Here is a 288,358-nt window from a genome sequence, read left to right as displayed (position 1 = left end):
TTGTATAGGTATTTTTGTGGGTGTGGGTGTGGGAGTGGTTGTATGGATGCGTAAGTGGTTCTGTGGATGATGTCATCAGTGGTGTAATTTGGGATGTCATCAGTGATGTCATCCATGATGTCACTGACGATATCATGAGTGATGTAATATGTGAGGATAGAAGCAGTGAATTGTGTGTTAGCTCAGTAACTATAACTGCTGAATTTCAATGGTTTTGTACGAGTGTGTGAGTGGCTGTATGGGTATGTGAGTAGGTGTGTGAGTGGTTGTGTGTCTGCATGAGTGGTAATAGGGGTATATGAGAAGGTATCTGAGTGGCTCTATGGTTTTGTGAGTAGTTTTATGGGTGTAAGCATTTGTAACGTATGTCAGTGGGTGGGTGTGAGTGATTATGTGGGTGTGTGAGTATGTGAGAGGTTATATAGGTGTATAACTGGTGTGTGAGTGGTTGTATGGGTCTTTGAGTGGCTTTGTGGCTGTTTTAGTGGTTGTGTGGGTGTATTAGTGGGTGTATGAGTGGTTGTATAGGTATTTTTGTGGGTGTGGGTGTGGGAGTGGTTGTATGGATGCGTAAGTGGTTCTGTGGATGATGTCATCAGTGGTGTAATTTGGGATGTCATCAGTGATGTCATCCATGATGTCACTGACGATATCATGAGTGATGTAATATGTGAGGTTAGAAGCAGTGAATTGTGTATTAGCTCAGTAACTATAACTTCTGAATTTCAATGGTTTTGTACGAGTGAAATCTGAGCCTAACTATAATGTCCCAGTAACCTTTGGTTTTTACAGTGAATATATATATATATATATTCACTGAAAAAACCATAGGTTATAGACCATATATAGTTAGGAATTAGCATTTACAAAACCTTGAAAATTCACTGAAAAAACCATAGGTTATAGACCATATATAGTTAGGAATTAGCATTAAAAAACCTTTTTTTACTCACACAAAACCATTGAAATTCCATATATAGTTAGTAGTACTAACTATATATCGCGCACCCGCAATCCACTGCTGATCATGTCACATATTGCACCATTCATGACATGGTCAGTGACATCACTGATGACATCACTGATGACATCTCAAATGACATCACTGATGACATCACTGATGACATCTCAAATGACATCACTGATGACAACATCCAGTGACTGTGTATTTCTGTAAAGTTAAAATATGTCTTACATATTGAAGAATGAGTAGATGTAGAAGTGTCTGGATGAAGGATTTAGTAGGTGCATGACTGACTGTATGAGTGAGTGGTTAAATGTGTCTCACTGAGTGCATGGGTTAGTGACTGAACTGTGTTAATTTGTGCATCATTATGTTTGTTGTTCTGTAAACTGCTGCATGTGTTGATCAGTAGCTATATGAGTAAGTATATGGGTTATTGATTGGTTGCTCAAGTATTTGTATGGGAGACTGAGTGTGTGTGTGGGTGGCTGGGAGGTGTATGACTCTGTGCATTGGTGAGTGAATGGATATCTCAGTGCTACATGTCAAAGTAAGTACATATGTAAAACACAGTACATGTGAGAGTTGGCATATATAAATAACTGTGCATAAGAGCCAGTGAATGTGTGAGTGGCTGTATGGATGATTGTGAACTTGTATCAGGGATTGTAAAAGAGAGTAAATATGTGTTACTATATGTTTGAATAAGTAAGGTGTGTATAACTGTATAGTTGAGGAAATGGAGGTGTGATTGATTCTTTGCATGACTGACTAGGTGTGTAAGTAACTCCATGGATGAGTGACAGTCTGTGAGTGTCTGTTTACACTGAGTGTATCTAAGGTTATATTAGAGTCTGAAGAGGTTCATCGTATTATCACATGAATGATGTCATCAGTGATGTGATCAGTAATGTCAAATGAGATGTCATCAGTGATGTCATCAGTGATGTCATTTGAGATGTCATCGGTGATGTCATCAGTGATGTCATTTGAGATGTCATCAGTGATGTCATCAGTGATGTCATTTGAGATGTCATCAGTGATGTCATCAGTGATGTCACTGACCATGTCATGAATGATGTAATATGTGACATGATCAGCAGTGGATTGCGGGTGCGCGATATATAGTTAGTACTACTAACTATATATGGAATTTCAAGGGTTTTGTGTGAGTAAAAAAAGGTTTTTTAAATGCTAATTCCTAACTATATATGGTCTATAACCTATGGTTTTTTCAGTGAATTTTCAAGGTTTTGTAAATGCTAATTCCTAACTATATATGGTCTATAACCTATGGTTTTTTCAGTGAATTTCAATGGTTTTTTATTAGCAAATATCATAAGCTGTCGAATGTCAAGTACGTGGTAAGAAAAAACATTTTCGTGTTTATGCACACTGATCTGCTTTGAATGCTGCCCCCCCCCTCATTTCTATTAGGAGTACTCTCTCTTTGCAGATAGTGAAGGGTAGTTAACGCAGGCCTTTGCCCCCGTTGTAATCCGTCGTGCCTGCTTCTCTCTCCATTTGATTGATTGTTATCCAAGCATTTACTGTTTTAGAATTGGTTCTCTTTGGTTCATTCTCTATTTACAAACAAGCACAGAGTCGCAATACTCTGTTTAGTCTTTGCAGATAGCGAAAAATCGTGTAAAAAAACAAAAGGAATCGAGCAAAATCAGTAGGCCACTAATGGGATCTCTTTTTGACCTCGCTAAAATAGAAACATTAGGAACAACCCCTCATGACAAATACGAAACTAGTGAGATGAACTGAACTCCACACCATGATGGCTGCAAGACAGCTCGGCTCCGCCACCCACCCCGCCCAAAATAACGATAAACTCTATGCAAATATATACAACACACCAGCAAAGTAACAGGGTAAAACATTTTATTAAACAACTATTTACATAACTATTTTAAACTTTTTGTTGCCCGATCCGGCTAGCTCAATCGATCGAGCATGAAACTCATGCACTCTGATGATTCAAAGTTTTGAAGAGTGCTTGTAACACTGTCTGAAGCCTATTTGCACTTGCTTCATCTTCACTATTCTAAAAGTAAGTGGGGGCTGTTTGAGTACGTTACTGCATTTGTAAACAATGTGATGCGGTGCCACCCTGAACCGCTTAACGGAGGCCCCCGAGGGACGTGTGATGGCGCGGACTCGGAGGGGGCGCTTGGCTCCGGCCCCCTCCCCAAGTCGTGTTCTCCTGGTGTGGCCTGAGATCGCCCCCGACATAGGTGGCCGGCTCCCGGGATCAAGCGGAACTTTTTGCCTTTTGGTAACTCTTCCATTCTTGACCTTGTCCCACAATCCGTTTCACCTAAAGACACGCTGTAGTGCGGCGCCCCTTTACCATTTCAGTTGCCATTCCGCCCGCTTTTGCTACACTGTGCCTCTTCCGCTATTCAGCTGTTTACCGCCCGCTCTTTCGACTACAACGTCTCGCTCACCATGTAGTTGAGTTGCTCCCGCTCTTGCGGTGCAGCGATAGGCAGCTGCCACAGGACTCTCAAAATGGCGGCCGGCTCTTCAGATTTGGGCGTGGTCCACTAAAATGGCCCTGCGACACCTTGGAACTCGGACGCTTGTCTGCTAGAGCTTGGGCTCCATTCTCGAAAGCGTCCCCTCAGCCTTGAAGATTCTACAAAAGTCTTGGGGGCCCCCGACTCCCGCAGGCTTCTGGTGGGGAGCGGCTAGCATGATTGCTCGTGGAATGGCCACGACGGAGCTACGAAATGGTGGTGCTCTCATGCTAACGCCAGCTTCAGTCTGAAACATCCAGAAACTCTGTAGACTACCAATTCGATCAGTTCCGGTAGCGCCCCAACGTGACCCGGTAGAGAAGAACTTGCCCTCCCCTCTTTGACTGATGGTTCTTGTTGCCTGTCCCTTCTGTTGTCATTTAACAGAACTATTTAGCCTGCTGAAAGGGGTTGTGTTCCGACCGCTGGTTGGTGGAGACATTTTGACTATATTCTGGACCTGCGTTGTCGCGTAATGCGTCATATGACGCGCCGCGTTAGCGCATCCGGAAGTGATCCGGGGCGCGGCGCGCAGCGCGTAACGTAAGCATAACAGATCATGTAACTTGGTAATAAAACTTTTCATTGGTTCATTTTACTTTTCTTATTCTAATGATGAAAGGCTTGGTCATATGACCTAAAAATTACGCTTTTTATTACTTTCGAACATTATTTTTTCTTAAACATATGTTTTAATGTTCCAGGCTAATGTACTTTCCCGGAAAATTTACAACTATCCTGCAAGTAAAATATATTCCTTTTTCGAGAAAAAGGGCGTTTCTTCGTCCCATGACGGAGCCGTTGAGCAAAAGAGGGTCGGCCTGCTGTCTTAGTCGCCGATACGCCAGAATATCAGATTCTTATCGATCACTTTATGTTGCAGGAGTAGAAAACACAACAACCCTTGACCATTTATCTTTACTGTGTTCCTGCGTATTATACCTTTTACCCTTCATGTAATTCGAATGCTTTATTTCACTTGCCTTTTACTGATTCTAAAACAGTGACTATTATTAAAAACTTTACCAATGTAAATACTACTACCATGTTTTCTTTTAAAAACCTTTATTGTGAAAATGTCAGTATACAAATACGGGCCTATAACCACGTGGGCCGGCCACGGAGCAAACTGTAATCGTATATGATGAGTAGACATTTACACTGTAGAGGAACGTAACGGGCGGGCCATTAGGTTGCAAGAACTGAGGTGTCTAACAGTTGCGGAATCGGTGGACGTACATTTTATAATTAAAATACGACAGGGCCAGTTACAATAAAATTATCTAGATATACATTTGCGGGCAAGTACCATGGGTGACGTTAATTTGAACTTTCAATAGTACAGTAATCAATAACACATCAGAACTTAATATCAATAGGGATGTCGAAATATTCAATCAATTCTCGTCCCCGCCCGCCATGTGCTTCAAAACTGCATACGTATCTCGTGATTTCAATGTTCTGCAACCAGTACACAACAAGGAGTTACGACTCCCATTTATTCTGGCGCCATTTTGGGCGAGGACGGGCAGGTCCAGGATATAGTCAAAATGTCTCTACCAACCATCGACTATGATGATGTTCATATGCTGTATTTATTAGAGTAACACTCATCTGTCCACATGAAATTAATTTGCCACAATCTAAACATGTCATTTTAATCTTTCCAAAGTTCTTCTAAATATTTGGGACCGTTTCCCTTGCCTCTGATGCTGTCAGTGCCAGTTCTTTGATGAATGTACTGGCAGGTCGGGGGTTCTCCTCCAAATCTCTCTTTTATGCAGCACTATAATTAATCGGTGCCACCTCTCCATATGACGATGCATGGTATAGTTACCATAACTATATTTTTTTTCGGTTCCTCTGGAGAGTACATCGTGGCAGATGAAGCGTGTAACGTACCGGGAATTTACCTTTTTTGCATGTAGAGGAAAGGAAAAAAAATTCGAGCGTCCGAGTTCTAAGGTGTCCCAGGGCCATTTTAGTGGACCAGGCCCAAATCCAAAGGACAGGCCGCCATTTTGAGAGTCCTGTTGCAGCCGCCTGTCGCTGTAGCATCAAGAGCGGCCGAAACTCAGCTGAATGGCAACTGAAACGGTAAAGGGGCGCCCCACTACAGCAGACGAGCCTCCACCTGGGAAGGCCCGTTCACGCCGCCTCCCCCCCCCCCTTCGGGCACCCCACGCCGTTATTCGGAGCAGGATTGTAGGATAGCCACACCAATGCGGCAACTTGCTAGACACCACCTCGGTGCCAACCGAATCTCAGCACCTTGTGGTGTCTTCTATTCAGAAAATATTGTTGTGCTGCCTTCGACCTATTCGCCGCAAGTGCGCACGCAACTCAGCTGCATAGCTTGCTAGACACCACCTCGGTGCCATCCGGATCTTGGCGCGTTGCGCTGCCTTTGGCCCCATTCGCACATCGGTCCGCTACTGACGCCACCTCACAGGCCAACGGGGCGCCCCACGCCCACTTTCAGCATTGTAGGATGGCCACACCAGTGCAGCAACTTGCTAGACACCACCTCGGTGCCATCCGGATCTTGGCGCGTTGTGCTGCCTTCAGCCTATTCGCACATCAGTCCGCTACTGACGCGAACTCACAGGCCAACGAGGCGCCCCACGCCAACTTTCAGCATTATAGGATGGCCACACCAGTGCGGCAACTTGCTAGACACCAGCTCGGTGCCATCCGGATCTTGGCGCGTAGTGAAGCTGCAGCAGCTGCAAATAAGCTTCAGACAGTGTTACAACCGCTGCTCAGAACTCTCAACTATGACACCACCTCGGTGCCATCCGGATCTTGGCGCGTTGCGCTGCCTTTGGCCCCATTCGCACATCGGTCCGCTACTGACGCCACCTCACAGGCCAACGGGGCGCCCCACGCCCACTTTCAGCATTGTACGATGGCCACACCAGTGCGGCAACTTGCTAGACACCACCTCGGTGCCATCCGGATCTTGGCGCGTTGTGCTGCCTTCGGCCTATTCGCACATCGGTCCGCTACTGACGCTGCCTCACGTGCCAACGGATTTTCTACGCTTTTTATACCCTATGCCGCATAACAGGTCATGTGACTTGTTTATAAAACTTTTCATTGGTTCATTTTACTTTTGGTTTCCTAATGATGGAAGGCTTGATCATATGACCTAAAAATAACACTTTTCATTGGATGAAAACTTTTTTTTGTCCCAAACGATGAAAGCCCCACCTTGTTTCTGGATGTTTCAGACTGAAGCTGGCGTCAGCATGAAAGCACCACCATCTCGTGGCTCCGTCGTGGTCATTCCGCGAGCAATCATGGCAGCCGCTCCCCACCGGAAGCCTGCAGGAGTCGGGGGCCCCCAAGACTTTTGTACAATCCTCAAGGCTGAGGGAACGCTTTCGAGAATGGGGTCCAAGACCTAGCAGACTAGCGTCCGATTTCCAAGGTGTCCCAGGGCCATTTCAGTGGACCAGGCCCAAAAAGGAAAGAGCCTGCCGCCATTTTGAGAGTCCTGTGGCAGCCGCCTATCGCTGCACCGCAAGAGTGGGCGCAACTCAGCTGAATGGCAGATTTTGACACAGTGGACCAAAAGCGGACGGAATGGCAACTGAAACGGTAAAGGGGCACCCCACTACAGCAGACGAGCCTCCACCTGGGGAGGCCCGTTCACGCCGCCTCACCCCCCCCCCCGGGGCGCCCCACGCCGTTATTCGGAGGGCGGCAACTTACTGGACATCACCTTGGTGCCATCGTTCTGCTGCCTTGGAACTATTCGCACAACAGACCGCTACTGATGACCCACCCCCCGCGACGCCCCACGCCGGATACCGAAATCAGTGCGGCACCCAGGCAACATCACCTGGGTGCCGTCCAGAAATCTGGACGTTGTGCTGCGTTGGGACTATTCGCACAACCGACCGCTACTTCCTTCTTTTTCCCTAAAAATGTTTAAATGTTTTTACTGTTTTTGTTTTGTTGTATATATTTATAAGTTATTAAAGTTTTATAATCCTACTACTTTGTTGGAGTGCTATATATTTTTAATGTGACACATAATTGTAAAAACTTTGATGTACAAAGAGGCATCCCTGGAATCTTCCGCTTCAGGCTCGGTCCCCTCCCCAATCACAATACAGAATGGTTTTCAGATAGTAGGAACGCGTGTGGTGTGACGGATCTCATCGGGTGTGGGCCTTGATCTACTATAACTCCTTTGAAGAGGGGTGATTCTTTACAGCTGGGGCCATAAACTACATCTGCAGGGCTAGCTGATAGCCTGGGACCGGCCTGGACAATCGGACACAGAGGAAGAGGAGTGTCAGAGGGTGCGGTAGTGAATAGGGCGAAAGGGAGGTGTCGGACAGGCACAGGGTGTGATTCTCAGGGAAGAGCAGCGCAGATGGGGGGAGGTTTATTGCCCATGCGTAAGACAGAGAGCGGGGGTGACCAGTGCCTGGGGGAGATGCTTGCGAGGGTGGGGAGCCATGCTAAGGATCGACAGCGTGCAGAGAGTGGGTCTGGTCAAGGCATCTAAAATGGCTGCCGTGCACGACAAAAGTGTGGCATTTGAAAAAAGGCAAGATGGCGCAGACAATGTTTATCAACACTTCCTGATTTCCTTCGAATCGAACGTTAACAGACGTTATCTCTACCACACTACCGGTCCCCCTGGGCTTAAACGCCGAGATGGTAGGGACTGCATCCCGTGGAGATAGGCCGAGACGTCACTCAGCAGAAAAAAAAGAAAAAAAAAAGTCTATAAACATACAATAAGTTAAAAGTCAATCATTCTTGTTTCCTTGTAGTACGCTCCCCAGGCCCGTGGGGCCCTTTTAAAACCTCCACATCAAACCTAGGGGGTCAGGGAGGATCTACTGTGCCCCCTTATGGTCATTTGCCCCTTCGCTTTGGCCTCCTCTTGTCTCTCGATCCTACCGAGAGACAAGATGGCGGCCGCTACGGACTGTTTGGAATGTTTACAGACGCCGGAGAACCAATCAGCTTCGCTTCACAAAGCTCCGTAACGCGAAAAGTACGCGAAGCGGAGCGCTGCCCGGTCCGCTGTCACAGATATATATCTTTTTTTGAACGTTAATTTCTCAAAATCCACTGGAGCACATATATTGAGACATAGCAAAGGCACATCGGGCTACCAGTACCTACAATTTTGCCACGTTTCGTGCAAATCCATTCAGCCGTTCGATTATTTTTTTTTATTTTTTTTTTTGCCCCGCGGGCCCTTTTAAAACCTCCACATCAAACCTAGGGGGTCAGGGAGGATCTACTATGCTCCCTTATGGTCATTTGCCCCTTCACTTTGGCCTCCTCTTGTCTCTCGATCCTACCGAGAGACAAGATGGCGGCCGCTACGGACTGTTTGGAATGTTTACAGACGCCGGAGAACCAATCAGCTTCGCTTCACAAAGCTCCGTAACGCGAAAAGTACGCGAACCGGAGCGCTGCCCGGTCCGCTGTTACAGTTATATATCTTTTTTTGAACGTTAATTTCTCAAAATCCACTGGAGCACATATATTGAGACCTAGCAAAGGCACATTGGGCTACCAGTCCCTACAATTTTGCAAAGTTTCGTGCAAATCCATTCAGCCGTTCAGGCTAAAAGTGAGGCCAACCGCCCTATGGAAATTAACATTGGAAAAACGCGTTTTGGGACCCCCCTTTTTTCTCGGCCCCCCCTTGACGAACCCCCCACCAAATTTCCAGGGGCTGCTCAGAAACAAAATGTTCCATTTTCCTGAAAATTTCTGCCAATTCCGTCCACAAACGCCAAAGTTATTAGACATAGAATTTTCAAAAATCCCATAGAGAAAAAATCCTAACTATATATACCTACTGGCGACCGCCAGTAGGTAATATATATATATATATATCTATATATATATATATATATATATATATATATATATATATATAGATATATATATATATATATCACCTACTGGCGACGTAGTTATAGTTAGGATCGTTTTCCATAGGAAATCCGCAATATTCTATTGGGAATAACTTTGGTGCCGAATGAGGGATCTGCCTGTAATTTTCCTTAACTTTGCCTTGCTGCGCTCCGCTCCTTCCCTGAAAGTTTCGGGGGGATCCGTCAAGCGGGGGCCAAGATAAAAGAGGGGGTCCCAAAACGTGTTTTCCCCATGTTAATTTCCATAGGGCGGTTGGACTCACTTTTAGCCCGAACGGCTGAATGGATTTCCACCAAACTTGGCAAAATTGTAGAGACTGGTACCCCGATGTGCCTTTGCTATGTCTCAAGATATATGCTCCAGTGGTTTTTACGAAAATTAACTTTGAAAAAATATATATTGGGCTACATTGGGCTATATATATGTTAGAGGCCAAATGTAGCCCAATGTAGCCCAATGTAGCCCAATGTAGCCCAAAGATGGCCACCAGAGACAAAAAAAATAAATGTAGCCCAAATATCAGCCAGATGTAGCCCAACTATAGCCCAATGACAGAATGTCCCAGAGTGTTCTAAAGAACAACTAGAGCGCTAACAGTCTTACTTATGACAAAAGTATGGCACACCTGAAGTCATCTTGATTGGAATAAAGTGGTAACACTTAATACATTTAATTTGAAAAGGAACAAAATGAGGGGTTTCATTTTGCCATAGAAATTATATGAAAAAACCATAGGTTTCACACCAGTTATAGTTAGGAATTAGCATTTAAAAAACCTACTAAATTCACTGAAAAAACCATAGGTTTCACACCAGTTATAGTTAGGTGGAAATTTTACTTGCATAAAACCATTGAAATTCCCACGTTATAGTTAGTTGGACTCACTATAACTTGCGCGTGCAATGCACTGCTGATGACGTCACATATTACATCACTCATGACATGGTCAATGACATCAGTCATGACATCACTGATGACATCTCAAATGACATCACTGATGACATCATCCAGTGAATGTGTATCTTTCTGAAAAATAAATATTTTTTATATATGTATATCTAAAGGTTGATGGAAGAATAAATGGGTAAATAAATGTCTAAATGCAATTTTTTTGTATAAAATTGATTGGTTAACTGACTTATTAAATGTATCTTAGTGAATACATATATTAGCGAGTAATGTTTAAATATTTAAATATCTGTATCTGTGTCTCACTTTGTGTATAAGTGGCTGCATGGGTTGGTGAGTAGCTACATGAGTGTGTATATGGGTTATTAGTTGTTTTTGTGAGTATCAGTATCAGTGTCTGTATGGTTCGGTGGGGGATATTACTTAGAGCACAGATGCATGAATGAGTGACTCACTATTTGTATGTATTTTGAAGACAGCATGTGTGCTAGACTGTATGGGTGGATAATTGTGTGTACGGGTGGGTTAGTGAGTATGTGTTTTTATGATTGATTGTTTAAGAGAGTAAATATGTTTCAGTTTCTGTAGAAGTATGTGTAGTGGTGTGTATATAGCAGTATAATCAAGTAAATGCTTTTTTGATAGTTTATTTGCATGTGTGAATTTGTGTGTGAGTAACTATATGGATGAGTATTAGTGTGTAACAGGATGTATAGGTGTATGAGTACATATGATGAGTAAGTACATGCGTGAGTGACTATATAGAACTGTTGGTGAATGAGTGGATGTGTATGTAGATGTTGGAATTACCTAATAAGTTGTTGTAATTGGTATTGGTTTCTCCTTTTTTAAGAAAATGTTAGTTTCTATTTTTGAATGTGTGTGTCAAAGGTTATTTTATGCTGATAGGAGGTCTGCCACTTTGTCACAAGGATGTTGTCATCAGTGATGTCATTTGAGATGTCATCAGTGATGTCATGAGTGATGTCACTGACCATGTCATGAGTGATGTAATATGTGACGTCATCAGCAGTGCATTGCACGCGCAAGTTATAGTGAGTCCAACTAACTATAACGTGGGAATTTCAATGGTTTTATGCGAGTAAAATTTCCACCTAACTATAACTGGTGTGAAACCTATGGTTTTTTCAGTGAATATATATATATAACAAAGAGCAAATGCAGGCACTTCCGGTGAGTAATTCATATTTTATTTTAAGGTCATAATACAGTGATCATTCTTGTCCTGACGCGTTTTGGCAGTAAACTGCCTTTGTCGAATTCATTTACTGTTAGATTATTTTTCTAATTTAAAGGTACACTTACATTAGACAATGTAGAAAGCCTCATACTTATTCACATTACCGTTACATATTAACATAATTTTTTTTATTGTATTCATACATTTTACCTATTTTTATAATTTATCTTTCTTTTTTTAAATGGTGAAGGTGTTGTTCCACTTTTCCTTCCTCTTTTCATATATTTTCTATGTATGCACAAAAACCAAAACCCTTTTGGCGTTCATTTATAAATCTAACACATCCTGGACCGGGGACTTCCAAAGAAAGACTAGCTCTAGGGCCAGTGCCCAATATCTTGTGGGTTACATGCAATAAATAAGTAATGGGTCACATTCTATACACTCTAATCCTTCATGTGATACACAGCTCAATTATGCACCTACATAGAAAACAAGTAAAGGGGTGACACTACAGGGACATCTTAAAATACATCCATACTAAATAGTCAACTATAATTCTCCACTAAACTATTTCCATAAAATATGTGTCATGTAGATTATTCTTGGATCAATTACTGACTCCAATGTATAAAAGATGTCTCCCTACCCTCATAAATACTATAAATAACTATATATACGTGCAAAGTTTGGTATACATATTAAAGTACAAATGTCACTAGGGGAGAACCCCATAATTCATAAGGTGTCACAATGTGGAAACCATTTAACACAGATTGCACTGTTGTATCCCGGCCTCTATGACATTGTGCAAAGCCTGCATTACATCAATAAAGTGCCTCAGTGCATGAGTAACCCAAATTCATAGCCTACCCACTCCCCTGGGTAACTAAAATATATCTCTTGAATAGGAGCAAAGGCTTGATCATCCGGCAAAAGAGTTACTCTTTAATCTAGCATTCTTAAATTACGTCACCAGTAATTTATATTGATCTCCTATTCCAGTAGCTTCATCACAGTGCAAAGGTGCATAAAATTACAAATACGAACCACTCCAGTATTTAAAGTGCAAAAAAGCAAAAATCCACTTCCTATTGTTCAATCTATTAGAACCAAGGACTTTTGATCATCGAACATCCTGAGATATTGTACACAGTTCTATGTGTGGGGCGAGGTACTAAATCAATATTCAGTCAGCCTAAATGTACCTCTAGCTCCTCATCCCTATTCAGGCCATATGGGAATTTCATATTGAGATCTAAAATGTATCTTGATTCCAGGCGTCTGAGGTTCAGTACTCTATTGCCTCCCCGTACATTGGGTGGAACACTATCAATATATATATATATATATATATGAATATTGCTCTCCCCTGACCCTGCATTAAGTTATATTTGACTGATTGTGCATGTGTGCACTTAATGCAACAGGTTTGACATTTGTAGGAATAGTGGTGCCTCTACTCCTACGCCTTTTGACTTCAAGAAGTTCGTTAAAGAGCCATGATTGGGTGCAAGGCGGAGTAGCTGAGGTTGTGTTTGCATATGCGAGTCAAGTAAGGAACAATGCCACTTGCCTGCTCGATGAGGAGGCGAGGTTTTCAAGGGAACATGTGAACACACTATTGGTTTCCAAGGCTTCAGACTGACTGGCGTCTGTTACAGTGTCCATACAACTGAAATACGGCATTGTGGGACTTGCAGTCCTGTGAAGTTTTTGTTGTGTAAATAAGGGACTGCAGGGGTGTTTTTTTAGCCACAATTACTGTGTTGATTTATTTTATTGATTAGAGAACCTCTGCATGACCCATTAGTTCAGCGCATGCCGCAACATATTCTCACATTAGCCACCGGTAGTGCTTTGAGTGGCCTCAAAAACTGATCAACGGGATAGTCAATCATATTTACTTCAATTATTGTGTTGCGCTATAATCGCGCAATTCATCAGAATGTTTTTTAGGAATGTTTTAATTATATTGCATGCGCCTAAAAATCATTATTTAAGAGACTTTGAAAGCATTTGAACCACGAGTGAAGATCTCAGGCAATTAGGGTGGGTTCATAGACGCATTATGCGGGTTATAGGTGCATGTCATTGCATCAGGCACAATGTATTTAGACCACCATGATTACATGTTGATGTTATTTTTTTTTATATTTTTTGACCATCCTTTGTGCACATTACACATATAATTTTCATTTATTGGTATTTATATATGAGGTCTTGTGCTTTCTGTGAGTATGTCTTTTTAAATGTCCAAAATGAAAGCAGTATGTTTTCTGTTTCTATACATTCATGTAGACTATAAATGGTTTTAACATATGGTGCTTACCAGACTGACGAAGGCTGCTGTGACAGCCGAAAACGCATTCTCTCTGTGCTTCTGGGTAGGAGGAGGCTCAATGAAATAAATGCCTTTTAACCCAGCACACTTTTTGTGTGTGCCCTTTTCTGTGAGGAGTAGGATTGGATTGTATATATATACATATATATGAGGAGATGATCTGAAAGCAAAATTTCAGACATTAGAAAGTCTGTATGAAAGAGAAATCCGCAAATGGTGGGAGGACACATCTCTTCAACAATACATTGATGAACAAAGAATACCAAGAGGGCTGAGGATCTTCTCGGTCCCAGCCTATGAAAATCCAGATCCCAGGCTGCTTGAAGAATGGGCTGAACACACAGCCCACTCCTTGCAAGGCATGTTGCAAATTTTAGCTAAATTTGCATGGAGTGACCGTGCCCGAACCTTGGAGGAAATTGGTGTCCTCGAGAGTGAACTGGCTGCACACACTGATAAAAATAAGGTGGATGAATTAACTGAAGCCATGAAAAAACACATCACAAAATCAGAACAAAAGATACGACAACGCAAACAGGATAAGTTTGAAAGGGATGCCCAAAACTATGAGCTAGGACCAGTCCTAACTTATGCAAAAAAATTTGATGCACCACGTACACAGCTAAGAGATAACAGAAGCAAGAAAGCAGTTGAACAAGCAGAGACATCCGAATCAGATATAACTGACTCTGAGCAGTCTTCTGATCGCAGGTTGGGGCAATAATTGGGCCGTGAACAGCCGGCTCCTTTTCACGAGGAGTTTCTCCTAATCAGGCAGACATTAGGGAGGGGTGGCAGAGGCAAGCCACCGGAACCGGCCAGAAGAAACATTCGATGAGGCGGACAAGAAGAGTGGGCTGGAACAAGCACCAGCAACGCATCGCCACGAGTTACCAGGAGCAAACGGGGAACCAGGTGCCTATAACCAACGCAAAATAAACACCACTGGGTCTGGTCTCCCAACAGCACAGCTTAGCCACAAGCTACTAATCAACAAAAAGAGGTGCCGGTACTGCTATTCAATTGGACATAACATTTATCTCAAAACATCTGAATTAAACTCCTGTGATCCTTTGTGGACCCGGAAATTCGCCATTTTCATTGTGGACACGGCGTTTCTACAACTAAGAAGAGCATCAGGAGCTCTGTGCCTCGATCCTGACAGACGGGAGCACGTGACTTTGTTATACACCAGCCTGAGCCTGCGAGGCAGAGCCAGGCAGTCCATGGGTAGCTGGCCAACTAGATCACAAATATAAAATGGATTGTACGTCGGGGGCAATCTATTGACTACCACCGCAAGCGCTCTGAAAAGCAGAGATTTTGGTCCTGATGAGAACTCCTTAACAACGCGAGTTCGAAGCGCGTAGACTACCAAGGCCATAAGAAAATAATAAGACATAGATAATTGATATACAATAGGTTTCTTTGAAAAAACCATACATTGATGGCTTCTCTGTGAATAGTATAATTCCAGGGTATATTTATAATTATATGTTGTCTGTGGTTGTATGAGAGATGTGTGACTGAATGATTGAATGAGGTTTTGAAATATAGATAATGTCATGTAAATTGTTGTTATGATTAATGTAATTGTTGTGTACATAAGGTCTTAAAAATGCAAATTTGGTGAATGAAGAAACCAAATATAAGAACTAAAAATCATTGATTCAAATAAAGTGATTAAAATCAAAACATAGACATGAGTGCGAAACATATTGTTTAATTCAGATGTTTTGAGATAAATGTTATGTCCAATTGAATAGCAGTACTGGCACCTCTTTTTGTTGATTTATAACCAACGCAGACAATTTCACAATCGTGAATTCTTACTCAACCCGAGAAATCAGTTCTACAATTGGGCTTATCATTTTGCCCATCCAAAAGAATCGAGTACACCCAAACGAGAATTGATCATTTCAAATTTGCTAGGAAGGTCAAATTACAAAAAATGTTCTAACTTCAAGACCCCAGGTATCAGATTGGCCAGTCGGAAATTCAGAGTACAGGAATAAAGCTTCTAACCAGCCATGATTTGAGCGCAGTGGCAGTACTGGAGGATTTACAAACTGAGAGTATGACGCACACACAGGTTGCTAACATGAACTCTATTACAGCTCAAAGTAATGATAGTGCACTTATATCACAAGAGAGCCCAAGGAGTCCATTTAAACCTATATCAAAGTTTGTTCCCCAGATGCCGCATGACGCCATTGATCTGTTCACTAAGCAGTTCAGGAAAGATCTGATGAGACTGAGATCCACAGTAGAGTCCCAACACGAGAACAACATAACAAAACAGCAGAGGATGGCCATTAAAGAGCTACAGGATGATCGAACAATTGTATGTAAGCCCTCGGACAAGGGGGGAAGCATTGTTTGGCTCACAGCTAAATACTACTGTAAAGAAGCTCTGCAACAACTTAACGCGGATTACCATGAAGGAGTACTCAAACAGTATAGAAATCTATGGACAACTTATCACTAAATGGAAGAACAAAGGTATGTTGGATGATAATGAGTATACATTTCTCAACTATAACCATCTAGTCATTCGACATTTTATCACCTCCCAAAACTGCATAAGGACAATGTGGCGCCCCATTGTGTCCTCAAAAGGAGCAATAACTGAGAACATGTCCACATTTATTGATTTCTTTCTGTTTAATTTTGTTATTAAACTGACCTTGTATATTCAGGACACGAAAGACTTTTTTAAAAGAATTGAAAGCATAACCTGGGAATCAGATTTTGTGATGATCACTTTAGATATTTCCAGTTTATACACCAGTATCCATCATGAGAGAAGTTTGGAAGCCATTGAATACTTCCTAATAGGGCGCTCAATCAAATACATGGAACACAACTGCATGATCCTAGAATTTGTAAGATATTGCTTAACTCACAACATTTTCCTTTTCCAGGAACAGCTGTTCAGACAAACACAGGGCACGGCCATGGGCACCTGCTTCGCCTCCAGTTACGTGAATCTTTTCGTTGGTGGGTGGAAGAAGCAGGTGGCTGGGCAGATGCCAATCAGGAGTGGACTAACAAAGTAGTCATCTGGAACTGGTATATTGATGATTTATTCATCATACAACGGAACAGAAAAATCTGCCAGGGACTATGTCAAGATTCTGAACAGTAACAATCTGAATTTGAAGTTCAGTGGAGAGATCAGTAAGATCTCAGTGAACTTTCTGGATCTGCAAGTTTTTGTTTCAGAGGGGAAACTATGTACAGTCCTACACAGAAAACCTACGGCGGGTAATTCCGTCTTACATTCTAGCAGCTGCCACTTGGATAAACTAAAAAAAAGCATACCATTTGGCAAGATGCTTAGAATAAAAGGGAACTGTACTAGAGAGTGTGACCTCCAGGCGGCAGCTAATGAGAGCGCAGCTAGATTCCACATACGAGGTTACTCCACAGAAGTTGTGTTAGATGCCAGACATAAGGAGGATACCAAAGACAGAACAGACTTGATATGGGGGATTTCTAGAACTACCCAGAGGAGAGAGCAAGCTAAGTTGACTCAAAACACAGAGTGCAAACTGATCACTGATTACTTGAGTAATCATAATGAACTAAGACAAATTCTGTGAAAAAATTGGCATCTCCTCAAATCCGATCCAGTTATCGGAGATGAGTTGGTAAAAACACCATAACTATCTTTTAGAAAGTCAAGGTCCCTAAAAGATTATTTGGTCCAGAGCCATTTCTCCTCACGAAAAGGTGATGCTCGTTTGGGACCAATAAAAGGCTTCCATCCTTGCAAAAAGTGCAAGGCATGTAAAAACAGCAACAAGGTCTTATCATTTGAGGTACCAGGGGTGAAGAAACCAAAAACAATTGAAAAATTCATGAATTGCGACACTAGCCACATGGTCTACTGCTTGGTATGTCTGTGTGGACTTAGGTACATTGGTAGTACTATACATCCTAATAAGATCAAGATACTTGAACACATGCGAGCGATTTCCGATAAGGATGAATCATATCCGGTCGCTCGCCACTTTGAGAGACACCACAGTAGCAATAGGGACCTGTTGCGCTTCTACTGTCAGGATCACGTGCCAGGCAACTCTCGTGGAGGAGAACGATTACTCAGACTCCGCAGATTGGAATCCCGCTATATCATCGACATACAGACCAAAATTCCTCAGGGAATTAATAGCGGTGAGGAACTAGCTGTGCACCTATGCTATTGTGTAAATAAAAGTACATTATTGTATATACTGTATATTCTATAGAACAACTGTCACACCTCGTAGGAGTTCAATTTGAATTTGAATTTCCGCGATGTTCATAACAGACTGGAATCGATTATCATTTGAACTTCTTTGTTAATAAGTTGCTCCTTGCTTATCAGTTCATTTTCTTTCTATAAGGAAGCTGTGTCTCAATTTATAATGTTAAGTTTTGAATATCAATCATGAGGAAATCCTTTATGATTTGTACAGTTCATATAAATGTATATATTTAATTCATTGGTACAAAGCTTAGACTGATGAGGTCAATATTGAATGTTTAGGCAATATGCCCGTCCAGGGCTGTATCATGTTATATCTTTAACTCAATTACCATTTACAACCCAATGAAGAAATATTGCACAACATGGGCCCATACAGGGCATTATTATTTCTTATAAATTCTTAGAAATTTTTGTGTTAATATGTATATATGTACATAGATGCACTTCTCCGGAATTACATTTAAGTTGCACTTACTTGCATGATTATCATTAGGATTTGCATGTTCCAAGATGGCGGAATGCATTTAAAGTCCATCTGGTTAGTCCTTTGTTTGTTGTGGTTGTACCTCAACTTGGGAGCTGGAAGAATATATATATATATATATATATATATATATATATATATATATATATATATATATATACATACATACATACATACATACATACATACATATATATATATATATATATATTATTATATATATATATATATATATATATATATATATATATATATATATGTATATATATATATATATTACCTACTGGCGGTCGCCAGTAGGTATATATAGTTAGGATTTTTTCCCTATGGGATTTTTGAAAATTCTATGTCTAATAACTTTGGCGTTTGTGGACGGAATTGGCTGAAATTTTCTGGAAAATGGAACATTTTGTTTCTGAGCAGCCCCTGGAAATTTGGGGGGGGTTTGTCAAGGGGGGGCCGAGAAAAAAGGGGGGTCCCAAAACGTGTTTTTAACATTGAGTTTTCCATAGGGCGGTCTGTCGCACTTTTAGCCCGAACGGCTGAATGGATTTGCACGAAACTTGGCAAAATTGTAGAGACTGGTAGCCCGATGTGCCTTTTGTAGGTCTCAATATATGTGCTCCAGTGGATTTTGAGAAATTAACGTTTAAAAAAAGATATATATCTGTAACAGCGGACTGGGCAGCTCCCGGTTCGCGGACCGGGGCGCGTACCAAAACTTCGCGTAGCGAAGCTGATTGGTTATCCGGCGTCTGTAAACATTCCAAACAGTCCGGAGCGGCCGCCATCTTGTCTCTCGGTAGGATTGAGAGACAAAAGGAGGCCAAAACAAAGGTGGAAATAACCATAAGGGGGCATAGTAGATCCTCCCTGACCCCTTAGGTTTAATGTGGAGGCTTTAAAAGGGCCCCGCGGGGCAAAAAAAAATAAAAAAATGTTTTTGTTTTTTTGCGTGGGTAGCGCCCGGTCCGCGAACCGGGAAGCGTTCTGGGCAGCGTACTGCAATGAAAAATGAATGATAGACTTTTCAAATGCTGTATGTTAATTGATTGTTGGTTTTGTTGATTATTTTTTTTTTATTTTTATTTTTTAAGCATTTTTTATTGTGTTTCATAATTTATTAAACTTTCTAACATTTCATTGTCAGAAATTTCATCATTATCATGGAATATACATTGTAGTCTCTGAGGTTGTAAAATGTCCTCATTTGCAAGGAGGTTATCTACTGCTTGTACACATTGCAGTAGTTCTTGGTCCCAAGTTTCATCCATAAATTCAATCTCATTTGGATCAATGATTTCTGTGTTGGACTCTGGAAGGACAATTTCAAATGAAATTTTTTGTTCGCTTTCCATTTTCCCTGAAATTTGCATAAAAAAAATATATATTAGTAGAGGTAGGGCACTGTTGGGATTAATTTTAGATAGGCAGTTTTTAACAGTGAATTTATCTTTGGGCAGTGTATAGTATCAGAGTGGAAGTAGGAATATAAAAAATTGTATCTAAATGTATAAGTACTACAGAGGGATAGTATATAACTAACAGAAAAAGTTTGCCATATTAACTTAAAGTGCACAATATACTTCAGTTTTAAAAATAACAACTTACCTTTAAAAAGAAGTTGAAGTTATTAATGAAAATCCTATTGAAATGTACACCAGGAAGTAGTAGTCAAAATGGCTGTGTTTCCTTCTCTTCCTTTATATATATTCGGGTACATAACCAATCAAATGTCAGGTAAAAAAAGTAGAAAATGAAAGTAACATTTTAATTGGTTGTCAATTCCAACACTTCAGATGTGTTTTGTGAAGTAATTTACCTCACGGTATTTAGAGAGGTCTACAGGCTAAATGGCTAAATGGAATTCCAATCAAATTTGTGAAAATGGTAGGGATTGGTATGTAGTATGAGCTAATCTATATTTGGTGAAATTGTCTCAAGTGGCTTTTGTGTGAACTACTTTCCCACCTTTTTTGATGGTGCGCTTCCCAGGGAGCGACCCGGTACGCGAACCGTTGAGCGCCCCGGTTTGCGGACCTTAAGCGTTCCGGGAGTCCACCATTTTGTGTTTCGGTCGAATTAAGATACAAGATGGAGGGCAAATAATGTTCAGAATGGGTAGAAGGGGGCACGGTAGAGTTATCTTGACCCCCTAGGTTTTCTGAGGGTGGCTGAGGAGGCTTATATGTGCGAAAAAAAACATTTTTAAAAAAAAATTCGCGAGGTTAGCTCCCGGTTCGCGTACCGGGTAGCGGCCCCGGTAGCGTATTTTGTTGAAAATTAGTGAAAAATGTTAGAGTTAAATAATAATTGTGAGTGATCAGATGTAGGGTAGCTCTGAGAAGAGCTTTTGGGTTTATGGTACATTTAGGTACTTATAAGTAGGTACCAATGCACATTCTTAAATTCAGAGTGAAAATTCTGTTGCCCTCATCTGAGAAGTGAACTCCATCTCCTCTGTAGATATCTTGCATGTAGTAACGCAAGTTATTGTTGTACAGGGAGCCCATTCCATGGTCTCTCATGTAAGCTGAAACAGATTTGTTTACATGCTTCCTCGACTTCTCAATTTGTGGACAAAATTGGTTTGACCACCTCCATTTCTGTCTTTGGCATATATTTGAATATACCAAGGCAGTCTGAGGAAAAAGTGCCATTAATTGCTCAAAGGTGTCCTTTAAAAGCATTTCCAGACCTACACCAGTCAAAGTGCCCAAGTCATTACCTCCACAGTGCACAATTAACAGGTCAGGTTTGGGCAAATGCATAAAGGTTTTCACCAATGGTATCAATTGGTGACATTTTAATCCTCTGTGGCCAAACCACTTAATTTCCACATCTTGTAAATTGAGGTTAGGTAAATTCCTGCTTTCAACGTACCTTTGAGCCCAGTGAATATAACTATGACCAACAATCCAGACAGAAAACATGGTGAGAGAAGGTTCTCCTGCAGTCAGATGAAGTGTGGCAATGAAATGGCAGTTGAAAAAATGAGAGTTTGAAATGAAAAAAACTGTGGAGTTTCTGTGTTCATGAAGCAGTAACAGTGATTGGTGGATTTTGATTGCTGAAAACAAAAAGTTAGGGTGCACGGATGTGTTCTTTGAAAGATGTATTTTGAGTGGTCAATAAAAAGTCATTAAATGAAAGAATGCACTGGATATGCAGGTGCACTGAGAGTTCAGAGTTCAATTGCAACATTGTTGTGTGAACTTGCAAACAGCAGAGTTCTTCCAGGAGGTGGTTGCCATGCAGATAAAGCAGAAAGGGCAGAGGGGGGATGGGTTTTCATTTGAAAAAAGTGAGGGAAGACTTTTGATTGGGTGACATGAGAGATATGTGTGAAGAATTACAGCATTTCTGTGCTTTTCATAGCTGCAGACTCTGGAGTGCATACCTTTTGCTCTGCTGCAGACAAATTGGTGTGTTTCTGAGACTGTTTTCAAACTCAAAGTATTTTCTAAGGTGAGAAAATATTTCTTTACTTTAGATAGAGAATAATGTGCTTTAAGGAGAAAATTATGATTTATGTGGCGCAAATTGCTTGTAAATATGCTCTCACATGTGTATGGAAAATTTTGATTTTGAATGTTTGTGTTACATAGCCATGTTAAAAGTGACCCAACCATGCTGGAAAGGCAATCAAAAAATGCTTTCATGTGTTTTATTGACATTTTAAGTCATTTTCCCATGTGCAGTGTTTAGAAATTATGATTTGAAAATCGTTTTTGGGGAAAAGGAATTGTTTTTAAAATCATGACAAGGAGATAATGGTGTATACTTCTTTATAAGGCAATTGACTGTCCCTGATGTTATTTTTCTCATTTTAGTGTAAGACCTTTCTCTGTGGCGCAAATTGCTTGTAAATATGCTCCCACATGTGCATGGAAAATTTAGAGTTTGAATGTTTGTGTTACATAGCCATGTTAAAAGTGACCCAACCATGCTCGAAAGGCAATCAAAAAACGCTTTCATGTGTTTTAATGACATTTTAAGTCATTTTCCCATGTGCAGTGTTTAGAAATTATGATTTGAAAAACGTTTTTGGGGAAAAGGAATTGTTTTTAAAATCATGACAAGGACATAATGGTGTATGCTTCTTTATAAGGCAATTGACTGTCCCTGATGTTATTTTTCTCATTTTAGTGTAAGACCTTTCTCTGTGGCGCAAATTGCTTGTAAATATGCTCCCACATGTGCATGGAAAATTTAGATTTTGAATGTTTGTGTTACATAGCCATGTTAAAAGTGACCCTACCATGCAGGAAAGCCAATCAAAAAACGCTTTTATGTGTCTTAAGGACAATTTAAGTAATTTTCCCATGTGTAGTGTTTTGAAGTTATGATTTGAAAATCGTTGTTGAGGTAAAGGAATGTTGTTAAAATTTATGTGCGCCATATGCCCCCAAATTTCTTTTTCAGGGGTGCAGCAGGGTGTTCTTGAGATACCCCTGCACGCTTGAAAAAAATCCTATTTTGTGATGAGCTAATTGCTAATCACAAATTGCAACCTTCATTCCTATGAGCCTCCTAGCCCATGGAAATGAATGGTTAATTTGCAATTAGCAATTTGCTCATTGCAAATTAGGAATAGTAAAGAATTGCTATTTATTCCTTAAAATTTGCTATTTAGGAAATGCAAAATAGTTTGATGGTACATATGGTGGTTCATCTGTAACAAGATAAGAAGCTTAGGGATACATTTATGATGACTAGCGCAATAAAGTGCACATTACTTACTTCATTGGTAGGCCTTTACATGTATTATCTCCTCTGTATTCTTCATCAAGCGTAACTTTAATCTGCAATCCTGAGTAGGCCTCACCTTAAACAAACCTCTGGATAGGACACACTTTATTGTCATCCTGGATTAATCATTTAAAATGGTAGGGACAGATTTATGATAGGTGTATGCCTCTTTTGTGCCACTGTGCGTCACTTTTATGATGCAGCGGTGGTGCAAAAGATTTGCTATGAGGCGACAACATTACAAATTGATGCATTTAGGCAGATATGTCATGGTGTAAAAAAAACGTACCACATAAAACCCAAGCAGCAGTGATGCAAAAGATGCACCATGCCGCAAGACAGGCCTCACTTGGGGCCATATGTATGAAGGTAATTAGCATTTGCAAAGATCAAAATTCTACGAATTTCGGCCTTTGTGAATGTTAATTAGACAAATGGTATGTATCAAACAAGTTTGATGCAAAATAAGGAGTAGCAAAATTTGCTATTCCTTATTTTGCAATTGCACTGAAGGATTTGCAAATTTTGTGACTACATGAATGCAATGTATCAAACAAAAACTATGTAAAAAATGACATTAAGGATTTGGAAACTATTGTGGTAAATTGGTGGTAATTTGTGAATTCTTTTCAAAAAGCTTTTTTTCAAAAAAACAAAAGGTGCCATATGACGCCAACACATGCCCTTAGGGCATGTATGTGTGCCATATGCCCCCAAATTTATTTTTCAGGGGTGCAGCAGGGTGTTCTTGAGACACCCCTGCACCCTTGGAAAAATTCCTAATTTGTGATGAGCAAATTGGTAATCGCAAATTAAACCTTCATTCCTATGAGCCTCCTAGCCCATGGAAATGAATGGCTAACTTGCAATTAGCAATTTGCTCATCGCAAATTAGGAATGGTAAAGAATCGCTATTTATTCCTTAAAATTCGCTATTTAGGAAATGTAAAATATTTTGATGATACATATGGCAGTTCATCTCTAACAAGATAAGAAGCTTAGGGATACATTTATGATGACTGGCGCATCACCAGGGATGTGACAGTCATCCTGCGCCGCTGTTCCGCCACCCATGGTGTGCTGCATTTACAATGCGGCGCAGCATGGGGCAAAAATGGCACAGATGCGTGACGCATATGTGCCGTAAAGGTGGCGCATTGCTGGAGTTGTATTGCAAGTGCGATGCAGCTCCAGCAAGGCTCAGGGGTGCCGCATCTCCACAATGCTGCGTCAAGACCTATGCCAGCTTCAAGCAGGCGCAGGGTTTTGACGCAGCTTTCTCCTATCTGATTGTAAATGCGGCACACCATGGGTGGCAGAGCAGTGGTGCACGTTAACTGGTGCATGCCTGGGGATGTGCCATTTAATATAAATCTGCCCCTTTACATTTAAGTATGTGCAGGGGACACAGAGTCGGTGAGGCTTATCCAAGGTTAAGAAGAGATGAGTCCTGTTCAGTGAATAATTAGACATAGGCTTCACCTGCTCAGCATTGCTGGACATGGCTAAATAATAGCTGCTAAATGTTAATCTTGTTAAACAATTTTACTATTATAATCTCTGAGATTTGTCTCTTACTCTGCAACATCTCATTGTTGTTATCTTTCTTTAAAGATAAAGACAACCTCAACATGAGCGACAATCTGCAATCAGTTGATTTTGACCTCATCATTGAACTTGTAATTGAAACATCAGTGGATGTTGATCCTTTGGATGATTTAAATCCTGAGGATGAAGAAGAGCGTGATGAGGATGCAGATTTGTCCGAACTATATGATATAGGATGGGAAGCTGACCTGCTTGAGCCTTTGGAAATATAAACATTTATTTTTAAATTTTATAATTAATAAAAAGTAAAAAGGTAAACCGTTTAATTTAAAAATAAAGACACCTTCAAAAACAGGTTATGTGTAGTGTCTTCAATAAAATATTAAAATATGTTCATAAAATTAGATCAGATTCACATATAAAATAGCATAGATTCTTTTCTGGTATTTTTGTATTGTAAGATTGCCAATGACTAAAAAATCTTCAAATTAAAATGTCAAGTAGTGTGTTAAGTTTTTGATCACTGTTACTGATTTACTGTTTGGTAATAATGTTTATTAACATTTTTTATTATATTTTTCCTCAGATTCAACTGCAGATCATTTCAAGATTTTACCATGCCTACAATACAAAGACAGATAAAGGCTGCAAAACGTCAAAGACAGCAGGTGAAAACAAAAACCCAGCAGTCCTCTAACAAAAAGATTTCTCAAGCCACGAAGAAAGCACCGGGTAAGAGCTCTAAATATTTCATAAGAAATATTTGTAATAAAAAAAATATTACTACAGAAAATGTTTCAGTCCATAACACGAGAAGGAAATCAAATGGAAAGAAAAGGACAATGAAAAATGTTACTGCTAGAGCAAGAGATAAATCTGTGCATGATAGTAGAAGGAAACAACAGTTTAGGGAGATTCGTAAACGAATGTTCCGCAACAGGATAATTGGCAATTTGTTAAAAAATATTAAGAAAGGTCAACAGAAACTAGTTTTTTATAAGAGAAAAAAAAATTTGAGAAAGTTATTGATCAGGCATTTGAAATTAAACGTAAGTTATTTATTTTGATAATCAATAGAATTAGGAAGCTAAACAAGGCAATTTTTGATTTCAAAAGAAATAGTAGATGGAAGAGAATAGTTAATCGTAGTAATTTTTGTGAAGTTTTTTCTGGAGAATGGATGCATAGTTCAAGCTCTGAGGCATTTTTTAATGAGGAGAGTTATTTCCAGGATAATGATTTGGTGCATGCAGTTGACACCAGTGGTCGTGCTTATGAAGTGAAAGATGGTTGTCCAGTTGAAAAAGAAAAACTTGTGACAACAGAGGCAGAAGAGGTGTTAGGTAATGAGGTTTTAGGAAGACGTGCTAAGGGTCCTGTGTACACCTGGAAGTGTAGTAGTATTTGCAGTGTGCGACAGGATTCCATCAATTTGCTTTGTGATTTTGTACGGTCATTCAACAAAAAAAGTTTGAAGCAGAAAATGATGTTGTTGCAAGAATTAGATCCTTGCAGAGTAAGAGAAGTGACAGGTTTGCATGGTCATTCACTGGCTTGTCTTTCCAGGAGAGTATGCCAGAGTGTTTTTCATCATTTCAGGATGCTAGCAGTGCATCATAACAAAGTGAGGAAATTAGTTAGAATGTTGTATTATGCTAAGAGTCCAGCAATTATGCTGAAACAATTATGCGCTGCTCTTTTGCATGGTTCTGAAATAGATGTGAAGAATATGTGTGAAGAAATTGAGTTTTGTTACTTTGGAAGTAAAGAGGAGAATGTTGAAATTGAGCAAGAAGTAGAGGGTCATGTGGAAGATAGTGTACAGGTTTCCAGTACAGATAATTTCCAGAGGGAAATTGCGACGTTTGAGGTGAAATCAAGTGAGAGGCCTAATTTCACTTGTGTGTGTTGTCGACGCACTTATTATAAGAATCAGACTAAGTTAGTGGATTTATATGCAAAAAGTGAAAGGGAAAATAATAGTGAATGGAAGGATTTTGCAACATACTTGATGGTAGAAAATTGTTTTGATTTGGGATTGGATCAACGTGTGTGTACTTATTGTTGTAACAAATTAAAACAAAACCAGATGCCTGCTAGAGCAGTTCATAATAATCTGGAATTGGTTGAGATTCCTTCTGAATTGAAGGACTTAAATACTTATGAATCTATTTTGATTCAAAGTATCCATCCCTTTCAGGCTATTGTAAGAATGGAGCCAAAGACAGGGAAATTGCCTCCATCAGATTTACAGAGAGGATTAAAGGGAAGAGTTGTTTATTTGCCTCTAGATTTCAAGAAAAACATTAACACAATTGGAGTAGAAAAAGTGGAAGAGGAACCTCTGGTTATCTTAGTTAATGGGGTTCCGACAAAGAATAAGAAAATATGGCAAGATTTAGTAGATGTTAGGAAAGTTAAAAAGGCAACATTGTATTTGAAAAAAAATAATAAATACTATAAGAATGTATATGTTGCAGAAGAGGAAGTAAGTGAGGAAGAGGATAGCGATTTGTGTGCTGGTCAAATTGAGAAAGTAGAACCCTCTACTAGTGAAGAAATATATGAACATTATAGTGTTCATCCTTTGCATTCCAAGGAAGTCATGGGGAATGCTATTGAGTTGTTTCAAATGAAACAAGCCAAAGGGAGTCCCATTAGTGTTTGGGAGGAAAGTTTGGAAGCTCGGTGTTTCCCACAGCTTTTTCCAACAGGTCAGGGAGGAAGATATGATGAGCGACCTCATCAAATTCCTGCTTCTGAATACCGGACTTTGCGATTGTATGCAGGAGATGCTAGGTTTCGACAATGCATTCCTTATTTGTTTCATCTCCTGTTTGAAAGCGATCTGTCTGGACTGTCATATGCAGTGAACCACATCTTGAAAAGTGGTATACACATGCAAAACATCTCGGCAAGTGACTTTATGGATAAAGTCAATGTCCAAGATAGTATTTTGGATTCTCACCTGATTAATCTCATGGCGTGTCAGCGTGGTACTAATGAGTACTGGTACCGTCGTCATGGTGATTTAAAATGTATGCTGAGGAACTTAGGTACTCCCACATGGTTCCTCACTCTGAGCTGTGCCGAGTATGGCTGGGAAGACTTACTTGAATTTCTACGAGAGGCAAATGCTAACGTAGATAACATCGAATTCAAGACACCCGGAGAACTGTGCTCTTTGGATCCAGTCAATGTATGTAGGTACTTCAATCATAGATTTGAAGCTATGATGTCTTTCATCATGAATAAGAAGAATCCACCTCTTGGAGAGGTGTTGGATTTCTTCTGGAGAAAGGAGTACCAAGCAAGAGGTGCTCCTCATATACATATGTTGCTGTGGATCAAGGATGCACCTAAATTTGGAACGGATCCAGAAGACTCAGTGATGAGTTTCATCCAACAGTATTCTACGTGTGCTGTTCCAAACGCAAAGGAGAAGAAAAGCCTAAGAGAAAAAGTTCTGCGTTTCCAAAGCCATCGATGTGGAAAGTACTGCCGTCGTAAATTCCGAAACAAAGACAAGTTCTACACCAAATGTCGTTTCGGCTTTCCACGACCGGTGATTTCTAAAGGAAGAGTAAACAGTTTGATGTCTTCGCTGCGACATAATGTGATGAAGAAATCACCTAAAAACACATACAATTTGAAGAGGAACGAAGAGTCCAAGTACATCAACGACTACAACCCGGTGATTTTGTCCATGTGGAATGCTAACATGGATATACAGTTTGTGGCTGATAACTGTATGGCTGTGGCTCGGTATGTGACGTCTTACATCACCAAAAAAGAGAAGACAGAATTGAAGGATATGTGGGAGGACATTTCCCATGAAAAGAGCCTCAGCAAGAAGTTGTACAGTTTCAGTCTGAAGATGTTGTCGCATCGAGAAATCGGAGCGTACGAATGTTCTGACCGGTTATCTTCAGCAAGTCTCTATGCCAAGTCCAGGAGTATCGTTTGGGCGAGTCTTGGTCTTGCTGCAACGCGTAATCGAGTTCTCAAACCTGTGCGGGAAATTGAGTATTTGGCGGAAAAGGAGCCAAACAGTACCGACATTTTGAAGACAAACATGTTGGATACATATTATCCAAATCGAAGCAGTCACCTCGAGAATGTTTGTCTGTATGAGGTTCTGCAAAATTACATATTCAAGAGGAACATCAAAGAAGATACTGAGAAAGGAGTGTATGCTGTAATAGGAAGTGAGGGATGTCTGGTCAAGCAAAGAAAATGCCACTTGATAAACCATCGAAAATTGAGTGGCGAATCTCCTGAAAACAAGGAGTTTTTCTATTTAGCACTTTTGCAACTTTTCAAGCCTTGGCGTGCAGAAGAGGAACTGCTTGGAGATTTCCTCTGTTACGAAGACTCTTTCAATGCCGCCAAGGAGACCATAGAATGTCCTGCTTTTCCCAAATATGTAGAAATGTTGAATGCGGAAATTGAGCAGGAAGCAACAATTGCAGCCGAGATTGCCAGAGACAGTTCTCAGGATAGTCAGAGTTCTGCTTCATTGAGTCAGGATCCACTAGGAGGACCTCTTATCGAAAATGAAGCTGCCACTGCTATGAATGAAGTGGAAAGAGCCATGGCACATGCTCAAGAGGATGCGGTTAACTTAGAAGAGTTGGAAAGGCAACTCAACGTTGAGCAGAGGAAAATATATGACGAAGTTACCATGCAAATTGATCATGGATTAAGTCATGATAAGAAAGAGTGCTCATGTACGTCGTTGAAGCCTGTCCGACTGTACGTGAGTGGAGAAGCGGGAACTGGAAAAAGTTTCCTTATTAAAGCAATTTCATGCTATTTGCAGGAAAAGACAGAGTCATCGCTGTCTTGTGTTGTCACTGCTCCAACTGGACTGGCAGCACATAATATTAAAGGGATTACTTTACATCGTTTACTGATGCTACCAGTGGAGCATGACAACAAATTAGAATATCACAAGCTATCTGGAGATGCTTGTTTTGAAGTTTCAAGAATCTTGAGGAAAATGAAACTTCTTATCATAGACGAAGTAAGCATGGTTTCCAATGTCATGCTTGCCTTTGTGCATTTGAGGATGCAAGAAGTTCTCAAAACAGAGTATGATGTGTTATTTGGTGGCAAACACATCATTGTTTTCGGAGATCTTTTGCAGCTGACACCAGTGAAAGGGCAACCTGTGTTCAAAATGCTCACGCATGAAGATACCAGGAAGTGCCTAGGCAGCATTGGCAACGTCAATATATGGTTAAACTTCAATTATGCTGAACTGCATGAAAATATGCGTCAGGCGAAGGATGAAGTTTACAAGACTATTCTACAAGATGTTAGAATTGGAAAAGTGACCGAGCATGGGAAAGAAGCTTTACATGCACGATTACTGTCAAATTTATATCCAGAACAAGATGTTGTGCCTGAGAATATTTTTCAGAAAATTACTGAAAAGAAATCTGGAATATGTTTGATGCCAACTCTTGCAGAATGTGCCAAATTTAACAACAAAATGTTGCATTTAGAAAAGCAAGAGATTGTGAAACTGGAAGCTATTGATAGAGTAGAGCATATGGGATCAACAATTATTTTGTCTGAGAATCTGAAAACAAAATTGGATTCATTAGAGAAGAGTATATCTAAAACTGCAGGTTTTGAAAAGACTCTGAATGTGTGCTTGAACTGCCGTATAATTTTAAGAAGGAATTTACATGTTGAAAGAGGTCTGGTAAATGGATAAATGGGTAATGTTGTTGATTTTGTGAAATACAGAAATAGAGATGGAATTGAATTTTTAAAAATTAAATTTGATGGCATTGAGGAAGTACAGCTAATTGCTCGTTGTTCTGCTAGATTTTTGCTTGTAAAAGACTTATATGTTCGCCGTAAGCAGTTTCCTGTTTGCTTGGCATATGCGGTGACAATCCATAAATCGCAAGGTTTAAGTGTAGACAGTGCATTGGTGAATATTGGCAGTTCTGTGTTCAAGGAGGGTATGGCATATGTGGCATTGTCACGAGTTAGAACTTTATCGGGATTGTACTTGATTGAGTGTGATGTCACAAACATTTGTGCAGATCTAGATTGTGTTAAGGAATACAATAGGTTAAGAAGAGAGTATGCGCCACATTTGCCTCAGTTTCCTTTGTTTGAGAAACGTCTGGTAGGCCGGAAACGAAGAAATGAGAACAATACTGGGGAGGTTATAGCAAAAAGACAAAAAGTGAATGAACCTAAAATTACAAGCAGAAACAAAAAGGATTCTGTTGAAGATGTTGTTGGTTTTCAGTTTGAAAACAGTTCTGGTGTCAACTGCTATGCTAATGTAGTAATTAATGTTTTGTTTTCTCTAAAAAATGTAAAAGAAGAGATTGTGGTCAATTCTGATCAAAGATTTTGCGGTTTGTTAAATTCTGTGTTAGAGAAATGTACCACTGATAGAAGAAACATAGAAAGTGTGTCTGAAATTCGAAATCTGTTAGACAGATGTTCAGGCCAAACACAATTCTCTCAAAATATTCAGCAAGATTGTCAGGAGTTTTTAATGTATATGCTTGATGTATTACATGCTGAAGGTGTAGATGTAGATCAGCTGTTTGGGCTTTCTTATCAATGGCAGCATGACTGCGAGAACTGTATGATATCAAGTACTACTAGTGTAGACTCAGAAAGATTTATATATTTAACTTTGCCAGACAGTAAATCAGTCTCCTTTAATAAGCTAGTAAAAGCTGCTAATCACAACATGGAGTGTAGCCAATGTAAATCTGAAATGATGTCCACATTATTTATACGAACATATGGCCAGTATGTCATTTTAATGTTCCAACGATGTAGGCCTGATGGAACAAAATTGACAACTTTAATAAAAAAAATTGTAGCTTCGCAGTTGTCAATATCAGGAAGGACTTTTGTAACTACAGCAATTATATATCATGACGGCCCTTCAATATCATCAGGACATTACACAGCTTATTTAAAGTCTAGAAATGGCTGGTCATTCTGCAATGATTCTGTTTTAATTTTCAAAAAAAAGTTGCCGTATGACCTTAAAAACTCTTACCTGGTGTTTTTAAAACCAAAATTTTAGGGAAATAATCTCGGGATGTGCTCTGTGGAATTTCAAGAAGTTCTAATGGCTCCTACACAATTTGGCCTTGAGGATAAGTGTAGTTCAGAGACACAACTTCTAATCATAGGACTGGACATCATGGAGATATATGTGCACTTTGAATGAGTTCAGAAAAACTGTTTCTTTTTATAAGCTAATTGAAGCAGCCAATCAAAACATGGAGTAGAGGGAATGTAAGTCTGCAATGCTGTCTACTGTTTTACATTGCTTTGTGATTAAAAGTGATGTAGAGAATTAAATAATTGTTGTAGTCATAGAGGTAGTGTAAGTCTGCTTCATATTAAGCAGTATCAGTGTCATAGGAAATGTAGAACATGACTGAGCAAGAAGGGGAAGATATTACTATTCCAGGATTGTGAAAATGATCTTCAACATTTTAATTCTGAAAGTTGCGGGAATGCCAAATGATGGGATTGGCTAACAAGAAATCCAAGAGTTATACATGGCTCTGACAAGATTTGGCCTTGTGGAATCTTGTGGTAGAGAGCAAGAAGTCATTTATTGTATGTAACATGTTTTTAAAAACGATGGAGATTTTCTTTCAGAAAGTGGCGGGCTGAAAGTAATAACAGCACAAAAGAGTGTAAGCTATTCATAGGACATCCTTGGACGTCATGGAAAGTAAGTTAACTTTAAGGAGTTCTGATTTTTGATTTCTGATGTTGTATGGGTTTTTTAAACACAATCATTTTGATTGTGTTTTTTTTTCCCCGCTGTTACATGATGAATACCTTCAAGTCACTGTTTTTAGTGAATTTTGATACATTCTGAGAACAGCAAAAATAAACCATTTAACATGTATAATTAATTCTGTACTGTTTGCATTTATGATGTATATGTAGAACTGTGTAGGAGGCATGGAGAAGGTGAGGCTTCTGTAAGTGTCAAAGTTGTTGCATGCAGTGCTGCACTTCTGCGTATTCTTTCATATGCTAGACTACATCTGCACAATGAGATACCTAAGCAAAGGAAACACAAGTGATGTGATTGTGAAATGAGCAAAATAAATTGCATGTATTTCAATTACATCACCTGTGTTTCCTATCATTACGAATCACATTGTGCAGATCAAGTTTAGGTCTGTCCAGGGAAACATAGGAGGTTTGGACTTTGTTGAAGATTGCAGTGGACATGACTCACTTCATTGGTAGACCTTCACATGTATTATGTCCTCTATTCTCTTCAACAACTCGAAATTTCATCTGCAACCCTGAGTAGGCCTCACCTGAAACAAAACTCTGGATAGTAGACATCTTATTGGCATCCTGAAGCAATTATTTTAAATTTTAGTGTCTTGCGACACTTTTCTGAGACAACAGCAATGCAAAAGATGCACCATGTTTTAAGATAGGCCTCACTTCATCTGCATCAAGATACTGTTAGTTTAAAATGTATATCTTTAGGACTGTGTAGCTTCTGTAAGTGTCAAAGTTATTGAAAAACTGTTTGTCCTTCAATCTTTGCCCTTGTCTTTTGTAATTTTTTAATACATGTTTTTATATTTTTCAAATGTTTGTTCTCTCTTTCACAGATTGAAAGTATAAAAATAAAAAATGAGGAATTTAATGACAATTATAAGGTAAATATTTTGTACTCTTTTCGTTACATTTCTATCACATTGAACTACTATTAGTTCCACTGCTTCATTTCTTTAATCCTCAGTTTCCTGCCTTTGCTACTTCCCTCATTCCTTTCTCTATTACCTACTTACTCAACTCCTTCCACTCTTTTTCTCAGTCCCTCTCTTCTCATAGTTCCTCACTCTTGTTCACTCACTCCGTCTCTATTACTCTTAGTGTCTTTGACTGATCACTGTATCACTATTTGTTCATAATGCTTTCTCTGTGTAGTTGAAGCACACTAAGGGGCATATTATGAATGCAGCCAATAAAATTATTGCTCTTTTTATTGGCAGAAAACTGGTGCAAAAGCGGCTTTAGCGGCAGTTTTCTGCCGCAAAAGCAGCTTTAGCGACACATTTCTGCCGATAAAAGCTGCAAAACTTTTATTGCCTATGTTGATAATATGCCCCTATGTTATTTACATTAGGGCTATATTGTCCAGTATAACAATCAAAATTGCTCTCCAAAGACACCAGGCAAAGCAGACGCTCCCTCAAACAGATCACCAAGCGCAATTTACCCTACTTACAATCTAGCCTGTTCTCTGTCGAGACTTTAGCAATCTTTAGAGCACAAGATAAGATCTTTTCACATGGAAGAGCCAGACGTATTGCAATTCTACTTAAGAAACAAGCATTGGCATAGACAATAGGTCTCGCCTTTGGGACCTTATACGTGTTTAGCCATGCAACAGTTGATGTTGCTGCACCAAGGATATTATGCTGCATAACTAAATACTTAGAAGGTCCCAAAGTCGATACCTATTGGCTATGCCAATGCTTGTTTTTCTTTCACTTCGTTATCTATTTTGTTTTTCACAATTATACCCTCTTCTGTCTGTTCTTTGGTAAATAGATCTATTAAACAGTATCTCTTCTTTACTCCCTATAGCTGTCTTTCTTGAAACATCACTCTCTGTTTACTTTCCTTATACTTACACTTTTTTAAAAAAAAAAAAAATTTTTTTGGTTAGCTCCCGGTCCGCGTACCGGGAAGCTAACCCGGGAGCGAACCAAAAGAAAGAGAGCTTGCCAGAGTGCTAAACATTGTAGCAATTTTTTTGGAAAGGGAAGGTAGTTCTGAAAAGAACTTTTTTTTTTTATATTTTTGTTGTTTTATATTTTTTTTGTATTTTTTGAACATTTTTTGTTTTTTTTGTATTTTTTGAACGATTTTATATTTTTTTTGGTTTTTTGGGGGGGGGGGAAACAACAACAAACAGGCGTTGAAAAGGGCTCAACAGGAGCAAAAAAAATTACTGGGGGCGGTTAGGGCAATCATGGTGTTCATACGCCAGGTTCAGTGCATTGATGCTCATGTTGCCACAAGCTAATAATGCACGACAGCGCATACATAAATGTATCATATTCCCAAAATTTGGTTGGATATTTGGCACAGTTTCCCGTGCCTCCTCTGGTGATAAAGAAACCGATGTTGTTGGTCTCGCCACAGGAGTTGGTCGAGGATTGTCCATCATATCCCTTAATTCCGCCCGGCTGTAATTTAGGGGATGTTTCCTTATCATGTGCCTATGCATGGTATGATTACCATAGCTGTATTTTTTGTCCGTCCCTCTGGACAATTGTTCCTTGCATATGAGGCATGTTGCGTACCTGGCATTGACCTTTTTTTGGCCACGAGGGATGGAAAAAAACTGCCAGATGAAACTGGGTTTCTTTCTTGAAACCCGGGGCAACTCTTCCAGGAATTGTGGTTGTTCTCCCTCCTCATCCATCTCTTCATCTTCCTCCTCAGTGTTGGTAACCACCTGGGGAGGTGGTCCTCTCTTCCCATGAGGAGGTGGAGGTGGTGGTGGGGGTGCACCAGCTGAAGCAATCAGTGAAGCCATTTTCATACAATCAAAATAGGTCTTCCAAGAAGCAAAATAGGTCTTCCTCTCACAATAATGAAAGTCAGAGTGAGGAAAGAAGGAGTGGTTTTCATCATTTGGAAAAAACAATACTTCTCAACCAATGAAAAGTGTTATTTTTAGGTCACCTGACCTAGCCTTCCATAATTATGAAACTAAAAGTGAAATGAACCGATGAAAAGCTTTATTAACAAGTCACATGACCTCTAACGCTCATGTTACGCGCTGCGGAACGCTCCCCGGTTAGCTTCCGGTTCGCTGCGCTTCGCGCCTCGGTCCGCGCCCCGGGACACTTCCGGGTGCGCTAACGCGATACGTCACAAGACGCATTTCGCGGCAACGCGATACGTCGCGCTTTCGCGCCGCGGATCGCTTCCGGGGACTTGCGTTTCGCGCCTCGGTCCGCGCCCCGGGGCACTTCCGGGTGCGCTAACGCAGTACGTCATAAGACGCATTACACGGCAACGCGATACCGTCACTATGTTGATTTGTTACCGGTTCGCGGACCGGATCGCGGAATCGAATTGAGCTAACGGGAAGCTTCCCGGTTAGCGGACCGGGAGCGAAACAAAAAAAATATTTAAAAAAATTTATTAATAAACATATAAAATATATTTTTGGATTTAAAGAATAATACATTTTACAGCTGTAGATATTAGCTTTTAAAAAACCAATGAAATTCACTGAAAAAACCATAGGTTATAGACCATATATAGTTAGGAATTAGCATTTACAAAACCTTGAAAATTCACTGAAAAAACCATAGGTTATACACCATATATAGTTAGGAATTAGCATTTAAAAAACCTTATTTTACTCACACAAAACCATTGAAATTCCATATATAGTTAGTTGTACTAACTATATATCGCGCACCCGCAATCCACTGCTGATGATGTCACATATTACATCATTCATGACATGGTCAGTGACATCACTGATGACATCACTGATGACATCTCAAATGACATCACTGATGACATCACTGATGACATCTCAAATGACATCACTGATGACATCACTGATGACATCTCATTTGACATTACTGATGACATCACTGATGACATCATTCATGTGATAATACGATGAAGCTCTTCAGACTCTAATATAACCTTAGATACAGTAAGTGTAAACAGACACTCACAGACTGTCACTCATCCATAGAGTTACACACACACCTAGTCAGTCATGCAAAGAATCAATCACACATCCATTTTCTCAACTATACAGTTATACACACCTTACTTATTCAAACATATACTAACACATATTTACTCTCTTATACAATCCCTGATACAAGTTCACAATGATCCATACAGCCACTCACACATTCACTGGCTCTTATGCACAGTTATTTATATATGTCAACTCTCACATGTACTGTGTTTTACATATGTACTTACTTTTACATGTAGCACTGAGATATCCATTCACTCAGCAATACACTCATGCACACAGTCAACCGCCCATACAGCTGTTTCCACATGCACTTTTGAACCCATACATCTAGTGAATCAACTGCTCACACATCTATGCACAGAGTCATACACCTCCCAGCCACCCATACACACTCTCAGTCTCCCATACAAATACGTAGGCAACCAATCAATAACGCATATAGTTAATCATATAGCTAATGATCAACACATGCAGCAGTTTATAGAACAACAGACATAATGATGCACAAATTGAGACAGTTTAGTCACTAACCCATGCACTCAGTGAGACACATTTAACCACTCACTCATACAGTCAGTCATGCACCTACTAAATCCTTCATCCAGACATTTATACATCCACTCATTCTTAAATATGTAAGACATATTTTAACTTTACAGAATTATACAGTCACTGGATGACGTCATCAGTGATGTCATCAGTGATGTCATTTGAGATGTCATCAGTGATGTCATCAGTGATGTCATTTGAGATGTCATCAGTGATGTCATCAGTGATGTCACTGACCATGTCATGAATGATGTAATATGTGACATCATCAGCAGTGGATTGCGGGTGCGCGAAATATAGTTAGTACAACTAACTATATATGGAATTTCAATGGTTTTGTGTGAGTAAAATAAGGTTTTTTAAATGCTAATTCCTAACTATATATGGTGTATAACCTATGGTTTTTTCAGTGAATTTTCAAGGTTTTGTAAATGCTAATTCCTAACTATATATGGTCTATAACCTATGGTTTTTTCAGTGAATATATATATATATATATATATATATATATATATCCAACACAACTCCAAACTTCACTTTCAAGTAAGGAACACTGACACCTTGCTGGAGGTTCAAAACGATGCTTTAATTTCATGTAGAAAGCTTGCACAGGTTCAAAAAAGCCCAACGCGTTTCTCCTCCATAAGAGGCTTGATCACGGGTAAAGTCTCTGCTTCCACCTTGCCTCGTGATTTAACACTGCGGTTTGGTTTCCTCCCAGAGTGCAATTGCAAACAGGTGTGTCCTTTATTTTTTTCTCCATGAAAAGCGGCAGCATGTTGAAACTTTATTGTTTTCTTTCACACAAGTGCTGCCAAATGTCTTTAAATGGGGACTGTAAGTAACTGCAAAGTTCGTTTAAACCCTGTCTTAAACAATAATTGCCTTCTACCAGCACGATCCACGGCGAGATTTCCCTGATGTTTCTATCAATGATTAATGATTTGATATACAGGCTGAATTTTGGAGTCATCTTAGCCCTGCAATTCAGATACTAATAGGTTGTCTGCTTTTAATTCATGGGGGTAATGATTGGGATGACGAATTTGCCGATACACGGCTTAAATTGTGGTGTGACATATGTACTAGCAATGTTTGATTATCTGATGTATTTGCACATTATAAGATGGCGCTCATGAGGCGCTTGTTTAGTCCCTTGTTTATGCCCATGATTTAAGGGTAAACATAGATAAGGACTCAGCTTTGGTCGCATTGATGTAAATACTGACGAAGGGAGTGTTATCTCCAGAAACGCATCTAGCAAAATAAACCTACCCCTGCTTAAGCAACTGTCGTGCTTGGGAGTGCTTTTCTGTCCTAAACAACCCGGCTGGGTATCTGTTGGGATATTTGGAGCTTTTCTATTTTACCCCGGACACCAACGCGGTTGAAAGCACCCGCTAACAAGAGTGACTCGTTTTCCTTGGTGTGGAGGGAGCATGCATATATATATATATATATATATATATATATATATATATATATATATATATATATATATATATATACATATTACCTACTGGCGGTCGCCAGTAGGTATATATAGTTAGGATTTTTTCTCTATGGGATTTTTGAAAATTCTATGTCTAATAACTTTGCCGTTTGTGGACGGAATTGGCTGAAATTTTCAGGAAAATGGCACATTTTGTTTCTGAGCAGCCTTTGAAAATTTGGGGGGGGTTCGTCAAGGGGGGGCCGAGAAAAAAGGGGGGTCCCAAAACGCGTTTTTCCCATGTTAATTTCCATAGGGCGGTTGGCCTCACTTTTAGCCCGAACGGCTGAATGGATTTGCACGAAACTTGGCAAAATTGTAGGGACTGGTAGCCCGATGTGCCTTTTGTAGGTCTCAATATATGTGCTCCAGTGGATTTTGAGAAATTAACGTTTAAAAAAAGATATATATCTGTAAGCGCGGACCGGGCAGCGGCCTAGGACGCGTACTTTTCGCGCAACGGAGCTTTGTGAAGCGAAGCTGATTGGTTCTCCGGCGTCTGTCAACATTCCAAACAGTCCGTAGTGGCCGCAAACAGTCCGTAGTGGCCGCCATCTTGTCTCTCGGTAGGATCGAGAGACAAGAGGAGGCCAAAGCGAAGGGGCAAATGACCATAAGGGGGAATAGTAGATCCTCGCTGACCCCCTAGGTTTGATGTGGAGGTTTTAAAAGGGCCCCGCGGGGCAAAAAAAAAAAATTATAATAATAATCTTACGGCTGAATGGATTTGCACGAAACTTGGCAAAATTGTAGGGACTGGTAGCCCGATGTGCCTTTGCTAGGTCTCAATATATGTGCTTCAGTGGATTTTGAGAAATTAACGTTCAAAAAAAGATATATATCTGTAACAGCGCACCGCTTCGCGTACTTTTCGCGTTACGGAGCTTTGCGAAGCGAAGCTGATTGGCTCTCCGGTGTCTGTAAACATTCCAAACAGTCCGTAGCGGCCGCCATCTTGTCTCTCGGTAGGATCGAGAGACAAGAGGAGGCCAAAGCGAAGGGGCAAATGACCATAAGGGGGCATAGTAGATCCTCGCTGATCCCCTAGGTTTGATGTGGAGGTTTTAAAAGGGCCCCGCGGGGCAAAAAAAATAAATAATAATAATAATCGAACGGCTGAATGGATTTGCACGAAACTTGGTAAAATATTAGGGACTGGTAGCCCAATGTGCCTTTGCTAGGTCTCAATATATGTGCTTCAGTGCATTTTGAGAAATTGACGTTCAAAAACAAGATATATATCTGTAACAGCGCTCCGCTTCGCGGAGATAAAATTATATCTGTATTACCTAGCTGTTGCTAACACCAGTTAGCGACGGCTAGTAGGAGATAGCGACCATCTTGGGCCCCACTTTGCATGTGAGTGATATTTATCACTAATGACATGCAAAGTGGGCATGCCAAGATGTTAGCGACTGGAAACAGTCGCTAACATCGCTATCTCCTATTATCAACTTTTGGAAATATTCGAGATAAGCGCGAATATCTCCAAAAAGTAACAGCTGCCCTGAGCAGTTCTTAGCCATGTTATCCTATGGGAGGTGGATAACATGGCTAAGAGGATTAGCTCGGTAATGCATGAATATCGCTGAGTTTTCAGCGATATTAATGCATTGCGGTCGGTTTTTATCGTATTTGCGATAAACTTTGATAATAGCAAGGTTTATCTGCGATAATTTCTGACGGTAAAAAAATCTTTGCAATGCATCGTTAGGGATAAATATCGCTTAACTTTGGTAATATGCCCCAACGTCTGTTAACGTTCGATTCGAAGGAAATCAGGAAGTGTTGAAAAACATTGTCTGCGCCATCTTGTCTTTTTTCAAATGCCACACTTTTGTCGTGCACGGCAGCCATTTTAGATGCCTTGACCAGACCCACTCTGTGCACGCTGTCGATCCTTAGCATGGCTCCCCACCCTCGCAAGCATCTCCCCCAGGCAGTGGTCACCCCCGCTCTCTGTCTTATGCATGGGTAATAAACCTCCCCCCATCTGCGCTGCTCTTTCCTGAGAATCACACCCTGTGCCCGCCCGACACCTCCCTTTCGCCCTATTCACTACTGCACCCTCTGACACTCCTTTTCCTCTGTGTCCGATTGTCCAGGCTGGTCCTAGGGTATCAGCTAGCCCTGCAGATGTAGTTTATGGCCACAGCTGTAAAGATTCACCCCTCTTCAAAGGAGTTATAGTAGATCAAGGCCCACACTCGATGAGATCCGTCACAGCAGAAGCGTTGCTATTATCTGAAAACCATCCTGTATTGTGATTGGGGAGGGGACCGAGCGTGAAGCGGAAGATTCCAGGGATGACTCTTTGTACATCAAAGTTTTTACAATTATGTGTCACATTAAAAATATATAGCACTCCGACAAAGTAGTAAGATTATAAAACTTTAATAATTTATAAATATATACAAGAAAACAAAAATAGTAATAACATATAAACATTTTTAGGGAAAAACAACGAAGTAGCGGTCGGCTGTGCGAATAGTCCCAACGCAGCACAACGTCCAGATTTCCGGCGTGGGGCGGGTCATCAGTAGCAAACTGTTGTGCGAATAGTTCCAAGGCAGCAGAACGCGCTGAAATCTAGATGACACGAAAGTGATGTCTAGTAAGTTGCCACCCAGCAAATAACGGCGTGGGGCGTCGCGGGGGGTGGGTCTTCAGTAGCAAACTGTTGTGCGAATAGTTCCAAGGCAGCAGAACGATGGCACCAAGGTGATGTCCAGTAAGTTGCCGCACTGGTTTTGGTATCCTACAATGCTGCTCCGAATAACGGCGTGGGGCGCCCCGGGGGAGGCGGCGTGAACGGGCCTCTCCAGGTGGAGTGTCATCTGTTGTAGTGGGGCGCCCCTTTACCGTTTCAGTTGCCATTCCGTCCGTTTTTGGTCCACTGTGTCAAAAGCTGCAATTCAGCTGAGTTGCGCCCACTCTTGCGGTGCAGCGATAGGCGGCTGTCACAGGACTCTCAAAATGGCGGCAGGCTCTTTCCTTTTTGGGCCTGGTCCACTGAAATGGCCCTGGGACACCTTGGAAATCGGACGCTTGTCTGCTAGGTCTTGGACCCCATTCTCGAAAGCGTCCCCTCCGCCTTGAGAATTCATCAAAAGTTTTGGGGGCCCCGACTCCTGCAGGCTTCTGGTGGGGAGCGGCTGCCATGATTGCTCGCGGAATGACTACGACGGAGCTACGAGATGGTGGTGCTCTCATGCTGACGCCAGCTTCAGTCTGAAACATCCAGAAACAAGGTGGGGCTTTCATCGTTTGGAAAAAAAAAAAGTTTTCATCCAATGAAAAGTGTTGTTTTTAGGTCATATGATCAAGCCTTCCATCATTAGGAAACCAAAAGTAAAATGAACCAATGAAAAGTTTTATAAACAAGTCACATGACCTGTTATGCGGCATAGGGTATAAAATGCGGAGAAAATACGTTGGCACGTGAGGCGGCGTCAGTAGCGGACCGATGTGCGAATAGGCCGAAGGCAACACAGCGCGCCAAGATCCGGATGGCACCGAGGTGGTGTCCAGCAAGTTGCAGCACTGGTGTGGCCATCCTACAATGTTGAAAGTCGGCGTGGGGCGCCCCGTTGGCCTGTGAGTTTGCGTCAGTAGCGGACCGATGTGCGAATAGGCCGAAGGCAGCACAACGCGCCAAGATCCGGATGGCACCGAGGTGGTGTCTAGTAAGTTGCCGCACTGGTGTGGCCATCCTACAATGCTGAAAGTCGGCGTGGGGCGCCCTGTTGGCCTGTGAGATGGTGTCAGTAGCGGACTGATGTGCGAATGGGGCCAAAGGCAGCGCAACAATATTTTCTGACTGACACCACAAGGCGCTGAGATGCCAAGATCCGGATGGCACCGAGGTGATGTCTAAGTTGCGGACTGATGTGCGAATGGGGCCAAAGGTAGCGTAACAATATTTTCTGTATGGAAGATACCACTAGGCGTTGAGATGCCAAGATTCGGATGGCACCGAGGTGATGTCTAGCAAGTTGCTGCACTGGTGTGGTCATCCTACAATGCTGAAACTCGGCGTGGGTCGCCCCATTAGCCTGTGAGATGGCGTCAGTAGCGGACCGATGTGCGAATAGGCCGAAGGCAGCACAACGCGCCAAGATCCGGATGTCACAGTGGTGGTTTCATAGTTGAGAGGCACTTCATCTGCAGTGGGGCGCCGAGATCCGGATGGCACCGAGGTGATGTCTAGCAAGTTGCTGTACTGGTGTGGTCATCCTACAATGCTGAAAGTCGGCGTGGGGCGCCCCATTAGCCTGTGAGATGGCGTCAGTAGCGGACTGATGTGCGAATGGGGCCAAAGGCAGCACAACGCGCCAAGATCCGGATGGCACCGAGGTGGTGTCCAGCAACTTGCCGCACTGGTGTGGCCATCCTACAATGCTGCGCCGAAAGTCGGCTTGGGGCGCCCCGTTGGCCTGTGAGTTCGCGTCAGTCAGTGGGGGCTGTTTGAGGATCTGACTGCATTGGAAAGCAATGTGATGCTGTGCGTCGCCCCCAAGATGGAGGTTCCTCGGCTGCAATGGGGCGCCCCTTGGTGTTTCACTCGCTATGCAGCTGAGTTGCGTGCGCACTTGTGGCGAATAGGCCGAAGGCAGCACAACGCGCCGAGATCTGGATGGCACCGAGATGGTGTCCAGCAATTTGCCGCACTGGTGTGGCCATCCTACAATGCTGCGCCGAAAGTCGGCGTGGGGTGCCCCGTTGGCCTGTGAGGTGGCGTCAGTAGCGGACCGATGTGTGAATAGGCCGGAACCAGCACAAGGCGCCAAGATCCGGATGGCACCGAGGTGGTGTCATAGTTGAGAGTTCTGAGCAGCGCTTGTAACACTGTCTGAAGCTTATTTGCACCTGCTGCAGCTTCACTATTGCCCTGGTGTGGCCTAAGATCGCCCATGACATAGGCGGCCACCTCCCGGGGTCCGGCGGAACTTTTTTCCTTTTCCTTTGTGCATCTTGTCCCACAATCCGTTTGACCTGAAGACACGACCAGGTCCCTGAATGTGTGCAGGGGGACGCTATTGATTGAATCAAAATGGCGGCTTCACACAAAGCTGACTCAAGCGTTGCTGCTGATGCTATACAGAGAAAAACTGGTTTTCAGTTTGTACATTCTTCAGGATTTTTCCATCCAAGGCTGGTTGAGAGTTTGTATAACAATGGCTTCAGATTTTCAACATACTACTCTTCAACATTCTTCCTAAATGTAACAATGTGAGACTCACTAGGAGAACGGTGTAGTGAGGGCCACAAACGGCTGTTTGTCTTTCCTTTCAAAATGCTGCCAACAATATTTTCGGAATGGAAGACAACACAAGGCGCTGAGATTCGGTTGGCACCGAGGTGGTGTCCAGCAAGTTGCCGCACTGGTGTGGCCATCCTACAATGCTGCGCCGAAAGTCGGCGTGGGGTGCCCGAAGGGGGGGGGGAGGCGGCGCAAACGAGCCTCTCCCGCTTCTCCATGTGGAGGCAGTTCATCTGCAGTGGGGCGCCGAGATCCGGATGGCACCGAGGTGGTGTCTAGCAAGTTGCCGCACTGGTGTGGCCATCCTACAATGCTGCGCCGAAAGACGGCGTGGGGTGCCCGAAGGAAGTGTCCTTATCCAGGGCATTATCGCTGTATCATGTCCTCCACTAAAATGGCCCTGGGACACATTAGAACTCGGACGCTCGATTTTTTTTTCCTTTCCTGTACATGCAAAAAAAGGTAAATGCCCGGTACGTTACACGCTTCATCTGCCACGATGAACTCTCCAGAGGAACCGAAAAAAAATATAGTTGTGGTAACTATACCATGCATCGTCATATGGAGAGGTGGCACCAATTAATTATAGTGCTGCATAAAAGAGAGATTTGGAGGAGAACCCCTGACCTGCTAGTACATTCATCAAAGAAGTGGCACTGAGAGCTTCAGAGGCAAGGGAAACGGTCCCAAATTTTTAGAAGAACTTTGGAAAGATTAAAATGACATGTTTAGATTGTGGCAAATTAATTTCATGTGGACAGATGAGTGTTACTCTAATAAATACAGCATATGAACATCATCATAGTCGATGGTTGGTAGAGACATTTTGACTATATCCTGGACCTGCCCGTCCTCGCCCAAAATGGCGCCGGAATAAATGGGACTCGTAACTCCTTGTTGTGTACTGGTTGCAGAACCTTGAAATCACGAGATACGTATGCAGTTTTGAAGCACATGGCGGGCGGGGACGAGAATTGATTGAATATTTCGACATCCCTATTGATATTAAGTTCTGATGTGTTATTGATTACTGTACTGTTGAAAGTTCGAATTAACGTCACCCATGGTACTTGCCCGCAAATGTATATCTAGATAATTTTATTGTAACTGGCCCTGTCGTATTTTAATTATAAAATGTACGTCCACCGATTCCGTAACTGTTAGACACCTTAGTTCTTGCAACCTAATGGCCCGCCCGTTACGTTCCTCTACAGTGTAAATGTCTACTCATCACATACGATTACAGTTTGCTCCGTGGCCGGCCCACGTGGTTATAGGCTCGTATTTGTATAATGAAATTTTCACAATAAAGGTTTTTAAAAGAAAACATGGTAGTAGTATATACATTGGTAAAGTTTGTAATAATAGTCACTGTTTTAGAATCATTAAAAGGCAAGTGAAATAAAGCAGACCAATTACATGAAGGGTAAAAGGTATAATACGAAGGAACGCAGTAAAGATAAATGGTCAAGGGCTGTTGTGTTTTCTATTCCTGCAACATAAAGTGATCGATAAGAATCTCATATTCAGGCGTATCGGCGACTAAGACAGCAGGTCGACCCTCTTTTGCTCAACGGCTCCATCATGGGACGAAGAAACGCTCTTTTTCTCGAAAAAAGAATATATTTTACTTGCAGGACAGTTGTAAAATTTCCGGGAAAGTACATTAGTCTGGAACATTATAACATATATTTAAGAAAAAATAATGTTCGGAAGTAATGAAAAGCGTAATTTTTAGGTCATATGACCAAGCCTTTCATCATTACAATAAGAAAAGTAAAATGAACCAATGAAAAGTTTTATTAACAAGTCACATGACTTGTTATGCTTACGTTACGCGCTGCGCGCCCCGGATGACTTCCGGATGCGCTAACGCGGCGCGTCATATGACGCATTACGCGACAACGCAGGTCCAGAATATAGTCAAAATGTCTCCACCAACCAGCGGTCGGAACACAACCCCTTTCAGCAGGCTAAATAGTTCTGTTAAATGACAACAGAAGGGACAGGCAACAAGAACCATCAGTCAAAGAGGGGAGGGCTAGTTCTTCTCTACCGGGTTACATTGGGGCGCTACCGGAACTGATCGAATTGGTAGTCTACAGTGTTTCTGGATGTTTCAGACTGAAGCTGGGGTTAGCATGAGAGCAGCATCATTTCGTAGCTCCGTCGTGGCCATTCCGCAACCAATCATGGCAGCCGCTCTTTATCGTTATTTTGGGCGGGGTGGGTGGCGGAGCCGAGCTGTTTTGCAGCCATCATTGTGTGGAGTTCAGTTCATCTCACTAGTTTTGTATTTGTCATGAGGGGTTGTTCCTAATGTTTCTATTTTAGCGAGGTCAAAAAGAGATCCCATTAGTGGCCTACTGATTTTGCTCGATTCCTTTTCTTTTTTTTACACGATTTTTCGTTATCTGCAAAGACTAAACAGAGTATTGCGACTCTGTGTTTGTTTGTAAATAGAGAATGAACCAAAGAGAACTAATTCTAAAACAGTAAATACTTGGATAACAATCAATCAAATGGAGAGAGAAGCAGGCACGACGGATTACAACGGGGGCAAAGGCCTGCGTTAACTACCTTTCACTATCTGCAAAGAGAGAGTACTCCTAATAGAAATGAGGGGGGGGGGCACCATTCAAAGCAGATCAGTGTGCATAAACACGAAAATGTTTTCACTTACCACGTACTTGACATTCGACAGCTTATGATATTTGCTATTAAAAAACCATTGAAATTCACTGAAAAAACCATAGGTTATAGACCATATATAGTTAGGAATTAGCATTTACAAAACCTTGAAAATTCACTGAAAAAACCATAGGTTATAGACCATATATAGTTAGGAATTAGCATTTAAAAAACCTTATTTTACTCACACAAAACCATTGAAATTCCATATATAGTTAGTTGCACTAACTATATATTGCGCACCCGCAATCCACTGCTGATCATGTCACATATTACATCATTCATGACATGGTCAGTGACATCACTGATGACATCACTGATGACATCTCAAATGACATCACTGATGACATCACTGATGACATCTCATTTGACATCAATGACCACATCACTGATGATATTATTCATGTGACAATACAATGCATCTCTTCACATTTTAATATAACCTCTGTTTCACCCAGTGTTAAAAACAGAGTATAATTTTTGAAACCATTGACACACCAATACTAGTTACTACATACGTACTCACTGATTCCTACGTCTACACACACATTCACTCATTCACCCATACAATCATTCATACATACAATCACTCATGTTTACAACACAATCATATGCACTCATACACCTATACAGACACTCACACTCTGCCACTCATCCATGGAGTTACTCACACACCTAGTCAGTCCTGTAAAGAATCAATCACACTTCCATTTTCTACTCTATACAGTTAAACATAGAGCACCTTACGTTTTCAACCATATACTAACACATACTTACTCTCTTATACAATCATTGATACAAGTACACATTGATCTGTACAGAGTCACACACCTCCCATCCAGCCACACACACACTCAGTCTCCCATGCAAATACTTGGGCAATCAATCAATAACCCATATAGTTACTCATATAGCTACTGATCAACACATGCAGCAGTTTACAGAACAACAGACATAATGATGCACAAATTAAGACAGTTTAGTCACTAACCCATGCACTCAGTGAGACACATTTAATCACTCACTCATACATTCAGTCATGCACCTACTAAATCCTTCGTCCAGACACTTATACATCCACTCATTCTTCAATATGTAAGACATATTTTAACTTTACAGAAACATAGTCACTGGATGTTGTCATCAGTGATGTCATCAGTGATGTCATTTGAGATGTCATCAGTGATGTCATCAGTGATGTCACTGACCATGTCATGAATGATGTAATATGTGACATGATCAGCAGTGGATTGCGGGTGCGCAATATATAGTTAGTGCAACTAACTATATATGGAATTTCAATGGTTTTGTGTGAGTAAAATAAGGTTTTTTAAATGCTAATTCCTAACTATATATGGTCTATAACCTATGGTTTTTTCAGTGAATTTTCAAGGTTTTGTAAATGCTAATTCCTAACTATATATGGTCTATAACCTATGGTTTTTTCAGTGAATATATATATATATATATATATTCCTTCACAGCGGAGTGGTCATACCAAACAAATAGGCGCACTCATCGATTATCTTCGGCCCAAATTTATTTTTCAAAGTTCCCCCCCTCATGCTGACAGATGCGTTTCAGCGTATATGTATTCACTGAAAAAACCATAGGTTTCACACATGTTATAGTTAGCTGGACATTTCACTCATACAAAACCATTGAAATTCCCCCATTATAGTTAGTTTAGCTAACTATAACTCGCGTTCCCGCAATCCACTGCTGATGACGTCACATATTACATCACTCATGACATGGTCAGTGACATCACTCATGACATCACTGATGACATCTCAAATGACACCACTGATGACATCACTGATGACATCATCCTTGTGAAATGAATGCAGCACGCATTGAAAGAGGAAAAAAAACAAGGAGAAATGAAAAAATTCTCCTCGTTGCGCCTTGCTACGCCACCTCTAGGGTGGCGTAGCATTCAGACACATCTCCAAATTTACGATTTCTCGTAAATCTGGAGATGTGTCTTGTTCCATGGGTGTTGCATTGGAACAGCCACAGCAACACCCATGAAACGCCCCTTCACCGCAAAGTGCTGCGTGTGAAGGGGCCATATTTACAAGGAGAGGAAAAGTCACGCAGGGTGGCTTTTCCTCTCCTTGTAAATATGGAGGTGTCCCCTGCACCACCAGTATGTCACAAAAAGTGACGTACTGGTGGCGCAGGGGGCTTGTAAATCTGCCCTGCAATATTGAGAACTCACCGCTATGCAGTGGGAGTGTATGTGATATACTACTTTGGAAGAAAAACAGCGCACAGACTCCTCCTTACAGTGGAAGTTGAAAAAATTAATTATCCTGAGTATACAGATAAATAAAGCGAAAATATACGTGTTCAGTTGTATGTACTATGCTATTACTAACTCTATATGCTATCTTTCAGATCACTAAAATGGAGGGTGCACTATGAACCAGCACGTGCTTGGACACTCAACGGAGGCAAAAGGTGAACTACGAGTATTTTCTCCAGTATTAACTGCTCCATCTATAACTTTCTCTCTCCCACGTTTTAATGTTGTTTTTTCTCTCTTTCTCTTTCTCATTCTCTCTCACATCATTTCTCTTTCTCTTTTAAAGTTATGGACGCTGCTGTCCACTCTGCTGTCTACAACCTTAGCTGAGTACAAGTTGTGAACTCTGTTGGCCACAGTGAAGCCTGCTTCGACACGTAGTGCACCCTCTTTGAATCACGCCAATGGCACTAGGTGAGCAAAGAAGCTTGTTTCCGAAACAACATCAAGTTATCTGTGAAAGGAGAGAGTGGGTAGTGTGCAGCACCTTCACTGCAAAGAAATATACAATTACCTCCAAGCACTGAGAATAGATAGGTTACAACAGCCTGAGGAACAGATCTACAAGCTTCTTGTGCCACTTTTATATCACTTTTAATATAGGAAAAGTGGCGCAAGGAGCTTGTAAATCTGCCTCTAACTTCCCCACAAAAACACTCACCTTCGGACTCTGTGAGTCAATGGGGTGCAACACTGTAGATACGCAATATTGAGAACTCACCGCTATGCAGGGGGAGTGCATGGGATATACTACTTTGGAAGAAAAACAGCGCACAGACACCTTCTTACAGTGGAACTTGTTGTAATATAGTATCCTGAGTGTACAAAAAAAAAAAGCAAAAATATACGTGTGCAGTTGTATGGACTATGCTATTACTAACTCTTTACACTAAACTGGAGGGTGCACTATGAAGCAGCACATCCGTGGACACACAATGGAGGCAAAAGTTGAGCTATGAGTATTTTATCCAGTATTAACTGCTCCATCTATAACTTTCTCTCTCCCACGTTTTAATGTTGTTTTTTCTCTTTCTCTTTCTCACTCTCTCTCACATCGTTTCTCTTTCTCTTTTAAAATAACAGACGCTGCTGTCCACTCTGCCGTGTAGAACCAAAGCTGAATTCAAGTGATGAATTCTGCTGGTCACAGTGTTTATGCAAGGTAAGCAGAGCGGCCTAGATATACAATGCCTCCAATTAAATGCTTTAGAAATAAGAGCTTATTTACAACCCCCTTGCACCACTTTTGCATCACTTTCAACATGGGAAAAGTAACACAAAACTGTTGCAAGAGTCTTGTAAATATGCCCTAAAGAATATTGTCCTGCATAATGACTTAATCTCTCACCTAATTCTGTATTATCACTGAATCATTTTAAAGACCTGTTGATCTGTAAAGTAAACCTGATGCAGTAGGCACTTCCATACAGACACCGCTTGAACGCGGGCCTATAACACAGGTGAAATGTATCAGGCACACTGCACACGTAAAAAGAAGGAAATATTGTCAAGTGTTACCTTGACTTGTAATGTTTGACCTCATTTAGTCACATCGATCTGATTTTAAACACTAATTTTCTTTTTTGCTTTGCAAATGACCAACCGTACGTCTATTGGAGTCCACATTACATTTTGTTTATTATAGAAATGATATTTATAATTTGAAGTATAATTCTGAGGCTAACTCTTTACCAGATCTTTACCAGAGTCTATAGCTACGACTAACTCTTCCAATTATAAAAGTTTTAAAACTCCACAACAGTAACTTTTTTCAATTACCAACATAGTGTGGTGAACTTCTAACCTCTGTGCTCACGTAAGTGTTCCATAAACTGTTACTATGGTAACAGGCAGAAAGCTGTTTGGGGGTAGAGTTGAAAGGTACTAGCTGTACAAACACCCTTATACCCTGGATCCTCTACAAGACAGAACGGAAAGCAAAGTAAAACAAAACACTGTGTACCAGATATACAACCCCCTTGCGCCACTTTCGCGCCCAAGCCCCCCCCTACAAAATTAAAAGTGTGTGGGCCTCAATGACGCCCCTCAAACCCTGGGAACAACCACCCACCGGAGATTTCTGTATTGTGTGACGGGGGCTGCGTGGTCCTCCGCCTGGTGCCCTCGAGAGCCCTGGAGCCCGCCACGCCCAGAGCCGCATCCTCCAGTGTCCCGGGGTGCCTACCCCCGGGACACTGCTGTTTGCTATGAGAAGGCGGAAGTCTTCCTGCTCCAGCCCTCCCATAGCAAACTTGGGGCCATATTATCAAGAAAGGGCGATACATTATCTCCGATTTTATTGCCAGGAAACTGCCGCTAAAGCGGCGATAATGCTCTTGATAATATGCCCATGTGAATTCCCATAGAAGCCCAGGTTCTGGTGTTAACGTGGGCTACTATGGAAATTCACAAGGGCATATTATCAACCCATTATTGCCGCTTTAGCGGCAATTTCCTGTCAATAAAAGCGGCGATAATGTATCGGCCTTTCTTGAAAATATGGCCCTTAGTTTGCATTTTGATAGACAGAACAGTGAAATCTGTTCTTACTTTCAAAATCCAAACAAGATTGCATTTCCACATGCAAGTTAGCATCTCCTCGTGTGTAAAAGCAATGCCGGCTCCCAAAGAACACGGAAAGCCGACCAGACCGTGGGGGAATAGTGGCTCCCCTCACGGTCCACAACATTTTTTTATAAGACCCGGGGGATACGATCCCCAGGAATATTAGAAAGTTCTGATAGGGGCTATTTGTTAACGGAAAAAGTAAGTTGCACACCCAGCTCAGTGCGGCCCCCTGTTGTGCATGCCCTCGATGCACGACTTATAATCTGTAGGGTGTGCGACTTCAGCACTTTTGGTGCACAACTTCTACGTGTTTGGGAGCCGCCATTACTTTTCCACAGCAGGAACTACTAACGTGCAGCTCCCCATCTGCAAAAGCAATCTGATTTAAATTTTGAAAGAGAAAACATATTTCCTTGCTATGGGACGGCGGGATGGGCACCCCGGGACACTGCAAAATCTGGCCCTCCCGCAATATATAAAACCCCGGGCAGTGGCTTTGGAGAGCGTACCATTTTACCATTAAAAAAAATAGCCCCAATTACTAATTTTTATTATCCCCGAAGACCACATCCCCAGGGGCTTACATAAAACGTTGGGGACTGTAGGGGGAGCCCCAATGCCCCCACGGTCCCACCCAGCACCCCGCATTGTTCGGGAGCCGGCATTGCTTTTCCTCAGGGAGAGCAGGTAATCTGCTTTCCTATTTGGAAGAGTGAGCAGTTTAACCTGGTCTCTCTTCCTAATAGGAAAGCAGCTTGCAATGACAGGGTGGGAGCCGTGGGCTTTAACATTACGTATGCGGGGGGCTCACGGCCCCCCGCAGCCCCAGGGACCGCCACCCCGGGGGCTTCTTTTATTTTATAATAATGGTGGGCCCAGAAGGGCCCCCCAGCCCCGGGGACCGCCCCCACTGGGCTTTAACATTATGTGTGTGGGGGGCTCACGACCCCCGCAGTCCCGGAGACCGCCACCCCCAACGGCTTCTTTATTTTAAAAAACAAATAAAAAAACCTGTGTGGAGGAGCTCAAGTCCCCCCACACCTCGGGGACCGCCACCTCCCCGGGGCACTACATTTTTTAATTGGGGAGTACGTGATGGACTCCCCAGCCCCGGGGACCACCACCCCCTGGGGCTTTTCCTGGAGCCTTGTGGTGGCCCTGGGGACCACCACCCCCGTGGGCCAGCTCCTGCAGTGTCACGGGGTGCCTACCCCCGGGACACTGTAGTTTGCTATGGTAGGGCAGGAGCCTCGTGGCTCTCGCCCTACCATAGCAAACTGCTTTGGTTTTTGGAATCGAGAGCAGGAAACCTGCTCTCTCTTCCAAAAACCAAAGACTATTGCTTTTCTGCATGTTAGCTGCTCCCCATGTAGAAAAGCAATGCCGGCTCCCGCAGGACGTGGGAAGCCGGCAGGGACCGTGGAGGGATTGGGGACCCTCCACAGTCCCCAACAAAGAGAGCAAGCCCCGGTGGGTTGGGGTCCCCAGGGCTAGAAGTGGCCCAGGAGGGGGGCCACGCGGCCCCCTCCCCCCCCAAAATTTTTTTTAAAAGGAGGCAGGCCGGCCCCGGGAGATGGGGTCCCCGGGGCCAGAAGTGGCCCGAAGGGGAGCCATGCAGCCCTCCTACCCAACAAAACTTTTTAAAAAATGAGGCAGAGCCCCGGGGGATGGGGCCGCAGGGCCTAAAAGAAGCCTCAGGAGGGGGGCCACGCAGCCCCCTCCCCATTTAAAAAAAAAAAATAGTGGGCAGTCCCCAGGGTAAAAAATATAGAAAAAGAAGGGGGGGCTACACAGCGACCCCTTCCTAAAAAAAAAAAGGAAAACACTGGCATCGCGCCAAAGGCAACGCCCCCTTCATTCAGCACTCTGCAAACGCACCCCCTGGCGCGTTTGCAGAGGGGGAACGAATTCTGGGAGGACTGGGAGTCCCTGGGGGCCAACTAGCCCACCAGGAATCTCCAGTATGCGCCAGGGGGCTGCGTTGCCGAGTGGTGTTCTGAGGCCACGCCCCTTTTTACACCTCTCTGCAACACAGCTCTGTGGCACTTACTAGAGGTAGCTGGTGGGCTAGTTGCACCCCAGGTACCCTCAGGTTTCAAGGGGAGTTAATCCCCCAACTTAAAATGCGCCATGGGGTGCGTTTGCACAGTGGTGAAGGTAGGGGGCTTGGCCTAAGTTCACCTGTGTGCAAACATGCCCTGTGGCGCGGTTTAAGTTGGGGAATTAATTCCTTGTCAATCCTGAGGGTCCCTAGGGGCCAACTAGCCCACCAGGTACCTTCAGTAAGCGCCACGGAGCTGCGTCGCAGAGTGTTGTAAAAAGGGGCACCTTGAACACCTCTCTGCAACGCAGCTCCCTGGCGCATACTGGAGGTATCTGGTGGGCTAGTTGACCCCCAGGGACACACAGGATTCAGGAGGAATTAATTCTCTAACTTAAAACGCGCCACAGGGCGTGTTTGCAGACATGTCACCTCAGGCCACGCCCCCTTCCTTCATCAGTGCGCAAACGTGCCCCGTGGTGCGTTTTAAGTTTGGGAATTAGTTCTGTTTCAATACTGAGGGTCTCGGAGGGCCAAAAAGCCCAACAGGTATCTCCAGTATGCTCCAGAGAGCTGCGTTGCAGACAGGTGTTTTGAGGCCACGCCCCTTTTTACACCTCTCTGCAACGCAGCTCTTTGGTGCTTACTGGAGGTACCTAGTGGGCTAGTTTGACCCTAGGGATCCTTAGGATTCAAGGGGACTTAATCTCTCAACTTAGAACGGTGACAGGGTGCGTTTACACAGTGGTGAAGGGAGGGGACGGGGCCTGACGTGATGTGTGCAAACACGCCCTGCAGCACATTTTAAGTTGGGGAAAAAATTCAACTTCAAACCTGAGGGACCATAGGGGCCAAGTAGTCCACCAAGTGCTTCCAGGAAGCGCCACTCCGCTGCGTTGTAGAGAGCTGGTGCATGCCGTGCTCCTTTTTACATCTCTCTGCTACACAGCTCTGTGGCGCTTACGGGATGTACTATGAATTCCGATTTACTCACCTGTTATCAAGAGAGACCTCAGTGCTGCATCTTTGAGCCAAGTACTGATCCTCAAAAGTAATTCTAACCATACTTACTAGTAACTTGAATTTCCTTCCATAGGATAACATTGACTGGTTTCACTTGGAAATTCTTCTAAGTGTGGAGTTTTTGAACTTTAAAATATTCACCTAAAATCATCCGAACAACGAATTCCGATTTACTCGCTTGTTATCAGGAGAGAACCCAGTGCTGCATCTTTTAGCCCGTACAGAAGGGGGTGGTGATGGACGGAGCATCTGAACCAATCAAACACTCACACCCAGTCAAAAGATCTGGGTTTGATCCATCACCGTTCTTTAGCCCACTCTGCCACCCCAGTTCAGACATGGCCCTATGCAAATCAGTCTGACCCTGTGCCTCATGGATACAGTCCAGCCCGAACTGTCAAGCCATGCCTTCCCTGGACCGGAAACAACCTTCCGAGGACCAGTTTCTGGCATTACAGCCGTCTTCAGCCTGGCTTGCTTGAATCCAGTGGCAAAGTGAGCAAGGGACTCACGTCTGAGCATACCCTGCCACACTTATGGCGGCCAAAGCGGTACAAAAGGGGGTGGTGATGGACGGAGCATCTGAACCAATCAAACACTCACACCCAGTCAAAAGATCTGGGTTTGATCCATCACCGTTCTTTAGCCCACTCTGCCACCCCAGTTCAGACATGGCTGTATGCAAATCAGTCTGACCCTGTGCCTCATGGGAACAGTCCAGCCCGAACTGCCAAGCCATGCCATCCCTGGACCGGAAACAAGCTTCCGAGGACCGGTTTCTGGCATTACAGCCGTCTTCAGCCCGGCTTGCTTGAATCCAGTGGCAAAGTGAGCAAGGGACTCACGTCTGAGCATACCCTGCCACACTTATGGCGGCCAAAGCGGTGCAAAAGGGGGTGGTGATGGACGGAGCATCTGAACCAATCAAACACTCACACCCAGTCAAAAGATCTGGGTTTGATCCATCACCGTTCTTTAGCCCACTCTGCCACCCCAGTTCAGACATGGCTATATGCAAATCAGTCTGACCCTGTGCCTCATGGGAACAGTCCAGCCCGAACTGCCAAGCCATGCCTTCCCTGGACCGGAAACAAGCTTCCGAGGACCGGTTTCTGGCATTACAGCCGTCTTCAGCCCGGCTTGCTTGAATCCAGTGGCAAACTGAGCAAGGGACGCACGTCTGAGCATACCCTGCCACACTTATGGCGGCCAAAGCGGTACAAAAGGGGGTGGTGATGGACGGAGCATCTGAACCAATCAAACCCTCACACCCAGTCAAAAGATCTGGGTTTGATCCATCACCGTTCTTTAGCCCACTCTGCCACCCCAGTTCAGACATGGCTATATGCAAATCAGTCTGACCCTGTGCCTCATGGGAACAGTCCAGCCCAAACTGCCAAGCCATGCCTTCCCTGGACCGGAAACAAGCTTCCGAGGACCGGTGTCTGGCATTACAGCCTTCTTCAACCCGGCTTGCTTGAATCTAGTGGCAAAGTGAGCAAGGGACTCACGTCTGAGCATACCCTGCCACACTTATGGCGGCCAAAGCGGTACAAAAAGGGGTGGTGATGGATGGAGCATCTGAAGCAATCAAACACTCACACCCAGTCAAAAGATCTGGGTTTGATCCATCACCGTTCTTTAGCCCACTCTGCCACCCCAGTTCAGACATGGCCATATGCAAATCAGTCTGACCCTGTGCCTCATGGGAACAGTCCAGCCCGAACTGCCAAGCCATGCCTTCCCTGGACCGGAAACAAGCTTCCGAGGACCGGTTTCTGGCAATACTGCCGTCTTCAGCCCGGCTTGCTTGAATCCAGTGGCAAAGTGAGCTCCGTCTATCACCACCCCCTTTTGTACTGCTTTGGCCACCATAAGTGTGGCAGGGTATGCTCAGACGTGAGTCCCTTGCTCACTTTGCCTCTGGATTCAAGCAAGCCGGGCTGAAGGTGGCTGGAATCCTCCTAATGGGCCCCTAAGTGTCTATTTTCACAAACTAAAAATCGCCTGTATGACTCAAATGCATTCTTTTTTAACTGTTTACAGGAGATGCACCAGTGCTGGGTCCAGGATCTACCACTGAGTAAGAAAAAGTGACGATAGCACTACTTACCCGCTAAAGGATTTTCCTGCTTTAGGATAACATTGGTAATTCTATGTTAAAAAATTTCTAAGTGTCAACTTTTAAAATTCAATAATAATCCTTAAAAATCACTACTGTAATTAAAACACTTTTACTCAACCGTTTACAGGAGATGTCCAAGGAATGAATCTAGGATCCAGTCCTGTGGTCAGAAGAGTAATCCATAAAGTAACTAATTGCATTTAACTAGAAATTCACATTGAGGTCAATGTTGCATTGTGTTTGAAATTGTGTTGCCCATTGCAACTACTGTAACTACTAAAAGTCTATTGTGTATTTGCAAAGTATTTAAACTAAAGTAATTCATTCTGAGAAAGTATATTTTGTATTTTAATGTTTAATGTAATTATAATGTAATTTAAAAAATAAAATATCAAAAAATAAATAGTTTAAAAAATTTAGTAAATCAGTATAAAAAAAATAACAATTAATACCTTTAAAAATTGTCATTTACAAAACCTTCGAAATTCACTGAAAAAACCATAGGTTTCAGGCCTGATATAGTTAGGAATTAGCATTTAAAAAATGTTAGAAATTCACTGAAAAAAACGTACGTTTTAGGGGTGTTATAGTTAGCTGGACATTTCACTTGTACAAAACCATTGAAATTCCTCCGATATAGTTAGTTGCACTAACTATATCTAGCGCGCCCGCAATCCACTGCTGATGATGTCACATATTACATCATTCATGACATGGTCAGTGACATCACTGATGACATCTCAAATGACATCACTGATGACATCACTGATGACATCATCCACGTGACAATCAGATACACCTCATCATACACTAGTATAACCTTTCATCACTCACTGTAAAATACAGAGTACCATATTTTAAACCATTGACACACCAATACAAGTTTCTAAAAACCCACTTAGTGATTCCTAGATCTATACACACATCTAATCACTTACCTACAGATTCACTCATACATGCAGTCAATGATCAATAGAACACTATCAAATATACTTATACACCTATATCGACATTACACACCAGCACACATCCTATTCACTTATGAAGTCATCCTATTCACTTATGCAAGCAATGGATCCTACTTACATTTACTTAGCTATACACTTATACAAACACCACTTTATTCATATAGATAGTAACTTATACTTAGTGTGTTATAAAATTACTATTGCACGTATACAGTTATCCATACAGTCACGCATACAATCTCTGAGTTTTATGTATACTTATTTATAAACAACAACTGACATATACACTGCCTTTTATTTTTCTACTTTGTTGGACATGTACCATTGAGAGAGATATTTGCTTATCGCCACACCCATAAAGATATTCACTCACCCAAACAACTGTTATAACATGTAGTTTTAACTTCATATACCTACTGAATCAACTATTCACACATCTTTGGGCAGTCACACACCCCCTCACTGAACCATACACACATTCACTCTCCCATACAAATACTCAGTTAACTAATCAATAACTAATATAGACTTTCAAATAGCTAGTAACCAACTGGAGAAGCAGTTTACACAACAACTGACAAAGTGATACAGATGTTCACACAGTTTAGTCACTATCCAATATATTTAGTGAGACACTTTAAATTAGTCAAGTAAACAGTCAATCACACTGCTACTAAATCCTCCATCCAGATATTTATATTTATATATCCACTCATTCTTCAATGCAAATTGCTATATATATAATACATATTTAAGTACCGAAGCAAACCACATTTACTGGATGATGTCATCAGTGATGTCATTTGAGATGTCATCAGTGATGTCACTGACCATGTCATGAATGATGTAATATGTAACATCATCAGCAGTGGATTGCGGGCGCTCAAGATATAGTTAGACAACTAACTATATCGGAGGAATTTCAATGGTTTTGTACGAGTGAAATGTCCAGCTAACTATAACACCCCTAAAACCTACGTTTTTTTCAGTTAATTACTAAGGTTTTTTAAATGCTAATTCCTAACTATATCAGGCCTGAAACCTATGTTTTTTTCAGTGAATATATATATATTTAAATCACAAATGCCACAAACAATGCCGAACTTCTTATAGCGGGTGCCTCTGTACGTGGAGTGGTCACACGTCAGGATATTACTCATCAAAATCCAACAGGACAGCAGATCACTCACTGCTGACTTCCATTAGCAGACACATTTCGGCATAGATTGCCTTTCTCAATGCTATTAATTTGTGTAGCATTACCTGCTGGATTTTAAATAGTTCACAATCCTCCCATTCACTACTCCATCCTCAATAGAAAGGATGGACTATTCTTTCTCTTTTCCATAGACCACAAGCTACCATCACAGCTTGTGTCTTAAAGTGAAGGTGCATTTGATGAAACTTTTTTTCTCCTCAATGGACATGCCCAGCACAACACCTCAAGTTTGTATCAGGTTAGCTGTGGAAATAAACACGGAGTCTTTTAAAATCCAGTAAACGCAACACCACTTGCTGCCGCGCTGTTATCATGCCATACTCACATATCCAAAGACCTACCCGAAGGTGAACCATTTAAAATCAAGCACGCTATGTAAAATCCATTAATAACATTGAGGACGGCAATCTATGGCGAAACGCATCTGCTAATGGAAGTCACCCGTGAGTGCTCCGTTTTCCTGTTGGATTTTTTGTGAATAGTGTACTGACGTGGGACCACTCCACGTATGGAGGCACCCGCTTTAAGGAGTTCGGCAGTGTTTGTGGCATTTGGGTTTTGGGTTGTAGTTATACCTGCCAGTACCTCCGCAAGCTACAGAGATATGGCATACCCACCTCTGGGACACTACTAAATAGAAAGGCTCAAACTACTAAAACTGTTGAATTTGCCCACTTGGCCTTTTATGTTTTGAATACTTGTAGTTTCCCTCTATTTTTACTAAGAATTGTACAAGTGACTTTGATGGCCCTAAGGATGTTATAGCCGATGGCTTGTGCCAAAATGTTTATATTTTCACATCTTTTTCACTAATGATTTGTTGAGGCATGTTCAAGTCTTATGCGCACTCTTTTTTTCATTTGGATCAATTTATGACATGATTGTTGCATATGACGTAGCATCTTTTTGCACGCTGGCCGAATAAGACTCTGAAATCATAGTATCAAAATTATCATCATGTAGTTACCTTGTGGTCCATCCTTGACCCAACCCTTTTCACGCAGGACATGGACTCCTCAATGATCCTCCAATGACTGCCAAATTCAAATTACTTTGGGAAGCACCAAGATTCTGACCTCATTATCCTTTTATCTGATAAAATCTAAAGGACCACGAGATCTGAAATCCCCTTGCCATGAGACTCAAGTTTAGTTTAATTTTGTTGCAGCATTCACCTCTGAGTAAACCACCTTTCCTCCAATCTTCAACAGCATCATAGCTAGGCCTCAAGTTGTGGTTAGCATTCAACAAACACCATTTGAACTTGTTATTCCCTGTAACTGAAATTCCTGACATTCATATATCTTGCAAACATGACAAGATTTTTTCTCGAACTAGGTCACCTATTTAGGTATCCATCTGTCAGCATCTTTAAATACCTTCTATTTGCTAGTGGCTGAGTCAGAATGCTTATAATTAGATAGCTCATCTCTGGCTTCCTGGATGACTGTAACACAGTTAAACTGTGGTCCAGGTCAAACCTTTTCTCTTCTGTCACTTTCCCAGGATTAGTCAAGTCAGGTACATACATAGATACTTCAAAGAGAATCTTGTATGGAGTGTGACCACCTAATACTCTTCTAGGCAAATTAATTAATTTTGTCTGGGCACCATACAGATTATGTAGCCAATTATGTCCATTACTTAACATTCCGGTGATCAAGGCTTATTTCATTATACCATTTGCATGCTCTACCAACCCATTGCTTTCTGCACAAAAGGAATGTGAGTAATTCAGACATACTCCCAAAGTAGACATAGCAAACCTGAATGCTTCTGCAGCAAACGCAAGACTGCTGTCTGAATGAAACATATAAACAGTGCCACAGCTATGAAGCCTGCAATTTTTCATGCCCAGTTGAGTATCTGCATTTATTTGTGGCCAAACCCATAGGAATCAGGAGCATGAATCAGTTGCAACAATTATATATTTCTATTAGCCAATATGATAGGCCCAATATGATCAAGATAAACTATACCAAATGGGCATTTGGCGATAGCGAGGGGGCTCTACACCGCTTTTGAAATGTTAGAATGTTTCATTTGTTGCACTTCTTACACAACCGCACTATGGACCTTAAACATCCTTCAAAAGTGGTCGCAATTGGCGCACTGACTTTTACTGAATGCATTGATTTTGTGTGAACTAACATATGTTCAAATATGTTGGTTAACAAAATTCCAATTCATAGGGGATGGAAATTTAGCCTTCCTCATTAATTTTCATGAGGTAGACTGTAAATTGCAACCCACTATGAATATTTGCCATTGCAGTGATGGTGGCCTGGCCATTGCAGTGATGGTGGCCTGCTGGTATCAGCAGACCACTATGTCTATGATTACTTTCAAATAAAGCATTTTTTTAAATGCAGCTTGTTTTACTTAAAGGTAAGTGGGATTTGTTAAACAAAAAGTCTCAAAAACCTTTTTAACCAGTAAGCTGTGACCCCAGGGCTCCTAAAAAATTTGTTTTTTACAATGATTGAGAAAGAGACTGGGTTGTGACCGCCTTTGTGGTGTTAGTAACCTATCAAAAGATTTGTAACCACCATTGATAAATACCATTAGAAATTGCCAATTGGAAGAGATGGCTAATTTCGTTATCAGCTGCTTACCTGAATGAAATGCAAATGCGCCTGTCAGTTAATCTACAAATGTAAAGGATGCTTGGGAGTGGTTCTGGCTTTAATTGATGAAATCACTCCAAGCTTTGTGATGACAAAGATTTGTTTTGTTTGAGTGGTAGTGCAAAGAGTTTACAACTGGGCTGGGAAGTGCTTGCTTATAATTTTACCTGCATTTACACAACCCTTAGTATCCCTAAAGAGGTATTGAAGGGACAGTTATGTAAAAGAAAATCTACATTTTGGAAGCACCATTTTATTGTAAAACTATTTGCACTTTTTTGCAGCATTCTATCTCTCACTGTGTGTAATGCAAGTATAAAATAATGACTTACATGTTCACAGTGCTTTCTGTCACAGGCTGTGACCTCGTAGCACTAAAAATACACATCACTATTCTCCACCGCATCAATCAAGATTTAATTATGTGCCTCTCTGGTTACACACAGACCTCTGAAATGCATTAACTAAGAGAGGTATCATAATGTACTGCAATGCATTTCTACAGTACGTAAAGGTCTATAGCTAGTTGAATCAATAACTAGCAAAATACTAAAATACTCAGCAAAAAAGCAACCACTTATTATAATCAATCAAGTCATCAATAATGCACAATTATTTCTATAAAAATATATATTATTTTATTATTGTTATCATTTATTTTGCAAATCACATATTTTCTCTTCTTTTATATAAGAATTCATATTAAAAATATATATAGCGTCATACACAAATCCATATACAAAAAATAGAATTCAGATAAAATGATTCGTCCTATTCAGAGCATAATTCCAACATTGATAGTGAATATACGATAGATGTAGAGTTGATGGAGGCAATGCGGTAGATGTGAGCTACGCGCGTTTCGGCATTGCTGCCTTCATCAGGAGACTGTCTATTGCACTGAATATATTAACTTGCTCAGCAGGCAAAAAGCGTGGTATCAGCTTGCTCAGCAGATAGACCGAGAGCAAGTGTATAAGCGATGGATATAAAACGACTATGGCAGCGCTTTAGAGACACAACGGACCCTCGCTATTGGACGGGAGCTCTTTTGAGACCATAACCCATTAGAACAAAGGTCTTCCTGTTGCCTACAATTAGCTGGGATTCTTTCGATATTATAATCCGGCGTCCATTGGAATTTACATTTACTCATATTGATATGGATGAACTGTTCTCCGTTTGACTCTCTGCTAATATCCACATTAATAGCGGTGCTTCGGATAAGTCAATTATCTTTCTCTTTTTAACTTTTACATCCATCGCTTATACACTTACAATGTATAGCTTGTTCATTAGATATATAGGGGTCCCCTTTTTTCAAAAGACTACAATGCATTTCCCCCAGAGTAACAACTTTTTAAATTCATTATCAATTTACGCAGCCCATTATTCTATATGTAGATACCTGATGGTGAAAGACCCAAAAAACGTACAGAGTATTTTGGGGCTTATTTATGAGAAGGTTGCATCGCCAGAGCATCACTTTTTATTGATGCTCCAGAGGCGCAAGAGTCTCACCCATACCTATAAGGTGGTGCAGAGTCATACTGCATGGCTTTGCAAGACCTCATAGATATGGAGTGAGACATAGCAGAACAGGTCACTGCGTTGCCTTACTCCGCATCATGGAGGTGTTCCATAGGCTTTGCGTGGGGTTCCCACGCAACACCCATGGATTTTGATGATGCCCCATATTTACAAAATCACGTAAACCTGGGGCAGCTCCAATAAAGCCATAACAAGGAGAAATGTTTTAATTTCTCCTCGTTTTTTCTTCTTTCCATTTGTGTTGCATTCTGCAGCTCACAAAGAAAGAAGAAAACGCCTCAAAGCATTATTTTTGAGACGGACACAAAAACAATCCTGCCTATGTTGGTGCAAGACAGCAATTTGGGCGCCAATGCAAGGGAAAAGGATAGGAATGCACTGTATTTCATAAATACGGTGCATTCCTGGCCTTTCACGTTGACATAGGGCAGAGTGACAAGAGGGGTGTTACCCCAAAACCGGTCCTAGGATGCTTGTTTCCTGTCCAGGGAAGACCTGGCTTGGCAGTTCGGGCTGGAATGTTCCCATGAGGTACAGGGTCAAGACTGATTTGCATATGGCTGGGTCTGAACTGGGGTGGCGAAGTGAGCTAAAGAACGATGATGGATTCAACCCAGATCTGTGACTGGGGGTGAGTGTCTGAAACATTTCAGCGCTTCGTCCATCATCTCCTTGTGGATAAAACGATTAGCATGGAGGAGCAATTGTTTGGAGCCCAAGTATACGATGCAACTATGGCTCAGAAAAGGCAAATGTGGGCTAGACTAGTAGACAGAGTGAATGATGTAGCAAGCAACCTGTGCACACAGGAGGCAATTAGGAAGAAGTTTACCAGCCTGCGGTGTGGAGTGCATTCCCCGGTCTTCAAGCATCACCTGGAGGACCAGAGGACTGGTAGTAGTTTTCCCAGCCCCCCGTTACAACTATATCCGTGGGAGGAGAAGGTCTTGCACATCCCGCATCCTGAAGGCTTGACAGGAAGCCCTGGTGGAGTGGAGACTGGTAAGTTATACTTTTGAATGTGTCACTAAAGCTAAATTTTGTTTTTGTTTTTAATTTAGCTGTTGCTAATGTGTTTTGCACCCTTTTTAAACATATACATCTATAAATAAATGTTTTTGTGTTTGGGAAATTTGTAGCATTATTGTTGTTTCTCTTGTTCTATGAATTTTTAATAATGTTTTGTCTCTGTGTGTTTTTCCTCAGTTGTTTTTGTCTTGTTTGTTTGTTTGAATGTAGTTTGTTGTATTTAAGATCACGTTTCAATATCCATTAAACTTCACATGATGTTATGGTATATGTGTTTTTTCAACTCAATCATGTTTCAGATACCTGTTTTATATTGTAAACGTCTGTTGATTTTACTAGGTATGTTTAACTTACAATTTTGCAAGTGATGTTAATTTTAAATTGAAATAGCTACAGCTCCCACAATGCCTTTTTTGTTTTTTTAAAACAATATTGCAAGATATTCTGTTCATTCTCTCCTTTCTGTCCTATTTTCACACATGTTAAAGTGTTATGTATTTATCAATCTCTAGTTTATGCAATGTTTTGAAAAAATATTTGTTTAATTTTGTATGTTGTCATTTTATGTTATTTGTTTTGCGAATCAAAGTTTGTTGACTTAAAGCTGTTATTTAATGTTATTTTGTATGCTGAATATACGTTTTTCTTATAAAGGTTGTTTGCAATGTTTATATGATAACTAATGCTATTTATCCTTCATATAGCTTGATTACGAATCTAGCGGGCCACGGAACACCAGACTCGCGGGGCACAGTGGTACAATTCGGGCGGTAGCACCGCCATTGCCCCGCCACAGCCACCAGTGAACCGCCATTCCCTGGTGGTGGTGTAGCAGTGTAGAGGCAGTAATATGTCCCGCCAGGCATATTACAAGGTTCCTCTCCGCACGGTTTTCATGGCGGTTCCTCCTTCATGAAAACCATGGCGATGAGGAAACAAAGGGGGGCATACTGGGCCACCTGGTGCCTCACTCAATGTGGATTCACACATGGGGGCATAGTATGTGCCCCCTGTGTGCATACATGCTAGCTCCTGCACGGCATTGACTTAAAAGTAAATGCTGTGCAGGAACTGTTATTGGTGTTTCCAGTGCGGTCCCCATTTTTAGAGGCTCCACCATGGGAACGCCATAAAAAAGCCCGCCAGACAGGAGGAAACTCCTGTTCTGGCGGTTGGTCCCACCATGGCTTTGGTGGTGCAGAGGCAGGGCAGACCCAAGGCCACCCTGCCAAATTTGTAATGAAGCCAAAAGGGCCTGATTTGGATGTCTGTCTGAAGCTTTCCGACCAACATCTAAGGTTTAAACTCCAACCGGCCTATTACAAAGATGGCGGTCGGAGTTTAAACTGGTGGTTAATTCAACTGGGTTCCGACAGGCTTAAGGAGCCTGTCGGTCAGTTGGAAGGGCCTCATTATTCCTAACAAACAGCATTTTGCCTGGTATGACTATGATGGCACTTACAACAGCAGTTCCATGAGGGCCTTTCCGACATGGACCTGCTGTCAGAAAGTGCCTTTGGGGGCCCCTAGCAGGGCCCTCTTCCCCGATGGCCCTCTGGTCATGGCCCTGGGGGGCACCCTGCACTGTGTGGCAGGCACTATGAGGTGCCTGCCACACGGTGCAGGGATTTACACAAACTCCCATTTCTCTATGGGAGCTTATGCTGCGGGCGGTTTCCGCCCGCCGCACAGGCTCCTATTGCAGTGTACTGTATTGTATTGTATTGTAATTGCATTTATATAGCGCTTACTACCCCTGATGAGGCATCAAAGCGCTTTCCCAGCGAGTAGCATCCTACTCCGGAATCCATGAACAAATAGTCGTGAATTAATATAGTGAAAATAGAAAAGTAATTTGAGTGGTGGATATGTTAGTCAGTAATTTGGATTGAGATGGATAGTGGAGGGATAGAAGAGGGGAAAAGGTTTGCATTTATATACTGCATGCTACCCTTGATGGGGTGTTGAAGTGCTTTTTCGGTGAGTAGCATGCTACTTTGGAGCCCAGAAAGGATTAGTGGTGAATTAGTATTGTGAAATATGAAAGTAGTTTCAGTGGTGGATATGTTAGTTATGTTATTTGGATTGAAATGGATAGTGGAGGTATAGAAGGGAAGGTTTTAGATTTTTTTTGTAGCTCATAGCAGTAGGAGAAGGCTTGGGATTAACCGCGGGCGCAAAATCCGTTCCGTTCACGAAATTTGCGGATTTGACAATTTCGCGGTCCGCGAATCCCCCGAATTTGCCCAAGAATCCGCAAATTCACAAGCTAGCGGATTTTTTTGCTTCGCTGGAAAAATACAATATCGCGGGCGCGTCGTGACTTACCGTGATTCTGTGTTCACCGAGTTGTTTTTCTTCTGGTTTGCGTGTGCTGCCCCATTTTGGATCTTGCTGCGTGATCTTGCAAGAGTTTTTCGACCGCAATTACGTCATCACGGCCCGCCATCTTGCACAGCGAGAGTTTGACAACGCGAGTACGTCATAAGGGCCCGCGATCACGCATCGCGGGAGTAAACAATTGCAAACACGTAGATGCGGCGCGCAGTTGACTTCCGGCGGGAGATTTGAACAGCTCGCTTTCCCGAACTTGCAAAAATTGCAATTCTGCACAAGAAATCCACCGCAGGCAGCATAAACCTCCTGAAAATGATGATTTTGATCAGAATAACTCCTCAGATTGACATTTGGCTGCACTTTTTTGTGCAAGGAGTCAATTTTTTTGGGGGGGTGGGAGGAAGGAAGTGCCCCAGAGTCTCCAACTTCCTGTTCCTGTCCAGCAGGCTCCTCCCAGTGTGTTGTCCATGTCCTGGTCACTTGGATCTGGAGCTGGAAGGATTTCTTTTAGTGGCTGCGGCTGGATATTTGTATTTGAGGACTTTTTGGACTTTGGAGTTTGGATCACTTTTGGATTTGAGATTTTACAAGTAAGTTGGTGTTGTTTGTTTGGGGCATTACAGTTGCTGCAACTACAATTTTAAAACTTTTTCACAACTTAAAAAAATATATATTGTGGGTAGCCACAGTATCCAGTAGGCCCAGGGTTAGTCATGGGTGCATGATACAACTGTTTCTGTGAGTTTTTTTGTAACTTAAATCTCATTTATGTCATGGAATTTTAGCTCACTGTTATATGTGGATTTTTTATTTTTTATTTTGGGGTGCCTGTAAAGCCTCACTAGCCAGTAGTCCCAGGGGTAGTGAGTGGTGCATGTACCATGTCTTTCTGTGGGGTGTCTTGAATTTAAACATCATTGAGGGCATGGATGGCATTGGATTGGGGTGATTTTTGTGTATTTTTCGACTTTTTGGGGTGTTGTTGGGGCCTGGCCATGTGGGTGGGGGCCATTTTGAGGCCTGGTACAGGCAGGGCCTGGCCATGTGGTGGGGGTCAAGGGGCCATTTTGAAGCCAGGCAGTGTGCTCAGGCCTGCACCCAGTTAGCCTTGCTTTCATCCATTATGCCAAGGGGTACTCAGTGGTCCATGGACCAAGTCTTTCTGTGGGGTGTCTTGAATTTAAAAATCACTGAGGGCATGGATGGCATTGGATTGTGGTGATTTGTGTGTGTTTTTCGACTTTGTGGGTGCTGTTGGGGCCTGACCATGTGGGTGGGGGCATTTTGAGGCCTGGTCCAGGCAGGGCCTGGCCATGTGGTGGGGTCAAGGGGCCATTTTGAAGCCAGGCCGTGTGCTCAGGCCTGCACCCAGTTTGCCTTGCTTTTATCCATTATGCCATGGGGTAGTGAGTGGTGCATGTACCAAGTCTTTCTGTGGGGTGTCTTGAATTTAAACATCATTGAGGGCATGGATAGCATTGGATGGTGGTGATTTTTGTGTGTTTTTCGACTTTTTGGGTGCTGTTAGGGCATGGCCTGTGGGTGGGGACTATTTTGAGGCCTGGTCCAGGCAGGGCCTGGCCATGTGGTGGGGGTCAAGGGGCCATTTTGAAGCCAGGCAGTGTGCTTTGTGCCATAGGCCTGCACCCAGTCTGCCCTGCTTTCATCCATTATGCCCAGGGGTAGTGAGTGGTGCATGGACCTAGTCTTTCTGTGGGGTGTCTTGAATTTAACCATCATTGAGGCATGGATGGCATTGGATTGTGGTGATTTTTGTGTGTTTTTTGACTTTTTGGGGTGTTGTTGGGGCCTGGCCATGTGGGTGGGGGCCATTTTGAGGCCTGGTCCAGGCAGGGCCTGGCCATGTGGCGGGGGTCAAGGGGCCATTTTGAAGCCAAGCAGTGTGCTCAGGCCTGCACCCAGTTTGCCTTGCTTTCATCCATTATGCCCAGGGGCAGTGAGTGGTGCATGTACCAAGTCTTTCTGTGGGGTGTCTTGAATTTAAACATCATTGAGGGCATGGATGGCATTGGATTGTGATGATTTTTATGTGTTTTTCGACTTTCTGGGTGCTGTTGGTGCATGGCCATGTGGGTGGGGGCCATTTTGAGGCCTGGTCCAGGCAGGGCCTGGCCATGTGGTGGGGGTCAAGGGGCCATTTTGAAGCCAGGGAGTGTGCTTTGTGCCATAGGCCTGCACCCAGTCTGCCCTGCTTTCATCCATTATGCCTAGGGGTAGTGAGTGGTGCATGTACCAAGTCTTTCTGTGGGGTGTCTTGAATTTAAACATCATTGAGGGCATTGGATTGTGTTTATTTTTGTGTGTTTTTCGACTTTTTGGGGTGGTGTTGGGGCCTGGCCATGTGGGTGGGGCCATTTTGAGGCCTGGTCCAGGCAGGGCCTGGCCATGTGGGTGTGGGTCAAGGGGCCATTTTGAAGCCAGGCACTGTGCTCATGCCTGCACCCAGTTTGCCTAGCTTTCAGCCATTATGCCCAGTGGTAGTGCGTGGTGCATTGACCAAGTCTTTCTGTGGGGTGTCTTGAATTTAAACATCATTGAGGGCATGGATGGCATTGGATTGTGGTGATTTTTGTGTGTTTTTTTACTTTTCGGGGTGGTGTTGGGGCCTGGCCATGTGGGTGGGGGCCATTTTGAGGCCTGGTCCAGGCAGGACCTGGCCATGTGGGTTTGGGTCAAGGGGCCATTTTGAAGCCAGGCAGTGTGCTTTGTGCCATAGGCCTGCACCCAGTCTGCCCTGCTTTCATCCATTATGCCCAGGGGTAGTGAGTGGTGCATGGACCAAGTCTTTCTGTGGGGTGTCTTGAATTTAACCATCATTGAGGGCATGGATGGCATTGGATTGTGGTGATTTTTGTGTGTTTTTCGACTTTTTGGGGTGTTGTTGGGGCCTGGCCATGTGGGTGGGGGCCATTTTGAGGCCTGGTCTAGGCAGGGCCTGGCCATGTGGCGGGGGTCAAGGGGCCATTTTGAAGCCAAGCAGTGTGCTCAGGCCTGCACCCAGTTTGCCTTGCTTTCATCCATTATGCCCAGGGGCAGTGAGTGGTGCATGTACCAAGTCTTTCTGTGGGGTGTCTTGAATTTAAACATCATTGAGGGCATGGATGGCATTGGATTGTGATGATTTTTATGTGTTTTTCGACTTTCTGGGTGCTGTTGGTGCATGGCCATGTGGGTGGGGGCCATTTTGAGGCCTGGTCCAGGCAGGGCCTGGCCATGTGGTGGGGGTCAAGGGGCCATTTTGAAGCCAGGGAGTGTGCTTTGTGCCATAGGCCTGCACCCAGTATGCCCTGCTTTCATCCATTATGCCTAGCGGTAGTGAGTGGTGCATGGGCCAAGTCTTTCTGTGGGGTGTCTTGAATTTAAACATCATTGAGGGCATGGATGGCATTAGATTGTGTTTAATTTTGTGTGTTTTTCGACTTTTTGGGGTGGTGTTGGGGCCTGGCCATGTGGGTGGGGGCCATTTTGAGGCCTGGTCCAGGCAGGGCCTGGCCATGTGGGTGTGGGTCAAGGGGCCATTTTGAAGCCAGGCACTGTGCTCATGCCTGCACCCAGTTTGCCTTGCTTTCAGCCATTATGCCCAGTGGTAGTGCGTGGTGCATTGACCAAGTCTTTCTGTGGGGTGTCTTGAATTTAAACATCATTGAGGGCATGGATGGCATTGGATTGTGGTGATTTTTGTGTGTTTTTTTACTTTTCGGGGTGGTGTTGGGGCCTGGCCATGTGGATGGGGGCCATTTTGAGGCCTGGTCCAGGCAGGACCTGGCCATGTGGGTTTGGGTCAAGGGGCCATTTTGAAGCCAGGCAGTGTGCTTTGTGCCATAGGCCTGCACTCAGTCTGCCATGCTTTCATCCATTATGCCCAGGGGTAGTGAGCGGTGCATGGACCAAGTCTTTCTGTGGGGTGTCTTGAATATAAACATAATTGAGGGCATGGATGGCATTGGATTGTGGTGATATTTGTGTGTTTTTGACTTTTTGGGGTGTTTAACTGATTTTCCTCTGGCTTCCTTTGCCTTTAGGTGCACAAGAGAACCACCAGTGCCAGGAAGAAGTCCTGCAGCGGTGTGTGCAGCACAACGTCACGTGACGTCACGTGTGGCCACAGACAACTCTGCAACTCGTGCAACTGCGGCCTGCTGTTCTGACATCTGAAGAAGATGGGCCCAAAGAAAGGTGGCCGTAGCGCCTCTCCGAAAAAAGTTGCCAGTGCCACTGCCAGTAAGAAGGAGCAGAAGAAGCAAGTGGCACCACCTACCAAGGAGACTGGTGTGCCCACAGACATCTTTTTTGGGAGAATAAAAAACTACGCCTGCAGCAGCAGCAGTGTCCGCCGGGGACCAAGCTGGGAGCAGCACCTCCGCTTCATTGGGCTCAGTGCCACCACGCCGAGTTAGGTCCAAGCCCATGAGTGTTACAGAGGCAGCCACTTTAATTGTTCAATCACCATCGACCAGTGATGTTGGCTCATCGCAGGAAAGTAGCATCCAATCAACGCCGGGTGTAACTCAGCTGACGAGTGTGCAACAACCACAGCCGCAACGACAACAACAGGTGCAACTAGTACAAGCGCAAGTACATGGGCAAGGAGAGGTGCAAGTACATGCGCAAGGAGAGGCGCAAGTACATGCGCAAGGAGAGGCGCAAGTAGAGGCACAAGTAGAGGTGCAAGTAGAGGCGCAAGTAGAGGCGCAAGTAGAGGCACAAGTATAGGTGCAAGGAGAGGCGCAAGGAGAGGCGCATGGAGAGACTCATGGAGAGGCGCAACCTGGAGGTGCATGGAGCGGCACAACTGAACACAATGCTGGTTCCTCCAGAAGTAGGGGCACATCAGGAAATCAAGATTGAAGCGGAGGTATCATCCGAGGAAGCCACTCCTCCTGATGGTGATCCATTGTCTTCTAGATCCCCAGCAAGAAAAAGGTCAAGGAGGGCCACTACAAGTTCTTCTTCAAGCCCCTTTCCTTCTGATGATCTTGATGTTGATTGGAACCCACCAATGAAGTCTGAGAGAGAGGCACGTCATGAGCCGACAAAGGTAGCTAAGCCTAAAAGGAAGGTTCCCGCAAGGCTTTCAATTATGGGTGATGATGACGACGAACAAGAAGTGGTGTATTCTGCTGCTGATGAACAGTCTGACGACGACCCAGTCATCACAGTCATCACTCCAGCCCCAGCGGGCATGCAGCAAGACATTTTGACCCTATCCCGAAATGCTGCTGAGTGGGATGTGGGCGGCGTGGCACTTGTACCACCGCCAACGCAGTTAACTACTACACCAACACGACCTACAGCTTTCATATTTTCTCGTCAGAAGGGCCGGCAGGGACCTCCATCCAGCTCGACCTCCGTTACCTCAAGTAGTGGTGCACAACAGAGTCAAACTCGGCCACGCCCATCCTCCACTTCATCTGGCATTGAAAGTAGCACCTCCACCACCACCACCAGAAATCTCAACTCCCCAGTTTGGGACTTCTCTAGTGTTAGCAAAAAGGCGGAAAACATGGTTGTTTGTTCGATTTGTAAAATAGTAGTTAGTCGGGTTAAGCTTGGTACCAACTATGGTCCCAGAGGCCAGAGAGGTCATCTCCAAAAACACCACACTATCCAGTGGGAGGCACACCTAAGGAAGATCTGGGAAGCCAAAAGTAGAACTGATCCAAATGTATCCATTCACATTGCATCTGATGATGACGAGGGGCTGATCGTGCAGGGGGGAAGTCAAGAACTGACCAACAGTTTTTTCAGGTACACTCAGTACCCCTGGCAGCAGCACTGCAGTGGTAGCACCCACACCCTCTACCCCTGCAACATGTATGAGGCACACTATGCGTCTGGGAGAGACACCAATGCGAAAAAGTACATCAATGAGCCTAACTGTTTTGAAGAAGTCTGCATCATCATCATCATCATCATCACGTAAAACGGTCCAGACCACCATTAGAAGCATGTTATGGTCGGAGGCGCCAATTGAACGCAACCACCCAACGGCACGTCTGTATAATGAAAGCTGGCTAAAATGCAACGCTGTGCCTTCTCCCTTTTTCTTTCGTGGAAGGGGTGGGTTTTCTAGAATTTTTGGCAAGTCTGCCCTAAATGGAAGGTTCCTAACCGGTCCTATTTTGCCAGAGTTGCTGTTCCAGCACTACATCAAGATGTGCTGGGGTGATTGGCGCAGCTATTCAGAAGAGTGCTGTTCACACTATCCACCTGACAACAGACATGTGGACCAGTTGCCAAGCCCTTGATTAAATGTGGATCACTGCACACTGGGTCTCTTTTGCAGGGGTTAAAGACAAGTTAAAATCAGGTGTTGACACGGACACAGTTTTTCAAGCTACTCAGAAACATGCAACATTAGCCATGTTTGCCTTGGAGAAATCTCATACTGCACCTAACCTTTTGGAGGAGTTTGAGAGGAAGGTCTATGAATGGCTGCATCCATGAAATCACATGATTGGTTATGTTTCCAGGGATAATGGCAGTAATATAGTTAAGGCCATGCAGCAAGGTGGCTATTTCAGAGTGCCGTGTTTGGCGCACAGTATTAACATTGTTGTGCAAGATTTCTTGAAAAAAGAAATCACAGTCAGCAAGTTATTGACCACCTGCTGAAGAATCTGCACACACTTCAGCCATTCTTTTAAGGCCCGGAAGAAGCTGAGGAGCATGCAACATGAACATAGACTGCCAGTCAAAGGACTCATCAGGAGTTGGCAACACGTTGGAACTCAACCTTCTACATGCTTGAGCGTCTGTCTGAGCAGTGGGGGTAATCAATGAGTATGTCTTTGCACTGGGTTCTACTATGAAAGACATGAGGCTAGAGTTGGAGGAATGGAAGCTAGTTGCAAGCCTGACAGACATGCTTTGTCCTTTTGAGGTCTTCACGTGTGAAGTTAGCAGGGAGGACTGTTCTTTGGGCAAAGCTATCCCATTGTTGCACATGCTAGAGCACCAACTGAAGGCGGTGTCTTAAACGTTCTGAGATGATGCTGAAAAGCAAGACGCATATGAGTTGGCGGAGAGGTTATTAAGCCGCCTAGTTGACAATGAAAGGCTTAAAAAAATACATACAGAACAACATTACATTTGTGCCACTATTCTGGATCCACGGTAAAAAAAAGGCTGTGGCCAGCAAAGCATTCATTCCTTTTAATGAAGATGTTTCAAAGTACAAACATTGGCTAGCTCTGTCAGCCACTCGGTTCGAAAAAGAGCGGCAGAAAATTGAAGGAGCCGGCAGAAGTACTACTGAATCAGCAGGCCATCCGGCGTCAAGTTCCACTTCTGAATCTGTGGCCAAAGGCAGTCACTTTCCCCCACAGCCGTTAACGACACCAGCAACTGTATCATCATCCTCACCTGCACCAGGCCCAGCCATAATATTGTTGGAAGCGGATTGGCCAACTCATCAAGGGTTTGCTCGTTCCAGTGATGTAAAGGCCACAGATGGTACGCAAAGTGGAGCAACCCTGGAGAACCTTGAGTCGATGGTGCAGGCCTATCTGGATGACCCAACAGAGGTCTTTGTTAATCAGAACCCATTGCATGTATTGGTATGGGAAAAGGCCTCTAGGGCGACTGATCACCAACCTGGCTCTAAATTATTTGTCTTGCCCACTCGCAAGCGTGTCTTCTGAACGTGTTTTCAGTGCAGCTTGTGCCATTGTAACTTCAAAAAAGACCCGCCTCTCGCCCAAAAATGTGGAGAGGTTAACACTGATCAAGATGAATCAGCACTTCATACCACCAGATTACAAAATACGTGAATGCACGCAGGAAGATGAGGACACCGACTTAGGTGAAGGAAGTTCTTCTCTGTTAGCTGACCTACTCCCGTCTCAATTCATAGAGTTTGAGGACGAGCTCTACTTCCCTGACACCGTGTGGAAAATGACTAAAATCGGTATACATAAGCGGCGTTCATTTATGTTCACCATAGCCACTGTTGAGCGTAAAGTGAGAATCATGAAACATTGGCCACACCATCTTGTCCCTTTTAGGCCCCATCGCGAAAGTAGGTGGCAGCCATTTTTGTGTCACGACCCCTCTGCCCACTGCCAATAGCCTGCGCGCCTCTCCCCCTCACACCCCAGCCTCGCAAGCATTCCCCCGCGCCCCGACAGCCCCCGGTTTCTCCTGCTTGGACCATAAGCGCACCTCTAGCGTGACCCTGTCTCCGAGCCACATCCCGTGCTGAACCCCCTCGCTCTTTCATCTCATTCAAGAACAGGCCCCCTTTTGATAACCTCTTCCTCCCTGCCCGATTGTCCAGGCCATCACCTAGCCCGACAGATGCAGTTTATTGCCCCCTACAGTAGGACCTCGCCTCACATCAAAGGAGCGGTGGTTAATCAATACCCTCACACCTCCAGATCTGACCAATCGCCCCTTTCCCGTTCCCAGCAGAATGTCCAGCTGCGCGACAACCACCACATGCTGAGGTTGGGGTGGGAACTCTACTGTAAATATGTGTGGGAACGGGGGTGAAGCGGGGATTCCGAGGATGTCTTTCCGTACATCAAAGTATTGACAAGAATGTGTTTCATGTAATAAAGCAATAAACCTGTGTATAAGAGGCCAGGCCTCAAGGATGCGTTTAGAGCACCTCGAGAAGATACCCTGTTGTCTGATTTGACGTGTTCTGCTCCGTCGGAATAAACTCCTGTTTCTTGCCTTCTGTCTCCAGCGCCTGCCTCTTTGTTTGGTAATCTCGAATGGTATGAGAGGCGGCTAACGCTGGGCAATTACTGAAGGGTTCTTGGTCGAATTCGGCCCTACCTTTCGACAATTGGCGTCCCAAACGTGGGGCCCATCAGCGACACGTGGATCCAGTGAGAGAGGTCCCAACGACAGAGTGAATGACTGCAACGATCGGGAAGTGCACCTGCCCGATAGACCCTCGTCTGGCAGCCGATCATCCGAACTTCACCGGTTCCGAGCAGACCTCTCTCGAGTGATCTACGGTCCTGACTGGGAACCATCAGGAGTGCCACAGCAATTACAGAGAATAGAGGACGATCAGGCGCAGGAAGCGGAAGACGAGAAACTGTCCATGCGGTCCGGGTAAGGTCGTGTAAACACGACGAATTGCGAATTGATTGTTTGATTGTTTGATTGTTTGAAAATACTAGTATTACTCATTTGATTGTTTCTGAGAGATTCTCTATTTGCAAACAAGCACGGAGTCGCCATACTCTGTTTAGTCTTTGCAGATAGTGAAGGGTAGGTAACGCAGGCCTTTGCCCCCGTTGTAACCCGTCGTGCCTACTTCCCTCTCCATTTGATTGATTGTTATCCAAACATTTACTGTTTTGGAATTGGTTCTCTTTGGATCATTCTCTATTTACAAAAAAGCACAGAGTCGCAATACTCTGTTTAGTCCTTGTGAATAGTGAAGGATAGATAACGCAGGCTTTTGCCCCCGTTGTAATCCGTCGTGCCTATTTTTATCCCTCATTTGATTGATTGTTTGTCCGAACATTGATCGTTCGGAATTGGTTCTCTTTGGGTTATTCTCTATTCACAAATAAGCACAGGGTCGCAATACTCTGTTTAGTCTTTGCGGATAGTGAAGGATAGGTAGTGCAGACTTTTGTCCCCTTTGTAACCCGTCATGCCTATCTTTGCCCCGTTTGTTGGTAGTTGGTTCAGCCCGGACCGTTTATTAGAGGCAGATCATCCGGCTCCACCGGAGGACGCCCCTAATGAAAAGGACATAAATATATATAAAAAAAAATGCGGGTTACCCGCTGTATCGTGCTAGCAAACAAAAACATAAAAATCGTTAGGAAAAACAAAAGGAATCGAGCAAAATCAGTAGACCACTGATGGGATCTCTTTTCTGACCTCGCTAAAATAGAAACATTAGGAACAACCCCTCATGAGAAATATGAAACTAGTGAGAAGAATCGAGCTCGACGCCATGATGGCTGCAAGACAGCTCGGCTCCACCGCCCACCCCGCCCAAATAACGACAAACCCTATGCAAATATTATAAATATTTACAACACTACAGCAAAGTAACATGTTAAGACTTTTTTATTAAACAACTATTTAAAACTTTTTATTAAACAACTATTTACATGGCAGCCGGCTGCAACAACAAACCCAACGCATTCGCCGTCTGCTTAACGCTGTTCCTGTCCCGCCTTCAATGTTGGGCTACTTTGAGCTACTTTTTAGTAGGCTTTGGGCTATAAAAAGTCTACAAAAGCCATCAGCCGGCGAGGTAGCGTCGGTAGCGACCCGTTGAGCGAATAGGCCGGAGGCTACCCAATGCACCAAGGCCTTGCTGGCAGCCATCGGCCGAAGAGGTCGTTGGGTGGATGGCCCGGAAGCACCACGGCCACGACTGGCCTTCCCATTCGTCCGCCCTGAGGTGGCATCCAGACGGCGTGGGGTGCACTGGGAGGGAGAGGCGGCGCGAACGAGCCTCCCCCACCTCCCCAGGTGGAGGTGCCTCAGCTGCACCCCAGCGCTTCACTCGGCCAGCTGAGTTGCGCCCGCTCTTGCGGCACAGTGCCTCGCTCGGCCAGCTGAGTTGCGCCCGCTCTTGCGGCACAGTGCCTCGCTCGGCCAGCTGAGTTGCGCCCGCTCTTGCGGCACAGTGCCTCGCTCGGCCAGCTGAGTCTCACCCGCTCTTGCGGCACAACGTCTCATCCACCATCCGGATGAATTGCGCCCGCTCTTGCGGTACAGCGACAGGCGGCTGCCACGGAGCTCACCAAATGGCGGCCGACACCCCGGATTTGGGCCTGGTCCATTGGAGTGGCTCTGGGCTGCCTTGGAACTCGGATGCTTGCCTGCTCGGGCATGAGCCCCACTCTTGAAGACGTCCTCTCAGTTTTAAAATTCTACGAAAGTCACTGGCCCTCGACTCCCGCAGGCTTGCGGTGGGGGCCACCGCCACTGTTGCTCGACTATCCCCCATGGATATGCCACTGCCCCGGGCGACCGCCACCTTATCCACATCTGGTATCGAAGGAAAGACTGATTCAACGTATCTGTGGAGGGATACACCTGCTGTCCCGCTCTCCGGAGTGGCCACAACGTTGTCACAAGATGGTGGTGCTCTCATGCTGACACTGGCCTTTGTCCGAATTACTAAGAGACACTGTAGACTGCCAACTCGATCAGCTCCGGTGGGACCTCAGCGTGACCCGGTAGGGAAGATTTTGCCTTCCTCGCCTTTAAGCCGCAGTCCACGCCGCTTGTCCTCTCTGTTGGCACTGACGAACTTTTTGAACTACCGAAAGGGATTCTGGTCCGACCGCTAGTTGTCGGAGGCATTTGGACTATACTCTGAACCCACCCGGCCATGCCCCAAAATGGCGCCAGTATAGGCGAGACTTGCAACTCCTTATGACGTTTTAGTTACGTAGCCTTGATATTATGGGATATGTATATGGTCCTTGAGCACGTGGCGGGCGGGGAAGGGTACTGACTGGGCATGCGTACAACCCTACTGATATTGGTTCTTATTCACTATTGATTATTGTATTTTCGAAGTAATGCTACTCATGATGCTCGCCCATGGCATGCGTATAAACGATTTTATTGTGACTGATCTTGTTTTACTTTCAATTATAAAATCAACCATCATTGATCCTGCAACCATTTGTCTCGGTTAAGTTTTTCCAATTACAATGGCTCGCTCATTACGTACTCCTATACTACAAGTGAAATCTCTCCTTACCTCATACATTTCCCGTCTGCCCCGTGGCCGGCCTGTATGGTTGGAGGCCCGTATTTTTATGCTGACATCTTTTTCAATCAAGGTTTTAAAAGAAAAAAAAAAAATATGTAGAACTAGCCTCATATCAGTCACTTAGATTGGTAGGTTCTCGGATAAAGGCTACTATTTTCAAAATAAATAAAGGACAAGTAAAATGAAGCAATGTTGGTTATGAAAAATTAGAAAGGCATGGTACATACGAACAATGCGAAAAGAATAGTCAAGATCTGTCGTATTTTTGCATTTCTGCAGCATAAGCAATAGGTAAAAGATTCGGATATTTAGATATATCTATGAATAGGACAATAGACCAGCTCCTCTGGGCTGCAATGCCGAGATGCAAGGTACTGCTTCCCAAAGAAGATAAGTTAGGCACGTGGTAGGTAAAAACATTTTTGTGTTTTTGCGCGCTGATGTGCTTTGTACGCTGTCACCCCCCCCTTCTCTTTCTCTGCAGGTTAATATCGGAATTTCAGCTGGAGTATGGAGAAGACCCAGAATGCACCGTGTTACACGCAGAAAGAAGATGAATTGTATGGTATGAATGCGCGCGTGGGCCCCGATTTGTGTTGTATGAATGCTCATGTGTGGCGCACGTCTGGGTTGACGGACGAATGCTTTTTTTTGTGTGACTGAGGTATGGATCGAGCGGTTGATGAAATAAAAAAAAAAAACAAGCCCGAACATGATGCCTGCATGTGAAGGACAGAAAAGAATATAGCACTTACTCTACCTAGGAACGACTCTCTCCCTCTCTGGAGCTAGTGAATGGGAGAGTGCCCTACGCCAGAAACTTGAAGGGTTATTGTAGTACCTCGGACCCCAACCGATATCCCAAATGAACGCCCTAAATGACGCGCACCAGTGAGTCAACTTAATGTGCAGACTAGATGAGAAAAGTTAAGGATACCCCGGGTTGGGGTTTATCCGAAATACCCCCCTCAGCCCAGAAATTAGGGATATTGTCATGTTTTAGATTCACCCCCTCTTCTTCCATCCTCATAGAAAAGTCAGAATTACACCATCGCACATCCGACAGACACCCCTCCTTTACCTCAACTTGGATCGTCACTTGTTAGATGTTGGAAGACCCCACCGTGAGTATAAGCACGACCGGACCAGTGTCCGACCAATTAAAAGGAGTAAGTATTTATTGAAGCGAGGTTACCAACAGAAATTGTCTGCTATTAGGAAGGAAGGAGAACGAAGAGCTCGACCCCCAAATGAATTAAATGGAGTGCTGAAAATATGCAACACTCATGAAAAGGCTCTTTCGCCAAAAATAGCCCTCTGTTTTATCTTACGTTTTCGTACTTGATGTATGTACTGTCGCACCCTATCTGGTATTTGTGTATACGTAAACTATGAATTTATGTTTTCCCTCAGCTTGTGTTTTATACGTGAAACTGACCCGTACTGATCTATATGTGTGTGCACTGAATAGCCTATTATTGTACACGTCTCTCTCTCTCTCTCTCTCTCTCTCCCTTTTTGTTGTACGTGTACTAATAGCCTATTTGGTACGCACGACGCTCTCTCCCTCTGGGGGCTCCCTCGCTCCCTTTTGAATAAATGACGACACTGTACCTCGCCGGTATGGGAATAATTGGCTTTTAGACACGACAGTGTTTGAACAAATTGACAGAAACAAAACGATCGTATTTTGCCATATTACTGCCTCTCCTTTCTGTAAAACGATGAAACTTAATTGGCTGAGAAAGAAAGGACAGGTGAGACGACTGATGTCCCCTAATCCGACCCTTAAAAAGGGAACTATATGTCAGTGGCTTTTGTCTTAAGTACTTTGGTAACACCACCCTCATCGTTCGGATTACCACCGCCCATTGTACAAAAATAGAATGTCCGATACGTCCCCGTTCCTCCAGAATGGTCCCAGTTCTGTACCAGCCGTCCCAGAAAATCTTAAAGACTGTAGCTATAGTCCCATGATAACAACATTTCACATTTTTTATAAATTAACAGACCTTGAAGAAACATATAGCTCAACAGGATTTGTTTTAGACACACGCGAGTCTCTACTGAAGGAGCCGGTTTGAATTCGATAAACTATGTAATTTTTAGATATCAGACTTCTTGCCACGTTCGCAAATATAACAAGAGTAAGACGCCAGACAGACATGTTGTTTGAAAATAAAAATAAAAATGCCTGCAAACCTACACCACAGCAATGATTTATGCCCGATAAACGCTTCTCCAACTACTTGGGGTTGGGAGAGAAATTAAAGTGTGTAAACGTCTTCCCCTGCCAATTCTCTAAAAATTGTTTTTATACTCATTTAAGGATAACGTGCAGTCGTCGGAGGAGAGGGGCCGGATGTGACGCACAGCCTGGCTGCAGATCGGGGAATATCTATGACCTCGACCAAGGTGGAGCCACGGAGCAAAGAGTTGCGGGGCGAGGCACCATTCTCAACGTGGAAAGTGAAGGAAAGAAGGGCTGTCCAGAAGCCCCGGCATGTTGATGAGCTCTTGCCGAAAGTCCCAGCCCATTGTACCCGATTGATGGGCCCACTTGCTTGAAATTTCTGCCCTCCTTGGTCCGTTACAGATCTGATCCCACTCCACCCTCTCTTCCCTCGGCCTCCCAAAGCACGCCCTCATAACCCCCCCCCTTTTTTTTCATATGGAATTTTTTTAACTTGACTCTGAGGACAAACACAGGACTGTGGTCCAAGAGCAAAGAATGGCCACACCCTGCAACGCGAGATCTGAAGTAGAGCCGGACTCGTAGCTCCACCGCCGGTACTCAACAGCGCCAACGAAAGAGGAAGAACGATGAGAGCCTACCAGTGATGGCTCGCTGTAAAAAGACACTGGACAGACGAACCCTTTTTGAACATTGCCACCCCTTGACTGTCCCTTGTCAAGTTGAATTTCTCTCCCAACCGCTTCGTATTGATTACCACCCAATTGAGTTTTCATAACCTTACATCGGTCACTTTTCAATTGTACAAGGATAACTAAGAAGGCGTTAACTCTATACCTTGAAGATTGTAGAACACCAGTTATGCACATGAACATGCTGTTTAGTTTTGATCCTCATGGAGTCCAGACCTCAAGTGATAATAGCCCTTATTCTGCCAGAACATTTTCTGTATGACATCATGCTTGTATTCGAACAAATTTCCTACATCGTCTAAATAATGTCCCCGTCTCCAAGGTCTAATGTATGACACAGCTAATGTAATTTTATATGCACTGCCTCCTCGCCTATCGCATTGACTACATGTGGTTATGTACGATTCTGTCAGCATTTATAGTAGGATTATTTCCATCTGCCCGTAATGCATACGAACTACCAAAGACCTCAATAGACAGCCCAGCCACATACTTCCCTTATTAGTATAACTAAATGTCAGCTTGTACGTCCTTACCTCAGACATGAACAGAAATGAACTAACTCATGATAAAAACTGGGGACTGTGGAAAATGACTAAAATCGGTATACATAAGCGGCGTTCATTTATGTTCACCATAGCCACTGTTGAGCGTAAAGTGAGAATCATGAAACATTGGCCACACCATCTTGTCCCTTTTAGGCCCCATCGCGAAAGTAGGTGGCAGCCATTTTTGTGTCACGACCCCTCTGCCCACTGCCAATAGCCTGCGCGCCTCTCCCCCTCACACTCCAGCCTCGCAAGCATTCCCCCGCGCCCCGACAGCCCCCGGTTTCTCCTGCTTGGACCATAAGCGCACCTCTAGCGTGACCCTGTCTCCGAGCCACATCCCGTGCTGAACCCCCTCGCTCTTTCATCTCATTCAAGAACAGGCCCCCTTTTGATAACCTCTTCCTCCCTGCCCGATTGTCCAGGCCATCACCTAGCCCGACAGATGCAGTTTATTGCCCCCTACAGTAGGACCTCGCCTCACATCAAAGGAGCGGTGGTTAATCAATACCCTCACACCTCCAGATCCGACCAATCGCCCCTTTCCCGTTCCCAGCAGAATGTCCAGCTGCGCGACAACCACCACATGCTGAGGTTGGGGTGGGAACTCTACTGTAAATATGTGTGGGAACGGGGGTGAAGCGGGGATTCCGAGGATGTCTTTCCGTACATCAAAGTATTGACAAGAATGTGTTTCATGTAATAAAACAATAAACCTGTGTATAAGAGGCCAGGCCTCAAGGATGCGTTTAGAGCACCTCGAGAAGATACCCTGTTGTCTGATTTGACGTGTTCTGCTCCGTCGGAATAAACTCCTGTTTCTTGCCTTCTGTCTCCAGCGCCTGCCTCTTTGTTTGGTAATCTCGAATGGTATGAGAGGCGGCTAACGCCGGGCAAATACTGAAGGGTTCTTGGTCGAATTCGGCCCTACCTTTCGACAACCGAGGCCTGAAAATGATTCCTTTTTTTTTTTCCTTATTCACTTTTATTCCTGTGTGTCTTTCTTTGTTTTGCAACTTTTACCACAACAAAACTCTAATCACTTAATCACAACAAGTCCATCAGCAGCACTGTCTTCATCTTATTTCCTTATTGATTTGAAGGTGCCGCAGTCTGCATTCCTGAGGTACACAAGTTGACAACTCAATCATGCTCCTCTATCCTCCTTCTCCAGACTCCCCCTATCCATTTCCCTCAAGGCAGATGGCTGGATTACCCAGAATAAAGAAACTTTGTCTTCATAGACGAGTCCCCTCAAGTGGGACTGGAATTACTGACTACATGCTTGCTGATTGCTGACAGGTACTTCTGAAATTGACAGGAGAGGCTGCCCTGTGGGCCTTCACTTTCAGAAGAAGATGCGGACAAAAAGTGGAACAGGTAATGGATAATGAGAAGAAGATGGCATGCAGTGGACAGCAATGGCTGTCTGGCTCTGATGAAAGCAATTGCTGTTTGTTTGTTGTGCATGATATGAAGTATATGCCTTCTGTTATTATTTAATCTTTTACACACTAAGGGGTCGATTAGGATCGCGGACGGACTTGAGTCCGTCCGCGACCCCTGAGGAGGAGGGAACGTCCGCATGGGCTGCGGCGTTCCCTCCGATCAAATTAGGATGTGACCGCCAGTGTGGCGGTCACATCCTCCATCTCTAACATTGCGGCGGGTGCAGCTTCAAGCTGCATCCGCCGCAATGTAAAAAATCCATGCACAGCATTTGCGTGCACAAAGCGGCAGGCACCGCGCGGTGCCTGCTGCATTGTGCACGCAAATGCAGGGGGGTACCATAGGTACCCCCCATGTGCACCCCCCACCCCACCTTCACCCAGGGGGCCCGCAACGGGCCCCCGAAGTGAAGGTCCGTATGCTTTTCCACGGCGGTAAAGTCGCCGCGGAAAAGCATATATTTTCAGACATCCTAATATGCCTGGCGGTGTCTGATAGACACCGCCAGACATGTTAGTGCTTTTCCGCCGCGGTCGCCTTCCGACCGCGGCGGAAAAGCGGCGGACAGATTATCAGACCCACCAGCCATCCTAATTTGGCGGTGGGTCTTTGGAGTCTCCGCCGCGGTTTTTCCGCATCCTCCAGGCCGGCGGACACTTCCGCCGGCCCGGAGGATGCGGAAAAACCGCCATCCTAATCGACCCCTTAATGTAACTCAAGTCTACTCTGCGGTTTTTTTACCTTGTTTAATTCAAATTGTGCTTCAACTGCAGGGGCCACTACGTTGCATTTTCCAATACGCAAAATGTCCTTGGACTTACTGTTTGCCAATATACCATGATGATTGATTAAATAATATATCTTTTTTCTTTACAGTCACTCACTGGGATGGATGGATCATCAGCGTCGGTTTACGGAAGAACTATGGCCAATTCGTGAGTGGCAAACAGGTAAACCAGTCTCCAACAACTACTACAGCAGAACTACATGTCTGTCTAGTCATGGTATGGAGTGGTCGAGGCAGTGTAATGTTGTTATGCCAGGCAGAGTCCAGACAGCAGTTCATGTAAAATTGGGGCTATGTGGCTTGCTGCATACAATTAGATTTGCTTTGTCTGTCTGTGACAAAGAGCCTAGGTATGCTACATCAGGTTGCTTCACTTAGAGGTACCTGCCTTGACCATGTGCATTGCCCTGCCGCAAGCATGGGCCAAAAATCCGTTCCGTCCGCGAAATTTGAGGATTTTCCGCGGCATATTCGCAATCTGCAAATCTCGCGAAATTGCTGAAAATTCGCAAATTCTTGAGCGTAACGGATTTTTGGCCCATGCTTGCGGCAGGGCCATGCAGACGGTCAAGGTAGGCACCACTGAGTGAAGCAACATGATGAAGCATACCTAGCCTCTTTGACAGACAGACAAAGCATATCTAGGGGTTAGGGCTGTTTTGGGGATTCAGTGTGGTTTACTAGGGTTTTGGGGTTTAATTTGGTAGGGTTCCCGGAGTCTAGGGCTCAGGGCCCGATGCAGGCTTGTTCATAATGATGTTGGCAAGGTTTTAGGGGGGTTTGAAATTTTTTGGTCCAGAATTGGCAGAATTTTGGCCTTTTTTGGTGTTTTGTGGGCGCGTGTGTTTGGGTGAAAAGTCGTACACCTTCCAGTGGATAGTGAGAGTTGGGAATGTCTAGTTTTGATTGCAAGTGGGTTGAAGAAAATCCATGGTGGAAAAGGGGGGTTTGGGCCTAATTTCAGAGTGCGTTTTGGCACGATTTTAACTTAGGCCTCTTTGGGGATAGCAGTATTACGTGTTTTTGGGGGGCTGTTTGGGGGTGTTGTAGATTTTTGGGAGTGGGTTGAGGGGTCTGGGAGCACTGCTGAGAAGGCCTAATTTTGATTGCAAGTGGTTCGAAGAAAATCCATGGTGGAAAAGGGGGGTGTGGGCCTAGTTGCAGAGAGCGTTTTGGTACGATTTTAACTTAGGCCTCTTTGGGGATAGCAGTATTGCATGTTTTTGGGGGGCTATTTGGGGGTGTTTTAGATTTGTGGGAGTGGGTTGAGGGATCTGGGAGCACTGCTGAGAAGGCCTAATTTTGATTGCAAGTGGTCTGAAGAAAATCCATGGTGGAAAAGGGGTGTTTTGGGACTACTTTCAGAGTGCGTTTTGGCACGATTTTAACTTAGGCCTCTTTGGGGATAGCAGTATTGCATATTATTGGGGGGCTGTTTGGCGGTGTTCTAGATTTTTGGGGGTGGGTTGAGGGGTCTGGGAGCCCTGCTGGGAAGGTCTAATTTTGATTGCAAGTGGTTTGAAGAAAATCCATGGTGGAAAAGGGGTGTTTTTTTTAGCAGTATTGCATGTTTTTGGGGGGTTGTTTGGGGTGTTCTAGTTTTTGGGAGTGGGTTGAGGGGTCTGGGAGCACTGCTGGGAAGGTCTAATTTTGATTGCAAGTGGTTTGAAGAAAATCCATGGTGGAAAAGGGGTGTTTTGGGCCTACTTTCAGAGTGCGTTTTGGCACGATTTTAACTTAGGCCTCTTTGGGGATAGCAGTATTACACGTTTTTGGGGGGCTGTTGTAGATTTTTGGGAGTGGGTTGAGGGGTCTGGAAGCACTGCTGAGAAGGCCTAATTTCGATTGCAAATGGTTTGAAGAAAATCCATGGTGAAAAGGGGGGTTTTGGGCCTACTTTCAGAGTGCGTTTTGGCACGATTTTAACTTAGGTCTCTTTGGGGATAGCAGTATTGCATGTTTTTGGGAGGGTAATGTGGGGTGTTCTAGAATTGTGGGAGTGGGTTCATCGGTCTGGGAGCACTGCTGGGAAGGTCTACTTTTGATTGCAAGTGGTTTGAAGAAAATCAATGGTGGAAAAGGGGTGTTTTGGGCCTACTTTCAGAGTGCGTTTTGGCATGATTTTAACTTAGGCCTCTTTGGGGATAGCAGTATTACATGTTTTTGGGGGGCTATTTGGGGGTGTTGTAGATTTTTGAGAGTGGGTTGAGGGGTCTGGGAGCACTACTGGAAAGGCCTAATTTTGATTGCAAGTGGTTTGGAGAAAATCCATGGTGGGAAAGGGGGGTTTGGGCCTAGTTGCATAGAGCGTTTTGGCACGATTTTAACTTAGGCCTCTTTGGGGATAGCAGTATTGCATGTTTTTGGGGGGCTGTTTGGGGGTGTTCTAGATTTGTGGGAGTGGGTTGAGGGGTCTGGCAGCACTGCTAGGAACGTCTAATTTTGATTGCAAGTGGTTTGAAGAAAATCCATGGTGGAAAAGGGGTGTTTTGGGCTTAGTTTCAGAGTGCGTTTTGGCACGATTTTCACTTAGGCCTCTGCGACATAGCAGTATTGTATGTTTTTGGGGGGCTATTTGGGGGTGTTCTTGATTTTTACGAGTGGGTTTAGGGGTCTGGGAGCACTGCTGGGAAAGTCTAATTTTGTGCCCAAACAGCAGTTTGGTCGTAGGTTGAGGGGAAAGGTGACTTGGCCCTGTTTCTAGGGTGCATTTCGGCCCATAGGCTAACATTGCCGGTAATGCGTTATTGCAGATGTCACTGGAGACAACTCTTCTGGCACTTTACGCAGCTGTAGTGGAGGACAAGCACTATACATTTACCCAATGAGGTAGCACTTACTGGATTGCCCAGTAGAAAGTACTTCAGTAATAGTTATGCAAATCGCAAATAAAATCCGCGAGTTTGCGGGAAAATCCGCGAGTTCATTTTTTTTTGCGATTTCCCGCAAATTTGCGGACCACGGATCCGCACAATTCGCCCATACTTACTAAATACTATCCTTGAAAAGGAGACTCAGAGTACACACTTTCGAAATGATGCTTGTATGTAATACTGTCGCCTCTGAAACTGAAAGTGTTATTTTTGCACTACACAGCGTACCTTATATTTTTTTTGCTCCGTGGTGTTTTAATATCACTTCCTGTTTTTCCATCAACAATTACAGGCCGGCTTTTACCCTGTGCGATTGGAAAAACGATTAACTCAGGCTTACCATTAGCGATCCTCAATTCCGCATCCGCCAGGCAGGCAGTGGACAGTGTGTCTGGTCACCAAGATTGATCGACGGAGCGTCAGATGCAATGGAGGAGTACCGCGAATAAGAGGAATGGCTGGAGGCACGCAACTTCCCAAATTCAACAGGACAACTACAACATACAGTTACAGTATCCACTTCACTTCTCCTTATCTTTTAAATAATGTTATTATTGTGAACTTCTATGAGTGTGACTCGGTGCATTTGTTTGCTCTCTGCTTCAAATTCATCCCTCCAGCCATTGTTTACGTTTTTGTTTGGTAATTTTTAAATCTAATTTCATGTACTAAGTGTTGTTTATTCTCTCTGAGGGCTGATAGGCAAGTGAAATTGCGTAATTACTGCAGCCCTGTACTGTCACATTGTTTCTTCATAGTTAGTAAGTAGTAGAAAGCACTATTTAGTTTAAGTAACCTAACCATCCATTTAGCAATCAACTTCATTAAAAGATTTATGGATATCTTCGTATCCAAAGATTTGTTTATCTTCACTTGTTGTTTGTCCATGCTGTGTTTTTTTTTCCTCTCTCCACAAAACTTTCCCACAAAATCCCATCCCCATCCAATTTTCAATTCCTAACCCTCTTCCCCCGGGCTTTGTGGTTTTCATTGAGGTGTGACTAAATGACAACAATAATTCCACACACTTGCTGGGGAGGATACGGTCAAGCAACAGAAAATCGATTTCAAGGCTGGTGAAGGAATCCGAGGATATATTCTTACTCAGCTTGACACAGACCCATGACTATTTTCAAATCTAATCTGATTTTCATGGGCGCCATCAACTGGATTGATCATCAAGAACATCCTCCTCCTACACGTGGCGAATGATTACGCTGCTGTGTCCTTCACCTTCAGTACTATTTCTTGTTGTAGCCAAAGCCAAACTCCACGCAACTAGTAGTTATACTTTGAATACTTTAGCATTTGTTAGGCTAAATTCTGGCACTGTTCTTGTGTACTGTGCTATCTATCGTACTGTTCTAATGCTCCGCTCAGGCCACTCAAAGTTTCATTTTCTTTTTTTTCATATGCTGCTACTGCCACTGTGTACCACCACTACTACCACCACAACGATGCCATTTCATCCGCCCAGGATGGCCAACCTTAATCGTCATTTGCCATGCAGCCAGCCCTGTGCCTAGCCCTATTCTCAAACACGAATAACAGGTAAAATAAGCGTTTGGGGGGAGGAAGAATAATGGAGTAGGAGGAGAGAGGAGAGGCTGACGGTAGTACTAGTAAAGTGGTAGGACAATTGAATTCACTAACTCTGTGAGTGGTACTTACTTTTGTAAACATTTGGGCGATTACTTAGACAATTTGACTCAAGCAGCCAGTTAAGTTTCAGGAAAACAAACGTGCAGTTAACCCCCCCCGCCTCCCTCGCAAAACAGTAAAAACGCGTATGCTATGTTTAAGTTGAAAGTAAATAATTATTTTTATCCCTAACAAATATAAACTATCCCGCAAGACCCGACCCACCCCTCCTCCCTAACCCCAAAGAATGTCAGTGAAATAAAAAGTCCCTAAAGTCCAAAAAACCCAACTCCCAATTCCCACCCCCCCGCCCCCAAAAGTCTTTAAAAAAGGGGCAAGGGACAGTCTCTCCTCCTCTACTGCCGCCGGCGGTGTCCTTTGGCCAGGTAGTCCCGTTGCTCCCTGCAGAGGTTCTTGAGCAGGGTTTTAACTCTCTCCATCTCCTGCTCAAGGTTGGACACCCTGAGGGTTAGGCGGTGGATGCGTGCCTTGCACCTGCTGTGGGGGGCAGCTGATTTTTTGGCTGCTTGGCGGTGGCGGGTGACTGCGGTACCACGGCTGCCGTACCGCTGGAGGCTTGCGCTGACTGGCTGACCCAGGGTGCGCGGAGGAGGATACAGCTGTCATAGTGGATGTTGTGGACTGAGTCTGCGTGTCCTCCTCCTCCTGGGCCACCAACCGCCGATATTCGGCGATAATCGCCTCCAGCTTCCTTTGCCGGGCCCGTCTAGCCAGCTCCTTCCATGTTGGTTTGGAAGGAGCATCTATATGAAGAAAGAAAAACATGCTGTAACGAATGCTCTTTAAGATTAACACAAAATAATTCAGCAGAAAGTTGGGCCACAGTAGTAATAGCAACTTGCAAGCACAGTACATAACATTTGTGGCCTGTATCTATCTAACCTCCCACTTCATCGGCCTCTGCTCTAACATTAGTGGGAGTTTCAGGAATTAATTCTACTAGCAATATATGGACTCACTGCATTAGACTCAGACAGTACACCAGTCTTCTTCTTCTTCTTCTCTCTTGTTTAGCGAAATTGGTACGTAAACTTCTGGAGCCGGCATAATGCCAGCGCAGTCAACTTGCACCCGCGAAAAACAGACGCAAGCCATGATGACACAGACTTGCGTTACTGTACCACTCTAGTACATGCAGGTGGTGAAGCTCTTACTTTTCTATTACGGGTGGCACTGGCCATACTCTGTTACAAGGGCTACTGCCTAATTAATTTAACTTTCACCCTGCAGTGCCAATGGCTACTAGAAAAGGAAAATGAAGAAGATAAATCATATGATTATCTATCCCTTCACAGGATAGGATATTTGCTTGCATACGGGATGCTTTGTTTTTTATTGAGTGAACACTGATAGGCCACACATGAATGACAGAGTTGTAGTAAAATTATTAACAGAGGTAGTGAGTGGCCCCCGTAATGGCAGGATATATGCTGTGCTTGCAAACTACTCTTACTAGTCATGGTAGTATTCTGAAAAAATACAACTTCTTTTCCTCGCCTTTGCTACACTGGAACAGACGTGCGGGTGCAGTTTGAAAGGATCTTCAAAGTAACACTTACTTCATCCAGTGACCATCTACTCTGTCTACATACACCTATGCTATCTATGAGTAAGATAGGTCCATGATCCAGGCATCCATCCATTCAAAGTAAATTTCAATCATTCTTCTTAATGTCTCAACTGGACAAACCTTAGTTTTTCTTACGGAAAAACGACCTTTTTGTTTTATTTTGGAAACCGCCAGCCATGCATCCGTGCTTGACTTGCATTTGAATTTGAACCAAAGGATATATTGCGCATACATACATTTTCTGTTTCACCCACCCAGGCAGTCCTCTTCCCTTTCTCCTTCCACCCATCCTTGCTTCAGCCTTCAACCGGCCATGCATCATATTCCCAGCCACCTCGGGCAGCATTCAAAAATACGTATCATTCTTTGCCAGTCATTACTTTTAACTCGCTCGTCCTTCCTTACACCCTTCATTCCCTTTTCGTTCATCCCATCCATCAAGTTCATCTCTGATCTGACTTGGCTTCTCGATAAAACTTTCACAGCTGAGTTGAAGTCAAATTTAGAGGAGGCCATTGGTTACTCGTCAACTCCCGCCGCTAATGCTATTGCTCATGCGAAGTCAAGGGTGAATGTCTTCTACCTGGTTGACAAAAACTTACTTCTAAATTTGTAAGTCTTCTTAACAGTAAAGTGTACTTGTACTGTACAACATATACACCCGTGCAGAGAGCACACTCTGCAGTCTGCAATCTCAATAAGTAAGGAATATAATAGCTTACCGCTGCCCGCCACTACCGTGGCATCCCCCACAGCAGTTCCCGATGGCTGTTCCATCGCCTCCGCCCCAGGAGTGCCCACCTCCGCACTGGCCCCGGCAATGGTGGATGGCTGTGCCGATGTTCCGCCTAGAAAATACATTTCATATTCTTAGATGCCATATACACCAATCCCTATTTTGTTTAGGAATGAAAATTTTTTACTAGTACTACATAAACAAATTTAATAATTTGTGACTCTAGTCTCTAAACTACAAATTTCCCTTTCTTCAGGGAAGGTTTTTGTTTTATTTATGCTTAGCCGTAACATGTCTTGCTACACTTTTTGGCACAAATGATGAATGCTTGCTTTTTAACACGCACCATTTTTATCAAAACAGACAGAAGCTTCCCTTCTAAGAACAAGAGCAAGATCAGATCATCATCACATGGAGTCAGCAACGATTCATCCCCACAAAGAAGACTTGAATTTCCAACCAGGTGAGGGCTCTCCCACAATTAATGTGTGAAATCAGCCACTTTTCAATTTTTAATCCTTCACCGTTTATCTTATATGATGCAGTTGATTTAAATAAATGTTTTTACTTTTAATAAAGCTTTAAAACTTACATAGACTCTGTGGTTTTTGGATATGAGTGAGTGAGCGAAAGGGTTTGCAATTTGCAAGCATGAGTCCATGGCTCAGAGAGGTCGCGACTCTGACTCCGTAGTCTTATGTCCTGGGTTGTATAATCATTGGGGATTAATCATCGCTGTATTCGGGAGCTAAATAATGACTCTGACACACTAGCTAGTCAGTAAGGAGGTTGGGGGTTCAACTTTGGTGACCCTGCTATTGCCCAAGCACTGTGCTGAATCGCTCTCGGGACGCTGCCACAAACGACCCCCAAGACCACTGGGACCAGCGGGACCAGCGCTCCTGACCCGACACTGCACTACATTTCCCATCATCCCGCTCGCAGCGAGGGCACCTCTGACACGGTAACCACACACCAGGCGGCGCATAAAAGGCTGCTTGGGGCCGAGGCCCTTGTGACCCTGCTATTGCCCAAGGACTGTGCTGAATCGCTCTCGGGACGCTGCCACAAACGACCCCCAAGACCACCAGGACCAGCAGGACCAGCGCTCCTGACCCGACGCTGCACTACATTTCCCATCATCCCGCAAGCAGCATAAATGGCTGCTTGGATCCTCGTCTGCGGGACGCGCGCGGGATGCGCTGGGAGAAGCCCGGGAACAGGGCGGGCCGTCCTAGGCCGTCTGATGCCGGAAGAGGCTGGGCTGGGCCATACCTCTTATTTCCGAACTTTGGATCCCGCCCTGTACTATTGAATTTAAGGTACTGTGACTCTCCGCAAAAGTCCTTGTTGAACTGCCCCTCTTTGTGGTATTATTTTACTTTGTGATGGCCCCTCTCAAGCACAAGGGAAACGTGCTTGCGCAAAGAAGTGCACATTACCTAAAGCTAACCCTCCGTCACCAGTACTTCCGACAGCTATAGACTTAATGCTTCAAAAAGTGATTGGTGTGGTAACCTCCGAAATTGACTGAACGATGTCTTTCTATCACACCTGATTGCTTTTTACCAGCGTCACCTAATCTAGTTGATGCAACAAGTTCACATGAATCTATTGGATCCCAGAATCTGGTTTCAGTTATTAATGCTCCTATTTTTTTATCAGTTTCAGACTCTAAGATAGAGGATTCCCCTCCACCAGCTGCCCGCAACCCAAAGAAAAGGACTGTGGGCCTTATTCGGTGCCTCAGATCTAGAAAACCTAGGGGGGGGGGGGTGGTAAGTGGCACTGAAAAGTCAACTAAAAGTGGTGCTGCCCAGTCTAATGTTAGTGAGCCCCAGTTGGCTCATACCAACCCCCCTGGGCCCAGGCATTAATGGTCGATCTTCTAACCCAATGTAGAATGATGATAAGGGAAGAGATCCACCCTATTCTCCAACATTTACAGAATTATTTACCCCCTAGAATCCCAGCACAAATATACCTTAACAAGGAAGCAATCACCAATCTCGATGATAATCCACTTAATGTGGGGTCTCCTATAGCCCAGGATTCATCTAAGAGTCTGTCTTCTCATCCAACTAAATCTCCCAACCAACAGGCGCCCCAACTTTCTAAATCTAGTAACTCAACGGGCACTGGAAAGTCTTCTTCTGCACCAGGCCCCACTCGATTGGCACCAGCACTAGGTTCCCAGGGGGCTATCCCCAAATTGTTAAAGCCATTTATTGGACACAAAAATCAATCTGAAATAAATATAACTGATGGGGATTCAAATGCATTGCCCCCTGATGAGGGGAATGTAGGGAGTGGTAATGGTTTGATTCGTCAAGTCTCTCTTCCCACAATTAATCTGCCACCTCAGGCTGTCCCCTATGTGATCGTTCTGACAGGAATTTCGGAATTGAAGGAAGCTCATTAAGAATCCAAGCTAGAACTACGTTATAAGATTCTGTTCTGGCTAGCGAAGAACAAGCAGTTCCCGTATGATAAGGCAGGAGAGATTTTGATGGTTAGGGGGGTTGCATGGGTGGGTCCCATCCAGAAATCTATAGGTGAAGATTGTGCAATTATTAATTTTAGGCACCCAGAAACCACCCAAAGAATAATGTTGCACGTTTCACTCCTCACCAACCAATCTCTGTCTATCAGAGCCCTTACCCTAGATTTTTTCTATCCTGGTCCAGGGAGGGCTGACTTTTTCCAGACCACTAATTATTTTAACCAACGGGCCCAGAACTCTCTTAATACTCCTACTTCTTGGCACCCAAATTCACCTCTCTTTTTTGGTTTTCCTGTTTCAAATCGTTTTGCCCCCCTGGAGGATGTTGATTGACTGAGAGGACAGGTTATCCCTGATATTCCTGTGCCTCAACCCAGGTCATGTGTGACAACGTTTATGCAAGATTTGTTCCCTGGAAAGTTAGGTCTAGATGCCAATATTTTAGGTGGGGATTCCTTAGCTAGTTTTGACCATCTAGAGTCAGGTCCATCTGATGGTCATTTACAACCAGTTTTTCAACTAAGGGGATGCTTGCAGGTGGTAGCCAGCAACGCTGAAATTGAACTTCTGTTATGACTGAGGTATGTGGAAAGTCTAACTGCGCCTATTATAATTTATAAACAATGCCCTATTCCTTGTCCATAGTTCTGTTTGTGCAGAATAGTCCCTGCAACAGTAGTAGTATGGATTGTCCTCCTATCCAATCAAAAAGTAAACTAGTATCTTATTCTTGGTGGCCATTGACATTTTATTGTTGGGAATTCCTACGCGTTTCGAACTAGAGTTCCTGTTCACGGCATATATATATATGAGGTACGTGGCGCTCCCGAAGTTTTAGCCAGCCAAGCAATGACAGCCAAACAGCAAAACAGGAACAGCGAGACCCAAAGTTGGTGCAAATGTTCTTTATTCAAATATTAGCCCAGCACCAGTCCGCCATGACGCATTTCGGCTAGAGATAGCCTTGATCACATGACAAACGTCACGAGGGCTAATCACCCATTTTAAAGTGCAGAATGCCATCACATGCAATGGAGACTGAAAAAATACTATCAATGTTTCCATATTGTTACAATTATTTCATTACGGCATAAATGCCCGTATTGCACACAATTTCAAAGTAATGGTCATGAATATTGAATAGTACAAACAGTTATCATCGGCCAAAAAGTACCAATTGCAGGAATAGACATGTATTTACAAGTGTAATCATGGTAACGGCTACAACAAACTTTTAAAATGATATAAAAGTTAAAAGCCGAATAAATAGTTATATGCAAATAAAATATAACCATTAAAATTCCAAAACTCTGTACAAAATACACTCCAATTGTAAAGTTCCGTTATCATGAACTCCTAATATTGTGCAATAATGCCCAAGTGGGCTATAGATATCAAGGCCGGTTGTAGGTACTATACATGTGCAAAATCGCTATTAGTGCAAAATATCGTGATGGCATAATAGTGCTCCCAAGAATGTGAAATTGATATATATTTAATTGTTAAAATTAAAAATTGGTCATGGAGAGTTTCAGGGACATGTTGAACACTTAATTAAAATTCATAGGTCACAGTATCATAAATTGGTTCAAACTTCATTACAAGATTCGAAATATGGATAACGGTAGAGATGCAGTAAACAGACAAAGCAACATACGGTTAAGTAGATATTCAAAGATAGGTGTGGCAGTCCTCCCCAGTGTTGAGACCTTGCGGTGCCTTGGTGTCAAGTAATATTATATAGCGAGTCTCCAATTTACGTAACAGGGACTCCCTATCACCACCTCTCCTTTGGGGAGGAACACAATCTATCTCAAAATACTTTAATAAAGATGCATCCTTTCCATGTTTATTTTCAAAATGCCTGGCTACAGGATATGTCGCATCAGCGTGGGTGATAGCTCGTAGATGTTGTAGAATTCGTTTGTGCACTTGTGGTCGAGTGCTACCTACATACCTCAACCCGCACGGGCATTCCAGAACATAAACTACAAACTCCTATTTGCAGTTTAATTTCTGTCTGATTTTAATAGGAAAGGGTGAAAGAGGGGTAGAAACCTCTGTTTTACTAATGCCGTGTTTACACGCTTTGCAGACTGAGCATCTCAAAAATCCTTTGCTGCCGCTAAGCCATGAACCTGATGTTACCTCAGGGCTACTAGACACCAGACTGTCTTGCATTGCCCGGGCTTTACGATAGGTAATGCTAGGTTGTTTAGGCATAAGGGTACCAATTATCGGGTCACTGGAGACTAGGAACCAGTTGTCCTTAACTATTTTATGGATACTTTTATGCTGGTTATTGTAAGCCATAATTAGTCTAGTCTCCTCACCTACCCTGTCAGTTAGGATCTTGGGTTGAGCACTACCTGAGCCCAGGAGTGTAACTCTGTCAATCTTATTGGCTCTCGTGATGGCATTATCTATTGTCTCTAATTTGTAGCCTCGTTCAATGAATCGTGCTTTACAGAGGGATTGTGCCAGCCGGCAATCGTATTCATTGCTACATATTCTCCGAATCCGAAGCATCTCCCCATAGGGGATACTACGTATCAGATGTGCTGGATGCTGACTATCTGCATGCAGCAATGTATTCCCTGCTGTAGGCTTACGATGTAATCTAGTCTGGAGTTTACCTGCATGGACAAAGATCTCCACATCTAAGAAAACAATAGACGATTTGCTGATGGTGCTGGTAAATTGAATATTAAAACTGTTAACATTCAATTTTTTTATAAATTCAACAGCATCGTTCTCAGTACCATCCCATACAAATAGTAGATCGTCTATGTATCTTAACCACAGTTTAACATTGGCATTCATGGTGGCAACATGTTGTTTCATTAGGACCTGCTCCTCCCAGTACCCCATATGAAGACAGGCGTAACTGGGAGAGAAGCAGGCCCCCATTGCCACTCCCCTGGTCTGTAAAAAAAGTTGATTAGCGAACAAAAAGATATTGTTCTCAAGACAGATCGTAATCATATCAAACAACATTCTTGAGTGTTCCTGAAAACCAGTGTCTCTTTTTCCAAGAAAATGTTGTATGGCCTTCAAACCATCAGTGTGAATTATGCTGGTATAAAGTGAAGTCACATCCATAGATACCAGCACATAGTTAGGACTCCATACAAAATCTTGTAGTTTTCTCAACAAATCACTGGTGTCCAGAATAAAAGATGGTAGGCCTCTCACAAAGTCCTGTAAGAAAAAATCAATATACCTACTCATGTTTTCTAACAGGCTATTGCAAGCAGATATTATGGGCCTGCCAGGGGGTTGTAGCAGATTCTTGTGTACTTTCGGGATGAAATAGATAACCGGCATCACTGGGTAATCTTTTTTAAGAAATTTGTATTCATCCATCGAAATTAAGCCCTTGCTTCTCCAATCAGATAAATTGCATTTCTTGTTTGCATTGCCTCCTGCATAGAGATGCGTCTATAGCATTCCCTATCATTGAGTTGTTTGTGGGCTTCCTCCAAGTACATTTTCCGTGGCCATAGGACCACATTGCCCCCTTTGTCAGATTGTCTGATCACCAAATTTTTGTTGTCTCTCAACTTTTTAATCAAGGTGTGGTATTCTCTGTCTCTGTAGTAATAGCGTTTGATTGAATTAGCAGTTTTGATCTGTAACTCCTTTAATTGTGAGGTAACACGATCATGGAAAATATCTACATTGTCTTTTAGCATTAGGTGACAAAATTTGGATTTAGTTTTGAAGTGAGTTGGACAGGCAGTGGGTAAGGGTTCACCACCTAGCGCAGTTTGACTCTCTGTAATAGGACACTGTTCCTCTTGTTGGAGCTCATAGAATTCCTGCGTAAGTGCTGCTCCCAATATGATGGTGTCGCTAGTATCACTCGATACACTGGGTGTGGGAGCAGTCACTTGCGTTGTGTGTGAGGAATTACGATCCAAACCAACACGTGTAGAAAAATGTTTACGAAGTTTAAGTTTACGCACAAACTTAAATATATCAACTTTAGTCGTGGCGTAATCAAAATTACCTTTGGGACTGTAAGACAAACCGAGAGATAATATGGAGGTTTCCTTAGTGGTGAGAACAGTGTCCGATAAATTAATAACTGCCTTAGTGTCAACAGGAACTGACTCTGTTGTAGTTGCTGTGGAGACTGAGTTGATTGTGTTTAGTTATATATATATATATATATATTCACTGAAAAAAACATAGGTTTCACATCAGTTATAGTTAGGAATTAGCATTAAAAAAAACTATTAAATTCACTGAAAAAAACCATTGAAATTCCTAAGTTATAGTTAGTTGGACTCACTATAACTCGGGCGTGCAATGCACTGCTGATGACGTCACATATTACATCATTCATGACATGGTCAGTGACATCACTCATGGCATCACTGATGACACCATCCAGTGAATGTGTGTCTTTCTGAAAAATAAATATTAGTGAGTAATGTTTAAATATTTAAATATATGTATTAGTGTTTCACTTTGTGTATAAGTGGCTGCATAGGTTGGTGAGTAGCTACATGTGTATGTATATGGGTTATTAGATGTTTGTCTTAGTATCAGTATGAGTGTTTCTATGGTTTGGTGGGGGTATTACGTAGCACATAGATGCATGAATGACTGACTCTCTCTTTGTATGTGTTTTGAAGATAGCATATGTGCAGGACTGTATGGGTGGATGAGTGTGTATATGTGTGTGTTAGTGACTGAATGACTGTCTCACTAGTGTCTTTATCAGTAACTACATATGTTTTAATCTAGTATATGTGAATATTGATGTATATAAGTGAGTATATGTGAGAGTGAGGGATTGTAAGAGTTCCTGTTTAAATTAGTATGTGTTTCTATAAGTGATTGTTTAAGAGAGTAAGTACGTGTAAGTTTCCTTAAAAGTAAAGTGGTAGTGTGTGTATAACTGTATATGCAAATAAATGGATGTTTAATAGTTTATTTGCATGTGTGAGTATGTGTGACAGTATCTTTTGGATGACTGTTGGTGTGTAACAGGATGTATCGGTGTATCACTACATATGATGAGTGAGTATATGTATGAGTGACTACATAGAACTGTTGATGAATGAGTGGATGTGTATATAGATGGTTGAATTACTGAATTGGTTGTTGTAACTGGTATGGGTATCTCCATTTTTTTGAAAATTTCAGTTTCTATTTTTGAATATGTGTTTCAAGGGTTACATTACAGTGAAAGGAGGTCTGTCACTCTGTCACAAGGATGGTGTCATCAGTGATGTCATGAGTGATGTCACTGACCATGTCATGAGTGATGTAATATGTGACGTCATCAGCAGTGCATTGCACGCGCAAGTTATAGTGAGTCCAACTAACTATAACGTGGGAATTTCAATGGTTTTATGCCAGTAAAATTTCCAGCTAACTATAACTCGTGTGAAACCTATGGTTTTTTCAGTGAATTTAATAGGTTTTATTAATGCTAATTCCTAACTATAACTGATGTGAAACCTATGGTTTTTTCAGTGAATTTCAATGGTTTTTTAATAGCAAATCTCTATAGGTATGAAAAGTAATATTTTTTATAACGAATTTTATATTGTATAAATATGTAATTTTTTTCTTTTTTTTTTGCCCGAAGCGCTCCCGGGGCGCGTACCGGTGAACGCACGGGTAAGCGCAATGTTACTGCGTGCCCCGGGGTGCGTACCGGGGAGCGTCCCGTTAGCGCTAATCCCGTGAACTAAAACAACATCGTGACGTTTCGGGCAGTCGCGTGATGCGTCATATGACGCACTGCGTAAACGCACCCGGAAGCACGCGATCGCATACGATCGCACAATGTCTCGACGCGCTTACGCCACGCGCCCCGGGGCGTGCCCCGGGGCGCGTAGCGTAAGCGCGTCGGGTCATGTGATCTGAAAATAACACTTTTCATTGGTGCAAATCAGTTTTGGTTTTCAAATGATTAAAGCCTGGATCATGTGACTTGAAAATAACACTTTTCATTGGTTCAGAACAGTTTTGTTTTCCAAATACTGAAAGCCCCACATTTTTTCCTTATTCTGACTTTGTCCTTTGACTGAGGAAGACCTGTTTGGAGTTCTATCTGTACTCTTTACTTGTATAACATGGCTACAGTAGCAGCAACAGCTGGAGCATCTGCCCCACCACCACCACCACCACCATCTAAAAGACCACCAGAAGATTACATTGGTGGTCAAGAGGAAGAGGAGGAGAATGATGAAGAGGAGGCACAGACAAGGGAGTTCCTGCCTGAAGATAAACAGCCCTACAAACCGAAAGAACACTTTATATGGGAGTTATATAAAATCCCAAGGGGTTTTAAGAAAGTCTACGCTGCAAAGGTGACTTGTTTAATTTGTGGTGCTGAACTGTCTAGGGGGAACCCTAACAAAAAGTATTCCTTCGGGAATCATACAATGATTCGCCACATGATGCGTTGGCATCCAAACAATTATTCTAATGCAGAGTTAAGGGACCTCTGCAGTAAGCTACCCCCATCAATGTCTAGACGCTCAACATCAAAACAACCCACTCCATCGGGTTTGGGGGCAAGAGACACATTGGCTACTATTCAACCTAAGTTTGCCGATTACAAAATCGTGTGCAAATATTGTAACAAGACACTTTGCTATGGTGAGCAAAGCATCGAACTTATCATGGTTGCTGGTGATAACCATAAGTGTCCAAAAAAAACCTAATTTTTCCTGATTTGTGTTTTTTGCTCCAGTTGAGCCATTTACAATTCCCTGTTTTTTGTTTCTCCCCATAAAAAATACAAAAAAAAATAAAAGTGTTCAGAAAAGCCAAAAAAAGTACAAAATGTTCATAAAAACATAAAAAAAATATAAAACAACAAAAAGAAGAAAAAAACAGTTCTTTTTAGAACTACCTTTACTTTATAAAAATAAACCTATATTTTTGAAGAATCTGTGTCAATCTTTTTTCTGCAGGGTACGCGTACCGGTACGTGCACCGGGGTGCGCACCGGGGAGCGCACCAAAAAAAAAAAGAAAATGAAAATTAATTGAGAAGTTAGCATGAGGGAAGAACACAAAGAGAGTAATGTTAAGAGAAAGAGAGCTAGAGGGAGAAACACAGAGGGATTGTTTATCACATATTAAAAAACAGAAAAGGTGTAATAGGGTGAAAGTGAGAAAAGGAAAATGAATAAGGAGCGAAAGAAGGGAAGAGAGAGGAAGAAGACTAAAGTAGACATAGTGAGAGAATGTGAATGGGTGTTGAAAGACAAAGAAAGAACAGTAAAACATGGGGAATGAAGAGTAGTGACGGATCCAGGATAAATGAACACAACAACGGTGAGAGAGGGTAAGGAAAGAGCAGTGAGTATAAGGAAAGAGGGGTGAAAGAGGGTGAAACATTGAATTAGGATAACACATGGGGAGTGATAAAAAGAAAGGACAGAGACAGTAAAGGAAAGACTGTCAGAATGGGTCTGAGTGACACAGCAAAGAAAGGTAAGTAATGCAGTATGTGTGACTTATAGGGAGTCAGTGGGTGTAGGTCGGGGTGTGGGTGTGTAAGGTATGTATATGGGTGTGGGTCTGTGGGGTATTTTGGTTGAGTGGAGGTGAGGGTGTGTGAGATATGTGTGAGGTGTATGGGTGTGGGGGGTATGTGTGTGGGATGTATGTGTGTGTATGGAATGTGTGTGTGTGTGAGAGAGTAGTGTATGTGGGGGAGGTGTGTGTATGTATGAGGTGTGTGTGGGGTGTGCATGTGGGGTGTATGTCAGAGGTGTGTGTATGTGTTGGGAGGGGGATGAGGTGTGTATGTAGGAGTGAAGTAAATAATTAAGAAAAACAGAATGAGTGAAGAAGCAAAGGAAGGGAACAGAGGGTAAGTGAAATAAAGAATAGGGACTGAAAGAAGTTGAATATGAGAGGGGAAATAGGCAAAGGGGAGTAAACATGGAGAATAAGAATAAGTGAGGGAAGCAGAGTAAAGAAACAGGAGTGAGGTTGGTTGAGAAAATATTAGTGAGCTTAAAGCAAAGGGTGATGACAAACTACATTTTTGTAGTGACACTTACCATATAATAAATGTAACTCTAATTACATTTTTTTACTACACTTTGTATCTGTGAAAGAGAGAAGAAAAATAAGTTATATTTAGTAAAATATGTATTTTAAATTAAAAGATACAAATGAAGAGGTTACAAATCATAACAGTGTATTTAGAAATAAAGTAAGAGTGAAGGACAGAAAGGGAAATAAAGTAAAGTAGAATGAAAAAAAGTGAGAAAAAGAAATAGAAGCAGAGCAAATTACTAAGAATAAGGCATACAGATTCACTGACAGAGAGGAAGAGAAGAACAAAGAAATGAACTGAAGGTAAGAAAGATACTAAAACAATGTGAGTTAGTAAAACTAAGTCAAGAAACAGTAGTAAGTAAAAAGATAATGACAGAGATGTAAAAGAGTCTAATTAAGAATGCATTTAGAAGAATGAGGAATAGAAGATAACTGAGAGTAAGTGAAGAACAGTCATAGAGTGAAGGGATGAAGAGAGAGATAATAATATACAATGATTGAGGGAAATGGAGTGAGGAAGTTAGTAAAGAGACACACTAAGAGAAATACTGAGAGAGGTGGAGTACAATGAGTGAGCAAAGGAAATGAGTAAGGGAGCAAAAAAAGGAAACAGAGGAGAAAACGACTAATGCAATGGTAATGAGAGAAACTAATTTGGTGATGAAAGTAAAGAGAAGGACATTGAAAGGAAGGAAATGAGGGGTAGTAATGGAACCGGACTAAAAGAAATAGGTTGAAGGACGATGAGAGAGGAGCAGTGAAGTTGTTGTAGGAGAAATGATAGAAGGTAGATAAACACAAGTGAACATAACACAAGGAGAGTGAGGGACTGAGTACATAGAGGTAGTGAACGGAAAATAGAGAGAAGAGGTCAAAAGAAAGGAGGAAACAAAGATAAACGAGGGAGAGTGGATGATTTATAGTGATAGAGTGCGACAATACTGGTGAGTGAGTAAAGAGGAATTACTAAAAGAGCAAAGGAGGAAAACATGGAAAAGGAAAGTAAAGCAGACAGACTGAAAGCTGAATAGTTATGCAAGGGAGAGAGGGGATGCAGACAGTTGAAATGAGAATGAGGGGTTGTGAAAGAAGTGGAGGAAAAACAACAGGGTTTAAAGAGAGTGAAAGAAAGACATTATAAATGAGTAAAAAGAGCTGAAAGAGGGTGGAAAAAGAAAAGTGAGTGTGAGACAATGAGAATATAATTTAAATTACAGAATACAAACTATAGATTAACTTGTACAACATGTTACATAGTTTATTTTTGCTGTTCTCAGAATATATTGAATTTCACTTAAAGAAGTGAGTTCAAACTACTCATCATATGACAGCGGGGAAAAAAAACACAATCAAAAAGATTGTGTTTTAAAAAAAAACATCTAAAGTTATAAATAACAAACGTACACTAATCTTTGATTTACTTACTTTTCCTTTAGGCCAAATAGTATATCATGAAGTTCCTTTTCGTTGGAAAATACTCTGCTGTTCTATAAAAATTCCATTTCATCGACTTTCTAGAAGACAACCTTGAAGAACATCTGAAATATTTTCATTATTTTCATATACTCCTTCTTTTCAGTCATAACTCTTTGCTCATTCCTTCACCAATCCTTAAGGCCAAATATGTATCATTATATTTTCAAATGAATTAAAACAAACTCTAAAATTACAGTTTTTCCGACGTTCTGAAAAAAAGGCTCAAACAACATTTTCATAATATTTAAATTTACCTAATTCCATCCGTGACTTACTCATGTTCATCATTTCCAATAATACTAATATCACTTCCTATAAGATCCACTTACAGTACCTATATGACAAATCAATTATTTATATTATCTTGATGACTTTTACTCTGAATATAATTTTAAATAGCAAACTAACCTTTATTAACTGCTCCCGTCTTCATACGCCAATTACCTTTACTTAAATTTCGGTTCTAAAAACAGTAGATATGAATTTTTTAAGTCAAAAGGCAAACGTTGTTTAAAAGTCAAATGAGTATCGTTACAAAGGGTCCAACCTTTGCAACTTTTTAAATAGCATGTGTAATGCCCTGATGTTGTTGAAGGACCGTCATGATAAATAATAGCTACAGTTCCGAATGTTCTTCCTGAAATGGATAACTGAGAAGCCACAACATTTTTAATAGAAGTTGTCAATTTTGTTCCATCAGGTCTACATCGTTGGAACATTAAAATGACATAGTGACTGTAACTTTGTAGAAATAATGTGGAGAGCATTGCAGACTTACATTGGGTACACACCATATTGTGATCAGCTGCTTTAACTAGATTATTAAAAGACACTGATTTGCAGTCTGGTAAGGTCAAATATATAAATCTTTCAGTGTCTATTCTAGTAGTACTTGATGAAGTACAGTTATCACAGTCATGTTGCCATTGATCAGAAAGGTTAAAAAGATTTTTTATATCTACTCCTTCATCTTGCAATACATCAAACATATACATTAAAAATTCCTGACAATCCTCCTGAATTATCTGTGAAAATTGATTTTTACCAGAACATATGTCTAGAAGATTTCTAATTTCTGAAACACTTTCTATATTTGCTCTATCACTGCTAACTTTCTCTAACACAGAATTCAATAAACAGCACAATGTTTGATCCCGATTTTCAACAATCTGTTTTTGTAAATTTTGAAGAAAAAAAACAACATTAACTACTACATTAGCATAGCAGTTGACACCAGAACTGTTTTCAAACTGAAATCCAACAACATCTTCAACAGAATCCTTTTTCTTTCTCTTTACAATTACATTTTTATCTACTTTTGCCTTTTTGCTAGTACCTCACTGCAATTAATCTCATTTCTTCTTTTTCGGCCTACCACACGTTTTTTTCAAACAGAGGATATTGAGGCAAATGTGGAGCAGACTCTCTTCTTAACCTATTGTATTCTTTAACACAATCTAGATCAGCAGAAATCTTTGTTTCATCACACTCAATCAAGTACAATCCTGATAAAGTTCTGACTCGTGATAATGCAACATATGCCATACCCTCTTTAAACACAGAACTTCCAATGTTCACCAAAGCACTATCTACACTTAAACCTTGAGATTTATGAATTGTCACTGCATATGCCAAACAAACAGGAAACTGTTTTCGGCGAACATATAAGTCTTTCACAAGCAAAAATCTAGCTGAACAATGACAAATTTGTTCTATTTCGTCAATGCCATCATATTGAATTTTTAAAATTTCAATTCCATCTCTATTTTTGTAATTCACAAAACCAACAACATGACCCATTGCTCCATTTACCAGACCTCTTTCAACATTTAAATTCCTTCTCAAAATGATACGACAATTTAAACACACATTCAGAGTCTTTTCAAAACCAGCAGTTTTACATATAGTCTTCTCTAATGAATCCAATTTTGATTTCAAATTTTCTGACAAAATAATTGTTGCTCCCATATGCTCTATTTTATCTTTAGCTTCCAGTTTCACTATCTCTTCATTTTCTAACTTCAAAATTTTGTTGTTGAACATGGAACATTCTTTCAGAGTAGGCCTCAAACATATGCCAGATTTCTTCTCATTAATTTTCTTAAAAATATTCTCTGGAAGAATGTTTTCATTTGGGTACAAATTAGAAATTAATCGTCCATGTAAAGCTTCTTTCCCATGCTGACTTATTTTTCCAATTCTTACATCTTGTAGAATATTTTTATAATCTTCATCCTTTGCCTGCCGCATATTTTGGAGTAGTTCTGCATATTTGAAATGTAACCATATATTAACGTTTCCAATGCTTCCTAGGCACTTCCTCGTATCTTCATGCATGACCATTTTAAACACTGGTTGACCTTTCACTGGAGTCAACTGCAGTAGATCTGCAAAAACAATAGTATGTTTTCCTCCAAATAAGACATCATAGTCTGTTCTAAGAATTTCTTGCATTCTCAAATGTACAAAAGCATGCATTATATTTGACACCATGCTTACTTCATCAATGATAAGAAGTTTCATTTTCTTCAGGACTCTCGAAACTTCAGAACACGCATCTCCGGATAGCTTGTGATATTGCAATTTGTTATCATGCTCCACTGGCAGCATCAGTAAACGATGTAAAGTAATCCCTTTAATATTATGTGCTGCCAGATCAAGTTGGAAAATTTACAACAAGGGGTGGTGATGGACAGAGTCTCTGAATTAAGCAGAGTACTCTCACCCAGTCAAGAGATCAGGGCTAGATCCAACACCGTTTTTTAGCTCATTGCACCATCCCAGTTTCAGAACCTGGCTGTATGCAAATTAGTCTGTCCCTGGCCCAGTGCATCATGGGAACAGGGCAGACCAGACTACAAAAGCCAATTCTTACACTGGGAAGGAAACAAGCTTCCGGGGACCGGTTTCTGCCATTTCAGGCGTCTTCGGCCCGGCTTGCTTGAATCCTGATGGTGCAATGAGCAAGGGACTCACATCTGAGTATACCCTTCCACGCTTATGGTGGATAAGATAATTTACAACAAGGGGTGGTGATGGACAGAGTCTCTGAATTAAGCAGAGTACTCTCACCCAGTCAAGAGATCAGGGCTAGATCCAACACCGTTTTTTAGCTCATTGCACCATCCCAGTTTCAGAACCTGGCTGTATGCAAATTAGTCTGTCCCTGGCCCAGTGCATCATGGGAACAGGGCAGACCAGACTACAAAAGCCAATTCTTACACTGGGAAGGAAACAAGCTTCCGGGGACCGGTTTCTGCCATTTCAGGCGTCTTCGGCCCGGCTTGCTTGAATCCTGATGGTGCAATGAGCAAGGGACTCACATCTGAGTATACCCTTCCACGCTTAGGGTGGACAAGATAATTTACAACAAGGGGTGGTGATGGACAGAGTCTCTGAATTAAGCAGAGTACTCTCACCCAGTCAAGAGATCAGGGCTAGATCCAACACCGTTTTTTAGCTCATTGCACCATCCCAGTTTCAGAACCTGGCTGTATGCAAATTAGTCTGTCCCTGGCCCAGTGCATCATGGGAACAGGGCAGACCAGACTACAAAAGCAAATTCTTACACTGGGAAGGAAACAAGCTTCCGGGGACCAGTTTCTGCCATTTCAGGCGTCTTCGGCCCGGCTTGCTTGAATCCTGATGGTGCAATGAGCAAGGGACTCACATCTGAGTATACCCTTCCACGCTTAGGGTGGACAAGATAATTTACAACAAGGGGTGGTGATGGACAGAGTCTCTGAATTAAGCAGAGTAATCTCACCCAGTCAAGAGATCAGGGCTAGATCCAACACCGTTTTTTAGCTCATTGCACCATCCCAGTTTCAGAACCTGGCTGTATGCAAATTAGTCTGTCCCTGGCCCAGTGCATCATGGGAACAGGGCAGACCAGACTACAAAAGCCAATTCTTACACTGGGAAGGAAACAAGCTTCCGGGGACCGGTTTCTGCCATTTCAGGCGTCTTCGGCCCGGCTTGCTTGAATCCTGATGGTGCAATGAGCAAGGGACTCACCACCCCTTGTTGTAAATATTTTTGTCCACCCTAAGCGTGGAAGGGTATACTCAGACATGAGTCCCTTGCTCATTGCACCATCAGGATTCAAGCAAGCCGGGCCGAAGACGGCTGTAATGCCAGAAACCGGTCCCCGGAAGCTTGTTTCCTTCCCAGTGTAAGAATTGGCTTTTGTAGTTTGGTTTGCCCTGTTCCCATCATGCACTGGGACAGGAACAGACTAATTTGCATACAGCCAGGTTCTGAAACTGGGATGGTGCAGTGAGCTAAAAAACGGTGTTGGATCTAGCCCTGATCTCTTGACAGGGTGAGAGTATTCTGCTTAATTCAGAGACTCTGTCCCTCACCACCCCTTGTTGTAAATATGCCAGATCAAGTTGGAGCGGTAACAACACAAGACAGCGGTGATTCAGTCCTTTTCTGCAGATAAGTTGCAATTGCTTTAATCAGAAAACTTTTTCCAGTTCTCGCTTCTCCACTCACGTACAGTTGGACAGGCTTAAATGATGTACATGAGCACTCTTTCTTCTCATGACTGAATCCATGTTCAGCCTGTTCTGTGACTTCGTCATATATCTGTTTCTGCTCAAGGTTTAGTTGTTTCACCAAATCTTCTAAGTTAACTACATAATCTTGAGCTTGTTCCATAGCTCTTTCCACCTCATCCATGGCAGTGGCAGCTTCATTTTGAATAATTGGTCCTCTAAGTGGATCCTGACTCAATGAAGCAGAAGTCTGACTGTCTTGAGAACTGTCTCTAGCAATCTCTGCAGCAATTGTGGCTTCTTGCTCTATTTCTTCGTTCAACATTTGCAGATAATTTGGAAAAACAGGACATTCTATGGTATCTTTGGTTGCATTAAAAGAATCTTCGTAACAGAGAAAATCTCCAAGTAGTTCCTCTTCTGTACGCCATGGCTTAAAGAGTTGCAAAAGAGCTAAATAGTAAAATTCCCTTTTGTCTGGATTTTCACAACTCAATTTTCGATGATTATTCAAATGGCCTTTTTTCTGTTTCACTAGACATCCTTCACATCCAATGACAGCATATATTCCATTATTGATATCTTCTCTGATGTTCCTCTTATAAATATAGCTTTGAAGAACTTCATAGAGACAAGCGTTCTCAAGGTGAGGACTTCTATTTGGATAGTATGTATCCAACATGTTTGTCTTCAAAATATCTGTACTTTCTGGTTCTTTCTCCGCCAAATACTCTATCTCTTGTACAGATTTCAAAACTCGATTTCGTGTTGCAGCAAGACCTAGACTCACCCAAATGATGGTTGTAGATTTGGCATAGAGACTTGCTGATGACAATCGATCAGAATAGTCATATGCTCCAATTTCTCGATGCAACAACATCTTTAGACTGTAACTGTATAATTTTTTGCTTAGACTCTTTTCATGTGAAATGTCCTCCCACATTTCCTTCAGTTCTGTCTTTTCTTTTTTTGTGATGTAAGACGTCACATATCGAGCCACAGCAATAGAGTTGTCAGCAACGAATTGAATATCCATGTTAGCATTCCACATGGACAAAATCACTGGGTTGTAGTCGTTGATGTACTTGGACTCTTCGTTTCTTTTTAAATTGTATGTATTTTTTGGTGACTTCCTCGTCACAGTATGTCGCAGAGAAGACATCAAATTATTTACTCTTCCTTTAGAAATCACTGGTCGTGGAAAGCTGAAACGACATTTTGTGTAGAACTTGTCCTTGTTTCTGAATTTTCGACGACAGTACTTTCCACAACAATGGGATTGAAAGCGTAAAACTTGTTGCCTTAAACTGTTTTCTTCGGTAGTTTTCGGAACAGCACATGTTGAATACTCTTCAATGAAGCTCATCATTGTCTCATCCGAATCTGTTCCAAATTTGGGTGCATCTTTAATCCACAACAACATATGTATGTGAGGAGCACCTCTCGCTTGATACTCCTTTCTCCAAAAGAAATCCAAAACCTCTCCAAGGGGAGTTTTTTTTTGTTGGTAATAAAAGACATCATAGCTTCAAATCTATGATTGAAATATCTGCATACATTCACTGGATCCAAAGAACACAGTTCTCCAGCTGTTTTGAATTCTATATTTTGTATATTGGCATTTGCCTCGCGTAGAAATTCAAGTAAGTCGTCCCATGCATACTCGGCACAGCTAAGAGTGAGGAACCATGTAGGAGTTCCTAAGTTTCTTAGCATACATTTCAATTCCACATGACGACGGTACCAATACTCGTTTGTACCACACTGACATGTCATGAGATTGATTAAATGAGATTTCAAAATATTATCTTGCAGATTCACTTTCTCCATAAAGTCCCTCGCCGAAACATTTTGCAGATGTGCTCCACTTTTCAGTATATGGTTTACTGCATAAGAAAGCCCAGACAAGTCACTTTCATACAGTAAATGAAACAAATAGGGAATGCATTGACGAAACCTTGGATCTTCAGCATATAATCTTACCGTCCGATATTCAGATGCAGGAATTTGAAGTGGTCGATCGTCATATCGTCCACCTCGACCTGTTGGAAATAGCTGTGGAAAACAACGAGCTTCCAAACTTTCCTCCCATACACTAATGGGACTTCCTTTTGCTGCTTTCATTTGAAACAATTCAATTGCATTCCCCATTACTTCTTTGGAATGCAAAGGATGAACAGTATAATGTTCATATATTTCTTCACTTCTAGACACGTCAACTTTTTCAATTTGGCCGCCTGAACAATCACTGTCTTCATCTGCAGCTGTTTCCTCTGCTGCAACACATACATCTTTGTAATACTCATTGTTTTTGACTAAATACAACGTTGCCTTTTTGACTTTCCTAACATGCACTAAATCTTGCCAGATTTTCTTACTCTTTGTCGGAACCCCATTAACTAGAATAACTAAAGGTTCCTCTTCTACTTTTTCTATACCAATTGTATCAATGTTCTTTTTTCAAATCTAGAGGCAAATAAACAACTCTTCCCTTTAATCCTCTCTGCAAATCTGTAGGAGGCAATTTCCCTATCTTAGGCTCCATGCGAACAATTGCCTGAAAAGGATGGACACATTGAATCAAAATAGACTCATATGTATTTAAATCCATCATTTCACGGGGAATGTCTACCAACTCCAGATTATTATGAACAGCTCTGGCAGGCATTCTGTTTTGATTTAATTTATCATAACAATATTTACAAATACGCTGATCACAACTCAAATCAAAACAATTCTCCACCCACAAATAAGTTGCAAAATCCTTCCACTCATAAGTATTCATCTTTTCACTTTTTACGTATAAATCAACTAATCTAGTTTGATGTTTATAATGACTTTGTCAACAACACACACAAGTAAAATTCGGCCTTTCACTTGATTTCACCTTAAACCTGGTAATTTCCTGCTCAAACTTTTCAAATCTGTACATTCTCTTCCACATTACCTTGAATTGCTGTGTCAATTTCTTCACAAATCTTCTTCACATCTAATTCAGTTCCATGCAAAAGAGCACTGTTTAATTGTTTAAGCTTAAGTGCTGGACTTTTTGCCTAATACAACATTCTCACTAATTTCCTCATTTTGGTATGATGCACTGCTAACATCCTAAAATGATGAAAAACACTCTGACAGACTTTTCTAGAAAGACAAGCCAGTGAATGCCCTTGCAAACCTGTGTTTTCTCTCACTCTGCAAGGATCTAAGTCTTGCAACAACTTCACTTTCTGCTTTAGACTTTTCTTACTATATGTACGTAAGAAATTACAAAACAAATCAATTGATTCCTGTCGCACACTACAAATACGACTACACTTCCAAGTGTACACTGGACCCTTAGTACGTCTCTCTAAAACTTCATCAGTTAACACCTCTTCTGGTTCTCTAGGCACAAGTTTCTCTTTTTCAATCAGACAACCGTCTTTCACTTCATACGCTCGACCACTGGTGTCAACTGCATGCACTAAATCATTCTCCTGAAAGTAACTCTCCTCATTAAAAAATGGCTCACAACTTGAACTGTGCATCCATTCTCCTGAAAAAACGATACAAAAATTAGTCCGATTAATTACTCTTTTCCATCTACTGTTTGATTTAAAAACATCAATTGTCTTGTTAAGTGTCCTAATTCTATAGATTATTAAAATAAATAATTTTTTCTTAACTTCAAAAGCCTGATCACCAATCTTCTCTACATTTTTCTTTTTCTTATAAAAAGCAGCTCTCTGTTTGCCTTTCCTAATGTTTTTTAACAAATTTAAAACCACCCTATTGCGAAACATTCGTTTACGAATGTCTCTAAACTGATTCTGCCTTCTATTCCGATACATATTATTCTCTCCTGCTCCAGTGTTAACATTTTTTGAGGGCCTCTCCTTCCTTTTCAAAATTACTCTCTCCTTCACTTTTTCTACATGCTGTCCAACATTTATTTTTGTTCTACATACGTTCCGTAAAAAAGACTTAGTTATCTTACCAGGAACTTCTTTCCTGTTTTTTGAAGTCTTTGTTGTGGAGGACTGCTGTAATTCCGATGCTGTTTTTGTTTTAAACCGTATTTCAAATTTTCTTGATCTTTGCCTTGAGGGCATCTTTCCTTACTCTTAAAATCTTGTTTTCAATCTGTGTTAAACAAAAAAATAGCACATTATAGACCACTATTATCAAACAACAAAGCAATGACAAAAAGCAAACAATCTATTCAGGGTTACAGATCAACTGAGGATTCTCAAGGGGTGCAGAAGAGGTGAGACATGCATTGAAGAGTGTAGTGGAAGAGAGGTATGTCCACAGGTACAAAGTAAGTGAGGCCTGTGTCTACGAGTGCAGTAAGAGATAAGCTTCATGAAGTCTAGTCCACTGCACTCTTACACACAGGCTTCACCACTAATGTTCTCCAGGAAAGGCCTCTCTCCCACTACAGTCTTGAACACAGGCCTCAACTTGTCTGTCCCTCTGGACATGCCTCACCTCATCTACACAATCTACTTCCTAATGTAAGATAACACAGGTGACATTTTTATGAAAGGATGACATATATGTATTTAATCATGCAGACACTATGTAAAAGACATTATTTGCCCCAAAAATGTTTCAGTAGTGTAATGAAAAGCTTATACATATAACCTTTTCTCTGCTTTTCAAATGTTATTCTAAAAAAAGATTATGAGGCCTAAACAGGAGTGCGGATGTAATGAAGCCTGTCCAGTGAAGCACAAAAGATGAGGCTTGTGTCCAAGAGTGCAGTGGACAGGACTAAACTGGATTAGTGTGCAAAAAAAAGATGAACCTCATTTATAAAGCCCTGCATCAGTTTTCCACTGCTGATGCGTCACTTTTTCTGACACATCAGCGTCATAAAACATATGCCTTGTTGCGCCATATTTAAAAAGTGACGCATGTAGGTAGATGCGTCACTTTTTCAACCTCTGCGTCACATTATACCTCTGTCAGGTGTAATGTACACAGAAGGGTTATTTCTCCGCAGAAAGCCTCGTAATAGTGACGTAGTGAAATCAATTAGATTTCACTGCGTCACTTTTAGGACACTGTTACGTCAAAATCTTGCGCCTGCCTCACAGCACACATAAGACTGAGACAAACGCTTTCACATGGAGCTTTCCCCATGTGAAAGGATGCATTGCTGGAGTACAAGCATTCCATTTCAATACTGAAAACTCACTATTTTACAAAATACATTTCCTCTCTCTTGCAAACCATCCTACCGCATGTCCAATGGTGTGAATAACATGAGGCTTGTCTAAACATGCCAATTAGTTGAAGTCTATTCAGGGTTGCAGATGAGGTAAGGATTGTCTAGGGGTGCACAAGAGGTATGGCCTCTATTGAAGAGTGTAGTAAAAGAGAGATCTGTCCACGGCTGCAAAGACCTTGACACCTGTTTCTAAGAGTGCAGTGGGGGATAGGCTTCATGAAGCCTAGTCCACTGCACTCTTAGACACAGGTCTCACCACCTAATCTCTCCGAGAAAAGCCTCTCTACCACTACAGTCTTGAACACAGGCCTCACCGCCTCTGTCCCTCTGGACATTCCTCACCTCATCTGCACAATCTACTTCCTAATCTGAGGTAACACAGGTGACATGATTGTGAAAAGGTAAAAAAATGTTATGTAATCATTCACACACTATTTATTCTTTCTCAAAAATGTAAAAGACATTAATTTGCCCCAAAAATGTTTCAGTAGTGTAATGAAAGCTTATACATATAACCTTTTCTCTGTTTTTCAAATGTTATTCTAAAAAAAGATTATGAGGCCTAAGCAGCAGTGCAGATGTAATGAAGCCTGTCCAGGGAAGCACAAAAGATGAGGCTTGTGTCCAAGAGTGCAGTGGACAGGACTAAACTGGACTAGTGTGCAAAAAAAAGATGAACCTCATTTATAAAGCCCTGCATCAGTTTTCCACTGCTGATGCGTCACTTTTTGTGACGCATCGGCGGCATAAAACATGTACCTTGTTACGCCATATTTAAAAAGTGACGCATGTAGGTAGATGCGTCACTTTTTAAACCTCTGCGCCACATTATACCTCTGTCAGGTGTAATGTACACAGAGGGGTCATTTCTCCGCAGAAAGCCTCGTAATAGTGACGCTGTGAAATCAATGAGATTTCACTGCGTCACTTTTAAGACACTGTTACGTCAAAAACTTGCGCCTGCCTCACAGCAGACATAAGACTGAGGCAAACGCTTTCACATGGAGATTTCCCCATGTGAAAGGATGAATTACTGGAGTACAAGCATTCCATTTCAATACTGAAAACTCACTATTTTACAAAATACATTTCCTCTCTCTTGCAAACAATCCTACCGCATGTCCAAGGGTGTAAATAACATGAGGCTTGTCTAAGCATACCTATTAGTTGAAGTCTATTCAGGGTTACATATAAGGTAAGGATTGTCTAGGGGTGCACAAGAGGTATGGCCTCTATTGAAGAGTGTAGTAGAAGAGAGATCTGTCCACGGGTGCAAATAATTTGAGACCTGTGTCTAAGAGTGCAGTGGGGGATAGGCTTCATGAAGCCTACTCCACTGCACTCTTAGACACAGGTCTCACCACCTACACTCTCCAAGAAAAGCCTCTCTCCCACTACAGTCTTGAACACAGGCCTCACCTCCTCTGTCCCTCTGGACATTCCTCACCTCATCTGCACAATCTACTTCCTAACCTGACGTAACACAGGTGACATGATTGAGAAAAGGTCAAATTTTTTTATGTAATCATTCACACACTATTTATTCTTTCTCAAAAATGTAAAAGACATTAATTTGCCCCACAAATGTTTCAGTAGTGTAATGAAAAGCATATACATATAACCTTTTCTCTGTTTTTCAAATGTTATTCTAAAAAAAAGATTATGAGACCTAAGCAGGAGTGCAGATGTAATGAAGCCTATCCAGGGGACCACAAAAGGTGACGCTTGTGTCCAATAGTACAGTGGACAGGACTAAACTGGAGTGGTGTGCAAGGGGCTGCAAAGACCTTGACACCTGTTTCTAAGAGTGCAGTGGGGGATAGGGTTCATGAAGCCTAGTCCACTGCACTCTTAGACACAGGTCTCACCAACTAAGCTCTCCAAGAAAAGCCTCTCTCCCACTACAGTCTTGAACACAGGCCTCACCTCCTCTGTCCCTCTGGACATTCCTCACCTCATCTGCACAATCTACTTCCTAATCTGAGGTAACACAGGTGACATGATTGTGAAAATGTCAAAAAAAATTATGTAATCATTCACACACTATTTATTCTTTCTCAAAAATGTAAAAGACATTAATTTGCCCCAAAAATGTTTCAGTAGTGTAATGAAAGCCTATACATATAACCTTTTGTCTGTTTTTCAAATGTTATTCTAAAAAAAGATTATGAGGCCTAAGCAGCAGTGCAGATGTAATGAAGCCTGTCCAGGGAAGCACAAAAGATGAGGCTTGTGTCCAAGAGTGCAGTGGACAGGACTAAACTGGAGTAGTGTGCAAAAAAAAGATGAACCTCATTTATAAAGCCCTGCATCAGTTTTCCACAGCTGATGCGTCACTTTTTTTGTGACGCATCGGCGGCATAAAACATGTGCCTTGTTACGCCATATTTAAAAAGTGACGCATGTAGGTAGATGCGTCACTTTTTAAACCTCTGCGCCACATTATACCTCTGTCAGGTGTAATGTACACAGAGGGGTCATTTCTCCGCAGAAAGCCTCGTAATAGTGACGCTGTGAAATCAATGAGATTTCACTGCGTCACTTTTAAGACACTGTTACGTCAAAAACTTGCGCCTGCCTAACAGCAGACATAAGACTGAGGCAAACGCTTTCACATGGAGATTTCCCCATGTGAAAGAATGAATTACTGGAGTACAAGCATTCCATTTCAATACTGAAAACTCACTATTTTACAAAATACATTTCCTCTCTCTTGCAAACAATCCTACCGCATGTCCAAGGGTGTAAATAACATGAGGCTTGTCTAAGCATACCAATTAGTTGAAGTCTATTCAGGGTTACATATAAGGTAAGGATTGTCTAGGGGTGCACAAGAGGTATGGCCTCTATTGAAGAGTGTAGTAGAAGAGAGATCTGTCCACGGGTGCAAATAATTTGAGACCTGTGTCTAAGAGTGCAGTGGGGGATAGGCTTCATGAAGCCTACTCCACTGCACTCTTAGACACAGGTCTCACCACCTACACTCTCCAAGAAAAGCCTCTCTCCCACTACAGTCTTGAACACAGGCCTCACCTCCTCTGTCCCTCTGGACATTCCTCACCTCATCTGCACAATCTACTTCCTAACCTGACGTAACACAGGTGACATGATTGTGAAAAGGTCAAATTTTTTTATGTAATCATTCACACACTATTTATTCTTTCTCAAAAATGTAAAAGACATTAATTTGCCCCACAAATGTTTCAGTAGTGTAATGAAAAGCTTATACATATAACCTTTTCTCTGTTTTTCAAATGTTATTCTAAAAAAAGATTATGAGACCTAAGCAGGAGTGCAGATGTAATGAAGCCTGTCCAGGGGACCACAAAAGGTGAGGCTTGTGTCCAATAGTGCAGTGGACAGGACTAAACTGGAGTAGTGTGCAAGGCCCTGCGTCAGTTTTCCACTGCTGATGCGTCACTTTTTCTGACACATCAGCGTCATAAAACATATGCCTTGTTGCGCCATATTTAAAAAGTGACGCATGTAGGTAGATGTGTCACTTTTTAAACCTCTGCACCACATTATACCTCTGTCAGGTGTAATGTACACAGAGGGGGCATTCCCCCGCAAAAAGCCTCGTAATAGTGACGCAGTGAAATTTTGAGATTTCACTGCGTCACTTTTAGGACACTGTTACGTCAAAATCTTGCACCTGCCTAACAGCAGCCATAAGACTGAGGCAAACACTTTCACATGGGGCTTTCCCCATGTGAAAGTATGCATTGCAGGAGTACCGTCATTTTTGTGACACACTCCAACAATTCGTCACTTTTGCGCTTACAGATACCTCACAAATACTGACTTATCTGTAAGTCCTAGAAACATGATGCGTCATACATTAAATATAATGCATCATTGGTGTCACAAGGAGTGCACAGTGAAAAGTGATGCATCGCTGTTTTCATAAATAAAGCTCTCAGTGTGCTTCCTAATGTGAGGTAACACAGGTGACATAATTATGAAACCTTCAAATTATTTTACTTAATCATGCACTCATTTTTTATTTTTTATCAAAAATGTAAAAGCTATTAATTTGCCCCAAAATCGATTTTTCAATAACATTTTAGAAACACAGTGCAAGTCCTATGTACAATCATTCAATTTCACTACTGAAAAGTCACTATTTTACAAAATACATTTCCTATCTCTTGCAAACATTCCTGCCAAGCATTACCCAAACAATTAAACAAACCAACAGCCAAGAAACTCAATCTGCTTCCTTCCATTTTAGGAACATAACACAGGTCCTATGTACAAGCATTCATTTTCACTACTGAAAGCCATTAATTTGCCCTAAAACCGTTTTTTATTTAATATTTTATGAACAGAGCACATATCCTATTTACAGGCATTCATTTTCACAAGTAAAAACCATTATTTTGCACTAAAATCGTTTTTCAATTACCATTTTAGGAACATAACACAGGTCCTATGTACAAGCATTCATTTTCACTACTGAAAGCCATTAATTTGCCATAAAACCATTTTTTATTTAACATTTTAGAAACAGACCACAGATCCTATATACAAGCATTCATGTTCACTACTGAAACCCATTGATTTGCACTAAAATCGTTTTTCAGTTACCATTTTAGAAACAGAACACAGGTCCTATGTACAAGTATTCATTTTCACTACTGAAACCCATTGATTTACCCTAAAATTGATTTTTAAAATAACATTTTAGATACAGAGTGCAAGTCCTATGTACAACCATTCAACTTCACTACTGAAACATCACTATTTCACAAAATACAAATCCTCTATTTTTCCAATATAGAAACCATGCATTTTTTAAAAGCATCACACAAACCAAAAGCAAAGAAAATCAATGTGCTTCTGAATCTAAACTCTCTATCTAAATGAATCATAACTCACCTTTACAAATGCTTTGATAGATTCAGAACAGTGTCAGATACACACACCAATATTTCTTTAGCAGAGCAAAAGGTATGTTCTCCAGGCACTGGAACCATTAATGGCACAGAAAACCTCTAATTGTACACACATATTCCTCATGGCAACCAATCAAAACTCTTCCCTCTCTATTTTCAAATCAACACCCTTCCCCCCCCAGCCCTTTCTACCTGTTACCATAGCAACTCCCTCCTCACTGAGCTCCCAGGGTTAAAAGTTTATTCTACAATGTTGCAAATCAAATGAGCAAGGATGTTTGACCTCTCAATACACCAGCTTATCCACTGCAATCTTTCCTTAAATGACTTTTTTTAACCATTCAAATTACTTCCTACACACAACAGAACCATGAACCCTAACTTTCAGTTTTCAACTATCTGAATCCACCAATCATTGCTTGTGATTCAAGAGCACTGAAACTCAACAGTTTTGTTTTGCAAACTCCTACTGTTCCAACTGCCATTTCATTCCTACACTTCATCTGACTGCACCAGAACCTCCTCTCACCATGTACTCTGTCTGGATTATTGGACATAGCTACATTCACTGGGCTCTAAGGAATGCAGCTATCAGAAATTTTCACAACCTTGATTTACCAAATGTGCACATAAAATGGATTGGCCAAAGAGGATTGAGATGTCATCAATTGATACCATTGGTGAAAACCTTTTACCATGTGCCGCACCCTGACCTCATAATGTTGCACTGTGGTGGAAATGACCTAGGCACTTTGACTGGGGTAGGTCTAAAGTACGCTCACCGGTATGCTCCCCGGTGCGCGTACCGGGTGCTCCCCCCGCGGAAAATATATATATATATTTTTTTTCGCCTATATGGGCCTCCTAAGACCCCTCAGAAAACCTAGAGGGTCAGGGAGTGCCTACGATGCCCCCTTATACCCATTCCCAAAGTTGTTTGTCCTCCATTTTCTGTCTCAAATCTACCGAAACACAAAATGGAGGACTCCCGTTGCGCTTACCGGTACGCGTACCGGGGCGCTCACCGGGAAGCGCTCCCCAAAAATTTTAAAAGTTAATTTACATAAAAACCACTGAAGACACTTTCACCAAATATAGAATAGGCCATACTACATACCAGTCCCTACCATTTTCCCAAATTTGGTGGAATTCCATTGAACCATTTAGCCTGTAGCCCTCTCATGAATATATATAAAGAAAGAGAGGGAAACACAGCCATTTTGACTACTACTTCCTGAAGTATATTTCAAAAGCATTTCCACTGAGAACTTAAACTCCTTTTTGAAAGGTAAGATGTTATTTTGAAAACTGAAGTATGTTGTGCACTTTAAGTTAATTTGGAAAACATTTTCTGATAGTTATATACTATCCCTCTGTAATAGTTATAGATTGAGATACACTTCCCTGTTATAGTTATGGATGGAGTTAGGCTTGTCTTGTATAATTATAAATTTACTTAGGCTTCATGATATACACTTTTTTATATTTCTACTTCCAGCCTGATACCATACACTGCCCAAAGATAACTTCGCTGTTAAAAAATAAAAACTACCTGACTGAACTTAAACCCAACAGTGCCCTATCTCTACTGATATATTTATTTTTTATGCAAATTACAGCAAGAAAATGGAAGGACAGCAAAATATTTCCTTCGAAATTATTCTGGAGAGCAACAATGAACAAGTTATTGAACCCAATGATGACTTAGAATTCATGGATAAATCACGGGACTATGAATTAGTTCAATGTGTAGAAGCGGTAGATTCGCTAATTCAAAATGAGGACATTTCCGACAATCTGTTATTAGAAGTTCTATCAAATTTTGAAAAAGAATCTGAAAAATAAATTTATATTTAATAATTCTAAAATTGTTTGAGACATTATTCATTTTTATATGTAATTGATAAACTAGTACCAAATTGATTATAATGTAAAGTCAGATTTATAGTATACTGTGCAACTTTTTTATGTTACATACTAATTTTGCTCATAGATACTTCCTTTCTCCCAATATATTATCTCCAATGTGTATTTGACATCTCTTTTTCATTTCCTGCCTCCATGTTGTTTCTGCTTTCCTGACAGATAATGATATGGATTCCATATACCACAATAACTTCTGTAACAACATGCAAATTATCTACAGAGGAAACGGTGTACATTAAATTTAAGACTCAGCATTGGTACCTACATGTTGGTACTTAAAACACCCAAACAACACGACAACTCTATTCAGAGCTACCCTACCTCTAAGCACTTTAAATTATTATTTTAGTGTTTCACTGAGTTTTCCCCATGTGTGGGGGGGAGGTGTGTGTGGGGTATGTGTGGGGTGTGTCTGTGAGGTGTGTGTGTGTGTGTGTGTGTCTGATGGGGGATGAGGTGTATAGGTGTGTGTAGGTGTGTGGGGTATGTGGGTGTGGGTGGGGATGTGGGTGTGTAAGGTGTGTGTGTGGGTGTGGATGTGTGGGGTGTTTGGGTGTAGGTGGGGGTGTGAGTGTGTGAGGTGTGTATGGGGTGTCTGTGGGTGTGGGGGGTATGTGTGTAGGATGTGTGTGTATGTGTCGGATGTGTGGGTGTGTCTGTGAGGTGTGCGTGTGTGTGTGTGTGGGGGGAGAGGTGTGTGTGTGGGATGTGTGAGGTGTGTCTGTGAGGTATCTGTGTGTGCGTGTGTGTGTGTTGGGGGGGTGAGGTGTGTGTGTGAGTGTGTGTGTGTGGGATGTGTGGCTGTGGGTGTGGATGTGTAAGGTGTCAGTGTGGGGGGGTGGGGTGTTTGGGTGTGGGTGGAGGTGTGCGTGTGTGAGGTGTGTGTGTGGAGTGTGTGGGTGTGGGGTTGTGTGCATGTGGGTGTGTGGGGGACGTACTTGTAAGTATCCAAAACAGCCACAGAACCAAAAGCTCTTTTCAGAGCTACCCTACCTGTAATCACTCAAAATGATTATTTTACACTATTATTTTCACTATTTTTCACCAAAGTACGCTCCCTGGTACGCTTCCCGGTACGCGTACCGGGCGCTCCCCCCGCGAAAATTCGTAAAAAAAATGTTTTGCCCCGCGGAGCCTTTTATGGCCCCCACATCAAACCTAGGGGGTCAGGGGGGGACTACCCTGCCCCCTTTTGGTCATTTGCCCCTTTGTTTTTTGCCACCTCTTGTGTCTCGATCCTACCAAGACACAAGATGGCGGCTGCTCCGGACTCTTTGGAATGTTTACAGACACCCGAGAGCCAATCAGCTTTCCGCTCGCGAACTCGTGTGGCGCGCTGGTACGCGCCCGGTACGCGTACCGGGGCGCGCCTATAGATATATATATTTTTTTGAACCTAAATTACTCAAAATCCACTGGAGCACATATCTTGAGCCATAGCAAAGGCACATCGGGCTACCAGTCCCTACAATTTTGCCAAGTTTGGTGGGAATCCATTCAGCCGTTCGAGCTAAAAGTGAGTTCGACCGCCCTATGGAAATTAACATGGGGAAAACACGTTTTGGGACCCCCTTTTATCTCGGCCCCCGATTGACGAATCCCCCCAAACTTTCAGGGAAGGAGTGGAGAGCCGCGAGGCAAAGTTGAGGAAAAATTCAGGCAGATTCCTCAACCGGCGCCAAAGTTATTCCCAATAGAATGTTGCGATTTCCCTATGGAAATCAATCCTAACTATAACTACCTACTGGCGACCGCCAGTAGGTAATATATATATATATATATATATATATATATATATATATATATATACATAAACGTAGTCATCAGGGGTGCCAGTGTGGAGTCTGAAAGCCAAGGAGCAAAGGGTTACCACTAGCCAGATAAAAGAGTACGAATGCTTGAACAGCAGTTCTGAAGTAGCTTTCTGGAAGAAACGTGCCACTTACTTTACAAGAGAGGTCTGACACCATGTAGGTTTTTTATTTGGCAATTACATGTTAGAATCTGGTTTCATCCTTTGTTATAGATAGACACAGGCATGCCACTACAATCTGGATTTTAGGCACTGAGGAGGATACCGTCTGTGTTCCAAGTGGACCAAACCAATCAAGCAATAATCTACTGAGGTTTCATCTATATCAAGGGAAGCTTCATGAAGCATATGGACAGTCAGTAACCCAACAAAGGAACCGGTCATCTTATTTTGGGTATGCCTTAAACCCTACTCAGCATCAAGGTCACCACGAGGCCAAACCCAAATATTTTCAGAGGTACCTCTTACTGTGAGAGTGGAGAAATATTTAAACTGCCCGATGGTAGCAAGGCCAATAAAACCATTTTTCTCAAAATCACAAGTAGGCTTCAATCAACTGTGTCTCTTAATGGAAAAAGTGGGGGAAAGATTCAAGTCTTTTTTGCTCACTCTAGTGGATACCAATGCAGACATTTAACATTATAAAAATGTTACATCCATTTTCAATGTCATAGTATTAATTTAAAATGACATATGGATAACGACATCTTGAGAAGAAAAAAAAGACAAGAGGCCTGTCCTGGGCTCGGAATTTTGCTAAAACTATAATAGTGTACAGTTTCGTAATGCCGCGCACTTATTTCTACAGTTTACAAACAACAAGAAACATTTGCCAAAATAATATTTGAAATTAACCATGTTATGAAAACGCACCATTTAGAGAAAAAGCTTTCTCATTGTCATATAGTTGAGATTAAAATGATGTACAGCACGGGCATTATGTGCAACCCTAATACCCATATCAACTGTTCATACAAGGTTCCAACATTTCAAAGGTTTGGGAGGGGGCTTGGAAAAGGGTAGGGATGCAAACATTTTTCCAATACATTTTCTTAAGTCATCTTTGGATAAAAGTATGGCTAGACACACCATTTACCTGTAAAAACACTCTTTCCAAATAAACAGAATGTCTTACCTTGCGCTTAAATACAGTATCCTCCTCATAGAGAAATGGGAGTTTGCGACCCCACCGTGGTCACATTGTAATACAGTGTTCGGAACCGCAGACCTACGGTCGGTCGTTTCCAGCACCGAGACGGTGTCGGTCAGAGGAAACTTCAACCGACATCGTAATAGGGCCCTAAATTGTTTAATTTTCAAGATTTTACCATGGTAGGGCTTGTAACGGTTTATATCACATTTCTCCTCTCTACTGTATTGTGTTGAATGTTTGGTATACTTTATGTATGCTTTCAAATTTTTTTCAGCTCAGGACATCATTTTACCTGCTTTTTGGAAGTAGTTTTATGTGTAATTTAAGCACAATGTTCAGATGGAAAATCTCAACTCAAATTTGGGCTCCCTGACTGGGGTGCCGCACGATTGTTTGACCCATAGGTGCAGGGCTATTCCAGCAACATCTACCCCTTTCTGTGACCCAACAACATCTGGGCCTACTACATCTCCCTCAGCAACAGAAAGGGAAGCCCTCTCCACAGGAGGAAACACCTGCACTCACCTCAGTCCCAGCAACTGTGGATCTACAAGTCCCCCGCAGGAGGGGCCATCCATCTGGACCAGCAGGAGAGGATGACAAGACCTCTGCCACCACCAGCAAGAGACAAAGAACCTAATTTCCTCCAGTGTGTGACTAGCATTCCCTCTGGACTATTTTCGGGACACATTTACCTTTTTGATGCCAACTTTAATTGGATTTCAAACAATTTTGGCTTATCAATAATAGTTTCATTCACCATGATTGAATTTTTTTGGTTTCTTTTTTTATCTTTTTTTTTGTATTTTGTTTGGTTGAATTCAATCAAAAATTACACATTCAATGACTGGTGTTGTGTTTTGTTTCACAATTTGTTCAATTTTTTTGTTTTATCCTACATTTTAAAGAGTTAAAAATAAAAAGATTTTTTTATTAATAAATAAATTACATATAGCTAATGTTTTTCACATTTTTTAAAAATGGCAGAAAAAAAGAAAAACTACAAATTCAAACATATTATTTTATTTAATCGCAATAAAGAATTATTTTTCATATTTTTAAAATACATTAGAACCAATGCATAGTCCAAATACTTTGCTATATTTTTTAATTACAGTTCCAGACCTTGCCACAATGGAAGAACGAAATATATATAAAAAACTCAGATTAAATAGGCAATCTATTATTGATTTATGTCATCAGCTGGAGCCAGATCTTCTGCCGCGCAATAGGAATCCCTCATTAATAACACCAATAGTGAAAATAATGGCAGTACTCCATTCAATTCAATCACTGTAGAAGTTGTCTTCATATAAAATATGTACATCCAAAGTGTGTGTGTGTCTTTCACAGGATTAACCCATGCTCTCTTTACACTTTGCAACAGCAGCATATAACTGCAAATGTCACCACTTTGAAAGTCAAAATGAAGATGATATTGTGAGTGAAGTTAAAACAGATTACAACAAAAATATTTTTTGTTTTCAAACGTTTTATTGGCATTTATAGGGAAAAAAAGAAACACAGCATAATACGTATTGCAACAATATGCAGACGTTTCAAGGCCGTACAGAAGGACGGAGAGCGAGAGTCCATGGGCCACATATCCTCCCAAGCGGTGTTAGCACAGTGGGCCTAGGAAATCAGATGGCATCACTTTACATATTCATAACTATCATATCAGTGGCAAAAGACTTTGTCAGCTGTACACGTCACCAGTGCTAGCATTGTAGAGATCCAATTGTCTAGCAGTGGGAGCAGGTCTCTACTGAGCAAGATCACATTCCAACAATTTAGCACTCTTTCTCCATAAAACATGCCTATACTGTGTTACGATATCATTATTGTAACAATGAGCTGTAAAACATGAACAATGAAAAAGAAAGGAATAAGAAAACGAAGACACAACCAATATGCAGGGATGGAAAATGGGAAAAGGATAGTGGGTGACGAGGGGTGATGTGGCAGGGGGGAATTTGTGGGGCCTTGCTATATTTTCCCAGTCATTTCACACCGCTGGGAAGCGCTACTCTAGCCATAGCAGATATTGTCTCTGATGACATGTGGGGGAGGGTCGAAGGCGTCAGCATTAATCAGTGTATCAGAAAAGGAGATGTCTAAATCTTGGAGAGTGCATGGGGGTGTTGTGCTGAGTGACTAGCCAGTGGAGTTCCAAAAGACCTCCGGATCAGTGGGGCGTACTGCATCGTCAAAAAGCTGTAGGGCTCGTAGTCTTGGTGGTTGCAGTCTAGTGTTTTCCAGTCGTCCCAGGTATTTCACCAGCTTCGTGAATTTGATGTCCCGAAGCTGTAGGCGCGCCGTGAGCAACTCCATTGCCACTGTGGGCAACAAGCGAGTGAACCATACATTTATGGAGGGCGTTTCTGTTTTCTTCCAATAAATGGCAATAGTCTGCTTCGCGGCTCCCAGCATGTGGAGACTGAGATGCCGATCTCGATGGGTCATTGTTCGCAGGTTCACTGGCCTAAGGCCCAGAATGATTGTGAGTGGACCTTCAGATAGTGGGTACTCTAGCACCCGTTTAATATGCTCGAGGACTTCTTTCCAGTAGGTAGCAAGGAGAGGTCATGACCACCAAATGTGTATAAAATCCTCAATCGCTTGTGTGCAGCGCCAACACAGGGGAGATGCGTTGGGAAACATCTTTTGAAGCCGAGATTAAGGGTAGTACCACTGAGTCATCACCTTGTAAGCGGATTCTTGTTGGGGGATGCCATGGAAAGTTTTTGGAATGTCACGCCAAAGGTGCGCCCACTGGGAGGGGGAAATGTCGGCATCGGATAATGACTGCCACTGCAGTTGGTATGGGTGGGGATCCGAGCGGTGTGAGTGCTGGTGGGCCTGGTATATGTGAGAAATGAATCCCTTGGAGGAGCCAAAGGTATGCGCTAGCCGTTCAAACGGTGTGAAGGGTCGCGTGGCTGCCTGTGATAGAGAGGAATCCTGTAGCCAGTGCCGGAGCTGAATATATTGGAACCTGTCCTTCTCAGCTAGCCGAAACTCTTGTTTGCATTGAGCGAATGTTTTGATGTCCTCCCCCAAGAATAAGTCGCGAATCGTTCTGCAATCCTTATCTGTCCAATTTGCAAAATAGGGCAGACGACACACAGGGGGAATTGCGGGTTGCGAGCAATTGGGGTGTGTGGGGACGGGAAGGTAGTAAGGCCCCTACGGACCACCACATTGTCCCAAATCTCAAGCATCATTTTAGCAGGAACTGCCATGTAGGTGCTGCAGTGACGCGCTTCCTGAGGCAACCATGCATGATCCCAGAGAGGGCGACAAGTGACCGCCCTGTCCATGTGGAACCACACCTTTTCACTTTCTCACGCCGTCCATTTTTGTATAAAGCGGAGGTGGGACGCCCAATAGTATTCTATCAAATTAGGGCAGGCAAGCACCCCTTTATCCCACGGGAGCATTAAAATTTTACTAGAGAATCATGGTTTCTGTCACCCCCATATGAAGGCGGTTAGCTCGTGTTGCAACCCCTGGATCTGGTGCTCTGAGATGGGTGTCGGCAGAGTTTGGAATAGGTACGAATTTTCGGTAGGATGGACATTTTGACTGTATTGAGGCATCCCAGCCAGGAAAGTAGCACGTTTGTGTATTCTTGTCAAATAGCTTGGGACCAGGTGGCTAATTCTGGTGTTAAATTAAGGCAGAGATATCGTACAGAATTGGTCACCCATTGATACGGAACGAGGGCTTGCAGGGTCGCAATCTCATCGACCGGGATCGTGAGGTTAAGGGCCCAAGATTTCGTATGGTTGATTTTAAGCCCTGAAGCTCGCTCATAGAACTGGAGCAGGGTATGTACTGCTGGAAGCGAGAGCAACGGATCAGACAGGGTAAGAAGTAGATTTTCTGCAAAAAGGGCAATCTTTTGTTTTATGCCCCCAAGCGTAATGCCACGAATGCCAGGCGACCGGCGTATCATAATAGCGAGTGGTTCCACTACAAGGGCGAACAATAGGGGTGACAGGGGGCAGCCCTGCCTGGTACCCCTAAGAATGGAGATGGGCTGTGTGAGTTGGCCATTGACACGCACCCTAGCGAGGGGTGAGATGTAGGGAGCCATGATGGCCCCAGCTAGGCTCGATCCTTTGGAAGTATGTGCACAGGGATTGTCAGAGTAGTAGCTAAGTAGTAGTAGAGTCGACGGTGGGAGGAATCTCCCATAGGGTGAGGGGTATATCCTTTGCGCTGGGCAGTAATCATAGAGTCTAGTTACTTGATGGCAGCCAGTTGCGAGCTCGAGGGTGATTGGTTTCCTTCTAAGGATTTGATGTGTTGGATTATGTCCTGCTCCTCTTGGGAAGAGGTGCTGCGATCTCTAGATGAGGGGTATCGAGTGTGGCGCACCAAATTCCAGTGTGGCTTTAGTGGGACTCAGGTCTTAGTAGGCATACGGGAGGGGCTTGATGGGGGAGTCGGAAATCTGAAGTAGTTAAGCCGCCTCTCTGTATGATCTCAGCACTCGCTGCTTGGACTCCTTCTGGAATATGAGGGTGAAAGGGTGTCCCCATTGGTAGCGGATGATAAGCTCCCGAAGCTTATCAGTGATGGGTCTAAAGTCCCTGCGGCGTCGAAGTGTCGTGGGGGCCAAGTCCTGGTATAACTGGATGGGCACACCATTGAACCGAATCAAGAGTTTGTCCCGAGCTGCCTTGAGGATTGCTTCCTTCTCGGTATAAAAATGGACCCGAGTCAGGATGTCAGGGACGAGGTCAGGCCTCCCCGGAGGTTCAGCCACTCGATGCGCACGATCCAAGGCAGGTGATGAGATGTCATCCTCCCCCCGATGTCGTGGAGCAAGTCAGCCACAAAAGTCATTATATCGGTACCTTCTGCTCCGATCGGAATCCCCAGTATGCGTATGTTGTTCCGGCGCCCCCTATTTTCCAAATCTTCCTGTTTGATCTGTAATTCAATGTGCTGCTCCTCCGGGGTGGCCAACCGCTGCCATAAGTGCTCTTGATCTTCTGTGTGGGTATCCAGGGTGTTTTCAAGGTCATCCATCCTGTCGCCCAGCTCTCCCACATCCTTCTGGAGATCCTTGACGCAGGCCTGGACCTTATTGCGCAAGGACCCTATTTCAGATTTGAGTTCCTGCATAAAGAGTATCATGAAAGCTTGTATAACCGTCTCAGAGGGGCCCCCAGTCACTAGCATCGCACCAGAAGCAGGGGCTGGACCGGCTTTGTCCCACGTGGCCGTGTTTGCAGCCTCTTTAGGGGTTGCTGAAGAGTCTTTCCCGAACTTTGACCGAGTCATGGTCACGTAGGAGTAGTGCCTTGTCGCTGTGGACCCCACGGGGTGCTACCTCGTTAGAAGCTGCCGCCGGCCAATTGTATCTGCGAGCCCCGCTTCACAGCCTCGGTGACTGCCAGCGTGTAAAACAAATGAAAATCAGGCCCAATAGTGCGTTGAGCTGGGGTGCCGTTACCAAAGACTGTGGGGTGGACGTGAGTTCCAGGAGATAAGAGGCAGTCAATGGGGCAGGGGTCTGAACAGCTGTGTAGCAGGGTCACCTCCACAAGGCATAAAGGTATATGCAGCCCAGATGAGACAGCCAGCAGGCAGCGGGACCCCACTCGATAGGAAGAAGTCTGAGGGAGGACGTCAGAGCTGTCAGACTAATAGCCGGCTCATTAGACAACAGAGAAAGCAGCGCCCGCGTCCCCCGTGATGTAGCTGTTCAGGGGCTGGGGCAGTAGTGACAGTAAAAGCATAGGCCCGAGAAACCACGAGGTTTTGAACGGGCAAGTGTCCAAGTGAATGGCCTGGTGTCTCCCGGCCTCCCAAATATTGACCAGCTCTTCCCTGGGGAAAGGGGGGCTCTGTCTGTGGAGCTGTATCCCCGCAGTTAATCACCAGCTCTGAACGAGATTACTACCAGGGTGTCAGGAGGGGACGTCCAGCCCCAACAAGTATCGCAGACAGCAGTGGCAGGTGAGATGTCAATGGCCAGGTGTCCCGCCGGACTGTATTATCACATGGGCGGCCTGCAGTTCCGGTGACTGACTCACTCGGTAGGGCAGTGGTGCCAGTGCCAGGGTACAACTCCAGTCCCGGGAGAACAGCGGGGGTTCAAGCAGCCTATGACGCAATGCTAACCCACCCAGCGGTGGCGACAACATCCCCTAACCCTCTACCTGCACAGGGCCCGCTCTCCTGGGCCCCGCTGCCTCTAGCCAGCCACCAAAGTCCAGAATGGGTCTATGCAGCACTCAGGCCGCAAAATGGCGGGCTCTCCCTTCCCCGCCGATGTCCACTTCGCGTGCTTTGGGCCTCGATGCACCCGTTGATGTGTCCCAGCCCTCGGCTTTCCTCTGGGGAGTGCATTCCCTCGCGATGTGTGCTGTCTGCCGCAGCTTTCCACAGCCCAGGCTGCAAGGATGGCACGCATCCCCTGCGCCATCCAGCAGGTTGCAGCCTAGTTGGGGGGAGAAGCTGAGCCCTCACATCATCCGATCACCCTTGGGCCCCACGGTGGCCCCCCAGGGGTCGCAGAGGGCCTCCAACTTCCCCAGGCCTCTGAGGGAGGAACGAGTGCTGAGCTCAGGTTCCGGGCAGCGAAAATGGCGGGCGCTCCACCCATCGCCAGGCCTTGCGTCTCTCTTCGCCTGGGTCTTCTCCGTTTTAGTATGGGGACAGCTGGGGACCTCACAGCATCTGGTTACACACAGGCCCCCGTTTTCCCCCAGGAAATCACAGCGGGCCCTCGGTTCCTCCAGTCCTCAGAGGTGGGGCAAGTGCAGCAATGCAGGATCCGGGCACCTAAAATGGCGGGCACACGTCCGTCCCCTGGCCTCTCTTCTCACACCGCCTGGACCGTCTCCGCATCAGATGGTGGACAGCCGGAGGCCTCATAGCGTCAGGGGCACTCTCAGTTCTCGCGGAGGCCCTCCAGGTATGAAAGAGGATCCTCGGTTCCCCCAAGCCCTGTAGGGAGGAGCAGGTGTTGTAGTGCTGGGTCCGGGTGGCTAAGATGGCAAGCGCACCGGCCGTCACCAGGCCTCTCGTCTCGCACCGCATGGATCTTCTCTGTTAGGCACCACCAGCACATCTCAAGCCCCAAAAGGGGAGCACAAGCCACTCCATTACTGATGCGCTCCAAACAGGGCCACTCTCAGTGCTATTGTAATGCTGAAAATCACTATTGATAGTAGCCGCGGCCCGGAGCTCCAATGGCGTGCGTCTGCCTCCATGTGCAGCGAGACCATGCCCCCAAAAATATTTTTTTATTACATTACAAAATAGACCCAATACAAACGACTAATTGTGAGGACACATTTTCTATAAACAATCAAAGATAAACATTGTAAATAAACACAGTAGTCTATATAGTAGACTAATAAACTAATAAACTTAGATCAGAGGTCTTCAAACTTTTTGATGCCGATAACCCCCGTCAGCATTTGTTAGGCGTAAGGACCCCCCCTGACATACATTTTTAGAACCTGGTACTCCTCATCATGGATAACTATCAATAATCATAAAAGCCCCAAATTCGGACTGCAAATTATTTTTATGGTTAGGAAATAATATTAAGCATTGTTTAGCAAAACCAAAGGTGTGTGGCTGACTGTGGTTCTGTGTCATAGGCTTACCACACATTTTTAAAAAAAATCTCCCAAAAGAATTACCTAAAAATGCACAATAGTTCTTTATTTTTCACAAACAAAACATAATTTGACAAAACCTTTTTAGATGATAACATCTTTCTGAACTAATGTGATGGATGTGCCTGTCTTTCTCGAGAGAAATAGTCAATCTGTGGTTGCACCTCATTAGTACCAGTTCAACACCCTAATATAATAAGCAATGAAAAGGTGACCAGTCCTACTGTGCATCAACATGTGCCACTGCCTTTTCATACATTTTGAACTGTTTGAGTAATGGGAAAAATATATTTTTTAAATCAGCAAATAAATTATGCAGCAGATGATGGATTATGTGGCAAATGCAGCAAATCTATTATTATGCTAAAATCACCATGGCCAGACAATCGCATATTTCCAGTGCCCGTGGATATAATGGCTGTAATGCATGGGCTGTGACTTTAGTGCAAGGCATCCAAGGAGAACAATACTATATTTACTGGAATGTTGACGGCTTGGCTTTTACAGCTGCATGGAACTGGAGATTGCTGAACATCATTCATCAAAATTAAAACATACCTTTTAAAATCATTAATGATGAACTGTAAGATCCAAGTAGCATGCTTTCTTTAATTACAGCTGCATGGACCTGGAGATTCCTGAACATCATTCGTCAAAATTAAAACATACCTTTTAAAATCATTAATGGTAAACTGTAGGGTCTAAGTAGGATGCTTTATTTAATTCCAGGGGAGGAAGTGGCACCCTAATCTTCTTTCATACTGTTTTTCTAAAAATGTTTTTATTTTTAACACTATGGAAACAGACGCTTCTATTTTAGCAAAAACTGCCTCCTGGTTATATAAGTTTGCTGCTGTTGTTGACTTTAGTCATGTATGGAGGGCTCGAGGGCCTTTGAGAGTCTGAACATGAGGCAAAGTCAAAGCTGTGGTTAGAAACTAAATATTCTGTACTTTTTTTAGGTCTTTCACCATCAGGTAGCTACATATAAAATAATGGGCAGCTTAAATGAAAAATAAATAAATATAAACAGTTGTTAGTGGGAAGTGAACTATAGTACATTATGAAACCTCCTTAATGCACAGCAGAGGTCTGTGTGCAACCAGAGAGCCACATAATTAAATCTTGGTTGGTGCAATGGGGAATAGTGACTTGTGTATTTTTAGTGCTACGAGGATACACCCTGTGACAGAAAGCACTGTAAGTGTTATTTTATACTTGCATTACACACGGTATAAGATAGACTGCTACAAAATGCACAAAGTGTTTTATGATAAAATGGTGCTTCAAAATATTGATTATAGTAATATCGAAACCGTAGATAATGCTACTTTTTTTTACATTACTGTTCTCAACATCTCCTCAGGGATAGTAAATGCTAAGTAAATACAATGACAATTAAAAGCACGCTCCTCACAGCTTCTGTTGTTAAATCTTTGCACTAGCACTCAAAAAGAAGCTTCAATTGATTTGATCAGCTCGCAAGCATTTTTTACATTTGCAGATTTCCCTTCACGATTGTAAGTCATTGTGCACATTTGCATTTCTTTCAGGCAAGCAGCACATGGGCAGAAAGGTGTGTTTAGCTGTCTGCCACACTTCGGTTTTACAGCACAGGAGAGTCCCTTAATGACACTTCAGCTGGAGAGGCTGAGGAATGTACTCCTCCTTCCCATGACTCCACGGCCCCCATGGTGGTTGCGCCCCACAGATTGAAAACCTCTGACTCAGATCAACAAACATGTTTGCCCTGGATTTTCCTTAACGTGCCAATTCTAAAATATCTCTACCACAGACTTTTATACTCATTAGATTTAAAGGTGGTTTAAATGTAATGTAATATGTAAATATATACTTACACTCATGTGAAGAGGTTGTCAATAACATCTTGACATTAGTCTATTCATTCCTGTTCAACCCTATCATCTTAATTTGGCATTTCGACATCCTCACCCTGTGGCAATATGTATGCAATCAATTGCTCCAGCCACATGTGGCAGGTGTTTGATGTCACTTTTGGTGTGTATTTCCATAAAATACACATTGATGTATTGTCTGTGGACAATAAAAGCTCTTTTTACACCCCGTGAGTGCACCAACTTCTTATTGGAAGTTGTTGAGTAACACAATCGGGTTCCACCTCCGCTCATCCGGTTGCACCCGTCGTGTGTTCAGCTGCTCCAGGTGGAAAACAGTGCATGGATTTTATTTGGGTTGCCAGAACCACAGCTGACAGGCTCTGTCAATCAACGAAGGTCGTGGCTGTACAAAGTTGGGGATGCCCAGCCATACAACGAACACCTGCAATAAGCCATTGTTTACATCCAGCATCAGGCAAGAGGTGTTTCAGTCACAGTGAGATTGGTGGCAGGACTGACGTGGGTGAGAATGTTTGTCCAACAAAAAATTACATCAGATATCTTCTACAAAGGGGCTTCGAAACCCGTAATACAATCAATTGTATGGAGGATGTTGGTGCTCCACTACCAGTCCCTGGAGGAATTGGAGTCCTCCCATGGTCACGGAATCACCAATTATGTTACACATTGGTTTGAAATGAACTTTCACTGTGTTCTCGCATATATGGCTTTTGCCGCACTGAGGAAGGCTATCGCTGAAATGTGTTTGCAGAATATAAAAGCACTTATTACACCCCGTGAGTGCACGGACTTCTTTTTGGCAGTTGTTGTGTAACACAAGCGGGTTCCACCCCCGCTCAACCGGTTGCATCCCCGTGAATGTTGCGGCTCCTGGTGGAAAACAGTACATGGATTCAATTTGGGGTGCCAGACCCGCCGCCGACAGGGTGTGCCGCTCAACGAAGTTGGTGCTCATACAAAACTAGGGATGTCCAGCCATACAACAGACACTTGCAGTAAGCCGTTGTTTCCATCTAGCGGCAGGAGAGAGTTGTTTCAGGCACAGTGAGATTGGTGGCAGGACTGATGTGGGTGGGAGCTTTTGGGCATCAAAAAATGACATCAGATATCTTCTACAAAGGGGCATCGAAATCCCTAATACGATCAATGGTATGGAGGATGTTGGCACTCCACTACCAGTCCCTGTAGGAATTGGAGTCCTCCCATTTGTCACGGAATCACCAAATCATGTTACACATTAAAATGAACTGTCACTGTGTTCTCGTATATACAGCTTTTACCACACTGAGGAAGGCTGTCGCTGAAACGGGTTTGCGGACAACAAAAGCTCTTGTTACACCCAGGTGAAAAACAGTGCACAGATGCATATATATATATATATATATATATATATATATATATATATATATATATATATATATATATATATATATATATATATATATATATATATATATATATATATATATATATATATATATATATATATATATATATATATATATATATTCACTGAAAAAACCATAGGTTATAGACCATATATAGTTAGGAATTAGCATTTACAAAATCTTATTTTACTCACACAAAACCATTGAAATTCGCATATATAGTTAGTTGCACTAACTATATATCGCGCACCCGCAATCCACTGCTGATCATGTCACATATTACATCATTCATGACATGGTCAGAGACATCACTGATGACATCACTGATGACATCTCAAATGACATCACTGATGACATCTCAAATGGCATCACTGATTACATCACTGATGACATCTCAAATGACATCACTGATGACATCACTGATGGCATCACTGATGACATCACTGATGACATCTCAAATGACATCACTGATGACATCACTGATGACATCACTGATGACATCTCAAATGACATCACTGATGACATCACTGATGACATCTCATTTGACATTACTGATCACATCACTGATGACATCATTCATGTGATAATACGATGAACCTCTTCAAACTCTAATATAACCTTAGATACACTCAGTGTAAACAGACACTCACAGACTGTCACTCATCCATGGAGTTACTCACACAACTAGTCAGTCATGCAAAGAATCAATCACACCTCCATTTCCTCAACTATACAGTTATACACACCTTACTTATTCAAACATATACTAACACATATTTACTCTCTTATACAATCCCTGATACAAGTACACAATGATCCATACAGACTCTCACACATTCACTGGCTCTTATGCACAGTTATTTATATATGTCAACTCTCACATGTACTGTGTTTTACATATGTACTTACTTTGACATGTAGCACTGAGATATCCATTCACTCACCAATACACTCATGCACTCAGTCAACCGCCCATACAGCTGTTTCCACATGCACTTTTGAACTCATACATCTAGTGAATCAACTGCTCACACATCTATGCACAGAGTCATACACCTCCCAGCCACCCACACACACACTCAGTCTCCCATACAAATACTTGGGCAGCCAATCAATAACCCATATAGTTACTCATATAGCTACTGATCAACGCATGCAGCAGTTTACAGAACAACAGACATAATGATGCACAAATTAAGACAGTTTAGTCACTAACCCATGCACTCAGTGAGACACATTTAATCACTCACTCATACAGTCAGTCATGCACCTACTAAATCCTTCATCCAGACACTTATACATCCACTCATTCTTCAATATGTAAGACATATTTTAACTTTACAGAAACATACAGTCACTGGATTTTGTCATCAGTGATGTCATCAGTGATGTCATTTGAGATGTCATCAGTGATGTCATCAGTGATGTCACTGACCATGTCATGAATGATGTAATATGTGACATGATCAGCAGTGGATTGCGGGTGCGCGATATATAGTTAGTGCAACTAACTATATATGCGAATTTCAATGGTTTTGTGTGAGTAAAATAAGGTTTTGTAAATGCTAATTCCTAACTATATATGGTCTATAAACTATGGTTTTTTCAGTAAATTTTCAAGGTTTTGTAAATGCTAATTCCTAACTATATATGGTCTATAACCTATGGTTTTTTCAGTGAATTTCAATGGTTTTTTATTAGCAAATATCAAAAGCTGTAAAATGTATTCTTCTTTTAAAGGAAAAATATATTTTATATGTATTTAATATAATTTTTTTATGTATCTAAATTTTTTGAGGGAACGAATTTATCAACTATCATGCTGAAGAAGAGTGTGGGGGGAAAAAACAAAGAGGAGGACTAAGAGGAAAGAACAATCAGTTCAAAAATACAATTGCTTTAAAGCATGAAGTGCTTTTCCACACATTTACATTTAAATAACCCATATTAGAACATACAAAATATCTACAGAGGAGACGGTGTACATTGGATTTTAGACTCTTCATTGGTACCTACATGTTGGTACTTACATCACCCACACAACACAACAACCGGGACGCTGTCACAGATATATATATTTTTTTGAACGTTAATTTCTCAAAATCCACTGGAGCACATATCTTGAGACCTAGCAAAGGCACATCGGGCAAACAGTCTCTACAATTTTGCCAAGTTTCATAGAAATCCATTCAGCCGTTCGAACTAAAAGTGAATCCAACCGCCCTATGGAAAACTCAATGTTAAAAACACGTTTTGGGACCCCCTTTTTTCTCGGCCCCCGCTTGACGAAACCCCTCCCCCAACTTTCAGGGGACGCTCAGAAACAAAATGTGCCATTTTCCTGAAAATTTCAGCCAATTCCGTCCATCAACGCCAAAGTTATTCAACATAGAATTTTCAGAAATCCCTATTCAAAAAAATCCTAACTATATATACCTACTGGCGACTGCCAGTAGGTAATATATATATATATATATATATATATATATATATATATATATATATATATATATATATATATATATATATATATATATATATATATATATATATATATATATATATATATATATAACATTTCTATGGCAAAATGAAACCCCTCATTTTGTTCCTTTTCAAATTAAATGTATTAAGTGTTACCACTTTATTCCAATCAAGATGACTTCAGGTGTGCCATACTTTTGTCATAAGTAAGACTGTTAGCGTTCTAGTTGTTCTTTAGAACACTCTGGGACATTCTGTCATTGGGCTATAGTTGGGCTACATCTGGCTGATATTTGGGCTACATTTGGGTTTTTTTTGTCTCTGGTGGCCATCTTTGGGCTACATTGGGCTACATTGGGCTACATTGGGCTACATTGGGCTACATTTGGGCTCTAACATATATATAGCCCAATGTAGCCCAATATATATTTTTCAAAGTTAATTTTCGTAAAAACCACTGGAGCATATATCTTGAGACATAGCAAAGGCACATCGGGCTACCAGTCCCTACAATTTTGCCAAGTTTTGTGGAAATCCATTCAGCCGTTCGAGCTAAAAGTGAGTCCAACCGCCCTATGGAAAACTCAATGTTAAAAACACGTTTTGGGACCCCCCTTTTTTCTCGGCCCCCGCTTGAGGAAACCCCCCAAACTTTCAGGGGACGCTCAGAAACAAAATGTGCCATTTTCCTGAAAATTTCAGCCAATTCCGTCCATCAACGCCAAAGTTATTCAACATAGAATTTTCAGAAATCCCTATTAAAAAAAATCCTAACTATATATACCTACTGGCGACTGCCAGTAGGTAATATGTGTATATATATATTACCTACTGGCGGTCGCCAGTAGGTATATATAGTTAGGATTTTTTCTCTATGGGTTTTTTGAAAATTCTATGTCTAATAACTTTGGCGTTTGTGGACGGAATTGGCTGAAATTTTCAGGAAAATGGCACATTTTGTTTCTGAGCAGCCTTTGAAAATTTGGGGGGGGTTCGTCAAGGGGGGGCCGAGAAAAAAGGGGGGTCCCAAAACGCGTTTTTCCCATGTTAATTTCCATAGGGCGGTTGGCCTCACTTTTAGCCCGAACGGCTGAATGGATTTGCACGAAACTTGGCAAAATTGTAGGGACTGGTAGCCCGATGTGCCTTTTGTAGGTCTCAATATATGTGCTCCAGTGGATTTTGAGAAATTAACGTTTAAAAAAAGATATATATCTGTAAGCGCGGACCAGGCAGCGGTCTGGTTCGCGGACTTTTCGCGCAACGGAGCTTTGTGAAGCGAAGCTGATTGGTTCTCCGGCGTCTGTCAACATTCCAAACAGTCCGTAGCGGCCGCCATCTTGTCTCTCGGTAGGATCGAGAGACAAGAGGAGGCGAAAGCGAAGGGGCAAATGACCATAAGGGGGAATAGTAGATCCTCGCTGACCCCCTAGGTTTGATGTGGAGGTTTTAAAAGGGCCCCGCGGGGCAAAAAAAAAAATAATAATAATAATCGAACGGCTGAATGGATTTGCACGAAACTTGGCAAAATTGTAGGGACTGGTAGCCCGATGTGCCTTTGCTAGGTCTCAATATATGTGCTCCAGTGGATTTTGAGAAATTAACGTTCAAAAAAAGATATATATCTGTAACAGCGCTCCGCTTCGCGTACTTTTCGCGTTACGGAGGTTTGCGAAGCTGATTGGTTTTTCGGCGTCTGTAAACATTCCAAACAGTCCGTAGCGGCCGCCATCTTGTCTCTCGGTAGGATCGAGAGACAAGAGGAGGCCAAAGCGAAGGGGCAAATGACCATAAGGGGGCATAGTAGATCGTCCCTGACCCCCTAGGTTTGATGTGGAGGCTTTGAAAGGTTCTCGCAGGGCAAAAAAATATATACCGTTTTTTTAGTTTTTTTGCGTGGAGTGCGCTCGGTTCGCGAACCGGGAAGCGTTCTGGGGAGCGTACTTTCTTGAAAATTAGTGAAAAAAGTTAGAGTACAATAATAATTGTGAGTGATCAGATGTAGGGTAGCTCTGAGAAGAGCTTTTGGGTTTATGGTACATTTAGGTACTTATAAGTAGGTACCAATGCACATTCTTAAATTCAGAGTGAAAACTCTGTTGCCCTCATCTGAGAAGTGAACTCCATCTCCTCTGTAGATATCTTGCATGTAGTAACGCAAGTTATTGTTGTACAGGGAGCCCATTCCATGGTCTCTCATGTAAGCTGAAACAGATTTGTTTACATGCTTCCTCGATTTCTCAATTTGTGGACAAAATTGGTTCGACCACCTCCATTTCTGTCTTTGGCATATATTTGAATATACCAAGGCAGTCTGAGGAAAAAGTGCCATCAATTGCTCAAAGGTGTCCTTTAAAAGCATTTCCAGACCTACCCCAGTCAAAGTGCCCAAATCATTACCTCCACAGTGCACAATTAACAGGTCAGGTTTTGGCAAATGCATAAAGGTTTTCACCAATGGTATCAATTGGTGACATTTTAATCCTCTGTGGCCAAACCACTTAATTTCCACATCTTGTAAATTGAGGTTAGGTAAATTCCTGTTTTCAGCGTACCTTTGAGCCCAATAGATGTAGCTATGTCCAACAATCCAGACAGAAAACATGGCGAGAGAAGGTTCTCCTGCAGTCAGATGAAGTGTGGCAATGAAATGGCAGTTGAAAAAATGAGAGTGTAAAATGAAAAAAACTGAGGAGTTTCTGTGTTAATGAAGCAGTAAGAGTGATTGGTGGATTTTGATTGCTGAAAACAGAAAGTTAGTGTGCATGGATGAGTTCGTTGAAAGATGTATTTTGAGTGGCGAAGAAAAAATCATTAAATGAAAGAATGCTTTGGATATGCAGGTGCACTGAGAGTTCAGAGTTCAATTGCAACATTGTTGTGTGAGAGGTCTTGCAAGAGGTGGTTGCTATGCAGAAAAAGCAGAGAGGGGGCAGAGGGGGGAAGGGTTTTGCTTTGAAAAAAAGTGAGGGAAGAGTTTTGATTGGGTGACATGAGAGATCTGTGTGAGGAATTACAGCATTTCTGTGCTTTTGATAGCTGCAGACTCTGGAGTGCATACCTTTTGCTCTGCTGAAGACAAATTGGTGTGTTTCTGAGACTGTTTTGAAACTCAAAGTACTTGCTAAGGTGAGAAAAAATTTCTTTAATTTAGATAGAAAATAGTGTGCTTTAAGGAGAAAATTATGAAGAAAGTTGTGTTTTTCAAATGTTGCTTTGTCTCAAGTGTTTCACAAATAGATTTTGTTTGTTTGAGAAATTGTAATTGGAGAAAATGTGAAGTATTAGTACTGACAGGGCTTTTATGTGCATAGGAGCTGTGGAGTGTTTTCAAATTATGACTTGTAAATCGTTTTTGAGAAAAAGCAATGGTTTTAATATTGATGAGAAGGACATAATGGTGTCTGCTTCTTTATAAGGTAATTGAGAGTCTTTCCCATTTCAATGTAAGAAGTTTGTCTGTGGAGCAAATTGCTTGTAAATATGCTCCCACCTGTGCATGGCAAATTTAGATTTTGAATGTTTCCGTTACATAGGCATGTTAAAGGTGACTGAAACATGCTGCAAAGGCAATCAAAAAATGCTTTTATGTGTCTTAAGGACATTTTAAGTCATTTCCCCATGTGCAGTGTTTTCAAATTATGAGTTGAAAATCGTTTTTGAGGTAAAGGAATGTTTTCAAAATTTATGTGCGCCATATGACCCCAAATTTTTTTTTCAGGGGTGCAGCAGGGTGTTCTTGAGATACCCCTGCACCGTCGGAAAAATTCGTAATTTGCGATGAGGTAATTGCTAATCGCAAATTGCACCTTCATTCCTATGGGCCTCCTGCTGCATGGAAATGAATGGGTAATCTTGCTGAAATGCAAAGTCGAATCTGTATTTAAAAGGGTCTGCACCTCTGTACGGGTGTTCGCTATGTGAAGCACGAAAGTTTCACGGGCCGAACTCAAGGCCACCTCTCTCTGAGACAAAAGAGCTCTTATTCTTGCCATGCTGTTGAAATGTGCTCCCAAGGTTGGTATTTGTGGCCAGATTGAAAACTCCCTATGTTCATGTGTGGGAGGAAATAGAACATTTCTGCAGCAAATAACCCGTTCATTTACTGTTACGATAAAATGAATACTTTTAATTAACCCAGAACAATCTTCATTATTGAGCATCAAATAACTACCATTTTCCAAGAACTTGAACGTGGGGATGATAGCAGGAACTGGCGTGCCTTGCAACACGCAAGCCATATTTGGTCGGTGTTTGTTGCATGAACCGTGTAACTGTCTGTGCCTACACATTAGTGAATGATCTGGCGTCTCAGTGCATTCCTCTCCATTCAGATAAAGTTCTTGATCATCTTTGAAAATCTGTATGTGTATGGAAGCGACCAGACTTGATGAAGAAAACCACTACCTAAAGGTTAATAACGACCTATTGGTATATATTTCATACAATTTGAAAACTTATATAAAGCAAAAGGCAGCGTTATTAAACCGTGGATAAGGCACGTTGCCAAAGCAGTCAACCTTTTGGATTTATACTGGAAATGTTAAAGGAAGAATTACGGAGTAGGGCCTGTAAATCTTTAATAGACAACGAGTAAAATTACTCCAACCATCGTATTCCTCTAACTCCGGGATAGTAGGGGTGTTTAATTTTTTAGAAGTAGCCAATCCAAAGCATTTGGTCTGGGAAATTGTTTCATTCACAAACAACATATGTTTTGGGATGAGACATGCACGGTGGAAAGCCTCAGTGCCTTGTACCTGCCAGGTTCGTGAACCCCAAACTGATGTAGATCCTGGATATTTTTACTCTGTATTACGTTAGCATGGTCTCATTACTGGTTTAAACGCCATTTTTCCTTTTTTGTAACTTCTGCACACGACACTTAGTTGTTGCTTTAGCTTTCAGCCTACCTGCGTCAAGATCTATGCCTGCTTCAAGCAGGCGCAGGGTTTTGATGTAGCTTTGTCCTATCTGATTGTAAATGCGGCACACCGTGGGTGGCAGAGCAGCGGTGCACGTTAACTGGTGCATCCCTGGGGATGTGCTAGTTAATATAAATCTGTCCCTTTACATTTAATTATGTGCAGGGGACACAGAGTAGGTGAGGTTTATCCAAGGTTAAGAAGAGATGAGTCCTGTTCAGTGAAAAATTGGAGATAGGCTTCAGTATATTATATACTTAAGTAGTGTGTTAAGTTTTTGATGACTGTTATTAATTTACTGTTGGGTAATAGTGGTTAATAACATTTTTTATTATATTTTACCACAGATTCAACTGCACATTATTTCAAGATTTTAGGATGCCTAGCAAAGAAAGAGTAAGAAAGGCTGGAAAACGTCAAAGACAGCAGGAGCATGGAATATTGCAGCAGTCCTCTAACAAAAAGATTTGTCAAGTCACCAAGAAAGCACCGGGTAAGAGTCGAAAAACAGTCATAAGAAATATGTGTACTAAAAAAAATATTACTACAGAAAATGTTTCACTCCAGAAAAGGAGACCGAATTCAAATGGTAAGGAAAGGCCAATGAGAAATGTTACTGCTAGAGTAAGAGATAACTCTATGCATGAAAGTAGAAGGAAACAACAGTTTAGGGATATTCGTAAACGAATGTTCCGCAACAGGATAATTGGGAATTTGTTAAAAAATATTAAGAAAGGTCAGCAGAAAGTGGTTTTTTATAAGAGAAAAAAAATAGTTGAGAAAGTTATTGATCAGGCATTTGAATTTAAACGTAAGTTATTTATTTTGACAATCAATAGAATTAGGAAGCTAAACAAGGTAATTTATGATTTCAAAAGAAATAGTAGATGGAAGAGAATAGTTAATCGTAGTAATTTTTGTGAAGTTTTTTCTGGAGAATGGATGCATAGTTCAAGCTCTGAGGCATTTTTTAATGAGGAGAGTTATTTCCAGGATAATGATTTGGTGCATGCAGTTGACACCAGTGGTCGAGCTTATGAAGTGAAAGATGGTTGTCCAGTTGAAAAAGAAAAACTTGTGAGAACAGAGATAGAAGAGGTGTTAGGTAATGAGGTTTTAGGGAGACGTCCTACGGGTCCTGTGTACACCTGGAAGTGTAGTAGTATTTGCAGTGTACGACAGGATTCCATCAATTTGCTTTGTGATTTTATACGGTCATTTAGTAAGAAAAGTTTGAAGCAGAAAATGAAGTTGTTGCAAGAATTAGATCCTTGCAGAGTGAGAGAAGTGATAGGTTTGCATGGTCATTCACTGGCTTGTCTTTCCAGGAGAGTATGTCAGAGTGTTTTTCATCATTTCAGGATGCTAGCAGTGCATCATAATAAAGTGAGGAAATTAGTTAGAATGTTGTATTATGCTAAGAGTCCAGCAATTATGCTAAAACAATTATGCGCTGCTCTTTTGCATGGTTCTGAAATAGATGTGAAAAATATATGTGAAGAAATTGAGTTTTGTTACTTTGGAAGTAAAGAGGAGAATGTTGAAATTGACCAAGAAGAAGAGAGTAATGTGGAAGATAGTGTACAGGTTTCCAGTACAGATAATTTCCAGAGGGAAATTGCGACGTTTGAGGTGAAATCAAGTGAGAGGCCAAATTTCACTTGTGTGTGTTGTCGACGCACTTATTATAAGAATCAGACTAAGTTAGTGGATTTATATGGAAAAAGTGAAAGGGAAAATAATAGTGAATGGAAGGATTTTACAACATACTTGATGGTAGAAAATTGTTTTGATTTGGGATTGGATCAACGTGTGTGTACTTATTGTTGTAACAAATTAAATCAAAACCAGATGCCTGCTAGAGCAGTTCATAATAATCTGGAATTGGTTGAAATTCCTTCTGAATTGAAGGATTTAAATACTTATGAATCTATTTTGATTCAAAGTATCCATCCCTTTCAGGCTATTGTAAGAATGGAGCCAAAGACAGGGAAATTGCCTCCATCAGATTTACAGAGAGGATTAAAGGGAAGAGTTGTTTATTTGCCTCTAGATTTGAAGAAAAACATTAACACAATTGGAGTAGAAAAAGTGGAAGAGGAACCTCTGGTTATCTTAGTTAATGGGGTTCCGACAAAGAATAAGAAAATATGGCAAGATTTAGTAGATGTTAGGAAAGTCAAAAGGGCAACATTGTATTTGAAAAAATATAATAAATACTATAAAAATGTATATGTTGCAGAAGAGGAAGTAAGTGAGGAAGAGGATAGCGATTTGTGTGCTGGTCAAATTGAGAAAGTAGAACCCTGTACTAGTGAAGAAATATATGAACATTATAGTGTTCATCCTTTGCATTCCAAGGAAGTCATGGGGAATGCTATTGAGTTGTTTCAAATGAAACAAGCGAAAGGGAGTCCCATTAGTGTTTGGGAGGAAAGTTTGGAAGCTCGGTGTTTCCCACAGCTTTTTCCAACAGGTCAGGGAGGAAGATATGATGAGCGACCTCATCAAATTCCTGCTTCTGAATACCGGACTTTGCGATTGTATGCAGGAGATCCTAGGTTTCGACAATGCATTCCTTATTTGTTTCATCTCCTGTTTGAAAGCGATCTGTCTGGACTGTCATATGCAGTGAACCACATCTTGAAAAGTGGTATACACATGCAAAACATCTCGGCAAGTGACTTTATGGATAAAGTCAATGTCCAAGACAGCATTTTGGATTCTCACCTGATTAATCTCATGGCGTGTCAGCGTGGTACTAATGAGTACTGGTACCGTCGTCATGGTGATTTAAAATGTATGCTGAGGAACTTAGGAACTCCCACATGGTTCCTCACTTTGAGCTGTGCTGAGTATGGCTGGGAAGACTTACTTGAATTTCTACGAGAGGCAAATGCTAACGTAGAAAACATCGAATTCAAGACACCCGGAGAACTGTGCTCTTTGGATCCAGTCAATGTATGTAGGTACTTCAATCATAGATTTGAAGGTATGATGTCTTTCATCATGAATAAGAAGAATCCACCTCTTGGAGAGGTGTTGGATTTCTTCTGGAGGAAGGAGTACCAAGCAAGAGGTGCTCCTCATATACATATGTTGCTGTGGATCAAGGATGCACCTAAATTTGGAACGGATGCAGACGACTCAGTGATGAGTTTCATAGAACAGTATTCTACGTGTGCTGTTCCAAACGCAAAGGAGAAAAAAAGCCTAAGAGAAAAAGTTCTACGTTTCCAAAGCCATCGATGTGGAAAGTACTGTCGTCGTAAATTCCGGAACAAAGACAAGTTCTACACCAAATGTCGTTTCGGCTTTCCACGATCGGTGATTTCTAAAGGAAGAGTGAACAGTTTGATGTCTTCGCTGCGACATAATGTGATGAAGAAATCACCTAAAAACACATACAATTTGAAGAGGAACGAAGAGTCTAAGTACATCAACGACTACAACCCGGTGATTTTGTCCATGTGGAATGCTAACATGGATATACAGTTTGTGGCTGATAACTGTATGGCTGTGGCTAGGTATGTGACATCTTACATCACCAAAAAAGAGAAGACAGAATTGAAGGATATGTGGGAGGACATTTCCCATGAAAAGAGCCTCAGCAAGAAGTTGTACAGTTTCAGTCTGAAGATGTTGTCGCATCGAGAAATCGGAGCTTACGAATGTTCTGACCGGTTGTCTTCAGCAAGTCTCTATGCCAAGTCCAGGAGTATCGTTTGGGCGAGTGTTGGTCTTGCTGCAACGCGTAATCGAGTTCTGAAACCTGTGCGGGAAATTGAGGATTTGGCGGAAAAGGAGCCAAACAGTACCGACATTTTGAAGAGCAACATGTTGGATACATATTATCCAAATCGAAGTAGTCACCTCGAGAATGTTTGTCTGTATGAGGTTCTGCAAAATTACATATTCAAGAGGAACATCAAAGAAGATACTGAGAAAGGAGTGTATGCTGTAATAGGAAGTGAGGGATGTCTGGTCAAGCAAAGAAAATGCCACTTGATAAACCATCGAAAATTGAGTGGCGAATCTCCTGAAAAAAAGGAGTTTTTCTATTTAGCACTTTTGCAACTTTTTAAGCCTTGGCGTGCAGAAGAGGAACTGCTTGGAGATTTCCTCTGTTACGAAGACTCTTTCAATGCTGCCAAGGAGACCATAGAATGTCCTGCTTTTCCCAAATATGTAGAAATGTTGAATGTGGAAATTGAGCAGGAAGCAACGATTGCAGCCGAGATTGCCAGAGACAGTTCTCAGGACAGTCAGAGTTCTGCTTCATTGAGTCAGGATCCACTAGGAGGACCTCTTATCGAAAATGAAGCTGCCACTGCTATGAATGAAGTGGAAAGAGCCATGGCACATGCTCAGGAGGATGCGGTTAACTTAGAAGAGTTGGAAAGACAACTCAACGTTGAGCAGAGGAAAATATATGACGAACTTACCATGCAAATTGATCATGGATTAAGTCATGATAAGAAAGAGTGCTCATGTACGTCGTTGAAGCCTGTCCGACTGTACGTGAGTGGAGAAGCGGGAACTGGAAAAAGTTTCCTTATTAAAGCAATTTCATGTTATTTGCAGGAAAGGACAGAGTCATCGCTGTCTTGTGTTGTCACCGCTCCAACTGGACTGGCAGCACATAACATTAAAGGGATTACTTTACATCGTTTACTGATGCTGCCAGTGGAGCATGACAACAAATTAGAATATCACAAGCTATCTGGAGATGCTTGTTTTGAAGTTTCAAGAGTCTTGAGGAAAATGAAACTTCTTATCATTGACGAAGTAAGCATGGTTTCCAATGTTATGCTTGCCTTTGTGCATTTGAGAATGCAAGAAGTTCTCAAAACAGAGTATGATGTGTTATTTGGTGGCAAACACATCATTGTTTTTGGAGATCTTCTGCAGCTGACACCAGTGAAAGGGCAACCTGTGTTCAAAATGCTCACGCATGAAGATACCAGGAAGTGCTTAGGGAGTATTGGCAACGTCAATATATGGTTAAACTTCAATTATGCTGAACTGCATGAAAATATGCGTCAGGCAAAGGATGAAGTTTACAAGACTATTCTACAAGATGTTAGAATTGGAAAAGTGACCGAGCATGGGAAAGAAGCTTTACATGCACGATTACTGACAAATTTATATCCAGACGAAGATGTTGTGCCTGAGAATATTTTTCAGAAAGTTACTGAGAAAAAATCTGGAATATGTTTGATGCCAACTCTTGCAGAATGTGCCAAATTCAACAACAAAATGTTGCATTTAGAAAAGCAAGAGATTGTGAAATTGGAAGCTATTGACAGAGTAGAGCATATGGGATCAACAATTATTTTGTCTGAGAATCTGAAAACAAAATTGGATTCATTAGAGAAGAGTATATCTAAAACTGCGGGTTTTGAAAAGACTCTGAATGTGTGCTTGAACTGCCGTATAATTTTAAGAAGGAATTTACATGTTGAAAGAGGTCTGGTAAATGGATCAATGGGTAATGTTGTTGATTTTGTGAAATACAGAAATAGAGATGGAATTGAATTTTTAAAAATTAAATTTGATGGCATTGAGGAAGTACAGCTAATTGCTCGTTGTTCTGCTAGATTTTTGCTTGTAAAAGACTTATATGTTCGTCGTAAGCAGTTTCCTGTTTGCTTGGCATATGCGGTGACAATCCATAAATCGCAAGGTTTAAGTGTAGACTGTGCATTGGTGAATATTGGCAGTTCTGTGTTCAAGGAGGGTATGGCATATGTGGCATTGTCACGAGTTAGGACTTTATCGGGATTGTACTTGATTGAGTGTGATGTCACAAACATTTGTGCGGATCTAGATTGTGTTAAGGAATACAATAGGTTGAGAAGAGAGTATGCGCCACATTTGCCTCAGTATCCTTTGTTTGAGAAACGTGTGGTAGGCCGGAAACGAAGAAATGTGACCAATACTGGGGAGGTTGTAGCAAAAAGACGAAAAGTTGATGAACCTGAAATTATAAGCAGAAACAAAAAGGATTCTGTTGAAGATGTTGTTGGTTTTCAATTTGAAAACAGTTCTGGTGTCAACTGCTATGCTAATGTAGTGGTTAATGTTGTCTTTTCTCTAGAAACTTTAAAAGAACAGATTGTGGTCAATTCGGATCAAAGATTTTGCAGTTTGTTAAATTCTGTGTTAGAGAAATGTAGCACTGATAGAACAAACATAGAAAGTGTGTCTGAAATTCGAAATCTGTTAGACAGATGTTCAGGCCAAACACAATTCTCTCAAAATAGTCAGCAAGATTGTCAGGAGTTTTTAATGTATATGCTTGATGTATTGCATGATGAAGGTGTAGATGTAGATCACCTGTTTGGGCTTTCTTATCAATGGCAGCATGACTGCGAGAACTGTAGGGTATCAGCTACTACTAGTGTAGACTCAGAAAGATTTATATATTTAACTTTGCCAGACAGTAAATCAGTCTCTTTTAATAAGCTAGTAAAAGCAGCTGATCACAACATGGAGTGTAGCCAATGTAAATCTGAAATGATGTCCACTTTATTTATACGAACATATGGCCAGTATGTCATTTTAATGTTCCAACGATGTAGGCCTGATGGAACAAAATTGAGAACTTTAATTAAAAATTTTGTGGCTTCACAGTTGTCAATATCAGGAAGGACTTTTGTAACTGTAGCAATTATATATCATGATGGTCCTTCAATAACATCAGGACATTATACAGCTTATTTAAAGTGTAGAAATGGCTGGTCATTCTGCAATGATTCTGTTTTAATTTTCAAAAAAAAATTGCCATATGACCTTAAAAACTCTTACCTGGTGTTTTTAAAACCAAAATTTTAGGGAAAGAATCTCGGGATGTGCTCTGAGGAATTTCAAGAAGTTCTTATGGCTCCTACACTATTTGGCCTTGAGGATAAGTGTAGTACAGAGACATAACTTCTAACCATAAGACTGGACGTCATGGAAAAATAACTGCACTTTGAATGAGTTCAGAAAAACTATTTCTTTTTATAAGCTAATTGAAGCAGCGAATCAAAACATGGAGTAGAGGGAATGTAAGTCTGCAATGCTGTCTACTGTTTTACATTGCTTTGTGATTAAAAGTGATGTAGAGAATTAAATAATTGTACTAGTCATAAAGGTAGTGTAAGTCTGCTTCATAGTAAGCAGTATCAGTGTGATAGGAAATGTAGAACATGATTGAGCAAGAAGGGGAAGATATTACTAGTCCAGGATTGTGTAAATGATCTTCAACATTTTAATTCTGAAAGTTGCGGAAATGCGAAAAGACGGGATTGGCTTACAAGAAATCCAAGAGTTATACATGGCTCTGACACGATTTGGCCTTGTGGAATCGTGTGGTAGAGAGCGAGAAGTCATTTATTGTATGTAACATGTTTTTGAAAACGATGGAGGTTTTCTTTCAGAAAGTGGCGGGTTGAAAGTAATAACAGCACAACAGAGTGTAAGCTGTTCATAGGACATCCTTGGCCGTCATGGAAAGTAAGTTAACTTTAAGGAGTTCTGAATTCTGATTTGTAATGTATGGGTTTTTTAAACACAATCATTTTGATTGTGTTTTTTTTTCCCCGCTGTTATATGATGAATACCTTCAAGTCACTGTTTTAGTGAAATTTGATACATTCTGAGAACAGCAAAAATAAACCATTTAACATGTATAATTAATTCTGTTCTGTTTGCATTTATGATGTACATGTAGAACTGTGTAGGAGGCATGGAGAAGGTGAGGCTTCTGTCAGTGTCAAAGTTGTTGCATACAGTGCTCATATTCTACGTAGTCTTTTATATTTCATTACTTTCACTGTTTCTGACAGATCTAAAAAAAAGTTTTTTAAAAGAACAGTAAGTATAAGGGAAGGAAACAGACAGTTATGTTAAAAGAAACACAGCTATAGGGAATAAACTAGGGATACTGTTACCCGCAATCCTCTGCTGATGATGTCACTGAGCATGTCATGAATGATGTAATATGTGACATCATCAGCAGTGGATTACGGGTAATAGTATCTCTAGTTTACTCCCCTATAGCTGTCTTTCTTTTAACATAACTGTCTGTTTCCTTCCCTTATACTTACTGTTCTTTTTTATAAAAAAAATTTTTTGGTTCGCTTCCGGTTCGCGTACCGGGGAGCGAACTGGGAAGCGAACTAAGAGAAATAGAGGTTGGCACAGTTGCAAATATTGTACCAATTTTTTTATAACGGGGAGGTAGTTCTGAAAAGAACTTTTTTTTAAATTGTTTTTGTTGTTTTATATTTTTTTTATTATTTTTCTGAACATTTTTTTTACTTTTTTTGAATTTTTCTGAACAGTTTTATATTTTTTTTGTTTTTTTTTCGGAGGGGGCAACGAAAACGATTCATTGTAAAGGGCTCAACAGGAGGAAGAAAACAAAAAAAAGAATTTATTGTTTGGTGAGTTTCGGACAAACATGAGCATGATTGTTAATAGCTCTGTTGATCAGAGTGATGCTACTTTCTGCGTAGCAAATGATTCCACTGCAATGTACGCAGACTTGTTTTACTTCACGAAATCTCGTTTGTATATTTGGCACCATCTCCCTGCCCTCTGGTCCCGTTACTTCCGGTACAACAGATCTTCTGGCCATAATAGGGAGATTATCTAGGTCGTCCTGTTCCTCTTCTTCCTCTTCTTGCTGAATTATAACTTTAGCAGGTGGTCCACTCTTCCTTGGATGTGGTGGAGGTGGTGGGGAAGCACCAGCTGAAGCTAGTAAAGAAGCCATTGCTCACTGGTAACAAAGGGTCTTTCTCTCACAATGATGAAAGTCAGAGTGAGGAAAGAAGGAGGGATTTTCACCATTTGGGAAAAAAAATAGTTCTCAACCAATGAAAAGTGTTCATTTTAGATCATATGACCTAGTCTTACATCATTAGGAAACCGAAAGTGAAATGAACCAATGAAAAGTGTTATTACCAAGTCACATGACCTGCTGTGTTTACGTTACGCGCTTTGCAGGGCCTCCCGGTTTGCTTCCAGAAACCTGTGCTTTGCGACTCGGTAAGCGTACGAGTTCGCTAACGTAGCACGTCATATGACGTATCACGCGACAACGCGAAACGTCATGCGGACGGGAGGCGTCACGATGTTGTTTTCTAACGCGGCAGTTGCGGTAAAGAAACGTTTACCGGCTCGCGGTCTATTTCGCGGCATCAAGGTCAGCTAACGGGAAGCTTCCCGATTCGCGAAGCGGGAACGAAGAAAAAAAAATATTTAAAAAAAAAAATTATTCATAAACATATAAAATATATTTTTGGATTTAAAGAAGAATACATTTTACAGCTACAGATATTAGCTGTTAAAAAACCAATGAAATTCACTGAAAAAACCATAGGTTATAGACCATATATAGTTAGGAATTAGCATTTACAAAACCTTGAAAATTCACTGAAAAAACCATAGGTTATAGACCATATATAGTTAGGAATTAGCATTTAAAAAACCTTATTTTACTCACACAAAACCATTGAAATTCCATATATAGTTAGTTGCACTAACTATATATCGCGCACCCGTAATCCACTGCTGATGATGTCACATATTACATCATTCATGACATGGTCAGTGACATCACTGATGACATCACTGATGACATCTCAAATGACATCACTGATGATATCTCATTTGACATCAATGGTCACATCAATGATGATATCATTAATGTGACAATACAATGCATCTCCTCACACTTTAATATAACCTCTGTTACACCCAGTGTTAAATACAGAGTATAATTTTTGAAACCATTGACACACCAATACTAGTTACTACATACCCACTCACTGATTCCTACGTCTACACACACATTCACTCATTCACCCATACAATCATTCATACATACAATCACTCATCTTTACAACACTATCATATGCACTCATACACCTATACAGACACTCACACTCTGCCACTCATCCATGGAGTTACTCACACACCTAGTCAGTCCTGTAAAGAATCAATCACAGTTCCATTTTCTAATCTACACAGTTAAACATAGAGTACCTTACATTTTAAAACATATACTAACACATACTTACTCTCTTATAGAATCACTGATACAAGTACACATTGATCTGCACAGAGTCACACACCTCCCAGCCAGTCATACACACACTCAGTCTCCCATACAAATACTTGTGCAACCAATCAATAACCCATATAGCTACTTATATAGCTACTGATCAACACATGCAGCAGCTTGCACAACAACAGACATGCTGATGCACACTTTCAGACAGTTTAGTCACTAACCCGTGCATTTAGTAAGACGCATTTAATCACTCACTCATACAGTCAATCACGCACCTACTAAAACCTTCATTGAGACACTTATACATCCACTCATTCTTCAATATGTAAAACATATTTAAACTTTACAGAAACACATAATCACTGGATGTTGTCATCAGTGATGTCATTTGAGATGTCATCAGTGATGTCATCAGTGATGTCACTGACCATGTCATGAATGATGTAATATGTGACATCATCAGCAGTGGATTACGGGTGCGCGATATATAGTTAGTGCAACTAACTATATATGGAATTTCAATGGTTTTGTGTGAGTAAAATAAGGTTTTTTAAATGCTAATTCCTAACTATATATGGTCTATAACCTATGGTTTTTTCAGTGAATATATATATATATATATATATATATATATATATATATATATATATATATATATATATATATATATATATTCACTGAAAACCACATAGGTTTTAGGGGTGTTATAGTTAACTGGACATTTCACTGATATAAAACCATTGAAATTCCTCCGTTATAGTTAGTTGTACTAACTATAGTTGTAACTCAAGCGCCCGCAATCCACTGCTGATGATGTCACATATTACATCATTCATGACATGGTCAGTGACATCACTGATGACATCACTGATGACATCTCAAATGACATCACTGATGACATCATCCAGTGAATGTGCTTTGGTTTGTTATTTCTATAATTATTATTATATATTTATAGGAATCTGCATTGAAGTCTGAGTGGATGTAGAAGTGTTTGGATGGAGGATTTACTACTACTGTGACTGACTGTGTAAGAGAGTAATTTAAAGTGTCTCACTAAATATATTGCATAGTGATTTAACTGTGTGAATATTTGTTTCGCTCTGTGTCTTGTTGTGTAAACTACTGCATAACTTAGTTACTCTGTATGTGAAACTCTATATTAGTTTTTAATTAGTTAAGAGAGTATTTGTATGAGAGAGTAAATGTGTGTGTAGTTTGATGGAAGGTGTGAAACTGTCTAAAGATGTGTAAACACTTAATTAAGTACATATATGATGTTAAGACTGAATGTGAAAACAGATGTTTTGGGTGAGTGAATCTCTTTATGGGTGTGTTGATGAGTACATGTACTTCTCAATGATATATGTCTAACAAACTAGATATATAAAAGGCAATGTATGTGACATTTTATGTACATAAATAGGTATACATAAGACTCAGTGATTGTATGAGTGACTGTATCGAAAACTGGATACTTGTAATAGTGATTTTATTACACACTAAGTATGAGTTATTATCTATATAAATAAATAAAGTGCTCTTTGTAGAAGTGTGTAGCTTAGTAAAAGTAAGTATGATTAATTGTCTGCATAAGTGGGAAAGATGACTGCATAAGTGAATAGGGTGTGTGCTGGTGTGTAATATCGATGTAGGTGTATAACTATATTTAATAGTGTTCTATTGATCTTTGTTAGTATGTATGAGTGAATCTATAGGCAAGTCTTTAGATGTGTGTGTAGATCTAGGAATCATTGAGTTGGTTTTTAGAGAGTTGGATTGGTGCATTCAAATCTGGTACTCTGTATTTTACAGTGAGTGATCAAAAGTTATACTAGTGTATGATGAGGTGTACCTGATTGTCACGTGCATGATGACATCAGTGATGTCATTAGTGATGTCATTTGAGATGTCATCAGTGATGTCATCAGTGATGTCACTGACCATGTCATGAATGATGTAATATGTAACATCATCAGCAGAGGATTGCGGGCACGCAAGTTATTCTTAGTATAACTAACTATAACGGAGGAATTTCAATGGCTTTGTACGAGTGAAATGTCCCCCTAACTATAACACTATAACACCCCTAAAACCTATGTTTTTTTCAGTGAATTTCTAAGGTTTTTTAAATGATAATTCCTAACTATAACCTGCCTCAAACCTATGTTTTTTTCAGTGAATTTCAAAGGTTTTTTAAATGCTAATTTCTAACTTTAACGTAACTGAAACCTGTTTTTTTCAGTGAATTTAAAAGTTTTTTTAAATGTCAATATCTAACTACAATATCCCTGTAACCTATAGTGTTTGTTAAGTAAAATTTAAAAACATGTGTATGCTTTTTACAGTAAAAACAAAATTTAACAGTAGTGTTTGATATCTTATAATTATACCTCCTTGTTTTTTATGGTATTTATTTTTGGGGCATTTCCATCTATATTTATCCATATATTTTTTTAAATAATTGTATGTGTATTTACCCATATATATTTTGGATTTTGTAAAAAAATGAATCTGAAATTAGAATATTTCCACATTTATTTTACTAATAAATATGCGCTCATGACTGAAAGACTGCCCGTTTTCACTCATGTAAACACTCTTAGATGTCAAACTATACACAACTTACATTATATGAGGATATATATTGCTCTTTAAGGATCTTTTCTAAAAGTCTTTTATTATTTTTACCATTTTACTTTTATAACTACAGACCTATTAACCTACTACTCATCATTGACAGCATTTACAAACGCTCAAAAAAGAACCAAATTTCCGTATTTATCCACACTTTAAAATAAATACAGAGAGGAAAAGAAATACTTTTCTGTCTGTATTTATCTGTAAACATCAGTAAAAACATAAATCAAGGAGCCCTACTTATAATTTAGGAATATTTTCAACTTAATTAGCAGTAATTAACATATAAGTGTGGTAAAAGTATGACACAGCACCTATAATACCTGACTTTCAAGAACAGCGTTCAGAGTTCGATTCCAAAGTCCATCAGCATCTTAGCCCACCACTATCTTATTGTAGGTAACACCTCGCTTAATCTTCCCAACGCCCCAAGCACCAGCACACTTTTCCGACGGTAGCTTTACGATTTACAATTGCTAGCATTTTTTTAATTAAAAAGCATAGTAATAACAAAAATCCGTATTTTTTTTCTTCTATTGTAAGCAATAGTTTTTTTTATGACTTCTATTTAGATGTTTTTAATCATGACAATGCAAAGAACACAGTTTACCGGGTAACACTTTTTAAACACTCCAACGTATGTAGATAGTAATGACCTTATACGTGTTACTATGGAAATCGAAACCTTTAAAGCTTCACAGTTTGTAACTTTTCCCAACACGTGCAGAAGTAAAACAGTTAAAACGTGAGCACGTGTAAACTGTAAAATGTGACATCTACATAGGCGGAGCAAATCTTCCTTACATAGACTATTAAACAACCAAAAGCTATATAAACCACACCTATTGTGCAATTAGTTTCGTATTCGTGAGTTATTTATGAGTCACCAATCTGTGATGCAGATTCCGTTTTCTAGCATCGGATTCTTCTTTTGCATCAACAAACATATTCCGGGGTTGTAAGTTTTTTCAAAATGGCAGAGGCATAGTACTTAGTTATAATTTGTGGCTATTTGTCCATATTTAAACATTTATAGCTAGAAAAAAGTGTTATTTCATGTTTTTCCCATTTTCTCTGTAACGTCAGCAGTTTGTTTTCAGAAGCAGATAGATTACAACAAACATTGCTCCTTTTCTGGCTCCTTTCAGCATATATATTGTGACTTTCTATATTATAATATTGACACTGTACTTCGCTTGAGAGGTGTTGGTGACCCGTCGGCGCAAACCCTAAACATTTACAATCAACGTCACCATCTTCCAGTTGTTACGGTGTTTTCCACTAGGGATCATATACTGTTAGAATGTATATTATAACATTAACAGTTATGCTGATCTCAGTGGAGTTCATGGCCCGTCGGCACAAAGAGTAAAGATATATAAACAACGTCACCAGCTTCTGGTTTTTAGTCTGTTCCCCTCTTTTGATCATATACTGTGAATATATATATATATTATAATTCTCACAGTCATGACCTCAGAGGAGTTTATGACCCGTCGCCACGAAGATCAAACTTTTTCACCTCCCGGAGAAAAGAGGTTCAGTAAATAATTACCGCTCGAAAGTATTTCATTATGGATGTTCTGTTAAATAGATAACTTTATTTTCCTTTTCTTTTTACTGTAACACTGTTACATTGTCAGGGCAAGAGAGAGAAAAACTGTCAGTAGCAGCCCCTGAGACTTTAGGAAAAGTGCTGCCCTCCCGCAGTAAGGCTTACGGCAAGAGTTACGGCAAGAGAGGACGGAAGAAGCAAGTTGTGTTACAAGAGGGAAAAGGTGGTATCCCAGGTCTGAATAATAGGGAAGCCGACCTTACTACTGCAGTGGAAGAGAAAAAAAAATCATCCTCTTACTTAAATACAGAAGTTAAAAGTAGAGGCACTAAGCACAGCACCAAATCCAAAGCAAAATCTAAAACGCAGCTATCTGTGATAGAGAAAGGCTCTAAAATTACTCCATCTTTACGATCTTATTTCAAAGCTATCCCCCAGATACTACATCTCTCAGGGGATCAAGTAATGTTATCTGAATCTGAACTGGAAGCCTCTCCCGTAACAGAAGTATGCAATATGGCCTCTTCTCTTCTTGATGTTGAGGTGGATCATGAAGGCCTTGAAGAGGGGGTCATTGAGCATGAAGACTCTGTGTTGGACTTAGGAGGTGGGGGAAAAATTCAGCCACCACAACCTTCCCAGCCTCCAGAACCTTCCCAGCCAGATAAGGAAAAAGGATCAAATCCACAGGCCTTTTTCGTTCAGGCGGACTCAGAGCGGGGGGCTCTACCTGTCACTCCTCTAGGAGATTCAGACTCAGATGTCCAGGTTGTTACTAGGCCTGCTGTTAGCGGATCCAATGAAGGAGCAATGGCCCTTGGGGGAGATCTCATTGATCAGATTGAATGCCCCTCTATATCTCACACGGATCAAACTGAATCCGAGGCTAAAGATGAGATAACTCCAGCTTCTATTTTAAGTATATTTTCAGCCCTTACGATGGAAATAAGGAAGGGGTTTGCGGAGTCTTCTGCGAATCAAGCTGAAATAAGAAGTTATTGCGAGTCCCTGGACAACAAAATTGATGGGCTCACTATTAGAACTGGAGTCCTTGAAGAGACAACAGCGTCATTATCGGTCCATTTGGACCAGGCGAAAATTGATATCCAGAGGCTTTCCAGAGAGGAGCAAGCACTTACCGATAGAATGGAGTCATTAGAAAACAACGCTAGGAGGGGGAACCTCCTTATCTTGAACGTACCAGAGGGTTCTGAGGGTTCAGATATAAAGCAATACATAACAGTATTGTTGAAAGAGTCCTTGAGTTTAGATCACTTATTGGAAGAGCTAGCTTTGGATATCCAAAGAGTACATAGGGATCCTTTCAAACGCAACGTTCAGAGAGTAAAACCACGCAAAATCTTGGTTAACTTTCACACATATGTACTGAAAGAGCAAATCCTCAATTTGGCGCTTAAGCAAAAATCTCTAGCTGGAAAGGGGTTTTCTTTCTTAATAAGGTCAGATCTTTCAAGAATTACCTTGGAGAAACAATGGGAGTTTGGGAGGCGCCTCGAAGCCTTCAGAGCAATGGGAGCCACAGCTCAACTTACATTCCCTGCTGCCATGAAAATCATGTACAATAATAAAATGATTAACATAAGGTCAGTCCAGGCAGCTGATAATCTCTTGATGCAGATGGGAAGTAAAAGTAAAGCATGAATAGCAGCCTAGTTACCCGATTAGAGAGTGGCTTTAACTCCTAGTTGTAGTAATAAGCTTTGGGGCTAAACCTGTTATGCTTTCATCTTTAGATCTAATGCTTCCAATCATAAAATCAGAGCAAGTTAATGTTAAAACCCCTAAAAGTTAGAATGGGAAAATGTAATGATTAGCTATCACCAGGTCTTTCTTCTTTCACGTATGGAGGGCGGCGTTTCTTTCCGGGTGTTCGCGGAGGGGCGCTATCAACCGGACATTTTTCCGGTTAGATATCGCAAGGGTTTTCCGAGGGTGGGGAGGAGGGAGGGGGGGAGACACGTAGCTAGGGAAGGTGGTGGGGGGTGGAAAAACGGAAAAAAGTCCTCAGTAAGACAAGACATGTTAGAAAGGAAGAAGGTCTGCAGTTTTATGGAAAGATTTTTGGGCAACAAGGGGCTCTATCAACATGATTTGCCTGTATCTCTTTTTTTTTTTTTTTAACAGTTATGACAAAGATGGTTAATATAAAATACTTCTCCTGGAATATTAATGGCCTGCGCACCAAACCTAGGGCAAATAAAATCATACAATACCTGCGAGATATGGAGGCGCAGGTCATTATACTCCAGGAGACCCATTTCACACATTCAGAAATGGCCGACTTGATTAGGAAAAATAGATGGATTGACTTCGCAGTTTCAACTACTCAGAGTACAAACACTAGAGGTGTCTCTATAATTTTTAAAAAAGGGGCCAAAGCCAGGCTCTTATCTCAACAGGTGGACCCAGGTGGCAGATGGGCCATTGCATCGGTGATGATGGCTGGCTCTCAAATTACAATCTTGGGCTATTACGGGCCGAATCAGGATGACCCATCTACACTGGAGGTCATGTTTTCTCAGCTGCTGTCTTTCCCAGAGCCAACTATCATAGCGGGCGATTTTAATGTGGTACTGGACCCAATCTTGGACAAATCCCCCAATAGTAGATCCTTGGTCCTATCTAAATCTAGGGTAATGCTACATTCTGCTATGAAATCATATGGATACCTTGACATATGGAGAGAGAGGTCCGGGAGCCAGCAAGGGGTGTCCTTTCGGAACTATAAGTACAAACACCAGTCAAGGATCGACTTTATTTTAATTAGTCGGAGGCTGGATGATTATGTTAGATCCATTGAGTATCTCCCAATACATCTTTCAGATCACTCTGCAGTAGTAATGGATCTAGCCCAAGGAACGGAGAGGGTGCTCTCAAGATGGTCCTTCGATCGTTCACTTCTTTCCTCTTCTGAGGACATGGTATACCTCAATCTTGAGTCACACAAGTTTTTTTTAGATAACAACGACTCAGCAACTGCTAGGATCATCTGGGATTCGTTTAAAGCATTTCTGAGGGGGCTCATAACAGGGAAAGTATCATATAAAAGGAAGCAGTATAAGGAACAAATTTCTTCGATTGAAAAAAATATAGTTAACCTCCAAAATCTTATCGACACTAGTAGTGGGGCAGATGAGTCCATCATCGATACTCAAAGAAGGGAAATGGCATCTCTGAAAGCTAATCTTGGTACAGTATTAAATCTTAGATTGCAGCAGAGATGGGAGGCAAGTAAGTTGGCCCATTTTGAATACAGCGAAGGTGCAGGTAAACTGCTTGCTTGGAAGACCAAAACAGACCAGGCCCGAAACAACGTAGCCATTATCAATGTGGGTAACAAATCTTTAACATCAGATGTTGAAATAAGGAAGGCCTTTAAGGAATTCTTTGAAACTATATATAGGGAGGAAATTGCAACTCGCCCCGAGGAGGTCGTTAACTGGCTAGCCCGTATCGACTTACCTAGATTAACGAATGAACAATCCCAATTCTTGGATAGCCCCATAACCGAAGGAGAAGTTAGGGCCGCCATAAACAGAAGTAAGAAGGGTAAAGCTGCAGGGCCCGACGGCCTTCCTGCAGAAATCTATAGAATCCTAGAAGCTGAGATAGTTCCCTTTCTTACTAAGCTGTTTAATCAAATTCTCCTTGAAGGTCACTCTCCCCCGACATCATGGGATAATGCATCAATTACGCTCATTCTGAAACCCGGGAAACCTAAAGATGCCTGTGAATCATATAGGCCAATATCAATTTTAAATGTAGACTACAAGATCTTCACCACAGTATTGGCCTCTAGGTTGGCCCTGGTGACCCCGTCAGTTCTTCATGCTGATCAAAAGGGATTTGTAAAGGGGCGACAGTTATACGAACTCACTTATGAGTTAATAGGGGCAATAGATACAGCGGTTTCACAGAACCTGCCCCTGACTGTCCCCACGCTGGACGCAACCAAGGCCTTCGACAGGGTGAATTGGGTATACTTGTCGGGGCCTTGGCCAAATTCGGCGTGGGTGAGGGATTCCGCCGAACAGTTGGTCTCCTGTATCGTAGTCCAATGGCGAGCCTGCTGATTAATGGGGAGTTGTCAGATCCTTTTTCGATAACCAGAGGGACACGGCAGGGTTGTCCGCTCTCCCCCCTGTTGTTTGACTTCTATATTGAGCCTTTTGCACAACAACTGCGGAGAGAGACTACCATCAGATCTTTTTGTCACAGAGGGTAGGAGAGAAAGGTAACTCTATATGCCGATGACCTGCTTATCCTCACATCAGATGTCACCACGGCCCTCCCTGTAATATTTGAAATCGCTCAGCGTTTTGGTCAGATATCGGGGTACCAGATCAACACTTCCAAGAAAGAGATGTTGGTTTGGAACGATGATGTGAGTGCTTTGGAAGTGCAGGCGGGTCAATCAATGCGCTATCTGGGCTTAAATATAATAAAAGATCTTAACAAACTCGCTATAGTAAACGTCACAGCAGTCGCCAAAGAATGTAGAAAATTGATGCAATCGTGGTCCCATTTACAATTGTCCTTAATTGGGAGAGTAAATTTGATTAAAATGTCCATCTTGCCCAAAATCTCATTTCTTTTCAATACCATCCCTCTTTATTTTGAACAGACTTATATATCTAAATTACAGTCAGATATCACTTCTTTTATCTGGAACAAAAAACTTCCAAGAATTGCCTGGAAGAAGCTTAAAAAGCGATGGGAGAAGGGGGGGCTTAGCTGCCCCAGATTTAAAACTTTACGCTTGGGCATTTCAGCTGTCGCATACTCGAATGCTCTTAAAAAAACCGACAGACCACGGGGTCGGCCTGATGTTTTCAGCCATGTTGGAGGGGGAAGGTCTTAGCCAGTCGGGGTACCTATTCAAATTTGGCAACCCGAAATTCTTTAAAAAGATTAAATTGAAGGTCCTATATGGATTAGCGAAAATGTGGAATGAGTTAACAAACTCTATCAAACAAGGGTATTTCTGTGATAAGACACCGCTCTGGGGGCTATCTGAAAGCCCGGCCTGGCTAGAAGACACTCTAGCCATGCCTCTGAAAGAGGCAGGCCTTAAAGTATGGGGGGATCTTTTCTATGAGGGGGATCTGCTTTCGTGGGAGCACCTCCAGAATAGGACAGGGTCAACCATTTCGAGGTTTAAATACCTACAAATGACTAGCTGGACACAGGCTTATAAGACTATACCTTTAAAAAGAAACAGGTTCATTCTTGGAGGGTTCAGTCAAGTAATAACTAATTTAGTGAGTACTGGTCCATCTAAAAATGAGGTCTCAAAATGGTACAGACTCCTGCTTGAGGAATCTGATGGGGAATTTACGCTACCAGTCCATCTGTGGGGAGTCTTAATTACGGGTCAAGATCTACAAAAACTTTGGTCAACCTCATTTGAGCTCCTAAAGAGTTTAGTAAAGCCCTCATGGCTTCGCAGGAATCATCTTTACACCCTCCATAGAGCGTACTACTCCCCCCAGAGGTTATCTAAATTTGCTTTAGGGAACCCAGTTGTATGTCCAAGGTGTGGACTTCAGGCAGCACCAGACACTCATAAGTTTTTTGAATGCCCTAGGGTTGCTACATTTTGGGAAGCCATTGGGAAAACCCTTACAACATCGTTGGGCTTCCCAGTTATCATCGATCTATCCTTAGTAATTTTTGGGATCCTGACAGGAGCGCAAGGAGCAGCAAGAAGCCTAGTCTTCTACACTATCCTCTTGGCAAGGAGGGAGATTTGCAGGAGGTGGAAGGACCCCCTACCTCCTTCCCATGGGGACTGGTTGGCATCCATCCTACAGACGGCCAGAATGGACCTAGCTAGATTGGGGAGTAAAAACAAAAGAGCCTTCTGGCACATGCTTGTTTGGGCACAATAGAGATACGGGGTTTTTTTTTTGTTTTTTTTTCCCCGGATCCAATGATTACACTACTATGGTGCCCATGTTTCAGCCTTGTGCGCAGCAGATAGCCGGTCAAGCCCGGCTCAAGACATGCTGTGGGCTTCCCCAATGGCAGCCAAAAATGAGACTAAGCTAGTAACAGCTGTGGGATGTCGGGCCCCCCCTCTCCATAAGATCCCATCCAGTATAATACTGAGACAGCGGTTCTATGGCTTGTTTCCAGATGGCTTTCTTCTACCATGGTGGATATGAGGACAATAAAAAAAACAATGGTATCAATCATTATATTGTAATAGATTGTCCTATTGTTACAGAAGAGGAATAGGAGATTTGTCTGTGCCATCTGTAATACAGCTTACAAATATTACATCATACTTTATAAGATTTTTTTTCAAGAAACATATTTGACGAAATTGGAGAATAAACAAATGCATACTTTGTTACTTTAAATATTTGATAACCCCTATATTTCTGAATGTTATTTTCTCATTTCTATTCTTATTTGCGGTTCCTATTCACCTTCTCCCTAAAGAATAGATAGGACCAGTACTGTATATTATAAGAGTACCATCCTATATATTGTTAATGAGTATGTGATTTGTTAGCAGAACAGTGTGCCACCTCTAACCACTACGACAAAACGTTCCTGAATTCTACAGAATACAAATTTGAAAAATATTAATGCATACATTTCTATGTAATAAGAAGTCACTTGTATTTAACTGTTTTTACTTGTTCTCTTGAACTCAGACAATGTAGTGCGGGAGTTTTTGTTGTAGCACTTCTATTCTACTTCATCTAAAAGTAACTGATGCCCTCTTACATTATCAAGCATATGGGGCAACACTTTTACAAACTGTAGCAGAAAAAAGAAGGATATGGCCACGCTTAACTGATATTTTATGAAATTCCATTTTAAATTGTCACCCCTTTCATATATACAGCGACAGTTTCTGAAGAAAGTTTATTTGTATTTGCTAAATAAAAACTGTTTCAAACCTAGACTGAATTTTTTGCTGCGCAACCACACCTGCCCATCAGAAAAGTAAACACCACATTATAAGTAAATAGTACTGCTGAGAAGTAAGTCACCCGCAAGACACTGTCATTTTTCCGCTGTGATTTATACGCCACACGGCAATTATATAAATGGCCCTTGAAAAATATAAAAACAATTTTTACCTTCATAATCCGTCTCAGCCACTTATAAGCACTGTACAGAGTTAGTAGTGTTCCTAACCTCCCCTCTACTACTTTATTTTCCCATACTCCTTCAGAAGTGTGTCACAAAATCACTGACAACAGTGAACTGTTTTCACCCAATAAGGAGCAAACTTGTGCTCGAAACACTTTAGCCGATAAAATGTCCATGCTGTTCCACAGACGAGGAAGGAATGACTGCCAAAACTTCTACTTTTAATACTTCACAGCCAATGAACATTAAGCTTCATAAAGTCCCGCTTGGAGCATGTTACCCTAATACTCCGCGAACAGGAAGGAATCACTAACAACACTTTCACTTTCAACAGTTTACAGCCAATCAACATTAAGCTTAGAAAAGTCCTCCTTGGAACATGTCAGCAAATCAGATGTCCCTCCTACTCCGCAGAGTGGAAATGAATGGCTGACAACACTTCTACTTTCAATACTTCGCAACCAACCAATATAAAGCTCAGGAAAGTCCTCCATACAACATGTAAGCCAATTAGATGTCCTTGCAACTCTCCAGAGCAGAAGTGAATTACAGAAAATACTTCTATTTTCAATAGTTCACACCCAAATGAACATTAAGATTGTTGTTAGAACACCTTAGCCAATTAAATGTTAAATTTGTTCCACGCACACATACAGAACACGCGTCCTACATATTAGTAAATTTCCTGTAACAAAGTGACTGTATCCGTAACAAAAGTGAACACTGCCTAATAAATAAACATTATTCCACATTACATTAAAGAAAAGCCGCATTGTTGTTTTCCAGATATAATTTCCACAGCCTACTGCACCCCCCTCCCAACATGAGTGAAGCCCCGGGACTATGAGGGCCCCAGCGAACCCCTGCTATTATTTTTGTTATATTTTCCACTGACTTCTTCTACGACTAACGGTTCTTATGGAAAAAAATTAAACTCCACAAAAGTAACTATTTCGATTAGCAACATTGTGTGGTGAACTTCTAACCTCTGTGCTCACTAAACTGTTCCATGAACTGTTACTATGGTAACAGGCAGAAAGACGTTTGGTGGAAGGGTTGAAAGGTACTGGCTGTACACAAACCATTATATTTACCCAGGATCCTTTACATGACAGAAAGGAAAGCAAAGTAAAACAGAACGCTGTGTACCAGATTTACAACCCCCTTGCCCACTTTCGTGTCCAAGGCCCCCCTACAAAATTGCAAGTGTGGGGGCCTCAACAACCCCCTCAAGCCCCGAGAACCACCACTCCACAGGATTTGAGTATTGTGGGAGGCAGGCTGCGTGGCCCTCCGCCTGGAGCCCTCGAGGGCCCTGGGGACCCCCACACCCCAGGGCCAGCTCCTGCAGTGTCCTGAGGTGCCTACCACCGGAACACTGCTGTTTCTTATGAGAGGGCGGGAGTCTCGCGGCTCCCGCCCTCCCATAGCAAACTTGGTTTGCATTTTGAAAGACAAAGCAGTGAAATCTGTTCTCACTTTCAAAATCCAAAGCAGATTGCATTTCCACATGCAAGTTAGCAGCTCCCCGTGGGGAAAAGCAATGCCGGCTCCCGAAGAACGCCGGGAGCCGGCGGGACCGTGGGGACATTGTGACTCCCCCCACGGTCCTCAACATTTTTTATAAGGTCCAGGGGATAGGGTCCCCGGCGATATTGGAAATTTCTGATAGGGGCTTATTTTTTAATGATAAAGTTAGAAGTCGAGCACCCAGCGTAGTGCGCCTCCCTGCTGTGCATGCGCTGATGCACGACTCATAAGCTATAGAGTGTGTGACTCCAGCGCCTTTGGTGCACAACTTCTACGCATTTGGGAGCCAGCATTCCTTTCCCACATGGGGAGCTACTAACATGCAGCTCCCCATGCGGAAAAGCAATCTCATTTAGATTTTGAAAGAGAGAACAGATTTCCTTGCTATGGGAGGGCAGGATGGACACCCCAGGACACTACAGTAGCCGGCCCTCCCACAATACATAAAGCCCCGGAGAGTAGTGGTCCCCAGGGCTTTGAAGACCTTGCAGCCCCCCCCCCCCAATAAATACATTTTAAAATTTTGCCCCTGGTATTTACCCCCCCCGGGGGCTAATTATAAAAAAGGTCAGTATTATTTTTATTTTACAACAGAGTCCGCGCACACTAAACGCACCAGCCGGGTTTGAAAAAAAATAATTGTGGGACCCCCTAAGCAGGTCCAGAGGGTAAAATAATTTCTACCCTACCCCCTTTCAACGTTTTGCACACATATTCCACTGACTTCCTCAGCATCGCTTCTACCGAGGCACAAAATGGCTACCAACAGTTCATGCTTTCGAATGTTTACAACCGCTTCACAGCCAACAATTCAGCACGTGATCAGGACGGTGCGCTTATGGTATGATGCCAATCCTCGCACAATCCGCGGATCCACCGCACCCATAGATATATAAATGACTTTAATTGTAATTTTCTCAGGAACTACTGAACAGATTAACACCATTTAAGCAAAAGGCACAAGTCTGAACTGAGGACTACCTCTTTGCCAAATTTCGTGTAATTCTGTTTAGAAGTTCGGGCGGTAGCCATGGCTAAAGGTCCTATGGGAAATTGCATGGGGAAAACACGTTTTGGGACCCCCCTTTTGTCTCGGCCCCTGCTTGACCAATCACCCCCAACGGAACTGAGCTGGCCAAAAGTTTGGAAAATTTCGATAAGATTCATCAATCGGTGCTAAAGTTATTGGCAATAGAATGTTGCGGATTTCCTATGCATAATAGGTCCTAACTATAACTACCTACTGGCGATTGCCAGTAGGTATATATATATATATATATATATTACCTACTGGCGGTCGCCAGTAGGTATATATAGTTAGGATTTTTTCTCTATGGGTTTTTTGAAAATTCTATGTCTAATAACTTTGGCGTTTGTGGACGGAATTGGCTGAAATTTTCAGGAAAATGGCACATTTTGATTCTGAGCAGCCCTTGAAAATTTGGGGGGGGTTCGTCCAGTGGGGGCCGAGAAAAAAGGGGGGTCCCAAAACGTGTTTTTAACATTGAGTTTTCCATAGGGCGGTTGGCCTCACTTTTAGCCCGAACGGCTGAATGGATTTGCACGAAACTTGGCAAAATTGTAGGGACTGGTAGCCCGATGTGCCTTTTGTAGGTCTCAATATATGTGCTCCAGTGGATTTTGAGAAATTAACGTTTAAAAAAAGATATATATCTGTAACAGCGGACCAGTTAGCGCACTGGTTCGCGGACTTTTCGCGCAACGGAGCTTTGTGAAGCGAAGCTGATTGGTTCTCTGGCGTCTGTCAACATTCCAAAAAGTCCGTAGCGGCCGCCATCTTGTCTCTCGGTAGGATCGAGAGACAAGAGGAGGCCAAAGCGAAGGGGCAAATGACCATAAGGGGGAATAGTAGATCCTCGCTGACCCCCTAGGTTTGATGTGGAGGTTTTAAAAGGGCCCCGCGGGGCAAAAAAAAAAAATTATAATAATAATCTTACGGCTGAATGGATTTGCACGAAACTTGGCAAAATTGTAGGGACTGGTAGCCCGATGTGCCTTTGCTAGGTCTCAATATATGTGCTTCAGTGGATTTTGAGAAATTAACGTTCAAAAAAAGATATATATCTGTAACAGCGGACCGCTTCGCGTACTTTTCGCGTTACGGAGCTTTGCGAAGCGAAGCTGATTGGCTCTCCGGTGTCTGTAAACATTCCAAACAGTCCGTAGCGGCCGCCATCTTGTCTCTCGGTAGGATCGAGAGACAAGAGGAGGCCAAAGCGAAGGGGCAAATGACCATAAGGGGGCATAGTAGATCCTCGCTGATCCCCTAGGTTTGATGTGGAGGTTTTAAAAGGGCCCCGCGGGGCAAAAAAAATAAATAATAATAATAATCGAACGGCTGAATGGATTTGCACGAAACTTGGTAAAATATTAGGGACTGGTAGCCCGATGTGCCTTTGCTAGGTCTCAATATATGTGCTTCAGTGCATTTTGAGAAATTAACGTTCAAAAACAAGATATATATCTGTAACAGCGCTCCGCTTCGCGGAGATAAAATTATATCTGTATTACGTAGCTGTTGCTAACACCAGTTAGCGACGGCTAGTAGGAGATAGCGACCATCTTGGGCCCCACTTTGCATGTGAGTGATATTTATCACTAATGACATGCAAAGTGGGCATGCCAAGATGTTAGCGACTGGAAACAGTCGCTAACATCGCTATCTCCTATTATCAACTTTTGGAAATATTCGAGATAAGCGCGAATATCTCCAAAAAGTAACAGCTGCCCTGAGCAGTTCTTAGCCATGTTATCCAATGGGAGGTGGATAACATGGCTAAGAGCATTAGCTCGGTAATGCATGAATATCGCGGAGTTTTCAGCGATATTAATGCATTGCGCTCGTTTTTTATCGTATTTGCGATAAACCTTGATAATAGCAAGGTTTATCTGCGATAATTTCTGACGGTAAAAAAATCTTTGCAATGCATCGTTAGGGATAAATATCGCTTAACTTTGGTAATATGCCCCAACGTCTGTTAACGTTCGATTCGAAGGAAATCAGGAATTGTTGAAAAACATTGTGTGCGCCATCTTGTCTTTTTTCAAATGCCACACTTTTGTCGTGCACGGCAGCCATTTTAGATGCCTTGACCAGATCCACTCTGTGCACGCTGTCGATCCTTAGCATGGCTCCCCACCCTCGCAAGCATCTCCCCCAGGCAGTGGTCACCCCCGCTCTCTGTTTTATGCATGGGTAATAAACCTCCCCCCATCTGCGCTGTTCTTCCCTGAGAATCACACCCTGTGCCCGCCCGACACCTCCCTTTCGCCCTATTCACTACCGCACCCTCTGACACTCCTTTTCCTCTGTGTCCGATTGTCCAGGCCGGTCCTAGGCTATCAGCTAGCCCTGCAGATGTAGTTTATGGCCACAGCTGTAAAGAATCACCCCTCTTCAAAGGAGTTATAGTAGATCAAGGCCCACACTCGATGAGATCCGTCACAGCAGAAGCGTTGCTATTATCTGAAAACCATCCTGTATTGTGATTGGGGAGGGGACCGAGCGTGAAGCGGAAGATTCCAGGGATGACTCTTTGTACATCAAAGTTTTTACAATTATGTGTCACATTAAAAATATATAGCACTCCGACAAAGTAGTAAGATTATAAAACTTTAATAATTTATAAATATATACAAGAAAACAAAAATAGTAATAACATATAAACATTTTTAGAGAAAAACAACGAAGTAGCGGTCGGCTGTGCGAATAGTCCCAACGCAGCACAACGTCCAGATTTCCGGCGTGGGGCGTCGCGGGGGGTGGGTGATCAGTAGCAAACTGTTGTGCGAATAGTTCCAAGGCAGCAGAACGCGCCGAAATCTAGATGACACAAAAGTGATGTCTAGTAAGTTGCCACCCAGCAAATAACGGCGTGGGGCGTCGCGGGGGGTGGGTCATCAGTAGCAAACTGTTGTGCGAATAGTTCCAAGGCAGCAGAACGATGGCACCAAGGTGATGTCCAGTAAGTTGCCGCACTGGTTTTGGTATCCTACAATGCTGCTCCGAATAACGGCGTGGAGCGCCCCGGGGGAGGCGGCGTGAACGGGCCTCTCCAGGTGGAGTCTCGTCTGTTGTAGTGGGGCGCCCCTTTACCGTTTCAGTTGCCATTGCGTCCGCTTTTGGTCCACTGTGTCAAAATCCGCCATTCAGCTGAGTTGCGCCCACTCTTGCGGTGCAGCGATAGGCGGCTGTCACAGGACTCTCAAAATGGCGGCAGGCTGTTTCCTTTTTGGGCCTGGTCCACTGAAATGGCCCTGGGACACCTTGGAAATCGGACGCTTGTCTGCTAGGTCTTGGACCCCATTCTCGAAAGCGTCCCCTCCGCCTTGAGAATTCATCAAAAGTTTTGGGGGCCCCGACTCCTGCAGGCTTCTGGTGGGGAGCGGCTGCCATGATTGCTCGCGGAATGACCACGACGGAGCTACGAGATGGTGGTGCTCTCATGGTGACGCCAGCTTCAGTCTGAAACATCCAGAAACAAGGTGGGGCTTTCATCGTTTGGGGGAAAAAAAAAGTTTTCATCCAATGAAAAGTGTTGTTTTTAGGTCATATGATCAAGCCTTCCATCATTAGGAAACCAAAAGTAAAATGAACCAATGAAAAGTTTTATAAACAAGTCACATGACCTGTTATGCGGCATAGGGTATAAAATGCGGAGAAAATACGTTGGCACGTGAGGCGGCGTCAGTAGCGGACCGATGTGCGAATAGGCCGAAGGCAACACAACGCGCCAAGATCCGGATGGCATCGAGGTGGTGTCATAGTTGAGAGTTCTGAGCAGCGGTTGTAACACTGTCTGAAGCTTATTTGCAGCTGCTGCAGCTTCACTACGCGCCAAGATCCGGATGGCACCGAGGTGGTGTGTAGGAAGTTGCCGCACTGGTGTGGCCATCCTACAATGCTGAAAGTCGGCGTGGGGCGCCCCGTTGGCCTGTGAGTTTGCGTCAGTAGCGGACCGATGTGCGAATAGGCCGAAGGCAGCACAACGCGCCAAGATCCGGATGGCACCGAGGTGGTGTCTAGTAAGTTGTCGCACTTCTGTGGCCATCCTACAATGTTGAAAGTCGGCGTGGGGCGCCCCGTTGGCCTGTGAGATGGTGTCAGTAGCGGACTGATGTGTGAATGGGGCCAAAGGCAGCGCAACAATATTTTCTACTATATTTCCGGTGTAGAAGAGACCACAAGGCGCTGAGATGCCAAGATCCGGATGGCACCGAGGTGGTGTGTAGCAAGTTGCCGCACTGGTGTGGCCATCCTACAATGCTGAAAGTCGGCGTGGGGCGCCCCGTTGGCCTGTGAGATGGCGTCAGTAGCGGACCGATGTGCGAATAGGCCGAAGGCAGCACAACAATATTTTCTGACTGACACCACAAGGCGCTGAGATGCCAAGATCCGGATGGCACCGAGGTGATGTCTAAGTTGCGGACTGATGTGCGAATGGGGCCAAAGGCAGCGTAACAATATTTTTTGTATGGAAGATACCACTAGGCGTTGAGATGCCAAGATTCGGATGGCACTGAGGTGATGTCTAGCAAGTTGGTGTGGTCATCCTACAATGCTGAAACTCGGCGTGGGTCACCCCATTAGCCTGTGAGATGGCGTCAGTAGCGGACCGATGTGCGAATAGGCCGAAGGCAGCACAACGCGCCAAGATCCGGATGTCACCGTGGTGGTTTCATAGTTGAGAGGCACTTCATCTGCAGTGGGGCGCCGAGATCCGGATGGCACCGAGGTGATGTCTAGCAAGTTGCTGTACTGGTGTGGTCATCCTACAATGCTGAAACTCGGCGTGGGTCGCCCCATTAGCCTGTGAGATGGCGTCAGTAGCGGACCGATGTGCGAATAGGCCGAAGGCAGCACAACGCGCCAAGATCCGGATGTCACCGTGGTGGTTTCATAGTTGAGAGGCTCTTCATCTGCAGTGGGGCGCCGAGATCCGGATGGCACCGAGGTGATGTCTAGCAAGTTGCTGTACTTGTGTGGTCATCCTACAATGCTGAAACTCGGCGTGGGTCGCCCCATTAGCCTGTGAGATGGCGTCAGTAGCGGACCGATGTGCGAATAGGCCGAAGGCAGCACAACGCGCCAAGATCCGGATGTCACCGTGGTGGTTTCATAGTTGAGAGGCACTTCATCTGCAGTGGGGCGCCGAGATCCGGATGGCACCGAGGTGATGTCTAGCAAGTTGCTGTACTTGTGTGGTCATCCTACAATGCTGAAACTCGGCGTGGGTCGCCCCATTAGCCTGTGAGATGGCGTCAGTAGCGGACCGATGTGCGAATAGGCCGAAGGCAGCACAACGCGCCAAGATCCGGATGTCACCGTGGTGGTTTCATAGTTGAGAGGCACTTCATCTGCAGTGGGGCGCCGAGATCCGGATGGCACCGAGGTGATGTCTAGCAAGTTGCTGTACTTGTGTGGTCATCCTACAATGCTGAAACTCGGCGTGGGTCGCCCCATTAGCCTGTGAGATAGCTGTTCTTTGGATTTGGGCCTGGCTCGTCTGCTGTAGTGGGGCGCCCCTTTACCGTTTCAGTTGCCATTCAGCTGAGTTTCGGCTGCTCTTGATGCTACAGCGACAGGCGGCTGCAACAGGACTCTCAAAATGGCGGCCTGTTCTTTGGATTTGGGCCTGGTCCACTAAAATGGCCCTGGGACACCTTAGAACTCGGACGCTCGATTTTTTTTTCCTTTCCTGTACATGCAAAAAAAGGTAAATGCCCGGTACGTTACACGCTTCATCTGCCACGATGAACTCTCCAGAGGAACCGAAAAAAAATATAGTTGTGGTAACTATACCATGCATCGTCATATGGAGAGGTGGCACCAATTAATTATAGTGCTGCATAAAAGAGAGATTTGGAGGAGAACCCCTGACCTGCTAGTACATTCATCAAAGAAGTGGCACTGAGAGCTTCAGAGGCAAGGGAAACGGTCCCAAATATTTAGAAGAACTTTGGAAAGATTAAAATGACATGTTTAGATTGTGGCAAATTAATTTCATGTGGACAGATGAGTGTTACTCTAATAAATACAGCATATGAACATCATCATAGTCGATGGTTGGTAGAGACATTTTGACTATATCCTGGACCTGCCCGTCCTCGCCCAAAATGGCGCCAGAATAAATGGGACTCGTAACTCCTTGTTGTGTACTGGTTGCAGAACCTTGAAATCACGAGATACGTATGCAGTTTTGAAGCAAATGGCGGGCGGGGACGAGAATTGATTGAATATTTCGACATCCCTATTGATATTAAGTTCTGATGTGTTATTGATTACTGTACTGTTGAAAGTTCGAATTAACGTCACCCATGGTACTTGCCCGCAAATGTATATCTAGATAATTTTATTGTAACTGGCCCTGTCGTATTTTAATTATAAAATGTACGTCCACCGATTCCGTAACTGTTAGACACCTTAGTTCTTGCAACGTAATGGCCCGCCCGTTACGTTCCTCTACAGTGTAAATGTCTATTCATCATATACGATTACAGTTTGCTCCGTGGCCGGCCCACGTGGTTATAGGCTCGTATTTGTATAATGAAATTTTCACAATAAAGGTTTTTAAAAGAAAACATGGTAGTAGTATATACATTGGTAAAGTTTTTAATAATAGTCACTGTTTTAGAATCATTAAAAGGCAAGTGAAATAAAGCAGACCAATTACATGAAGGGTAAAAGGTATAATACGAAGGAACGCAGTAAAGATAAATGGTCAAGGGCTGTTGTGTTTTCTATTCCTGCAACATAAAGTGATCGATAAGAATCTCATATTCAGGCGTATCGGCGACTAAGACAGCAGGTCGACCCTCTTTTGCTCAACGGCTCCGTCATGGGACGAAGAAACGCTCTTTTTCTCGAAAAAAGAATATATTTTACTTGCAGGACAGTTGTAAAATTTCCGGGAAAGTACATTAGCCTGGAACATTATAACATATATTTAAGAAAAAATAATGTTCGGAAGTAATGAAAAGCGTAATTTTTAGGTCATATGACCAAGCCTTTCATCATTACAATAAGAAAAGTAAAATGAACCAATGAAAAGTTTTATTAACAAGTCACATGACTTGTTATGCTTACGTTACGCGCTGCGCGCCCCGGATGACTTCCGGATGCGCTAACGCGGCGCGTCATATGACGCATTACGCGACAACGCAGGTACAGAATATAGTCAAAATGTCTCCACCAACCAGCGGTCGGAACACAACCCCTTTCAGCAGGCTAAATAGTTCTGTTAAATGACAACAGAAGGGACAGGCAACAAGAACCATCAGTCAAAGAGGGGAGGGCTAGTTCTTCTCTACCGGGTTACATTGGGGCGCTACCGGAACTGATCGAATTGGTAGTCTACAGTGTTTCTGGATGTTTCAGACTGAAGCTGGGGTTAGCATGAGAGCAGCACCATTTCGTAGCTCCGTCGTGGTCATTCCGCAACCAATCATGGCAGCCGTTCTTTATCGTTATTTTGGGCGGGGTGGGTGGCGGAGCCGAGCTGTTTTGCAGCCATCATTGTGTGGAGTTCAGTTCATCTCACTAGTTTTGTATTTGTCATGAGGGGTTGTTCCTAATGTTTCTATTTTAGCGAGGTCAAAAAGAGATCCCATTAGTGGCCTACTGATTTTGCTCGATTCCTTTTCTTTTTTTTTACACGATTTTTCGTTATCTGCAAAGACTAAACAGAGTATTGCGACTCTGTGTTTGTTTGTAAATAGAGAATGAACCAAAGAGAACTAATTCTAAAACAGTAAATACTTGGATAACAATGAATCAAATGGAGAGAGAAGCAGGCACGACGGATTACAATGGGGGCAAAGACCTGCGTTAACTACCTTTCACTATCTGCAAAGAGAGAGTACTCCTAATAGAAATGAGGGGGGGGGGGCACCATTCAAAGCAGATCAGTGTGCATAAACACGAAAATGTTTTCACTTACCACGTACTTGACATTCGACAGCTTATGATATTTGCTATTAAAAAACCATTGAAATTCACTGAAAAAACCATAGGTTATAGACCATATATAGTTAGGAATTAGCATTTACAAAACCTTGAAAATTCACTGAAAAAACCATAGGTTATAGACCATATATAGTTAGGAATTAGCATTTAAAAAACCTTATTTTACTCACACAAAACCATTGAAATTCCATATATAGTTAGTTGCACTAACTATATATCGCGCACCTGCAATCCACTGCTGATGATGTCACATATTACATCATTCATGACATGGTCAGTGACATCACTGATGACATCACTGATGACATCTCAAATGACATCACTGATGACATCACTGATGACAACATCCAGTGACTGTATGTTTCTGTAAAGTTAAAATGTGTCTTACATATTGAAGAATGAGTGGAAGTATAAGTGTCTGGACAAAGGATTTAGTAGGTGCATGACTGAATGCATGAGTGAGTGATTAAATGTGTCTCACTGAGTGCATGGGTTAGTGACTAAAGTGTCTTAATTTGTGCATCATTATGTCTGTTGTTCTGTAAACTGCTGCATGTTTTGATCAGTAGCTATATGATTAACTATATGGGTTACTGATTGATTGTCCAAGTATTTGTATGGGAGACTGAGTGTGTGTGTGGCTGGCTGGGAGGTGTGTGACTCTGTGCAGATCAATGTGTACTTGTATCAATGATTGTATAACAAGGTAAGTATGTGTTAGTATATGTTTGAAAATGTAAGGTGCTCTATGTTTAACTGTATAGACAAGAAAATGGAAGTGTCATTGATTCTTTACAGGACTGACTAGGTGTGTGAGTAACTCCATGGATGAGTGGCAGACTGTGAGTGTCTGTATAGGTGTATGAGTGCATATGATAGTGTTGTAAAGATGAGTGATTGTATGTATGAATGATAGTATGGGTGAATGAGTGAAGGTGTGTGTAGACGTAGGAATCAGTGAGTGCGTATGTAGTAACTAGTATTGGTGTGTCAATGGTTTCAAAAATTATATTCTGTATTTAACACTGGGTGAAACAGAGGTTATATTAAAATGTGAGGAGATGCATTGTATTGTCACATGAATGATATCATCAGTGATGTGGTCATTGATGTCAAATGAGATGTCATCAGTGATGTCATCAGTGATGTCATTTGAGATGTCATCAGTGATGTCATCAGTGATGTCACTGACCATGTCATGAATGATGTAATATGTGACATCATCAGCAGTGGATTGCAGGTGCGCGATATATAGTTAGTGCAACTAACTATATATGGAATTTCAATGGTTTTGTGTGAGTAAAATAAGGTTTTTTAAATGCTAATTCCTAACTATATATGGTCTATAACCTATGGTTTTTTCAGTGAATATATATATATATAGATGTATATATATTTCCTTTTGGAAAGTGTGCAAGTGATATATATATATATATATATATATATATATTACCTACTGGCGGTCGCCAGTAGGTATATATAGTTAGGATTTTTTCTCTATGGGTTTTTTGAAAATTCTATGTCTAATAACTTTGGCGTTTGTGGACGGAATCGGCTGAAATTTTCAGGAAAATGGCACATTTTGTTTCTGAGCAGCCCTTGAAAATTTGGGGGGGGTTCGTCCAGTGGGGGCCGAGAAAAAAGGGGGGTCCCAAAACGTGTTTTTAACATTGAGTTTTCCATAGGGCGGTTGGCCTCACTTTTAGCCCGAACGGCTGAATGGATTTGCACGAAACTTGGCAAAATTGTAGGGACTGGTAGCCCGATGTGCCTTTTGTAGGTCTCAATATATGTGCTCCAGTGGATTTTGAGAAATTAACGTTTAAAAAAAGATATATATCTGTAACAGCGGACCGGTTAGCGCTCTGGTTCGCGGACTTTTCGCGCAACGGAGCTTTGTGAAGCAAAGCTGATTGGCTCTCCGGCGTCTGTCAACATTCCAAACAGTCCGTAGCGGCCGCCATCTTGTCTCTCGGTAGGATCGAGAGACAAGAGGAGGTCAAAACAAAGGGGGAAATAACTATAAGGGGGCATAGTAGATCCTCGCTGACCCCCTAGGTTTGATGTGGAGGTTTTAAAAGGGCCCCGCGGGGCAAAAAAAAATAATAATAATAATAATCGAACGGCTGAATGGATTTGCACGAAACTTGGCAAAATTGTAGGGACTGGTAGCCCGATGTGCCTTTGCTAGGTCTCAATATATGTGCTTCAGTGGATTTTGAGAAATTAACGTTCAAAAAAAGATATATATCTGTAACAGCGCACCGCTTCGCGTACTTTTCGCGTTACGGAGCTTTGCGAAGCGAAGCTGATTGGCTCTCCGGTGTCTGTAAACATTCCAAACAGTACGTAGCGGCCGCCATCTTGTCTCTCGGTAGGATCGAGAGACAAGAGGAGGCCAAAGCGAAGGGGCAAATGACCATAAGGGGGCATAGTAGATCCTCGCTGACCCCCTAGGTTTGATGTGGAGGTTTTAAAAGGGCCCCGCGGGGCAAAAAAAAAAATAATAATAATAATCGAACGGCTGATGACCATAAGGGGGCATAGTAGATCCTCGCTGACCCCCTAGGTTTGATGTGGAGGTTTTAAAAGGGCCCCGCGGGGCAAAAAAAAATAATAATAATAATAATCGAACGGCTGAATGGATTTGCACGAAACTTGGTAAAATATTAGGGACTGGTAGCCCGATGTGCCTTTGCTATGTCTCAATATATGTGCTTCAGTGCATTTTGAGAAATTAACGTTCAAAAACAAGATATATATCTGTAACAGCGCTCCGCTTCGCGGAGATAAAATTATATGTGTATTACCTAGCTGTTGCTAACACCAGTTAGCGACGGCTAGTAGGAGATAGCGACCATCTTGGGTCCCACTTTGCATGTGAGTGATATTTATCACTAATGACATGCAAAGTGGGCATGCCAAGATGTTAGCGACTGGAAACAGTCGCTAACATCGCTATCTCCTATTATCAACTTTTGGAAATATTCGAGATAAGCGCGAATATCTCCAAAAAGTAACAGCTGCCCTGAGCAGTTCTTAGCCATGTTATCCAATGGGAGGTGGATAACATGGCTAAGAGCATTAGCTCGGTAATGCATGAATATCGCGGAGTTTTCAGCGACATTAATGCATTGCGCTCGTTTTTTATCGTATTTGCGATAAACCTTGATAATAGCAAGGTTTATCTGCGATAATTTCTGACGGTAAAAAAATCTTTGCAATGCATCGTTAGGGATAAATATCGCTTAACTTTGGTAATATGCCCCAACGTCTGTTAACGTTCGATTCGAAGGAAATCAGGAATTGTTGAAAAACATTGTGTGCGCCATCTTGTCTTTTTTCAAATGCCACACTTTTGTCGTGCACGGCAGCCATTTTAGATGCCTTGACCAGATCCACTCTGTGAACGCTGTCGATCCTTAGCATGGCTCCCCACCCTCGCAAGCATCTCCCCCAGGCAGTGGTCACCCCCGCTCTCTGTTTTATGCATGGGTAATAAACCTCCCCCCATCTGCGCTGTTCTTCCCTGAGAATCACACCCTGTGCCCGCCCGACACCTCCCTTTCGCCCTATTCACTACCGCACCCTCTGACACTCCTTTTCCTCTGTGTCCGATTGTCCAGGCCGGTCCTAGGCTATCAGCTAGCCCTGCAGATGTAGTTTATGGCCACAGCTGTAAAGAATCACCCGTCTTCAAAGGAGTTATAGTAGATCAAGGCCCACACTCGATGAGATCCGTCACAGCAGAAGCGTTGCTATTATCTGAAAACCATTCTGTATTGTGATTGGGGAGGGGACCGAGCGTGAAGCGGAAGATTCCAGGGATGACTCTTTGTACATCAAAGTTTTTACAATTATGTGTCACATTAAAAATATATAGCACTCCGACAAAGTAGTAAGATTATAAAACTTTAATAATTTATAAATATATACAAGAAAACAAAAATAGTAATAACATATAAACATTTTTAGAGAAAAACAACGAAGTAGCGGTCGGCTGTGCGAATAGTCCCAACGCAGCACAACGTCCAGATTTCCGGCGTGGGGCGTCGCGGGGGGTGGGTGATCAGTAGCAAACTGTTGTGCGAATAGTTCCAAGGCAGCAGAACGCGCCGAAATCTAGATGACACAAAAGTGATGTCTAGTAAGTTGCCACCCAGCAAATAACGGCGTGGGGCGTCGCGGGGGGTGGGTCATCAGTAGCAAACTGTTGTGCGAATAGTTCCAAGGCAGCAGAACGATGGCACCAAGGTGATGTCCAGTAAGTTGCCGCACTGGTTTTGGTATCCTACAATGCTGCTCCGAATAACGGCGTGGAGCGCCCCGGGGGAGGCGGCGTGAACGGGCCTCTCCAGGTGGAGTCTCGTCTGTTGTAGTGGGGCGCCCCTTTACCGTTTCAGTTGCCATTCCGTCCGCTTTTGGTCCACTGTGTCAAAATCCGCCATTCAGCTGAGTTGCGCCCACTCTTGCGGTGCAGCGATAGGCGGCTGTCACAGGACTCTCAAAATGGCGGCAGGCTGTTTCCTTTTTGGGCCTGGTCCACTGAAATGGCCCTGGGACACCTTGGAAATCGGACGCTTGTCTGCTAGGTCTTGGACCCCATTCTCGAAAGCGTCCCCTCCGCCTTGAGAATTCATCAAAAGTTTTGGGGGCCCCGACTCCTGCAGGCTTCTGGTGGGGAGCGGCTGCCATGATTGCTCGCGGAATGACCACGACGGAGCTACGAGATGGTGGTGCTCTCATGGTGACGCCAGCTTCAGTCTGAAACATCCAGAAACAAGGTGGGGCTTTCATCGTTTGGGGGGAAAAAAAAGTTTTCATCCAATGAAAAGTGTTGTTTTTAGGTCATATGATCAAGCCTTCCATCATTAGGAAACCAAAAGTAAAATGAACCAATGAAAAGTTTTATAAACAAGTCACATGACCTGTTATGCGGCATAGGGTATAAAATGCGGAGAAAATACGTTGGCACGTGAGGCGGCGTCAGTAGCGGACCGATGTGCGAATAGGCCGAAGGCAATACAACGCGCCAAGATCCGGATGGCATCGAGGTGGTGTCATAGTTGAGAGTTCTGAGCAGCGGTTGTAACACTGTCTGAAGCTTATTTGCAGCTGCTGCAGCTTCACTACGCGCCAAGATCCGGATGGCACCGAGGTGGTGTGTAGGAAGTTGCCGCACTGGTGTGGCCATCCTACAATGCTGAAAGTCGGCGTGGGGCGCCCCGTTGGCCTGTGAGTTTGCGTCAGTAGCGGACCGATGTGCGAATAGGCCGAAGGCAGCACAACGCGCCAAGATCCGGATGGCACCGAGGTGGTGTCTAGTAAGTTGTCGCACTTCTGTGGCCATCCTACAATGTTGAAAGTCGGCGTGGGGCGCCCCGTTGGCCTGTGAGATGGCGTCAGTAGCGGACCGATGTGCGAATGGGGCCAAAGGCAGCGCAACAATATTTTCTACTATATTTCCGGTGTAGAAGAGACCACAAGGCGCTGAGATGCCAAGATCCGGATGGCACCGAGGTGGTGTGTAGCAAGTTGCCGCACTGGTGTGGCCATCCTACAATGCTGAAAGTCGGCGTGGGGCGCCCCGTTGGCCTGTGAGATGGCGTCAGTAGCGGACCGATGTGCGAATAGGCCGAAGGCAGCACAACAATATTTTCTGACTGACACCACAAGGCGCTGAGATGCCAAGATCCGGATGGCACCGAGGTGATGTCTAAGTTGCGGACTGATGTGCGAATGGGGCCAAAGGCAGCGTAACAATATTTTTTGTATGGAAGATACCACTAGGCGTTGAGATGCCAAGATTCGGATGGCACTGAGGTGATGTCTAGCAAGTTGGTGTGGTCATCCTACAATGCTGAAACTCGGCGTGGGTCACCCCATTAGCCTGTGAGATGGCGTCAGTAGCGGACCGATGTGCGAATAGGCCGAAGGCAGCACAACGCGCCAAGATCCGGATGTCACCGTGGTGGTTTCATAGTTGAGAGGCACTTCATCTGCAGTGGGGCGCCGAGATCCGGATGGCACCGAGGTGATGTCTAGCAAGTTGCTGTACTGGTGTGGTCATCCTACAATGCTGAAACTCGGCGTGGGTCGCCCCATTAGCCTGTGAGATGGCGTCAGTAGCGGACCGATGTGCGAATAGGCCGAAGGCAGCACAACGCGCCAAGATCCGGATGTCACCGTGGTGGTTTCATAGTTGAGAGGCACTTCATCTGCAGTGGGGCGCCGAGATCCGGATGGCACCGAGGTGATGTCTAGCAAGTTGCTGTACTGGTGTGGTCATCCTACAATGCTGAAACTCGGCGTGGGTCGCCCCATTAGCCTGTGAGATGGCGTCAGTAGCGGACCGATGTGCGAATAGGCCGAAGGCAGCACAACGCGCCAAGATCCGGATGTCACCGTGGTGGTTTCATAGTTGAGGCACTTCATCTGCAGTGGGGCGCCGAGATCCGGATGGCACCGAGGTGATGTCTAGCAAGTTGCTGTACTTGTGTGGTCATCCTACAATGCTGAAACTCGGCGTGGGTCGCCCCATTAGCCTGTGAGATAGCAGTTCTTTGGATTTGGGCCTGGCTCGTCTGCTGTAGTGGGGCGCCCCTTTACCGTTTCAGTTGCCATTCAGCTGAGTTTCGGCTGCTCTTGATGCTACAGCGACAGGCGGCTGCAACAGGACTCTCAAAATGGCGGCCTGTTCTTTGGATTTGGGCCTGGTCCACTAAAATGGCCCTGGGACACCTTAGAACTCGGACGCTCGATTTTTTTTTCCTTTCCTGTACATGCAAAAAAAGGTAAATGCCCGGTACGTTACACGCTTCATCTGCCACGATGAACTCTCTAGAGGAACCGAAAAAATATATAGTTGTGGTAACTATACCATGCATCGTCATATGGAGAGGTGGCACCAATTAATTATAGTGCTGCATAAAAGAGAGATTTGGAGGAGAACCCCTGACCTGCTAGTACATTCATCAAAGAAGTGGCACTCAATCAATCAATCAGGTCATTTGTATAGCGCACTACTCACCCGTAGGGTCTCAAGGCGCTGGGAGGGGGGGGGGTGCCGCTACTGCTCGAACAGCCAGGTCTTGAGCTTCTTCCTGAAGGAGAGGTGGTCTTGGGTCAGGCGCAGATTGGTCGGAAGTGAGTTCCAGGTCTTGGCGGCCAGGTAGGAGAACGATCTTCCTCCTGTTGTCGCTCTTCGGATGCGGGGGACGGCGGCGAGGGCGTGGTTGGTTGATCTGAGGAGGCGCTTGGGAGTGTAGAAGTTGATCCGGTTGTTGAGGTAGCTCGGGCCTTGGTCGTGTAGGGCTTTGTGCGCGTGGGTGAGGAGCCGGAAGGTGATTCTCTTGTTGACCGGGAGCCAGTGCAGATCTCTCAGGTGTCCGGAGATGTGGCTGCGTCGGGGGATGTCGAGGATGAGTCTCGCCGAGGCGTTCTGGATTCGCTGGAGTCTCTTCTGGAGTTTGGCAGTGGTTCCGGCGTAGAGGGCGTTGCCGTAGTCCAGTCGGCTGGTGACGAGGGCTTGGGTGACCGTCTTCCTCGTCTCGGTGGGGATCCACCGGAAGATCTTACGTAGCATGCGCAGGATGTTGAAGCATGACGAGGAGACGGCGTTGACTTGTCTGGACATGGAGAGGGAGGAGTCCAGGATGAAGCCCAGGTTGCGTGCGTGGTCCGTCGGTTTGGGTGCGGTGCCCAGGGCGGGGGGCCACCAGGAGTCGTCCCAGGCGGAGGGCGTGGAGCCCAGGATGAGGACCTCCGTCTTGTCTGAGTTCAGTTTCAGGCGGCTGGTCGTCATCCATTCGGCTACGTCTCTCATCCCTTCGTGCAGGTTGGCTCTGGCGGTGGCGGGGTCGTTGGTCAGGGAGAGGATCAGCTGGGTGTCGTCGGCGTAGGAGATGATGTTCAGGTTGTGTTGGCGTGCGATGGCCGCGAGGGGGCTCATGTAGACGTTGAAGAGGGTTGGGCTCAGCGAGGATCCTTGGGGTACGCCGCAGATGACTTTGGTGGCCTCTGACTTGTACGGTGGTAGGCGGACTCTTTGTGTTCTTCCGTCGAGGAAGGAGGTGATCCATTCCAGTGCCTTCTCCTGGATTCCGATGTTGCTGAGGCGCTGTACTAGGGTGCGGTGGCAGACAGTGTCGAAAGCCGCGGAGAGGTCCAGGAGGATGAGGGCCGCTGTTTCTCCGTTGTCCATCAGAGTTCGAAGGTCGTCGGTGGCGGCGATGAGGGCAGCACTGAGAGCTTCAGAGGCAAGGGAAACGGTCCCAAATATTTAGAAGAACTTTGGAAAGATTAAAATGACATGTTTAGATTGTGGCAAATTTATTTCATGTGGACATCTGAGTGTTACTCTAATAAATACAGCATATGAACATCATCATAGTCGATGGTTGGTAGAGACATTTTGACTATATCCTGGACCTGCCCGTCCTCGCCCAAAATGGCGCCAGAATAAATGGGACTCGTAACTCCTTGTTGTGTACTGGTTGCAGAACCTTGAAATCACGAGATACGTATGCAGTTTTGAAGCACATGGCGGGCGGGGACGAGAATTGATTGAATATTTCGACATCCCTATTGATATTAAGTTCTGATGTGTTATTGATTACTGTACTGTTGAAAGTTCGAATTAACGTCACCCATGGTACTTGCCCGCAAATGTATATCTAGATAATTTTATTGTAACTGGCCCTGTCGTATTTTAATTATAAAATGTACGTCCACCGATTCCGTAACTGTTAGACACCTTAGTTCTTGCAACCTAATGGCCCGCCCGTTACGTTCCTCTACAGTGTAAATGTCTATTCATCATATACGATTACAGTTTGCTCCGTGGCCGGCCCACGTGGTTATAGGCTCGTATTTGTATAATGAAATTTTCACAATAAAGGTTTTTAAAAGAAAACATGGTAGTAGTATATACATTGGTAAAGTTTTTAATAATAGTCACTGTTTTAGAATCATTAAAAGGCAAGTGAAATAAAGCAGACCAATTACATGAAGGGTAAAAGGTATAATACGAAGGAACGCAGTAAAGATAAATGGTCAAGGGCTGTTGTGTTTTCTATTCCTGCAACATAAAGTGATCGATAAGAATCTCATATTCAGGCGTATCGGCGACTAAGACAGCAGGTCGACCCTCTTTTGCTCAACGGCTCCGTCATGGGACGAAGAAACGCTCTTTTTCTCGAAAAAAGAATATATTTTACTTGCAGGACAGTTGTAAAATTTCCGGGAAAGTACATTAGCCTGGAACATTATAACATATATTTAAGAAAAAATAATGTTCGGAAGTAATGAAAAGCGTAATTTTTAGGTCATATGACCAAGCCTTTCATCATTACAATAAGAAAAGTAAAATGAACCAATGAAAAGTTTTATTAACAAGTCACATGACTTGTTATGCTTACGTTACGCGCTGCGCGCCCCGGATGACTTCCGGATGCGCTAACGCGGCGCGTCATATGACGCATTACGCGACAACGCAGGTACAGAATATAGTCAAAATGTCTCCACCAACCAGCGGTCGGAACACAACCCCTTTCAGCAGGCTAAATAGTTCTGTTAAATGACAACAGAAGGGACAGGCAACAAGAACCATCAGTCAAAGAGGGGAGGGCTAGTTCTTCTCTACCGGGTTACATTGGGGCGCTACCGGAACTGATCGAATTGGTAGTCTACAGTGTTTCTGGATGTTTCAGACTGAAGCTGGGGTTAGCATGAGAGCAGCACCATTTCGTAGCTCCGTCGTGGTCATTCCGCAACCAATCATGGCAGCCGTTCTTTATCGTTATTTTGGGCGGGGTGGGTGGCGGAGCAGAGCTGTTTTGCAGCCATCATTGTGTGGAGTTCAGTTCATCTCACTAGTTTTGTATTTGTCATGAGGGGTTGTTCCTAATGTTTCTATTTTAGCGAGGTCAAAAAGAGATCCCATTAGTGGCCTACTGATTTTGCTCGATTCCTTTTCTTTTTTTTTACACGATTTTTCGTTATCTGCAAAGACTAAACAGAGTATTGCGACTCTGTGTTTGTTTGTAAATAGAGAATGAACCAAAGAGAACTAATTCTAAAACAGTAAATACTTGGATAACAATGAATCAAATGGAGAGAGAAGCAGGCACGACGGATTACAATGGGGGCAAAGACCTGCGTTAACTACCTTTCACTATCTGCAAAGAGAGAGTACTCCTAATAGAAATGAGGGGGGGGGGGCACCATTCAAAGCAGATCAGTGTGCATAAACACGAAAATGTTTTCACTTACCACGTACTTGACATTCGACAGCTTATGATATTTGCTATTAAAAAACCATTGAAATTCACTGAAAAAACCATAGGTTATAGACCATATATAGTTAGGAATTAGCATTTACAAAACCTTGAAAATTCACTGAAAAAACCATAGGTTATAGACCATACATAGTTAGGAATTAGCATTTAAAAAACCTTATTTTACTCACACAAAACCATTGAAATTCCATATATAGTTAGTTGCACTAACTATATATCGCGCACCTGCAATCCACTGCTGATGATGTCACATATTACATCATTCATGACATGGTCAGTGACATCACTGATGACATCACTGATGACATCTCAAATGACATCACTGATGACATCACTGATGACAACATCCAGTGACTGTATGTTTCTGTAAAGTTAAAATGTGTCTTACATATTGAAGAATGAGTGGAAGTATAAGTGTCTGGACAAAGGATTTAGTAGGTGCATGACTGAATGCATGAGTGAGTGATTAAATGTGTCTCACTGAGTGCATGGGTTAGTGACTAAAGTGTCTTAATTTGTGCATCATTATGTCTGTTGTTCTGTAAACTGCTGCATGTTTTGATCAGTAGCTATATGATTAACTATATGGGTTACTGATTGATTGTCCAAGTATTTGTATGGGAGACTGAGTGTGTGTGTGGCTGGCTGGGAGGTGTGTGACTCTGTGCAGATCAATGTGTACTTGTATCAATGATTGTATAACAAGGTAAGTATGTGTTAGTATATGTTTGAAAATGTAAGGTGCTCTATGTTTAACTGTATAGACAAGAAAATGGAAGTGTCATTGATTCTTTACAGGACTGACTAGGTGTGTGAGTAACTCCATGGATGAGTGGCAGACTGTGAGTGTCTGTATAGGTGTATGAGTGCATATGATAGTGTTGTAAAGATGAGTGATTGTATGTATGAATGATAGTATGGGTGAATGAGTGAAGGTGTGTGTAGACGTAGGAATCAGTGAGTGCGTATGTAGTAACTAGTATTGGTGTGTCAATGGTTTCAAAAATTATATTCTGTATTTAACACTGGGTGAAACAGAGGTTATATTAAAATGTGAGGAGATGCATTGTATTGTCACATGAATGATATCATCAGTGATGTGGTCATTGATGTCAAATGAGATGTCATCAGTGATGTCATCAGTGATGTCATTTGAGATGTCATCAGTGATGTCATCAGTGATGTCACTGACCATGTCATGAATGATGTAATATGTGACATCATCAGCAGTGGATTGCAGGTGCGCGATATATAGTTAGTGCAACTAACTATATATGGAATTTCAATGGTTTTGTGTGAGTAAAATAAGGTTTTTTAAATGCTAATTCCTAACTATATATGGTCTATAACCTATGGTTTTTTCAGTGAATTTTCAAGGTTTTGTAAATGCTAATTCCTAACTATATATGGTCTATAACCTATGGTTTTTTCAGTGAATATATATATATATATATATATATATATATATATATATATATATATATAACACACCACTCCTTCGAGGAAGAAGAAGAGACCACAACGGGGCAACTTGGAGGCATTTATAGTCCGAGGTTAAAAACAAGGCAAATGCATTTCGGCTTCCAACAGCCTTCTTCAGTGCCAGAGGTGTTCGTAGTCAGCCTTTCACGGATTCAAATATCCCCTTCTGACCAGTAGCTCGTCGCTTGCCCCGCCCTCAGGTGAGTGTTCATGCGGCTCCATTACAAAGCCTGCAAGTCCCAGAGTGCATTATTCAAGCTCTGTGAAAGTTCATTGCAAGGGGGGGGTTTTGACGCCACATTTAATTGACCCTCAAAGTATGTTCACAGCCTCAGACAGTCCATGTCCCTTTGCGTCCCCAAGACCACATCACCACTAGTCCAACGGGATCCTTTATGACGGGGACTCGGTGGAAATCCGCCTTGCCCGACGTGTAGCTGATTAGCCACAACACTGCCCCAATTATCTCCCAGGACCAGGGGGGACTACGGCAGTTCCAGTACCCTGGAGAAAAAGCAAATCCGCCGTAACGGTGAGCCAGCCGTTCCGTAGTCAGCTTCACGATGTGGGGGTCTCAGAAGCGTGATGCTGGCAGCCAGGCATAATATAACACACCACTCCTTCGAGGAAGAAGAAGAGACCACAACGGGGCAACTTGGAGGCATTTATTGTCCGAGGTTAAAAACAAGGCAAATGCATTTCGGCTTCCAACAGCCTTCTTCAGTGCCAGAGGTGTTCGTAGTCAGCCTTTCACGGATTCAAATATCCCCTTCTGACCAGTAGCTCGTCGCTTGCCCCGCCCTCAGGTGAGTGTTCATGCGGCTCCATTACAAGTCCCAGAGTGCATTATTCAAGCTCTGTGAAAGTTCATTGCGAGGGGGGGGTTTTGACGCCACATTTAATTGACCCTCAAAGTATGTTCACAGCCTCAGACAGTACATGTCCCTTTGCGTCCCCAAGACCACATCACCCCTAGTCCAACGGGATCCTTTATGACAGGGACTCGGTGGAAATCCGCCTTGCCCGACGTGTAGCTGATTAGCCACAACACCGCCCCAATTATCTCCCAGGACCAGGGGGGACTACGGCAGTTCCAGTACCCTGGAGAAAAAGCAAATCCGCCGCAACGGTGAGCCAGCCGTTCCGTAGTCAGCTTCACGATGTGGGGGTCTCAGAAGCGTGATGCTGGCAGCCACGCATAATATAACACACCACTCCTTCGAGGAAGAAGAAGAGACCACAACGGGGCAACTTGGAGGCATTTATTGTCCGAGGTTAAAAACAAGGCAAATGCATTTCGGCTTCCAACAGCCTTCTTCAGTGCCAGAGGTGTTCGTAGTCAGCCTTTCACGGATTCAAATATCCCCTTCTGACCAGTAGCTCATCGCTTGCCCCGCCCTCAGGTGAGTGTTCATGCGGCTCCATTACAAAGCCTGCAAGTCCCAGAGTGCATTATTCAAGCTCTGTGAAAGTTCATTGCGAGGGGGGGGTTTTGACGCCACATTTAATTGACCCTCAAAGTATGTTCACAGCCTCAGACAGTCCATGTCCCTTTGCGTCCCCAAGACCACATCACCCCTAGTCCAACGGGATCCTTTATGACGGGGACTCGGTGGAAATCCGCCTTGCCCGACGTGTAGCTGATTAGCCACAACACCGCCCCAATTATCTCCCAGGACCAGGGGGGACTACGGCAGTTCCAGTACCCTGGAGAAAAAGCAAATCCGCCGCAACGGTGAGCCAGCCGTTCCGTAGTCAGCTTCACGATGTGGGGGTCTCAGAAGCGTGATGCTGGCAGCCACGCATAATATAACACACCACTCCTTCGAGGAAGAAGAAGAGACCACAACGGGGCAACTTGGAGGCATTTATTGTCCGAGGTTAAAAACAAGGCAAATGCATTTCGGCTTCCAACAGCCTTCTTCAGTGCCAGAGGTGTTCGTAGTCAGCCTTTCACGGATTCAAATATCCCCTTCTGACCAGTAGCTCGTCGCTTGCCCCGCCCTCAGGTGAGTGTTCATGCGGCTCCATTACAAAGCCTGCAAGTCCCAGAGTGCATTATTCAAGCTCTGTGAAAGTTCATTGCGAGGGGGGGGTTTTGACGCCACATTTAATTGACCCTCAAAGTATGTTCACAGCCTCAGACAGTCCATGTCCCTTTGCGTCCCCAAGACCACATCACCCCTAGTCCAACGGGATCCTTTATGACGGGGACTCGGTGGAAATCCGCCTTGCCCGACGTGTAGCTGATTAGCCACAACACCGCCCCAATTATCTCCCAGGACCAGGGGGGACTACGGCAGTTCCAGTACCCTGGAAAAAAAGCAAATCCGCCGCAACGGTGAGCCAGCCGTTCCGTAGTCAGCTTCACGATGTGGGGGTCTCAGAAGCGTGATGCTGGCAGCCACGCATAATATAACACACCACTCCTTCGAGGAAGAAGAAGAGACCACAACGGGGCAACTTGGAGGCATTTATTGTCCGAGGTTAAAAACAAGGCAAATGCATTTCGGCTTCCAACAGCCTTCTTCAGTGCCAGAGGTGTTCGTAGTCAGCCTTTCACGGATTCAAATATCCCCTTCTGACCAGTAGCTCGTCGCTTGCCCTGCCCTCAGGTGAGTGTTCATGCGGCTCCATTACAAAGCCTGCAAGTCCCAGAGTGCATTATTCAAGCTCTGTGAAAGTTCATTGCGAGGGGGGGGGTTTTGACGCCACATTTAATTGACCCGCAAAGTATGTTCACAGCCTCAGACAGTCCATGTCCCTTTGCGTCCCCAAGACCACATCACCCCTAGTCCAACGGGATCCTTTATGACGGGGACTATATATATATAAAAAATCCACTCCTCTCCCAATCCAGAACTAGCCTGCACTCAAATGTGGAAAATATTATTTTATTTGGCAGCATATGCTCACAATAAAAGGAACACGTTTCAGCGGCCTTGTCAGCCTTTGTCAACCTGAATGTGCGCGGTTAGATCTGTACATTTAAATACTGCCCACAGGTGTTGCTTTCCACAACATCAATTTATCATTTAAAGGCATAGTCCTCTTTATCAGCCAACACTTGTAAGCTGGTTTTCAATGAAGTTATTTAACTTTGAATTGGCAGTGAAACATTTTTGCTCATATAAGTGTTTAAAAATTCACATGCAATGTTGGCAGCAAGCGAATTTGTTTCATTGTATAGGGTTCAATGTGCAATGTATTCCAATGTTAGCAGGCGAACACGTAATTATGACAATTTAGTGTAAACTTTCAAATATAATGAGTTCATTGAAAAGACACAAAACCCACATGCAACTGCCAAACATTCAGACACAAGCACATCACCCACTACAGCTCCCTCTACCACCCTACCCTTACTCCTCCTTCTAAATTTACATCTTATGTATCCTTAACCCCTACCAAGCCAAAACCCACTCCTCCTAAGAAAGATCCTTGAGGTGCCTACTCTGTGCCCAATAGATGCCCCTTCCGGAGGAGGTCCCCATTTGGACTATGTTTAGGAGGCAAGTTAGAGGTAACAAAGCCTCAAGGTGTTGTTGTGGAATAACCTTTTTGTAATTGAAAAAAGTTCATGAGAGAATTATTTTAAATAAGACATTTTAATTTTACAAAGTTTGTCCTAACATTATTATTCATTTACAATCCATTGATTATTTAAAATGTTAATGATGAAAATGTGAAATAAATATTTTTACTTACATTTATATTGGAAAATACAAAAGATTTTTTAATGACATATTTGGGTAGTCAAAACATTACAGAAAAAAGAATGTTATGCATATTAAACATTTGGTGCAAGCATTCATCATGGTAATGGACATTTACAACAACAAATGATTGAAATTGAAATTTTAAGTGTTAATACAGATGTGTTTGTTACATAAATAAATAAAATACATTATTTAAGTTTAGAACGAACATTGATTTTACATTTATAATTAAAAAAACATTTTACTTTGTCTAGTGCAATTACTGACATATCAATTACAAACAATGGGTAATGCATATGTTTATAATTTGATAGTTTAGTACCCTCTTACTCAAGCCACAAAAATTCAAGAAAAACAAGACCTATAATCGAGCATTTTCAGATATGGTGCCAAGGATCTGGAACTCTCTTCCCCCCGAAGTCAGGGTGATCCCTTTCACTGTCCCCTTCAAATCAGAAGTTAAAGGGCTCTTGATGAAGAAATGTCTGCCTCAGTCTGCCTTCCCCACTTCACTCCCGAGCTGTTTTGTGACCTTGAAGCTAGGCTCATGAGAATGTTGGCCATTTTAAGTCTATGTACTTGTTGATATGTTGAATATCAGTGTTTGCATGTACTCATCCTACTCCACAATCTGTAAAGCGCTCTGATACCCTTGGTGGTCATGTTCGCGCTATATAAAACTTTCTAAATAAAATAAAATAAATAGTTTACTAAAAAGAATTAAACACATCTTTATAAACACATTCTGAATTTTGATTAATGTAAACATTTGTGTAAGTGTCCATTATCATGATGGAAGCTTGCACCAAATTTGAAGAAAAAATACTGGTGTATTACTTAAATGACAGCCTTATACACATACATTGCACATTAGAAAACAATTAAAGTAAGATTAATTAAAAAATGCACAAGTCCAGAACAAATGTAAACAGACGATTCAAAAGAAAACAAGTAAAAAAGAAGCTTACCTTTGATTCCGGCGACAACAGCAAAGGAAGGACTTGGACGATTGGGTTCTTGACGGAAAGGGAAGTGGAAAAGAGGTACGTTTCTACCTTATATCCTTTTGCTACAGCCAACTCAGGTGTGGAGGTTTACCCACCACAGTTATGTCAATGGAAAGGCACATCACAATTGGCCAGGCAGAAATATTGGCTGAACTCTCTTCGACCCACACTTTTGCCTATGACACCATCCAGGTGGGACAAAAATTCTGGCATAGATGGTTGGACTCAGCCGGATTATCGTCCATAGACCACCTAGTAAGTGAATGGGTTAAGCGACGGAAAATTGATGTCGGGACCAGATCCGCCAAGATCTAAATCGGGCCCAGAGTCCTGACAACAGAGTTGGAGAAAGAGTGTGAGAGAGAAAGAGAGAGAGAAATGGCCACACTGAAAAACAGCAAGAGAGACATAGGGATAGGTAGAGAGCATGTGACTGAAAGCATGGGAGTATCATAGAGAGAGGATAAGAGACAGACAAAGAGTTACCAAGTAAGAAAAATTTCTTTTACATCATAGTTAGAAAGTATGAAGCACAGAGGTACACAAAGAGAAAATATAAGAATAATAGGGAGTTTAAAAGCAACAGTCATATGCACATAGAACAAAGCAAGAGAAACAGAAACAGAGAGGTGTATAAATACGGTGTCTCAGACGGAGAGAGATAAAGAGAAAGAGCAGTAAAAAGAGAGAAGGTCAATAAAGGACAGAGAATATTTTTCTATAGATGGTCTTTTAGACCTGCCAGCCTTGGGGTGGTGTTCCCCAAATATTTTGCCTTCTCCCCACCCGTTTTACTGAACTCATTTTTAAAAATAGCCCTAAGACTCTTTGAACTACCACTGCTAACCAGTGCTAAAGTGCATGTGCTCACTCCCTAAAACATGGTCAAATTGGCTTACACCTGATTGGCATGCTTACATTATTTATAAGTCCCCAGTAAAGGAGTATACCATATACCCAGAGCAGGTACCGTTGGTAAATTAAATGCTACTATTAGGCCAGCAGCACTTATTGTGCCACCTACTTAAAGTAAGCCTACAAAAAATGCTTCAGGCCAGCCATTGTGGCCTGTGAGCAGTTTTAAAGTGCCAATTCAATTTAGAAAAATAAACCATTTGCCAAACCTAAAACTCCCTTTTTAATACATCTAGGTCACTCATAGAATAGGCCTTAAACAGCCCATAGGACAGGATGCATTGTAATTAAAAAGTTGGACATGTACTTGTAAGTTTTACATATGCTGGTAGTGAAAAACTCACAAATTAATTTTCACTACTGTGAGGCCTGCCTCTCCCTTATGATAACATTAGGTTACCTTTTCACATTCATTAAGTGATCACTTTTGTAAGGGAACAGGTAGGAATGTCATGTTTGGCATCTAGGGAATTGTAATTTAAAATCCTCTGTAATTATAAAGTTGAAATATAAGTCACAGTTCTGAAAATGCCACTTTCAAGAAGTTGGCATTTTCTTGCCCCAACCATTCAGTGCCTGCAGCCTGTATCCGGGGTAAATGGCTAGAGGTAGTTGCCAGTTTGCCTTTGTGAACTCCTCCCAGTCAATAGAGAGACTGTGTGTTGGCAGTATGGGCCATCCAAGGCAGGATGAGGTAACAAGCTGTGCACAGCCCCACTTGCACTCCACTAGTCCCTCTGAAGCTCACACACAAAGAACTTCACACAATCCTATTGTGCCAGCAGACAGACTGGGCCCAACAAAGGATCAGGCGTGCAGAGGTGTTCTGGATGCGTTCGAGCCGTCCCAGGAGTTTGGCCGAGGCTCCTGCGTAGAGGGCGTTTCCATTGTCCAACCTGCTGCTGACAAGGGCCTGGGTGACTGTTCTCCTCGTTTCAGTGGGGATCCACTTGTAGATCCTACGGAGCATACGGAGGGTGTTAAAGCAGGAGGAGGAGACGGCCTTGACCTGTTTAGTCATGCGTGCGTGGTCGGTGGGTGTTGGAGCGGTTCCCAGTGAGGTTGGCCACCAGGAGTCGTCCCAGGCCAAAGGGTTGGATCCGAGGATGAGGACCACCGTCTTGTCAGAGTTCAGCTTCAGTCGGCTGTTCCTCATCCATTCAGCAATGACCTTCATTCCTTCATGAAGGTTGGTTTTGGCGGTGTGAGGGTCCTTGGTGAGGGAGAGTATCAGCTGGGTGTCATTGGCGTAAGAGAGGATGTTGAGGTCGTGCCGATGGGCGACGTGGGCGAGCAGTGCCATGTAGGTTTTAAACAGAGTTGGGCTAAGGGATGAGCCCTGGGGTACGCCGCAGATGATCTCGGTGGCTTCGGAGCGGAAGGGGGGAAGGCGGACGCTCTGTGTTCTGCCGGAGAGGAAAGAGGTGGTCCAGTCCAGGGCCTTCTCTTGGATCCCAGCGTTGTGGAGGCGTGTTCGTAGTGTGTGGTGGCAGACTGTGTCGAAGGCGGCTGACAGGTCCAGGAGGATGAGGGCCGCCGTTTCTCCGTTGTCCAGCAGGGACTTGATGTCATCGGTGGCAGTGATGAGGGCAGTCTCGGTGCTGGGGTTGCTGCGGAACCCGGACTGGGAAGGGTCCAGGATGTTGTTATCCTCAAGGTAGCGGGTCAGTTGTTCGTTGACGGTCTTCTCGATGACCTTTGCCGGGAATGGGAGCAGGGAGATGGGCCGGAAGTTCTTAAGGTCCTTGGGGTCCGCCTTGGGTTTCTTGAGTAAGGCGTTGATCTCGGCGTGCTTCCAGCTCTCCGGGAAGGTTGCTGTCTCGAAGGAGGTGTTGATAACTTTCCAGAGATGGGGTGCGATGGATGTGCTGGCTTTGTTGAAGATGTGGTGTGGGCATGGATCTGACGGAGATCCGGAGTGGATGGTGTTCATGATCTTGATGGTGTCATCGTCGTTGATGTTGGTCCAGTAGAGCAGGCGGTTGGTGCGGATGGTGGTCGTAAGGGTGGAGGTCTCAATGGTTGTCGAGGCGTTTGTGGCGTTGAAACTGTCGTGGATGTCTGTGATCTTGCAGTGGAAGAAGGTGGACAGCGAGTCGCACAGGTCTTGCGAGGGTGGGACGTCGTTGGTGTTGGAGTTGGGGTTGGAGAGTTCCTTCACGATGTTGAAGAGCTCTTTGCTGTTGTGCGCGTTGTTGTCTAGGCGGTCTTTGAAGGAGGCCCTTTTGGCGGATCTGATGAGGTGATGGTGTCTGCAGGTAACATTCTTGTGGGCGGCGTGGCTGTCCGATGTCGTTCACGGAGCCAGATCTTCTCCAGCTTTCGGCAGGTTTGCTTGGAGGCCCGGAGTTCTTCAGTGAACCAGCTGGCTTTCTTGTTGGTATGATTGTTGGAGGGTTTCTTTATCAGGGCAAGGGTGTTGACGCAGTCGTTGATCCACAGTCTGAGGTTGCGGGCGGCGGTGTTGGGGTCGGTATAGTCGGCGGGTGGGCTCTGGGCGAGGGTGGTGGTTAGCTGGTCTTCTGTGACTTTGCTCCAGCAGCGGTGAGGCATCTGTTGGGTGCGGTGGTGCGTGGTGGGTTTCTTGAAGGTGAAGTGGATGCAGCGGTGGTCGGTCCAGTGGAGTTCGGTGGTATGGTTGAAGGAGACGTAGGGGCTTGTGGAGAAGATGGGGACAAGCGTGTGACCAGCGGAGTGGGTGGGTGTTGTGACGAGTTGTCTGTGTCTGAGTTGGCTAGGTTGTCGATCAGGTTGGAGGAGTTGGTGTCGTCATTGTTCTCGAGGTGGAAGTTCAGGTCCCCAAGGAGGATGTAGTCCGTGGAGGTGAGGGCATGTGTGCTGATGAAGTCGGCGATGGAGTCGCTGAACTGTGGTCGGGGTCCGAGCGGTCTGTAGATGAGGGTTCCTCTGAGGGTGGTGTTGGGGTCGGTGTGGATCTGGAAGTGCAGGTGTTCGGCGGTGCTGAGGGTGTCGTCGGTGTTGGTCGAGACTCTGAGAGTGTTCCTGTGGATGATGGCGATTCCTCCTCCCACTCTGTTGGTGCGGTCCTTGCGGGTGATCTTGTAGCCTTCCGGGACGGCTATGGCTATGTCGGGTGCCGAGGCGGGGTTCATCCAGGTATCCGTCAGGAAGGCGACATCTGGGGAGGTTGAGTCGAGTAGGTCCTAGAGTTCAACGGCATGTTTTCGGGCGGAGCGGGTGTTGAGAAGGATGCATCTGAGGTGGTTGGGTTCTTTCATGGTCGGCAGCATGGTGGGGCGGATGCTTGTGAAGATGCAGTTCCGGCAGGTGAAAGCTCCGAGGGTGCGCTTCGGGGCGGCCAGGAAGCAGGTGTGTGATCGTCTGGTGTTGAGTGCGTGGAGGGTTCTGGCATCGTAGCGGTGTCGGGCGTCATGGCGTTCATGGTGTCCAGGGGTCCTGGTGCTGGGCGCGGTCTAGGCACGGACGGGCACAGATGGGCTTGCCGTAGGTGTGCCAGCAGCGCGGCCGCGTAGCGGCTACCATATGAGGGGATGTGGGAGGGAGGAGCAGCTGGGAGGCGGGAGCGGGGCGGCGAATGGGATTGCAGGTGGGCGGGGCCGCAGGGACGCAGCTGCAGGAAAAATGGGCGGGGGCCGCCGGATAACTGGGCACAGGAAGGAAAAACAAGTTTAGGCAAGAAAACAAGTACAGGCACAGAGGAATAAAAACAAGTTTGGGCAAGAAAGCAAGTTAAGCACAGGGGAATAAGAACAAGTCTGGGCAAGAAAGCAAGTACAGGCACAGGGGAATAAAAACAAGTCTGGGCAAGAAAGCAAGTACAGGCACAGGGGAATAAAAACAAGTCTGGGCAAGAAAGCAAGTACAGGCACAGGGGAATAAAAACAAGTCTGGGCAAGAAAGCAAGTTAGGCACAGGGGGAAAATACAAGATTAGGCAAAAACAATGCAGGCAGAGCCGTGCAGCAGCGTGGGGAGCGACCTGCCTGCGAGCAGGGTCATGGGTCCCTCCTTTCACCGCTGCGTGGCTTCCATATGAGGGGATGTGGGAGGGAGGAGCAGCCGGGAGGCAGGAGCGGGGCGGCGAATGAGATTGCAGGTGGGCGGGGCCGCAGGGAAGCAGGGACGCAGCGGCGGGAAAAATGGGCGGGGGCCGCGGGAGAACTGGGTACAGGAAGGAAAAACAAGTTTAGGCAAGAAAACAAGTACAGGCACAGAGGAATTAAAACAAGTCTGGGCAAGAATGCAAGTTAGGCACTTGAGAATAAGAACAAGTCTGGGCAAGAAAGCAAGTACAGGCACAGGGGAATAAAAACAAGTCTGGGCAAGAAAGCAAGTACAGGCACAGGGGAATAAAAACAAGTCTGGGCAAGAAAGCAAGTACAGGCACAGGGGAATAAAAACAAGTCTGGGCAAGAAAGCAAGTTAGGCACAGGGGAAAAATACAAGATTAGGCAGTGTAGGGGTGGGTGGTTAACTCTGCTCTGCCAGTGGAGTTTGCAGAGTTTTTACCTCGCTCCAATAGGAACGCGAAGTTTGGTTATAAACTCTGCACCCGCCAGAGAGCAGAGTTTACCAGTGCAATCCTCTATTCAAATACATTTTGCTTGACGCTATCATGGAATCTCCTTGGGACAGGTTCGCCCTTCACGCAGTTTGGCATGCACAGTTCTTGCCGTCGGGGGTTTGCTGCACTTCCCTATGAAATCCAAGTGGGCTTCATACTTATTAGTGTAGTGTGCACTGTGCTACAGGATCATGTTGTGCGGCCGTGGATACATGTGAAGGTAAGACACCGTAACCGTCCTGGGAATCCATCGCTTTACTGGCTCTCTTTACTGATTGCTTCCATGTCAGTGTGTGAGGTACTATTTTACATATTAAAAGTACAATGTTATAAGATGGAAAATAGGGTAGGGGTTATGTAACAAATCACACACACAGGAATGTGTGTGATCATCACCCGTTCTTCACGCCCCTTGGTTTGAGGAGCTGGGGCCGCATTCCTTAACAAACTTGGGTCTGGGAGCTGCCTCAAATGGGGCCGGGGCAGGCAGGGAGACCCACGCTGCACTACAGCCTAGTGCTCTGTGCCCACGTGTGCATCAGACACTGCTTCTTTGTGACCCTGCGCTGCTATTTCTTTTTTTTTGTAATATATTTTTTATTGAGAATATAACATTGTAATATCACATATAGCAACCCTTCAAGAAGGACAACAGTAAATATTCTCATGTAAGGCATTGCATCATGCATATACAACAGTGAAACCATACAGTGCGATAATCTCATGCCCCGTGTATCAGTGCTGGGATGAAGGGGCTACAATAATCATACAATAGTTTCTCATTTTTGTAAAGTGAACTCAAGCTGGTCATATCCATTGAGTAGTATTCCAGTTCCAGCGAGGTTGATGTCTCCGCCATATCCGATTCATTACGGTTATTGCATGGCAATACCCCATTGTGTGATGCTTGGGTGCATCCGGCATTATGTCAGAGCAGTAGTTACACTCCCAGCCCTAGCGGGAACGTGATGCGGTGTGAGTACGCATAGATACAGGCCTCTTTTGCCGTCTGCGCCGCGCTGTACCTCGCCTATGTAGATTATTTTAATGAGTCCTTCGCATGGAGCACCCCCGCAGCCTCTGGCACATGTATTATCAGCTACTGACAATGCCGTCATGTGTCTACGTCTTAGCCATTGGCTACCAGAGTAACTAAGGTGTCCCGTTATCAATTCTCTGGTTAACGTCCAACTAGGGTAAATGGGAGGGGGGTTCGGAATTTTTAAAACTGAGTAAAATGGGGGGGAGAAAATTACATGTAAGGAAAGTTGGGATGAGACTCCTTGCAACAAGCAAAACAGGCGAGTCATAAAAAAAAAGGAGAAAAGAAAACAGGGGAGAATACGCCAGTAAGACATGTCCAGTGGGGTGCATAATCAGGTGTCATTCCTGTGTGTCTCAGTGTGGGTGTGCGGCCCCGCGCCCGAGCAGGCGGGAGCCTAGCGATCAGGGAGCGCGGCCCCACCTGGGGCAGGGGGGGGGAAGGCACGGCAGCAATATCTGGTGGTGCGCCCAGGGGGAGTGTGTTTCAATTCAATAAAGCAGTGAGAGACAGTCGTTTATCGCGTCGCGTTTGAGGCATGTATATGTTCCCCTCGTCCCAACACGGCCTCCGGGTGTCCGCCCCTATTGTGTTGCTGTCACATTAATGTTGTTAGTTGCGAGTGGTGTCTGTGGTGTGTCCTGGTCAGTATATGCTTGATGGAAAGTTTGCAAGATGTCCCTCCACAGCTGCGCTATCGGTATGGCCCTTAGACCTGCCGTTTCTTCCCTGCGCAGGGTCACCTCCTCCGCCACCGCCCAATTGTTGAAAGAGGTGTACCAGTGCTGGAGCTGTGGTGGATCCCATTTCTTCCAGCGCTTGGTGATTAGTCGCTTGGCGGTGATAAGCCCCAGATCCCAGAACCTAGAGTGAACCTTAGTGTGTTTTGTCCTCTTGAATAACCCAAGCAAGCATGCCTCCCACGTTTGTGGCAGCTCCGCCCCGGCCCCTGCCGTCAACAATGTCACCACTGCTGTCCAATAAGTATGTAGCCTGGGACAAGCCCAAAGCATGTGGAGTATATCCACATCTACTTGGGAGCAACGTGGACATTCCGATGTGTCTATGCCAAAATATTGGTTTATGCGGTCCGGCGATAGATATGCTCTATGTGTGATATAGAATTGAATGATCCTAAAGCGGAAGTTGTGTGGGATGTTGCTGGGCCCCTCCAATATTCTCTCCCATTCCTTGTCCGACCAGTCCCTTCCTCTATCCGTCACCCATATGTCTCTTAATGATTGGAGGGTGCAGGCGGTGTGCGTTAATAATGCCTGCGCCAGCCAGTGTACCACATGCGTTCCACCTCCCATGATGTGCAAGTACTGTATTAGGAGGTGCGTCCGCGGCTCTTCCGATATGTCTCCCCAGGCTGTTGTGTATGTGTGCACTATGGATGCATGCAACAAGAACTGCCCTGCTGGTAAACCTGTGTCCTCCCTCAACCTATCGAACGGAAGCAGGGCACCGTCTGCGTATAGGTCAGCCATTGTTTCTATCCCTGCCTGTTCCCAATGTCACAATGGCCCCTCTGTTTTTGGGGGTTCCCAGCAGCGGAAGGGCGGGAGCATAAGGTTTCGTCGCCCGCGTGAGCCATAGGCCGCGCCTATAACATCGATACACCACTGCTAAATGCAACTGCGTCGGATGAGGCACCTTAGTCACGGGGTGGAACAATTTTAGAGTCTGAGTGTGTGTCAGGGCCGGGGAATTCGAGGACGTGTCCCCCAGATTTCTCCCAGCTAGCCAACCGACCACCCACTGCAGCTGTGTGGCTATGTAGTAAAGTTCCTGGTTAGGGACCGCCAGACCCCCTGCCTTTGTAGGGGCATAGAGCTTCCGCAGTGCCACCCTGGGTCGTCCCATGTTCCAGATGAGTGCCATTACCATAGTCTCCAGCTTCCGGAAAATACGATTGGGGACATATACCGGCATGTTGGAATAGTAATATAGGAGTCGAGGCAACACAATCATCTTCGTTAGGGTGACCCGGCCTGGGACATTCAGGGGGAGTGATTTCCTGAAGGCCATTTGCGCTCGTAAGGAGGAGATGGCCCTGACCAGGTTGCCCTCCAGTATATCTTCTGGGGTTCGGTAAATGTGTATCCCTAGATATCGCAAGGTGGTGGTGTGCCAAGCCAATCGTTCTCCGCCAAGGCGTACCTCACATTCTTGTGTGTCAGGGCTGAAGGGGTACACACCTGATTTACCCCAGTTAACTGTGAGTCCCGAAAGGGCCGCAAAGCCACGTAACGAGTCTGTGAGTCCCTGCGGTATCTGCGTGAGATCCCGTGTATATATAATAGCAGGTCATCCGCGTATAGCGAGATCGTGTGGGTCCCATCCGCCAGAGGAATACCCCATGTCTCGCCCTGATTTCTCAGCAGTTCCGCCAGTGGTTCTATTGCCAGGGAGAAAAGTAGAGGCGACAACGGGCAACCCTGCCTCGTGCCCCTCCGCACTCTTATAGCCACGGACAACAGATTGCTGGTGCAGACACGGACCGTCGGTGCTTGGTATAATAGGCTGACCATGTCCGTGTATTCCTCTCCCAATCCGAATTTCAGCATTACCTCCCTGAGATAAGGCCACTCCACGGAGTCGAAGGCCTTCTCCAGGTCAAGCACCAGGCACCCCGATCTCGGCCAGCAAGTAGTGGCTTATTCCTGTACTCTAAACAGCCGGCGAATGTTGTGTGAGGTGCTACGTGTGGGCACAAAGCGGTTTTGGTCCGTGTGAACCAGGGTCGGTGTGAAGGGGGCCAGCCTCTGTGCCAGGGTAGATGCTAAGATTTTGTAGTCGGTATTAAGGAGGGCTAGTGGCCGATACGATCCTAACTCCTCCCCATCACTACCAGGCTTCAGGAGGGAGATCAGGGTGGCCTCATTAAGAGTGGGTGGGGGGGCTGAGTCTTCTATTGCCGTTGTATACATCCGGATTAACTCCGGGATCAGCAAATCCGAGAACGCCTTATAAAACTCCGCTGGCAAGCCGTCTGGGCCAGGAGATTTGCCATTGGAAAGCGCAGCTATAGTCACTCGGAGATCTTCCGTCGTGATAGGCGCCGCTAAATCAGCGCGTTGGGCATCGCCCAGAGTCGGCAGCTGTATGGCCGCTAAGTAATCGGCAATGGCGTTGGTGGGGGCCTGTAGGTAGGAGCGATACAACGCGTCATAATGGTCAATGAAGGCCATGTGAATTTCTTGTTGTGTATAGTGTGTGTCGCCCCCGTCAGCCCGTATCTACGTTACCGAGCGCGTCCGATCCTCCCTGCTGATCAACCAGGTCAGCAGCTTGCCAGGTTTGTCACCTCTGTGGTGCGTTCGCGCCGAGTGAGCCACGTAATTAAGGCATCGTAGCCTTTCTAGTAGTCGCTCATGTACTGCCCGAGACTCTAGTGCGTCATCTCTTCCAACCTCCAACGTAATTTGCTCCTTCCGTAGGAGTTCCGTCTCGATCTTCGTTAAGTCTCTTTCTAATTGCATCCGTAAATTACCCTGCGTGCCCAGACAGTGTCCCCGTATTACTACCTTGAACGCATCCCACTCCACCTGAGGGGTGGATGCCATGCCCGTGTTTTCTTCGGAGTAATGGCCTATCTGCACGAACAGGGAGCCTCGGAATGGGGCATCTAATAGCAGGTCTGGTTGTAATTTCCAGGTGGTGACGGGCGGATGCGCGCGCGCCCATGCAAAATCTAGGATATGTGGGTTATGGTCCGAGTGTGTGCGACCCATGTAGTGCGCGTCAGTCACTTGAGGGAGCAAGTCAGTCGTGAGCATGAACCTGTCCAATCGTACATGTAGGTCGTGTGCATGTGAGTAAAAGGAGTATATACGGGCGTCAGGGTTCCTACTTCGCCAAGCGTCGTGCAGATCCCATTGAGTTGCCCAGGTTTTGAGTGCCTTCATGGCCCCGGAAATGGGTGCTCCCGGGAGGGGCGGGAAGGAGCGGTCCAGCGTGACGTCCAAGATGCAGTTATAGTCTCCGCCCAAGACCCAGGGGAGGCCGTGCCATGGGGACAGGACCTCAGAGAGTTTCGTGAAAAACCCCTGCTGGTCCACATTAGGGGCATACACTGATGCCAACACAATCTGGCGCCCATCCAGTCTGCCCTGTAACATCACCATTCGCCCTTCTCTATCAATATGGGAGTGATCTACTTCAAGGGGGGTCCCTGGCCGAACCCAGATAAGCGCACCTCGGGCATATGATGAATAACCTGTAGCGTAAAGTTGCCCCCGCCATCTGCGCCTCAGCATGCGCGTCTCAGTATCACTTAAGTGAGTCTCCTGTAAGAGCGCTATCTGGATTTTGTGTCTTTTCAAATATGCGTATATCTGATACCGGCGAGAGGGTGTGTGCATGCGACGCACGTTCCACGTGCATATCTTGGTCTCTGCCATCAAATTAGCTTAAGTAGTTCCTGCTGCCCCCGCTGTACGAAAGTGCCATCCCCGCCCCCAGGGCGCCCCGCCCCCCACCTCCGAAACACAAACACCATCACCCACTTTAAGGGAAGAAAGGAACAACATATCTGCAGATAGCGTATTCATATCAATGAAACTTGGGGGACAAATATAAGGGGGAATACCAAAAGGGCAGCCGCAAAACGTGCAGCCGTCCAAACACTCTATCGAGTTAATAAACATTCAAGTCTGGGGGGGTTGCCTGTTGCTTAGTTGGTCAAGAATATCAACATTAGGAAGCAAAACGTGGAAATACAGTCTCCCACCCGGGGAAGCAATTGCCAGTCACAGCAGGCTGCACGTTGGGGCAGCTGGGCGTAAGAGAAATGTGTCTGCCTCGTGGCGCCACGCCACTGGTGTATGTTAGCCCACCTCATGGGGGATGTGTCACCGTGTGGTACTTCTTAGTCAAGAGGGGGAATAAGGCAGGTCTCGCCGCCTCATATTGTCTCTGCAGCTGGTCGCCAGTCCGGTCATCCGCGCCCACGCGGTCAGGGATGGTACTCACTGTGTCTTTCGGTTGGCAGTTTTTCCCCTTCAGAGGGCAATCCTCAGCACAGAGCCCCAGTGACTGCGGGCAGCCAGCCCCAGACGGACCAGGCATCATTCCCACAGTGTCCAGCACCTGGCTTGGAGGTGAAGGCGGGGAGCAGGAGCCGACAAAAGGAACGTGGAAGCGTGTCAGAGTCTCATCCAAGCAGGTCCACCGTTTGTGGTGTGACATCGGGAAGTTCCGAGGAGTGCTGCGAGTCCGGTATCCCATAAATTGCCTCGTCATCACTCTGCAAGGCGCCTGGACTTGTCGCAAGGGGAGACTGTGTGGCCGGGGGGTTGCTAATCTCCGCGACCACTCGCAGTGCATCACGTTGTTCTCGGTGCATTTTTTCTTCAGGTGGGCCAGCGCCCGGCTGCCTGCGGTCCTCAGGAGTCGGTGGCGATTTGTTGCCATGCCTCCGTCTCTGGCCTCTGTTACGCTTTGTTCGAAAGGCGTCCGTGTGCTTCGGCGGAGCGTTATCCGTGCCGTTGTCTAGCCAGACTTCTGCTTCTTCGGGGTTGGAAAAGAAGTGTGTTTTGTCCCGTGCCACCACTCTGAGTTTTGCCGGGAACAGAAGGGAGTATTTGAGTCCGAGTTGGCGTAGACGCCGCTTCACCGCCAGGAAGGAGTGCCTCTGGCGCTGGACCTGGACTGTGTAGTCCGGGAAGAACATGATGTGGGCGTTCTCAATTTGAATGGTCTGGAGCTTACGCGTTTCCCTCAGTATGGAGTCACAATCTCTGTAGTTTAAGATACGGAGCAGGAGTGGGCGGGGATTGGAGCCTGTCGTTAGAGGCCGTGTTGGAACACGGTGTGCCCGTTCCACCACGAAGTGAGGCGACAATGTTCCCTCCGGCAGCAGCGTCCACAACCAGTTTTCCATGTGTGTTGTGGGGTCTCTCCCCTCCCATCTCTCCGGCACTCCCACTATCCGTACGTTGTTCCGCCTCGCCCGTCCTTCCGCGTCCTCCGCCAGGTCCTCCAGGAACTCGACCCTGTTGAGGAGGTCTCTTATTTGCTTTTCCGATTGTGTGACTCGTGGCTCTAGTGTTGACATCGAGGCTTCCAGGGTGGTGGAGCGATCCGCAAGTTTCCTGTGGTCTGCTCTAAGATGCGTGAGGTCAATTGCGACCCCGTCTATTTTCCCTTCTAGGGATGTGCGTGTTGACAATATTGATTCCTCCAACCTCTCCATTGCCACCAGTACCGTGTCCAGTTTGGTCGTCACAGGATCGGCGTCGCCCTGCTTCAAGAGTTTGCTCATCCTGTCTCGAGGTTGCGTCCCGCCTGTGCCCGTGCGCGTCTTGACTCCCCCAGACAATGGCAGTTGCGGGGGTGTTTTTAATGTAGACGTGAGGGCAGCGTCCTACAATATGTCCAGTTGAGGGTACTCACTTGGTCTCTGTTCGTCACCAAGCACCTGTGAGCCCTCCGTCTGTAGCAGCGTTGGTGTGGCTCGGGAAGCGGGCTCCGCGCTGCCAGTCGCTCGGACCCGTGGGTTGTGCCTCCGCGATTGTGTGCTGTTCGACACCCTCAGCGGTGAGCACGCACCGGGATGGACTGCACAGCTGCTGCAGCGTCGGCCACGGTGTCAGCACTGCCGTTGTAGCCCCTCACGTGGTCCGCGGCGATTCACCCCCCAATCCTTAGCGCCGGTCAGCGTTTGTGTCTCAGTGGTCTCTATTGCAGCCCGCCCGGTACTGGCCCACAGCGGTCAGCCAGCAGCCCACGGGATCCGGGTCCCAAGAGCCGCAGAGGGTACACTTCATCAGTTGGTGGGGCTCGTGTCTCCCAGTCCGAAGCCCAAGCCAAGATGGCGTCCCGGTGATTCTCCGGTCCCGTGGATCTCCGATGCCAGGCCCGGGGGCCGTAGCGCCCGCGCCGCTCTGTTGTTGGCCGCAGACTCAATGCGGGAAGCGGACCCCGTGGCTTTGGGTCTCTTCACCACAGCACCCCGGCCTCTCTCCAGGCACTGCGTGTGAGGCACATGAGCGGCAGGTGTGTCCGCGGTCAAATAGGCGCAGCGCACTGTGCCAGCGCTCGGGGCACCGCCAGGCAGGTCAACTTGAATCACCTGGTGCGGCGTGAGCGTTTGGCTGCGGGCCCCCCTCCTAGATCCGGCTCCGCGTCCAGGGATCACCGCCTCCTTTCTCCGCCGCGGCCCCTCGTAGGGCCTGCACTTCCGCCGCAGGCCCCGGTCTTGCGTAGGTCACCACGCCGGCCTAACGTTCAGGCTCACGGCCGGCTCCCAACGAGATCTCCCGCTGCGGTGCGGCGTCCCTCGGTGGCTTGATTTTTGGCTGGGTGGGAGCCAGCGGGTCTGCACATCAGCTCCCTCTGTCTGCGGTCCGCTGTTACGGGGTAAATGCCGGATAAATACCCCAGGAAGGGGAGCTCAAGCCGGAGCTCTACCCGTGCACGTCTTGCCTCATTGCGCGCTTAGCCACGCCCACCGTGACCCTGCGCTGCTGTGCTGCCAGCGGGCACCATTTACCTTCCAGCATATAGCGCCTAACTATGGACAAAGCTCCTCTGACATGTGGCACCATCTATAGAGCTGGCTTCACAATAGCTACTCTCAAACCTTCCCCTGGGCTGGTTTGGTAGTAGGTACCCTACCGGATTCCGTTGAGCTGATCAGACTTTAGGTTCCCTCAAATCTTCCACAGAGCTGGTCAGATAGCACCCGCATACTCGGTTCAAGTTATTCCGCCAGGTCACGGAACTCTGTGGTATCTCACAGAGTTTTTTGGTAACTCTGCTGAATTCCATGGAGTGAAACACCTGGAACTGTATCCATACCTACCCAAAAGTAGAAATCTTCACAGCAACTTCTCCCAGTGGCACCTCAAAGACTCTTCCTCCTCTGACACCGCCAACTGTCTTACACCGCTCAACTTTACCTTCTCAGACATTACATAATGTCAACATGATGAAGCAGTTCTTTATGTCTAAGTTTGACACCCATAGAATAGGACTTAACAGTAAGAAATAATAGGTATGTATAATTGGTGATTAGGATATAGAAGGGATTTTTGTTCTCAAACTGGAAGTAAGTATGGTTTGGTTTACACATATAAAATGGGGACCTAGGAATAAATGGTTTAATTATGGGAAACGATACAGTGTTTACTTTAGATGTTTCCCTGGGTCCAATATGGTGCTATTAGGAAGAGGAATTATAGGTAGGATTTTGTGAACAATCCCTAGGATTAGAAAAGAGGCCCTCTCGAGGCTCACAATTACATGATATATGGTGAGTTTTAGAAGCAATAATACATATATACCTGAATATATGAGCTTCTGTACAGGGAAGGACTGTTTGAGAGGAAGAACAGCCTCTTCTACAGGGCGCCAAAGTCAGAGAGAAAAGCCAAAAGATGTACAACTAGAAGGTGGGTAGAGTTATAACCCCATATCTCTATTGGTCACAGGTCCAAGGTAAGGAAGCGTAATTGAATACCTGTGCAGCCCGATGATCCTTAAAACAGAGGCAAGTTAGAACCATCAGGTTTATATAGACACACTGGATGAAGGGGTCTAAGCAGATTTCAGTTAGCTGAGAAAGATTTGATACAGGGGACATGCAACAATAACTAGAACATATCGCCATGCTAGATGCATTATGATTAGCAAACTAGGAGTTGTAATTTGAGTATGACGAGCTATCAGTTTTGTATAGAGAATGCCTTTAATGTTCTAATAAGGGCAAGTTAATCCTATGGGGGTTCATTAACACCTATTAAGTGGACAGAAGAGTCTGATTACACTGTGGTGAGCGGACAGAAATTAAATATGGGAGACCTGCAGTATGAGTTGAAACATAATACAGTTAGCATTTTAGACATAATACGATTGGTACACCATTTGTTTTGGAAAGGATGTAGCGAGTTATCTGGCTTAAAGTGAGCAGATGTGGTGTCATAGTGATTGAGAACAGAATAGGCCTGTAGAGGGCTTGGGGCCACATGTATGTACCATTTTTTAAGGTCGCAAAAGCCCTGATTCACAGACTCGACCCGTTTGCGGCCAGGAAAAAAGCTTTCCCAATGTATCAACCCTATTTTGCAATTCGGAAACCTATTACCGAATCACAAAATGAATTAGTGATTCGCTATTGGGAAGGGGCATGTTCAGGGTGTCCCTTCATAATACAGAATCTCATCAGTATGTAGGAATGTTTTGTGACTGAAATGTGGTTGCAAAACATTCACCTTTTACCACATACTACAAGTAGGTGGTAACCCATTCGCAAATGGGAAAGGGTCCCCAATGGACCCCTTCCCCTTTGTGAATGTTTGTAAAAGCATTTTTTAAGAGTAGGCAGTGGTTGCACGGACCACTGCCTGCTCTTAAAAAATGTAATGAAATCTTTTCATTTCTTTTTTTAAACGTGACCCATTTTCCTTTAAGGAAAACGGGATGTTTAAAAATAAGATTGCTTTATTTAAAAGCAATCGCGGGCACGAGGTCTGTTGACCCCAGAAGGCTACCATACCCATGAATTTAGCGATTCCTAGGGGGTTGCAAATTGCAATCTACCTCATTAATATTAGTGAGGTAGGTCAATTTGGCACCCCCTAGGAATCGCTAGGTGAAACTCTATGAGTTTCGTACATTTGTAAGAGCAATTAACTAATTGTGATTCGTAAAAATCGTTATTACAAATGTTGATACGTGTGGCCCTTGATCTGTTATGTACAACATTTTATTTGATTTGCTTGATAGGTACTAAATGATGATTAAAATTGGGAATCAATAACAAGAATTGAAACATGCAGGTGAGAGAGTAAACCCATTCACGAGGTGTAGGCTGCAATATTGATCATTCAGCATTTTCAATCTATTGTGAACATTAATTTTGTGACAGGGTTGAGAATTCATCTATCTGTGTATCTTTTTGTGATGTTAGTAGTCCCTATATAGAACAGTATACGTATTGTGTTTGTTCTTGTCTCCTAGATCGCATGTGTCTTTGTGATGCTTAAATAATGTTATATAATATTTCTGTATGTTTCCTTTGTCTTATAGATGTTGTGAAATCATGTTATATTTGTATTTTATGGAAGATATATATATTTTTTTAGTCCTGAAGAAGATGCAACTCATTAAAAAATCCCACCGTAATGCATCTACAAATGATTGTGACAACTTACTGACACTGGCCATTTCAATATGATTGAAAGCAAATTCATGGATGTTCAATTATATGAATGGTAAAGGTGTATATGCTCAAACACAGATGGATTTGTCCTAAAGAAAATCTACATTTCTTTTATGGTTATGTGTTTTATGTGTTTCTATATTTTACGTGTGTGATATTTTTTATATCTTTGCACACAATTGTTATCTGATTACAATAATATGTATTTTCTTGACTTTTGGTGTTCATATTAGCTTTCTTCTGGTTGGAGGTTGTGTGTTTGTGTATTGCAAGAATCAATCAATCAGAGGAATTGTAAGCAGGCTACTCACCCGCGAGGGTCTCAAGGCACTGGGGAGGGGTCTGCAGGGAGGGGGCGCGTCTGATGTCAGCCGGTAGCTCGTTCCAGGTCTTGGCTGCAATGTGAGAGAAGGATCTTCCACCTGCTCAGGCTCTGTGGATGCGCTGGGTTTTGGTCAGTGTGAGGTTGGAAAGATCGGCGGTTTCTTTTGGGTACATGGGAGTTGATTCTGTCGATGAGGTATTTTGGTCCATTGGGGCATTTGTAGGCTTGGGTGAGGATTTTGAAGGTGACTCTTTTCTCCACAGGGAGTCAGTTGGATTTTCAATCACAGGACTTGGTTGGAGTGAAGTTTCGCACACAGTATAAAACTGAAATATATATAATAAATATTTATAGCAGAACTAGTCTAGCTAGTAAGGAATCTTTGGTGATAGATCAGCTAAATCAGTTTTAGGTTCAATTGCCACAAGGGCAATGGTAATTGTGGGAGGTGACTTTAATCGCAAATTTGAACCAGTTGTGAGATTTGAAAATATCTTTGATGAGGAAGACATGGCAAATAACATTCCCCTTCGGGAAAGTAGCCCGGTAGTACCCTGCACAGTTGCTGTTGCACAACTGATAAGATTGGTGTCAGGGCATGGACTCAGAGCTTGTAACGGCTGATTACCGTCTGATAGTCCGAATGCTGGTAAATGTAATAGGGGTAATTGTAAGAGCAGTATTCGCTACATTTTGGTATCTATTGGCCTTTGGCCAATTTTATTTGACCTGGTAGTTGAAGATAGAACTGACAGTGATCATTATCCCTTACACTTGACACTATCAGATCATTTATTTCAACCATCTCCTTTGAACAATGGAGATAGTAACTTCATTGTCAATGAACCATTAGTAAGCAATAATCGTAGAGCCTTAAAATGGCCATCTATAGGGGGAAGTAATGAGGCTATGAAGCAGATTTACGACATTTTCGTAGACATAATTTCTCCACATGCTTATATGCCTGCAGAAGAGTTCCCAATAATGGATATACATTATGCATTGGTAGATGCATCATTAAAACCTATTTTTGAGTAAGATTCCGAAAGAACGTAAAAGGGGGGGAAAATGATACAAGTAATTTAGATAATCCCTGGTACAATAAAGAATGCCGTGAGGCAAAAAAATAACTTATTATGGCTACAAAAACTAAGAATGCCATGGCCTTAAGGGAGAAAAGGAGCAAGTATAAGAGATTACTAGTACAAACTAAGAAACATTGGGGTGATAATATCTGGACTGAACTGATTAGTGCAGCTAAAACCAAAGACCATGCTGGTTTTTGGTGATTGATAGCAAAAGGTAATAAAGCGGGAAGATGTAGTAAGGATTTATTTTTAAACGCTAATACCTGGGTTAACCATTTTTCCAGTCTTTATTCAACATCTATGAGTGATATAACATTTAATCTGCAAGATTATGTAATAATCTCAAGCATAGTCCCCCTACATTTTAGTTTGGAAGCTACTCTGGCAGCAATTGACACAGTAAAACCGGGGAAAGCACCAGGCCCAGATAAGATACCAGGAGATTTACTGAGGCATGATAAAACTGTTTGGGGCCCTCACATTGATTTTCTTTGTAATTCAGTCACCTCGGGTGCACCAATACTGGAATCATGGAAAGGGGCTGAAATCACTACGATTTTTAAAAAAGGTAACCGCCAAGACCTTTCGCATTATCGACCGATTAGTTTAATAGATGTTTTACAAAAAATGTATGCTCGACAAATTTTAATAAAATTCATTGATCTGATCGAGGAGAACTGTATTTTATCAAAATATCAGACTGGCTTTAGAGCCAAGACTAGCACAATTGGCCTGGTCTTTAGATTTCTTTGTATGAGCTGGAAATATACAGTTTTTAAGAAGGGTCATCTGTATATTGCCTTTGTCAACCTAAAGGCCGCCTTTGATCTCATCCCTATAAACCTACTTTGGAAAGCCCTAAAAGATCAAGGAGGTACCAGGGGAAATACTCATGCAAATAATAAGAATACATGAGGTTAATTATGCAAAGGTTAGATGGGGCCCGAGGAGTGAGCCTACTGAGAATTAGAGTAAAAATGGGCGTAAGGCAGGGATGAGTACTGGTGCCCACCCTATTTTCATTGTATGTAAATGATATTCCAGAGTACTTATTGGGCTGCAAACATGATTCTCCCGAGTTAGGGGGGTGCCAGTACCTGCCCTTTTATTTGCAGATGATAACATTTTAATATCTCAAACTCCAAAAGGCCTACAATTTTTTAATAGATACTTTTGGTGCATACTGTGACACTAAGGGCCTGGAAATAAATTCTAGCAAGACAAAATATATGGCAGTTAACCCACACAAGTCTTTTAAATAGAACTTTACTGTTAAAAATCAGAAGCTGGGGGCGCTAGGTGGCGCTAGACCTATATGGCCGCCATCGCGTAGAGCTCTCGCCAAGCCGGGAGCCCCAACCAACATAACCCTCATCCTGCCTTCGAAATTTGGAGCCTAACCCTCACTGACACGTGGCTACAGACTTCCTGCAGCTGTGGGGCGAACTTCGGCCCGGAGGCTGCACCGGTCATCCTGCAGTCGGCCCGGTCTTGCGCACGCAAGACCGGGGTCGACCAGGCCGGCCGTAGACAGCGCGACACGCACGGCGGAGCCCGCGGGGGCCGAGTGGAATGCCCTCCTGCCCAGCGGGCACTGCAGAAATACTGGGGGAGTTGGGGAGTGGAGCACATACTAAGGAGTGAGGTGAGTAGAGGGCAGCGCGTGAGAGGAGCGGCAAGATAATTGGAAAGGGAGCAGTGTCGCCGCCATTTTGCGGGGATCGGCCGTGCACTGCCCGCCTGGCCCTGGGAGAGGCCTTAACACACGAGCAGTGAGCCCGGCATGAGAAAACAGGAACAGAGTGGGCTGGGGCAGCACGGCTCGGACCTGCCTGCGCATCTCTGGAGCGGTCAGTTTCATATTTGAGGGGCAGCGCGATCAGTGCACTTGGGGGCCACATAGCAAAGCCCCTATCAGAGGACAACACAGAGCAGCACCTACATCCCCCTGAATCACAGCATAAGGCACACTAAACAGACTGCGGGGATAGAAGTATCCGGACCCTCCCTTTGGGAATCGGTGCGCGGCGGAGCTGCGGATATACTGTGATCGGCCCCTCCATGCGTGGTTGGTCAGATACTCCCCGGGGCCTATCGCTACAGTAATAACAGCCGTTGAAGGGCCAGTGTGACATCAATACCCGAGGCCTCCTCACCATCACGCCTAGAGGCAAGCCACGATGGGCAAAGCGGAACCGCGCCAATCTAAACTGCCCTTTGACACACGCAGAACGCAGGGCGCAACCTCCGACGGCAAGGGCACTGTTGACCCTCCTGAACCACGTGACGAAAGCTGGAAGGCCCTCCTGGTCCGCATGCAGCAAAGTCTAACGTCCATTGACTCGAAAATAGACTCCATGACACTCCGTTTGGACAACGCAGTTGCGAAACTGGATTGACACGACGTGCGTATTAAGGAAGTGGAACAGAGGGTGTCGGATATGGAGTACGGGGCAACGACCAGCAGACAACACATGGCGCACATGGACAAACTCCTGAAAGTCATTGCTGACCGGAACGAGGAGTTGGAATCTCGTTCCCGACGCAATAATGTCCGCATGCTAGGTCTGGCCGAAACTACCAACACAGGGCGCCTAGAAGACTAGATGGAACACTTGCTGGTTGAACTCTTCGGACGCGACGCGTTTTCTGCGCACCTTGTTATTGAACGTGCACATCGCTCCCTGGCACCAAAACCCCCTCCAGGTGCAGCGCAGCGCCTGATCATTATGAAATTTCTTAATTACAAAGACAGGGACACACTTCTGCGCCTGGCAAGAGAGAAGGGTGAGGTGAGACATGACAATACCACCCTGTCATTCTACCCTGACTTCACCCAATTGGTACAGGAGGCCCGAAGAAAGTTCCTCGCAGTGAAAAAGCAACTTCAGTCCCGCAGCATCCAGTACGCGATGCTATACTCGGCGCGACTGCGGATCCATCACAGAGGCCGGCAACATATATTTCTGACACCCCAGCAAGCCGAAGACTACCTGAAGCACGACAGGCGATCAACTTCCAGAGAGGCAGCCGCGAGACGGAGATCACGATCTAACTCGCCACTGTCGGAACCCGCTTGAGACTTGGCACCAACGTTGCAGAGACTGCGGGCGGAGGAGCTCTATGGCGGCATCAGGATGTACATCGGGAGGGTGATGTATGACACTTTTATTGACATGAAGGCATGAACTGACTTCTGGCCGCCCACCCCCGCCCCGTTGTATCGACACCTGAGTCACAGGTGGTCGTGGATGGGTGAAATAGGGAGGTGTGACGGTACTGGCGGGAGCTCCTAGCGGCCCCCATTGAGGGCATTACCCTTTGTTTGATTAACACTAACTGGGGTCTTTTTTCTTTGTTTTCTCTTTTTCTTCAAGTTCACTGGGTACTTTAGGGTGTACGTTGACACCTAAGGACATGTTCTTTGCTAGGGAGGGGAGGGATGCTATTCTCTGGCAGATTGGGGCAGCCGGTGTGGGAGAACTTGGGTGGAAGGGGAAGGGGAAAGGGGGTTAACGCAAGATGCTGAGTCAGCGGAGGGAAGTAGTTGGGGTGAGTTTCAAGAGGGATGCTTGATACGGTCTGATGAGTCGCAGAAGAAAGACAAGACACTTCAGCAGGAGCTCAAATGTTGTATTTTTCAATGCAGGATAAACAGGTAGACGTTGCTACAGGCGTTAGCGCTATTTCATGGAATGTGCGAGGGTTTAATGATCCCCGGAAGCGGAGGCAAGTACTAGGTTATCTAGACAGACACCATGTCAGTATTGCTTTCCTACAGGAAACGCACTTGACAAAGGGGTCCACCCCTAAATTTGCATCCAGGTGGGCTTTGCATGGATGCTACGCCTCATATTCCTCGTACGCCAGAGGGGTGGCCATTTTGATTAAACGCGGGGTACACTTTGTGGAATGGGGTAGAGAAGAAGATCCGGACGGAAGGTACTGTTTGTTGTGGGGAGCCCTGCAGACACAAGATATTGCATTAGTGAACTATTATGGACCCAATGTAGATGACCCTCACTACCTGCAACTGTTAAATGGCAGGGTGAGAACGCTGGGTTGTAGATACCTCATCTGGGGTGGGGATTTCAATACTGTGGTTGATCCGGCGTGGGACAGGGCACACGCCGCACCGGCACACTATACCGCTTCCCTGCGCGCCTTGCAGGACATAGTACAAGAAGAGGGGTTAATAGACACCTGGCGTTTTTTACACCACTCCTCTGTCCATAACACCTGGGCTAGGTTGGATTATGTGTTTGTGGCGAAAGGAATGACAAACTGGGTACAGAGAGCGACACACCTGGCTAGGACATTTTCGGATCATTCCCCAGTGAAAATCTCCCTACACATACCTGTAGCTACCGCCCCCTACTTTGGCTGGAGGTTGAACCCCTCACACTTACAGGATTCTGCTTTCAGGTCTGAATTGGAGCAAGAGATAACTGATTTCTTCCCTAGAAACACTGGCTCAGTGGCAAGTCTCACGACTGTCTGGGAGGCTTTCAAAGTGACTGTCAGAGGGTGGTGCATTGCTAAGGGAGGTGGCATATCGAGAGCCTTGCGCGGAACCCTGCATACCCTAGAGTCTGAATTGAATGCGCTGGAGCGAGAAGCTAAGAGCGCTGTAGATCCTACCCCCATACAGGTGCGCATACGAGAGAAACTGACGGAGTACACTGTAGAGGCGGAGCGCAAATGGAAATTTCGAGGGAAACAGGGAGAAGCAAGAAGATATGGGGAAGGCGTTAGGCCAGGACGCTCACTAGCTGGGGCGATACGTCCTCCACGCTTTCAAAACTTTGTCACAGAACTGCAAGACGGGCAGGGGGGAACGAGCAGGTCACCACCAGAACAAATAGATATCCTGACTGACTATTATAAAACACTATACACCTCACAGAGACCAACTACGCTACAATTGGAGGACTACTTTGACGATGTAGCCCTGGTGGGGCTCGGCCCGGGGCAGCAAAAATTCTTAGCTTGCGACCTTGAAGTAGATGAAATTAATGAGGCAATAATGGGCATGGCCTCTGGAAAATGCAATGGATCAGATGGGATTACCATTGATTTTTATAAAACCTACGTACACATCCTGGCCCCTATCCTTAAGGCAATATTTTATGAAGCGCTGGAAGAGGGCGTACTCCCGGACACCATGCGAGAAGCGCACATACTGTCCTTACTTAAGCCTGGTAAAGCCCCTGATCACTGTGACTCCTACCGTCCATTGTCCCTGCTAAATAGTGACACTAAAATATTGGCCAAAGTACTCGCTACTAGACTGAATCTTCTTCTTGAAAAGATAGTACTACCGGGCCAAGCGGGATTTGAACCCAATCGGGCAACCTCGCACAATTTGCGCACACTGCTTGCGATCCTCCAGGACATAAACCCCAAATGGGGCGGCGGCGGCAGTCTTTCTTGACGCCACCAAAGCGTTTGATTCCCTGGAGTGGGGTTATATGTTTGGGACCCTGGCCTACATGGGGATGCCGGGACAGTTTCTCAGACGGATCAGGCTTCTGTATGAGGCGCCATTGGCCAGAGTATTGCTTAATGGGGTGCGCTCTGTCCCCTTTTGGATAAATAGGGGGACAAGACAGGGGTGCCCCCTGTCGCCTGTTTTGTTCGCTATTTCCATTGAACCCCTTGCAGCTAAGCTGCGCCAGCACCATAATCATAGAGGACTTAACTACCCGTCCCGCCATGTGCTCGTCTCCCTTTACGCAGACGATATTACTCTTTATATTTGCAATCCAGGGGAAAACCTTAACCCTGTTCTGCGGGAAATTACCAAATTTGGAGCGTTTGCAGGAGTGCAAATGAATTGGGGTAAATCTGCTGTGTTCCCGTTGACTGATCACACCGTCCCTCAACCCCTTGATTACCCACTACAGTGGGAAGACTCTGAATTTCGCTATCTGGGGATCTATATCTCCAGGGATAAAGACACATTAATGAGGACGAACTACAGTAGGGTTATGTCCAAAGTGACGGACAATATCACACCCTGGCTTAAGCTTCCGTTATCTATGGCAGGACGCATATCACTCATCAAAATGGTGATAGTGCCTAAACTCCTATACCTGTTTGTGAACATCCCTTACCACCCCGGGGCACATTTCTTTGCAACTCTGAGGACTCAGCTCATAAGGCTGATATGGGGAGGGAAGCAGGCTCGTCTGAAGCTGGACTCACTTGACTGCCATATAGATTTGGTGGGTTTGACGTTCCAGACTTCGAACAATACTACCACAGTGCTCAGGCGCATTTCGCAGCCTACTGGTTTCACCCCCCCCTTACATGCCCCACCTGGCGGTGGAGGACGGCCACATGACGCCTGTCCCCCCGACGGGGTATGTATTTGTCCCATTTAAAGCGGGCAACCGAGACCCTACTACTGTGGACTGCACTGTGAAAGCAATGCACTGGCTGGCGAAAGCTGAAGGCATAACACACCTCTATTCCCCTAAAATATTGTTGCATGCGTGCCCGTTGTTAAACGTTACCACAGAGAAAATATGTCAAAATATGCTAGTTCGTCTAGGGTACTTCACGTGTGGTGGCCTTTTCCTAGACGGAAGGTTCCGGACACAGGAACAATTTTTGGGAGAAGACCCCCCGCCGCGCATTTATGGACCTTTTCCTTTATACAAGAATAAAACAGTGTATGAAGGACATTTGCTCTGACTTCCCAACGGAACCGGAAATATTCCAATCTCTACATCTGATGATGCAGGGAGAAACACTGAAACATGCCACGTCTGTATTATACGCTAGGAGCAGATCGGTTCCCCCCCAGGAGCCGGCTCGGGCTAGAGCGGCTTGGGACAAGGAGTTGCCCACCCCACTCACAGATGAGCAGTGGGAAATAGCATGCACACAGACGGAACGCCTTTCCGGTAGTAGCAGGCTTAGGTTACTCCACTTTAAATTTTTGCACAGATTATATCATACACCGGCGCATCTGCATAGGCTGGGGCTACGGCAGGATGATTGTTGCCATCGTTGCCGTCAAGGGCCGGCGGACTTCTTACATTTAGCTTGGAACTGCCCCAAGGTGGCGGAGTATTGGGAGGAAGTACTGGTGGGGCTAGCTGACATGCTGGGGATCACTATTGAGCCACTCCCAACGACGATTCTGCTAGGCCTAATCACACATATTAACACCCCACACAGGAAATTAATTTCGCTGAGTATACTGCTGGCGAAGCGGCAAGTGGCATGTCGTTGGGGGAGGGGCAGGACACCCAAGTTCAAGGAGTGGATACGAGATATGGTGATGTAGCAGGAGAACTTGCATTCGTATGCGGAGCAGATGCCCTTAACATCCAGGCCTAAAGACATCTGGGGCCCTTTTTTTAGCTTATCTCAGAACGCACCAAGTGGAGGACAACGAAGCGGCTGATGGGAGAGGGGTTGAAATGTAAGACCACATGTATCACCTGTGTGTTGACGCTTGGATGACCTGCATGCTATTTAATCTTAATTCATCATGACTACCGTAACTTACCTGTATTGTATGAGATGTTTATGCTCCTCTGCTGGAAACAGCAACTGATTGCTCTAATTATTTGATTTTCTTTGTCGCACCATGCCTGACTCATATGAACAATGTACCTAGAACATGCACTAGAAGACAATGACAAGTAAGGGTAAGGAGAGTAGTTGAAGGAGATTCATGGTACTTTTTTCCAGTAGGGGGGAGGGAGGGGGGAGTTACCTGTCATGTGACTGTCTCAGGATACCAGCTGACTATTATATGTTATATTTGTATATTGTACCATTGAAACAAGCTATAAATAAAGTTTTTTTTTTAAATCAGAAGCTAGAATACATGCATAATTTTAATATCTAGGTATAACCCTGGACACTAAAATGACTTGGAAACCGCAATTGGAGAAAAGTAAGACCATTTTACTTTAAAACTCTCTACCGATAGTAAAGAAATATGAGAGTAGTATTTACAAGGCAGTATCCCCTGCCCTTGAGGTATACAATATAGGTGTGGAAAAACAGCCCAAATTACAACCGATGCCCAGGCTGCTGGCACAAGACGCCTCTTAGTTCCCAGTTTGATCAGTTACCAAATAAAGAGACGGGCGCTGGAAGCGGGAGTGCAATAACAGATTTTTATTTCTCATGAGGAGAGCCTGTCATTTCGGACACGCGCACAATGTCTTCAAGAGGTGCTCTAACAAGTTTCTCTGAGGCTCCGTCTTTTATACACAGGTTTATGATGCACAAACATTCCTTATTGCAATAAAGAAACTTTGAAGTACGAAAAGGCACGTTTGGAATCCCAGCTTCAGGCCTATTCCCATGCCTGTCGCTCAGATGTCGTTTCCCCTCCCAAATGTAACATGTGATTGTAATCTTGCAGCCGGACATTCCAACAGGACACGAGGGCAAGAGGGGGTGGTCAGATCTAAGGTTGGGCAGGCGATAAGATCGGGCACTTCGGTTGGTGTATCACGTTTTGCTATGCGGGCCGGGGGGGGGTACATCCATGAGGCTTTGTTTTATGACTTGGGCCCGGGTCGAGAGGCCAGGTGTAGCCGGGGGGGGTCATCAGAAGAGGGGAAGGGTGCTCTTGGGAGGAATGCAGGGGGTGTCGGTCAGGCAGGGGTGTCACTTTTAGAGCAGGGTTGCGCAGAGGGAGAGGGTTTTATGGCCTATGCATGAGAGAGTGGGGGTGTTCAACGGGGGGGGCGAGCTGGGGATTTAACAAACGGGCAGGGAGGCCTTGGTGCCTAAAATGGCTGTCGTGTACGTGCGTGCATGGGCCTATGCTGGCGGGATGATGCGGTCAATGCTTCGCGGTATTCGTTCTGCTTACAGCGAGGGGTATGGTGAACACAAATGAACGCCGCTTATGTACATATACATTGTCATTTTCCACAGTCACCGCTTTTTAACATAAGTTAGTTCATTTCCGTGTTTATCATAACTGACGGGGTGTACATATAGCCATGTGTGGTCAATGAAAATAGCGTTTGTCAATACTGGCGGATTGCATATAACCATGTGCAGTCGATGCGATAGACGAGGTGCAATACAGATGAATTTACATTTGTCGTGATATATATACGACTCTAGAGATCGGTATACTACTCAGTCGGAGTCAATCAAGGAAATGTTCCGACACATTATGGAACCATGTTTTGACTCTCTCTCCGGCGGTGTCAATGTACAGTCAAAAGTGACCGATGAAACATTTTGAAAGCAATACAAAGTGGTTGAGGGAGGAATTCAGTTCAATACAAGCAAGTAGTCAGGGGGGGGGGGTTGAAAGTTCAGAAAGGGGAGGGGGGGTCTTCGCCACAGTGTCTTTTTAGCAGCGAGCCATCACTGGTAGGCTCTAGTAGTTCGTTTTCTTCCGTTGGCGCTGTTGAGCACCAGCGGTGGAGCTATAGGTCCAGCTCGGATCCATCCTTACACGTCGCAGGGTGCGATCTGTCCTCTGCTGTTAGACCACAGTCCTGTTTCCTAACTAATATTTTGAAGGGTGCCTCATGCTGGGCACCTGCATTTCTTTCTCCTTCCGTGGCAAACCCTATTCTACCTAAATGCTGTTCTTCTTCTCTGAGTCAAAATCCATGTCAAAAAAGGGGGGGGTTGTCGGATAATCGAGGGACGAGAGGGCGGAGTGGGATCAGATCTTTGAGACAAACCAAGGGAGCAAAGGATAACGAGCAGGCAGGCCCATCAATCGGGCTCAAAGGGGCGGGGACTTCTGGCACGCGTGGGTCAGCAAGCAGAGGGCTTCAAGGCAGCCCTCCATCCTTTCATTTTCCGTGTTTGAGAGTGGTGCCTCGTCCCGCGTCTCGTTGCTCTGCGGCTCCACCTTTGGTCGAGGTCACATGTGCTTCATGATCTGCAGCTAGGCTGTGCGTCACGTCCGGCCCCTCTCCTCCGGTGATTGTGTATCTTTGAATGGGTACAAAACAAGCTTTAGAGAACTGGCAGGAGAAGACATTTATACATTTCAATTCCGCCCCAATCTTAAGTAGTTGGGGATACGTTTGTCGGTCACGGTCAGAAGTTATCACTATGGAGTATGTATGTGGGCATTTCTACTGAGTTTGTACTAAGTCTATTTGGTGTTCATTCATGACGTATATGGAGAGAAGTCAGACTCCTATCAACTGCGTATTCCATCAAACTCGAAATCAGATCCTTCGGTAGAGACTCGTCTTTCTAACCCAAGCCCTGGCAGTCTTCTATCATCATGAGAGAGGGACAGAGGCTAAACATTCTTTTCTCGGGGAACAACGGTTAATCAGGGTCATCAGTTATACTTCGGGATATGGAGCTGGGGTCAATCGGGAGAAACGAGGACGCTTTGGACATCCGTACTTGGGTGCAGAGAGGTGGGGCAATCTGGGCATTGGGGATTGTGTTTCTAACGAACTGAGAACAGAAGGCCACTGACATATAGTCCCCCTATAAAAAGGGCCAGATTAGCGGACATCAGTCGTCTTACCTGTCCTTTCCTTCTTAGCCAATTCAAGTTCCATCATTTTACAGAAAGGAGAGGTAGTAATATGGCAAATTACAATTGTTTTAGTTTCTGTCAATTTTGCCAAACACCTTTGTGTTCAAAAACCAATTAGGCTTGTACCGGCGGGGCACAACGTTACCACACAAAGGAAGAGGGAACAGGGGGACCCTCAGAGAGAGAGAGTCGTCCGCATTTTAAACAAACTATTCGGTACACGTACGACATGGAGAGAGAGAAAGAGAGAGAGAGAAACGTGTACAATAATAGGCCATTTAGTGCGCACACAACACAGAACAGCAGGGGTCAAGTTATATAGAAACACAGGCTGAGGGACGACGTAGATCCATTCATTACGTACACATGAATTCAGGCGGGGGGGGGATAGTACATGTATTATATACAAGAATCCAAGACAAAACATAGAACAGTACTTGGCCAAAAAGATTTCTTCCTGCATGCTGCGCATCCTTAGTATCCTACTTAATTCATCTGGCTGCCTTTGCTGGTGGCCTCGGTTGCAAATACTTACACCTTTGTCAATTGTTCGGGAACTAACCTGGTCGGGCTAATACTCACGGTGGGATCTTCGAATCATTTTTAGCGAATGGGTATCCAGGCTGAGGCAACGGAGGGTGTCAGTCGGGAGAACAATGGGGCAGCTTTGAGTTTCATGTCTATGAGGGTGCAAGAAGGAGGTGGTAAATCTTAGACATTGACAATATTCCTAGTCTTCCAGGAGGAGGGTACTTGGGTAAACCTCACCCCGGAATATTCCTGAACCTTTCCCTATTTAGTTACCGTATGAATTTACTCATGGGTGCACGTCATTCTTGGTTGCTTATTTGGGGTGCCGGTTGGAGTCATATTTTGTCATACTGCAATAACCCGCCAAGTTTCTGCTTCAGGCCACCCTCCCAGTCGCTGGGTTCAGAGAGAGAGAGACAGTCGTTTCTAAGTAAGGGAGTGCTATATCTTTGTTTGTTCGTCGTGTATAGGCACCATGTTCAGACCCCTTTTCCCCATTCCATCGGCCGTTCGATCATCACTTAAGTCATACATAAAACATTTCTCTTATCAATCCAAACGTGTGCAACGTGTATTCAGTCGAGCTATACACATCAGGGCATACACGCGTGCATTCATATCACACAAATTCGTCACGTTCTCAGGGGCAGTCCCCATAGACAATATACAATTTTTCCGTGCGGAACCATGGCGTGTTGCTTATGTCTTCTCCATACTCTAGTCGACGTTCTGATCTGACCTGCAGAAAAGAAGGGAAAAAAGAAGGGGTGGGGGCAGCGTTTTAAAACACATCAGCGCGCATAAACCCGAAAATGCTTTTACTTACCACATACTCGACCTATCTCCGCGGGATGCAGTCCGTTTCATCTCGGCATTTAAGCCCAGAGGGACCGGCAGTGCGGGAGAGATAATCATTGATGAACTGTGTATTGCATAGATCGCCCCCAAGTGTGGTATTACGGATCGTGTGTAGGGAAGGGTCAAAACAAAGGGCAGTCAGTGTAAAGTGGGGGGGTGAACTCGTGCTCTCCTTCGAGGAGGAGGGATGGTCTACAGTGGTACAGGGTCGTTTTTGTTCATCAGGCACGGAAACCAGAGGGGCTAGGTGGCATTCCTTCGGAGTGGCTTAGGGGCATCTGAAACAATTTCCCTGATACATGTGGCACATAAAGTAAAGGCTAAATACCGGGACCTTTATCGGTTGCTTTACGTTGCACAAAAATAAAAATATATTTTTTAAAAAAACACACACACACAACAACCCTGGACCGTTCATATTTGCAATATTTCTGTGTACTTTGCTTTTTAACCTTTAAGTAATCGAGTTGCTTCATTTCACCTGTATTTTACTTATATCGGAAACAGTGGCCATTTATTCGAAACTTACCAATCTAAGCGCTACAGCTATGTTTGCTTTTCAAAAAAACCTTTATTTAAAAATGTTGGCGCACAAATACGGGTCTACAACCACGTGGGCCGGCCACGGAGCAGACTGGAACTGTACATGAGGGGATATTTATTTGAACTGAGTCGGTGACCATTGATTTCATAAAGGTGCGACAAGTGCAATAAAATCATATCGAAAATTCATTGTGGGCAAGTACCATAAGTGTAGAAAATTCGAACTTTCAATAATACGGTAATCAATGACGCGTCAGAACTTAATATCAATTCATTGTCCGAATGTTCAATCAGTACCCATCCCCTCCCGCCATGCGCTTCAAAAACTGCATACATATCTCATGATATCAAGGCTGAGCAACCGGAACACAACAGGGAGTTGCGAGTTTCATTTGTACCGGCGCCATTTTGGGTGAGGTCAGGCAGGTCCAAGTATAGTCAAAATGTCTCCACCAACTCGTGGTTGGACCAGAGCCTCTTTCAGCAGTCCAAAAGTTTCGTTAAAGGGCAACAGAAGGGGCCGTCAATATGAACCATCAGTCAAAGGGGGGAGGGAGGCAACAATCTTTCCTACCGGGTCATACTGGTGTTCCACCGGAACTGATCAAATTGGTAGTCTGCAGGATTTTGGTCATTCAAACTGAGGCTGGCGCCAGCATGAGAGCGCCAACGTCTCGTGGCTACGTCTTGGTCATTCCGCGGGCAATCATGGCAGTCATTCCCCATCGGGGGGCCCGCGGGGGTCGGGGGCCCCTGCAGCTCTCATAGAATCTTCAAAGCTGAGGAGAACGCTTCTGGACGGGGGACTCATTTTCTAGCTGGCAAGCGACCTGGCCATCTTTGCACGCCAGGCCCAATCCTGCAGAGTCGACCGTTATTTTATGAGTTCCGCGGCAACCGGCAGTCGCTGGATCGCAAGAGCAGACGGACTCCAGCCTGTCGGGCGTGGCGTTGCACCGCAAGAGTGGACGAACCCTTGTCGGGTGAGTGGAGCGTTGGGGGTGCAGCTGAGGGGCCTCCACCTGGGGAGGTGGGAGAGGCTCGTCCGCGCCGCCTCTCCCTCCCAGTGCACCCCACGCCGTCTCCTGGCGCTGACATTCGTGATGGCCGGACCAGGCGATGAGAGAGGGGGGGGGTCGGGGGCATAAGCAAGACATCCCCCCCGTGGCCTGCAAGGCGCCAGAAGAAGGGGATGGGAAGACCAGTACATTCCGGGCCATCCACCCCACGACCTCTCCGGCCGATGGCGGCCAGCCGGGCCCCGCCCTGCACGTGTCGAGGCCTCGTCTTCCGGATGGGCGTAACCGTGGACCTGTTGCACTTCGGGAGCTTCCGAAATGGGGGTAGGTATCTGCTGACTTGTATCTATCTTATGTTACCGTTATTGGGCGTGGCGGCCGGTGGGACAGACATGTTTGGAGCAGTGAGGGGCGGCGGAGCCTAGCTACCTCGTGTCTGCCGTGATGTCAAGCTTGGCTTCTCTCACCACTTTCATGTTTCTTATTGCGGGCTATTTCTAACGTTTCTTACTTCTAGCTAAGTCAAAAAACTCATCAGTGGCCTACTGATTTTGCTCGATTTCTTTTTCCTTCCTTTTCTAGTGTGTTTTTGCGCTAAAGTTTCTGTTAACAGGATACGGTGGTTACTTCGTATTTTACATATGTCCTTTTTATTAGGGGCGCCCTCCGGTTGAGCCAGATGATCTACCTCTAATAAATGGTCCGGGTGGAACTAGTTTACCAATCAGTGGGGAGTAGATAGGCATGACAGATTGCAACGGGGGACAAAGGTCCGCATTACCTACCCTTCACTACTTGCAAAGACTAGACAGAATATTTCTATTCCCCGTTATTTGCAAACAGAGAATACCTCAAAAGAACTATTCCTTGAACAATAAATGTCCAGACAATCAATCAATCAGTGGGGAGAAAAACAGGCATGACGGATTACAACGGGGGACAAAAGTCCGCATTACCTATCCTTCGCTATCTGCAAAGGGAGACAGAATATTCCTATTCTTCTCTGTTTGTAGACAGGGAATATCTCAAAAGAGCGATAATCGATAAAAATCGATAACAAACAATCAGTGGGGAGAAAGATAGGCATGACGGATTACAATGGGGGACAAAAGTCTGCATTACCTACCCTTCACTATCTGCAAAGGGAGACAGAAAATTCCTATTCTTCCCCGTTTGTAGACAGCGAATGTCTCAAAGAGCAACAGAGCAACCAATCAATCAGTGGGGAGAAAAATAGGCATGACGGATTACAACGGGGGACAAAAGTCCGCATTACCTATCCTTCACTATTTGCAAAGAGAGAGGAACGTTCCTATTCGTCGCTGTTTGCAAACAGAGAATGTCTCAAAGAGAACCAATACTTCAAGTAGCAACCAAAGCTAAATGAACCAATCAATGAACAATACCAGTATTTAAATACCGATTCCAATATAAACAATCAATCATTCAATCAATCAGATGGATAAAGTCATCCTATCAATCAGACGTAAAGACGTCCTACTTAACCTTACCCGGACCGGACCATGTGGACAGTTCTTCGCCTTCCCTTTCCAGCGCCCGATCGTTCTCTTACTCCATGTTTTTACCGCAGCATTCCTGTGGGATCCCAGTCAGGACAGTAGGTCGCTTGAGAGAGGTCCGTTCGGAATCGGTGAAGTTCATTCAATCGGCAGCCGGACGAGGGCCCTCTCAAGGCAGGTATACTCCAATCGTTCAGATGTTCACCCCATCATCTGGACCTCTCTTACCGGACCTTATGTCGCTGATAAGCCCCGCGTTGGGACGCCAATTGTGGAAAAACAGCCCAAATTACAACCGATGCCCAGGCTGCTGGCACAAGACGCCTCTTAGTTCCCATTTTGATCAGTTACCAAATAAAGAGACGGGCGCTGGAAGCGGGAGTGCAAGAACAGATTTTTATTTCTCATGAGGAGAGCCTGTCATTTCGGACACGCGCACAATGTCTTCAAGAGGTGCTCTAACAAGTTTCTCTGAGGCTCCGTCTTTTATACACAGGTTTATGATGCACAAACATTCCTTATTGCAATAAAGAAACTTTGAAGTACGAAAAGGCACGTTTGGAATCCCAGCTTCAGGCCTATTCCCATGCCTGTCGCTCGGATGTCGTTTCCCCTCCCAAATGTAACATGTGATTGTAATCTTGCAGCCGGACATTCCAACAGGACACGAGGGCAAGAGGGGGTGGTCAGATCTAAGGTTGGGCAGGCGATAAGATCGGGCACTTCGGTTGGTGTATCACGTTTTGCTATGCGGGGCCGGGGGGGGTACATCCATGAGGCTTTGTTTTATGACTTGGGACCGGGTCGAGAGGCCAGGTGTAGCCGGGGGGGGGTCATCAGAAGAGGGGAAGGGTGTTCTTGGGAGGAATGCAGGGGGTGTCGGTCAGGCAGGGGTGTCACTTTTAGAGCAGGGTCGCGCAGAGGGAGAGGGTTTTATGGCCTATGCATGAGAGAACGGGGGTGTTCAACAGGGGGGGGGCGTGCTGGGGATTTAACAAACGGGCAGGGAGGCCTTGGTGCCTAAAATGGCTGTCGTGTACGTGCGTGCATGGGCCTATGCTGGCGGGATGATGCGGTCAATGCTTCGCGGTATTCGTTCTGCTTACAGCGAGGGGTATGGTGAACACAAATGAACGCCGCTTATGTACATATACATTGTCATTTTCCACATAGGGCACAATCGGCATCTCTTTATGGGGCATAATTATGGGGCCTTCATGTAAGAACACTTTTGCAGTAGAAGGAAATAATTTTTTTAGGAAACTATTATGCCATCTAATGTGCACACCTCTAATCCCTATTGTTATTAACCTAAATGTTAAACGTAAGGTTCGCCAAACTATTTTAAGACCATTATTGTTTTGGGTGCAACTGTGGTCCACAGCAAAACTTGCCCATTACAAAGAAGGGCTAGAGGAAATTCTAAGGTTCCATCATGGTATAGGTCTACAGTGGCTTCTGCATGTTCATTGTTGGTTCCATAAATTAGGACTGAAGCATTTCTGGGAGGAACCTGCCAAATTGAATACGGTCTCTAAGAAAATATTAAAATTCACCTTTTGGGCTTATATCCAAAAAAGTGTGTCCCATAGCTCAGCTATTGGTACATTAACAACACAGTTTCTCCTTATGAAACCAACTCCGAGTTTTGAGCAATTTTTGGACAAAGTGGGGCCACAGTTAGCAAAATCATTATACATGAAATTTCGATATGGTGTTCTGCAAACTAATTTGAACACATCAAAATGGGTCCATAAACAAGGGGAGGGCAATGTTGAGTGTTGTGTACTATGCCAATCTGGCACAAGAGAAAATGACCTACACATACTATTTTTCTGCCCTGTTTATGTCAAAGCCAGGAAGAAATGGATTAAACCTATTTGTCGGAATTTGGGCATTAGGTCTTGCCTTGAGGCAGAAGAATATCAAAAACTGACACTTCTCAAAATGTTGTGTTTAGTGTTAGTAGATATTTGTTTGACGTAGGTATAATAAGAGCAAAAGAAGGTCAGAAATGTTAGTGTATTCTACTTGGACAAGTGTCATTATATTAACTTTGCACTTTATATATTAATAAGAGAATAAGTGGAATGTCATGCCAAGTATATATGTTGCATTTAAAGCACTTACACTTTTAACTGGAGTCCTACCTGGAAGTTGTACCTAAAGGATGCCAGATAGTCATCTATGTCCTTGGTTATTTTCAATGTTATCTGATCATGAACTCCTCATAATGTTTTTATATATTTAATAAGCTTAATTTTTGTATTTAATTTATGAATTGTAATGCCAATGCAAATGGTCTTGCGGTACCTATGAAAGGGATATGTTTTATTATTATGATGTGTGATTGGTCATTGTATATCTTGTATGGTTTTTTAAACCGAAATAAAGATTATTTGAATTGAAATTTGAATCAATCAATCAGGGGAATTGTAAGCACGTTACTCACCTGTGAGGGTCTCAAGGCGCGGGGGGGGGGGTCCGCAAGTCTGTTTTAGCTGAAGGGCCAAGTATTGAGAGTCTTTCTGAAGGTGTTCAGGGAGCGGGCGCGTCTGATGTGAGCCAGTAGCTCATACCAAGTCTTGGAAGGATGTGAGATGTGCGGGGTTTCGTCCAGTGCGAGGTTGGAAGATCGGAGGTTTCTTTTCGGTACGTGGAAGTTGATTCTGTCGTTGAGGTATTTGGGTCCATTGTTGTGTAGGCATTTGTAGGCGTGGGTGAGGATTTTGAAGGTGACTCTTTTATCCACGGGGAGCCAGTGGAGTCTTCGTAGGTGTTGGCTGTTGTGTTCTTGCCAGGGGGTGCTGAGGACAAGTCTGGCTGCGGTGTTCTGTATGGTCTGGAATTTGCAGAGTAGGGACTTGTTGATGCCAGCGTAGAGTGTGTTGCCGTAGTCCAGTCTGCTGGTGATGAGTGCTTGGGTGACTGTCTTCCTTGACTCAGGGTGGATCCATTTGAAAGTCTTGCGAAGTGTGTGGAGGGTGTTGAAGTAGCTGGATGTGACGGCGTTCACCTTTCGGTTCATGGTGAGTGAGAAGTCGAGTATGATGCCCAGGTTCTAGGCATGGTCTGAGGGGGTGGGTGGGCTTCCGAGACAGTCAACCACCAGGTGTTGTCCCATGTTGAAGGGGTGGTTCTAAGGATGAAGACTTTTGTCTTCTCAGTGTTGAGTTTCACACAGCTGTGGGTCATCTAGTCTGCAACGTCTTGCATTCCTTTCTGGAAGTTGAGTTTGGTAGTGGGGGGTCTCAGGTGAGGGAGAGGATGAGCTGGGTTTCATCGGCATAGGATACGATGTTGAGGCCGTATTGTTGGACGATGGCTGCGAGGGGGGCAATGTACATGTTAAAGAGGGTCGGGCTCAGGGATGACCCCCTGTGGTACTCCGCATGTGATTTTTTTTAGGATTGGAGAGGAAGGGTGATAGTCTGATTCTCTGGCTTCTTCCGGTGAGGAACAATCGGATCCAGTCAAGGGCTGTTCCTTGTATGCCGGAGTCGTGTAGTTTGGCGACTGGTGTGCCGTGAGAGATGGTGTTAAAAGCCTCTGACAGGTCGAGTAGGATAAGGTGTAGTGTAGTTCCTATTATCCCAATAGGCTCTGCGCATTGGAATAATATCTTCAATAGTATAGACCTAGGGCAGAGGTTAACTAGGTCTTCTACCGACGATATTAGACTTAAAGTTTTGTGTTTGCCAGCTAGCTCAGAGTTCACTAGAAACTTTCTCGAATAGGCAAGGAGGATTTTAACCTCCCTGGATAGACAAGAAGGGATTTAGTTTCTGACAACCATAGAACATGACAACTTTGCTCTCCCCTAATCAAGAGTGTATCTCTAGAGTCGTGTGAAAACAAAAGACAACTTATTTTACTCAGTCAGTTCAGTGTATTCTTAGTTTCACCAGATTGTAGAGAAAAGGAAAAGACGGGCGTGTTCAATAAAAGATGTTATTTATTGATCAGTCTCCTTTCTCATACAAGAGAAATGAATCGCTATTATTGTAATACTTATAGTTAGGTAAAGTGCATACAGTAAAGACAGAATTATAAAATAATACTGTAAAAGCATTGATATGGTTTCTAAGCCATATGATACTTTAAAATGGATAAAATAGATACATACATATATACATTTGACTAATCATACTCAACTGGTGCTTCTAACCACGCCTACCCCAGTGTACCTGACCTAAGCCTAATACGTGGGCGGGAGTAGATAAGTAGCAGTTTAAGTTAAGTTTGTTTTGCCAAGGGACTGATTCGAGAATTCTCTGCAAGGGGTTATTCAGTTCTGTACCTGAGATCTAGAATGATGGAGGGCTGGTATCTCTTATCCCAGGTCTTGATATTCCAGCTGCCTGCGAGGGCTGCTTGGAAGCGCCGGAGCTGGATTTCTCAGCAGGAGAAAGGCAGCGTCTCGTTCTCAGCGCGTCAGGAAGGCGGGGCAGCGCCTGTGGGCTTCGCTCTCTGCTGGGCTCCTCGGCACGTCTCGCTGCTCCAATCTCGTCACCACCGCATGTGTTTGCTTAAGGCAATGTCGGTAATATTTATATCTGAAAGGTGCCGAGATTGACGTAAGGATGGACATATATACGTCAATAAGGATGTCATATGAACGGGCTCGTTCGCACATTCTTTTGCTGAAGTTCTCGGTGAAATCAAAACAATGGCTATGGGAATTTCCCAGGTCGCTGAAGGTTTGATTTGTTTTGAGAACTCCGTATGCCTTATCAGGGGCTGGAGGAATATCGCTTGTCTAATTAGATGCCATGCGTTATGACCTAATCAGATAACGCGCTTCTGTGCTGTGGTGTGGCTTAATCAGATAACGGTTTTTGCACCGTTGGATGGCTGCTAGTTAATTATTAACCAGACCAGGGTCAGGAATAGGGGAATCGATACAGTACCTATAGGAATACATCACACCCACTCCACGTAGACTATGTCCATATTTACAAATCTAGGCATAGTGAAACCAGTAGCGTTTGTGTATATCGTACCACCCCAAAATACATTCATATGTATCCTGAAAAATTGGAACTACGAAATATACGAAACACAATCACATGTACTATCACATGTACTATATGCAGAAGCAGTCTAATAATGCTAAACATATAACGCATATTTTAAATTTATCATGAAAAAATGCGAAAAATACACATGAAATGGCTCTTAATACAGAAAAAAAGGTGCGAGACCATTTCATCACAATCATAAAGTTATGTATAATAGTGCTAGAGGATAGCGAATGTCTCGTGACTACCTAAAATAGAAATTTAGTTCTCTAAGAATAATGTCTACTTTAAGCAGAAGATAAGTGTCCCAAAAAATCGTAAATATTTTTGAATTGGGGAAAAAGCTCTTGCAGTCTGAAAAAATGATGAGAATTTTTTTTTTCATATCGCTTTTTTAGAAGTTGAAGGCCAAATTCAGCATGTAGGGAACTCCGAGTGCTAGTTTGCTCAAAGTTATTCCTGCTGCTCTGGTGAAAACATCATATCATTTAGACTGTTGAAAAAACTGTCAACAGCTTCTTGCGTAAGTTCCACTAATTCTGAAAAAGTTGTTACCATGCATTCATGAGCCTGAGCATGATTGCCTCCATTGATGTTTTGATCAGCATAGCTGACTGAAGGTCGTACCTGATCGATGCTGCTTTCATCTTGTGCTTCACTACCCCTCAATCGTAGTGGTGAAGTCTCCACGAATGCCGCCATCAGGATTGGTAGCCGCTGGGGACAGCACAATGCATGAGCCGTTACCGGACCCAACAAGGTATCTGCGTCCATTGGCACATCCGATAGTAGTGCCAGACAGGTGTCCAACACGCATTCTTCGCCGCATAGCAAGCACCTTAATACAGGCATAACACAACTTTGCCACATTGGTCTAAATGAAAGAGACCAAGTCATGTTCAGGTCTCTAAGCCGGGATAGTCCAAGGATTTTAGTTACCCGGTCCCGGTAGCCAATGGCTAGGATCATTTCTTCCCTTGTCGCAGGTGTTTTGTCTGTGACATGGTTTGCCATAGCGAAATAACAGGATCAAAAATAGAATACCCGCTACTAGTCCCAAAAGGAGTGGAAGTCCGCCAAAAATGGAATGGACAAAGTCTGGAAAAATACCCAGGATGGCTTTGAATGGAGTTAAAGCACCCGAAAACACTGCTTTAAATACACTGGAGACACCAGTGGTATCAGAAATATTTAAGATTTTGTTCAGTATTTATGCGAAATGTATGGGGGAATTAGTTGATAATAATGAATGAATCTCTTCTGTTGTCCTTGCAACTTGGAGATCATACGTTTCTTTTGATGACGTGAGCCTGGTCGGCGTCTGTAGGAGCACAGTCTTCATTCTGCTTAAAGTATCTATTCGAATAGAAGCAATTTTCAAATCGGGCCATAACCTTGCCTCCCTGTCTGGAGAATCGTTCGGGAACAATACTCGTTCACAGCACATGACCTTCCTAGTCACGGTTATGAGATAAGGTTTTCCGGGCAGCAAACTACAACATCTGCGATCTACTATTAGAATGTAACTCCCGTTCGAGAGTCTCCTAAAGAATGGTTCTATTTGTGTTGCAGGTGTGCCTAGCTGGTAACATGAAAGGTTATTTGAAGTCCCTTCACTGGCTCCATGCAAGCTAATACCCTGACACAGAAGTGTACCGCTTAGTGATTTTGCACAATTATTGCCACTGAGAAACACTTTCTGGCCTTTATTACTGACACATTCGTGTGTATAGGGCAAGTTCCATATTGACTTAATGTACCCTTTACCCAACCTTTCATACTGGCCTGCCTGTATATATTTTTGGCAGAATTGAAACTGGGAAGTAGTTATCGGAATATTTATTATTCCATGTATTATCCATTCAATGACAGGTCATTCTGACATTGTCAATGGTAATCTCTCCAGTCTTTCAATGCTCAGAATTGTATAGTCAGCACCCTTCTGCGCCAAACTGATTTGTTTATCAGTAAGGTTAAAGATATCAAATAATGACGTTGTGTTGATTAAACGCCAAGGCACATAGCCAGAACGCAGATTTTGTAACGTCCAGCCAAGCTGTACAATAGAACGCAATTGGGACTGACCGTGTTGTAACATCAGTAAGTCTTGCGATATTATATCGATTGCTGAAGACACAATGCTGTCCAGAGAATATATTCGGGAGGACAGAGTCATTAACCCATTGTCCACCACAGAAAGTGATTTTTCCAAATTAATACGGTCAATTTCCCGTATTTTTTCTGCTGTCTCAGTTTGAGTTACTTTCCAAACTTCGTTATAAGCTGCATATATAGAGGCCGCTATGAAACGTTTTTGACGCTGTTTGCGTGGTCCCAATATGAAATCACGCAAGTCAGCACCTTCTGTAAGTAAAGTTAGGTGTTGCCTAATTTCAGCCAGTGTGGACGTTTGTAGCCATTGAAGGCAGAGCTTGCCCACGCTGTAGGTGGTTACTATCCCTGGATGTTGTCTTTGGGAATATCTAGGGTCTGGCCTAGTCAATGTGAACACCTGTTTTTTGTTCAGGAATCTGTCTTGACAGTTATTTGTATCTGTGGGCCAGATCAACCATTTTTTCCATTCAGGATGTGTTCTGTTTTGGTTTAATATATGGTTTACGTCTATCTCATCATCTATAGAGCTATTACTGTTCACTGTTGGCTTTGGAATAGACGGTTTGTTCAAATCTTTGATTTTGGCTAAGCCAAGACAGGTAGTTTGTTGAATAGTGTCATTCAAGAATATAATTTGTTCTGGGATCATGCAGGCTCTAAACAATGATTCTATACCTTGTACTTGCCAATCTCTTGTACCCCAAACAGTTTTTGCTTCAATATTATTGTTCCAGAAATCAAACCCAAATGTATACATTTGTTCAAAGAATGAATCAGAATATATCAATTTTGTGTTTGTAAGCATGGTCTTCATACCTGTCTTATTTGACAATTTGAAATAAAATGTTTCTGCATTACTTGTGTTAAACCCTGAAAAGTATGAATATTTATCATAAAATGTTTTCGAGCTATCTTTTGGAGGAGTAGCACAATGTTCCCATTGGTTATAATTTAAAACATTTCTAGGTTGTGCAGATTTATGTAGATAATGGTTACCATAGTGGTTGTAGCAGAACATCTGATCATAATTAGACAAACCCTGCAAATAATCATGTTCTGTAAATTTAGCAGACATCACAAGATCAGACATCATATCATTAATACTTTCAAAGTCCCAATCATCAGCAAATGAGCTCGGTTTTACAAAGTCACTCAATGAGATCTTGAATTGGTGTGGATACTTCAGGATTTCAACCGGACCATAGATTTCATAATCAGTTTTGTCCCATGCTACACCGCCTGGTATAGGATTGGCTGTGAAGTTCACTGAAGAAAGTTCTCTTTTCTCGATGTGTGAAGATGTGTGTGGTTTAAGGACCAAGTTGATTTTCTGGCTTGCTGTGTCCATTTTAGCATATTTTCCTTCAATGAAATGTCCCAAGCATAGTACCATGATGAGCCAAAGAATGAGGATAAATGCACCTAAGGCCACCCAAAATTCAATCCATGGAGAAATCAGATAGGTTTCTTTCAGCTGTTGAAAAAGTTCCTTAGTTTTGTCTTTAAAAGTTTTTGTTGATGGCTGTTTCTTTGCTTCACTCAGGTCTTCAGATGAATCATCGAAGTTGATGAAGTCGCCGGATGCTGTTCTGTCAATTGTTCCAATTGCTTTTGGATTTTGCTTTGTTTCATTAGCAAAGTCTGCAGTTACATCATCATAGGTTGTTGTTTCTTGATGAAAAGCTTTGATTTGTGTTTTAAGAAGTTCAAGTTCCATTGCTTTGTTGCATAGTCCTTGTTGATTCACTGTAGATTTTCCAAATGTGATCAGTCTTCCAGTTTGAGCCTCTGTATTCGTAGCAAACATTGGTGTTCTGCTACTTCTTGGGAGTCCACTTGGCCTACTGTTTGTTTTCGGCCACATGATTGTGGTTTAACCAGGTCGATGGATACAACTCGGTTCTCCTTTTTACCAGCAAGGGGCGGTAGTACTACTGACCTTGTCCCGTTGACAGACAAGACAGGAACTGCTTTTCTGTAAGAAGGCCCAAATTCCTTCTTTACCGCGATCTTCTCTCTGACTAGATCCCCGACTTTTGGAATCCAGACAGGCCTTGCTGGGACAGGTGGTTTCTCTTCAGTGGTTGTTGGCTGTTGTTTCAACTTTATGTTGCTCAGGTCTTTTCTTGTTTCATTTAAGTCCTGTAAAATAGCCAAACGATCTTTGATATCAAAGCTTTTGTCTTTAACCACTGAAGTCTGACTATCAAGATCTTGGATCATCATTCTAGTCCCAAACAATAGTTCGTACGGACTGAACCCTTTCAGAGAATTCCTTGGCAGGTTATTTAGACTATGTTGGACACTTATTAAATGTTTGACCCACCCAGCTCCCGAACCTAATACCTTTTCCGTTATAGATTGCTTTATGTCTTGGTTTTTTCTTTACACCATCCCGTATCCCTCAGGAAGGAAGTGAGAAGAGTCCCGCTATGCAATGCTCATTTGGCCATGCTTCCCTATAAGCCTGAGGGCTAAAGGGAATACATTATTCAAAACGTAGCATGCTCCTAGCGTATATGCCATTATAGACTTGCAAATCATTGTATAACAGTCCAGACGTCAGCCGAGCGCTGGGGTCTACATCATAAGTGAAAATTAGTCTTTTTATGTTAATATAACGCTTTTTCGTGATGGGTACTTTCTTATTGTTGTTGTTTTTCTGGAGCGAAGTGCCATGGCAATAGTCCTCCTCGCTCGCCACTGCGATCTCTATTGCAGTCTGGGCAGTTTTTTACAAAAATGTGATGATGCAGGCTCATGCCTGGCCACCAGTACACTGATTGTAATTCTTCCAGAGAATATTTTAGCTTAAGGTGTCTGAGACCCTCACCCATATGTGCGTCTGCTATTAACAAGCCTCTCCTGTCCGTGTTTGGAAGTACTCTATCCCCCACTCCAGGGATTCGAGCAAAAGGGACTGAGTTTGCATCGATTATGTATGTATAATTGAGTGGATAATTGATCGGTAGTGCTGAACAGTCGCCTTTTGATGACGTTTTCACCGCCAGCACAGTTTCACCGTCAATGTATTTTACTGCACGCTTTTTTGTAGCTACGGAAGCCGATTTTGTTGCTACCGCTGTGGCTGTCTCAGCCAATGAATTCCCTGCAACGTGAACGCCATCACGCTGATGACTCAGTGAATGTATCACGTGAGTTTTTGGTAGTTCTTTCTTTAAAAGAACTAATTGTTCCCAAAGCGCTTTCTGCTTTATTGTGGCACCTGTGTCATCTTTGTAACCTTTTTGAATCCATTTCTGTAAGTCGTTATTGTATGATTTGACGCAGTAATACGAATCGCACACTATAAGTGTCGGGAATTCGCGATCGGCATTATCTAGCGCCATTTTTAACGCTATTATTTCAGTTTGTTGTTCTGAATTATTTTCCACTGAGTGTGTTTTTGTAAGTAGAGATCTTAATTTGCCTCCGCGCCACACTTCTTTTACAATTTCGCACGTGGCGTTGTAAGCCAGCTCTCCCCAAACTGAGGGTTGAGCATGTCCGTCTGTATATATTACACAGGCGTATTGTCGTAAAGGCAGAATGTCGATTGGCAGAGGGTATTCTCTCTCATATTTTAGAAATTGTAATTCTTTCATTTCCGGGTCAAAATAGTATTTTACTTTGTCTGTAGCAACAGAATTTACCCATTGTACCCATTCTGGATTTAGTGCAGTTGTCAGTAAATTACATGGTGTTGTTAATGCCTCAAAAGCTGATTCTGCTGTTCTGACTGTAACCTGTCTACCGTCTGCTTGGCATTTTTCCTTTGCTACAGCTGTTTGAACCGCATGAACAATGCTTTCCTTAATGCTGAACCTTTTTTCAGCTTCTGTGTACAAATGTGATTTGTATGCTATTGGTACCTTCTCTCCCTCATTAGAGGTCAGGTATGTGAATCCGCATCTTCCTGGGATGACTCGAATCACAAGGTTGCGTGTATTGTCACGTGTTTGTAATTTTGTTTTAACTAACATATCTGTTTGTAAAGATCTCAAAATTTCTGTGTGTTTTTGAGTCCAATTGATTCTTTTAAAATCTGGTTTTATTAGATCATAGAGAGGTTTAATTCTTTCTGCATAATTTATAATGTAAGTTCTTCCGAAATTTAGGAAGCCTAGAATTGATTGTAAGTTTTTCAGTGTTCTAGGTGCTTGGATTACAGCACATTTCTCTAGGAAATTGTCAGCCAGGCTTTTGCCTTCACTTGATAGTTCATATCCTAAAAACAGGACTGTTAGATGGGCAATCCTTGACTTTTTAAAGTTGAATTTGTAACCCTCTGCTGCGAACCCAAGTATTATGGTGTTCACTCTCTTCAAGTGAGTATCCAAGTCATCATCTGTTAGATAGATGTCGTCGACATAAGATAATGCCTCGTCATCATATGTTTGTAGTAATTCTGTTACTCTCGCTGAGAATAATCCTGGGCTGTTTTTGAACCCCTGGGGCAAACGACAGAAAAAAAATTCGTGCCATTTATTGAGAACGCCGTCAAATATCTGCTCTCTGGTGCTATATTTTGACAAAAGAATCCATTAGAAATGTCTAATGTGGTTTTGTATTTTTTGCGCACTATGTTATTCATTAGTGAAGCACTATGCGAGTTTTGTACTGTAAATGTTAAATGTTTTGCAACATGAGTTAAGGTGTCTGTAGTCCAAAACAAGACGATATGAATTGTCTGGTTTGGAGACAGGAAACAAAGGGTTGTTCATTTGTGAGGTGCAAGTTTCAATCACCCCCTGGTATTCAAGTTGATCTAGGATCTCTTTTACCTGTTTTTTAGCTTCTTGCTTAATCGGGTACTGCCTCTGTGCAGTAGGTTGTGATTTTAACTGGATTTTGTGAGGAGGAGAGTCCTCATCCCATCCCACATGATTTTTATATAAGGCAGGGGCTTGAGCTACTGCCCACTTTCTTGCAAGTGTATATTTTTTATGAATTGGAATATGGTTTGAGAAGGCAGGCATAATTATTTCTTCGCCATGTGGGCACTCCCTGACAAACTCTGGAGGCCAGTCTCGTTCAGCTAGAAGGATGTCATAGCCCTTGGAGAGATTATCCCAAAATAGACCCCTTATTTTTCTAGTCTTATCCCTCTCTATACGCAATGTTATTTCATATATTTTATGAGGTTTGCTAACTCTGGTATCTGCAGTTTCCACCTGAATGTATTCATTCGTGTCCACTGTCTCCAGATGATTCATAAGGACTTTGCGAGCTATGCTCACTTCTGCTGCGCTGTCTAGCATTGTCTGAGCCCATTCTCCGTTTTTCAGCTGTGTCCTCAGTATTCTCGGCATTGTTAATTACTTTAATACTGGCTACCTTCTTTTTTGGAAATTGTAAGTTTTTTATTCAGATGAGCAGGTTCTTTGTCTTTGGACTTGACGTGCTCTTCCCTGTGTTCTGATCGTCTTCTTTCCGATTTCTGCGAGGAAGTCTGAAAAGATTGAGAGGGACGTGTATCAATATCTTGATATCTATCAGGTTTTTTTTATATTATCCCTATTTCTAAGGTTGTATTTTTTCACAGAGGGCTCCCTTTGGGGAGACTTGCATCCTTGATCAGGAGATCTTTCTCTCCGCCGAGGAGACCTTCCTCTGGACTGGAATCTTTTTTCTTTAGGATTGGATTGCTTATTTCCATCCCAGCTCTTTTTTTGAGTGTTTAAATTATTTTTTATAAATACCTATTCAGGACTTTCAACTAGTTGGGGTTTCACTGGTATTCCACCCAAACTATCTCTTCCTAGTTCTTCATAGGATTTTTCTATGATTCTGGCAATTTCAGATGGTTGGTCTGCTATATTTGTCTCTTTTAACCTCTGGCGAATCGCCACATTTGCTGCTTCTCCCTTTATGTTGGCTAATAATATTGCAGAGACCTGCTTGAAATCTTTCCGTAGTTTCATACCGAGAGTTAAAGCGGGTTCTGGACCGTATTCATCTTGAATCTGTTTTAGCACATCTGGTAATACTGACATGGATGGTACACCATGTGTTTTTGTGTAAATGGAAGCAAAGACTGTTCCCCAAGTGTCACAGTCCTCCACATGTGGTGCGATTCCCATTGGGAGACAGATAGTCAGAATCCTATGTTTCTCAACGGGGGTGGTATCTGGAAACACCGCCTCTATTTGAGTGATTTTTTGTGCTAGCCAGAAAGGAATTTGTTCCCGTTTTGCGGGTACTTTACCTAGACAGGACTGTATGTTCTGAGGTGTAATTTTATTTGTGTTCCCCTGATGAGTGGTCAGCTGTGGAATTTTAATTGCTGGTTGTATTGTTGAAGTCCGCATTACATATTGGACTAATTGTCTATGTATTTTTATTAATTGTTTTAGCTGTGCTAAAAGCTCTGGTGCAGGCATTTCTTCAATGTCTGGATGTGGTGTGTATCCGGCTAGGACCGGCCACTTTGCTCCTGGTCCACCTAGTGGACCGAGCCTGGTGATGTGATTATTATGTTTTAGGGCGCCATGAAACAAGAGCAGGTGCTCTTGGAATTTGAGTGGTATTTCCACCTCCTCGAAAGGAGTGTACTCATTAGGAGGTTCCTCTATTTTGTAATAGTGGAAGTCCTTTGTTACAGCGTTTGCTGCTGGAAAGTTTATCCATGAATAGAATACCTCTGTCTGCCGATATTCGTGTGCCTCAATTACGAATATGACTGTACCACCTCTTGGTGTCAGTCCATTTTCTATAAGTTTTAGGGTTATAGATTTCCTTATGTTGACTGGGATGAGTATTGCCTCCGGGTCATTTTGCAGCACAGTATTGTCTGCTACTAGGAGTTCAGCTGCTAGTCTAACTGTCTCCCTTTCTTCTTCACTTTCTGTCATTTTACTGACAGGAAGGTTATTCTGTTTGTTTGCAGATCAGGTTTCTATGGAAACAAAGATTATATGCACAATATTTTGGAACAGTGTATCCTTCAACGTTGAATAAACCAAGAACCATACATAGGAGTCTCCTCCTGCGAGGTTTGGCGGATATGACCTTTCACCCACTCCAGACGTCTTTGGAGTATTATGGGAAAAAAGGGGTTCTGTGTGAAAAAGCACGACTGAGTTACTCTAATGTCTTGCGTTAGTTTTATCGCCTATCCAAACGTTGGGCGCCATGTAGTGTAGTTCCTATTATCCCAATAGGCTCTGCGCATTGGAATAATATCTTCAATAGTATAGACCTAGGGCAGAGGTTAACTAGGTCTTCTACCCACGATATTAGACTTAAAGTTTTGTGTTTGCCAACTAGCTCAGAGTTCACTAGAAACTTTCTCGAATAGGCAAGGAGGATTTTAACCTCCCTGGATAGACAAGAAGGGATTTTGTTTCTGACAACCATAGAACATGACAACTTTGCTCTCCCCTAATCAAGAGTGTATCTCTAGAGTCGTGTGAAAACAAAAGACAACTTATTTTACTCAGTCAGTTCAGTGCATTCTTAGTTTCACCAGATTGTAGAGAAAAGGAAAAGACGGGTGTGTTCAATAAAAGATGTTATTTATTGATCAGTTTCCTTTCTCATACAAGAGAAATGAATCGCTATTATTGTAATACTTATAGTTAGGTAAAGTGCATACAGTAAAGACAGAATTATAAAATAATACTGTAAAAGCATTGATATGGTTTCTAAGCCATATGATACTTTAAAATGGATAAAATAGATACATACATATATACATTTGACTAATCATACTCAACTGGTGCTTCTAACCACGCCTACCCCAGTGTACCTGACCTAAGCCTAATACGTGGGCGGGAGTAGATAAGTAGCAGTTTAAGTTAAGTTTGTTTTGCCAAGGGACTGATTCGAGAATTCTCTGCAAGGGGTTATTCAGTTCTGTACCTGAGATCTAGAATGATGGAGGGCTGGTATCTCTTATCCCAGGTCTTGATATTCCAGCTGCCTGCGAGGGCTGCTTGGAAGCGCCGGAGCTGGATTTCTCAGCAGGAGAAAGGCAGCGTCTCGTTCTCAGCGCGTCAGGAAGGCGGGGCAGCGCCTGTGGGCTTCGCTCTCTGCTGGGCTCCTCGGCACGTCTCGCTGCTCCAATCTCGTCACCACCGCATGTGTTTGCTTAAGGCAATGTCGGTAATATTTATACCTGAAAGGTGCCGAGATTGACGTAAGGATGGACATATATACGTCAATAAGGATGTCATATGAACGGGCTCGTTCGCACATTCTTTTGCTGAAGTTCTCGGTGAAATCAAAACAATGGCTATGGGAATTTCCCAGGTCGCTGTAGGTTTGATTTGTTTTGAGAACTCCGTATGCCTTATCAGGGGCTGGAGGAATATCGCTTGTCTAATTAGATGGCATGCGTTATGACCTAATCAGATAACGCGCTTCTGTGCCGTGGTGTGGCTTAATCAGATAACGGTTTTTGCACCGTTGGATGGCTGCTAGTTAATTATTAACCAGACCAGGGTCAGGAATAGGGGAATCGATACAGTACCTATAGGAATACATCACAAAGGTCTGCGGAGTGGCCTTGGTCCAGGAGGGTGCGGATGTCGTCAGTGGGGGCAAGTAGGAAGGTCTCAGTGCTGTGGTTGCTTCGGAATCCGGATTGGGACCGGTCGAGGATGGCATTCTCTTCGATGAATCATGACATGACCGTTTTCTCTGTGACTTTAGCAGCAAAGGGGAGGAGCGAGATGGGCCAGTAGTTCTTGAGGTCGGTGAGGTCCGCTGTGGGCTTTTTGAGCAGGGGCCTGACTTCTGCGCGCTTCCAGTCATCTGGGAAGGTGCCTGTTTTGAAGGTGGTGTTGATGGTGCGTTGCAGTTCAGGTGCGATAGCGGCCACGGCTCTGTGGTAGATGTGAGGGGGCAGGGTTCAGTGGGGACCCCCAAGTGGATGCTTTTCATGCTCGAGATGATGTCTTCAGTCATGTTCGGTGTCCAGTTGGAAATGGTGGGTTGGTTGGTGTCCTTGGGGGGCAAGTGGGCTGCTGTGGCACCAGGAGGATGGTCGATGAAGTTGTCATAGAGGGTTTTGATCTTGAGGTGAAAGTAGGTTCCAAGCTTGTCGCAGAGGTCTTGAGACAGGGTGTTGTCTGTGGCTTCCCTGCATGGGTTGGTGAATTCCTGAATGACGCTGAAGAATTCCTAGGCGTTGGTGGAGTTGGTGAGGATTTTGTTGTGGAGGAAGTTCCACTTGGTGGTTCTGATTTGGTTGTGGTAATCCGTCATTGCATCCTTATAGGTGGAGTAAGTTTTTGGTTGTCTTGGTGTTTCTCCAGTTCTTCTCTAGCCGTATGCAGGTGGGCCTGGCTTCTTGGAGAGCGGTGGTGAACCAGGCGACTTTCCTGGGGTGCTGTTTGTTGGGGTTGCATAGAGGGGCAAGCTCATCTGCACAGTTGGAGAGCCAAGTGTGGAGTTCTCTGGCTCCGCTGTTTGCGTCGGGTGTCCAGGTGTGGCTGTCTCGGGTGAGGGTGGAGTTAAGTTTTTTGTCAGTTACTTTGCTCCAGTTCCTTCGTGGTGGGCGTGTGGTTGGTTTGGGTGCCTTAGGTTTGTCGACGTTGAAGTGTACGCAGTGGTGGTCGGTCCATGGTGGTGCGTTGTGTAGCTGAAGTGAACGCTGTTTCCTGTAGCGAAGATGAGGTCGAGGGTGTATCCTGCTCGGTGGGTCGGTGTGGTGACGAGTGGTTTGAGTCCGACGTTGGCGAGGTTGTCACAAAAGGTGGTGGAGCTGGCGTCACTGGGGTTGTTGACGTGCAAGTTCAGGTCTCCAACGAGTATGTTGTTTGTTGATGCGATGGCGTGGGGTGCGATGAAGTCAGTGATGGCGGTGGCAAAGGGTGTCCGGGGGCCAGGCGGGTCTGTAGACGAGGGCTCCTCGGAGTGTGGTGTTGGGGGTGATCTGGATCTGCAGGTGTTCGGCGGAGGAGAAGGTGTCGCTGGAGGTGGTGAGGCGCAGGGTGCTCTTGTGGGTGATGGCGAAGCCCCCTCCCAGGTGGTTGGCGGGGTCCTTCTTCTGGATCTTGTATCCGTTCGAGACGGCAATGTTGATGTCAGGTGCGGAGCAGGCATAGGTCCAAGTCTCCGTGAAGAAGGCGATGTCGGGTGAGAGGGAGTCGAGTAGGTTCCAGATTTCCATGGCGGGCTTGTGTACGGAGCGTACGTTGAGGAGGATGCATCTTAGGGTATCGCTGTTGTTGGCATTGGTGGTGTTGGAGGCCGGGGTTGTGGTGAGGGTCAGGCAGCAGTGGAGGCAGGAGAACTGGGAGTGGGTCTTGTTCAGTGAGGCCTGTTGGCAGTCTCTGAGTCTTTCGGGGTTGAGTGCGAGGAGGGTGGTTGTGTCATAGCAATGGGTGGTCAGAGATCCAGGATCCCTGGGGCTGGTCGCGGTCGGAATAAGACATAAGAATAGAGTTCTTATGTAAAATAGGTGATTATATACATACTGAGGGGAGTGTTATTAGACTTAGGGCCTTTTTTACACGCCCCTTGCACCGCCGGTACAGCACTTTTTCTCATTTTAAAAGTGAAGGACTGGCAGCGCAAGGGGCTTGTAAATAAGTCCCTTAGTTTGGCAACCCTACCCCCTTTGTTTGAAGGGTTACTTTATTTTTTAAACGTAGAATGAAATACTTTGTACCATCAACATTAAAAAGTAGATAGGAAAAATATATTTAATTGGGTACTGAAAGTTCAGGCAAAATAAACTGTCAGTATATATAGTTAATATAATAAAATATATAAAATAATGCATACTTTGAACTAGATTTGTCACTGAAGAGAGGTGTTTTTTTAGGAGGACATGAGCAATGTGCACAGGTTCTGTGCAGTCATTCAAAGTGAAGGAAGCCAATTGGTAAAGTGGACTGACTCACTGTCCCATGTCATAGGCTATGGTGGGTGGAACCAAAGTATGATGGGCAGGGGCCAAATGTAAATGACAACTGAACTCAGCAATGGAAGAAGCCTACTGACCAAAAGCTCCTCTATGTATGTATGTATCTCTAAACAAATGTTTTGGAAAAGCAATAGTTTGGCAAGACATCTAAAGTTGTCTCAAAGGCAAGGCCTAAAGATTAAAGAGTGAGCCAGATGGAGAAAGGCACAGAGAGTCAAAAAGAAGCAGAAATTGAGAAAAGAGTGACTACAAAACTGCGTGTGATAGAGAGAAAGAAGACAGAGTGAGGAAAACACAAAAGGATATAGAGTGTACATAACTGAGAGAGAACAAAGAGTGACAAAGATACGGAAAGTGAAAGAATGCATGAAAGACAAAGAGATATAAAGAGAGTGACAGACAGTGAGATAAAGAGATTGAGGATAAAAAGTGAAAAAAGGATAAAGAGACAGAGGAAGAGTCAGAGCAAAACGCCCGTGCAAAAGAGAAAAAGAGTAAGTGCTATACCACATTTCGAAATACTGTGCTCTTGTTCTGGCACTTTGCCATAGTATAGTCTTCAATGCAATTTTGTTTTCCAAAAAAGCCTGTTAGTTTCCCACTTGATTATAACTCTTATAACCCTTCTAATTCATGTCAACTCTCTCTTTTAAGTTCTACTTTACATTTTTCTTCATAGAAACTGTTGTACCCCTTCTTGTCAAACCTGATCAATCCGGTTGATAAAATGATTCTACCACGACCCTCGTGCAAGTGTTTTTGTCGATGGTCATTTCTCCCTTTGTTCACTTTACTTAGAGGTACCAGACACAGTTGCCACCTCTCACCTTTAATTTGTTTTCTCTGTCTAGAGCCATTCCTTGAAAGTATTCATTGCAATACACTTAGCTCCAAGTTTAAACACAGCTCCCTACAAATTAAGTTATGGGCTTATGCTGATTATGTTCTTATCTATATGTCCAAACCCCTAATCTTCTTGGATCATTTTTTATATTTATATTCTAATATTTCTGGATAAACTTCATGTTCCCAAAACTGAAATCTTTCCATTAAATTCCTCTTGTTATCAATATTTGTTTACCAACACTAATTTTATCTGGTGCCCCATCATAATTAAATACATTGGTGTTTGGTCTTCTCCTACTATCTCCAGGATACTCAGCCATAACTTTACTACTTTAAAATCAAAATCACAAAGTTACCCTCACTTGGGTCTCTTCTGCATTTATCAGGGTGAAATAGACTAGATTCTTCCAAAATGATGATTGTACAGCATATCCTTTACACAGTCTCTATGTTGCCTTCAAGATCCCTAATTATTACTTTTCACAAATTCGCTCCATTTGTTTGAAAATTCCTATGGAACAATAAACATCCATGTATTGCCCTATCGAAACTTGAAACGCCCAAAAATTGAAGGAGGAGTTCAATTCCCTAATTTTAAGCTTTATCATTCAGATTTTTTAATTTGAAAATGTCATGCCCTAATTAATGATTTTCAAGACTCTCACAACCCACAATGGATTACATTTGAACAATCCTTACTCAAGGAGGTTATTCGTATGTCTTATTGTACCTTTATATCCAATAATCCTATTTTAAAATATGCCCAGCGTTTGTTGCATGCAATATTTTCAGCTGCACTCGATTTTCAACAATGCTTTTTATCCTTCTCACGTCAGCATAATACATTTCTCAAATTCTATAACAAATCTTTTTATTTTAAACACTGGAAGGAAAAGGGTATTATATTTGTCCACCAATTGGGGAGGGATAATTCTGTTATACATTGTCCCCAACTACAACTGAAATACAATTTACCTAGCTCTTTTTAAAGGACTATGAATTAATATCCTCTGATCTCCATTCTTTTTTACGTACTCACGTTTTCCGTCCTCCCCCAGTTCCACTCCTGCCTTTGACACCTTTGGATATTATTCACCATGACTCTATTCCTTAAACTGCTTGCATATTTAAAACTGTACTATCACCAACTTCTCTGTGAACCAAAAACTCCATCAAACTATTATGAGAAGCTGATGTTTCCATATCATTCTCTGTAGGTGTCTGGGACAAAATTTGGCTTAAAATATTGAATACCTCCAAAGCCATGCGTATTAAATAACCCCTATTTTGTGTTTACAAAACAGCTATTATTACCCCAGAATGTATTTCTAAATTTGATTATTCCGCCTGTCCGCTATGTTGGTCATGTTCCACATGTAATGTTACAGTAGCTCACTTAATATATTCTTGCCTTTAAGTTTTTAACTTTTGAAAATCTATTTTGTCTAAATGATTAAAGATATTCAAGTGTACTATACTGTTAACATTCCAAAAGGTTTCCTTAGGATCTTTGTCTCCTAACTACGATCATATATCCCCTAAGCCTCTGCTGTTTGATCTTTTCATTGCACTTTCTTTCAAAGTTCTACTTTCTTGTTGGAAAGATACATCTAAATTATCTATGTTAATATTGTTGATTTTTATTTGTTATGAGCATAGAATACATACTATTTCCTCATTACATCAAAAGATCAAATTGGATTTATATTGGTTACCCGTTACTACCTTTCTCTCCTCACACTCAGCATTACCTTAATCGCATATTTCTCTCTTTCTTTCTGTACTCCTCCTCTTTTCGTTCCCCTAGTTTTTCATGCTGCACCTCTCACTTTTGCTCTCCTCTTCTATTTTCTTCATTTTTTATATAAAATAATAAACACTTTCATATTACTAACGTTTTGCTCGTAAAAAATTGAAATACCTCTGATATATAAGTTCTATTGCAAATGCTACCTTTTTTATTGCTTTGTGAATCTTAAATAAAAAATATTGAACAAAAAATAATGATTTAGGTTATTTTTCAGAATTCCAAATTTACAGACATCTCTTAGCCACATATCTAACTTTTGTTTTCAAATTCTACTTTTCTTTGTTTCTGAACATTAACATAACAGGTTCTCTGTCTAACTATGGGGTCGATCAGGATGGCGGACGGAAGAGCCACCGCGGCCCTGGAGTAGGCGGAAAAAGCCTTTTCCGTGTCCGCCTGCCGCGGATACTCCGTCCGCCATATCAGGATAGGAAAACGTGTCAAATTTCCGTCCGCGACGGAAAAACACGCTCCGCCGGCCAACTACACACGACCACGCGGCGGACGGAACACATCCGGACGCTCCGCCGTACGCACTGACGTCGAAGACCGTCCCCCAAATCAAGATGGCGGAAAACACACATAAAACCGCTGCGGAAAAACAACCTGTCTTAACACGGCGGAATCCCCACAGCGAACATAGGTGACACAGCCGAGATACCCACCGCAAGCTGACCACCACCATGGACCCGGCGCTACACGCTTTCCCGATGCTCTTCGCGATCCACCACGTCCTAGTCATGGCCTACTATGGACGACGACGCAGGTAAGGTACAAACCATTGGCTGTCTGGAGGGGAATACCAGCAAGGGACGTGACGTAGGGAGGGGGAGTGTCATGTTACCGAAACCACTGATGAGAAGCATATACGAATACACATTAGCAGTACGCAAGCAGGAATGACAACGACAGACCACGAGACTTGATAGACTACCTTTATTGTCAAATAATAGGGGTCAAATCACAGTGTATGCGTGAACATGGGCAAAGTGGGCACCAGAGCAGGTACAACATAGCAGGTAACGAGAGGGCAGCATGCAGTATCAGAGCATCAACAGGGCATTGTGCATTACAGAGCAGGTACATCAGAGGCAGGTAACGAGAGGGCAGTATGCAGTATCAGAGCATCAACAGGGCATTGTGCATTACAGAGCAGGTACATCAGAGGCAGGTAACGAGAGGGCAGTATGCAGTATCAGAGCATCAACAGGGCATTGTGCATTACAGAGCAGGTACATCAGAGGCAGGTAACGAGAGGGCAGTATCAGAGCATCAACAGGGCATTGTGCATTACAGAGCAGGTACATCAGAGGCAGGTAACGAGAGGGCAGGTTGCAGTATCAGAGCATCAACAGGGCATTGTAGAGTACAGAGCAGGTACATCATAGGCAGCACGTGAGAGGGCCAAAGTGCATCAACAGTCCATTGCACAGAACAGGCCCATCAGAGGCAGCACGTGAGAGGGGCTAAGTGCATCAACAGTCCATTGCACAGAACAGGCCCATCAGAGGCAGCACGTGAGAGGGGCTAAGTGCATCAACAGTCCATTGCACAGAACAGGCCCATCAGAGGCAGCACGTGAGAGGGCCAAAGTGCATCAACAGTCCATTGCACAGAACAGGCCCATCAGAGGCAGCACGTGAGAGGGGCTAAGTGCATCAACAGTCCATTGCACAGAACAGGCCCATCAGAGGCAGCACGTGAGAGGGCCAAAGTGCATCAACAGTCCATTGCACAGAACAGGCCCATCAGAGGCAGCACGTGAGAGGGGCTAAGTGCATCAACAGTCCATTGCACAGAACAGGCCCATCAGAGGCAGCACGTGAGAGGGCCAAAGTGCATCAACAGTCCATTGCACAGAACAGGCCCATCAGAGGCAGCACGTGAGAGGGGCTAAGTGCATCAACAGTCCATTGCACAGAACAGGCCCATCAGAGGCAGCACGTGAGAGGGCAGAATGCAGTATCAGAACAGCAACAGGGCATTGTGGACAACAGAGCAGGTATATCAGAGGCAGCATATGAGAGGGGCTAAGTGCATCAACAGTCCATGGCAAGGCACAGGTACATCAGAGGCAGCACGTGAGAGGGCAGAATGCAGTATCAGAACAGCAACAGGGCATTGTGGACAACAGAGCAGGTACATCAGAGGCAGGTAACGAGAGGGCAGTATGCAGTATCAGAGCATCAACAGGGCATTGTGCATTACAGAGCAGGTACATCAGAGGCAGGTAACGAGAGGGCAGTATGCAGTATCAGAGCATCAACAGGGCATTGTGCATTACAGAGCAGGTACATCAGAGGCAGGTAACGAGAGGGCAGTATGCAGTATCAGAGCATCAACAGGGCATTGTGCATTACAGAGCAGGTACATCAGAGGCAGGTAACGAGAGGGCAGTATCAGAGCATCAACAGGGCATTGTGCATTACAGAGCAGGTACATCAGAGGCAGGTAACGAGAGGGCAGCATGCAGTATCAGAGCATCAACAGGGCATTGTGCATTACAGAGCAGGTACATCAGAGGCAGGTAACGAGAGGGCAGCATGCAGTATCAGAGCATCAACAGGGCATTGTGCATTACAGAGCAGGTACATCAGAGGCAGGTAACGAGAGGGCAGTATGCAGTATCAGAGCATCAACAGGGCATTGTGCATTACAGAGCAGGTACATCAGAGGCAGGTAACGAGAGGGCAGGTTGCAGTATCAGAGCATCAACAGGGCATTGTAGAGTACAGAGCAGGTACATCAGAGGCAGCACAACTACGTGTCCCTACCAACCCGTCACAGGGACCACAAGAGTGCCACGCAGTTCTCAATGGACACACCATGTGAATTAACATTTGAGTGAAGTGTACAGCACGTCACATCACAGAATCAGGGGGGACTGCGTGAACTACCTGCCTCGGACACACTGGCAGCACCAGCAACAGGAGTGTGAGACACAGCCACAGCCCGAGTGACACACACATGGGCCACGGACCCAGACACACTGGCAGCACCAGCAACAGGAGTGTGAGACACAGCCACAGCCCGAGTGACACACACATGGGCCACGGACCCAGACACACTGGCAGCACCAGCAACAGGAGTGTGAGACACAGCCACAGCCCGAGTGACACACACATGGGCCACGGACCCAGACACACTGGCAGCACCAGCAACAGGAGTGTGAGACACAGCCACAGCCCGAGTGACACACACATGGGCCACGGACCCAGACACACTGGCAGCACCAGCAACAGGAGTGTGAGACACAGCCACAGATGTAGTCACTGACACGTGAGCCACTGACCCAGACAGACTGCCAGCACCAGAAACAGGAGTGTGCAACACAGCCACAGATCTTCTAACTGACACGTGAGCCATAGACCCAGATACACTGCCAGGACCTGCAACAGGAGAGGGCACAACTGACACTGTGCCACCATCTGATACATGAGAGTCAACTGCACCGGCGCCACTGGGACAACTGAAATGATGAGCCACAGGGCTGTATGGGCCAGGAGGCAGGGTGGGCCTGGGAGCTGGGGATAGCTCACCTAGAGCCAAATCGGGGTTTGCAGGTGTCAATGGTGTGTGTCTGCGTTTCTTAGGGAGGTGTGAGTGCACCCTGGACAGGACAGGACTGCCAAGTGGTGGGGACTCCAAAGAATCACCACCCAGCATAGGTGGAGCAACTGCTGCCGGGGATCTGGTTTCGGGGGACGTGCTGGAGCCTGCTTGTCGTTTGCTCTGTGCCTGCCGCCTGGACTCGGAATGATGTGTAATGGGGGATGCAACAACAGGGGACACCCTCCTCTGCTTCTGACTGGCCTGGATGGGAGTGGAGGTATGGGGGGACTCCGCCGCGGAGATATCAGTTTGGCGTTTAGTAGAAAACATCAGCCTCAGTGCAGCCAGGGGTGAAGTATGCCTGTCCTTGATTGCGCCATTGTCCATGCTAGATGCCTTGTCCGTAGGATGTGCCTTATCCTTAGGTGGAGTGTTGTCTCTGGATGTAGCCTGTGCCCTGCTCGCCGCCCTGTTCCTGCCAGCAGACTTGTCGTCTGTGGTGCACCTGCCTCCAGCAGACACCTGCTCCCTGTGTGTGTCGCTGCCCTTGGGAGTGTTCCTATCCACTGCTGTGGGCCTGCTCTTGGGAGTCTCCCTGCTCTTAGTAGGTGCCTTAGTCTTCTCACTGTCCTTGGGAGTGTTCCTATCCACTGCTGTGGGCCTGCTCTTGGGAGTCTCCCTGCTCTTAGTAGGTGCCTTAGTCTTCTCACTGTCCTTGGGAGTGTTCCTATCCACTGATGTGGGCCTGCTCTTGGGAGTCTCCCTGCTCTTAGTAGGTGCCTTAGTCTTCTCACTGTCCTTGGGAGTGTTCCTATCCACTGCTGTGGGCCTGCTCTTGGGGGTCTCCCTGCTCTCAGTAGGTGCCTTAGTCTTCTCACTGTCCTTGGGAGTGTTCCTATCCACTGCTGTGGGCCTGCTCTTGGGGGTCTCCCTGCTCTCAGTAGGTGCCTTAGTCTTCTCACTGTCCTTGGGAGTGTTCCTATCCACTGCTGTGGGCCTGCTCTTGGGGGTCTCCCTGCTCTCAGTAGGTGCCTTAGTCTTCTCACTGTCCTTGGGAGTGTCCCTTACCTCTGCTGTGGGCCTGCTCTTGGGAGTCTCCCTGCTCTCAGTAGGTGCCTTTGTCTTCTGACTGGCCTTGTCCAAGGAACAGTCCATGGACATGTGAGTATCCCTTGCCTTCGGAGTACCTTTCGTGTTGAATGCCTGTGTAGCTCCGGAAGGCATGTCCCCCAACAACACTTGTGGATCCTGTGTGTGTACTCCAGTGCATCTGACGTCGTCTACGTGAACAGATTTAGCTGATCTAGGGGATGGGGTCTGTGCCCTGCGTGCCCTGACGTGCTGTCTGACGCTGCTTCTAGTGCAATAACCTGTATTTGAGTCCTGCTCTGAATAATCACTACCCCCTGAGACATCCAGCGGTGTAGATGGGGAAACAGAAGTAGCACCCTGTTCATTCGACTGTACTATTGCAGACGACACACTGCTTGCCAATGACTGCACTGTCCTGTGTAGACCTGCAAGATCGCCATGCATCCCTTCCATGAATGCCACCACCTGCCCCAACTTCCTATCATGATCCTGGAAAGCATTTGTCATATTGGTCTGACCCACACACAGCTGTCGCAGCAGATCAACGGCCTCAGCACACAGTGCATTTTGGCTCACCGTGGCAGGGGCAGCGGTGCCTGCACCGAACGCCACTCTGCTCCCCCTACTCCTTCGGCCACGAACAATACATGGTGCAGTTGGCGGAAGTGTGGGCCCTGTGTGCTGTCTTCCGACAGAAGGTGATGAGTGCCCACTCCCAGTCTGTGACAACAGTGCAGGCTCACCAAGAGTGTCCGACGAGGAGGACGATGGTGTCTCCACATGCGAGTCCTCAGGGACGGTCATGTCCCCCTCTCCAGCGCTGGCCTCCTCCGTGTCAGTCTGCGTGTGTGCGAAGTCTGAGCCGGACTCATTTCCTCGGCTACTCTCCACCGTCTGTGGCTGAGTGTCCTCTGTCAAAGCTGAAATGCACAGAAAAGATGTGTGAGTCATGGGCACACTCACGTACAGAAGGAACAGGATAGCCAAATCACATAGCAGACAAAGGTTCATGAGCCCTCAGCCTGCACATGGCCCACCCCTACCAGTCATCCTCACATTTTCTGCCATGGGGACATGGACCACTAGGGGATGTGCTTTAACACTCAACTACTAAGCAAGTGGCGTGTCAACATGGCGGACCTGGATGTCAAATGAGTACCACCCAATGGGACCAAAATGCCATCACAGGCATACATACGCAACACGGAACTCAATAGTGTGTCTGTGCACCAATACATGCATAGCACTCACAAGTTTCCTACACAGACAGTATGCTCACCGCTAGTTTGCTGTTGATCGGCACTCAGACGTTCGGCCAGTTCAGGATGCGTCACTGCAATGATACGGTGCATGAGAGGGGTCATGGAGCGTCGGGCCAGACGGGGCGTCCTTGGAATCAGGCCCAGTGTTACTTCCGCTACATTCTTGCTCAGCCTGGAAATGTCGTCCCAGCGTTTGTGGCAGTGTGTATGTCGTCTGTTGCACACCCCCAATGCCCGTACTTCCCGTGCTATGGTCCTCCACAGGTCCTTGCGAAGGTGCAGCTTGACCTACCATGATGGGAGACAAAAGGGTTTAAGTCAGTGGACAGGTGGCCTGTCACACACATAGGGGCAAGACGTTACTGTCAGCAGCCATGCACAATCAGGAACATATGTCTAGCCCACACTACACAGCTAAGATATAAATAGGCCTGATCATTTGGCCCCCTCATGCACACCAACATGTCCCACACTGCACTTACCACCCGTCCCGGTGCGCCGTAGAGGCGTCCATAGTTGCGGAGTACACCGTCCACGAGGACATCAAGCTCCGCGGCGGTGAAGGGTCGAGACCGGATCTCTTTGCCACTCGACATGGCAAGATCACGGAGTATGGCACTAGAGCAGCAGTCGGTGGTCAGCTCAGCAGCAGCAGCAGCAGGTCGAGGTGATGGTCACAGGCAGCAGTCGGTGGTCAGCTCAGCAGCAGCAGCAGCAGGTCGAGGTGATGGTCACAGGCAGCAGTCGGTGGTCAGCTCAGCAGCAGCAGCAGCAGGTCGAGGTGATGGTCACAGGCAGCACTGGTCCCCAGGGTAGGAAGTTTCATGTTGGCCAAGACACATATATAGGGCCCTCAGCACGTGTCAGTGGCATACGTCGCCAGCAATTGGTCAGCCCTGGAAGCGTGATCGTGAAATGGGCCAATGACTGGCCCTGTTGTTGCGGTGCACAGCTTCCGCTACTTGCGATTGGCCGTATGCGGCCAGCGTCCCTCTTCCCATTGGCTGCATGTGCAGGGACCGTGACGGGCACACATCGGCAACCGCACGTGCAAGCTTCAGGCACGGATGCTTCAGTTGCAACAATGTACTATCACTGGCGCCTCCATGGCGGTGCACGTACACAGCGGGGGAGGTGCAGGCCTATACACCCTGCAGATGTACTCAATGGACATGCCAGTTCATGACCCCCCTTACAGTCACCTTGCATCATCCACCGTACACCGGCCGGAGCGGCCGGCCCATGAACATCCGCCGTGCCCGGCCATGAACACAACCGCCATGGCCGGGACCGGCGGTTGTTCATGGCCGGGCACGGCCATGGCGGTTGTGTTCATGGCCGGGCACGGCGGTTGTTCATGGCCGTGCCCGGCCATGGCGGTTGTGTTCATGGCCGGGCACGGCGGTTGTTCATGGCCGGGCACGGCCATGGCGGTTGTGTTCATGGCCGGGCACGGCGGTTGTTCATGGCCGGGCACGGCCATGGCGGTTGTGTTCATGGCCGGGCACGGCGGTTGTTCATGGCCGGGACCGGCGGTTGTTCATGGCCGTGCCCGGCCATGGCGGTTGTGTTCATGGCCGGGCACGGCGGTTGTTCATGGGCCGGCCGCTCCGGCCGGTGTACGGTGGATGATGCAAGGTGACTGTAAGGGGGGTCATGAACTGGCATGTCCATTGAGTACATCTGCAGGGTGTATAGGCCTGCACCTCCCCCGCTGTGTACGTGCCCCGCCATGGAGGCGCCAGTGATAGTACATTGTTGCAACTGAAGCATCCGTGCCTGAAGCTTGCACGTGCGGTTGCCGATGTGTGCCCGTCACGGTCCCTGCACATGCAGCCAATGGGAAGAGGGACGCAGGCCGCATTCTGCCTTTGGGAAGTAGCGGAAGTTGAGCACCGCCATGGCGGCGCCAAATATGTGATCTTGTCAGACGCTGCACCGTGATGTGTTGTGTGCAGTTGCGTCATGAGGGATGTGAGCGTGATTGTGAAAGGTCATATGTCATACAATATAGCATGTGTGTCCATACAATGGACATCGGTCGGCACACAATGGCCAACAGATGTGCATTCGTACGTGTTGACGTCGGGTTTGACCCTACAGACGTTGTTACATCTTCACAACTACACAGTACATCACGGCTGTGTGGCCAATTCATGCATCTGTTGTCGGTTTATTGTTGTGTCGAGGTGACTACAGTGGTGGTGGTACACATGCATTCCGTGTATGTGATTTATACGTTCTGTCACCATGCATGTCATTACCGTATGCACATCATCATTGGTGGTGGCATTTGTGCTTGATGACATGGCGTGTGTAAACTTATCGTTTGTGTGCATGCAGTTGCATGAGTGTCTGTGATGTGTCTACGATACATTAGGGTGACGACTGGAGTTATGTCAGTAAGGTACACATGTGATGGAGTTGTACACGTATGCGTCGTTTGTACGTTGACCTAAGTTACATCTCTCTCCCACACAGGAGGGCTCCAAATGTGCATCGCCCATACACTCAGCTGGAGGATATGGTAGACGAGGAGGTGATTCGGAAATTCAGGCTGGATCGACGTCGGTTGCTGGAGCTTGTGGCTCAATTGGCTCCTCATCTGCAGCCACGTAGAACGTATCCTGGCTCGTTTACACCCACTGCAAAGGTCATGGCGGTACTACATTTCTTCGCTACTGGCACATTTCAGTATACAGTTGGAGGTGCCGGGGGTATGTCACAGGCAATGTTCAGCACGGTTCTTCGGGATGTGTTAACAGCTATGATGCTGTACAAGGATGAGTACATACATTTCCCACGTCCGGAAGAGTTGCCAGCTGTCAAAGCTGGTTTCTATGCACTGGGCCACATACCTCACGTTGTGGGCTCAATTGATGGCACGCACATCGCGCTCATTCCACCACGGGCACGCGAACAAGTGTTCAGGAATCGCAAACACTTTCATTCGCTGAACGTGCAGGTGGTGTGCCTGGCGAGCAACATCATCTCCCATGTGTGTGCAAGATTTCCTGGATCCGCACATGACGCCCACATCATGCGAACCAGCAATGTCCCACGACTCATGGCAAATCTGCCACCCGGTCAAGCGTGGCTTGTTGGTGAGTGTGCAGTGGGGACTCTTGTGATCTCTGTGTTGCATGGGGTACCCACCATATCTTGTTCTGATGTTTGTCTCTGTCATCCCCCTACATAGGCGACTCGGCTTACCCAAACCGGCCCTGGCTCCTCAGTCCCCTACGTAATCCGAGGACGGCGGGTGAAATGCGGTACAATGAGGCACATGGAAGGACACGGAGAGTCATCGAACGTACCTTTGGACTGCTGAAGTCTAGGTTTCGGTGCCTCGATACTACCGGAGGGGCACTGCCTTACTCACCAGGAAAAGTATGCAAGATCGTGATTGCCTGCTGCATGCTCCACAACCTGGCAGTACGCAATGACATTGAACTGCTGTTGGACCCTGAAGACGAAGGAGTTCCTCGGCCTCCCATCCCACCCATGTCGACTGATGAGGATAGTGGTGAGGAGGAAGGTGTGGACCAGAGGCGCCAGCTCATTGATCGCTACTTCCCTTGAATGTGAGTATCTACCTCTAGTGGCGGTTGACAATGCCTCATGTATGTTTTCTGGTGTTGTGTGGATATGGGGTTATTCAGCTGGGTGTGGTTTGTGATGGTTGCACATGTGTGTCTTCATGTCTTTGGACATAGGAGTGTCCATGATGTGTGTGCTCCCATCCCATGCTTGTGTGATGGTTGTCGTTTGTGTAATGTTGCTGTGCATTGTGTTGTGATGTGTGTGAATCTCTTTACTGACGTGTGTTTGCTGTCTCTGGTTTTCTCTAGGTCACTCCCGCAGCGCCATGATCATGTGCGACTATGATCCCTGTACCTGTTTACGTCTGTATCTGATGGCAATCATGTGAATAAACATGGAGGCAAAACATCATTGTGTGAGTAAATGCAATTTATTGACAGGTTGTGCTTTTGTGCTGGTGAATATTTACAAGTAAGTGGGAGGGAGGGAGTTGGAGTTGTAGGTAATGGCAGATGAAATGTCCGTGCTGACACCACATTGGGGGGTGTCAGGCTAGTCCAGCAGACCAGTGGCAATGATTGTCTATGTGGGACAGGATGGTTTGCAGGGTGAATGTCTGGCACAGGCAGTGGCATTGTCAAGGTCGTCCCCTCTTGGAGCGTGTGCCTGGCGCTCCAACACTGCTCTCAGCAACTTCCTGCCTCGGCCGCCCCCTCCGTCTCGGAGGTGGTACAGAGGCAGCTGGGAGGGCAGGTTGGTGATGGGCCACATCCGTCGCCAGGGGCTCAGGTGGTGGTGGCGGCGGTGGAGGCGGAGGCGGAGGTGACGGGGGAGGCGGAGGTGACGGTGGCGGTGGCGCTGACACACATGGTGGAGGGGGGGGGGGTTGTTCCGGGCAACCCATTCCCTCCACATCGTTGCCTGCTGGCCCATGATCACCAACATCTGGCCAAGGATGCCAGAGATCTCGCGCAGGCTGTTGGTGTTGTCCACTGAGTCCTCGTGAACACGATCAGCGTTTGCCTGGGACCGGTCGTATGAGGCCTGGCACCTGGCAAGAGCTTGTAGGGACTGTGCCACTGGCTCGGGTAGCTGTCCCTCCTCTGACCGGCGGTGTGTGGGTCGCCTGATTGGCAGTTGTCCCGTTGCCTGTGTTTGTGGCCCACTCACCCTGCTTGTGTGTGGGGCCGTTGGACCAGCGTTGCGCGCTGGGTCATGCTGGGTGGCACCGGCAGGAGTCGTGGTGCTCGTGGTAGTGGTGGTAGTGGTGGTACTGGTGGTACTGGTGGTACTGGTGGTGGTGGGGACTGTGCAGATCACAGAGACGGGTGCCGCGGGAGTCACACATGCGACGTTGGTCGGTCCCGGGAGTCCCTGTGAGCCAGATGGCCCTGGCTGCGTGCTTGGTCCCGCTTAAGCATGGGCGGATTTTGCGGATTCGCGATCCGCGAATTTGCGGATTTGCGTATTCGCGGATTGCGAAAATACGCGAAATCCGCGAATTCTCTCGGATTAGCGGATTTTTTGGGGGTGTGTGTGTTCGCACGGGTTTCTGCAAGTTCGCGAGGGTTTTGTACTATTTCGCAAATTGCGAACTTACTTGTCGGGTCGCCAGTTTAGCGAACTTGTTGTTTGTACGTGCCCAGTCTGTTTGCTAAGCTTTCTTCATCACTGCCACTCTCTGTCACCACTGGCACTCTCTTTGGTCACCCATGCCACCCTCTGGCTCACCCATGTCACCCTCTGTGTCATCACATCACCCTCTAGTTCACCAGTGTACATTATTGGGGCAAAGCAAAGCACTGCCATCCTCTGTCAACACTGGCACTCTGGTTCACCCATGCCACCCTCTGGCTGGCACACCCATGCCACCCTCAGTGTCATCACAACACCCTCTGATTGACCACTGAGTGAACAAACACCTGCTAAGTGCCTTAAGTTTTGCAAACAACAACACCTGCCCTGCCCCAACTGACATTAATGAAGGCTGGCACCTGCTTGTCTGCTCCCTTTCCTTTTTGTTGCAAATGCAAAGTAAATAATTTTTTTTAACAGGATGCAATGGCATACTTGTAACTATTCTGTGACTGATAGAGCAGGGTCACACAATAGTTGCAAGTAGGCAACCGGATTCTGGAGGGCCCCTTCAGGAAGCACTACAGGTAAATGGTTACAAATGAATAGCTCGAACTTTTGCACCTGCTCGTTCGTTTTGCTTTTGCAAAACTCGTTTTTCGGTAATTTCGCCCTATTCGCGGGGCGCGTCGTAGTGCGAACTCGCCCGTGGAAGCCGCGAACTCGTGCGAGTTACCTCAAGGTTGAGTATGGGCGCCGCCATTTTGTTTGCGTGACGTATTTCCGTTTCCGCCCGCTAAGTGTAATCTCGCCCGACTCGCGCCTTGCGAATACAAGTTCGCACGAGTTCGCGAGAGAAATCGCGTGCGAACTTACTTACTCGCGCGTGATCGGGCCGCCATCTTGTTTTTCATTCATTCCTATGTGTCTGGGTATGGTGTTTCTATCCTCTCTATATCTCTGCCATCCTTTGCTTGTTTTACTATTTTTTTGATCTATTTAACTTATTTTCTATCCCTGTATTTTTCTAGATCTATATTTTTGTGTTTTAGGCTATTTTTGTTTACTTTTGAACTACTTTTTTAAACTTTTACTTTCCTTCTTCCCTACTCTTATTTTTTTTCATTTTGTCTCTTCTTTACTGCTCACACCTGCCCAGAACAAGAACATGGTCAAGACAGCTGTGAAGCTGCCCAAGACGGGCACCGCAGCCCGTGCCCGGCTCCCGTGTGGTCGATTGAGGGCGGAAATGGTGGTGCCTCGGGAGATTTTCAGCCCTGAGGAGGTGGGCGCACTTGTTTTTTACGTGCAGCGCCGTCTCCCCAGGACCATCGCGGCAGGCGGCAGGATTGCTGCTGGTTACACCAACAGCCAGGAGCGACGGAAGCGGTGGGCGCAGGTGTGCCGGGCCCTTTTTAAGATCACGGGGGTCCAGCGCACCTACAATCAGGTCACCCACCGCTGGACCGACATCCTTGACCGAGAGCGTGACCTGCTAGACGTGCTGGGAGTGGAGGTCCCCGGTCTTGGTGAGTAGTAGTAGCAATTTTTTCATTAATATTTCAAAATCTTCTGTGCATTTCATGTGCACTGTTCTCCTTCTCTGTGCCGGTGCCACTGCTTATTTGTTATCTATTTTGTGTTCATTTAATTGGGCTGAGTATGAGTGTATGTTACAGAACTGCGTAATGCTAGACACAAAGGGGCAGATTTACAAGCCCCTTGTTCCACGTTTACACTGCCTTACCTGATGCACAGCGACGTAAACGTGGCGCATCCCTGCGAGTCATGCACAACGTGATGCATCTAAGGAGATGCGCCACGTGAATGCCTGGGCCTGCGCCTCAATGGGTGCGTTCCCACGCAGGGGGGGAGTGGGGGGTGGGTGTTAATATACGCCACACCATGGCGCCTCTCTTGTGGCGCTGCGTCACAAAATTGACGCAAGAATGGAGCAGAAGAGCTGCAAGGGGCTTGTAAATCTGCCCCTAGAGTAGAGGCTCAGGTGCAGTCCTTCCTTTGTAGCCCTCTTTTTGGATGAAATAGTAGGTTCTTGTTCTTTCTAAATGTTTGATTTGGTTGACAAGGACATCGGCAAGCAGCAATCATCAATGTTTTCTGTTATTTCTTTCATGTTGTACGTTAGGTCCGCCCAGGGGCAAATCTGCTGCAGCAGTGGCTCCAAAGGAGGAGGATGCAGGCCAGGGCGGCGAGTGCTCCTTTGCTGGCCCCAGTAAGTTTTCTTTTAAATATAGAGGACCTATTGTTGTCCAAGCATTCCTAATTTAATTGTTTTGAAATAGTGTTTAGATAGGAGCAAAATCAATAATCCTACTGTTGCAGGGACAATTCTCCACAAACCGAACTATGGACACCAAAGACCAGAGTAATAATATTTCAGAGGGGCGTGTTTGGCACACTGTATAAATAAACCTGGTAGTGTCAGCAGCACAGATTCCTCCTTCCAAAAATTGCAAAACTTTTCGCTCAGTCACTCTAGTCCGGACTCTCTAGAGGAAAAACTACAGAGTCAATTCAAGTTTAAAAGCTTTATTAAAAGTTTAAGTAAACACATATATTAAAATAAAGTTAGTTGGAAATGGAAAAGTGCTTGGTGCTGATTTGATGAGTTCTGGAATGGTACACATTTCTTGTGGTCGAGCCGAGCTTTCACCTGGTTTCAAGTTGATGTTCCTCTCTTGTCATTAGAAGTCCAGTTTCTGTCTGTTCAGAGAAAAATAATGTGTGTGAAAAAATTAAGCAAGCATTCAACAATTGTGACAAAAAAATTAAGCAAGACAACAGCTTTCCCTGGAAGGAGGGACATTTACTTTAGACTACAGTAGACAGTCAATTACTTTTTCAGTTGTTTTCACATTTTTTCATTCATAGTCCAAATACTAGTGGAGTGGTGTAATCTAACATTCTTAAATCTATTTTGTAGGTGGAACATCTGGTGGCGGGGCCAGCTCGGATGTGGTCATCATTGACTCGGAGTCCGAGGGTCAATCTGGGGAGGAGTCGGACCAAGAACAAGTACAGACTGTGAGGCAGGAGACAGTGGCGGTGGCGAGTACAGGTAAGCTGGATCATGGTACTATCTGACTCTTAGATAGGATATGATGTGTATCCAGTGGTGGCCCAGTGACAAATTACAATATGGTAATTACAGCAGGCTGGGACCGAAAGACAGATAGAGGCAGAGACAGAGAGAGAGGAAGACAGAAGGAGAGATAGAGAGGGAGGGAGCCAGAGGGAGGGTGAGGGAGGGAGACAGAGAGAGAGAGAGACAGCGAGGTAGAGGGAGACAAAGGGAGACAGAAAGAGTGAGACAGAGAGAGAGAGAGAGAGAGAGAGAGAGAGAGAGAGGGAGGGAAACAGACATATCGCCTGGGCCTGGTGCAGATGATACGGTTGCTGGTGTGGTTAACGGCTCAGAGGAAAAATCACTCACTTCTGCCAGATCTCTTTCATATGAAAGAGCACCAAACCAAGGATACAAGAGAGTTGTGGGAAGGGAAATGGTGATTCAAGCGCCCCTCCCTGCGGACGCCCATGATACTGGCCTGAATAGTTTTGTACTGCCCTGGCTAGTTGCTAGTTGTACTGTGACACAACTTCCTGCTGAATCATTTTGTGTTAATCATATTCCTAAAGAGCATTGCTTACAGATTATGTCTTTCTTTCTTCATATAGTTGGCAATACTAAAACCTCCAAACCAACGAGGAGTATGCTGGCTGTACTGGCCCGGCAACGGAGGCTGGAAGCAACTGTTGCGGAATATCGGCGACTGGTGGAACTCGAGGGGGATGACACGCACTCCAGTGCATCCAACTTAACATCGTCTACATCCTCCTCTGTTACCCCACGTTCTGCCGGTAAGCACAGTGCTCCAGCGAACCGGAGCCGTGCCGGAAGACGCCACCGCCGAGCAGCAAAAGCTGCACCTCGCAGCACTGTTAAAGGTCGCTTGCGCCGTGCACTCCGCAGAGTGTCAGACCTAGAGGCGGAGGTCCAGAAATGGCACAAATTTCAAAATGTGGTGGAGGGCCTCCGCCTAGAGCAAGCCATCCTCCAGGAAAAATATGATGCCCTGGCCCTAAAGCATGATGCCCTGGAGGCCAAACTTACCAGCTTGCATCCATAGAGTGTCCCTTGCCCCTTTTTTTGAGACTGTTGGGGGGTGGGAATTGGGAGTTGGGTTTTTTGGGGACTTTTGAGGACTATTTGTTGGGGTTAGGGAGGGTCTTGCGGGAGATTATTTTGTTAGGGATATAAATATACTTTTTCAAACTTTATCTGAGCATACCTGTTTTTTTACTACTTTTGAGCTGGGTGGGTGGTGGTTTTGCAGTAATTTCATTTAACAGAACACTGTCATCGTGTTGGTTCACGTGCAATAGGCCAAATGTTTTCCTAAGTAAATGCCTGTCACAGACTTTGTCAATTCAAGAGCCCTAGGACTTTGCTGCTAGTACCACTGTCACTCTCTCGCCTCTCCGAATACTCCATTATACTACCTCCCATCCAAAAGCTTATCTTACCTGTAATTTGTGTTTGAGGGCTGGCTCCACCTGGAATTCACAGAGTCCTAACGCGTTCTGCAGCAGGGCCACAACTGGAGTTTCCCGGCGTGGATTTTCTGCAAATCAAAAGCAATCAACATTAGAAATGTGGTAGCGGTGCTGACACAACCCTAAAACCTAGAAACCCCAGAGACAGCACCCCTGAGACAGGCAAGCGAGCAATAGAACGCCTACACGTTCACGTGCAATAGGCCACATTTTTTCCTAAGTAAATGCCTGTCACAGACTTTGTTAATTCAAGAGCCCTAGGACTTTGCTGCTAGTACCACTGTCACTCTCTCGCCTCTCCGAATACTCCTTTATACTACCTCCCATCCAAAAGCTTATCTTACCTGTAATTTGTGTTTGAGGGCTGGCTCCACCTGGAATTCACAGAGTCCTAACGCGTTCTGCAGCAGGGCCACAACTGGAGTTTCCCGGCGTGGATTTTCTGCAAATCAAAAGCAATCAACATTAGAAATGTGGTAGCGGTGCTGACACAACCCTAAAACCTAGAAACCCCAGAGACAGCACCCCTGAGACAGGCAAGCGAGCAATAGAACGCCTACACGTTCACGTGCAATAGGCCACATTTTTTCCTAAGTAAATGCCTGTCACAGACTTTGTTAATTCAAGAGCCCTAGGACTTTGCTGCTAGTACCACTGTCACTCTCTCGCCTCTCCGAATACTCCTTTATACTACCTCCCATCCAAAAGCTTATCTTACCTGTAATTTGTGTTTGAGGGCTGGCTCCTTCATTTCTTCATTTCTTCATTGTGCAGAATCCAGGCATCAGCATTATGGGTAATGGATAGGGTGAGTCTGGAGGAGGAGGACTCAGGATAGACGACCAGGACTGAGTTCTTGTCAACTAACTGTTGTGAACCGGTGGAATGCTGCTGCATCAAAATCAAGACAGTTCTGCTGATGTGCTTGTTGTTTGATTGGGTGATTACAGTTTTGTTGGGAATGTGATGAAGCACTTGCTAAAGAAAGACAGACATACAGGAATAAAAGTGAATAAGGAGGACTATTTACAATTAATGAATGATTGATTGAGTCATTTTCAGAACTCGCTGTCAGGGAAGCAGAACTCGTCCTCATACTCTGCTAAATCATCAGTCGGGGTTACTTCTGGTAACTGAGGAGAACTTTCCTCGGGTAGGGCGGTGTCCTCTTCTTCCTGCGTGCATTCTCGTACTCTGTAATCTGGTGGTATGAAGTGCTGGTTCATCTTTATCAAGGTGAGCCGCTCCACATTTGCGGGCAAGAGGCGGGACCTTTTGGAAGTCACAATGCCACCAGCAGAACTAAAAACACGTTCTGAAGACACGCTTGCGAGTGGGCAAGACAAGTAATTGATAGCCAGGTTGGTGAGCTCTCGCCATATTTTTCTTTTCCCATGCCAATACGCCAATGGGTCCTCAGTAATATTGACCTCTGTTGAGTCATCCAGATAGGCCTGCACCATTGAAAGAATGTCCTCCCGGATTCCTGTACTTTGCACTTCTGTGTCCTTTCTAGGACCAGGAAACCCTAGCTGAGTTAGCCAACTCGCTTCAGACATATCGCATGTGCCTGGTGCAGATGATACGGTTGCTGGTGTGGTTAACGGCTCAGAGGGAAAGTCACTCACTTCTGCCACAGGCACAGATGGTGAAGTGCTTTTTTGGGACGCCTGATCGCCTGCTGATTGACTAGTAGTACTGTCTTCTCCTACAGTTTCCTTCCGTTCTATTTCAAAACGAATGGCTGACTGAGCTAGCCAACCTTTGTACTCTGTAACATCCGATGTTTCAAAAGGAATTATTACTTTGCCAAACAATGGCTTTTTGTAACGTGGATCCAGAATAGTAGCACAAATGTAGTGCTGTTGTTTCTTGATATTTACAAGCCGTTCATTGCTAACTAGGCGTTGTAATAATCTCTGCGCCAACTCATGTGCTTCGTTCTTTCCAACGTCCTTTAATTGTGAAGACACCACCTTGACTTGGTGCTCGAGCTTCAGCAACAGTGGGATAGCTTTGCTCAAAGAACAGTCCTCCCTGCTCACGTCACGCGTGAAGACCTCAAAAGGCCGAAGCATGTCTGTCAGGCTTTTAACTAGCTGCCATTGCTCCACCGCTAGCATCATTCCTGTCGTATCACCACCCAGGTTGTAGAAATACTCATTGACTACTGGAAACAGCTCATGCAGACGCTCAAGCATGTAGAAGGTTGAGTTCCAACGTGTTGCTACCTCCTGGATAAGTGCTTTCACTGGCATTCTACGTTCATTTTGCTTGCGCCTCAGCTCCTTCCGGGCCTTAAAAGAATGGTTGAAATGTGTGCATATTCTTCTGCAGATGGTCAGTGTTTTGTCGACTGCAAGTTCTTTTTTCAAAAAATTTTGCACAACAAGGTTGATACAGTGCGCCAAACACGGCACTCTGATATAGAAACCGTCCTCCATGGCCTTAACTACATTCCTGCCATTATCTGTAGAAACATAACCAACCTTGCAATTTCTTGGGCGCAGCCATTTCAAGACCTTTTTGTTAAAGTCAGCCAAAATGTTGACTGCAGTATGACTTTTCTCCATGCCAAACATGGCTAATGTTGCATGTTTACGAGCACCCTTAAAAATCTCGACCAAATCACCACCTGCATTTATCTGTTTAATAACCCCTGAAAAAGAGACCCAGTGTGCAGTGATGCACATGTAATCAAGGGCTTGGCAACTGGTCCACATGTCTGTTGTCAGGTGTATAGTGTGAACAGCACTCTTCTGCAAAGCTGCCCCCACCAACTCAAGCACCTCTTTGTGTAGTGCTGGAACAGCAACCCTGGCAAAATAGTACCGGCTAGGAACCTTCCATTTAGGGGCCAATGTTGCCACGAGTTCAAGGAAACCCACACATTCGACAAACGAAAAAGGGAGAAGGTCCACCGCTAGCATTTTTGCCAGCTTAGTGTTATAGAGGCGTACAGTTGGGTGGTTGCGTTGAAATTGCGCATCTGAGGAGAACATGCCTGAAATGGTGCGCTGGACAAATTTACGGGATGATGCGGATGCCTTCTTCGACCCACTTCTGATCAGTGTTGACATTTTCCGCATTGGTGTGTCTCCCAGACTCTCAGTGTGCCTGCTATGTGTTACGGAGGGTGTGATGCTGCAAGGGGTACTGGGTGCAACCGGACACATGTCTGACGCTTCTTCTACCTCCCCATCATCTTCAGATGAAACACCTACTATGGGTATATTTTGGCCACTTGCCCTTTGGGATCGCTTTCCCTTGACTTTTGCTAGGTGCGGAAACCATTCGACAGCGTGCTTTCTTTCAAGATGACCTATCTGGCCTCCGGTTCCATAGTTGGTACCAGTCTTACCACGGCTAACTCTAGTCTTACAAATGCAACAAACGGCTATGTTATCATATTTTTCATGGACACTAAAAAAGTTCCAAACTGGGGACTGGAAACTTCTGGTTTTGCCGCACGAGGTGATACTGCTGCCAATGCCAGATGAAGCAGTGGTGGATGAGCCTTGCAGACATCTACTGGGTTGTGCAATTATTGCAGCAACCTTACTTGAGGGAGTCGAGCGGGATGGAGTCCCCCTCCGGGGAGAAAATATGGGAGCTGTAGGTTTTGTTGAACTTGTGGTACTACTTGACTGCGTTGGTGGTGCTACCAGTGGCACGTCGCCAGGGTCACGCTCAGCATGACGTCGGGATAGGGTGTAAATGTCTGTCTGCTGCATGGCCGGTGTGGCTGGACTGACATGTGTGATGACTAGGTCATTGCTGTCATCCTCTTCAACAACATCAGAATGCACCACTTCATCAAGTCCGACGTTCGGATCCATAAGTATAAGCTTTCCGGGGCCCTTCCTTTTAACATTTGATACCTTTCGCAGCTCATGGGGTGCCTCCCTCTCAGACATCGGAGATGGTTGCCAATCCAGATCCAGATCATCGTCTGATGGAGCGGGGCTTGAAGAGGAACTTCTACACATCCTCCTTGATCTTTTCCTTGCTGGGGAGCTGGGAGAAAATGAATCATCAGGAGGAGTGGCTTCGTCTTCCTGACATGATACCCCGGCTCCAAAGTCAATTTCCTCCTGTGCCCCTACTTCTGGAAGAACAACCATTGTGGGAACTTGCACCGCTCCATGGCCATCTTCACTGACCTCTACTTGCAAGTCTCCATGGACCTCTCCTTCTCGGCCTTCTCCTTCTCGGCCTTCTCCTTCTCGGCCTTCTCCTTCTCGGCCTTCTCCTTCTCGGCCTTCTCCTTCTCGGCCTTCTCCTTCTCGGCCTTCTCCTTCTCGGCCTTCTCCTTCTCGGCCTTCTCCTTCTCGGCCTTCTCCTTCTCGGACAGCTCCTTCTCGGACAGCTCCTTCTCGGACAGCTCCTTCTCGGACAGCTCCTTGCGCATGTACTTCTGCTTGTACTAGTAGCCCATGCAGTTGTTGTTGCGGCTTTGGTTGTTGAATAGTACTTGTGAGATGAGTTAAAACCTGTGTTGATGGCGTGCTGCTACTTTCTTGCGATGATCCAACATCACTGGTCGTTGGTGATTCAACAACTAAACAGGCTACCTGTGCAGCACTCATGGTGGGCCTTTGTTTTTTTGGTTGTTGTTGCCCAAAAAATGTCTTGGTTGAGCAACCAGTCGCCTTGGTAAGTGGTGCCACTTGCTTCTTCTTCTCCTTAGTAGAGACATCTTTCTTGGAAGAGGACCTACGGGCACCTCTTTTTGGAGCCATCTTCTTCAGATGTCTTAACAACAGGCCGCAGCAGCACTTCTTCCTGGCACTGATGCTCAATGATGATGCGTAGTTTTGTGCACCTAAACGCAAATGAAGACAGAGGAACATCAGTAAATATAAATGTTGCATATCTAGCGCTTGAATAAACAGTTAGCAAGTAGGCATTTATGAATACACACGTGCACACCACACAATATGGAATTTTCATAATTAGGAATTGCTAAATTTTTGGGAAACAGGAATTTAACAATGATCCAAGAGAGCACACACACAGAGGGTTGTGCTTTCATGTACCCCTGACTCCGCCTGGGCACCATGGGTGAAAGCAAGGCACAATGGGTGTAGGCCTATGTCTCATAGCTCACTGCCTGCCTTCAAAATGGCCGCTTGACCCCCCCATCCACATGGCCAGGACCATGCCTCAAAATGGCCACCACCAACATAGCCAGCACCCAACCCCTACTCCAAAAAGTGAAAACACACAACACAAATCAAATCACCACAATCCAATGCCATCCATCCATTTTCAGAAGGCTTATGCTGCCTGCTGGTGGTTTTCCGGTGCAAAATTGCATTTTTTACAATTTCGCGAGTGCGAGATTGTTGCTTCACGGCGCGAACGTGGCAAAAACCCACAAAATCCGCGAACAGACCGATTCTGGGCCCCCCTGGGCATAATGGATGACATCAGAGCACAGAATCATGTTAACAAAAATAATTTCAACAAAACAGTTGTATCATCCATGCACCCATAAATAAGCCTGGTGGTTTTCAATTCATGTGCAGCAGAATTGTAATTTTTACAATTTCGCGAGTGCGAGATTGTTGCTGCGCGGGACACGAGCAGTGCGAACACAAGCAAAAACATCCTCAGCTCGCGAACTTGCAGATTTTCCCCCCAAAAAGTCGAAAAAAAAAACACACACAAAAATCACCACAAACAAACAACATCAACTTACTTCTTTGTGAAATCAAAATTCGAATCCAAAATTAATCCAAAAAGCCTCAAATCCAAATATCCAGCAGCAACCACAAAAAGTAATCCTTCCCAGTCAAGAATGATCGAAAAGTGGCCAGGAAATGGAGGAGCTTGCTGGACAGGAACAGGAAGTTGGAGACTGGGGCACTTCCTTCACCCCACCCCTATGGGAGGAGCTTGCTGGACAGGAACAGGAAGTTGGAGACTGGGCCACTTCCTTTACTAAGTAATTTTTGTACTTTCGCTAGTGCGAGATTGTTCCTGCCCGCGCCGCGGACCGCGAGCAGCGCGAGCAGTGCGAACACAAACAAAAAATCCGCTTCGCGCGGATTTTGCGTATTCTCGCCGCATCCGCGAGAGTTCGCGGATTGCGGATTCCCCGAAAATACGAAAAATCCGCGAGCGTAACGGATTTTACGCCCATGCTTTCCCGCTCCATCCTCCGCCCCGGAGCTGCCTGTGTCGTCGTCGGCAGAGAGTCCTGTAGGTGTGGGAGGCGAGGCTGGCGGCCGGGTACTGCTTTCCCCAGTCAGTTGACGATCACCTGAGGGACAAGATCGAGCAGGTCAGTAATGTGGACAGTACATGGTTACATTGATTTGTAGACATTTCTGTTTCCTGTCGCACACACCCCACCCTCCACCACCACCGCCACCCTCCCCGTGCACATGGGGGCCTGTTGGGAGTTGTAGTTTGGGCCTCTCACACACCCCACCCTCCACCACCGCCACCCTCCCCGTGCACATGGGGGCCTGTTGGGAGTTGTAGTTTGGGCCTCTCACACACCCCACCCTCCACCACCGCCACCCTCCCCGTGCACATGGGGGCCTGTTGGGAGTTGTAGTTTGGGCCTCTCACACACCCCACCCTCCACCACCGCCACCCTCCCCGTGCACATGGGGGCCTGTTGGGAGTTGTAGTTTGGGCCTCTCACACACCCCACCCTCCACCACCGCCACCCTCCCCGTGCACATGGGGGCCTGTTGGGAGTTGTAGTTTGGGACTCTCACACACCCCACCCTCCACCACCGCCACCCTCCCCGTGCACATGGGGGCCTGTTGGGAGTTGTAATTTGGGCCTCTCACACACCCCACCCTCCACCACCGCCACCCTCCCCGTGCACATGGGGGCCTGTTGGGAGTTGTAGTTTGGGACTCTCACACACCCCACCCTCCACCACCGCCACCCTCCCCGTGCACATGGGGGCCTGTTGGGAGTTGTAGTTTGGGCCTCTCACACACCCCACCCTCCACCACCGCCACCCTCCCCGTGCACATGGGGGCCTGTTGGGAGTTGTAGTTTGGGCCTCTCACACACCCCACCCTCCACCACCGCCACCACCACCACCACCCTCCCCGTGAACATGGGGGCCTGTTGGGAGTTGTTGTTTGGGCCTCTCACACACCCCACCCTCCACCACCGCCACCCTCCCCGTGCACATGGGGGCCTGTTGGGAGTTGTAGTTTGGGCCTCTCACACACCCCACCCTCCACCACCACCACCCTCCCCGTGAACATGGGGGCCTGTTGGGAGTTGTAGTTTGGGCCTCTCACACACCCCACCCTCCACCACCGCCACCCTCCCCGTGCACATGGGGGCCTGTTGGGAGTTGTAGTTTGGGCCTCTCACACACCCCACCCTCCACCACCGCCACCACCACCACCACCCTCCCCGTGAACATGGGGGCCTGTTGGGAGCCATGGACATGTTAGTGTGTTGGTGTCCGACGTGCATGGGTTGGGGCGTGGGGGATGTTTCTTCTCAGTTGTGTGAGCCTGACCATGTCGTGCTGATCGTGGTGCTTGGTTTGTACTCACCAGTCTCTTCTCCTTCGTCAAGGCCGTCTAGGCTCTCTGGGTGTAGTATCACCAGCACCTTCTCCTCCCAATCGGTGTAGGGTATGGGCTCCGGGGGTGTGCCACCGCCAGTAAGATTGGCTCTGGCGTGGTTTTTCGCTCGGATGCCCTTGACCCTGGTCTTAAGGTCATGCCACCGCCTCTGAATGTCGTGCTTGGTCCTCGGCACAGTCCCCGACGCATTCACACGAGTGACGATCCTGTCCCACATGTGGTTCTTTTGCGCCACGGTCGTCTGCTGGACTTGGGCCCCGAAGATGTTGGGCTCCACACGGATAATTTCATCTACCATTACCCGCAACTCTGTCTCCGTGAATTTGGGGTTTTTTTTGGGTGCCATGGTGTGTGGTGCTCAGTGTGTGAGTTGAGTGAGTTGGGAGGTGCAGGTGTGTGGTGTGTGATGTGTAGGATTTGTGTGGTGGGTGTTTGTGTGGTAGGGTGGTGGGTGGGTGTCTTCTATGTGATTTTATGTGAGTTAGCAGTGTCTCGAATGGCCCTCTTGCTGGCAGCAATGCTGTGGTGCAAGGGATTGTGGTTGTGTGGGGGTGTCTTTTTATAGTCGTGTCTCGATGGTTGTTGGCAGTCAGGTGGTAGGTGGGCGTGTTGACTTGTGTGCATTATTGGATAATTGGGACGTGTCATGGTGGCTTGTGCTGGGGGGGGGGGCCTTGTCAATGTTCGTATGTTTGCTTAGGACTTGCGGTGCACTTTCATACATTTGTTAGGCGCTAGGGATGTTGTGCGTGTTGGCCTTCCGCCCTGATGCTGTGGTTCTCGTTGCATTGTTTCCGCCGCGGACGTGGATGGCTGTGAGTTCCGTTGTACGGGCGGATTTATCCTAATTGCGGCCACGGAGTATTCTCAGGGATGGCGGTACATGTTTTATTTTCCGCGGTCATTTCCGTCCGCGGCAGTGGTTGTTCATTGGACTCCGTCCGCCGCGGACGGACTTGGTTGTGTTCCGTCCACCGCGGACGGTGTTGGTTGTGTTCCGTCCGCCGCGGTCGGAGTTTCGTGACATGAATATCCTAATCCCAACCGCGGTTTCTCCGCGGCGCAGCCGGGAGTAAAATTTCCCCCACCATGGCGGACAGTACCCATTTCCGTCCGCCATCCTAATCGGCCCCTATATGTTCACGATTATTAAATGGTCAATGATATTTTAGAATGCACCTGTGCCGGGTCTCATAAAATACTCTGACTTACTCAAGCTTTCACTAATTGTCTTCACTACTCTTCTCTAACACTTTTTACAGCTTACTGCAGCATGCATGCTTCATCACTACCTTTTTCTCCTTGTACTGATTCTCTCAAATTTTTCTCCACAAACATTAATCACTCTCTGCATCACCAAGGTTTCCATTGACATTGTTCTCACTTGTGCCTTCCACCTATCATCTCCCAAAATGCAGACTGATTTTTTTTTATTGAGCAGAATTGTTGTTATATAAAAAGGACAACCTTACATGAGCAAAGAGATGAGTTTCACATTACATATTGATAGAGAGCATACTGATCGTCCAAAATGCCACAAAACTCCTTACTCTACTTAATGACATCATGATCTTGTATTCCTAAATAACAACCAACATGTATAATACAATAAGACTCTTCTAAATAAAGTGCTGCGCATGTTCAATAAAGTGTGATAGAATGTTTGATGACTAAGCAGTTTTTATAATTATACAGTCTGGCATTAACCAGCTACTGGCTTACTATTTTATCCATATGCTTCCAAAAACTGAATTATTTTTTTATCACGCCCTCTCTTTTTGCATAGACCTCCTCAAGACATTTGGTCTGGTTCATTTTATTAAACCAGTTTAAATAGTTTGGAGCTTTAGTTGTCTTCCAATTCTGTAGAATCAGAGACCGTGCCATAAGAGAGGATATTGCTAAAAATGCTTCTTCGCCTTTTAAAAATGGGGAGTTTTGTCTATGTCTTTCTATCCCAAAAAGTGCAATTTCAGCATCTGGTTATAATTTCCTCTGAAGGCCATCACTTAGTGCAGAAAACACTTTCTCACAAAACTGGGCCAATGCTGTGCAAAGGAAAAACAATTTGAAACCAGCCCCCTTAGTCCATTTGCTGGCATCGGAAGCATCTATCCTCTATTCCTGAGTACATTTTATGTAGCGCTCGGGGAGTATAGTAAGCTATTCAGCGTGATAAGAAGGCCATTCTTTTAAAATGAGCAGCTCTTAATGCCTTGTTACCATAAAACTAGATTGCCTGCCACTCTGTCTCTGAGAAAGTGCACTGTGTTTCTTGAGTCACTTTATCTAGAAAACTTGATATTATGGTGCACCCCTTTTGACTCTGTAAAAGCCTATATCAATTTGCCACCCCACTTAGCTTGGTTCTAAAAAGGGCAGCGGAGACTGACACAGTGGCATGACCAGCTGGAAGGCAGTCATTTTTTCTCACTTGAATAATTTGGAGAGAGCCTAAAAAGAAGAGCTTGCACCTAGCTCCACACCTAGCTTGTATCTCCTGATAGTTCTGACAGTTTAAAAACCTACCCCCTACTATTAAATGGCCAACTTCTTTAAAATGTTTGCTTTCCCAGAACTTTATCTGACTATTCTGGAAAAACAGACCCAGACCTTTACATTCTGCAAGTTTCAAATATCCAGTTCCAACAGTGGAGATCTCACTGGAGTAAAATGACCGAAGGCTGAGCCCGTGCTCCTGAAGTGTCTTATATCTAGTCTTCTTTGGAAGTTTAGCCATTTTTATAAAAGCAGGGATCTGAGATCCAGCTTCCTGTACCATTCTTTTTTTTAAATCTTTTTTATTAGCACGTTAAGCAAGAACAATTGCAATATCGACATTGTGAGTATAAGTTCCGTATTGTGTAGTTCCCACTCTTCAGTAATAGCGAGACATTTGTTTTACATTTTCGATTTGTGTTATCCCAACTATCCCTTGCAAACTCCCCCCACCCAGTCATTCCCTCCCCCGGCACTTACATTCATACATTTTAAGACATGCACGGAACAGGACTCAATTTATCATATCTAGGTCACAATCAGTTATCTGTCACTAACCTAGATAGGACTATATACAATATGATACATATATGTTCTGTGTGCACTGCACCTGGTGCTACTCATACCCACCATAGCCGTAGGTGGCATTGATTATAGGGGAAGTCCCACACATTCCGAGCATATCATTTCTCATCTCAACCATTAGAGGCTGGCACATCAGATGCATCATTGCCACCCGCATCAAAGGCTTCTATCAAGGCATTCCAATCTAAAGATGTTAGCGTCTTCCTGAGGCCCCTAGGCTCTTTGCGCTGTAGTGTCAGACCCTATGCCTTCCCCCAGCGCACTACCTCCGTCCTCCACACCTCTGGGTCCGGCGGTTAAGCAGACTTCCATCTCGTGGTTATGGCACGCTTAGCAAGTAGTAATGCTAGGTCAGTAAAACGTGTGGCTGCGCTTTTTTTTCGCTCAGCAGGTCCCAGTCCCAGTAGGGTATACTCCAAAGAAGCGTACGGTTTGGAAGGAGCCAGCTTAAGCAAAACATCATGGACCGTCTTCCAATAGTACCCCAGCTTTGGGCAGTTCCAAAACATATGTATCAGTCGCGAGTCGTCCGCGCCGCATCGGGGGCAGGTGTCAGCCGCATTAGGGAACATTGCGTGTAATCGATGGGGTGTTAGGTACGCCCTGTGTAGAACCATAAGTTGGATGAATTTAAATTTGGGGTTCCTCGACACTGTCTTCGGGAATTTGAGAATTCGTTCCCATTCCTTGTCCCTGACTGTTCTCCCTATATCACTTTCCCACTTGGCACGTAAAGGTTGTAACGAGGTTGCTCTCCCCGTTCTTATACCACTCGTTAACCATTTCGTCAGGTGACTGCCCGATCCCATGAGGTACTGCATAGTGAGCAGCGGGTTCGTCTGCGGTTCGTCTCCGTCCGGCGCCCAGGTCGTTGTAATATAACGACGCACCCCGGCATGCATGAGGAAAAGTCCTCCCGGGGCATGGTGTGTGCCGCGGAAGTCCTCAAAAGACATAACGCGGCCATCCGCAAACAGATCCCCCACCTGCAGCACTCCTGCATCGTGCCACGCAGAGAGCATCCGATTTGACAGCGGGCCCGTCCCTAATGGGAGTCCCAAGAGTGGTATCGTGGGGGCATAAGAGGACTTGGGGGTCGTGTACCTCACCGCCCTCCTCCAGAAGGTAATCGCAAGCTTGAGCAGGGGAGGTGTCAACCTAGGGATTTCCGCTTTGGGCAGTAGCAGAGTGTGGATGGCCCCCCTCGCCCAGTCCGTTTCCGTCATGCCAATTTCATGCAAGTTGTGTCCCGCCAGCCAGTAGGCCAGCCACTGCAGCTGGCAGGCATAGCTATATGCCTGGAAATCTGGGACTCCCATACCGCCCGCCACAGTGGGAAGCTGTAGTTTAATCAGGCCAATGCATCGCCTTCCCGACCCCCACACCAATTCCGTGAGCATAGTGTTCAACATCTTAAACATAGAAGCAGGGGCCATGAAAGGCAGGCTCGTGAAGTAATAAATAAGACGTGGTAGTACCACCATCTTAGAGATGGCCACCCGACCCACCACCGATAATGGCAACGTAGTCCAGAAGTGTACCTGTGACTTCAGCCGTGTAATCGCCCTGCCCAGGTTGCCATCAATCATATCCTGCGCCTCTCTGTATACTTGTATCCCCAGGTACCGGAATGTCGTCTACGCCACTTGAAAAGTGTCCTGTACCATTTTTCAACAATAAAAAACTGTTGCGAGAACACTCATTGTCTATCAAACGAGCCATTATATCCAAAAAAGAAGATTCATAATAAATATGAACTTGAGAAGTGCCAGCCCCCCCCCCCCCATCTGATGTCTAATTGAAGCCCTGTGAATTTTACCCTTGGAGCCTCACTACTCCAAATAATTGGCGAAAAAGATTGCCTCTAATTCAAGGACAAATTTATTTTGATTGTGACATTAGTAAAAAGAAGAATCAGTAGTGGTAAAATTTAAATCTAAGAGCTATTCAGCCAATTATTGTGAGCCGGAGGAGGGTCCATCTATCTAATATGTTCCTAATCTTGATAAATATTGGCCCATAATTTAATTTAAAAATATTCTCGTAGCAATTGGTGACATAAACCCCCAAATATCGATTTGGGTCATGTGAGCACGCTTGGCTTTGGAGATTCCCTAGAAGAAATTGCACCCAGAATTAAATTAAAAAATTTCAGTTTTATCATGATTTATTTTGTAACTCTTAATTGATTCAAAATGTGCAAATTCTGCCAACGTGCTTTCAATATTCTGCTCTTCAGGTCTAAGAAAGAGAATAATAATTATTATTATTATTATTATGCGTTCTTATATAGCGCTCGATTACCCGTAGGCATCTCGGCGCTTGCCTTGGGAACCCGTCCTGGCTTTTTCCCTGTGAGATACCCGTACTGGGCATCCCCAAGGTGAAAGCCAGGCATCCCGCCGCGGGGGTGCCGTAGTGGAGATTAAGCAAGCTGATGCCCAGAGCTGCAGAGTGTGAACCCGTGATTCGAGTAGGCACCGAAACAAGAATTATCAAGTCCGTGGATATTTGGGCTCAAGACCCTGCCGCGTCGGGAATTGAACCTGGTCCCGGGTCTGACCTCTGCTTCAGGGTCTGCCTCCTCTAGCCAGTGAGCCACACTAATATCGTCCCCAAGCAATTTTAATTGGTGCTTTTATCTCGTGGTTGTTCCTAAATCAAATTGCAAGGGGTTCTATAAAAAAGTAAATAGTACAGGAGAGTGGGGGTAGCCCTGGCGAGTACCTCGATTTATGTCAACCATCCCTAGTGGACAAGAATTAATGCTAATCTGAGCCTGGGACCCTTGATATAGGTTCCATAACATATAACTTATTACACTAGGAAACCCCATACTTCTAAGAATATAAAAAAGCGCATCCCAGCTTACCAGATCAAATGCTTTTTTATCATTGACAATCGTGATTAATGCAGGGGTTTGGTTGATATTAAAAAAAATTAAGTGCCTGCACTAAAAACCCAGTGTTTGATGACATTGATCTGCCCTCCATGAATCCTGCCTGATCATTGTAATTGAATTTCTGTGCTATGGAAGAGAACCGATTTTCCCAAATTTTCATCAGGATTTTGTAATCCACATTCAGCAGGCTAATCGGCCTGTATGTATTGATATCTTTGGGATTCTTACCCTTCTTTACAAAACTGACTATGATGGACTCTTTAAAAGTAGATGGAACCACACCTCCTGTTTTCACAAAATTAAAAAGGTCAACCAAAAATGGTACTGATTCATCCGACAATTTTATAAAACTCAGTGGGAAGGCCATCACTCGCGTAGGCCTTCCCGTAGGACATTGAGGTGAGAGCCCGCTGAATTTAGTCTGCTGTAATTTCAGCTGATATTTCCTCTGTCTGAGTATTAGTTAATTGAGGGAGCTTGGTGCCACGAAAATATTGGCTAGTCACCTCATTTGATACCATATACATTGTTGCGTACAGCTTATGGTAATGATCCAGAAAGATTTTTTAAATCTTTTCCTTCTTGACAACTAAAAGCCTGGTCCCAGGTTCCTCCAGTCCTGAGATTGCTGCAGCCTCCTGTTTAACTTTGCTTGACGAAGCCAGTAGTTTCCCCACCATCTGACTTTCCTCATAAACACGCTGCTGAAACGTCCTTGAACAGCTTATCTCTTCAAGGATAAAAAATTCCCTTAGCTTCTGTTTAGCATTGGGTAAGTGCTGCTCGGCTTGACAATGTTGGCCCTGTGAACCATTTCTCATCATTAAAGCTAAATTGACTGTGTGCTGCAATTCTAGTTGTAGCATGTGCTGCCGTAAAAGCCCACATGTGCCCCCTGATTGAGGCCTTAAGGCTCCCCAAACAGAGAAAAGTGCTGCTGTACCCTTATTCTTCTTAAAAAAATACCTTTAGCCATTTCTTTGTAGTCTCAACCCATTGAGTGTTCGAGAGGAGGAGACGGTCCATCTGCCACCTGGACCTTTCCCTCCTTTTTGCCTCTACTTCAATTTCCATTTTAACTAGTGAATGATCTGAAAAAGAATTAGCCTCGATTCCTGCATCTAAACAATTAATATATTGAGAAAAAAGAAAAAACTCAATACGCGAGGCTGACTGATATCAACGAGAGTGGCATGTAAATTTCAACGCTTCCGGGTGGACCTCACGCCGTGGATCAATTAATTGATAATTCTGCTTTATACAGTCCAATACTCTTTTAGTCTGAGGTTTCAATTGTTTTTTGTTTTAATTTGTGGTGTCTCTTTTCAAATCTTGAATAAAATTAAAGTCCCCACCTAAAATGATGGGGCCAACTGCCCCTCTAGCAATCTCATTTATCTGCATAATGGCTTTAGGATGATCTTCAATTGAGGGCATAGTAATTTTTAAAACAATTATAAAGCATCCCGTTCAGCTCGATGACCACCCAGATCCATCTTCCCTGAGGGTCTCTCCGGACTTTGGAGATCACCCAATCAATCACTCGCCAAAAAGTGATTGCTACCCCTCTTATCCCCTTAGCCCTGCTGAGGCAAAGTATGCCTGGGAAAAATATTTGGGGATAAAAAGTTTTGGTGTGTTTATTTTTAGATGAGTTTCCTGCAAAAATAACATTTGAGGAGAAAAAGAAATTAACCACCTGATCATTGCGCCGTATTTGTGTTTGTTAGTAACTCAATTAACATTTACCGAGACCATACGCACTTTAAGCGCCATCACTTCTTATAGGTAAAGCCAGCCGGTGACACATTATTTTTTTATTGTTTTATGTGAAGCTTTTGTGTAATAAATCCATAACATTCTCCCCCCTTTTCATATTCTGCTCTCCTTGCTTACTATCACTTTTCCATCTGAAATTCTGCTCTTATTTGACTATTGCTCATAAACCTACCCTCCACCCCTACTCACCCTCACTCTCCCAAACCCAACCACCCTTGACACTTGGGGAGTTCCCCAGCTTGCCCCTCGCCCCCCTCGCCTGATTAGACCTAGGTCTGGGTGCCGTGGTATTGCACCCTGAGAGAACACCTCCTACCCCATCACATGAATTCTAAATCCGTTCAGAAATATGAAAACTGTCCCACCTTATCCTCCTTATCTACTTTCCAGTAGTAATTTCCTGTAACAGCTTCTGAGCTTCGTCAATATTCGTAAAAAAATGAAACTTTCCTTGAATCAAAACTCGTAGCTAGGATTGCTGAGCAATAGCTGGTTGTGCAACCTGTGCCTTAAATAAATACAAATGTTTTACAAATTCATTGCATTGGCGTGCAGCTGTTGCTGCCATGTCGGAGAAGATGTGGCAGCTAGGAACTTCGCTTGTTGACAATTGTCTCTTTTGAATTGCCCTAGTTCTGTTCTTTCACTTTGAAATTCGCAAGATGAACTAGAATTGTACGAGGCAGTTTGAATTGGGGAACAGCTGCGCTGGTACTCTGTGTGCTCTTGTGATTGTTCGGTCACCAGTAAACTCTGGCAGATCGTTGTTTTTAATAAATGTCTCTACCCATTTAAGCGCTTGGGCACCTTAACATCATTCCGAAAATCCCGCGTAAATTGGAACGCCACAAATGATTTTCCATCTCTTCCATCTTGTTTTCCAGAAAGTGTTTCGGTTTTTTGTCCAGGGTAACCTGATGCTGCATCGTACACATTTGATCTTCAAGCAAGGAGATCCAAGCTTCAGACTCTTGCATTCTGGCTGGGTAACTACTAACTGCCTCTTCAATATTTGGCAAACAAAGATGTAAAGATGCGATCTCGCTTGCCTGACTTACTTAAGGACCCGTATCTCATCAAGAATCAGATTTAATATGGTTTTAATATCGAATTGGGCAGTATGACTTCTTTCTTGTCGTGCTTCTAGCAACTACTTTCTGAGGAAGCATCTATTGCTTGCTGCTGCGCCTGGTCCTGCACCTGATCTTGGTGTCCCATCTCAGGGAAAATAGCTAGGATGGAGCTCATCGTTCATCACTGAGAATCCCTAGCAGTGACATTCTGAGGATCTGAGGATTTAACTGCCCCTTTTTCTTTTTTCCCAATGCTTTGTGTCTGAGTGAGAGATTGCTCAGTTGGAAGGTGGCCTATTTGTAGGCGGATAGAAAATCCTTGTTCTTGTGCTTGTGCCACAAGCAGTAACGTTGTTTTGGGTTTTATAAATAGAGGGTATTCCTTTGATTTTCCTTGAATTGGGCCAGGAGCACCTTCTTTATGGGCTACTTTATTCCACCCCTCATCTTGAATCAGGCTTCCTGCTTCCCACAGTATTTACTCGGATTAGCTACTTTCCCAGCTAAAACCATCTGAACTAAGGCTAGGGGTTGCCCCTTGATACCTGTTGCTTCAGGCGACCCTGCCTAGCTAGTTTTTATGACTTGAGGTCCAGCCTTAGCCTCCATTCCATGTCCATCAGATCATCTTTCTTGGACTTGGCCCTTTTTGCAGGGTCATCCCTGAACTTTTTGTCTTCCTCCTCCATTTTTTCTGACCTGTTGTTGGCTATTTTATGACTCTGGGCACTTTACCACCGCTGATCAGTGCTAAAGTGCATATTCTCTCCCTATTGTAAATTAAGGTGTTAATTCGTGATTCCATGATTGGCTGATTTGGTTTACTGGTCAGACCCTAGTACAGTGCACCAGGAGTGCCCAGGGCGTGTAGTCCAAATGCTGCTGGTGGGCTTGCAGCCCTGGTTGTGCCACCCACAGAAGCAGCCTTGCAAAGTGTGTCTAAGACCTGCCATTGCAGAGCCTGTGTGCAGTCTGGTACTGCCATGTCAACTGGGCCAGTGTACCCACTTGCCAGTCCCTAAACCTTCCCTTTTCTACATATCAGACACCCCTATGATAGGCCCATGGGCAGGGTGCATTGTAAGTATAAAGTAGGACATGCCCTGTTGTGTGTGGCATGTCCTGATAGGGAATTACAGCCATTTTCATTTTTCACTATTGCAAGGCTACCTGTTCTCCTTAGTACATATAAGGAGAGGGTCCCCGCGAGGGAAGCGTGTTGTATGCTACACACACTAACACTACTTTAAACTAACAAACAAAAATATCACAAGGAATTCTCAGGTATTGTCATTTATTTTCAACACCAGATATCTACCACTGTAGAATTACTTCACATTCAATAAATGGCCCCAAACGGGGAGAGGAAAGGAAGGAGGGGAAGGGATAGTGCTCAAGGGAGTGTAAAGTCAAAGAAAATAAGCACAGTCAAAAACAAACATGTGATAAATACAATGCTCAAAACAAAATCATAACAAATTAAATACACAAGCCAAAAATCAAGGCATCCATTGATAAACTGCTAACCAATGACATTAAACGGTCACACACTTGAATCAAAACTGTCAGGGGCATGTGCCGGATGTCCAAGAAAGAGAGCCGTCGACGTTTCGACCCCTATCTGTAGGCTACGTTAAGTCCTTTGGCGGGGTCTTTATCAGGACATATACATGAGAGGAAAGGAGTGGGGCAATCCTATCTGAAAAGTTAAAACAAGAAGTCAGACTTCTACGTGGTGAAACCAAATTACAACCGTCCTGTTTGACAGTAATAAATTCATTATGATTAATTACCATGGAGTCAAGGCCCAGCTGGGCTCTAAACGTGGGAATTGAGTAAGCCACGCAAAAAGTCGTGGTCAATCTCTGCGATATTGTTTCACAACTACAGAGAAGATAAAACATACACCCAGTTAAGAGGTTATTTGTCATTACACATTATCTACTTGATTAAAAACAAACAAAGGGCAAACTTACAAAAACTTCACCCATTCAGCCGAATGGTGAGTTTAGTGTTGCCCCCCAGTCGTCATTTGCCGTATGAAGTGTGTCTGGGAAGGCGAGGGTGCAAACAAGGTGCACAGACTGTAAGTACAAAAGTCAAAAGGACTTAAGGGTCTGTACAATGATGGTTAATCTGCACTGAGTTATAGCCCCTACCAAAAGAACCCTGCAGGAAAACACAATGCGGCCTATAATTACATGAAAAAACTTACATGAAAAATTCTTACATGAAAAAACGGCAAGGGCCCTAAGCCACTAGTCGTCTTTAGCCAAGGGACACAATTACTTACATTACTCGGTAACCAATGAGGTCTGAGGCACCGGGTCTTTAATACTGAAGATCGCTGTAAGATATGAAACAGAGACTCCATTGTGGGCTTACCAAGGCTTGATGGATGTACAAACCTTGTGTAAAAGAGTCAGAAATACATTACATACCTCCGGGTTTAAAGGCGGGAAAGAAACCTATTTAGGCAGCCGACCATCAATGCAGCACATCAAAGTTCTGTGGTGCTGTAATTCAGAAAAAAAAGTACCCCATGTTGGTTTCAAAAGGGACGCTCTACAGAGATTGCTGGCCATATTGCGCACTGAGTCTGGGGGGAAAAGGGTGTACTTACAAATCGACGACAATTCGTCCGTTACAACGCAGCCGCAAGGATCAGGAAAGTGAAAAGACGGGCAGCCGCTCCGTCAACCCTCGATGAGTGTCAATCCTACGAAAACAACACGGGAATGCCCGTCAGATATATGGCCAGTCTAAAATGCAATTAGCCATGAAATGCTTCAAAGGGCACGGTCGCACTTACAAACACCCGGGAGAGAGCCGATGTAGCCTCAGCCGGTCAGCACAAAACTCCGCAAAAACTGCTACGCGGAGTTTGAGGGCGGAGTCACGTGATGTATTCCACAAAGGAAAAAAAAGAGTTACTTAATGGCTAAGACGGTGCCTGCTAGTGTCACAATACAAAGGAGCATTGTATCGTGATTGGAACCTTATGTAATGTGTGTTTAGTTGAAAACATGAATTTCAGAGAAAATATATAATTATTACAGCTGGAAGCAATGGTTGGGGTTTTTTTACCTAATGCAGGAAATATCGCCGGTGGCACATCCTGGGGCACATCATAAAGAGGGACACAGTATGTCACAAAATCACACTTGAAAATTCCCAAATGGACTTATACTCGTGCAACACTCTCACAGGAGGTTGTAAACGGGTTGCAGAACTCATCATAATACATATTAGCACTCGATGTCAAAAATGGGCTGAAGAATAAATTGTAAATTAGGAACAAACAGTTAATGCATAAGTCAGTGAATACAGATACCCGCGCAACTCTCTAGCAAGAGGTTGTAAAGCGAGTTACATTACGTATAGCATGCCAAGCTCCTGACAAATTTTACTAAGTGCAAAAAGAGCACTTGGGATTCCCTATATAAAGTATAACCATGGATCAAACCATAACACAGCAACCGCAACACCGTCTCGTGCACTTCTCCAACATGAGAGTGTAAACGAGTATCATTGATTAAATCCAGTGTTTCAAGCATTACTAAGAGATATGGGGGTCATCATAGTCGGTCTAAAGGATATGGATATCACTCTTTAACAAACCTATTAACCAAGTGCTGCCATTTGCGCCAAACTGCTGTCCTGTTCATTAAGGCCATTTTTGATCGAATCCAAAAGGGACATCCATTTGGATTCTCGTGTATTCAATACTGTCAGCACGTTCCCCCCTCTTCTACCCAGGGATACCTTTTCAATAACGAGCCATCTCAAATCAGACACTGCATGCCCTGCTTTTTGCCAATGCTCTACTAAAGGAGCACCCACCACTTTACAGCGCAGTCTACTGCTGTGGGATGAGATCCGAGATTTAATTTTTTGTCGAGTTTGTCCCACATACACGTGATTGCATGGGCATTGGATAATGTAGATAACACAGGTCGAATTACAATTCGTGTAGTGTTTTAAGTTATAAGTGCGTCCACCATGATCAAAGGTCTTAGTCTGGATTGTGGTGTCACACGCAGTGCATGTGCCACATCTGTGGTGTCCTACCAGTGGGGGCAGATTCCACAAGGTCGTGAGAGTTGGTTGACTCACTGGTTCCAAGTAAGAATGGACCACCATGTCCCGTATATTTTTGGCCCTCTTGAAGGAATGGAGAGGGAGATGAGTTTGCTCCATCTCATCTGCCACCAGAGACCAGTTCTTATTAATAATTTGTTTAATTTCATTACTCCGTGTTGAAAAAGTGGTGACACAGATGATACGGTCTGTCTCTGTTTGGTTGGTAATTTCTGGGTTCAGCAAAATGTCCCGTGGATTATACCACGCCCGTTTCCTGGCTCGTTTGACTATTCGTACCGGGTACCCCCGGGAGATGAGACGATCACATAGGACCTCGGATTCCTGGATGTAGTTAGCTTGAGTGGAGCAATTTCTCCTGATTCTGAGAAATTGCCCGACCGGTAAGTTATCTTTGAGACCTCTGGGGTGATGACTCCCATATTGCAACAAAGAGTTGCGCTCAGTCGGTTTCCTATACAGGGTAGTTTGTAAGCGGTCTTCATCCACATAGATGGAGATATCCAAAAAGGGAATAGCCTCATTACTGGATTCCATCGTGAATTGAATATGGGGGTTTCTTGAATTGAGCCAATCATAAAAATCTTGCAGTTGTTCTTTGCTGCCCTCCCAGATACACAGGACATCATCAATGTATCTGACCCATAGGTTGTAATTTGGTTTCACCACATAGAAGTCTGACTTCTTGTTTTAACTTTTCAGATAGGATTGCCCCACTCCTTTCCTCTCCTGTATATGTCCTGATGAAGACCCCGCCAAAGGACTTAACGTAGCCTACAGATAGGGGTCGAAACGTCGACGGCTCTCTTTCTTGGACATCCGGCACATGCCCCTGACAGTTTTGATTCTAGTGTGTGACCGTTGAATGTCATTGGTTAGCAGTTTATCAATGGATGCCTTGATTTTTGGCTTGTGTATTTAATTTGTTATGATTTTGTTTTGAGCATTGTATTTATCACATGTTTGTTTTTGACTGTGCTTATTTTCTTTGACTTTACACTCTATTGAGCACTACCCAACCAAACAGAGACAGACCGTATCATCTGTGTCACCACTTTTTCAACACGGAGTAATGAAATTAAACAAATTATTAATAAGAACTGGTCTCTGGTGGCAGATGAGATTGAGCAAACTCATCTCCCTCTCCATTCCTTCAAGAGGGCCAAAAATATACGGGACATGGTGGTCCATTCTTACTTGGAACCAGTGAGTCAACCAACTCTCACGACCTTTTGGAATCTGCCCCCACTGGTAGGACACCACAGATGTGGCACATGCACTGCGTGTGACACCACAATCCAGACTAAGACCTATGATCATGGTGGACGCACTTATAACTTAAAACACTACACGAATTGTAATTCGACCTGTGTTATCTACATTATCCAATGCCCATGCAATCACGTGTATGTGGGACAAACTCGACAGAAAATTAAATCTCGGATCTCATCCCACAGCAGTAGACTGCGCTGTAAAGTGGTGGGTGCTCCTTTAGTAGAGCATTGGCAAAAAGCAGGGCATGCAGTGTCTGATTTGAGATGGCTCGTTATTGAAAAGGTATCCCTGGGTAGAAGAGGGGGGAACGTGCTGACTGTATTGAATACACGAGAATCCAAATGGATGTCCCTTTTGGATTCGATCAAAAATGGCCTTAATGAACAGGACAGCAGTTTGGCGCAAATGGCAGCACTTGGTTAATAGGTTTGTTAAAGAGTGATATCCATATCCTTTAGGCCGACTATGATGACCCCCATATCTCTCAGTAATGCTTGAAACACTGGATTTAATCAATGATACTCGTTTACACTCTCATGCCGGAGAAGTGCACAAGACGGTGTTGCGGTTGCTGTGTTATGGTTTGATCCATGGTTATACTTTATATAGGAAATCCCAAGTGCTCTTTTTCCAATTTAGTAAAATATGTCAGGAGCTTGGCATGCTATACGTAATGTAACTCGCTTTACAACCTCTTGCTAGAGAGTTGCGCGGGTATCTGTATTCACTGACTTATGCATTAACTGTTTGTTCCTAATTTACAATTTATTCTTCAGCCCATTTTTGACATCGAGTGCTAATATGTATTATGATGAGTTCTGCAACCCGTTTACAACCTCCTGTGAGAGTGTTGCACGAGTATAAGTCCATTTGGGAATTTTCAAGTGTGATTTTGTGACATACTGTGTCCCTCTTTATGATGTGCCCCAGGATGTGCTACCGGCGATATTTCCTGCATTAGGTAAAAAAAAAACAACCATTGCTTCCAGCTGTAATAATTATATATTTTCTCTGAAATTCATGTTTTCAACTAAACACACATTACATAAGGGTCCAATCACGATACAATGCTCCTTTGTATTGTGACACTAGTAGGCACCGTCTTAGCTATTAAGTAACTCTTCTTTTTCCTTTGTGGAATACATCACGTGACTCCGCCCTCAAACTGCGCGTAGCGGTTTTTGCGGAGTTTTGTGCTGACCGGCTGAGGCTACATCGGCTCTCTCCCGGGTGTTTGTAAGTGCGACCGTGCCCTTTGAAGCATTTCATGGCTAATTGCATTTTAGAATGGCCATATATCTGACGGGCATTCCCGTGTTGTTTTCGTAGGATTGACACTCATCGAGGGTTGACGGAGCGGCTGCCCGTCTTTTCACTTTCCTGATCCTTGCAGCTGCGGTGTAACGGACGAATTGTCGTCGATTTGTAAGTACACCCTTTTCCCCCCAGACTCAGTGCGCAATATGGCCAGCAATCTCTGTAGAGGGTCCCTTTTGAAACCAACATGGGGTACTTTTCTTTCTGAATTACAGCACCACAGAGCTTTGATGTGCTGCATTGATGGTCGGCTGCCTAAATAGGTTTCTTTCCCGCCTTTAAACCCGGAGGTATGTAATGTATTTCTGACTCTTTTACACGAGGTTTGTACATCCATCAAGCCTTGGTAAGCCCACAATGGAGTCTCTGTTTCATATCTTACAGCGATCTTCAGTATTAAAGACCCGGTACCTCAGACCTCATTGGTTACCGAGTAATGTAAGTAATTGTGTTCCTTGGCTAAAGACGACTAGTGGCTTAGGGCCCTTGCCGTTTTTTCATGTAAGAATTTTTCATGTAAGTTTTTTCATGTAATTATAGGCCGCATTGTGTTTTCCTGCAGGGTTCTTTTGGTAGGGGCTATAACTCAGTGCAGATTAACCATCATTGTACAGACCCTTAAGTCCTTTTGACTTTGTACTTACAGTCTGTGCACCTTGTTTGCACCCTCGCCTTCCCAGACACCCTTCATACGGCAAATGACGACTGGGGGGCAACACTAAACTCACCATTCGGCTGAATGGGTGAAGTTTTTGTAAGTTTGCCCTTTGTTTGTTTTTAATCAAGTAGATAATGTGTAATGACAAATAACCTCTTAACTGGGTGTATGTTTTATCTCCTCTTTAGTTGTGAAACAATATCGCAGAGATTGACCACGACTTTTTGCGTGGCTTACTCAATTCCCACGTTTAGAGCCCAGCTGGGCCTTGACTCCATGGTAATTAATCATAATGAATTTATTACTGTCAAACAGGACGGTTGTAATTTGGTTTCACCATGTAGAAGTCTGACTTCTTGTTTTAACTTTTCAGATAGGATTGCCCCACTCCTTTCCTCTCCTGTATATGTCCTGATGAAGACCCCGCCAAAGGACTTAACGTAGCCTACAGTTAGGGGTCGAAACGTCGACGGCTCTCTTTCTTGGACATCCGGCACATGCCCCTGACAGTTTTGATTCTAGTGTGTGACGTTTAATGTCATTGGTTAGCAGTTTATCAATGGATGCCTTGATTTTTGGCTTGTGTATTTAATTTGTTATGATTTTGTTTTGAGCATTGTATTTATCACATGTTTGTTTTTGACTGTGCTTATTTTCTTTGACTTTACACTCCCTTGAGCACTACCCCTTCCCCTCCATCCTTTCCTCTCCCCGTTTGGGGCCCTTTATTGAATGTGAAGTAATTCTACAGTGGTAGATATCTGGTGTTGAAAATAAATGACAATACCTGAGAATTCCTTGTGATATTTTTGTTTGTTAGTTTAAAGTAGTGTTAGTGTGTGTAGCATACAACACGCTTCCCTTGCGGGGACCCTCTTCTTATATGTACCATATAGCGCCCAGGACCCCGCGACTGCATGGGTTCAACCCCCTTTTTGTAACACCTGTTCTCCGTAGGCCAGAATGGGCAGTTAGATTATTACATTCTTATAATCCTAACTGACTCCGAGAACATGGTAGAAATTCGAGTTTAGTATGCCTGAACTCAGAATAATAAAATACATATTTTAGTAAAGTTGGTTTTAATATTCTGTGTTTGAAAATACCACTTTTAGAAAGTAGGTATTTTCCTGTCTAACTATCCAAAGCCCGCCTCTGCTAGGTTGTGTATTCCTTTGTCTGCGTTTGTGAGTCATAGGGCTGGGGGATTCCAGGAGACAGGATGGGTCAGCCCAGTGGTGATTAGAGAGATATGCATCTAGATGGGAGGGAGGAGTTGTACCTGGGACCCGCATAGGGCTAGGGTCTGCCTTCCACAATGCCGGCTCCACTCCCTGTGGTGTGTCTGATGTCTCTGCCCTGCACACTGAAAGAAGAGAAGGAATACTGTCAATAAAGTGCTCCAGGGCTGTACTTGCCTTCCACAATGCTGGCTCCACCTCCTGTGGGGCGTCTGATGTTCCTGCACTGTGAAAGGAAAGGAGAAGTCTGATAAACAGAGTGCTTTAGAACTGGTTTGGACTGGGGACAGGCCCTTCTCCCCTCAGAGAACAAAGGATTTTGGGATATAAATATTGGGGCCCTGATCCCAAGAAATTAGATCACTTTTTGACTACAAGAAGAAACATTTGCTGAGGAGAGGAACCTGAAGAAACTGAGGAGAGACTATTCCCAGGCTGAAGTGCTGCTTGGGGGATTGGCCTGCAGTGGTTGCCTGACTGCCAAAGGAAGGAGAAAGAACTTTTTGTACTTTACTTTCAACTTGTGAAGGATCTCCAAGGGCTTGGAAGAGAGATCGCCCCCTGACCGAAGTCTCAGGACCAGTAGACTTCACCAGTCTTTGTGGATTGCTGGTGGAAACGCTGTTTCAGTGGCTACAGAGGCAGGGAGCTGTGACCGACCCTCACGACCGGCCGGGTATCCTGTAGGCACCGCATCAAACAACGTCCACCTCAAACATCGCAAGCTCTGAGCTCACCGACTCCGTCCTGACGCCGTCACAGAGCCGTTGCCTGGACCGCTACTGGTGGACACCGTGACGTGCAACGCCTCGCTACACCAGCTCGTACTGGTCTGACCGACGCGGTCACTGCTGCTGACTTTGAGTCCTGTGAACGAATCCGAGTTGGGCACTGCCTCGCATGCTTCGCGGCGCACTGCCCGACTCACACCGCTGTCTGGACTGATCGACGCCAGCTCCCGAACTCCAGCTCTGTCTCCGCACCGCAAGCTACAAGAACCGCAGCGAACAAAGTATCGCCCTGCAACGCATGCCTCGGACCCACCAACTCCGTCAATGGGCTGTTGCCTACACCGCATCGAGGGACAACGTGACCTGCAACGCTTCCTTTCTGCACCGCGACGAACACCGGAACCGGCTCTCACGTCCGTGCCGGGCGCATCAAGTAAAATGTACTGTGACCGAGTCTGTTGACCTTTCAGTGGGCCCGTATCTACGTGGTCCGCTGGATTTGTTAGACTCTGTGTTATTTCAACAACGCTTTAGCCGGACAGGGCTACTGACGCACACGGAACCTTGATTTAAGCCTTTTTAACCAGAACTCTTGAATTCTAATAGTATTGTGGATTATATTTTTCTATTTATGGTCTTGTAATAACTCTATATAGAATATACTTATTTTAAGAACTATACAACCTGTGTGGTGTCCATTTGTAGTGTTGTCACTTGATTACTGTATGTGTTCACAAATGCTTTACACACTGCCTCTGAGATAAGCCTGTCTGCTCGTGCCAAGCTACCAAGGGGGTGAGCAGGGGTTATTTTCGGAGTGTACCCCCCTTACTCTGACTAGAGCAGAGGGTCCCTATTTGTCACAAGTACCTACCTGTGCCAACTAGAGACCCCCAATTCTAACATTGGTGGTCAGCGGTGAGGATTCTGGGCTTGCATTTGAGACTCTTATACAGTGATTGGTGAACACTACTTAGTGAGTGCAGACCATAACGCAACCACGTACTTCTGATACTTGTTTTTGTCAGGGATCTCCATTTTTGCAAAGTAATGCCTGGTTGAATCATAATGGAAAAGGCATCAATTGCCTCTGTTGACTGTGATTGGGAGGAAGAGAAACTAGAAAGCTACACCAACAACCAGCTCAGAAGCTTCTGCAAAAAGTTAACAATTTCCATGACAGGACTATCCAAGAAGGAGCAGTACCAAAAGGCGCTGAGGGCCTGGGTCGAGGCAAGGAATGCCCCTGGAAATTTGATGGAATATGAGGATGCAGAGCAGCAGCTTGATGGACCACTGGGTCTTGGAAAGGGGGGTGCAACCTCCCCGTTGGGTAGCAGTGTTTCTGTCCGAGGCCTGTCCCCAGAAGAGTTGGCAGACAGGAACCAAAACAGGATGCATGAAATGGAAATGGCCAAGCTTGAGTTGAGTGGACAACTGGAGTTAGAAACTAGGAGATTATCCCTGGAAGAAAAGAAAATGCAGTTTGAGCATGACTTGATAATGAGGAAGCTTGATTTGGAGCTCGAGAGGCTTGAGGCCAGTGTCTCAGCCCAGCAACAAGAAATTTGGGTAGCTCAGGAAGTGAGCTTTGCTGAGTTGGAGGTAGAGTCCAGCTCAGATGGTGGCAGTAAAATTGAATTTTCTAGTGCTGAGGGAGCAGTACACACACCCAGAGATATGGCACCTGACTTGGAGGGGGTTAACATACACCTGGAGGTTCAAGGACATGCGGTAGCTCCAGTAGGGTGCAGTATCCCTGAGGGGAATAGGGTAACTGGTGCAGGGGTTCATGGTCCTAGTGGTGGGAGGGACACTCTACTGACTCTAGATAAGAGGTGCAGGGAGAGGGGTTCCCTCAAGGTTGAAGTCCTGGTATGTGAGTGCGAAGACCACCAAGAAGAGTGTGGGTTGAATGACAGAGACAGTCAGACACTGTATTGCCAATCTCAGGAGAGTGGTGTGGAGTATGTGTGCGAGGTACTGGATGGTGAGGTGAAGGATAGTTTAGTTAACCCCTTTAGGGGGCTGTGTGATCCAATTGTGGGAGAGCATATTGCAAGCCCCTGTTATCCAGAGCTATGCCAACACCTGTTGGAAAGTGAGTTCTCTACCCCAGAGAGCTCACCTTGGAGGCAGACCTTTTGGTGGATTCCAGAGGATCTGGAGAGGCATTGGGGAGTGACCCTGTGGGGAGTGGCTCAGGTATCTTCCAACCCAGAGTGGTGGAAGTGGTTCAGAGTAGCCCAGCCAGGCCCCGTTGTAGTGGGAGGGGAGTAGAGGCGCACGTCCTGTCTCAGTAGAGAAGGAGTGAGTGTGGGGCTGCGTGTCCCAAGGTGCCCGAAACCCAGTCTCAGAGCCTGGATGGTTCTTTAAAGGAACACCTAGGTGGGGAGCCTAGGCTGTCCTGATGTGCAGCCCATTGAGGGGGATCCCCTAGTGTCTGGTGAGCTGGAAGTGTCTGTAATCAGACATCCATCAGTTCTGGTGCCTGGCAGTGCTGCTCCAGTTGGGAGGGTTCAGAGGTCCAGACTGAGGGGTGAGAGAGGGAAAGAGTCCCCAGTGGAAGAACCAGTGGGCCAGGGGCCAGCCAGAAGGGCTGCGTCACCAGTGAATGACCATGGTGACACCACTTCTGTACTGGGGGATCTTCACGCACTGTCAGCTGGACAGGGGTCGGGGGATCTGCACCAGGCAGACTGTCACACGACCCATGAGTTGTGTGTCTCCCTCGGGGGGAGCATGCGTGTTCCCAAGGACGTTCTGGTTTGCCAGGCAAGTGTTCAACTGCAGGGTTTGGTCCCTGGGTTGGAAAGCCATAGTCAGGTGTTGTCTGACCTGGAGGAAGGGGCAATTGTAATCAGTGTCCTGACCGAGGTAGCTTCTAGGGATACCCCTCCAGTTTGGAGGGTGCAGTGCTCTGGAAGGGGGTGCAGAGAGAGGGAGTCCTCGCCTCTGACCCGGGTGCATCCTGAGGGTTTAGACCCTAGGTTGGAGGGCCAGGTTCAGGGTGTTCCCCCTGACCTGGAAGCGCAGTTGCAGGATAGAACCCCTGAACTGGTGGGCTAATTGTGCAGGACACCTGCTACAGGCACCCTGACAATTCTGGAAGGGGGTACCGCTCCAGGTGGAAGGGTACAGAGCCCCAAGGAGAAGGACTGGGTGTAAGAGAGCCCACCCAGTCTCTGGTCCAGCCGCCGGGTACAGGCCTAGGGCTGGTGGGTCAGTGCCAGGATGTCATGCCTGACCTGACAGGAGGGAGAGTGGAGAAAGGGTACCAAGCACCTGGGGCTACTGCCCACCGCTCTCTGATGGCACAGAGGTTTGAGAGCCCTGAGAGGCATAAGGCCTGGGTCTCATCCCTGACTACTGTCAGTGTAAAAACTTTATTTGCATAGTTACTTAAAACCAATGCAATACATACAAGTATACAACCCTGTTAAAAATGTTCCTTATTTTAAAAAATGCGTGCTCCCTCATAAACGACGCAGCGTGAGTTGCAACCAGCCGTTTCTGTGTCATTACAGTTTTAATGTCCCGGCTAATTTTGTCTTTACTGCCTGTTGAGAGAAGCAGTCCGCTTTAAAAAATTCCGGTCACTTAGGGAAATATCCCCCATAAGGGATTGTCTACAAAGTAACGATCAGTTTAGCCTAGTGTTCAGTTGTGGTGATGAGGGCTCAAAACATGCCAGGACAGCTTGTCTCCTTGTCATGATCCCTCTTGATTGAGGGGAATTTTAGCAGCTGTCTCCTTTCTTGACACAGCTCCGTGCAGGAGCAGATGGTGTGTGTCAGTGGCCACTGTGACTGTCGGGACACACCTGTGAGCACGTTAAGGTTAGATGCTGCACAGGTGGTGTCCACAGGTGAAGAAAAGGGTTCCCCATGGATTAGCTTGGTGGACTCTGAGAGTATGGACAGAGGAATTGAAATGGGTTCAGATTGGCGTAGAACTGGAATATGCCCTTGCTATTGCGGGCCAGGTCCATGTTCTATCACCCTAAGCAGGGAAGCCCATCAAGGTAGTGATTGTGGAAAGAAGCCGCCACAATGCTTGCTGCTTTGGTTGTTTGACCAAGCAGCAAGCAGAGGACTCAGATAGTAGTAGCGGGACATCGATTGAGGGTGGTTGCTGGAACTGAGCGCCCATTGTGGCGGCTTCTTTCCGTCTGGATTACCTGCTGTATTCTTTATCTTGGGACACTGCCACGGTACCATCTGTGTAATTGTAGACAGTCTCTGAACATTCGAGTACCTAATACGTATAATTCTTACCCGCATCGCCCTCACCTG

This window comes from Lissotriton helveticus, chromosome 9, assembly GCF_964261635.1.
Source record: "Lissotriton helveticus chromosome 9, aLisHel1.1, whole genome shotgun sequence".
Taxonomy (NCBI): Eukaryota; Metazoa; Chordata; class Amphibia; order Caudata; family Salamandridae; genus Lissotriton; species Lissotriton helveticus.
The sequence above is the reverse complement of the archived record's forward strand: the minus strand, read 5'-3'. Positions refer to the sequence as shown.